The following is a 240249-nucleotide window of genomic DNA, read 5'->3' as shown; positions in this document are numbered from 1 at the left end:
GTTTTCCAGTCTGGCTGGTGCAGGAACAGGCTGTATTCCTGGGCCTGTGTAGGTGCCACACACTCTTACCTCTGATCATTTCAGGTAGCTCTTTCCCTGGCCTCCGGTAGTTGTACTTGTAAGCATGGGTTGACCAGGGCTCAGCTGATCCTAGAGGGGACTCTTTGCAGACCTCTGGACTCTCCATGTGCAGCTGTCTCCTCTCTAGAATTCTAACCTCCTTGGTTTCCCTGGACCCTCAGTTCTGTTGTCTCAACTCAGGGGGTCTGCCAGGCTCCACCTGGGGTCCCCCTGCCCTGTACCATTGCCTGGAAACTCTCTCAAGACAGTAAGCTGGGGGACTTCCCTGGCAGTCCAGTGCTTAAGACTCCATGCTTCCAATGCAGGGGGCGCGGGTTCGATTCCTGGCTGGGGAACTAGGATCCCACATAATGCATGGCACAGCCAAAAAAAAAAAAAGACAATAAGCTGGACAATCACAGGGCTAACCCCACTTGTTTCCTGTGTCTCAGGGATCACCGTCCTCCATTGACTGATGTTCACTGTCTTGAAGAAACACATCATTTCATGTTTATTTTCTCCAATCTTTTATTGTTTCAGGTGAGAAAGTAAATCTGGTCCATATTACTGCATCTTGGCCAGCAGAAGTCAGCATGATGCAGTTGAGATTCAGATGATTATTGTATGTTTCCGTAATTCATTCCTTTTCGCTTTGCTGAGTGTATTTCATTGTATGGATGGATCCATTTGTTTATCCGTTCACCAGTTGAGGTAACTTTGGGATGTTTCCAGTTTGGCTGGATTATAAACAAAAGTTTTTAAATTAAGTTTTTAAATATAGAAGTTTTAAATGTAAGTTTTTAAATGTAAAATTCTTTTAATTAAGAAAAAGATTACAGCTTCATATAAAAATCCAGACATTTACTTTCTCTTGAAAAGTGGAAAGATCTGGCCACACTGGGCTCATGTTCGTGCTTGGCAATGGGCTGGACCAGAGGAACACATGTCCGCTTCACAGGAGGCTCGCCAGCTGCCACAGTCCCCTGCAGGTTCAGTTGTACTGCCCTAGCCTACTTCATGTAGGCTGGAGACAGCTGAGCTTGAGACTCCTGATACAATGTGTCATGAAGTTTGCAAACCAGATAAATCACTCACTTGGTGAAAAAACAGAAAATAGTTTATTTAATTGGGGTTAGTAGAATCAAAAAGGAAATCCAGGGCTTCCCTGGTGGCGCAGTGGTTGAGAGTCCGCCTGCCGATGCAGGGGACACGGGTTCGTGCCCCGGTCCGGGAAGATCCCACATGCCGTGGAGTGGCTGGGCCTGTGAGCCATGGCCGCTGAGCCTGCACGTCCAGAGCCTGTGCTCCGCAACAGGAGAGGCCACAACAGTGAGAGGCCCACGTACAGCAAAAAAAAAAAAAGGAAATCCAGGGCCTTGAAGGATGAATTAAATGTCACCAAGCAGAGGATTTGGGACGATGATCCTCCTTTACCTACGCTTGCAGCTGCTTGATCCTGGGCTGAAGAGGCTGGCCTTGCCCCCCAGGGAGAGCTAGGCAGATATACCTTCTCTGCAAGTTGGCCAGCAGTCAGGTTGCAAATCTTAGGGACTGTTTTCTGTGGGGTCAGGACTTTACGTGCATTATTCACAAGCCTTTCTGTAGATGGCACAGGCTGGCCACCCCCATCAGTGTAGCTGCTTAGGTGCCAGAAGTATCAGATCTTACCTGGCTGCCACCCTGTCCCGGTTTCTGCCCAAAGAGCTTTCAGACTCACTCATCAGCTTCCTGGTGCTGGATGTGCCTCTTCTTAGGGATTTTGACCATGATACGTGAGAATGGTGAGAATGTGCGTTGCAAGCTTCCTCCCCCACCCCCTCCCTACACCACCAGGGGGAAATCTCTCCTATTTGCTTATTTTAAGGCACTCTACTTAGGGACCTACCAGCTGTAGAATTTGCTCAGTCAGCTGGGGAGAGTCATAAAAGTAGCAAATGGGAATTCCCTGGTGGTCCCGTAGTTAGGACTTGGTACTTTCACTGCCCAGGGCCAGGGTTCAATCCTTGGTCTGGGAACTAAGATTCCACGAGCCTCGTGGCGTGGCCAAAAAAAAAAAAGGAACACATAGCACCTACTATGTGCTTGGCATTCTTCTATGCACTTTACGTATATGTATTAAAGCATTATATATATGTATAATGCACAACGACCTTATGAGGAAGGACCTTCATTATCCCTATTCGACAGGTAAGTACTCTAAGGCATGGTTTCTCCAGCTTTCAGTGGCTTTAAACCACCTCCTGGAGATCTTGTTAAAATGCAGATTGTGATTCAGTAGGTTCTAGGAAGGATCTAAGATCCTGTAATTCTACAAGCTCCCAGCCAATACTACTGGTTCAAGGACCACACTTGAAATAGCAAGAGTCCAAGGTACAGAGAGGTGAAAGAACTTTCCCCAGCTCATCCAGCTACTGGTAGCTGTGTTACTTATGCACTGCAGGATGCCAAGAGCCTATTCTAAAATAAGAGCAGCTGCCCAGGGAGAAGTGAAAATTCCAGGGACTTTTCCTTCGTCTGCTTCCCATAAACGCCCTTGCTCAAAATAGTCCCTCCCACAAAAAAAATAGTCCCCAAGACTGTAACAAGCAATTTGTGCAAAGATGGTTATAGCAGCATTTTTCAGATCAGCCACACACTGGAAGCATCCCAAGTGCCCCACGAGAGGAAAACAGTTAAGTAAGCTGCAGTCTGTCTTGGGAATTCCCTGGCGGTCCAGTGGTTAGGACTGAGCGCTTTCACTGCAGTGGCCCGGGTTCAATCCCTGGTTGGGGAACTAAGATCCCACACGGTACGAGGTGCAGCCAAAAAATTAAAAAACAGGAAAAAAAAAAAAAAGCTATAACCTGTCTATTTCATGTAATACTATATGGCTGTTAAAAATTATTATGGGAACTAAATGGATACCTTTAAACAGGTACATTAAAGCATGTTTAAGTAAAAAAGTAGATCTCCAAATAATGTATATATACTGATTAAAGTTATATGATCATTCGTGTACCCTGAAAGAGATTGGGTGAATTTCGTATAACAGAAATAGTCCAGCATATGCTGGGAGGGAAGAAGGAAAGAAGGGAATTGAAAGAATTTCTCTTCCAATAAATAATATTGGGGTAAGAGAAAAAAAAAAAAAAAAGAAATAGTCCACCATATAAACGGATGGAATTTTCTTTTTTCTGTTAAAATAATTTTTAAAAGAAGAAAACAAAGCAACAAAAATTTATTGGTGGCACTAAATAGAGCAGTTTTTTGTTTTTTTTGTTTTGCGGTACGCGGGCCTCTCACTGTTGTGGCCTCTCCCATTGCGGAGCACAAGCTCCGGACGTGCAGGCTCAGTGGCCATGGCTCACGGGCCCAGCCGCTCCGCGGCATGTGGCATCTTCCCGGACCGGGGCACGAACCCGTGTCCCCTGCATCGGCAGGCGGACTCTCAACCACTGCGCCACCAGGGAAGCCCCAATACAGCACTTTTGATAGAGGGAAAACATAGAGGCAAAAGGGTTTTAAAAGTAGTCTGAACACAGTAGATTAAACCCAGTGGGTTTTTTTGAATTTTATTTTATTTTTTATACAGCAGGTTCTTATTAGCTATCCATTTTATACATATTAGTGTATATATGTCAATCCCAATCTCCCAATTCATCACACCACCATCCCTCCTATAATGTTTTTCCTGAAATGTTGTTCAGGTGTTTGATAGAAATTTTAAACCCCTATCTTTCTGTTCACAGGTTTATAATGTAAACAGTATTATCTATAAAAATTTATTTGTTTAATATTTACTCTCCAGGTATCAAAATGTCCTTTATGTCCTTATTCAGTTATTTGCATTACTGGGCCTACCTGGGACTGTAAAGTCCTGGCTGGCTGGGGCTGTGTGATTTACTAGTCAGACGGACCTGAGTTCAAATCCCAGCCCTGCCACTTGCCAGATGCGTGACCCTGAGTACATAATTCGCCTTCTCTGTAAGTTGAGGGTTGCTCTGTAGGATTGTTGTGAGGACTAAATGAGATGATGAAGGTAAAGTGCCTGATAATGTAAGCACCAGAAAGCACTAAATTTACATATTTGGGTTTTAAAAAAACAAACATTTTATTTTGGGATACTTTTTTTTTGGCTGTGCCGCACGGCATGTGGGATTTTAGTTCCCTGATGAGGGATCAAACCCGCGCCCCCTGCAGTGGAAGCAGAGTCTTTTCTTTTTTCCTTTTTAAATATTTACTTATTTGGCTCTGCTGGGTCTTAGTTTCAGCATGTGGGATCTAGTTTCCTGACCAGGGATCGGACCCGGGCCCCCTGCATTGGGAGCGCAGAGTCTTAACCACCAGACCAGCAGGGAAGTCCTGGGGTACTTTTAGATTTACAAACATAACGGCAAAGATAGTGCAGAGAGTTCCCATTTACTCTCCTTCACTCATTTTCCCCTAATGTTGACAATTTACATAACCATGACATCTTTATCAAAACTAAGAAATTAACAAAGGCATATTACTATGAACTAAACTCCAGAATTTATTCAAGTTTTACCAGTCTTTCTACTGATGTCCTTTTTCTGTTCCACGATTCAATCTGACACCACATTTAAATATCATGTCTCCATATTCTCCTCGTCTGTGACAGTATCTCAGTCTTCCTTGTTTTTTTCATGACCTTGACAGTTTTGAACAGTAAAATGTATATATATTTAATAATAGCTTTATTGAGCTATCAAGATGATTTTTATGTCTCAACTGACTGAGCCACGAATGCTCAGGTATCTGGTTAAACATTATTCTGGATGTGTCTGCAAGGGTTTTTCCAGAAGAGATTGTTTGGATCAGTAAACTGAGTAAAGCAGCTTCTCTTCCCCAATATAAGAAGGCCTCGTCCAATCAGCTGAGGGTCTGAATAGAACAAAAAGGTAGAGGAAGAGAGAATTCTCTCTCTCTGTCTGACCTGTTAAACTGGGACATCAGTCTCCTGCCCTGGGACTGGGATTTACACCATTAGTTCTCTTGGTTCTAAAGCCTTCAGGCTCAGACTGGAGTTACACATTTTGTTTATCCATTCATCTGTAAATGGAAAATTTTTTTTCCACTTTTTGATTATTATGAATAATGCTACTACAAACATTTGTGCACAAGTTTTTGTGTGGACACATGTTTTCTTTTCACTTTGTATTACACTTAGGAGTGGAATTGCCTAGTCAGATGGTAACTTTAACATTTTGAGGAAGCAATAAACTGTTTTCCAAAGTGGCTGCATTTTACATCCTCACCAGCAAAGTACTAGGGTTCCAATTTCTCCACATCCTGGTCAACACTTGTTATTTTCTCTGTTTTACATTTTAGCCAACCTTGTGATTTTGTGTGCAGTGTATCTCACTGTGGGTTTTTTTTTTTTAATAAATGTATGTATTTATTTATTTTTGGCTGCACTGGGTCTTCATTGCTGCGCGCGGGCTTTCTTTAGTTGCGACGAGCGGGGACTCCTCCTCGTTGCGGTGCGCGGGCTTCTCACTGCGGTGGCTTCTTCTGTTGCAGAGCACAGGCTTTAGGCATGCGGACTTCAGTAGTTGTGGTGCACTGGCTTAGTCGCTCCGCAGCATGTGGGATCTTCCTGGACCAGGGATGGAACCCGTGTCCCCTGCATTGGCAGGTGGATTCTTAACCACTGCGCCACCAGGGAAGTCCCTATTTTTCCCATTCTGTGTTGATTTATATACATATACTTTTTAACTTATCCAAAAAATCTCAAACTTAAAGAAAAGTTGCAAGTACAGTACAAATAACTTATTTTTCAAACCCATTCAGCATAGATTGCTCATCCAGTTCACCCCATCACTCCTGAATACTTTAGTGGGCATTTCCCACAATCAAGAACATTCTCCTAATCAACCAAAGTACAAGCATCAAAATCAAGAAATTAACACTGATACATTACTCCTTCTAATCCTCAGACCCCGTTCAAGTTTCCCAATTGTGCCAAAAGCATCCTTCATAGTAAATGGATCCAATCCGGGCTCACCTGCCGTGTGTAGTTGTCATGTCTCTTTAGCCTCCTTTCATATGGAACAGTTCCTCAATCTTACTTCATCTTCCTGCTCTTGAAATTTCTGAACAGGACAGGACAGTTACTTTGTAGAACTTTCCTCACTTAGGGTTTGCCTAATAGGTCCTCTGATTAGACTGAGGTTAGGTATCTTTGCTGGGACAACCGCAGAAATGATGCTATTTTCTCCTCACTGCAGCTCAACAGGTGGCACAGAATTCCAATGTGTCCCACTACTGACGACGTTCACTTTACTTGATTAAGGTAGTGTTTTCCCGGTTTCTCCCCTGTCAAGTTACTCTTATTCCCTTTACAAGTATTTTATGGGAGATACTCTAACTACGTAAATATCCTGTTCTTCATCAAACTTTCCAATTATTTATATCAGCATGAACTCATGATTTTTATCTTAGTCAACGAGTTATAATCCATTACTATAACTATTTTGATGCTCAAGTTGTCACAGACTTGGCCACTGAGATTCACTTTTGACTGACTTCTGTCTTTTTGATAGATCCCCAACATTCTTCAAGCATTTCCTTACTTTTTTTTTCTAATTTATTTATTTTCTATTTATTTTATTTTTGGCTTTGTTGGGTCTTCATTGCCACGCAGGCTGCAGTGAGCAGGGGGCTACTCTTTATTGTGGTGTGCGGGCTTCTCATTGAGGTGGCTTCTCTTGTTGCGGAGCACAGGCTCTAGGTGCGTGGGCTTCAGTAGTTGCAGCACGCAGGCTCAGTAGTTGTGGCTCGCGGGCTTAGTTGTTCCGCGGCTTGTGGAATCTTTCCAGACAAGGGCTCGAACCCGTGTCCCCTGCATTGGCAGGAGGATTCTTAACCACTGCACCACCAGGGAAGCCCGCATTTCCTTACTTTTTGACACAAAAAGATGTTCCAAGCACATCTTATACTTTCCCGGCTCCAACTCTGAAATCAGCCATTTCTCCAAGCATTCCTGGTTCTTTCCAGTGGAGAATGGCATTTAGAAACGAAGTTGGATTTTTTAATTAATATATTTATTTACTTGGCTGTTCCAGGTCTTAGCTGTGGCATGCGGGATCTAGGTCCCTGACGAGGGATCAAACCTAGGCCCCCTGCAATGGGAGCACAGAGTCTTAACCACTGGACCACCAGGGGAAGTCCCACCAAGTTTGTTTTGTTTTGTTTTTTGTTTTTGGCTGTGCCATGCAGGATCTTAGTTCCCTGACCAGGGATTGAACTCAGGCCCTTGGCAGTGAAAGCGTGGAGTCCTAACCACTAGACCACCAGGAAATTCCCTAGAAACCAAGTTCTGGGTACTAGATGTGTGTGTTCATCACTATGGGATGTCACTATTCTCTTCTCTCTGAGGACAGATCTAGGGTCTATATTTATATATTATGCATGTATATATGTACACATTTACACCTTTATTTATAACTCTATTTATAAATATTGAAAACCATGACTTCACACCAATATCCAATTCCAGTCCACAGAGTTCATTCTAGTTTGTCCCTTTCCAGATTCACTATTCCCCTCTCCAGCAGTGGGAAACCTGGCTCCTGTCATCCTTAATATATTTACTTATCTGATCATTCCTCCTCATATGTAACCAATCTCCCATGGCCACCACCATCCTATCCCCAGTCCTCAGGCCAACCTTGCCCCAAATAAATCTTTGATTTTTAAAAATATTTATTTGGCTGCACCGGGTCTTAATTGAGGCGTGCGGGATCTAGTTCCCTTAGCAGGCATTGAACCCCGGCCGCCTGCATTGGAAGCGTGACGTCTTAACCACTAGACCACCAGGGAAGTCCCCCAAATAAGTGTATCTTAATGAGAAGGATGATGAGTACGTTGATCTCTTTCTTTGGCTTAGTGTCCAGATTAAAACGTCTTTTTTTCTTATGTGAAAACTTACCCAACCTCCAGTGGCCATTATCAAAGAGATGTGAGTGGAAGGAAGTGCTTGATAAAGATTTAGAAACTGAACACTTCCTAATTCGTCTCAAAAGCCATCTAAGAGGACTTCCCTGGTGGCGCAGTGGTTGAGAGTCTGCCTGCAGATGCAGGGGACACGGGTTCATGCCCCGGTCCGCGAAGATCCAACATGTCGCAGAGCGGCTGGGCCTGTGAGCCATGGCCGCTGAGCCTGCGCGTCCGGAGCCCTGTGCTCCGCAACGGGAGAGGCCACAACGGTGAGAGGCCCGCGTACCGCAAAAAAAAAAACAAAAACAAAAGCCATCTAAGAATGTTTGAGGAATGTATTTATTATTAGACATCTTTGCTGTCCTCATTTGTTGCAGACACAAAAAGCGCTATATCCTGGGTCTCAGCCAACCCTGTTATTTTGGAGGCTCTCTGTCAAGCAACAAGGAGAAAACATCCAGTGTTTTCGATGCATTTGAAGAATTAGGTCTGACAGTTCCCTAATGAAGCCATATTTACCAGGTTCTCTTGTATAATGGTGGATATTGGAGGAAGATTGTAGGAAGCGGGAAATTCACCAAAACGTTTTCCAATCACCAGGGGAAGTGTTGGCTGCTTTTTGGTTTTGGTTTGGTTTGCTTTTGAGCCTGCAAGACTAAATCTTATTTAATTGCGCCACCTGCTGGCAACTTCACAGAATTTCTTTTTCTTCCAACAAAAGGCAAAACTCAACAAAGATTTATTCACAGTCTTTTTTTCTTTCACCTGAAAAACTACTACTCACAGAGCTGGGGTGGTGGAAATATGTCAACGTTCTTCATCTTTAGTAAAAAAAAATTTGCTTTCCACATTTTCAACAATGAGACTATATTACCTTTTTATGGTGACATATAATGTATACAGAAAAATGCATAAATTGTACACGTACAGTTTAAATAGTAATCATAAAGAGAATCTGTGTGACTAAGACCCAGGTCAAGAATAAGACATTGCCAACAACAACAACAAAAAGAAGACATTGCCATCACCTTAGATAACCCCAGACCCCTCTTCCCTGATCCTAACCTTCTCCCTCCCTTCCCCTAAGGTAACCACTATCCTGATTTGGGGAATAATCATTTGAGCATGAATTACTTTTAAGCAGAAAACAACTAAAGTATTAAGTTTAAAAAATAATATAGGGCCTTCTCTGGTGGTGCAGTGGTTAAGAATCCGCCTGCCAATGCAGGGGACACGGGTTCAAGCCCTGGGCCGGGAAGACCCCAACATGCCGTGGAGCAACTAAGCCCGTGCACCACAACTACTGAGCCTGAGCTCTAGAGCCCGCAAGCCACAACTACTGAGCCCGCATGCCACAACTACTGAAGCCTGTGCGCCTAGAGCCCGTGCTCTGCAACGAGAAGCCACCGCAGTGGGAAACCCGTGCACCGCAACGAGTAGCCCCCGCTTGCTGCAACTAGAGAGAGCCCGCGCACAAAAATGAAGATCCAATGCAGTCAAAATTAATAAATAAAATAAAAAATTATTAAGAATTTCAAAACAGTGACAGCAGAATATTAAGCCAAGCACAAGGCACTTCTGAGCATGAGGCCCTGTGTGACTCCCCTGTGAGGAGGGTTGTACTAACTGGTGTATTTTGAGTCCATTTAAGGGTTTCCTTGTTTGCATTTTCATTATTTTTCTGTTCTTTATGAGGTACCTATGAAACAGTTCATTCCTTTCAGGGGAGGTCCATTCTTGGCTTGGGACTCTTCTAAGATGCTATGTCTCAAGGAGAAAACAGTTTAAAGAGAAGGTGGCTACCCAAACGAGAAAAGCCCAGTAATTGTCTGAGCAACTTCCTAAGGATACCCAAGAATCACCTTTCCTTTCCTTTTCATGGTTTGCATCCTTAATTAGAATTCATAACTTGGCAGTTGGGGAGGTTTTACTGCCTGCCAGGTTGAGACTTTCTTAGACAGTTTTCCCAACTTCTCCCTGTTCAACCAATCACTGTGGTCAAAAAGTCACCTTCTGCCTCATTCCCTGCCAGCACAGCAAGTTCAAGAAAACACAGTGGTTCCTGGCCACTGGATTTGGAGCCAACCTTCCTCAGCCTGGCATCTGGACCTCCTCACTCCCAGTCTACCCCCACTCTGTTCATAGGGCGTTCAACACGATCTCCCATGCTGTGTGAGGCCATCCTTCCACTTTGGTCAAGACAGTGTCCGGAGTCACTACACTATCATGCTTACCTCCAGGACCTTGCCCAGGGTATTCGTATCCCTGAACCCTGCCGTCCTTCCTTTCTGAGTGTGAACTCGTCAAGGGCAGGGGCTGAATTATATTCATCTTTGAATCTCCAAAGATAACACGTTTTCCACAAAGAATCAAGTTGATGAACTGACACAGGGGACTTCCAAAACATTTCTAACTTTTATGTCACAAAATCACACTTACCTCTATGCAGACTTGTTTCTTTTCTGGCTCTTATTCAACATCTCTTCCTAATGATTTCCTGACTGGGATTCCTGACGAGGACCTACTTTTATGTGGGCGAGAAAGTGTGCCCTATTTTTTTTAAAAAAATAATACTTCTTTTCAACCTGGCACATAGTCACCCAAATGTGTCTTTATTGAGTCCTGAAGTCTTTCAGAATATAAGAATTCATGGGGGGGACTTCCCTGGCGGTCCAGTGGTTAGGACTGACTCTGCGCTTCCACCGCAGGAGCCCAGGTTCCATCCCTAGTGGGGGAACTAAGATCCCACAAGCGCCGCGGTGCGGCGGAGAGAGGAAAAAAAAAAAGTCATGGGGAAAAAGAAAACAGGGAAAATTCTTTCTCCCTAAAACCTTTACTTAACACACATGTAAAAATGAATAGTCTTGTAAAACGTTTCTAAAATCGAAAATTAAGTTCCAGTGATCACATTCTGGCCTTACGTTTCTAGTTTCCGTAATTGTGCAGCAGGGCATTTGGGCGGTCCCGAAATTCAGCTTTCCATTCAGCCACTCTTGCCGCGCTTTCTCCCTCCGCCCTTTCGATCCCGCCCACTTCCGGCAGAGGCGTCCACAGCGCAGGCGCAACTCCTGGAGCCATTCACCGACCTCCTGGTCTAGTGCCGAAGTACACGCATGTGCAAGAGAGGGGCGGGGCTGGTTAATTGGGAGGGAGAAGGCAGGTCCACGGAACTCACGCGACTGTCTCCGCCCACCTAAATTAGCAGGAACAGCCGAGAGCCGCCTCAGGGTTAAGGCAGCGCACGCGCACTGAGTGAGGAACGTGGCGAGGAACGAGGGCAAGCCTTTACGCACGCTCATTTAAATAAGGCAAGCAGCTTCTCGCGTCAGTTCTTAACCCGCCTCCTTTCTGTTTTACCCGCCTCTGACTTTTAAAGGGCCAGAGATCTTTTTCACCCGAATTGCTTTTTAAAAAAAATTTTTTTGAGAGCCTTCTGTGTGCCGGGCCCAGCTTACATTGTCTTCTGTGTGCATTTTCCAATTTTTCCTTTGTAATACGTGTGATAATTACTTTAATATGTATATTTTTGCGTAAATTTCTTTCCCCGCCCTAATTGTACCATTCCCTTGGAGGCAATTCTCTGAAATGGGAGGCAATGTGGTGTTCTGAGCAGGTCTTCCTAGGTCAAAAAGTCTATGATTGAATCCTGGCTCAGCCACTTATTTTGCTCTTTTACTCTGGGTATCTTCCTTAACTTTTGTGAACCTAAGAGTTTGCAGATTTTTAAAATGAAGGTAAGGCTGCCTACCTACCTCATAGAATTGTTGTGAAAACACACGTACATTTTTAAAAAAACTCTGTAAAGTACCAAGTACTGTGCCTCATACCAGCTATCTATTAAATATATAGTAGTCGTTAAGTGGAATTAGAAAATAGCTTTATAGTTTCTGTAACATGGTTCCAGATGGTTCTTCAGGAGGATTTAACTAATTGCCAGGATGGCTAGTGGTAGGTAATGGTGCATTTTTCCCCACAGTGTTGGCAATATCACAGTCCATGATTTTTACACATTTTTCTAGTCTAGACAGTATGTAATGCATGGCAGGGTTATTTTAACTTTCATTTCTTTAATTGCTGGTGAGGTTGTGCATATTTCCTTGGGATGATTTATTAGCTGTATTTCTTTGCCTAAGAACTATTTTCAAACACCATAATTTCCACTGGCTTATCCCGGTAGACATTATGTTAGGTTCTGACAGAGCATTTCCTTGACCAACTTTAAAAAAAAAAAAAGGATGGGGAGCTGTGGGCAGTGAAAGGAAACCTTGCAAGGAAGGGATAAAACAAGAGATCAGAGCTCATCCCTGAAAGCAGCACTGTCCAATAGAACTTTCTATGGTAAAGGAAATGTTCTGTATCTGCGCTGTCCCCTAGGAGAGCCAGTTGCCACAAGTGCCTACTGGATACTTGGAACGTGGCTACTACAACTGAGGAATTGACTTTTTACTTTTTAAAAATCCTTTGATGGCATAACCCTAGAGATTAAGAAAGGAGAGAAAGGAGAGGAAAAGAGGGGTCCCATAGAGTCACTCAGAAGTGACCTCATCCTGTTTGGGGAAGGAAAAGCACCTCTTACTGAGGAGGCTGTAAAACATTTAGGATCTAGTCTCTTATGGTCTTACATCTTGACCTTAGGATTGATTTCTAGCACTACTGTGCTGTAGGTAAGTGGCTCAGTTGAGCACAGCTGTATTTGAACAACTTTGATCCCCTAGTGTGGTAAATGGACCCAGAGGTGACCATTTGTAAAAAATTTGAAAAAATATTTCCATTGTTCCACTTTCAAAAATATTGCTTTTGTTAAACCCAATGTTTAGTTTTTCTTGTAATACATTTTGTTAACCTGTGTAAAAGGATTAAATTTCATTATGTTTTTAAAATGCTATTTTTATGTGAATTTAAGTGCAGCCACATATTGTTTTTTAAAACCATATGGTTTACCACTAATTTCCCAAAGTTGCAATAAACTCTAAAAAGAAAAAAAAAGGTGGCCTCATATATACGATGGGACTCAAATTTAGACTTTTGGCATCATTCCCAAGAGAGAGTCCCAGAGAGTCAGTCGTGACAAGAATGGTGTGCTCAGTTTGCAAAAATCTATCAAGCTATGCACCGAGGATATTTCCACTTTTATGTATGTATTTTATACTTCAGTAAAAATTTAAATAACATTTTCTGCACCTTGTGTTACCCTCTTTAGGCATTTCTCTGATTTTTAATTTAGCAGAAGTCTCAAAAAAAAAAAAAAGTGGCCTGTGACTCTCTCTGGACATCTGAGAGCCCCTAGAGGGCGCTCGTTCTGCACAGGAGACTTTTAAAAACTGCTTTATTGAGAGAATTCACCATACAATTCACCCTTTTAAAATGTACAGCTCGATGGTTCTTAGTATATTCACAGAGTTATGCACCCTTCATCACAGTCAATTTTAGAATATTTTCATCACTGCAAAAAACAAACAAACCTGCCCTTTAACTATCACCTTCCCATCTCCCCATCTCCCCCTTCCCAAAGTAACCACTAATCTACTTTCTGTCTATAGATTTGCCTATCTTGGACATTTCATATGAATGGAAACAAACAACGTATGACCTTTTGTGTCTGATGGCTGGCTTCTCTCACTTAGCGTAATGTTTTCGAGGTTCATCCATGTTGTAGCCTGTGTCAGTATTTCATTCCTTTTTATGGCTGAATAATATTCCACTGTATGGATAGATGACATTTTTTATCCATTCCATTCTCTTTTTTTTTTTTTTTTGGCCATGCCATTCGGCTTGTGGGATCTTAGTTCCCTAACCAGGGATTGAACCCAGGCCCCCTACAGTGGAAACATGGAGTCTTAACAACTGGGCCTCCAGGGAAGTCCCAATTCTAGCCATTCACATCTGGCAAGTAATTATCAGAAGGGTGTACGGGACAGAAGACCTCAAGCTTGACGTTCCTGGCACTTCGGTATTAAGGAGTGGCCAGTCCATAGCACCTGCTCAGGAGCTCGTGAGTTATGCTACCAAATTCTGATTCCATAAGGAGAATAATCTCATAGATTTGTAACCTGCCCATCCATATTGCCTGCCGAGGCAGATAAACGTTAACCTGCCCCAGATTCTTCTCTAGGGGACAGTCCTTGCTTCCCCTGAGCCAGGGTTTGATTAGTGGTTGTAAAAGGGCTTCTTGGAGGGGTGGGACTGAGGCTTGAGGCTGTGTCTTAGCCTGGCCTTGGGAGAGAGAAAACTAGACCATTGAGGTGCCACTCAGCAGGTGGCAGGGCAGCTCTGGACAAAGCCACAGCACAGGGATAGTTTGCACCAGGATAGAACCTGCTGGAACAGCTGGCCAGGTACGTGAGTAGGAGAGGAGAATGCCTTGAGGAGAACCACAGCATCTGCGGCATGACTGGCCCTGGGCAGACTCCGGACCCTAGGTGAGCCAGTCATGAATTTGGGATTGGAATTTGGAAAGAGCCAATTAGTTTCTGTGAGTGTTTGGAACCGAACCGAGGTGGAACTGTGAGCATGAGAAAGCTGATTGGCAGAATGAGAAAGATGAAGGAGACATGGAGAGAGAGAGAGAGAATGGCTTTGCTGTTAGCAGCTTTCCAACACTCTTGTATCCTTAATAAATTTCCTTAATTAGATAGTGTGAGATGGTTCTCTACCTGCAACCAAAGGAACCTTGGATAAGGCATTAAGATACACTGTATAGAGGGGTGGGATAGGGAGGGTGGGAGGGAGGGAGACGCAAGAGGGAAGAGATATGGGAACATATGTATATGTATAACTGATTCACCTTGTTATAAAGCAGAAACTAACACGCCATTGTAAAGCAATTATACCCCAATAAAGATGTTAAAAAAAAAAAGATACACTGTATAAGGTCTATGTCAATTACCTTCTAATGAGACAGAGAGACACCCAACAAATTAACTACAAATGATGTGATACATGTGGAAATTAGAGCAAAATTCCCATTCCAGTGGGAGTGAAGAGCAAAGCAGTGAAGGGGAGCCCACTGGTAATCAAAGAAAAGCCATCAGAACAAGACTTTTTTCTATGAGATGGGTAAAGAGCTTTAAAAATAATACTGAATGTGGGCAAAGGGTAAAGATGGGGGAAAAAACAGACACTCTTCTATTCTGTGTATGGAACTGATACAATCTTTCAGGAGGGCAATTTGGTGACATATATCAAGAGTTCAAAAATGCTCACACCCTTTGACCCACAATTCTGTCTCTAAGAATATTTCCTAAGGAAATAAGCTGCGATGCATAACCACATTTAAACGGAAGGACATTCATCAGATCGACATTTATAATGGGGAACATAGGCAATAAATCTGATGCCCATCACCAAGAGACTGGTGAAGAAACTATTCAGGTATTAAAATGATGTTCTTGAATGAATTTCATCATGGAAAAGCTGTGCCATTCTCTGGGTCCGTTGTGTTTCTTCTATGGTCACAAGTTGGCTCCAGTTTTGTAAAAAAAAAAATTATATATAATATTTATATGATTTGTTAAGGAACTGCTTCCAGTAGAAACTGGCTAATAGACGGGGGTGGGGGCGGGGGGGGTAGTAAGTTAAAAAGCCAAGTGAGTGCAGCCTGATCCTGAGGGGAACTCTAGAGCAAAAATTATACCTCAACAAATATTCTGGGAATTCCCTGGCGGTCCAGTGGTTAGGGCTCCACGCCTCCACTGCAGGGGGCATGGGTTCAATGATCCTTGGTCGGGTAAGATCCCTGCAAATGGCCTGGCACAACCAAAAAAAAAAATTTTTTTTTTTGGCTTCAAAGAGACAGACAATAAATAAGGGGTGTGTGTGTGTGTGTGTGTGTGTGTGTGTGTGTGTGTGTAGTGCTACAGAGAACGTGAAACAGGAATGAGGTTGGGAAAGAGGAAAACATTTCAGAAAGTATATATGGAGATTCCAATTTTATTTTATTTATTTATTTATATTTTTTATAAATTTATTTATTTTTGGCTGCGTTGGATGTCCGTTGCTGCGCGCGGGCTTTTCACTAGTTGCGGTGAGCGGTGGCCACTCTTCGTTGCGGTGCGCAGCCTTCTCATTGCAGTGGCCTCTCATGTTGTGGAGCACGGGCCCTAGGCACGTGGGCCTCAGTAGTTGTGGCATGCAGGCTTCAGTAGTTGTGGCTCGCGGGCTCTAGAGCACAGACTCAGTAGTTGTGGCGCACGGGCTTCGTTGCTCTGCGGCATGTGGGATCTTCCCGGACCAGGGCTCGAACCTGTGTCTCCTGCATTGGCAGGCGGATTCTCAACCACTGCGCCACCAGCGAAGCCCGAAGATTCCAATTTTAAATAGGGTGGTCCAGACACTTGTACTGAGGTGATCTGAATAAAGCCCTGGAGGGCAGGGCGTGATCCAGGCCGCTATTTGGAGGAAGAAATGGCCTGGCAGAGGGCACAGAAGAGGCAAAGGCCCTGAGGCAGGAACACGCCTAGCATTTTCCAGGAACCACAAGGAAGCAAGTGTGAGGCTAGAGCAGAGTGGGACTGGGCGCACAGAGTAGGGGACAAACTCAGAGAGGAAAGGGGAGGGAGGTGGGCAAATGACGCAGCGCTTTGAAGACACTGTAGGCACTGTGGCTTTTACTCTGAGTGGTCAGGGGAGCCACTGTAGGGAAGTGAGCTGAGGAATGACTTGGGCCAACTTGTGTCTATGTAAATCGTATGCATCTTCCGGTGTGTAGGGGCAATATAGCTTCCCTCAGATTCTCAGAGGAGTCTAATAAACCATCACAAAACAAAGAACACGTGCAATGTTGGCTTTCCCTTTAATTTTGTCCCTTTGTCTTTGCAACAAGGCAGAAAAGCCTTTGACACTTTCCTGCCAGCATCGGGCGTGGTATTTGCTCTGGGGAAACCGCGACGGGAGGGAAGCGGGGGTGGGGAAGTCAGTAACCTCCCGGGGCACACCGTGGCCCAAGCTCCGCGGATATCAGGTCTCCCGGGCTCGCCCACCAGTCTTTGGCCACCGGGCCGGTGCACCAGCCAGTACTCGACCTCCGCAGGCCCGAAGACGTCCTTCCTCGTCGCGGGAGGATCTACAGCCTTCCCCACACGCGGCCCCGAACTCACAGTCTCCGCAGGAAGGGGCGGGCCCTGCCGGCCGGCTTTGCTGGGGCCCCGCGTTGCCATAGGGACCCTGGCAGGGCTTGGGACGCCGGAACGCGCGCTTCGGACGATTGAGGCTGGAGGCTGCGGGCGGCGACTCCACCGCTCTCGGCCCAGGACTCCAGATGCAGGATCCGCCCCGCAGGAGAGAGCAGGTGAGCCGGCGTAGGTGTGACGAGGCGCGGGCTAGCGACTGACCCCCAGCCGTCTGGGCCCTGCTCCTTCCACCTTCCATGGTGGTAATTATTGTTATTCAGTATCAAAACAACACGAGTAGAGTACGCGCACCGAGTGGCAAAGCCTTCTTCCCCACCCCCCCCCCCGCCTTTTTTTTTTTTCTGGCCACGCAGCGTGGCTTGCGGCCACGATCTAACTCGCGCCCTGGCAGTGAAAACGCCTAGTCCTATCCTAACCACTGGACCGCCAGGGAATTCCCCAAAGCTTTCTTCTCCTATCAGGAGCTCTATGTATTAAGACCACAACCTCCTCTAGACCACAACCCTACGTAGGGTAGCATCTACGTTCCTGAAAGTGTGGGACAGAGGATGAGTTACACTGATGAAGCATTAAGTATCACCCAATGACATCGTAAGAAAGTTATTAGATTCTGGGTTCTCTTACGGTTCTGAGTAAACCAAGGAGAAAGTGTCAGTTTGGGGCTAATATGGCATTAACACCTTTCTGAACATGTGCTAATCTCAACTGTAAGCCCCAGTGTCTAGCTAAGACTTAAGTAATGTTTGCAAAATCTTCCTTGGATAAATGTATTGATGTTTTAAGTGAATTAACTTCAATATAAAGATTAATCATAGTACACATGGTACATGCAAATGGGAGAAAAAAGAAAAACATTAAATTTAGGACCTGAGACTGTTTCCCTCTACCCAGTTTTCACCCTGGCTGTCTTCCTTGCCTGGAGTGACTTTCCCAATTTCTAGGCATGATTGTCAAAATACATATTAGCCAGTACAGTTGGCCAGCTTAGTCAGAATCACTGAGGCCCCTGCTGTGGCCCTACAGGGAACTCCTTGATAAGCAGGGCCCAATGCAAAATGAAAATGTGAGGCAGTAGTAGCTCATACAGTATTCAGAATTTCAAAACAGCAACAGAGCCGAGACCAAGTACACACTCCTCTAAGGACCAGGCCCTGTGCAACTGTTCAGGTTGCACACCTGTGATGCTGGTCCTGGGTGGGTGGATGCTTGGGACACCAAGACCTCCTGAAACCTGCTCAGCCCTGAGGTCATTCTCATTGGTCAATACCTCTGCCTGGGAATTCCCTGGCAGTCCAGTGGTTAGGACTTCGTGCTTCCACTGCAGGGGGCCTGGGTTCTTTCCCTAGTGGGGGAACTAAGATTCCGAAGGGTGCGGCAAACAAAAACAAAAAAGACTTCTGCCTGCTGATGGTTAAATAGTTCACTCTAGTCCCCCACCCCCATCCCCTCATTCCTCCATCCCTCCACGCCTCCACCCCCATCCTTGGCTGCTAGCACTGCTTGAGTGTGTGTGTGTGTATTTCCCATCTATGGAGCAGGATAGATGGTACCTGCTGAGGGGAAACAGAGATCCCCAGATTTGGAGACCATCTTTGTCACCTTGCACAAGTCCCCTGGAGACAAACAAATAGACATGAATGTCTGCACTGGGGACATGAAGCGCATAGATGGGGGGCTCCCAGTCTGGGGAGAGACACAAAGTCTCTCTGCAACCCCACCAGGCAGGGTGGGGAGGAGAGCCCTGGTCTGATGAAAAAAACCTAACCAGGCAGACAGGAAGAGTACCTGGGCAGAGGGCAGAGGGCAGAGGGCAGAGGCAGAGGGTGATCAACCATCCTGGTGCGCCTGGGACTGTTCCAGCTTTAGCACTGAAAGTCCAATGTCCTAGGAAGCCCCTCAGTCCCGGGCAAACCAGTACAGGGGGTCTCCCAAGAGGCAGTCTCTTTAGTTGAGGGGCTCTCCTGACAGCTCACAACCCCCTGCCATCCTGTCCACCAGGCATTCTAGGCTTTTCTACCATCCTGTCTACCAGGCATAGGGGGCGGGACCCAGGGGGCTAAAGTGTTGGGTGTTGAGCCAGTGGTGGTAGCGGGGGTGCCCCTGTGGGCTGTGCCATCACGGCTGTCTGCCAGCCCAGACAGAGTGGCCTGGCTAGGCCCCAACTCCCCAGAGTGGGTTGTAGTGTTCACAACTGAGGGCTCCAGGCCCGCATCCACTCTGGTTGGTCATACTGGTTATTAAATATGTGACTTTCAACCTCTCCCCTGGGGCAGCTTCTTCCTAATGTCATCACAAACCCCTCTGCCCTGTTGGTTTCCCTGGGTTCCCATCCCAAGCAATTGTGCCATCAGATCCCCCGCCCCAAGGGGCCCCTGGAGAGGCAAGGGAAGAGAGAGCCTCCCAGGGGGGTCAGTCCAGCACAAAAGAAAACCCCGCAAGGGCTGCTCATCTGCCCTGGGGACTCAGAACACACGTGACTCGTCCCACTTGACCTCAGACAGGTGTCTCCCTGGGAAGCCCCAGGATCCTGGCATTACTTATGGCAAACTGAGCCCCTGATGTCACTAACCCTTTGCCAGCACCCCCTGGCCCACAGAAGCAGCCACCATGCCTATCTCCAAGTGCCCGCCAAAGTCGGAGCCCCTGTGGAAAGCATGGGACCGGAAGGCCCAGAAGAACGGACTGAGGCACCAGGTGTTTGCTGTCAATGGCGATCACTATGTGGGCAAGTGGAAGGACAACCTGAAACACGGTAAGTGGGGGACCTTCGGGGGCTCAGGCGGTGAGTATGGGGTCTGGGCCATGGTGGGAAACCGGGGCCAAGGAAGCAGCTTGCATAGCTCACTGGGGATATAACATGTATCTCTGAGGAGTGAATGCTGACTTGGACCAACCAGGGGCCTCCTCCTGCTGGGGTTCTGGAACCCAACTCGGCCCTGGCTTCAGCTGAGCAAAGGGACCAGTAGGGGACAGAGCAGTCTTTAGGCACCAGCCACAGCCTCAGCCGGGACTCTCAGGATACCAGTTCATTCTCTACCTCTGACGCCTGGGCTAAGCATGGGGCTGGCTAGCAGGAGGAAAAGGTGGCCCCCAGAAAGCAGCTTGCAACTGGGATTCTGGTCTTCAAATTCAGCCCTTCAAACCAGTAGGGGGCGAGGGAGGACACCCGCTATCCCCCACCCCCTACCCCCCCACCCCCTATACTTCCACCCCCCACCCCAAGTGGCTGGGGCTCTGACTTTAACTGGGCTGGGCTCAGTTTAACTAGCAGGAAGTACGGGGCTCTTTGTGATACAAACTAAGCCCTGAAGAAAAAAAATAAGTTTTTATTCAAAAAAGGTGTTACGGCTTCTCAGTCCAGTCTTGCAATTCCAAATTCTCTGCTCTTAACCATTCTTCTCTCCTGCCTTCCTGCGTTAAGTGCTTGAGTCCATAAAGCTGGGTCAGAATCTCAGCTCCAGTAACTATGACCTTGAGAGATCTACTACACTACTCCAAGCCCCAGTCTCCCCATCTGTAAAATGGGAATAATACCTATCTGTTAAGAGATGACATCTATCAAGTATTTAGCCAAGAGTCTGTGCAGAAGGGAACTTCTGGAGTGTTCTCGGAGGGCTGACCATGGCAGGGATCACTACTTAGAGCTTCCTTGTCCAAGAAGGCCCCCAAAGTTGACCTCACCCAGTGTGTAACACAACACCCACCCTCAGCACTGACTTAAAGGCCAGGGTTTAAGCAGCTGCTTGGAGCTCTATGTGCGGTTAAAGATGTCTGCCTGCATGTTTCAATCCTTGTGGGCAGCCTGTGGTGTGGACAGAGCCCTGGACTTGGAGTCAGGACCCTGAAGTTCTGAGCCTGGCTCTATTACTGAGTAGCTGTGTGACTTTGGGTAAGTCATTTCCCATTCTCTGGACTTGGCTGCCCTACCTGTGATATGACCTTGTGGGCTGGTGTGGCCCTCTGAGTCATTCTGTGTGAGTCCTGCCTCCCCTCAGACCCTGGAGGCATAGAGCTGATGGGGCTGGGGCTGCAGAAAGCAGATCTGTCAGAGAACCCAGGTCCAATGCCCCCTCTCTTGACTCACCTTTTGACCACGCTGAAGTGGGTTGCTGTAGTATAAGCAGGCTGGAAGCAGTCAAGAGAGCCGTCATTCAGGGCAAGGATAGGGTGGCCCCAGTGGTTACCCAGACCACTCACTCCACTAATACTCATTGTGCTCCTAGTCTGTGCCAGGCCCTATACCGGGCATCTGGAAGAATCCCAACACTCAGGGTCCTTCCAGTCTCACTGACAACCTGCACAGTAGGTAATGTCCCATTTTACAGATGAGGAAACTGGGGCTCAGAGAGAGGAAGTGACTTACTCAAGGCCACACAGCTAAAAGTGGTATCATCAGGATGTAAAGGGGACCAGAGAGAAGCCACGAAAGGAGCCATGAGAACATGTTTGAGCCGAGCCCAGAGGATGAAAATGATTAGCCAGGCAGGGGGGAGCATGTCTTCTAGATAGTGGGATCAGAGATGGGGGGGTGTTTTTCACTATTACCTCTTGTTCAAGGAATGGACTGGAAGCCAGTGGGCTGGAACACAGAGAAGGAGGGGAGAAAGGGGCAGGTTAAGAGGGCCAATCGTATAGGGCCTCTTAGGCCTTGGTAAGTTCAGCCTTCATCTGGGAGACAAACAGTCTCATTGGACCAACTTGGTCACATGCCCTTCACTGAACCCATCACAGAGGCCTGGGTGGATAGAATACACTGATTGGCTAGGCTTGCCAGGAGGAGAAGTCAGCCCCATGCAAACCTGAAGGACTGAGAGGGAGGGCTGTGTCCCCAAAGGAAATAAACTAGAAGAAGGACAGATGTAAACAACCTTCATCCCTTGCAATGTGACTGGACCCCACCTCAAGGGCAAAAATCATTGATATCATCTTTTCTATTTGCAGGCATTGTCCTAAGTGTTCTACATATATTAGTGAATTTAGTGAACAGAACAACCCCATGAGATACTCTTATCCCCATTTTGCAGACGAGGAACCTGAGGCCCAGAGAGTTAAGTTACTTGCACTAGATCAAAAAGCTCACGGGGACAATGTTGGATTTTTTCCTGAGCTACCAAGGACCAAGACATGAGTTGGCGTGCATAGGTACTCCGCAAATATTGTATTCATCTCTTTGTTCAATAAATATTGGTCACCTACAACATGCCAGACACTGTTCTTCCGTGCTGGATATAGAGCAGTGAACAGAACAGACCAGTCTGTGCTCTTGTGGAGCGTACATTCTCCTGGAAGAGACAGACAATAGACAATAAATGATAAATAAGTGAATTATCTATTATGTTAAGAGCTGACAAGTGATATAGAAAGAAACAGAACAGGGTAAGGGATTAAAAGAACCTTATATGGAATAATTTTAAACGGGATGGTCAGGGCAGGCCTCATTGAGAAAATGAGATTTCAGCAAAGACTTGCAGGAGGTAGGGAGTGAGCAAATACAGAGGGAAGAGTTTTCCAGGCCAAAGGAGAAGCAGGTACAAAAGCCCTGAGGCGAAAGCATAACAGGTGGGTTCCAAGAACAGCATGGAAACCACAGTGGTTGGAGGGCAGAATGGAAAACGGGAGTGGAGGACACAGAGGGGTTGGAGTAGTAGGAGATGGGTCTCCATGTGTGTTCAGGAGAACTGAAGAAATATGCAGAACATTTTCTAAAAATCCTGACCATCTGGTGTATCCATTCAGTATTATTAAAAGATGAAGCTTGGGACTTCCCTGGTGGCACAATGGTTAAGAATCCACCTGCCAGTGTAGGGGACACAGGTTCAAGCCCTGGTCCAGGAAGATCCCACATGCCACGGAGCAACTAAGCCCATGCGCCACAACTACTGAGCCCGTGTGCTACAAGTACTGAAGCCTGCGTGCCTAGAGCCCGTGCTCTGCAACAAGAGAAGCCACTGCAATGAGAAGCCTGCACACCACAACAAAGAGTAGCCCCTGTTCACCACAACTAGAGAAAGCCCGCGCGCAGCAACAAAGACCCAATGCAACCAAAAATAAATAAATTAAAATTAAAATTAAAAAAAAGACGAAGCTGAAACACTGAAGAGGCAGATTTCTAGTTGGGGTCTGCTATGTCAGTTTGGCTTCAGGGCAAAGGGCTGTAGAAATAGAACTTTTGGGGGGTTTTCCTGGGTGCTGGGGGTCTGGAGACCGGGCACAGACCCTGACCCAGTTCTTGAGAATTGTCCAGTCTAGGGGCCCCTGAGGCCCAGACAGACACAGCACCTGCCTCCCGGCATCCCCAGCCCCATAAAGGCCATGTCTACCATGTTGGCTCATCTTTGTGTCCCTAGGGAAAGGAACACAGGTCTGGAGGAAGAATGGAGCCATCTATGAGGGGGACTGGAAATTTGGGAAGAGAGATGGCTATGGCACCCTCAGCCTTTCTGACCAAGAGACCGGAAAGTACAGGAGAGTCTACTCAGGCTGGTGGAAAGGCGATAAGAAATGTGTGAGTGGTTCCCATCATGCCCTGGGGTGTGGGCCAGGCTGAAAGCAGGCTGTGTGTGTGTGTGGGGAGGTGGGGAGCAGTCAGAGAGGCCTGGGAGAAAAGGGTGGGGGGATCTAGGGGAGGAGAACAGGGTTGCTGTGTGGGTGGGAGAAGGAAGGGGTGGGGGAACATCAAGGCTTCTCAGAACAAAACCCAGGAAACAGGAAGCAAGAGGAGAGGGCCCAGGGAGGAGCCCATGAAACCCTGTGGCTACAAGAAGCCAGCCAGGCTGTGAGGGGCCAAAGTCTCCTCCCAACCTCCCCACTCATTTCCTGGCTTTCTTTTCCCCTGGCATCCCTTTCTGAGAACCCCCCTTCTGTTGGGACTGGATAAGAGGTGACAGCGGGGGTTTGGAAGAGTGGGAGCAAGAAAGAAAGCAGAGGTCACACCCTTGGCCAAGAGAGGAAGGTCTTGAGGGATAGAAACCAGCCAGAGGCATGCCCCCAGCCCATCAACACCTGAATCCTCACCATAGGTCATGGAGACAGATAACAATACAGTACTCTGCTATCGAACAACAGCTACTGTAGCCCTGGAACATGATACATTGTAAACTCTCACATCAACAACAACAACAACATCATCATCATCATTATTATTCCCGTTTTACTGATGAGGAAACAAGCTCAGAAAGGCGCAGAAGGTGAAGTGCCTTGCTTGGGGTCACACCACTGGCAAGTTGTAGAGCCCAGCATTTCATGATCTCTACTCTCAAAATGTTTATTGGCCAGTGGGGATAAAGCTCCCAAAATAAATATTTTACATATAACATGGTGCTAGGATAGAGGTTTTTACAGAAAGTCCAGAGGCAGTTCATTGAGAATTCAGGGCAGGCTTCCTGTAGAAGGTGACACCATAAGATGCAAGGACTTAGGGAGTAAAAAAGGAGAAGAGGAAATACCAAAAGGAAGGATATAATAAACAGCAAGGTGTGTCTGCCCACAGGGGTGGGAGTGAGGCCTTGAAGGTTATGTAGGGCATGAGGATGTTGAAGAGTAGACTTGGGCTGCATAACCCAACCTCTTCAGGTGTGATCTGCGGGGAGTTTGTGGTGATTCTCTGCGGCTGCATGATAAGTGCTTATGTCCATTTTTCTGGGGAGAAAGTCCGTAGCTTTGATCTGATTGTCAGGCATCTGCGACTTTTAATAGGGTCAAATCAGAGTTGGGGAGACGGGGCAAATGTGATCGGATAGACAATGTAAAGATCCTCCTAGGAGCTGTATGGCAGATGCATGGGGTCAGGGAACAACGGGAGAGTGGAGGAGGTAGACCAGTGAGAAGGGATGAAATGATGGTGGGCTGCAGGAAGGCAGTAGCACAAGGATACAGGAGAATGGACGGCCTGGGAGATTTTTCAATACACGACCGTCAGCTTGGATGTAGGGCTGGGGGAGGAAGCAGGGGAGAAGCCCAGGTGTGTGGCTTGGGTGCCAGGGAGGATGGTGGGAGTTCCTAGTGGTGTGGGACGTCGTGAACAAGGACATCTTCGTGCTTTCAGGGCTATGGGATCCAGTTTTTCGGACCCAAGGAGTATTACGAGGGTGACTGGTGTGGCAACCAGCGCAGCGGTTGGGGCCGCATGTACTACAGCAACGGAGACATCTACGAGGGCCAGTGGTGCAACGACAAGCCGGAAGGGGAGGGCATGTTACGCCTGAGTGAGTGCTTAGCCCCACCCCAAATGGCCTGTTGATCACGCCCACCCGGCCATGCCCTCAAGTCACACTCCTCTGGGTCCCTCATGGCCACGCCCCATCAAGCCAAGTCCGTGCATAGACCTGTCCCGACTGGGTTAAGCTGAATGACAGGACCCAGTCCTTGCCCTCAGGAAGTTTATACTCTAAAAGGGGAGCCTAACAATAAATATAAACAATTAAGACATTGTCTTATGGTCGTAATAATCATAGCCTACCCTTATACAGCCCTGAGCTCATTTAATCCACAATGCAATCCTATAAGATAGGTGCTCTCATCATCCGCACTTTACAAATGAACAAAGGCACAGAGAGGTTAAGTCATTTGCTCAAGGTTACACAGTCTCTTCTGAGGTCAGAAGTGCTAAGGAATTCCCCTTGAAAACAGGAAGACGTGTTGGAGAATGACAAAGGAGTTGGGGTCAGGGCTGTTTAGATTGGCTTACGGTCAGAGACTGCCTCCCTGAAGAGGTGTTGTTTGAATGGAGAATGGAAGGAGGAGAAGGAAGCGGGATATGTATTGCGCTGGGGAAGAACATTCCCAGGCAGAGGAAAGAGTTCTGAGAAGCTCGCACTTGTATCAGGACTTAATCCATTCTCTACAAAGCAAACAGAGCCAGCTTTTCATAAATTGGATCTTGTCACTGCCTTGCTTTCAACCTTTCCATAGCTCCCTATTGCCCTCAGACTCAGTTCAGAGGCCCGACTGTGGTCTGTGGGGCCCAGCATGATCTGGCCCTGCTCACCACTCCAGTTTCACCTCCCCTCTTCCCCTGGACTCCCTTCTTTTTGGCCATACTAACTTTCTTTCAATTCCTCCCACTTTCTGCCTCAGGGCCCTTGCACTGCTGTTCCCTCTTCCTGGAATAGAAAGAAGATTCCCACAGGGACTTCCCTGGTGGTCCAGTAGCTAAGACTCCACGCTCCCCATGCAGGGGGCCTGGGTTTGATCCCTGGTCAGGGAACTAGATCCCATATGCTACAAGTAAGAGTTCACATGCCACGACTGAAAAAAAAAAAAAAAAATTCCCGCATGCTGCAACTAAAACATCCTGCATGCCGCAAGGAAGATCCCGCAGGCAGCAACAAAGATCCCATGTGACACAACTAAGACCTGGTGCAGCCAAATAAATATTAAAAAAAAAAAGAAGAAGATTCCCCCAGATCTTTGCATTTGTACGTTCCACCTAAAGCACATTCTTCTCAGCACTTGCTTCCTTTCCTTCTTAGAACTAGGTGTATAATCTTGGGCGAACTACTTTGCATCTCTGTGCCTCAGTTTCCTCTCCTGTAAAATGGGAATAATGGCAGTACCCACTTCATAGGGCTATGGGGAGGATTAAATGAGGGAGTCTGTGTAAAGTGCTTAGAACAGGGCCTAGCACGTAGTAGGCTGTCGATAAAGCTAGTATCATTGCCCCTCCAGACTGTGAGCCTGCAGAAGGACTGGGAATGTGTCTGTTTTGTTCCCCACTGTTTCCCCAGTGCCTGCCATGTAGTAAGTAGATACTCTTGGTGAGGACACAAACCAGAGCCCAGTCTCCTGAAAACTCAAGATTCCAACTTCCAAAGAGATTTTTTTTTTTTTTTTTTTGGCTGTGTTAGGTTTTCGTTGCTGCGAGCAGGCTTTCTCTGGTTGCGGCGAGCAGGGTCTACTTGCAGTGCATGGGCTTCTTATTGCGGTGGCTTCTCTTGTTGCAGAGCACAGGCTCTAAGCACGCAAGCTTCAGTAGTTGTGGTGCGCAGGCTCAGTAGTTGTGGCACACGGGCTCCATGGCATGTGGGATCTTCCCAGACCAGGGCTCGAACCCGTGTCCCCTGCACTGGCAGGCGGATTCTTAACCACTGTGCCACCAGGGAAGTTCCTCCAAAGAGATTTGACTAAACCAAGGCATTGGGCAGCTGGGGAGGGTTAAGGGTAGCCACTCTGTCATTCTCAATCCCCCGTGCATCCACCTCCATGCCTGATTTCAGTGAGCACCTTCCGTGGCCCGCACAATGAAGGAGCTCTAAGTGCACCGTTTCTAAGGCTTGGACTCTGGAGCCGGCCAGCCTGGGTTCACATTCTAGCTCAAGCTCTTACTAGTTGTGGGACCTTGGGCAATTAATTTCTTTACACTCTCTTTGCTTCATTTTTCTCACCTGTAAAGTAAGGAAAAAATAAAGCTTAACTAGAGTTATTGTAAAGGTTAAATGAGGTTTATATTTGTAAAACGCTTAGCATGACACGGAATAGTAAGTGCTCAGAATCAAGTACATCCTTGTATGAGCTCAGCAAACTATTGGCCAAATCCAGCCCAACACGTGTTTTATATATAAAGTTTTATTGGCACACAGATGTGCTCGTTCAGTTATGTATTGTCCACAGGCTGCTTTTTTTAAAAATTAATTTATTAACTTTATTTTTGGCTGCGTTGGGTCTTTTTAAATATAAATTTATTTTTTTTTAATTTAATTTTGGCTGCGTTGGGTCCTCGTTGCTGCACGCAGGCTTTCTCCAGCTGTGGCGAGCGGAGTTTACTCCCTGTTGCAGTGTGCGGGCTTCTCATTGCGGTGGCCCCTCTTGTTGTGGAGCACGGGCTCTAGGCACGTGGGCGCGCAGGCTCTAGAGCGCAGGCTCAGTAGTTGTGGCGCACGGGCTTAGTCGCTTCGCGGCATGTGGGATCCTCCCGGACCAGGGCTCCAATCCATGTCCCCTGCACTGGCAGGCGGATTCCCAACCACTGTGCCACGAGGGAAGTCCCCACGGGCTGCTTTTGTGCTGCAATGGCAGAGTTGACCATGCACAGCAGAGACCCTATGGCCCGTGATGCCGAAAACACTATCTGCCCCTTTGCAGAAAAAGTTTGCTGACCTCTGACCTAGAGTTCATCCAATACTCTTCTAAGTCCTGTGTATGGACTCATTTAATCTTCAGAATAATTTTATGAGTGAGGAGCTACTCTTGTCCCCGTTTTACAAATGAGGAAATGAGACAAAATGGTTCAGTGACTTGCTCAAGGTCACACGGCTGGTAAGTGTCTGAGTTGAGACATGTTGGCTTTATTATTATTATTTTTACACCACCACCACCACCACCGCGATCCAATGGGAAGTGGAATTGATTCCTGATTAAGAGCCGGGGCTCCTGATATGAACAGGATTTGGTTTGAAACCCTGCCTCTGCCACTTCCTAGTTCTGTGACCTTGTGCAAATCAGTCAAATTCCTGGAGCTTTTCAAGTTCCATGTATAAAATGGAATCCTTCATCCTTCACAGAACTGTTTTTGTGAGAAGTGAGGTCAGAAACAGCATGGAACCAGGCACAGAGTAAGTGCAGGAAGAACATTGCCTGTCAGTATTATTAGCTATATTTTTCACAGCTAGGAAACTATGGTGCTCATCTAAGTTCCGGGAGGTAGTGGAGGTGAGATGTGAACCAGGTCTGAAACCGGAAGTCGCTCACACCCCAGGGCTCTATGGCTTTCTGGTGGGCATGATGTCTGGCCCGGCAGTGGCAAGGGTCCAGCCCGGGTATATGTAGTCTGGCCTGGTTTTGTGGGCCAAGACCCCTGACTCCCTGTTCTTTCCCCCAGAGAACGGGAACCGCTACGAAGGCAACTGGCAGAGAGGCATGAAGAATGGGTGGGGGCGCTTCTTCCACTTGGACCATGGTCAGCTGTTTGAAGGCCTCTGGGTCGACAACATAGCCAAGTGTGGCACAATGATTGACTGTGGCCGTGATGAGGCCCCCAAGCCCACCCAGTTCCCCATTCCTGAGGTGGGAAGCTCTCCCGGATCCTGGGGCCACACGCAGCCCAGGGAGAGACAAAACAGCACCCACAGCCACACCCAGCCTGGCCGAGCCCAGCCCGGCCAGGAAACAGACAAGGTTTTGTTTTCAGTCAGGGCGACCCCAGGGAGGCTGGCAGTACCCCCCAAAGCAGGCAGCGCCCCGAAGGCTGGCAGCCTGGGCCTTCCATGCTCCCCAAACCAACCCCTGCTGCTTCCCTCCAGGTCAAAATTCTAGATCCTGACGGCGTGTTGGCGGAAGCTTTGGCCACATTCAAGAAGACACAGGAAGAAGGAGATTGATGCCAGGTGAGAGGCGGGCACACCTGCCACCCTCTGATGTGGTCCGGGCAGCTCCTGGGGTCTCCTCTGGCCTAGGGGCTCAGGGGCTTGACCAGAGAGGGTGGGTTTCTTGCCTTCCGCAGTCCTGCTGGTCGTTTTTGCTTCCTCCCCTTCAAAACTCTTTTCCCTGCAGAAGTCCTGCCAAATCCTCCCATTTGCACCCTGGGCTTAATCGGAATGGAGTCAGGTGGTCTGCTCGCCCTGGAGGGCCCTGGGCCTCCACTTGCCTATCTGTCTTGTGGGCCCTTGTTCAGTGCTACCCCTCCTGGTGTTGGTAATAAGTGGGGTCGAGGAGAGAGCATTGATACAGCATCTTGGAGACGCCAGCCTCGCCCACCCCACCCCGCTTGCCCCTGCAGAAAGAACACCAGCGCTTCAGGAGGAATTCAAACCAGAGTCACCCAACTGCTCGGACCGGTGCAGCTCCCACTGGTAGAGCAAGGGTGGACTTGGGCACACACTCGGCACCCTCCGAAGGCACCTTGCTCCTCCCAGCACTGGATCATTCCTTACCAGTAGGAGGCCAGTGCTCCTCTCCCCTGCTGGCCTTGGGGACGCCTTTATTCTTGGACCCCATCCCTGAGCACCCCAGAATAAAGGAGAGCCTGGCAGCGTGAGCCCGGGGCCTGTGGTGGGTGGCCGGGGTGTGAGGGAGCCTCAGGAGGGGTTTCAGGTAGAGAAGAGGGGTCCCCATGGGTTCCATGAATTTACCTTGGGGCAGAAAGGGGTAGGTGCCTCCAGGTCTCTGATCTCTGAGATATTCCGAGAAGACAGAGCCTGCATCTGGTTACATTGGTCACAAAGATTTGGCATTAAAATGTGACCTGGCTTCTCAGCCTAACACAGGGGCTCCCAACCTTGGAATCCTGTGGGAGATCTAAAAGCTAGGAATGTCTGGATCCCATGCCCAGAGATTCTCATCTGTCTGGGGTGAGGCCTGGGCCTTCAAAAAGCTCCCCAGCTGACTCTGCAGCTGGGGCAGAGAACCTCTGACTTACTGGCTTTGTGATCCTAAGTAAGTGACCTCAGTTGCCCCATCTGTAAAATGGGACTTCAGATATCTCACAGAGGTGTTTTGAGGATTTTCTAGCAGACATAAAAATAACAAATAACACGTACTAAGATTAGTTGTAAAGCAGATTTCTGGGAAGGGCTTTGTATAATTCTAGACAACATTCCTGCAAGATAAGAGGAACTCTTACATAATGGGTAGGAACAGGAGTTCTGCAGTGACTCCTTGAGTGTGAATCCCAGCACTGACTTACTAGCTGTGTGTTCTTGTGTATGTCACCCAACCTCTGTTCTTCAAGTTTCCTTTCCTCTAATATGGGACAATAACAGTACTTACCACCAGGGGTTATTGTGGTTACTGGAGAATGAAATAAGGTGTGGTTCTAACCCGAGGGAGGGTGGTTTTGTCCCCCTTCCTTCCCCGGGAACATCTGGCAAAGTCTGGAGACATTTTTGGTTGTCACAGCTGGCAGGGAAGAATTCTACTGGCACCCAGTGGGTAGAGGTTGTGATCCTGCTAAACATGTTATGATGTAAACACTCTACGGAAGAATTATTCAACCCAACTTCAACGGTGTAATACCATGAAATAACCCTGAAATACCACAATGTTCATAAAGCCCTCAGCAAGTACCCGGCATATAGTAAAGCGTTCACTGATACTGAAGTTCTCTCTGCCATCTAAATCCCAAGCAGGTGGCCCGACCCATGGCATCGTTCTCAATTGGTACCTCTGAAGCCGGGAAGCTGAGCCTGGCTGCCTCTGGACACATAACCAACCACAGAGCCACTCAGTGCTAGGCCCAGCACTGACAGCTTTACACGGGTGCTCTCCCATGACCCCTCAACAACCTATGGGGTGTCCTGCTATTATTCGTGTCATTTTAGAGGAGGAAACTGAGGTTCAGGGAGGCTCACAAGTCACCAAACTAGAAAGTGACTGTGCTTAAACTTAGGCCTGTCTGCTCTTAAGGTAAGAACAGTGGCAGTGCGTATAGAAAACTACCATTTTTTCAGAAAAGGTAGGATGTGTACTTGTTTATGTATAAAATCTCTAGATGGGAACAAAATAAACTGGCAAATAATGGTTGTCTCTGGGGAGAATTGGGAACCTGGGAACAGGGGAGGGACAGCAATTTTTCACTGCTGTGTTTGGAACCTATGAACGTATTATCTACCCAGGTCTCTGCAGAAGCGGGGAGGTGGGTATCTTAGGGGAAGGATGGAAGATGCCTAGGTTTTCTCTGGGGAGCAGTGGAGATTTTCACACAGGGGCACCTGCCCCACCCTACTCGGTCCCAGTCAGAGGGCCTTCTGGGGACAGGGGAGGGGTGGGTCCTGGTGTATGTGATGCAGGACAGAGGCAAGAAGCTGCAGTAGGATAAAGGGGGCCCCCCTCCCCCACTCAGCCCACCAAGCTGCTGTGGCCATGTCCAAGTCTGCACAGAAGGACAAAAGCTTAAGGCCACACTTTCCCACAACCAACTCTCACTTCAGCCAGAGCACTTGTGTTTTTATAAAACCACTTTCTGTATCAGGTTTATGGGACAGAATGAGCTGTCAAACACAAATGCCCTCTGGGGCCAGGTGAGTAACATATGAAGCTGGGCTGGTGTCATACAATAGGGAGTGGTGGGGACTGTGGCAAATACATCTCCTGGGTAAGAGGTAGCTGCAACTCAGCTCCTGTTCATTGTTGCTCTGCAAGAAGGCGGGCCCAGTAATGCTGCTGCTGGATCTTCCGATTTCTTAAGCAAAGCCAGAATCAGTCTACGTAAGATTTTTTGAGTGTCTAGGCTCTGAGCCAGATTTCCAGGCTCGAAAACTTATCCTCTTTGGACATCAATTTTTGTCATCTGCAAAATGGAGAAAAAATTCCTCCCAAAATGCACAACCTGATCATACAGATGAGGAAATATCAGAGAAACAAGACAGAGGCAGCATTCTACAAAACCACTGGCTCCACGCATAGCACAGGGAGATCAGCTCGGTGCTTTGTGACCGCCTGGAGGGGTGGGAGGGAGGGAGACGCAAGAAGGAAGAGATATGGGAACATATGTATATGTATAACTGATTCACTTCGTTATGAAACAGAAAGTAACACACCATTGTAAAGCAATTATACTCCAATAAAGATGTTAAAAAAAAAAAACACTGGCTCAGACTTCAAAAATGTTGATATTACAAAGGACAAAGGCTGTCCCAAATAAAAGGTGACTAAAGAGACATGACAACCCAATGCAGTGCATGATCCTGGATGGAAAAAATCACTACAAGAAAGGACATGATTGGGACAAAGGGGAAACTGAAAACGAATGTTGTTGTATTAGATAATAGTATCGCATCAATGTCAAATTTCCTGAATTTGATCATCGAATTGTGGTTATGTAGAGGAATGTCCTTGGTTTAAGCTAGAAATCTGTAACTAATGCATATGGCTCAGGGAGAAAACATACTGTCATTCTCATTACTCACACTTTCAGTATTTGCAAATTTGCCTACTTGCTGAGGTCAAACAAGGTGACCCTCTGCCGCCTTTCAGCTCATGCTGTACACAAGTATCCTTTTCACAGTCTATTTAGTGCTATGTTTTTCACATTTTGGTGCTTTTTGTTGGTGATTTCACTACTTAAAATGGTCCCCAAGGGTAACAATGAAGTGCTGTCTAGTGTTCAGAGCACAGGAAGGCTGTGTTGTGCCTTACGGAGAAAATGTGTGTTATGTAAGTTTCAGTCACAAATGAGTGATAGTGCTGTTGTGATAGCAATGGCGTGTAAGTTCAATGTTATATATAACATATATTAAGGCGTCTTTAAAAAGAAACACACAAAAAACAAGGCTGTGTATTGATTGGTTGACAAAAATGTTGTGACCAGAGGCTTGCAGGAACATAACCCCGTATTTCTCTTAGGAGAAATACTCACTAATTCAGTGTTCTGTGACTATAGAACAGAACCACTGCGAATAAGAATTGACTGTATATATATTTCAGTTACTCTTCATGGAACTTTTGGGGGTAGGTTTGAAATTTCCCAAAAGGTTGAAAAAAATTTTTTTTGTTTAGAGGCTCACCTATTGGGGCACCAGGAGAAATACCAGGCAGTCCAGACCCAACAAATACAGACACAAGAGGAGGTGTCCCTTATGAGTATATTTCTGTGTTCGCACATGCACACACACGCACACAATCGACACTGAACAGGGAGGGGAGTCAAGACGGAAAGGACAGGAGGCACCCAGGTGGCACTGGCACAGGGGAGGAGGAGGGACAAAGGGAGCGTTTGTCCCCTCTCTGGCTCCCACCAGTGGCTTCAGAACAGGAGGTGAACCTGGAGCTGGAAGAACAGGAAGTGCTTATTCTCTTAGAGGAAATTTCAAAGTGCAGTAATTTCTCTTTAAAAAAAGCCTCTTCCCTCCACTCTCTGCCCCCTGACAAAAGCCCAGCCCCCTATACAGGCTGTCCTTGAGGCTGGGCCAGGACAAGGTCGTGGGGAAGGGCGTAAGGCCAAAGCTCCGAAGTGCCCAGCCCAGGAGGGCTTAGGCATAGTGGCTGCCGGGGGTCAGGGGGTGGTCCCCTCTGTGGTCCAGCTGGTCCTGCAGGCGGGCAAACTCGGCCAGCTCATTGAGCTCCTGGAACTGTCGGTCCGTCTTATGGCTGACCAGTGAGCGGTAGAAGTGGACAGCAAAGACGATAAAGATCAGGCCGAAGGGGACCATAATGGTGGTGGAGGCGATGGCGGCGGCCTGTCCTGGGGTGATGCCGCCGGTGCTGCCACTGATGTTGGCGGCCGCGCCGCTGGCCGGGGGCTTGCTGGTGGGCCGCACCTGACCCGGCTGTTTCTTGAGAGGCAAGAACTTGACCCAGCAGAGCAGCACGACCTCAGCCAGGAAGAGCAGCGTGCCGATGACAGTGGAGAAGGCCCAGGCCAGCTCGATGTGGCGGTGCATGCGCTCGTGGGGCGACTCTTTGACCGAGTTGAGGTTGTGCACGTTGCTCACCGCCTCGATATTGGGCAGGATGCAGGTGCTGATCATGAGCGCAAACAGGTGCACGGCCACCAGCACCGTGGTGCAGGCACTGAAGGCGATGAGCAGCCCCGGCGGGTAGTCGTGGTCAGCGTCCAGCTGCACCTCCACCATCGCCACCTGGGGTGGGGGGGGAGGAAGAGGTGGGCTAAGTGACAGGATAGTCATGGCTCAGAAGCTCTCCTCCCATCAAGCTCTGGGACCCTGGGTAAGTCACTTAGCCTCTCTGAGCCTCAGTGTCCGTATCTGTATAATGGGGATAATAAGACCCACCCACTTAGGGTTGAGAAGCGGCAGGAAGTACTGGTAGAGGGTGCAGGCTTGGAGCCCGGGCTGCCTGGATTTGAATCCCAGTTCTGCCACTCACGAGCTACGTGTCCTTGGGAAAGTCACTGAACCTCTCTGTGCCTCAACTCTCTTATTTGTAAAGTAGGGATATGGTATCAGTTAATAGGATTATTTTAACAATTAAATGAGAGCTCCTGGTAGATGGCAAACACCTCCCAAATAGTAATCATCACAAATGGTTAAAATGGTAAGTTTTATGTAAATTTCACTATGACAAAAAAGTTTACATGAATGAAAAAAGGCTCCCTTCCTGTTGGTACCACACTCCCAATTCCCAAGCAGAGGTTTCTTTTTGAAAATTATTCTATTTTTTAAAATAAATTTATTTATTTAATTTATTTTTGGCTGTGTTGGGTCTTCGTTGCTGCGCACAGGCTTTCTCTAGTTGCAGAGAGCAGGGGTTACTCTTCATCGTGGTGCGTGGGCTTCTCATCGCAGTGGCTTCTCTTGTGGCCGAGCATGGGCTCTAGGCACGCGGGCTTCAGTAGTTGCAGCACGCGGGCTCAGTAGTTGTGGTGCATGGGCTTAGTTGCTCCGCAGCATGTGGGATCTTTCCGGACCAGGGCTCGAACACGTGTCCCCTGCATTGGCAGGCAGATTCTTAACCACTGCGCCACCACGGAAGTCCCAAGCAGAGGTTTCCTCATGCCCTGCTCTGGGGACAAGGAGAGGGGTGGGGTGAAGGGATGAAGGCCCTCCCAGGTCATGCCCAGGCCCTTTCTGAGAACACAGTGCACCAACCAAGAAGGAATTAAGAGAGGCTTCCCAGAAGAGTTGGGCTCTGGCTGGGTGCTGCGGTGCAGTCGGCAAGCCCCAGGGCCATCTCCTCCTCCAGCCCCAGTGCTGGGCTCAGGGCCCCAGGGCTGATGCACTAGCTGCTCCCCAGTTCCTGGAGACCTGTGGATCTGGGGTCACCAGGGGCATGCTCCAGGCCCGCCACCCACCTCCTCTCACCTGGGCCTTGCAAATCACCCCCATGTGAAGGATCCAGCTCATCAGATATGGGCCGGGAGAAGCGGGCAGTGGGCACACTGCCAGGGTCTGCCTGCCGAGGCTGGAGGGAGTGGGGAAGCAAGTGCCAATGGCAACACCAATAAGGAGAATGACCCTTCATAAAGGGTTCGCTGTGTGTGCCAGGCTCAGAAGGGGGAGGCCTGATGCTGAAATGTACCCACGAGCCCCACACCTGCCCCGACCCCTCCTTACTCCGGGGGAGGGGGTGGGCTCCTTCCTTCCCAGCTTTCTTGTTTGTAATGCCTGGCCCTGTTTGCTTTCATTTCTTGTACCTCCACAGCCTTCCTAGGCCTGGAAGGCAGTGTAGGGCAGTGGTTAGGAGCACAGGCTCTGGAACCAGGTTGCCTGCTTTGAGCCCTGACTGCTCTGCCCTTTATTAGGCTGTGAGGCTCTGGCAAGTTCCTTTAAATTTCTGGGCCTAAGTTTCCTTATCTGTAAAAAACAGAATATTGGGGGACTTCCCTGGGGGTCCAGTGGGTAAGACTCCACACTCCCAATGCAGGGGGCCCAGGTTTGATCCCTCGTGAGGGAACTAGATCCCGCATGCCGCAACTAAGACCCGGATCAGCCAAAATTAATCAATTAATTAATTAATAATTAAAAAATAGAAAATTGGGGGAATTCCCTGGCAGTCCAGTGGTTAGGACTAGGTGCTCTCACTGCCGGGGCCCAGGTTCAATCCCTAGTCGGGGAACTAAGATACCACAAGTTGCGCGGTGTGGCCAAAAAAAAAAAGACTGGTACATAACTCAGAGAGTTGTGAGGACTGAGTTAATCCCACATTAAATACTTAGTGCCTGGCACAGAGTAAACCCTCAATAACCCTCAATAAAAGAGGCTTTACTATTATTATTGCTATTCAGTTTAAAAACCTCACCCTCAATCCCAGTGTCTCTATATGAAACCCTCTGGGTTTCTATCCTCCTGTCCAGCCTGAGAAAACCAAAGCCAAATTGGCAGCCCTGGGTTTTGGCTCCAGAAACACCCCTGCTTCCCTGCGTGACCTTGGTCAAGACCTTCCCTGTTGTCTCTGAAAAAGGAGGGTATGTGGCAAAATTAAGGTCGCTGTCTAGAGCTGATGTGGGGTTGGACACTTTGAGAATTTGGTGAAAATATTGGATACTCCTTAAGACAGCCAGGTATATACAGTCATATGACTTTGCAGACAATTTCAACAGGAGTCACAGACTTCTGTCTTAGAATTCCCACAACTGATGATTGTATAAACTTTTCATCCCAGGAGTTTGTAAAATGTTTCAAGCCCACATAAATCTGGGGCAGTGCCATGAGGATTCTGACCATTTTTAGGATCACTCACTGGTGGCCTAAGGCCAACGCTGAGATTGCTTGGCACATGCGGGTGAGGGATGCAGGGCATCCGAGCAGGCCACCAGGGCACGGCAGGTTAAGGGCTGCACCCCGGGCTCCCTGGTCTCTGTCCCCAGGCCTGACCACACTGGAAAAGGGGGGCACCTCCGGCAGGGCGTACCTCCTGCCACGTCCCCCCCCCACCCCAGCACTTCCTCTTCCTGTTTTGGCCTGCTGCCCCGGAACCTGAAACCGGAGAAGGGACCAGCAGGAGAGTCTGTTGCTTGGCTGCCTCAGGTCCACTGGCTACTAATTCACTCACCTGAAATGTCCAGACCCATTAGGTGCATCAGGCCCTGAGCTGGTTGCTGGGGGTCTATACGGCGGCAGGGGGAACGACACACACATATACAGGTAAACAATCTGTTCTCTTAAGCCTGGTATCTCTACCTCTACAGAGCCATTAAGAGTGAACTGGCTCCTCCACTTACAAAGCTGGTAACCTCTCTATGCCACAGGTTCTACATCTATAAAATAGGGGCTGTTATGAGGATTCAACAGATTAATGAATACAAAGCCCTTAGCACAAGATCTGTCATATATATATATATATATATATATATGCTTAATAAAGTGTCAATGATTACTAGCAACACTATTATTACTTTTTTACAAATGAGGAAACTGAGGCTCTGTGCAAAGGGGGTAATAGCATTTTCCTCACACCTGCTACTACAGACCAAATGTCTGCAAACCCTCTAAATTCATATTTTAAATCCTAACCCCCAAGGTGATGGTGTGAGGAGGTAGGGCCTTTGGGGGTGACTATGTCTTGGGGGTGGTGCCCTAGTGCCTTTACAGGAGAGTTGCCCCCAGCAGAGACCCCCTCACCACTCCTGCCAGGTGAGGACAGTAGTCAGTGTCTATGAACCCGGAAGCCAGCCCCTCACCAGACACTGAATCTGCTGGCACCTTGATCTTGGACTTCTAGTCTCCAGAACTGTGAGAAATAAACATCTGTTGTTTATAAGCCACCCAGTTTGTGGTATTCTGTTATAGCAGCCCAGACAGACTAAGACAATCACTGAGGGGATTAAATGAGGTCTTGACAGGGGTTTAACAAAGGGCTAGCCCCCAGAAGGTACTCAATAAATCTTAGTTAAAAAGAAAAACGCAGGGCTTAAAGTGGAAGACAAACAGTCCCTGCACGTGCTCAGCTAAGGCTGCTGAGAGCTGACCCTGTGTGCCCGTGTTCTGTTCCCTGGGGAGGGTGAGGGGCTCAGACCCCCCCTACTCTGGGCCTGGCCTGCTCCAGCTCCAAACCCTGGGTACAAGGAGAATGTGTGCCCCACGGCACAGCTGGCCAGATGGCCACCTTGGCAGGACAGAGACCACCTTGCCGGACCCCCAGGCTCTAGAGCCATACACACAGCTGTTGGGACACACCTGGCCTGGGGACACCAGAATTTCCCCCAAGGTCTTGGGCTGGTGGGGAGCCTGGGAAGCTCAGCCTGTGACGCTGGGCCTTCTGAGAAGGGGACTTGCCGTGCTCCGGAAGAAACCCCATCATCCTCGCTGGACCCTACAGTTCCTGGAACTTGGAGCACGCTGGCGGGCTGTGTGTACCGTTCCCACATTGGGGACCAAGCTCAGTGTCCTGGGGCTGCGTGAACGAATGGCTGGCACAAATCATGGCTCCTGATGAAAACTGTTCACAGGAATAAAAACTACTGCTTTTTTCAGAATGTGTCCCACTTTGGAAATCTCCCCAAGGGCAGGGAGGGTAAAGCCAGGGGGGGCCTCTCGGAATCTGGCAGGCAACTCCCAGGGCCCCAGCTGAGTCCCAGAGAGATCAGATCAGATTACAAGCAGCTTCGCAAGGTAAATATAGCCAGAGTGCTGGGCCGTTAACCTAAAATAAACAGCTCCCAGCCAGCCACAGGCCTGCTTAAACCTGGCCATATGGGTCCTAAAGGGTGAGGAAGGGCGAGGGACGGCCAGCCCCACCTCACTCTGGTCCGCGGACCTCTGACACCACCACCCCGCCACGGGGACACCAAACCTCAAGCACGAGCCAAGAAGAGGCTCCTGAGAAGGGCAGGGCCTGGCTGTCCTTGCTGGGTGTCTGCCCACCACGCCCAGATGCCAACCACTCTTCTCACTCCTGTTGGGCTCCATGGAGACCCCTGCCACCTGGCGCCGAGGCCAGGCCCTTCCAAGGCAGCCTTTCCATGCCTGGCCTGACCCGGGCACCCAACAGCTGGAAGACACAACTCTCCTTTCCCAAGCCTGGGCTTCTCCTGTTCACTGGAGCCGCCATGCCACAGTCACCCTGGGTCACCGAGCGCTGCCTGAGCCTGCTGGCCCCCCCTCCGATGCAAACTATCTATTAAGAGAGGATTGAGGGCTCATCCAGTAATTTACAAACTCTTTTGACCACCATCGACCAGTATTCCAAAGGTTTCCCTAAATAGACACACACCCATTTATAACAGAAACAAGTTTCCCCAAACAATAATTATCCTTAAAGCATGCTAATCCAGCCTCCTCTTACACGTGACGCAGGCTGCTGCTTTCTATTTCATTCCACTCTTATTCCAAAAAAAGAACACACAAAAAACCTGCTGGTTGCAACTCAATGTCACAAGCCACTAACAGGTTGAACCTGCAGGTTGGGGGGAGGGGGTAAAGAACAGGCCTAGCCTTTCTCTTCATCTGGCTAATTTTGACATCCTCAGGTTTTTACCTTCCAAGTCACCCCTGTTCCATGGCCTCCCAGGTGAGGACGGGGCCATTCATTCGTTCATGGACTATTTTTTTTTTTTGTGGCTGCACTGCGCGGCTTAAGGGATCTTAGTTCCTCAACCAGGGAGTGAACCCGTGCCCTCAGGAGTGAAAGTGCAGAGTCCTAACCACTGGACCACCAGAGAATTCCCCTCACGGTCAACTTTCATTGAGAACTTACTATGTGCCTTAAGGATCTTGTGGCTCTGCTGGAGAAAAAGCAGTTAGACAGCAGAATCCCTGTCCCAGGGAGGATGACAGGTACTAAACGTTTAGGCAAGTATTTTCAGATGGTGGTAAGTGTCCCTCCACCAACTCTCCTCCACCACTGCGCTTGCCAAACACGTTCTGAAGATGTAATGACACGTCTGGTTTCCTCCACTCTACTTCCCTGTTTCTCTAGCTTCCAGCATTGGGCCTTCTCCCTCTAGGGGCCTCACTAAACGAATATTAAAGACTTGACCTTTGGGTATTTCAGCCCAGGGTTTCTAAAGTGTCCAAAGACAATCCTATGTAATCCATTGGAAACCCTAAGAACTCTCATGACATTCCTTTTTCAGCTCATCCTTTCAACTTTTCAATTTTTTTTTTGCGGTACACGGGCCTCTCACTGTTGTGGCCTCTCCCGTTGAGGAGCACAGGCTCCGGACGCGCAGGCTCAGCGGCCATGGCTCACGGGCCCAGCCACTCCGCAGCACGTGGGATCCTCCCTGACTGGGGCACGAACCCGTGTCCCCTGCATTGGCAGGCGGACCCCGAACCACTGGGCCACCAGGGAAGCCCTCAATGTTGTATTTTTATGTACTTTTTTTGTTGTTGTTTTGTCTTTATGTACTTTTTAAAAATTTCTGGCCGCACAGCTTGTGGAATCTTGGTTTCCCAACCAAGGACTGAACCTGCGCCCCTGCAGTGGAAGTGTGGAGTCTTAACCACTGGACCGCCAGGGAAGTCCCCTATGTACCTTTTAATACTTATGTTTTATTAGCACACATATCAGTCATTACCATACATATATGTATACATACACACGTAGTGTGCATACACATGTATACAAATACTGAGCTTAGTGTTGACAATATTTTGAGTGGGGTGTGCATTCAAAAAGTTTGGAGACCACTTATATCAGGGGTCGCCAAACTGGCCTTCAGTGTACTTCTTTGCAAATAAAGTCTTACTGGCACACAGCCATGCCCACTCATTTATCTAAGGTCTGTGGCTGCTTTTGAGCTAAAATAGCAGAATTGAGTACAGGTTTCCCCCTATAGTGTACCTCTGAAACCTTTTGTAAGGTGAAATGGCCTAAAGGGATGGAGCAATTACCTTAGGAGACATCTTGCTAACAGATGCACAAATAAACCGAGATTAAAGCACAGATGCTAAAAGACACAGTTCAAAGCTCTGGCGACTTGATGCCGAGATGCTGAGTGCGGTTCCAGGGAAAGGAGTTTGGTGGTGCCAGTCTCACCCCTCGGGGTGCGAGCTGCCTCTATAACGGCTCACTGCAAACCAAATGCTACATGCTATTTTTGCTTTTTACCTTTTTTTGGTAAAAGTAAAAATTCTCTTTGGGTTTCTTTCAGGTTAGTGAAAGCAGGTACTAACGTAGGTCTTTCGTATAAGCGAGGTGGCGTAAAGCGAACTTTCGAAAAGTAGGGGACACCTGTAGTTACACTGAGACTGTGTGGCCTGCAAAGCTGAAAATATTTACTTTATAGAAAAAGTTGGTCCGTTCCTGGGTTAGATTAATGCTCCCAAAAAGGGCTGTCAAACCACAGTCCCAGAAGATTCTCCTCTGAAGAGTTTGTGGTTCCATCGGTTTTCTTTTTGTTTTTTTTTTTTGGCCACACCGCACAGCTTGTGGGATCTTAGCTCCCCGACGAGGAATTGAACCCACGCCCTTGGCAGTGAAAGTATGGAGTCCTAACCACTGGACTGCCAGGGAATTCCCGTGTTTCTATCAGCTTAAGGCATCCCTTCTGGGGAGCATATTCAAGGCCTCCCAGAAGAAGTTCCACCAGAGAGAAACTTGCTCTTGTTTAAACTTTCTCAGTTTCATTTCTCCAGGGAATCGCCTTCCCAACATTGATTACCACAGTGCCACCTTGGGAAGCCCTAGAGCTCTCCTTCATCAGCCCTGGATCCAGCAGAAATCAGCAGAACTCAACAGAAACCCTGGCTGAAAATTCCAGACACGTGCCACAGGCACTTGTGAAGTTTTCCAAAAGGCTTCTCGGCTAGGCAGGGGGTGCCTTCCCCTTGGGACATTCAGCAAAGTTCCATTTGTACACGGCCCAGAGTGCAGAACTGCCCATCTGGAAGACTTCAAAGGCCCAGTTTTCAACTAACAGCAAGGGACACGGTGAGAGGGTGGTTGAGTAGAAAAGACTCCAAGTCAGAGGGACTGGGTTTTGAAATCTACTAGCTGGGTGATTAGAACCTCTGTAAGCCTCTGCGGAGGTGACAGTACATATGTTTAAGAGCTGTTCTGAGGATTAAGTAAGAATGAAAGAAAAGGATCCAGGCTCTTGCCTGGTGTTCAATAAATAGTAACATCTTCAACATTATTCAAGAATTCATCATGGAACTCCTCTGCTCCAAAACCTTCCATGGCTCCCCATTGCCGATACCAGAGTTCAAACGTCCCAAACAGCAAGTCAAGGCCCTGCACCATCTAGTCTGGCTAGATTCATCTTCCTCTACTATCCCCAACACACCCTCAACTCCAGCCACACCACACTCTCTGCCTTTTCCTGGAGACCCTATAATTCCTCACCTTAGTAACTGTGCTCCTAATACTTCCTCTGATAGAGGGTTCTTCCCTAAGCCCTAACTCTACCACCCTCAAGGCTAGGCTGGAATCACATTCTTCTAAACCAGTTAACCCTTATAAAAGAAGCCCTGGGAATTCCCTTGTGGGCCAGTGGTTAAGGTTCAGTGCTTTCACTGTCGTGGGCCCAGATGCAATTCCTGATGGGGAAACTAGGATCCCACATGCTGCAGCATGGCCAAAAAAAAAAAAAAAAAAGCAGTCCCAACATCATGGGAACAAGGGTGAGAGAGTTTCCGTCGTACCTGGGCCAGGTACTTTCTAAGTGCTTTGCAAATACAAATGAATCCTCACACCAAGCCTATGAGGTTGGTATTACTATTAACCCCGTTTTACAGAAGAGGAAGCTGACGCCCAGAGACATTAAGCAACTTCCCCAGGATCTCACAGTTATAAGTGGTAGAGCCAGGGTTTGAACCCAAGCTGTCTGGCTCCAGAGTCCCGGTTCTTACTCTGCTCTACAATACGCGAGCCTCCCAGCTCTGTCCTCCCACCACTCTCTCTGGTGCTTCCTCTCCCGTAGCAGTGGGGCCACACCATGGTCACAGGGCCCCACAGCTTACCAGCCAGGTAACCTCGCTCGGACAAGTCATTCACTGCGGAACCACACCTACCCTCACTCCCCAGGCTGTGAAAATCACAAGAGATAGTACAAGGAGCATACTTAGTACAACGTCTAGCCTATTCCAAGAGCCCAATCGACAATGGCAATGATTACCATGAGTAAAGAGCACCAGGACTTCCCTGGTGGGGCAGTGGTTAAGAATCCGCCTGCCAATGCAGGGGACAGGGGTTCGAGCCCTGGTCCGGGAAGATCCCACATGCCGCAAAACAACTAAGCCTGTGCGCCACAACTACCGAGCCTGTACTCTAGAGCCCAAGAATCACAACTACTGAGCCCACGTGCTGCAACTACTGAAGCCCGCGTGCCTAGAGCCCGTGCTCCGCAACAAGAGAAGCCACCGCAATGAGAAGCCAGCGCACCGCAATCAAGAGTAGCCCCCGCTCGCTGCAGCTAGAGAAAAGCCCGCGTGCAGCAACGAAGACCCAACGCAGCCATAAATGAAATAAATAAAATAAAATAAGAATCTGCCTTCCAAAGCAGGCGACGCGGGTTCGATCCCTGGTTGGGGAACTAAGATCCCACATGCCACGAGGCAACTAAGCCCACACACCAAAACTACTGAGCACGTGGGCCACAACTAGAGAGAAGCCCGCGTGCCGCAGTGGAGGATGCCACGAACCGCAACTAAGACCCAATGCAGCAAAAATAAAATAAATAAATAAATATTAAAAAAAAAAAAAGTAATGAGCACCATGAGTAATCTGTTCCTCATCTCCACGCCCCCTGAACTCGGAACGTGTCACAGAGGCTCAATAATGCCTTATGATTTGAGCCTTTCCTTCCAACTCATTTTCAGAGAAATTCCAAGCAGCTTCTGAACCCACTCTGGAACCTGGGAACAAAAGGGTGCTGGCAGGTAGAGAACTTGAGGAGGCAGATAATCCAAAAATAATTGATCCCAGGTCACAGAAAGCATTTTGTTTACCCTTCCCAATTATCTACTGCTTAGGCTAACGTTACAGGCGGCCCTCCCCAGCACACCACGATGGCTGCGTGTGCTCACCGCGGCCCCAAGGGGACAGGGTCAGGCCGAGGCTGGCTGCCTCTTGCTGAGAGGTAAACTGAGGCACAGATGGCCCGAGTCATGGCACCCTCGGCTCAAGGAGCACTTGCAGGCTGCTGATCATGTGCTACATCCAGGGCCCCTGGTTTTTTTTTTTTATAAATGTATTTATTTATTTATTTTTGGCTGCTTTGGGTCTTCGTTGCTGCATGTGGGCTTTCTCTAGTTGCGGTGAGTGGGGGGCTACTCTTCATTGTGTTGCATGAGCTTCTCATTGCGGTGGTTTCTCTTGTTGTGGAGCACGGGCTCTAGGCGCACGGGCCCAGCAGTTGTGGCTCGCAGGCTCTAGAGCTCAGGCTCCATAGTTGTGATGCACGGGCTTAGTTGCTCTGCGGCATGTGGGATCTTCCCAGACCAGGGCTTGAACCCGTGTCCCCTGCGTTGGCAGGCGGACTCTCAACCACTGCGTCACCAGGGAAGTCCAAGGCCCCTGGTTTTAAGAGTCTGGGTGCTGAGCCCAAGTTCTGCCATTTCTAGAAATGCCGTCAGGAACGGGAATCTTGTCTGAAGATAATTCCTCAATCCTTCGTAGGCCATCGGACCTTGTAATGACTCCGCATGCAAGTCCACGGGAGAACAGAATATGTGCCTCCTTTGCACACATGAGAAAACTGGCCCCAAAGAGTAAAGCCGCTGTCTGAGGTCCCATGGCCTCAGGGCACCTGGCCAGGCCCTTCCACCCATGAACGGGGAGTCTCTCCATCCCCTCCAGGCTCTTGGGAGACCCTCCCTCAATCTCACCTTGTGCGCAGGTGAGTCTGGCATCCTCATCAACTCTCCCACCCTTGGAAATCAAAGGTCACGTCATGTCACTTCTTCTGGTGTTCCAGGTCTCTAGGAAGGAAGCCCTCTGGGGGCAGGAAGTTGGTTGTGCTGACTCACAGGCCAAGGGAGAGTAGTCCAGGAAACCTGCTCACTCTAGTTTCCATGGCGCTTGGCTGTGTGGCACCCCTTCCTCTCCAAGTATCCTTCACAAGGCTGGGTGGCTTTGGTGGGATCGGGATGCGGGCAGACCCGCCCTGCTGAGCACCGGCTCTCCACCCTAACGCCATCTCTCCCACTCATTTCCAGACTCATGGCAAACGCAGTCACTCTCTTGTAACTGCTTCCCCAGAACAGAGGCTGGTTATGGGCTTTAGCCTTCCCGGCTGGCAGAATTTTGGGGATTTCATCAGTGGAGCCAGGAAGCCTTCTCCACCCTGACTGGGTAAAATAAAGGTCCCCAAGAAACAGCCTGGGTGAGTCAAGGCCCACCAAGTGCCTCTGGCCACCCCTGCTGCCTGACTTCCCCACACTGTTTTTAGCAAGAGGAAGAGGGAGATGACATCTGATTAGGAGGCCCGGCTTCTAAGACACGATTCAAGAAGGCAGGAATGCGTCACCCATCAGCTCCTTACTTCTCCTGGAGTGGGAAGGGACCTGGGCAGCTGTGAATTTATGACCCCAAGAAAAAGAGGAATAGGCAGGGCTTCCCTAGTGGCGCAGTGGTTGAGAGTCCGCCTGCCGATGAAGGGGACGCGGGTTCGTGCCCCGGTCCGGGAGGATCCCACATGCCGCGGAGCAGCTGGGCCCGTGAGCCATGGCCGCTGAGCCTGCGCGTCCGGAGCCTGTGCTCCACAATGGGAGAGGCCACAACAGTGAGAGGCCCGCGTACAGCAAAGAAAAAAGAAAACAGAGGAATATAAGCATCCCACCATCTGAAACCCAGAGAGCTGCTGTGAAGAGCCGACACCCACCCCCTAACTGTAACATTTTATTTTGCTTAAGAGAAGTTTTTCTGCTCTATTTCTCGTTCCCTACAAGGCCTGGTCCTAACAGGTCCCTGGCAGGACATGGCTCAAAGCTCCATACACCACAAATGGTACAAGTGTCCAAGAGAGTTCTGGATGTCAGCCGTCCTGGGTTCAAATCCCGCTCCAGCAGGTGAGCTGTGTGGCCTCGGGAAAGTCCCATGAAAAAACTACCTCAAAGGGTGGTCAAGGACTTAGTGCATAAGTTAGGGAACCTACACAGTGCCAAGCACCTAGTGGGTGCTTGGTAAGTGTCAGCTATTCCTAGGATTTGGGGCTGATAGAACAGCACCCCTTCATATAGACCTAAATTAAAAGCTAGAGTGACACTTCTTACAAACACACACATTCTCTCCCCTCTCAAAGGCTTCCTCGATTAAATTCTGAAAGACAGAGAAACTCAGTAGCAGCCTTCATTCACCAATTCAGAAACCAAGGCCCACATAGGGATAGTCTGAGGGCGCACAGGCAGCAAGTGGCAGAGCCGGGAGAGCTCTTCCCCAACCTCAATCACCTGGCCTTTCCACCAGGGTGCTCTGGGACTGCTAAGGGCTTCTAAAAAGTTCTTGTGCCCGTGCATCGCCCACTAGTTTGAGGAGCACAGGGAGAGTGCCAGACACGCTCTTTTCCCAAGAAAACACGAAGGGTGCAGCCACCCCTCCCTCGAGGCCAGGGACTTACCTCACTCACTGGTGAGGCAAGAGTGCTCTGGGCTAAAAACCTTGGGGGAGGGGGAGCAGACCCCATTCATGCAGGCTGAGGTCACTGAAAGTGATTATCAGGGCTTGTTCTGTAGCTCCCTGCCCTGGGAGACTCCAAGATCCCCAGCATGAAGGCATCCTCGGGGCCACTTCTCAGCCCAACTTGCAGCCTCACCTACCCTACTCCCCAGAGGCTGGTTCTCACTCCGACCCAGCCCGAAAGGGGAGCGGAAACTAAGTCCACCAGCTACATCAAGAAAGAGCCCATTCAACGGGAACATGTCCCATGCTGCTCCCCCACACCCAGTGACTCACTGGCAAGTTTCTGGAGAAGAAACTGAGGTGGGGAGCGGTTGTCTAACCCCCAGGCTGAGGCCTCGGAAAATGCCATAGGAGACAGGGTGTCGGGAAATCCCCTCTACCAGGTAATAAAAGAACCTGGCCTCAAGTGTGGGGGAACTAGGGAGACGCCTCAGGAGTCCTTTACCTCCCAACCTCCTGATACCTGCTTCCAAAGAGATCAGTCCACGTTATGTCTTTCCTTTCCCCCTGAACATCTGTGGGAATGTCTTCTTACAGATCTACGTCGAGGATCCTGCTGTTTCTCCCTCCTTGCTGCATCAAGCTTGCCCATCTGAAGGTATCTGAGCCCCCCAACCCTGGACATGTGTATGATACCGTCTCCCACATCGGGTGTCACGTGTCGCCCACCTCTCATGTCCAGCACCTCTAGACCCCTCCCGCGTCCACGACAGCTTTCTCCCAGCTCTTCCCTTCACCCCCAGCCCGCCTGGCCCGCCCAGCCAGCTCCCCTGTGGGCCCCGTCAGGTCTGCGGGCGACAGTGGCCAGACCTGAAAGGGGGCAGGGCACGGCGGCCCGAGCTCACCATGGCGAAGCCGGAGAGCAGAGCCGAAGTCCGGCTGGAGGCTTTGAGCTTGGCGCGGCTCAAGTAGAGCTTGCGCCAGGACAGCGCCTGCATGGAGTGCTCGTTTAGGCTCATCACCTCCGAGTAACTCTGGCCGATCCAGTCCGGGTAGGTCACGGCGGGCGGCGGGGGCGACGGCGACCCCGGGGGCTCCCCGTCCCCGCTGCGCCGGCGGCTCCGGTGGCTGCCGCTGGTAGTGTTGCCGCAGCTGAGGGGAAGCTCAGGGCTGTTGCTGCTCGGGGGCGGGGCGGGCTCCGGATGCATGGAGCACGCTGAAAAGGCGCGGGCCGGCCCAGGCGCCTGCGAAGGCAGCGGCCCCCACCACCCCCCGCACCTCCGCCTCCGCCTCCGGCTGAGGCAGCCGCCGCCTGGGCCCCTGCGCGGGTCCGGCCTGACCCGGCCGGCCGCTAAAGACGAGGAGGTCGAGGAAGCGACTACAGCACAAGCTCGCAAACCCGCCACGCCGCTTGCAAAAGTCCGGGGCTGCAGAGACGAAAGCCTGCGCGCGAGCCAGCGTCTCGGATCCCCGGGTCCCGGACCCCGGCGCGCGCCACGATTGGCCGCCGCCGCGGGCTGATTTGCATGCTCCCCGCCCACGAGGGGTGGGCGTGGCCTGCGCGAGTCAGGTGACTCGTCCCATCGGACGGTACCGCCCACAGTCCCTGGCCCCGCGCCGTCAGCGTCCGCGCCTCTTCCTGGAAGTGCCTCAGCACCCGGGCCTCACGGCTCTCCTGCTGCCGGCGCCTCCCATCTCCACAGCTGCTCCAGTGGCCCTTCTTCCAGAGCTCGGACTTCTGGGTCGCGCCACCTGAAGTCACCTCTGGGCGCCTCCTGAAGCCCGTTTCCCCCTTCGAACAAGGTGACTCAAGGTCTGCAGAAAAAAAGCAGACTGTGATCATTCATTCTCTATTTATTGAGCACCTGCTGGGTGCCAACACTGTTCTGGGCACTGAGGGTAGGGTGGTGAACAAAATGGACAAAATCCCCTGCCTTCGTGGAGCTTACATTCTAGTGGCGGAGACACGCAAACACCGAGGAGTAAATTATAATAGTTTAGAAGGTGATACATGTATAGAAAAAAATAAAGCAGGGAAAGGGGGCACTGGTAGTGCGGGGGCTGCAATTTTAATTGAAAATGCTCTGGACAAGGTGTTTTGTTGTTGTTGTTGTTTTAGGGCAGGGATTTTTTTGGTCTGTTTTGTCCAACTCATTCACTTACAGTTCACTATCTTCTGAAACAAGCCGGGGTGCAGGATCATAAACCCATTCAGTAAGTTTACTGCGCACCTATCAAACGCTAGGCTGAGGGATTCCAAGAAAATGGTAACTTGCATGGAATCTTATATTTTAGTGAAGAGAACAGGCAAACAACAAACAAAATAAGTTCACATCTTTCTGACTTGGTCACTTTTGAGCTGAGATCCGAACCTAGCAGTGCAAAGAAGCAGGGACCTGCTTTCCAGGGGTGGAAGGGAACAGCAGATGCAAAGACGCTGAAGCAACGATATCTGCCCGTTGGATCATTAGGAGGCCAGTTAAGCTGCAGAATACTGGAGGGCAGAGGGGCAGTGGGGGTAGAGTAGTGAGCTAAGAACTGTTCCCTAGGGTATCGACTCCAGGAGGGCAGGGACCTTCACTGTCGGTTTCACAACTCTACCCCCAGCATCTAGAGTTATTGCTTGGCACACTGCTCAGTAAATATCTGTTGAATGAATAGGTGCGGGAGAGAAAGGAATGAGTGAAACTCATAATTAGCCCAGAGTCAAGTCACAAGCATGCGGCATTCCAGGTCAGCTATGTGAAATTTAACTCTTGTCACCACTAGAGGGCGCCCCTCCACTCACCCACATTATGGGCTAAAACTGAAGGCCCCCTCCTCCCAAAAGTCTCCGGGATTCTCCCAGAGACCTTTGTTTTTATGAGACCGGGAAACTTGGAATTTTAAATCTCACCCCATTGGGCTTGTTTCTTTGGTGGCCTTTGTACTTGTTACCTCTTTCACTTACCATCTGTGTCTCAGCTCAAATATCACCTCCAAAGAGAGACCTTCCTTCTCTGTTTAAAGTTGCCCCCGTTTCATGTTCTGTCCCCTCGCCCTGTTTTATTTCCCTTATAGTTCTGATCACTACAGTATCTGAAATCACTTAATTTATGTACTGACCTGTTTGTCTGTACTCTCCTCCCCCCGGCTCCCTCAGGAGATGAGTGTCTGAGAGCAAAGTTCCCCTCTGTTGAAATTACTTCCTTATCACCCAGGGCCTCTCACAGGATATGGCGCACCGGAGATTCCCAATAGGAACAGGTTCAATGAAAAAGATAATGAAATGTCCTTGGTTCTAAGAGCCCCCCAACTCAGAATTGGGTACACACAACGTTTTGAGGGCCTATGGGGCCTGAGGGAGGCTAGCAGGTCTGGAAGGGAAGAGCCTGGAAGCTGGGAGGAAAGATTTGCTGATTAAGGAGGAACAAAAGAGGTGGGAGTGGCAGCTCAGCAGGGGGCTTTGGGGTGGAGATGGGGCCAGGTTTCCTTTCTCAAGATCCTACATCATGTCCCTCCCACTCTGCTAATTCTGTGCGGTTTGAGTCCTACCATGTGCCCAGAGCAAAAGAAAAGAAAAACAAAAATACTATCAAGACTTGGGTTGGTGGCTTGGGAGAGGGGTGAGCATCTGGGCAATTCCTGTTTCCTGCTCTAGGGTCCTAGAGCCCTGAAGGGCCAGTGGTTAATAACTTTCCCCCACTATTGTTAGAGCTAGTCGTGGCCGTGAGATACACCTACCCCATTCCTAGCCCCTACTTAACAGAAACTGAGGCCCCAGAGAGAAAGCACCTTCCCAAAGAACACCAAACAAACCAGTGGAGAATGAGCCTTGGAACCCCAGCTACCCATCCCGGCAGTGCCTCCAAGCACCATGTATGGGTCCCCTTAGTGGCTAGAGGGTGTGTGCTCTCAGCCTTTTGGGGTTTGTATTTGAAAAAGCCAAATCGAATTTTTCAATCAACTCTGTGTATGAGGGTATAGAGATCCAGCTGAAGGGACTGCTGCAAACTGCTTCACCACTGTGGCCAGTGGGCACAGCCTGGGGCTGACCAAAGATGGCAGGAGCTGCCTTGGGAGGTAGCAAGCTCCCTATCACATGGGGTAAAAAAAAGATTTAGCACTTAAGTAGTACTTATGAATGACAGGCACTATTCCAAGTTCTTTATTAGTAAATAATTTATATACTTATTATAAATAAATATATTAATACAATAGAACAATTGATACATTTATTAAATACATTGTTATGTTAATATATCTATATTATCTTGTATTAAATATGTTAAATTATTTTGTTGTTTATTATTATTTTATTGTATTGAATATATTATATTGAACTCGAGAATTCCTTACAACAACCTGTTGTATTAATATCACCATTTGAAAAAATTGAAGTGTATTCGATTTACAATATTGTGTTAGCTTCAGGTGTATATCACCATTTTGCAGATGAGAAAAATGCACAGAGAGCCAGTAAGTAGTAGTACAGGACATTAAACCCAGTTGGTGGGTCTCTAGAGTCTGGGGCTCAACTACCACCAAAGTCACTCCTACCCCTGCATCAGAATCTCCAGAGGTATTTTTTTAAATGCAAGTTACTAAAACCCACCAAAACAGTTTAGCTTTAGCAAGTTTTTTGGGTAAAGTTTGAGAAGCACCAAACTAGATGAGCTTTAGTTTTTAAGTACTTTTAGTCTTCTGCAGTGGTTAAGGTTGGCTGTTCCCTTGGCCACTCAGTTGCAGTGTGACCTTGGGCAAACTACTTAACCTCTCTGAGCAACCAATACCCTTAGCAAAAATAAAGACATTACAAATACCTATTCATGGACCCTGGACACCCAGAGTCTGGACACCCCGTCACCTTCCCGAGGCAGATTTTAGGAGGGGTAAATCTGATGCCCAGCTGAAGAGGAAATCCCTTGCCTGTTCCTGCCCAAAATGGTCTCAACGAATTCCCCACTTTCAGTTTGAAAAGAGAGCATTCTGTCAGAGCCCATCATGGTTGCTTGCCTCTATTTCCTTCCCCCATCTCTGCCTTACCCTCTGATTGCTCTAGGTTTGAAACCCCTAAATTAATAATAATAAAAGAGCCATCGTCTCATTTATTTATATTTATTTATTATTTTTGGCTGTGTTGGGTCTTCGTTGCTGCGCGTGGGCTTTCTTTAGTTGTGGCGAGCGGGGGCTACTCTTCGTTGCAGTGCGTGGACTTCTCACTGTGGTGGCTTCTCTTGTTGTGGAGCACGGGGGCTTCAGTAGATGTGGTGCGTGGGCTCAAGTAGTTGTGGCTCGCGGGCTCTAGAGCGCAGGCTCAGTAGTTGTGGCGCACGGGCTTAGTTGCTCTGTGGCATGTGGGATCTTCGCGGACCAGGGTTCGAACCCGTGTCCCCTGCATTGGCAGGCGGATTCTTAACTACTGTGCCACCAGGGAAGTCCAGAGCCATCATTTCTTGAGCTCGTGCCTTTATAGACCAGTGCTTGTATACCTCTGGTGATGGGAAGTGCCCTCCTTCTGTACCAGTTATTTCTAAGAGTTCAAAAGTTCTCCTTCTATGGAGCTGGTACAGGCCTCCCTGTGACTCCTTCTATGTGTCACACAGAATGTGTGAAATCCCTCTGCTGCCCAGCCCTGTTGCCACCTCCACAGGACATCTGGAAGGCAGCATTAGTAAGTGATCCAGGGGCTTTCAGAGTCAAAGAATTGGGTGATGGAAGCAGGGGACTGGTTACAAGATTCAGAATTAGGGTTTGTGTTGATTTCAAAATGATTCTCTGTGCCTGAAGCTCAGAGACCATGTCCAGGGGAACCCCTGCCCTGCCTCCCTGCTCCCCAGGCCCTGGGCTTTTAGGGCTCACTCTTCTCCCTGGTCAGAAGCCGTTGCTGGGACTGTGCGTTTGTGCTCATGCCTTTTATGGTTAGTGCTTTTTCTGTCCTGGCTAAGAAATCTTTGCCAACCCCAAGGTCAGGGAGATATTCACCTATGTTATAAAATTTTTAAATGTAGATTTTTAAAAAGCTTTAGAGGGACCTCCCTGGTGGTCCAGCAGTTAAGACTCTGCACTCCCAATGCAGGGGGCCCGGGATCAATCCCTAGTCAGGGAACTAGATCCCGCATGCCCTAGATCCCACATGCATGCATGCTGCAACTAAGACCCAGCACAGCCAAATAAATAAATAATTTTTAAAAAGTTTTAAAAAGTGTAAAGCTTTAGAGTTTTTGCTTGTATGTTTATGTTTACGATCCATCTCAAACTGATTTTTGAGTGGAGTAAAATTTCCCCATTGAAATGTATGGATCATTCTGTCAAAAATCAAGTGACAATACGTGAGGGTCTGTTTCTGGATTCTCTATTCTATTCCATTGCTCTATTTGCTAATATACCAATATATACTTTCTTGATTACTCTAGCTTTAAAATGTGTTGAAGTCAAGTAGGTTAAGTCTTTCAACTTTGTCCTCCTTTTTCAAAATTGGTTTGGCTATACTAGGTACTTTACATCTCTCTCTATATTTTGGGGTAAAATGTTGGGATACATTTTGGAATACATACATGACTTGGGAATCATTGCACCTCTTAAAGGGGTGGGGTCTTCCTGGAAATCTAGCATCCTCCATTAGAAAAACATGTCCGGGAATTCCCTGGCAGTCCAGTGGTTAGGACTCTGCGCTTTCACTGCCGTGGGCCTGGGTTCAGTCCCTGGTCAGGGAACTAAGATCCCGCAAGCTGCGCAGAGCCGCCAAGAAAAAAAAAAAATAGGACCAACTAGGTCACACTGTAGAGACTGAGCACCTGGGTCAAGAAGGACTGTTATTAGTTAAATTGTGTCCCTCCCAGTACCTCGGAGCGTGATCTTATTTGGAAACAGGGTCTTTAGAGAGGTAACCAAGTTAAAATTACTTCATTACAGTGAGCCCTAATCCAATATGACTAGTGTGCTTATAAAAAGGGGAGATTTGGACACACAGGCAGGCCCAGAGAGAAGATGATATGAAGAGACACAGGGAGAAGATGGCCATCCACAAGCCAAGGAGTGCCTGAGGCTTCCAGAAGCTGGGAGAGAGGCCTGGGTCAGAACTTTCCATGGAGCCTTCAGAGGGACCACAGCCCTGCTGATACCTTGATTTCAGACTTCTGGTCTCCCAAAGCATGAGACAATAAATTTCTGGTGTTCTTGGCCACCCAGTTTGTGGTACTTTGTTACAGCAGCCCTAGGAAGCTCATATACTTACCCTAGAGTAAGTTGAGGTGGGATCTTCAGTCAGCCAAGGGACTTGAGTTCTAATAGGTTTATCAGGGAGTTGCAAGTGTGTTCAAGATGTCAGCAGAGATTAGAAAAAGACAAGCAGATTTTTGGAGCTGGGAGCTCCTCGAATCCCAGCTTTGTCAGTTTATAACTGTACCACTTTGGGCAAGCAACCCAACCTCTGTGAGCCCCACCTGTCAAATGGGAATAGTAATTAATGGGGTTTGGCAGAAAGGGCTGCTATGAGTGTTCCACAAAAGAACAGTTGTCTGGCACTGGGAACAATGCTCAATAAATGGTGGTTACTATTTTCCTTTTTGTGGGATGTGCTGTGCTCAAGGAGAGGGAATTGTTTCATTCTGAACCTGATGAATTGACTAATCTGTGAGTATTCACGAAAGGCAGAAAATCAGTGAGAATCCAACCAGGAAAAACAGATACTAGAATAGGGGAATTTATGCAAAGAATTGCTTCCTAGGTAATGGAAGAACCATGGAAGCACGCAAACAGGGGAGGGAGGGTAAAGAACCTACAGATTAGCGACAGCAGGAAGGCCAGTACCACCCCTGGGATTGGAGGGACCAAGGGAGGAGGTGGTGTTTCTGGTACCCAGGAAGGATTGAGGTCACCAGACAGAAGGTGGACCCACAGTGGGCCTGTCTGATGGGAGGTGGAGACTAGGAAATGTAGCTGCTACTGGAAATATTACCTGAGGCAGAGAGAGGGAGAAATACCCAGGCTTCTCCCTTCCTCCCGCCCACCAGGCTCCTATCACTGACTCCCATTGGTCAATCTATACAGGAAGTCAGTTGATTTGTCAGCCTGCAGAGGTTGGCCTTCCTGTGATACAGAGCTAAACAGAGGAAGGGCAAGGAATGGATTTGAGGGCAAACAAGCCCAGGCCCAACACTGGGGAGCTAGAGTTATATTTAATCTCTCTAAGCCTCAGATCCCCCATCTAGAAAATGGGGATAATGATATCTATGAGTATCTACTCACAGAATAGCTGACTGCATAAAACAAGACAACACAGAGAAACAGTTGAACCTGGTGCCTGCCACATAGTAGGCAGTACCCTGTAAATGTGAATGAATCATCTAGTTAGCTGTTTTCTGCTCAGAGGATGAAAGGGAAGAAGAGGACAGAGGCCTGGGAATAAACTCAAGGTACTGGAGCAATGCTGGTGCTAGTGATATTTTTATCTTGCAGACGTGCCCATCTGTCCTCTTTCTGTTCTAAGCTGGTGACTGTCATTCTCCTTTTAGAAACCCTGAGTCAGGGCTCGCCACACCAAGTTCAGGGTAGTCTCTCCGCTCCTTCAAAAGGACTTCAGTCCACTAGATTTTTAGTTGGTGTCTCTGCATCCAACTGCTGCCAAATGTTTTTACCTCCCCAGCCTGGGGTTGAGCTGTTTCCAGGATCGCTCTTTGTATAATTAAAAAGAAAAATAGAACAGCAGATGTTGCCAAATACGTATTTAAAGTGACACCCTGGGTTCAGGGAGTGAAAAATAAAAACATTTAAGGTTTAGATTAAAAGTCTCCATGCCCAGCTGTCTCCTGACCTTGGAATTTCTCCTCAGCCTGGCCGCCTTTAATCTCCTGCCCTAGCTTGTAAAAGCCTTTTAGACCGAGGGCATTTATTTCCCAAAGAACTATTCTAGCCTAATCACATAAAAATGCCCAGCATCCCAGGAACGGCTTGTCAAGTGCAATGTGGTTCTGCGGTTCTCTCCAGAGGCCCTGGAGAAGGTGAGGAAATTGGGGCTCTGATCACCCTAGGAGTCATCCCTGAGTCTTTGCTTCCCTTCACTGTGCCCTTTCTCCGCCACATCTAATCCATCAGGAAACCCAGTCGACTGTAGCCCTTCACATTTTCTTAAAATCTGAGCTCTTCTTGTGAGCATCACCTCTTCCATCTTATCCAGGCCACCATCATCGCTCGCTGAGAGGTCTGCAGTAACCTGCTCCCTGACGTCTCTGCTTCTAAAGCCATTCTGTAACAGCAACCAAAAAAAATCTTTCTAAAACAAATCTGACCCTGTCCCTTCTCTGGTTGTATTATTTTCCCACTGCTGCTGTAACAAACTACACAAATTTGGTGACTTAAAAACAGTACAAGTGTATTCTCCTACACTTCTGGAAGTCAGACGTCCAAAATGAATCATAAGGAGCTAAGATTAAGGTGATGACAGGGCTGGTTCCTTCTGGAAGCTCTGAGGAGAAGTCCATTTCCTTGCCTTTTTCAGCTTCTGTACTCCTTGCCTTGTGACCCCTTCCTCCTTCTTCAAAGCGTATTAGTCCACTCTCTGCTTTTGTTGTCATATTTCCTCTCTTGAGCCCTCCTGTCTACTTCTTAAAAGGACCCTCGTGTTTACATTAGGCTCATCAGGACAATTCAGGATAATCTCTCCATCTCAAGCTCCCCCCACTTTGCTACACGCCATGCAGGATCTTAGCTGCCCAATGAGGGACTGAACCTGTGCCCTCTGCAGTGGAAGCGTGGATTCTTAACCACTGTACCACCACGGGAAGTCCCTCAAGATTCTTGATCACATCTGCAAAGCCCCTTCTGCTGTCCACGGTAATGTATTCGCAGGTTCCAGGGATTAGGACGTGGATGTCTTCATGGGTCATTATTCAGCCCACCACGCCTGCTTAAAGCCCTCCAATGGCTTTGCATCTGAGTTAGAATAAAACACAAGCTCCCTACCCTTGAGAAAAGGTACGAGAAAGCTTCATCTGACCTAGTGCCTTCCTATTGCTCCAGCACCGTGCTCTGCCCCATCCCACCCCTTTTAGCTTACTTGCTTCTCACAGTTCTTCCTACAGCCAAGTCTACTCTTGTCTCAAGGTGTCTCTGCACATGCTGTTCCCTCTGCCTGATTGCGTTTCCCCCAGATCTTCACATGGCTGGCCACTTCCTCCCTTTTAGACTTTAGCTCAAGTCTAAAGAGACTTCTCAGAGAGGTCTTTCCCAGATTAATCCATCGCACCCACCACTCCCTGCTGTCTCTCATATCACCTAAGTATACTTAATGTCAACATAAGCACTTAATGCTGTTTTGTTGTTGTTGTTGTTTTTAATTTGTTTACTTATTTATTGTCTTATTTATTTATTTATTTAATTTATTTATTGCCTTTCTCTTCCATTAGAATGTGAGCAAATGAGAGAGAAAAACCCTTCCTTGCCTTGGTCGCTGCTGTATCCCCAGTGACTGGTACACAGTATCCTTGATAAATGTGTTTTGAATGGATGGATGGATGATGATGATGGTCTGGATGTCCAATTTGGTCTCAGGGCTTCAGTGTCCAGGATTCAGGCTCAGGATGGAGGCAGATGAGAAGGGCAGGAGGGTACTTCCTGTGTGCCAGGCCCTGTGCTAGTCTTTCCTTTATGCAATTCAACATTTATTGAACACCTACTGTGTGCCAGGGCTGGTGCAAGTTACTTATTCATGCATGATTTATTCAATTCTAGGAGCATTTGAGTGCCTACTGAATGCTAGGCAATGTACATTTAATAAGCCTCTACTGTATACCACCTGCCCCAAATTAGTGCCTGGGTACACAGTAGTTAAATAAATGTCTGAATCAATGAATGCCCTCAAGGAGTCCCCAATCTGCCTGCTAAAATGGCCTGTAAATAAATAACTCTAACACACAAAGATAAGCCTATAACATGGGTGTGTTCAGAGTGCAGAGGGGGCCCTTATCACCTTGTACTGGCAGATACCTTTCCCAGTCTTATCTTCTCACCTGGGAACTAGCTTTTTGAAGGTCAGGTAGACTCACCCCTTATTCACCTGCCTGTCCATCCCCTGGGCACCCAGGAAGGATCTTGCCTGTAGCACGTGCTCAATCAATGCCTGTTGTCTGATTACTGCTGATCCCCTACTGGCAGTTGTTCCTTCATTCATACCTCCGGCAAGAGGGCAGCAGCTCAGTCCTAACCCTGGTGCTGCTGGCAGTGAGCTGGGAGCCTCTGATAGGCTACCCACCCTCCCATTTGGCCTGACTTTTCCAGCCATCAGTGAAGGATTTGGTCTCCTTCCTTGGTGTAACTCCTTGCCTGGACTTCTATATAATCTATTCTTATAAAAATTCAGGCAATGCACAGAAATTGTTAAAGATTCAAATACTCACCATAAGGGATTCCCCTGGTGACCTAGTAGTTAGGATTCCAGGCTCTCACTGCGGTGGCCTGGGTTCAACCCCTGGTCGGGGAAGATCCCGCAAGCCATGCAGTGTGGCCAAAAACCAGGAACAAAACAAATCCTCACTATAGTCACAAGACTTTGCCTGATCTGACACTTTCCTTCCCTCCTTCCATTCTTCTTTTTTTAAAAAAATAGTGGTAAAGGGCTTCCCTGGTGGCGCAGTGGTTGGGAGTCCACCTGCCGATGCAGGGGACACGGGTTCGTGCCCCGGTCCGGGAAGATCCCACATCCCGCGGGGCGGCTGGGCCCGTAAGCCATGCACTGAGCCTGCGCATCTGGAGCCTAAAAAGTGGTTAAAAAAAAAAAATTGTGGTAAAATATACATAACATAAAATTTACCATTTTAACCATTTTAAAGTGTACAGTTCTGTGTCATCAAGTACATTCCCACTGTTATGCCACCATCACCAGTGTCCTTCCCTTCTTTTTTAATAATAATTTAAAAATTCACCATTTGCTCATTGTCTTTTATTGGGGTCTTACAGTTAATGATCAGTTCGTTTGAATATTTACAAAGATAACTTTAATAATGTACCAATTGTTTTGATAAGAAATGGCTAATGTGGAGTTTGGCATGGTAAAATGAAGTTGTGAAATTACTTTTTGGAGTTACTGGCATGCAAAGTAATAAAGATTGTGCCACGGTGAGCAAGTATAAAAATGAAGAAGAATACTATGCAGTTGTAAGCTTAAAAAAATAGGAAAAAAAATAGGAAATATATGGTTTAAAATAATAATATATTATTGTTATCAATTTAAGAACCAAAACTTTACCACTTTCACAGCAGCATTATTCACAATAGCCAAAAGGTAGAAACAATCCAAATGTCCATCAGTGGATGAATGGAAAAACAATGTGCTAGATACATACCATGGAATAGTATTCAGTCTTAAAAAAGAAGGAAATTCTGACACATGCCACAATATGGATGAAACTTGAAGACATTGTGCTCAGTGAAATAAGCCAGTCACAAAAGGACATATATGGTGTGATTCCACTTATGTGAGGTACCCAGAGTAGTCAAGTTCATAGAAATGGAAAACAGAATGGTAGCTTCCAGAGGCTGGGTGGATGGGGATTTGAGGAGAGTTATTTACTCATTAGGTGTAGAGTTTCTGTTTGGGATTGTTTGGGCTGAATGTTTACTTCCTCCTGAAACACTTTTTTTTTTTTTTTTTTTTTTGCGGTACACGGGCCTCTCACCGCTGTGGCCTCTCCTGTTGTGGAGCACAGGCTCCGGACGCGCAGGCTCAGCGGCCGTGGCCCACGGGCCCAGCCGCTCCGCGGCATGTGGGATCTTCCCGGACTGGGGCACGAACCCGCGTCCCCTGCATCAGCAGGCGGACTCCCAACCACTGCGCCACCAGGTAAGCCCTGAAACACTTTCTTTTAAATGAATTTATTTATTTATGGCTGCATTGGGTTTTCGTTGCTGCATGCGGGCTTTCTCTAGTTGCGGCGAGTGGGGCTACTCCTCGTTGCAGTGTGCGGGCTTCTCGTTGTGGTGGCCTCTCTTGTTGTGGAGCACAGGCTCTAGGCACGCGGGCTCAGTAGTTGTAGCTTGTGGGCTCTAGAGCGCAGGCTCAGTAGTTGTGATGCATGGGCTTAGTTGCTCCGTGGCATGTGGGATCCTCCCGGACCAGGGCTCAAACCCATGTCTCCTGCACTGGCAGGTGGATTCCTAATCACTGTGCCACCAGGGAAGCCCCTCCCAAAACTCTTATGTTGAAGCCCTAACCCCCAGTGTGATAGAATCTTTAGAAGGTGATTAGGTTTAGATTAGGTCGTGAGAGCAGGATCCTTATGATGGGATTAGTGCCCTTATAAGAGGGAGAGAGAGAGAAAGGTCCCTTTCCACACACATACCGAGGAAAGGCTCCACGAGCACACAGGGAGAAGGCAGCTGCCTACAAACCTAGAATTGAGTCCTCACTGGGAAATGAATCTGCTGGCACCTTGACCTTGGACTTCCCAGCCTCCAGAACTGTGAGAAATAAATGTCTGTTGTTTACGCCACTCAGTCTATGGAATTTTGTTATACTGGCCCAAGCTAACTAAGACAAGGATAATGAAAAAGTTCTAGAGTTGGATGGTGGTGACAGTTGCACAACAGTGTGAATGTACTTAATGTTACTGAGCTGTACACTTAAAAATGGTTAAATGATAAATCCTATGTTATACGTATTTTGCCACAATTAAAAAACAAAGTGCTCACCTCAGTCTACTAAAGTTGGAACAATACAAAGGTTGGCATGGCCACTACACAAGGATGACATGCATATCTGTGAAGTGTTCCACTAAAAAAAAAAAAAAGAAAACAAACAATAGTAACAAGAAAAACCCTAACATTACCAGCATTTCTCATTGAAATTCTCCATCGCCCCATCCCAATCTCCTCCAACTCACTCCCCAGAAGTAACTACTATCCTCAGCTTTGGATTTATCCTTTACTGTAACATTGCTTTTCTATATACACTGTTTACTTTGGCCTGTTTTTCAACTTTATATAAACTTTACTGTGTGCCTACTTCTGCAACTTGCCTTCCAGTTCAACATGTTTTGGTCAGAGTCTTCTTGTAGACACAAGGAGCTCTAGGTCATTCTTTTTCACTGCCACACAGTATTCCACCTTACGAGGTACCTGTCACAGGCTTCTTCGGAGCCTTTCCACCTCCCCTCTCAGGTGATTTCCTTTGGCCACTTGTTTCATCTTAACCATTAATTACTATGTTGACCGATTCTGCATGGGCTCTGACCAAATGGCCTCCATCTGGGCTTCCCTGTGTGACACTGAGTGACTGCCTAGGTGCTCACATGTGGGTAATGCTGAAGAATAAGGAAGTTTATACCCCATGGGGCAAACCTTTGATCAGGAGCCAGTAGATAATTCTTCTCCCTTCTTCCTCTCCCCAGAACTGTCCTAAGTTGCCATAGTAAATATGGCCTCTTCTTGGTACTCTCATTCACTCACCCTCTTTCCCTGCCTCACTCCCCCTTTTCTGTACTCGTTTCCTTGGACTGCACTTCCCAATAAGGTAGTACTGCAAACTTTTGATTCAGACTCCGCTTTCTGAGGAACCCAAGAAAGATGTATCTGTAACGTGTCCACTCCCCTGTTGATGAATGTTTGAGTTGTTCCAAGTTTTCTAAGATTGCACACGATGCAGCTGGGGCTACCATCCTTGTTCATGCTTCCTGGTGCACTTGTGTCTGTTTCTCTAGAAGGTTCCTAGCACAGAACTGCAGGATCATAGGCTGCATGTTCCTTCAGCTTTATCAGATACTGCCCAATTAGTTCTTAAAGTTCCTACTTATTTTTCCAGTTTATTTCATCCCTAACCCCCACCAGCAGCTCACTACATTTGGGTCATATGGGCCTTTTTTCAGTTCCTTTACTGTATGTGCCCCCCCATCATGAGGCCTTTGCATCTGCTATCTTTTCTGCTGAGAACACTTCCCCCACACTCAGCCTAACTCCTCAGAGCTCAGCTCTGTGCCTCACTTCCTTGGAACAGCTCCTTGATTTCCTCCTCAATCCCAGCCTGGGTCAACCCTCTCCTCACCCCACCCATATTATATATCTCGTAGCCTCATATACTTCTCTGCTGCGATTCACTGATCCGTTGCAGTATTCTATCTGTGCAACTGTTGGTACAAAGTCTCCCCTCTGCTAAGTTTCACTAGCCTGAAAGTTGTGACCACCATGTTTGTTTCAGCTCGTTGCCGTATCTCTAGCACCCAACACCATGCCTGGCACATAGTAGGCAATTGATATTATTATTCTAATAGCTATTCTATGTTCTCACTCATCGAGCTCAGTGTGTAATTTTTCCAACATGTTTTAACATTAATTAGCATCTACTGGGGGCCAAGATCATGACAATGTAAACAAAATCCTGTTCCTTGAGGAACTCGTGGATAAAGTTTAACAAACATTAATTGAGCTCGCTGGACCCTTACCTATTTTAAGTGCTTAGAGCTAAGCACTTAAAACTGTTTAATTGGCTCAGAAGTTACCCCTAGTCTGAGTGTTACTGTAATGAGTAATGATGACCATTGTTTATTGAGCACTTATTATGTGCCAGGCACTCTGCTAAGTGCTTTGCATTTACCATCTCATTCTATCCTCACATCCTGCCAGGGAGGTAGTGTTATTACCTCCATTTTACAGATGAGGAAACTGAGCCTTAGTAAGGTGACGTTACTTGTTCTAGATCACACAGCTAGTAAATGGTGCAGACAGATTTCTCAGCCAGAATGCCTAATCTTCCTATCACAATGTTAAACTTCCCCTCTCCCAATTACGATGCTTTCAATTAGATTCCAGAGACTGAGTTCTTAATCAGAATGGTAAACTAACGATAGCTACCGTTATGGGGCACTTATTGGGTACTAATCACTTTATATCCATCCATTCATTTATTCAACAAATATTTACTGAAGACTTACAACATGCCAAGCTCTGTACAGAGGCAAACAAAACAGAATGAAATCCCTGCCTTGCAGAGTTGACATCCTAGTGGGAGGAGAAAAAAAACTAAATAAAATAAATAAAATATATGATAGATGGTGATCAGTGCTACAGAGCAAATGGAAGCAGAAAAAGGAAATGTGGAGTGTTATGGCTGGTGGTTCCATGATCTCATTTCATCCCCCCAACAATCTATTATTTTTCCCATCATAAAAATGAGATTCAGAGAGGTGAAGTCACTTTCCCCAAAGGCACACAGCTCACAGGCTAAGTCTGAACTCTGGAAAAACACAGGAACCCATCATGCACTTTTTGCTGTGCACCTACTGAGTGCCTCGCGTCGGAAACAAAAGGAGCATCAAACTTTGTTCCAGTTCCAAGAGTTGAAGATCTGGAAGGCTGGTAAGTTAACCCAGGTGAGTGGAGATCTCACAAAGCAGTATTCAGGTGTCTATGCTTTGCTGGGGGCAGACATTAAGCGCGCGATTGCTTGTGGGACATGCTAACGTTGAGACTGGAGTCGAGGCTCAGGCTGACGAATCGATTTTAGAGATTAGGAGCAGAAGATGAAGGCCGCCTAGTTCATTTTGGGGCTGTTGGTGACCCAGAGGCCCACCAGTCCTTGCCCTGCCCCCAGAGCTGGCTCTGCACCCCACCCGCTTCTGCCCTAGTTCTCCAGCCTCCAGGCCATCAAGCTGAGAGATTTAGAAAGTGGCTAGTGACAGAGTGCTACCCTACCCCACCGAAAGCCACACTCACATGCAAATAGGGCCTCCCCCACCCCATCCAGCATTACCAGCTTGAGGGGCCTCCCACACCCCGAGGGTCTGGGGTCTGGGGTGGGATGCGTGTTTGCAGGCCTCAGCTGCCAGCGTTGACAGCTGGTCCCCTGCCCCCTGGTGGCCCAGCGGCTCGGTTTCTGTCCAGCAGATCTCATGAACCCTGAACCCGGGAGGCAGTCTGGAATAGAGTGGAGAGCCTGGGCTTTGGAGCTAGAAAAGCATAGAGCATTGCCTCCCCCAGGCCACCACCTTGTCTGTTGCACTTCACGAGGGCCTCTTAGAACCCTTGCATCTTCTTCAAAGAGGTACACTTTAAGGTTTAGTTTATCAAGCTGAAAACAGACATATTTTGGAGTTTGTAGGACTCATTCATTCAACAGATGTTTGTTGAGTATATTTTATGAGCCCGTCCCTAGGGGTTGAGGATAAGGGGTGAGCGAGACCAAGTCTCAGAGACTTCTCCTTTCAGTGAGACAGACAGACAGTAGACTACTAATACATGAGCATTTTATTATAATTGTGAGAAGTGCTCTGGATGAGAAACGGTTTTGTGCTAAGGTAAACTGGGCAACTTACCTGCTCTCAATTTGCAATGGGCAAGATTTCTCTCTTCAGGCTGGGAATAAGAGCCAACGGTCCATCTCATTTCAGAACATCCTAGCCTCACCGGGATAAAAGGGCTGCTCTCAGCCATAGAGAGGTGTTGCGGGGTGAAGAAGAGGGTTTCCTAGAAAGTCCGCTCTGTGTATGAATCTAGGAGGCACTTAATAAATAATTGGTGAATTACTGACTGTCATTTCGAGGAGGGTTAAAAAGGCATCTGCAAAGGGTGTTATACAATGGATCGCTAGGAAAAGAGAAAATCTTAGTACTTTTATTCCAAGCTTTCTGAAGGGGAGGAATTTGGGGACTAGCGTAGGAAAATTAGGGGTGCTGGACTTCCATTAGACACTTTTAGAGTAGGTGCTGGCACTGTGCTACCGTGAAGATACATCAATGAATGAGAGAGACAGGGTCTTTGCCCTCCTAGGGCTCACTGTCTGGTGAGAGCATAAGCAACAATGAGATAATGTGATAAGCATTATGAGGGGCCAGCAAAGAGAAGCCATCTCGGATGACGCCAGGAGGATAAATAAGAGCTATTATATTATTCTATTCTAAATGTGAGGAGGAGGACTGGCAGGAGAGAGTGCTCTGAGTGGAGAGAGCATAGGCCAAGGTCTGGAGGAGAGAAAGCAGGTTTATTCAAAGAACTCAAAATAGTTCGGCGTGTTCAGACTTTGAAGGAGACCTGTTGGGGAGACAAAGAATATTGGAGAGAAAAGCAGGGCTGTTGCACTCATCTCAGGCAGCCTTCCTCTTGGGGGAAAACTAAATTTCTTCTTTTTTTGGCCTTGCCACGTGGCTTGTGGTATCTTAGTTCCTGGGACCAGGGATCGAACCTGTGACCCCTGCAGTGGAAGGGCAGAGTCCTAACCACTGGAACGCCAGGGAATTCCTGAAAACTAAATTTCTTTCTTTTATTTTAAAAATTAATTAATTAATTAAAATCTGGCTGTGTTGGGTCTCCGTTGCTGCGTGTGGGCTTTCTCTGTTTGCGGCGAGCGGGGGCTACTCTTCGTTGCGGTGCGCACGCAGGCTTCTCACTGCGGTGGCTTCTCTTGTTGCAGAGCCCGGGCTCTAGGCACGCGGGCTTCAGTAGTTGTGGCACACGGGCTTAGTTGCTCCACGGCATGTGGGATCTTCCTGGACCAGGGCTTGAACCGTGTCCCCTGCATTGGCAGGTGGATTCTTAACCATTGCACCACCGGGGAAGTCCACTCTTTCTTTTTTAAAAAAATATTTATTATTTATTTGGCTGCGCCAGGTCTTAGTTGCGGCAGGTGGAATCTTAGTTCCCTGACCAGGGATCAAACCCATGCCTCCTGCGTAGGCAGCGCGGAGTCTTAACTATTGGACCACCAGGGAAGTCCTGAAAACCAAATTTTGATTCCCCAACTAGTTAGGGTTATGAAGTCCAGGTGGTCGCCTTCATTTTAATGAAGACACACCATTTACTGAGCACCCTGTTGCAGAACTTTGGCTCATTCAATTGTCATATTATCTCTTATACATTTGATATCATGACCCCCATTTTACAGGTGGGATAACTGAGGCTCACTTTGGGCCCTTGGGCCAAGGTCATGTAGCTCATTACATCTGGGAATTTATTTTATTTATTTGGCTGCGCCTGGTCTTGGTTGCGGCATGCAGGATCTTTGCTGCTGTGTGTGGGGATCTTAGTTGCGACATGCAAACTCTTAGTTGCAGCATTCGGGATCTAGTTCCCTGACCAGGGACGGAACCCAGGCCCCTCTGCCCTGGGAGCATGGAGTCTTGGCCACTGGACCACCAGGGAAGCCCCACATTTGGGAATTTAGAATGTTCCTTTATGTAAATACTTCTGTTCTAGCAGTTTTTTTTTGTTTTTTTTTTTTTTTAAATTTATTTATTTATTTTTGGCAGTGTTGGGTCGTCGTTTCTGTGCGAGGGCTTTCTCTAGTTGCGGTGAGCGGGGTCCACTCTTCATCGCGGTGCGCGGTGCGCGGGCCTTTCACTGTCTCTGCCTCTCTTGTTGCAGAGCACAGGCTCCAGACGCGCAGGCTCAGTAGTTGTGGCTCACGGGCCCAGTTGCTCCGCGGCATGTGGGATCTTCCCAGACCAGGGCTCGAACCCGTGTTCCCTGCATTGGCAGGCAGGTTCTCAACCACTAGCGCCACCAGGGAAGCCCCTGTTCTAGCAGTTTTTTTTTACATGAGGTAATGCATGTAAAAGCTTTTTTGTAATAGAACCATGTAAACATGAAGCATTATTATTAGTTTTGCTGGATTTCTGGCTCCATCCAGTTCAGCCTGCAACATTCAGGGAGCCTAGGAAGGGGCAATAATGAAAACCAAAAGCCCCAATGGCCTCTCTTAATATTCCCCCATGTCTATTCTGGTTCCCTCTCTGGGGCACCTCCAGATGTTACCTTCTGCCAAATAGAGTTTGTTTCTCAGAAGTTACAAGACGTGGGAGGTTAAAAAACAAAAAACAAAACCAGCAGCATCAATAACTATAAAAACCCTTGCAGCAGCCTGAACACAAAGGGTTTGAATTTTGAACAAAGGGCAGGGTAAGACGGAAAGTTAATGCTGACACATCCTCTCTCCAGCTGTGAACTGGGGGGTCTGAGGGCTGCTGCAAAGGTCATCTGTCTCTATATCTTCGGGCAGGAAATGCAATTCAATCCTCTCAATGACTGATCGCTCTGTAAGATTAATGGAATCATCTCCAGCATTGGTCTCCGTTCTGACAGCACAAAAAGTGAATCAAACTTCTCTCTCCTCCCCTCTCCTCTTACTAAGCAACGTCCGCTGATTCTGCATTTTAAAAGTTCAAAACTTTTCTCCAGGAAATTTGTTCCCGGGTGTTTCTTTGCAGGGCGAAACTCTTTCTTCTGGCGTGAGAACCGAAGATGGCACTTGAAGGTTTGGGGAACTTTCTAGGCTTTTCATCTGTCCCTGCTTCATCTTTCAAAATGAAGTGAATGCACAGGGCATGATCGTCCCTGAAAGGGTTAACTGCCAGCCCGGCTGTCCAGCCCTCTGGGATTGCCAACCAATGATAACTTAGCATGATGAAGTAATGCTTGCATTTTGAGTTCCATTGGTTAATACACTTGTCCATCAATCCAAAGATGCAAGTTTTGAAAGTATCTTTGAACTTTTATGACTCTCTTCCTGGCGTTAACCCCTTGGTTAACTCACCTGTTATTTCCAAGATTCCTTCCAGTTCTCACGCAGGAAGGGAGATATTAGAATATGCAAAACTCTAGACATAAACCTGTCTTCCCCAAATGACCAAAGCCCGACACTAAGGCCATGTGTAATTCTGCTCTTTCTTACTCAGATACTTCAATCCACAAGGACTGAGGAGCAAAACAAAAACCAAAACAAACAAAAGTCTCTGGGAACTACAACCACTTTAACTGTAATAGTGTGTGGTCTGTTGTCCCAGAGTACTTATTGAATTGCAAAAATAACACAAAATATGGCAAAACTCTAAGGTTTGGAAAAGGTAGGTGCTGGATACACAAACCCTTGCTATATATATTTTTATTTTCTATGCATTTCTTTATGTTTGAAATATTTGATAAATTTAAAAGGCCAAAATGGTTGTTTAAAATGCAAGTAATATATAAGTATAGACTATATAACCCCCTCAAAATTTTCTCCTCTCCTCAGAAGTGATCAAACAATGGTTTGTTATTCTATTCAAGCCTTTCTCTTTCTCTCTTCCTTTCTTTTTCTCTTTTGCATATCTATACGTTACCTATATATAGTTTGTTTTAACATAAATGGGATCATTACATACATGTTATTCTGTGACTTATTTTGATTCTTAACCAATCTTGAATTTTTCTGTATCACAACATTCAGATTTACCTCATCCTTAAATATTTTAGAATGAGGCGGTTCTACAGATCACATTAAATGAAAAAGGAAGGGGAAGGACAGTGTATATTTGTGTGACACAATAATGAAAGAAGATACATGTAGATGTTCGTAAGAGCATAAACCATTTCTAGGAGGGTACCCAAGAAACTTGCTAAGTTTTCTGGGGATGGGAGTGTGGAGAGGAGAAACTGGGGGTGGGAGAGAAAGAAAGCAATTTAAAAACAATTTTTAAATAGTGGAACATTTCATAAATACAATCGAATTTATAAAATATTTATGTACCCTTAAAGAATTACACACAGCTGTCCACCATCTAGATTAAGAAACAGAAAATCACCATTACTTTTCACTGTTCATATTCCCTGCCCCAGAGTTGAGTTTTTTCCTGTATTTTGTGTTAATCACTCCTTTGCTTTTATTTATGCTTTACCACTTATGTATTTATAACTAAATAATATTTATTTGGTTTAGATTGGCCTGATTTTGAAAATCATAGGCTCAAATAGCACAAATAAAATGAAATTCAATTTTGAGTAGGTAATACATCTATATAGTATAAAATTCAAAAGGTACTGCAACATATAAAATGAAATTAAATCTATAAGGTTCAAAATCAGGCAACACTAATGCATATACATGGTAAAAGTTTCACACTGTACCAAAGAAAAAGTTTTCTTCTCTTTTCCCAGTTCTTTTCCCCATTCAAAAATTGTATTTCTTTCCAAAGAAAATTTTCTGTGCATATAAAAAAAAAGTAGATATAGATATATCCCCTTTGGTTTACATAAGTGGTCCTCACAATTTAGTACCATTCTGCACCTTGTTTTAATTTAAGGATATCATGAAATCATTTTACATCAGTATATATAGAGCTACCTTATTCTTTTTAATGATTTGATAGCATTTCATTGGGCAGATAAATGGTCCAAGATTATTTAATCAGTTCCCCAACTTTTAGATCGTTTTCAATCTTTTCCTGTTGGAAACAGGGCTACAGTGAATTGCATCTTTGGGTTTGATCCTGACAATAGGATATATATCAGGAAGTAGTTATCCATTTCTAAGGCTTCCTGCCCCAACACCAATTATCTGTCCCTGAGAAGTTTGTCAGATCTGGGTAGGTGGGACAATTTTATATCCGACTGGCATCCCCAGGTGCCTACAAGTGCCATGCTCTTGCAGGCACTCAGAATGGGTGGTTTAAGGGCTAACACTCCAAACATTCACATTGTACCAGATGGCTCCTTCTAGAAAACCTTTGCAGATATTCCTGGCCTCTTTCCCCCGAGATGAACTCTGGAGAACACTCTAAGGTTGCCCTGGACTAGTGTCCAGTAAGATAGACACTAGCTACATACAGTTATTTAAATTTAATTAAAATTAAATAAAATTCAACATTCAGTTCCTTTATCCCACTAGCCACATTTCAAGCGCTCAACAGTCACATGTGTCTAGAAGCTCCTATATTAGACAGCACAGACATAGAACATTTCCATCTGTATGTTCTATGGGGCAGCCCTGCAGGGAGTTATAGTGAGAAGCCTGTGGGCTCTGGATTCCTACAAGCCCTGGGTTCAAATCCTGTCTTTGCTATTTCACAGCCCTAAAATGTGGGCAGGTTACTTGACCTCTCTGTGAGCCTCAGCTGTAAAAGTGGGCAATTACAGACCCTCCCTCATAGAACTTTGACGAGCATTCAGAGATAGCAAATATGAGAGGCTCTGCTCAAAGACATAGTTAGCTCTCAAAAATCAGCAGCTATTATAATTATACATGAATATGACAGCTTCAGTTTCTAACAGTGTGAAAATGCTGGATTCTAAGAGTTCCATAGAGTATCAGCCCTTCCTAACTTGCTTGGGAAGCTGGCGGCCCACCCCTTGCCCAGCCTGGAGTAAGTCTACGATCGGAGCTGGCTTTTCTACCTTCTGTCTTTAGAGCACAGAGCTGCTCAATCAACCTCTGATGAATGAAGAAATGAATGAATGGGGCCAATACAGCCAGGATCTGACTGGGCCTTTTGCAAGAATGAGCAAGAGGCTCCAGGAAGTCATTATTATGCTTCAAATACAACTGGCCTGGTCTTTTTTTTCCTGCAAGAAAAGGCAAACAAACAAACAACCCTCTCCTGGGGAATCACCTTAAGCTTCCCTCTGCTCTCTCACCTACAGTCCACTCCTCGGGGACAATTAGCCAAGGAAGGAGCTCAAGGGTCTTGGCCCTTCCCCCTTCGGCCCAACATAACCTCCTCCCCCCACTTTGAGCAAATGCCTGGGATTCTTTCAACAGGAGGACAAAGCCTTTCATCTGCCAATTACTGATAAAGAGAAAATGCAAATATTGCTGGGAAGGTGATCCATCAAGGGCCCAACATTTATTGAGTGACCACTTAGTAGCGGGCGGCAGGGTAGGCATTCTGGGGGCGTCAAAGGGGAACAAACCCCCAGCTGGCCCATTCTTCTCTCTGGTCTGTGGTTTCCTGGCGGTTTGTAGAGGGAGGGGATTAAATTAGGTGACTACTCAACCCCTTCCCACTCTGACAGGCCAGGAACTCCCCATCGGGGTGATATATGGACTTAACTGTTTTTACACCAAGGTGTCTGCCATTGGGTCTTTTCCTGATACCAGCTTTTGGGGACACCATGAGACCACATGGGGAGGCAGTAGGGTCTTTGGGAGGAAAGGAGAATTAAGACCAAGTGTTTTATTTCACAGTTTTGCTTTACTGCACTTAATTCCTGACCTTCCAGCCCACTGCACCCTCCTCTGAACACGTTCATCTCATTATGTGGGAGCAGTGAAGATGGTCAATATCCAAAACAAGGATGTGATGGCAGAGCCAGGCTCCAGTCTGAGCCCCAGCAGCCCCATTTATATAAGCTGTGTGATCTTGGGGGATTGGCTTTCCCTTTCTGAGTTACAGTTTCCTCATCTGCAAAATGAGGAATAACAAAACTATTTCCCTTAAAGGGTTCTTGCAAAAGAGAGAAGCAAATACAACGGTCCCTGGTTCTTGACAGAGGCTGAAGGCAAAACCCCTCTCACGCCCATTAAGCCAAGGTGGGCGATTTCAGTTTGGAAAAAAATTTTGAAGTTCGCCAGCTAGTGGACTTGGATTAAAACAAGACTTCAACGAGTAGTCTTTGGAGGATGGGTGGAAAAAAACACAGAAAGATAGGACAGGAAACTTCAAGGTGAGTGAGGGGGAAGCTGTCTCTTACGCTGACGGCTCACATCTGATCTCTGATGGGGAAGCCACTTCCTCTCCACTTATCTGTCTGATCACTGTGTTGACACGGGGAGGATATGAGGGTAAAGCAATCAACCAGATTCAAAACTTCTCTGAGCCTCAGTTTCCCATCTGCAAAATGATTTGCTCCAACTATCCCATAGGGCTCATGAGAGAAGTAAAATTAAAAGTATGGGAAGTTTGTTTGCAAAGCCTGTTATGAGCAGGTATAAGGCTCTTTTACTGTAGCCCTGGTACCATGTCATCTCATCGTGATCTTTACCTCCAAGATCAGGCCTAGTTGGGCTGGAAGAATGTTTAGGGCCAGCTTTTCTCACAACCAAAGTCGACCTGACTGTTGTTCATGATGGACTTACAGGATAACACGTTTAGGATTCCAGTTTTGGGGGTGGTCACAGTGAATGAGGTATGTGGACAGCATACTGAGATCTAATGATACTCCATATTTGTATAGAGGGTGCCCATACCTCTGCCAAGAAGCGCTGTAGGCTTAATCAAGGGGTGCCCAAAGTTCCCCGCGCCCCATCCCAGCTCCTTGCACCTTTCCACCGACATTTCTCCTGTAAACCGCCAATAAGGGCTTACCCTTCGCATGTTTGCCAGCTGCGTTAGGAGGCGCCAGATCCGATTCTCTCGGTAGTTCACTCCTGAGCATCTATTTCCTCCGCTTGGCGAGCGCAGGGACCTTTAAAAAATGTCCAACTTCTCTTCCAGGGCTTGTCGCCTAGTAAAGGACTCCACAGACGCGGGCAGAGTGAATGAATGAAAGGCAACGTCTTCCGGTCAGCTCGGGTCTGAAAAGGCTTTGGTCTGGCTGTATTTCCTGTACCTGTGTGTATGTGGATCCTTATCTTTGAGTCCAGGAGTTTAAAAGCTATGCAGTCCGTACAGGTATGGAGCTGCGCTAATTTCTTCCTGAGTCCCCAAATGCCTCCTCCGTATGGCAGGTCCGCTTATGGGGATCTAGAGAGGATCCCCCCCCAAAAAGACGTAGTAGAAAAGAAAAAAAATTATATATACACAAAATGTTTTGAATTTGGGTCGGCCACGTAGGTAACGAGGTGGGGTGAGTGAAGGAAGAGGAAGAGGGGTAGCCCGTGGGGGCCGTGGGCAATGGGGGCAGGGATTGAGGTGGGAGGTCGTTTTTGGGGGGTGCCAGGCCCCGGGGGCTTTCACTCCAGCATGCTCGGCTTGCATTTCCGCGCCTCCCGCTGAGGCCAGCCGTGCAAATCTGCACCTCCCTCCCCACCCCCTCCCTCCTTCCCTTCCTCCCTGCCCCGCCATCTCCGGGATGCGCCCGCCGCCTGCAACTCAGCCCTTCCAAAAGTCAGCTCTGCACACAACTCCCGGGCGGCGGCGGCGCCTGCGTGCAGAGGCGCACTCGTGACCCAACAACAAAACAGCGATGCCAGGGCGCTAACGGCGCCCGGTGCCTCCCGGGCGCCCTCCCCGCCCCACACCTCCTCAGGCCACCGCCCCCGCCCACCCCCATCCCGGGCCGAGTGCCCCCCCCCAGCCGGGCCGCGGGCTCGGAGCGCGATCGGCAACAATGTTTACGTTCCGGGGATTATGACGTCGACGCCTCCCCCCACAACTGCTGAAAATGGTTTCCTAGGACTTTGCAAACGGATCTGCTTAAGTGTTGGTGCAAAACTTTGTAGATCTCGGCTCTGGCTAGCTTTATTTATTTATTTTTTGGTTTGTTTTCTTTGGTCTTCCCTCCTTCCCCCCTCCGCCAAAATGCAGGGGGCAGGAGTGTTGACAATTAATTGGTGAACTCTCCTAAAAAAATGGAGGCAGAGAAAGACTCTGGAAGAAGATTGGTGTGTAGCTTTTTTTTTTTTTTTCCAAATCTGTATCTGGTATATGATAGATCTATTTTTTTTGTTGTTGTTTCTTGCTGCCTTTTCTTTCCTTTTCTGTATTTTGCAAGAGGACCGGAAAAAAAATATAATAAATTGCATGCAAAAGGAAGCAAGCAGCTTACTCCTCCAGTCCCTTGTGAGGCTCAGAGTCTCAGACACTTAAGTGGGGAGGTGGTAGCGGGGAAAGGCGTGGAGGGGGGGCTCAGCGGGCTCGGGGTTCGCCCGGAATCTGGGGGGCTGCGGGGCTGGGCGCTCGGCGGTGGAGGGAGGAGGCAGGGGATGCGGGGAGTGGCGGGGGAATCTCCTTAGGAAGTGAGTGTGCGCGCGCGCTTGTGGGGAGATGAGACAGCTGCTGGTGCGTTTTGGGGTCTCCGATGGGAGCTTTGTGGCGGGCCGTCTGCCTCTCCCCCTCCCAAGCCCCGAACCCCCCCCTCCCATCTCTTCTTCTTGCACTGGCGGTCGGTCGGCGGGGGCGGCTGGGGTCTCAGCCCTTCCATTTCAGCTTTCCAGCTTCCCCCGTAGCTCGGGGGCGGCTCCAGTCTTAGAAATGCCGCCGGCCCCCGGTTCCGGCTTCCCGGCTCTGCCGCTGCGGCCGCCAGGGCTGCTGCTAGCGCCGAGCCGGGCGCTGCGGCGGCTCCTCCCGGGGCCTACAAATGCCCCGCCAGCCCGTGCGCCGAGCCCCCCTCGCGGGTTACATAACCAGGCTCCCGGCCGAGTGGGCAAAACCTAACACCTCTCGCGGGTGGGGGGCAAGGGAGACTCCCCCAGATATCCCTTCCATGGCCTCCAGAGATGCAGGAGGGGAGTGCCCTGTTTAGGGCGCAGCTTGACCCTGGGGGCGCTGGCCCCTCTCATTATGCCCATTTTCAGCATCTTTGGCTTTTGCGTAAAGTTGCTCCGGTCGCAGTGGTGGGGTGCAGGGGGCGCGCGGCTCCTGCACCTGTTCGAGCTGGGCCCAGGGTGAGAGGCGACCCCCACTTCCCCCAGTAATGTCCCGGGCTCTCTGGTTTGGGTCCCTGCAGCGCCCGATTGACCGCCAGAGATACGACGAGAACGAGGACTTGTCGGACGTGGAGGAGATCGTCAGCGTCCGCGGCTTCAGCCTGGAGGAGAAGCTGCGCAGCCAGCTGTACCAGGGGGACTTCGTGCACGCCATGGAGGGCAAAGGTGAGGCGCCCCCTCCTCGGGCAGTCCTCCGCGGCGCGGCCCGAGCGCACGTGGGGAGGGAGCTGCCGGTGGCTGGGTTCGTATTTCGCGCCCGCGTCCCCCATTCCAGGGGATCCGGTGACGAAACGAGGCCGAGCACTGGGGGGGTGGGGTGGGCTGGGTGGCGAGGGAGGAGGGCAGGCGGGAACCGGGGCCGGGCGTGGGCCTAGGCCCGGCCCGCGCCCACCACCAGCCCCAGGGTGGGTAGAGCCAGGGGGCCGGCGGACTGAGGGACCTGGGGACCGACGGGCAGACAGATGGAGGGCGGGTGCGCCGCGTTCTACCCCTCCCGGAGCCGGCCCAGCTCCTTGCGCTGCACGAGGTGTAGCCGATGGGCTGGAGCGGGGCTGGGGCACCCCAGGGATATTGGGGTGGGGGACCCCCAGGCCTGTAGCCTCTCAAACCCCGTGACATTTCGAGCCCTGCCAGTTAGGACCTGGCGCTGGGGATGCCCCCGGTCACTTAGTGACACCTCCTCAGGCCTGGGGTCTGCTGAGCTCCATCACCTTATGAGCCCTGCTAGATGGGAGCAGGGTGGGTGACCCGGAGTTGTTGGCTGGACCCCGCTTAAGCCTGAGGTCTCTAGCCCTGCATCCCTGATGCTTGAAGTGGGTAAGGGGGTTATCCCCCCATCAGGCTTCAGGCTGCCCCCTGGCAGTTTCAGGTGAAGAGTTGGGGCACCCCCCCCCTGGGAAACAGGGTCTCTTCCCAGGGCTGAGGCCTTGAGAGCTCTGTCCCTCTTGTGGGCCCTGCCAGTTTAGAGCAGAAGTTGGAGAAGCCTCTGGGGTTTGGGAATGTCACCCTAGCCTGAGACCTTCAGGGCCTACCTCCCTGACCCTGGTACTAGCAAAGTGTCTGGGAGTGTCTTCCAGACTTTGAGCTTATGCTCTCTCTGGCTTGGGTCTAAGGCCTGCAAGGCCCCTGGTTTGGCCTGTGGGATTGGGGTTTTGGATTTGCCCTGCCTACTTAGGCATCTCCCTATGCCCTTCTGGGGTTTGTAAGTTCATTTTTGCCCCTCAGACATTTGGGTTTCCTTTACATTACTCTGTTCCCATTTTGTTTATTATCCCCTTCCCCCTTGGAAAACCCTCCCATTCCTCAGTGAGCTGATAACTGGGAAGCGCCTCCCGCCTCCAGGTTCCGGTTGAGTGGCTAGGGCTATGGGGTTAGCTCCTAGGAGAGACCGCCTAGCTTTGCATTTTTGAAGTTTCTCTTTTGTGCCCATTGCTTCCTGGAGTGCCGGGCTTCGGTGGTAGGGGGTAGTTGTGAGAGGAGGGAAGAAGAAATTTCTTCCAGCCTGCCAGGTCTTAAGAGCATTGCACCCAGAGGCCAGACAGTTCAGGGGTCTAGTCTCAACTACATTTAAATTTCCTTAGCACAAATGGGGTTTTAATTCCTCTCCTTCCCCATTTTTCTTGAGTCGTTTGGTGGATCGGAGGAGAAAGCAGTATGCAACTCTTCCTGGTCATTGGTGAGGAATTCGCTGCCCAGGATCTCAGTGTTTTCTCAGGCTCATTTGAGGAAGTTGAAGCTGACCCTGGGGGTGGACTCTGGGTGTGTGTGTATGGGGTGGGCTGGGGGTTTCCAGCGAGGGAGAGCCCTTAAATCTGCTGTCCAGGCTCCTTTCAAGAGAGAGGGCTCTAGGGTTTTTGGTTGTTAATTCAGATCTTGTCCCAGAACTCGAGGGAGGAGCTGAGAAACAGAAGGAGCCCTTAGCCTGGATTCAAAATAGAAGCTTCTTAAACTTCTCTGCCTTTAAATCCTTAGGAATCCCCATTCACTGGGAGCTCCTGGGGATCTGAGCTGCTAAGGTCAGGACTTTCCCCAGCTCTGGTTTTGTTCTCTCTCCTCTGAGCAGAGTTGCCTTGCCCTCTCCCTACCCCCACTCCCCCAAGCTGCCCTAGTGAACTGTTCCCTGGGGCAGGGGCTTCAGTGGCCTGGGATCTCCTCTATCTCCCTTCTGACTGGCCAGGGAGGGCTCGTGCCTTTGTGAATTGCTTCAGTTACCTGAGGATTTGGGGATGTGAGGATTTATCTCCGCCTCCCTCACCTCCATATTTAGGGATATGGTTGGGTCAGATCCCCTACTTTTGGAACTCAGGAGGATGGAAGCTAAGGCTTCCTTCGTGCTCTAGGGCTTTCGATAAGGATGTTGGGGGTCTACACTAGACAAGCGTCAGTCAGACAAGAAAACTACGCGGTGAGTTTTCTTCAGGCCTCACTATGTCCCCTTCACACAGTCTTCACCTGGGGAGCATCCCTCTTGGTTATCCAGCTGAAGCAAGTGTTCGGATGGCTGCAGCAGAATTTCACTATTAAGACAGCAAAGCTGTGCCCAGTTCCCTAGTTATTTTGGCACCAGATACACAGTTTCCAGGGAAACCGGCTTTTCCCCCCTCCCCTTCACCATGCAGGATATTACAATAAGATCTTCCCTGATGCTTGGCTACAATGAGAACCCTCCTCCCAGCCTCCTCTCTGGGGCTTCAGATCCTCCCAGGTGGCATTCTTCAATTTTGCAGTTCCTTTACTTTCTGAGCTCAGCTTGGGATGTGTTTCTCCATCCGTCCCTCTCTTGCAGTGATAACTGGGCTGTGTGGGGCTCTTTCATGAGGCTCCCTCCCCAGTCCTCTCCAGCCTTGGGCTGTTCATTGACAAGTTCTGACCCGTGGGGCATGCAGGCAGTGACTGAGTAGGCAGAGGAGCTGATAGTTGGCATGGCTTCTCTTGGGCTTTGCCTAATCCATTTCCTTGTCATTTTCTAGGGAGCTCTTGCCCTTTGAGCTGGTGCCTGCATCTAGTATAACCCCTGCCCCTTCCTCCATCGTTTTTCTTCCCCTAACCAATGGATCATGGTTCATTTGCTCCTTCATGACTTAACCAACCTGTTTTAATTCCAATCTCCAAACAGATTTCAACTATGAGTACGTGCAGAGAGAAGCTCTGAGAGTTCCCCTGATATTTCGAGAAAAAGATGGCCTGGGAATTAAGTAAGTTGCTGAAACCAATTGCTTCTTCCCCTGTCTCCTTCCCTAACACAGTTTGTAGCTTGGGATGGATTTCTTCCACCCTTTTCCTTACCTCTCATCACTGAGAAGGATTTTTCTTCATTATTTGGGGATTGTATCTCCTTGTTCAAGGCCTGACAGAGGGGAAAAACTCTTTAAAGATGAGTCTGGATTTTCAGAGAATTTGGATGGAGAGGTCACAGGGTACTTAAACAGCGTGGACTTTTTTCCCCTGACCCACCCCAGTTACATGCAGTGACTTCCTGAAGAGAATTGTGTCCTCTCCCTGAATCAGGAAACTGAGGCAGGGCCTGAGCTGCAAAGGGATTGGCCAGCTTCTGGGCCCAGAGGCAGGACGCCTACATGCATATTTTCTACTCAGACTTGCACTATGTGGGAAACTGGCCCTTTTCTGTGGAGGGTGTGTTTCCTAGGATGCTAGGCCCTCGTCTCCCCTTTTGGCTTGGGCCCCAGCACCTGCCTCCCTTGGTGTCTTGTCTGGTTTACATTCTCTTCAGAGCTTCCATCCGGAGGCTGGCTGGAAGAACAGGTTTCCACCCCTTGGGCAGGGGTGGGGGAGGAAGCTGAGGGCTTCATCACAGCCTCCCTCCACAGCATCTACTGCCAGTCATTCCTACCAACAGAAATTAAACCTTTGGCATCACTATTAATTAATAGTGAACCTCATCACAGTCATCATAGCCAGTGTCACCAAATCCCTGGAATTGGTGCGATATTTTTTTTTTCCTCTAAGCTTAAAAGGGGTCCCTCCCACCCTCCATACAACTCCTTATGGAGAGTATTTCCTAGAAGAGGAGCCACAGAGAGGGCTACCCACCCTAAAAGAAAGCAAGTGTTTGAATGCCCAACTCTGGCGGCACACTTCAGTCTTCTCTGGTTATGTGGCAGGGGGACAGTGGATGTCCATCCTCTTCTCTGTAGCTGTGCTGAGTTCAGGTGTCAGGGAGAGTGAGGGTCTGGTTTGCCATTGAGGTGAGGAAGCTGCTGACCGGTTTGGGGGGGTGACCCTCCCGCTGAGTTATCCCATTTTGGACTCCCAGCATAAGAACCAGGCAACTCTCTTGGAAAAATGGCCTCCCTCTGCCCCCATTGTTGGGTCTAACCCTGTTATTTCTTCTCATCAAATGTCTGTGTTCCTCTTTTTCGAGGATGCCTGACCCTGATTTCACAGTCCGAGATGTCAAACTCCTAGTGGGTAAGTTGCTGTGTGTGTGCGTGGCCCAGAGATGCTGAATTGGGGGGGCGTGGTAGTGGCGGGGGACGAGGCTTATACCACCTGCCTCTTTGGATATTTAACTGCCTCTGAAAAGAAAGTCCCCATGCGAGGAGGCAGGAGCAGGTGTGAGCTGCAACCATCTCATTCTGGAGAACAGGTCAGATTGCAAAGCCGTAAGAAGCTGTATCAGAGGATGTTTGCCAGTGCAGTGGTATGAGGCTGGTTTGGACCCTAGCCTCCAGCTTGGGTGTCATCAAGGCAATTTTAGATCTCTCCTTTGCGTTTGTTTGTGGGTTGCTGGGTAAACACTGGGTGCTGTGTGACCCCTGAAAGACTTTCAGAACTTTCAAGGGGAGGGATCATTCTTCCTGCTTCTTCAGGGTTCCAGACAGGCCTAGGGCAGGGCTTGGCGCTGAGCACCTACAGAGCTCGGCTGGACTCACTGAGTGCCCCTGACTCCTGACCAGGTAGTGGGCTGCCTTTTAGATTTTACAGGAAGTTGGTCAATACATCCATTCTTTCCAGAAGTGTTTCTCAAGTAGCTCCTACGTGGTAGGCTAATTCACAGCTGTGAGCAGGACAGACAAGATCCCTGCCCTCTTGGTTGGAGTGACAGGCAACAAAGAAATAAATAGTTTAAAAAAAATTTACGTCTTTTCAGAGGGTGATAAGGGATATGAAGAAGTAAAGCAGGGTAATGGGATGGAGCTTGCTGGAGCTGTGTTTTGTTTTAGGTGGGGGGTGGTCAGGGAGGGCCTCTGGGTGGAGGTGATGAGGATGTTTGGACAGAGACCTGACTGATGAGAAGCCAGCTGTGGGAAAGAACATTCCAGATGGAGGAATGAACAAGGGCAAAGGGTGAGGGAGGAATGGAAGGAGTGAGGGGGGGAAGTAGTAGGAGAGGTGGGAGAAGTTGCAGGACCAGGCCCACATAGGACCTTCTAGGCCCTGGTGGGGAATTTGGGTTTAACTGCTGGGGTGATGGGAGGCCACTGGGGAGTTTTAGTGTTTTTTTTTTCTTGGTGGTACGCGGGCCCCTCACTGTTGTGGCCTCTCCCGTTGCGGAGCACAGGCTCCGGACGCGCAGGCTCACCGGCCACGGCTCATGGGCCCAGCCGCTCTGCAGCATGTGGGATCTTCCTGGACCGGGGCACGAACCCGTGTCCCCTGCGTGGGCAGGCGGACTCTCAACCACTGCGCCACCAGGGAAGCCCAACTGGGGAGTTTTAAAGTGTGGTGAGGCGGGTAGCTTTGTGATCTGATTATTTTCTTGGGGGGGAGGAATTAAAAATATTTTAAAAATTGAGATAGAATTCACATACCATAAAATTCACCATCTCACCATTTTAAAGTGTGCAATTCAGTGGTTCTTTTTTCTTTTTGGCCACGTTGCACGGCTTGCAGGACCTTAGTTCCCTGACCAGGGACTGAACCTGGGCCACAGCAGTGAAAGTGCTGAGTCCTAACCACTGGACCGCCAGGGAGTCCCCAGTGGTTCCTAATATAGTCACAGTGTTGTGCAACCATTACCACTAACTAATTCCAGGACATTTTCATCACCCCCAAAGTGAGCCCTGTACCTCCCAATTCCCCTCTCCTTCCATCCCCTGACAGCCAGTCTGCTTTTTGCCTCTGTGGGTTTGTCTCTTCTGGGTATTCCATATACGTGGAATCATAATATGTGGCCCTTTGTGTGTGGCTTCTTTCACTTGGCCTCATGTTTTCGAGGTTCATCTGTGTTGTAACAAGTCTCAGTACTTTATTACTTTTTAAGGCTGAACAGTATCCCATTATATGGATAGACCACGTTTTGTTTACCCATTCGTCTGTTGATGAACATTTTAGTTGTTTCTACTTCTTGGGTATTATGAATAATGCTGCTATGACTATTCATGTACAAGTTTTAGTGTGAACATACATATTCACTTCTTTGGGGTATATACGTAGGAAGGGAATTGTTGGGTCATAGGGTAACTACATTTAATCTCCTCTGACAGTTACCAAAGTAGCTGCGCCATTTTAAATTCCCATTAGCAACATATGAGGGTTCTAATTTCTCTACATCTTTACCCGCACTTGTTATTGTCTGTCGTGTGTGTGTGTGTGTGTGTGTGTGTGTGTGTGTGTGTTTGTCTTTTTTTTTTTTTTTTTTTTGAGGTACGCGGGCCTCTCACTGTTGTGGCCTCTCCCGTTGTGGAGCACAGGCTCCGGACGCGCAGGCTCAGCGGCCATGGTTCACGGGCCCAGCCGCTCCGCGGCATGTGGGATCTTCCCGGACCGGGGCCTGAACCCGTGTCCCCTGCATCGGCAGGCAGACTCCCAACCACTGCGCCACCAGGGAAGCCCTGTCTGTCTTTTTATTTTATTTTTCTGTCTGTCTTTTTGATACTAGCCATCCTGGTGGGTGTGAAGTAATGTGATCTGATTTAAGCTCTATAAAAGCTGACTCTTGTGGTTGTATGGAGAATGAAGGCAGCTGACCAGTGGGTGTGCAGAGATCCAGCCTGAATTATTATTATTATTTATAAAATTAATTAATTAATTTTTGGCTGTGTTGGGTCTTTGGTGCTGCCCGCGGCTTTCTCTTGTTTCCGCGAGTGGGGGCTACTCTTCGTTGTGGTGCATGGGCTTCTCATTGCAGTGGCTTCTCTTGTTGCGGAGCACGGGTTCTAGGCATGCGGGCTTCAGTAGTTGTGGCGCACGGGCTCAGTAGTTGTGGCTCGCGGGCTCTAGCGCACAGGCTCAGTAGTTGTGGTGCATGGACTCAGTTGCTCCGCGGCATGTGGGATCTTCCCGGACCAGGGCTCAAACCCATGTCCCCTGCATTGGCAGGCGGATTCTTAACCACTGCACCACCAGGGAAGTCCCCAGCCTGAATATTGACCCAGAGATGTGTTAACTCAGAAGGGAGAACCAGGGACTTCCTTGGCGGTCCAGTGATTAAGACTCAGCACTTCCACTGCAGCGGGCGCAGGTTCCATCCCCGGTTTGGGGAACTAAGATCCCACATGACATGTGGTGGAAAAAAAGAAAACGAAGAAGGAGGACCAGTTGGCTATAAGGAGGTGCTGCTGTTGACAGAAGGATCTCAGTTAACTGGTGAGGGCTTGCTCAGGAGATAGATTTTTTTTTTAAAGCTGGATTCTAGAAATGCTGAAGGAAGTGGACATCAGAACAGAAGGAGGCAGCCTTCCAGCTGTGAGCAGAAGATGGAGCGGTGGACCCCGTAAATCAAATCTTGGCACAGGTGACTCTCTCTGGTGCCTCAACCCACCCCCAGCCTTTGTTGTTGGGACTCAGCTCTGCTACTTGGCTGAGTGATTTGGGGCAAGCTACTCCTCAGCTGCAAAATGGAGCTAAGAGCAGAACCTGCCTCAAAGAAGGATCCTGTAAGAGAATGAATGAATGCTTAGCATTATGGCGGATGATGAAATGGTCCCCATTATTATTCTAATGGCAGGATGTGGATCCGATGAAGTTCTCTTTATGGACAAGGATTAAAGCCAGATTCTCAAATCTGGGGATCAGGGAACATCACAGTCTCAGTAATGTTGCCCTCGCGCTTTTGAAGAATTTTCAAGCCCTTTGTAGTTTTGTTATTCTCTGGTTGTATCCAGGCTGCCTCTTTCCTTGAGCCTCATTCTTCTCATTGTGAGAGCGAGAGGATTCAATTAGATGGTCCTGACGTCCTTGCCGGCTCTCAAAAAAGTCTAGGATGGCAAAGAAAGCAGGAATAGTGAGACTTCCCTGGTGGTCCAGTGGTTAAGACTCCTTGCTCCCAGTGCAGGGGGCACGGGTTCAACCCCTGGTCGGGGAACTAACTAAGATCCCGCATGTCGCACAATGCAGCCAAAAAAACCCCCAAAAAAGTGGGAATGGTAATACCTGCAGCCTATGTCTCTTGGCATTTCTGTAATGATCGAACGGATTGGTGAATATGAAAGTGCTTTGTAAAGGTATAACACCGTGAGGGATGCCTGTAATGGCAGTTAGCAGCGGGTAGGATTATTCCCACTGAGAGTGCACACAGGCTTCTGGAGAGTGGTGAAGGGGAAGATTTGTCATAGTGACATAAGTGACAAATGTAACTCAATCTGCCCTAAGCAAAACAGAATTCAGCGGTTTACGTAATAGGTTCAGGATGTGACCTTAGGCATTTCTAGATCCAGGTGCGCCAAGAAGATCTCAAGATCTTGGCCCCTAGTTTTCATTTTTGCTTCCCTTTTTTTTGCTTCCTCTTTCTGCTTCATTCTCCAGCAAGTTTCTCCCCACATGGCAGCTAAAATGGGGAGCAAAACCCCACACCCAGCCTAGCTGAACCATATGGACCGAGAGTGGGGAAGGAGTGACTCCCCAGGGTTGCTGGGTGACATAACCATGTCCCTAACACAAATGGGATTTCTTTTTTGTTTTTGGCCATGCCGCATGTCTTGCGGAATCTTAGTTCCCCGACCAGGGATTGAACCCACGCCCTCGGCAGTGAGAGCGTGGAGTCCTAACCACTAGACCACCAGGGAATTCCCACAAATGAAAGTTCTGCTGTGGATGGCAGAGTATGGGGGAGGCTGGACCATCCCTCGAAGTTAGTGGGGGATCTCAGCCTGTCTTCCAGCCTCTTGTCCCCTCCCCAGGCCCTGTATCTCGGGAGGCGACTGTCTGAGAAGCGGGTGGTGCACAGCCAGCTATTAGGGCACAACCTGGGGCTGCAGACTCTTCTCTAATCTCCTAAAATTGGGCTTTTTTCTCTCAGCCCTGTTTATCTGCCCACTGGAAGACTGGCACCTAGCCTCTGTTTTTAGCTCCTCACCTCTAAAGAACCAAAACAAAAAGTGGCACTTTCCATTTCTTTGGCACTGTGCGCTTAAAATGAAAGCTTTTTTCTTGAAGTCTAATATGCATATAGAAAAGTGCACATATAGTAATCCTGTTGTGAAACTTTGTATAATTTTAACAAATTGAACACACCAGGTTAATTGGAAGCCCAGGGTCAAACCCCCCTTGAATTCCCATCCAGTCACTCCCTCCACTGTTGTCCTGGCTTCTTCTAATAGTGTGGATGAATTTTGCCTGTTTTCATACTTTGTGTTAGTGGAATCATACAGGGTGTCTGTCCTCTTTTGGTTTTGGCGTTTCACCACTGAACCTTGTGTTTACGAGATTCATCCATATTGTTGTGTGCAGTTGTAGATGATTTATTTTCATTGCTATATAGTTTTCCATTATATGATTATTTCACAATTGATTTATTCATTCTATTAGTGGGCACTTGGGTAACTGCCAGTTTAAGGTTGTATGCATAGTGCTGCTATGAACATTCTAGGCATGATTGGTGAACAAATGGATGCATTTCTGTTGGGCATATACTTAAGAGCAGAATTGCTCGGGTCAGAATTTACGTATATGTTCAGTTTTAGTAGATCCTGTCAAGTGATTGTCCAGTGGATTGTTCTGGCTCTGATTGCACCATATCCTTACCCAGAGTTGGTGTGTTCGTCATGTTCATTGCAGTCATGCCTCCACGCTGATGGGAGTATAGTTCTATCTCACTGTGTTTCACTTGTCATTTTTCTAATGATTGACGAAATTGACCTCCATTTCATATGTTTATTTGCTATTTGGATATCTTCTTTTTTTTTTTTTTACGCGGGCCTCTCACTGTCGTGGCCTCTCCCGTTGCGGAGCACAGGCTCCAGATGCACAGGCTCAGCAGCCACAGCTCACGGGCCCAGCCACTCCGCGGCATGTGGGATCTTCCCGGACCAGGACATGAACCCGTGTCCCCTGCATCGGCAGGCGGACTCTCAACCACTGCGCCACCAGGGAAGCCCCTGGATATCTTCTTTTATGAAATGTTTGATCAAGTCTTTTCTTCATTATTTTAAAGGTTGTTTCTTATTTAAAAAAATTTTTTTTATTGAAGTATAGTTGATTTACGTTGTGTTAGTTTCATGTGTACAGCAAAGTGATTCAGTTATACCTATGTGTGTGTGTGTGTGTGTCTGTGTCTGTGTATATCAGATTCTTTTCCATTATAGGCTATTATAAGATATTGAGTATAGTTCCCTGTGCTATACAGTGGGTTCTTGTTGTTTATTTTATATATAGTACTGTGTATCTATTAATCCCAAATTCCTAATTTATCCCTTCCCCCACATTACCCTTTGATAAGCATAAGATTGTCTTCTATGTCTGTGAGTCTGTTTCTGTTTTGTAAATAAGTTCATTTGTATCATTTTTTTAAGATTCCATGTATAATTGATATAATATAATATTTGTCTTTGACTTACTTCACTTACTATAATAATTTCTAGGTCCATCCATGTTGCTGCAAATGGCATTATTTCATTCTTTTTAATGGCTGAGTAATATTCCGTTGTGTGTGCGTATATATAATATATATAACACACACACACACACACACACACACACACACACACCCCACATTTTTATCCATTCATTAGCTGATGGACACTGAGGTTATTTCCATGTCTTGGCTATTGTAAATAGTGCTCCTGTGAACATTGGGGTACATGTATCTTTTCTAAATAGAGCTTTCTGTCTTTTCGGGATATATGCCTAGGAGTGGGATTGCTGGATCATATGGTAACTCTATTTTTAGTGTTTGGTTTTTTTTAAATTAATTTGTTTTTTGGCAGTGTTAGGTCTTCGTTGATGCGCGTGGGCTTTCTCTAGTTGCAGCAAGCAGGGCTACTCTTCGTTGCGGTGCACGGGCTTCTCATTCCAGTGACTTCTCTTGTTGCAGAGCACGAGCTCTAGAGCACGTGGGCTTCAGTAGTTGCGGCACGTGGACTCAGTAGTTGTGGCTCGTGGGCTCTAGAGCACAGGCTCAGTAGTTGTGGCGCACAGGCTTGTTGCTCCACGGCATGTGGGATCTTCCTGGACCAGGGCTCAAACCCGTGTCCCCTGCATTGGCAGGCGGATTCTTAACCACTGTGCCACCGGGGAAGTCCCTTTTTTTTTAAAGATTTTTTTCTTTTTTAAAATAAATAAATAAATAAATAAATAGGCTGCATTGGGTCTTTGTTGCGTGCGGGCTTTCTCAATAGTTGCAGGGAGTGGGGGCTACTCTTCATTGTGGTGCGTGGGCTTCTCATTGAGGTGGCTTCTTTTGTTGCGGAGCACGGGCTATAGGTATGCAGGCTTCAGTAGCTGTGGCATATGGGCTCAGTAGTTGTGGCTTCCGGGCTCTAGAGCACAGGCTCAGTAGTTGTGGCACATGGGCTTGGTTGCTCCGCAGCATGTGCGGTCTTCCCGGACCAGGGATTGAAACTGTGTCCCCCGCATTGGCAGGTGGATTCTTAACCACTGAGCCACCAGGGAAGTCCCTATTTTTAGTATTTTAAGGAACCTCCATATTGTTCTCCACAGTGACTACACCAATTTACATTCCTACCAATGGTGTAGGAGGGTTCCCTTTTCTCCACACCCTCTCCAGCATTTATTATTTATAGACTTTTCGATTCTGGCCATTCTTTTTTTGCAGTATGTGGGCCTCTCACTGTTGTGGCCTCTCCCGTTGCGGAGCACAGGCTCCGGACGCGCAGGCTCAGCAGCCATGGCTCACGGGCCCAGCCGGTCCGCGGCATGTGGGATCTTCCCAGACCGGGCCACGAACCCGTGTCCCCTGCATCGGCAGGCAGACTCTCAACCACTGCGCCACCAGGGAAACCCTTCTGCCCATTTTTTGATTGTTTTTTTTTTGGTTTGTTTGTTTGTTTTGATATTGAGTTGTATGAATTGTTTGTATATTTTGGAAATTAAGCTCTTGCTGGTCTCATCGTTTGTGAATATTTTCTCCCAGTCTGCAGGTTGTCTTTTTGTTTTGTTTATGGTAAAGATTGTCTCTTATTGTTTGTAAGGTGTATCAGTTTGCTAGGGCCAAACATAACAAAGTACCACAGAATGGATGACTTAAACAACAGAAAATTTTTTTCTCATAATTCTGGAGCTGGAAGTCCAAGATCAAGGTGTCAGCAGGGTTAAATTTCTTTGAAGGTCTCTCTCCTTGGCTTATAGATGGCTGTCTTCTTGTGTCTTCCCATGGTGTTCCCTCTGTTTGTATCTGTGTTTAATCTCCTCTTCTTTTTTTTTTCGGTATGTGGGCCTCTCACTGTTGTGGCCTCTCCCGTTGCGGAGCACAGGCTCCGGACGCGCAGGCTCAGTGGCCATGGCTCACAGGCCCAGCTGCTCTGCGGCATGTGGGATCTTCCCAGACCGGGGCACGAACCCGTGTCGCCTGCATAGGCAGGCGGACTCTCAACCACTGTGCCACCAGGGAAGCCCTAATCTCCTCTTCTTATGAGAACACCAGTCTTACTGGATTAGGGGCCACCCTAAAGACCTAATTTTAATTACCTCTTTAAAGACTTTATCTCCAAATACGGTTACTTACTGAGTTACTGGGGGTTATAACTTCAACATATAAATTTTGGGGGACACAGTTCAGCCCATAACATAAAGATTCTTTCTGTATTCTGGATGTTAGTACATATTCCAAAATCATCTCCTACTTTTCACACTCTTAAAGATGTCTTTGAACTAACAGACCGTCTTCATTTTAACATAGACCATTTAGCTCTTTCTGGTCCATTAGTTTGTTTTGTGTCTCATAAAATTAAGAAAATTTTGCATACTCTGAGATCACAAAGATATTCATATGTTTTTCTTGAAAAGCTTTGGTGTTTGAACTCTCACATGTACATATGTAGTTCATCTGGAATTGATTTTTGTGTTTGGTATGAGATAGGGGTCAAGATCCTTTTTTTTTCCTATATGGATATCCAGTTGATTTGTACCATTATTGGAAAAACACCCTCTCCCCATGGCACTGAATCAGGTGACTTTGTTGTGAATCAGATGACTGCATCTGTGTGGGTCTGTTTGATGCTGTAATCTGTGCCCCCCACCCCCAGGATCGCTAGGAGAGTTCATGTAAAAAGACTGGGATATTTTCACATCTATGGGTTGGGAGTTGGGGGGATAGGGAGATTGGGGAAGAGATAATTCTTGCTGTCTCTGAAGGTGCTTTAAACCCTCTGAGAAAATGTATCCATAAAGTACAGTGTCCCCCACTCATTGTCTGTACTTATGTCACTGAGGGTTGGGAGGGCCCATGGCTATGGGGAGACTTGCATATTATCTCTTTACTGTATTTCTGTCTAATGAGGGTACCCAAGCCAACTGATGCTTTCTTTGGCCCCTTTTCTTAAAAAATCTTCATGACAAATCACCTCATTCAGTATTCATTTATTCATCCCATTAGAATAATAATCACCTATCTTTTACTGTATGTTTACCATATGACCTCATTTTGTCCTCACCAATAATCATAAAGTAAGTGTTATGTTCTGTTTTCCAGATGGGGGATCTGAAGCTCAGAGGGAGCTGCTCACACAGCTAGTGGGCGGTGGAGACAGGATCCAAACCCAGCCCCGGGTGCTTCCAAAGCTCATGCTTTTGCTTTATGACTTCCTACTCTAATCCTAACCCTCCTCCATTCTTTTTTTTTTATAAATTATATATTTATTTTTGGCACTGGGTCTTTGTTGCTGTGCGGGGGCTTTCTCTAGTTGTGGCAAGCGGGGGCTACTCTTTGTTGTGGTGCGTGGGCTTCTCATTGCGGTGTCTTCTCTTGTTGTGGAGCACGGGCTCTAGGCATGCGGGCTTCAGTAGTTGTGACACACGGGCTTAGTTGCTCCATGGCATGTGGGATCTTCCCGGACCAAGGCTTGAACGTGTGTCCCCTGCACTGGCAGGCGGATTCTTAACCACTGCGCCACCAGTCCATTCATTCTTCACTCACAAATTTACCAGGCGTCTGTGTTGTGTCTGGCCCTGCGGGAGGTGCTGAGACTCGTCAGACATGGGCTCTGCCCTTGACTGGCGGTGTTTAGGGAGAAGAAGACTAAATTCTCACTCCTTAGAAATCAAAGGTAGCTGATATGTCCCCAGACCTTATTTTTATCTTATTTTCTGGACCTTTTTTTAAAAAAATTTTTATTGGAGTATAGTTGATTTACAAGGTTGTATTAATTTCAGGTGTACAGCAAAGTGAATCAGTTATATGTATACATATATCCACTCTGTTTTAGATTCTTTTTCTCATATAGGCCATTACAGAGTACTGAGTAGAGTTCCCTGTGCTATACAGTAGGTCCTTATTAGTTATCTATTTTATATATAATAGTGTGTATATGCCAATCCCAGTCTCCCAATTTATCCTTGCCCCCTCCAGACCTTATTATTTTTACTAATATTTATTTTTAGTATTTATTTATTTAGGTTGCTCTGGGTCTTAGTTGCAGCAGGCAGGCTCGTTAGTTGTGGCATTCAAACTCTTAGTTGTGGCATGAATGTGGGATCTAGTTCCCTGACCAGGGATCAAACCAGGGTCCCCTGCATGGGGAGCTCAGCGTCTTAACCACTGTGCCACCAGGGAAGTTCCTAATCTTTTTCTAAAAATTGAAGTATAGTTGACTTAACAATATTGTATTAGTTTCATGTATATAGCAAAGTGATTCATATATATATATATATATATATATATATATACATTTTCCATTATAGGTTATTACAAGATATTGGATATATACACTACCAAATGTAAAATGGATGGCTAGTGGGAAGCTGCTGCATAGCACAGGGAGATCAGCTCCATGCTTTGTGACAACCTAGAGGGGTGGGATAGGGAGGATGTGAGCGAGGCTCAAGAGGGAGGGAATATGGGGATATATGTATACTTATAGCTGATTCACTTTGTTGTACAGCAGAAACTAATACAGCATTGTAAAGCAATTACACTCCAATGAAGATTTAAAAAAAAATAATAAAAAAAAAAAACAAGAAAAGCAAGATATTGGATATAGTTCCCTTTGTTATACAGTAAATCCTTTTTGCTTACTATTTTATGTATAGTAGTTTATATCTGTTAATCCCATACTCCTAATTTATCCCTCCCTCCTGCCTAGACCTTTTAAAGTTGGTTTAAAATCATAGACTTCAAAAAATTTTAGGGAATTCCCTGGAAGTCCAGTGGTTAGGACTCTGCGCTTTCACTGCCGAGGGTGCAGGTTCGATCCCTGGTTGGGGAACTAAGATCCCGCAAGCCGTGTGGTGCTGCCAAAGAAAAAAAAAAAAAAAAAAAAATTTAAACTCTGGAAGAGTTTTTAGAACTCTCCTAGTCTTGCTTTCCCATTTCACAGGTGAGAAAAACAGGCCTGGAGAGAAGTTACTTGTAAGTTGCCCAGACAGTAGATGGCACATCAGATTCAAACATAGGTTTGAATGTCAGCAGTTGGGAAGTGAAGCTTGTAACAGAATCCAAGAGGAAATGTAGACTTGGGTGGGGTTAAAGATGAGTTCAGTTCTAGACACTTTGAATTTGAGCTCAGCAGTGATGTTAAGGTTGGACAGATATGTGGGGGAGGCATCCATCTGACAGGACAGATAGAAATGCTAGGAGGGGAAGGTACATGAGGTCAGGAGAGCTGAGAATCCCAAGGGAGGAGGGTTTCAGAGGGGTTCAGTTATGTTCTCAGGTATGTATTCTCTCTAAGAGAAACACCCGCCTCATTGATTTGTTCTGTTTCCCTTTTCCTAGAAATCTAGTGCTCTATAATCAAAATCTTGATTTTGATTGTGCTAGGGGCCTAGGGAAACTATATTTGCTTCTGTCCATTATTTGCCTAATAGGAATCACTCCCCTGTGGGGTAGCTCCTCAGTGTAAATAATAGTGTCAACTACTGTTTACTAAGATCTTGTTATAAGCTGAGAATCTTTCCTATATTTTTTTGTCCAATCACATAAAACCCTATTTATCACTAGCCCCATTTAAAAAAAAATAAATTAATTTATTTATTTACTTTCGGCCACGTTGAGTCTTCGTTGCTGCTCACGGGCTTTTCTCTAGTTGCGGCGAGCAGGGGCTATTCTTCGTTGTAGCTGAGGGCTTCTCGTCGTGGTGGCTTCTCTTGCTGCGGAGTGCGGGCTCTAGGCACACGGGCTTCAGTAGTTGTGGCGCATGGGCTTAGTTGCTCCGCAGCATGTGGGATCTTCCCGGACCAGGGATCAAACCCGTGCCCCCTGCATTAGGCAGGTGGATTCTTAACCACTGTGCCACCAGGGAAGTCCTTGTCTTGGGGATAATTTTAAAAGTTGAGGGGGTCAGAAGATATTAGTGCTTAGGGAAAGCCTGTGGACCTTTGCAAGCATCCCCTTGTTTCACAAAGAGGAAACTGAGGCCTAGATCTGGGAAGCGATTTGTCTCAAGTTGTGCAGTGACTCAGCCCTGTGTCCTCCCTTTCCTGTACCCTTGCACCTTCAATTTGGGACAGCGTTTTCACTAGGATCGCCACTTTTAAGTTTACAAAGTGCTTCCAATAATTGTGTGAAGCCACTAGGGCGGGTCCTATTATCCCCACTTTGCAGGTGAGGAAACTGAGGCCCAGAGCGGTTCAGGGATGTACCTAAGGCCTCACTGCTGGGAAGTAGTGGAGCAGTATTTGAACCGTGGCCAGTGCTCTTGATAATAAACTCTGGCTCTATGTGGTGGATGAGGAGATATTCCCAAGGAGCAGAAAAAAACCAGTCCAGAAGCTTGAAGATGATAGAGAACGTTCCAGAACTATGACGTGGGACACTTGTGTGCAGTCTCTGAAGAGCGGGCTCAGTGGGGGTTTGGGGTCAGTGCCCGTGCATGCTTTATGTTGGCCTTCAAGGTGACTTTCCACAGCCTCCTTCCGGCTCTGAGCCCGTGGCTCTTGGAACTGACTGATGGAGCCTTCAAAGCAAGGGCCATGGGGCACAGATTAATTTCTGCAGCTGGAATTTGTTGGATGTGTGTAGCTTGTGAGCTCAGAGAACCAAGGAGGAGGGGAGGGGCTGCTGCTGAGCAGGTGGCCTACTTAGGAACTCCAGGCACCGCTCTGACGTGGAAAATTTCTCCTGTAACCCCTTGACTTCAGGAGCCTGAGTTTCAGCGCTGCAGGGACAAGGCACCTTGTCCCTGTCACCTGCCGTAGGGGTGGCTGCTCCCCAGGACTTGGAGTACCACATTCCATTCTTAGCACCCATCTGTGCCTTCTGTCCCTTTGGGCCACTTGCCTCCTGCTCGGAGACCCAGCACTTATGCCCAGCTCCCCTTTGCCACCAGTGGCAGACCGGACTGGAACCTGAGAAGATGGAGGCCTGGTGCTTAATCTCCCAGCTCAGACTGGAAGGGACTGGCAGGCCTCAGGTGTCTCCAGTGACCCCTTGGGCGAGCCTCTCCATCTCTTCCCTCTTCCTTCCTTCTCCTCTGCCCAGTTCATATTTAAGGGATATGATCTGAGTGTTTAAGAACTGGGCTACACAACATTGTAAAGCAACTATACTCCAATAAAAAGTACCTAGAAGAAAAACTAGGCTAAAAATCAGTGTGTTGGCCCTGGAAGAGGACCTAAAAATGACCTAACCCAGTGGTTTTCAAAGGGAAATCTCAGGAATCCAGTTCTGAATTCTGAATGCCTACCCCCTTCCCGCTTCAGCCTGAGCTGCTTGTTTTTATTTATGTATTTGGCTCTCATCAAAGCTTCTGTTTGAAGGAAGAGATCTGCGGCAACAACAAAAAAATTATAAAGGTCAACTTCTTCCTGCCTTTTCATGTGAGGCAGCTGAGGCCTAGAGCAGGGGCAGTCAGGGTTGCTGGGACTAGGGCTCAGTCCAGGGCTCTTGGCACTGTCCCAGGGGCCCTGAGGCTCCCACTGCTCATACTGGGGTCTCCTGTGAGCCATCACTGATGGAGAAACAAGCCAGGCACCTGTGCCTCCAGCCTGGCTCTTCAAGTGAGCATAAGGAGCCTGGTTGGGGCTGTGGCTTCAGAGCTGAAATTGGTCTCTCTGAGAAGTCCACATATGGGGGAGAAAGAGCTCCCTTTCACTTTGTGTCTGATTGGGACCCTCTTCACTTTGTTTTTTTTTTCTTGCGGTACGTGGGCCTCTCACTGCCGTGGCCTCTCCCGCCGCGGAACACAGGCTCCGGACACGCAGGCCCAGCGGCCATGGCTCACGGGACTAGCCGCTCCGCGGCATGTGGGATCTTCCCGGCCTGGGGTACGAACCCGTGTCCCCTGCATCGGCAGGCGGACTCTCAACCACTGCGCCACCAGGGAAGTCCCCCTCTTCTCTTTGTATTCAGAGCCACATGGATCTTTCCATACCTGCTTAGTAGCTGGTGGGTAAATGTGTTGCAGACCCTACCATGTGCCAGACATGGTGTTAGGCTGTCTTACATTGAAAGGCCTGTTTTACAAATAAAGACCGTCCAAGTCTAGAAAGGGTAAGTGAGTCCCTGAAGCCATAGAGCTAGTAACAGCTGGAATTTATAAAAATACTTCTGATTGGAGAGAATTTTGAAAAGTAACAAGAGTAGACAGACGGGGTGGAGTGGTGGTGGTGGGATGAATTGGGAGATTGGGATTGACAAGTATACACTCATATGTATAAAGTAGATAACTAAGAGAAAAAAATTCTATTAGATCACAAAATCTAAAAAAAAAAGAATAGACAAAGTATAATGAACTTCTGTGTACCCATCATTCAGCCCCAATACCCATGAATCTGTGGTCTTGCCCCTTCCGTCCCCCCATCCACTTCCTCTTTTTGTGCAATATTTGAAGCATATTGAGACATCATGCCATTTCATCCCAAAAGTTTTCAGTATATAGTTCTAAATGTATATAGTATAGTTGATTTACAAGAGCAGGGGTTTTTAAAAACGTAATCACAATAGCGTTATCATACCTAGCCTTTTTTTTTTTTTTCCCCTCAAAAAGCTACATTGTTCCCATTTGGTCCAAGGCTTGGGAGAGGACTCCAAGGTGGTTAAAAAGCTGCCTAGTGGCTGCATTGAGAGGCTTCAGGCAGAAGCCCTGACACCAGAGGGGCTCTTCAAAGGCTGCTTCAAAGCCTCCTAGTCCTGCTTGAGGGTGAACGTTTCAAAGAGATCCTGGCCCAGCCCAGCCTGGGGACCAGCCAGCCTGCGGAGGTCAGTCAGGTGGTCACCCATCTTCTTGATGAGTTTCACCTCCTCACTTAAGGAGTGGCTCCAGGGAGTCACAGAGGTGGGGAGCTGCATGGCCAGAACCCAGGGCATACAAATCCAGAAGGGCCTGGTTCAGGTTCTCCATGAGAATGGTGGCTTCTGTAGCGTCCTGGGTTTTACCCCACTCATCTTGGGATGGCTTCTGCATGCTGGTTTTGCGTTTTCAAGAGATGCTTGGTGCCCTCATGCTTTTCCTCTGCCAATTCGTGGAAAAAGTGGCCCACGCCCTCCAGAGTCACCCCCTGGCACATCGTCACCGTTGAAATAGAAGCCCAGAGAGAGGTAGGTGTAGGAGGCCCTCAGATGCATGTTTACCAGGCGGCTGATGGCAGCCTCCACTGCGGTGGAATATTTCTGACGCATCTGGTAGCTCACAGTTGATCGGTAATAAGGAGCTAAGCGCAAAAAATGATGTTGGCTGGTCCTGGAGGCCCCTGATGCCTGAGTGGTTCGTTCTGAAGGTTACCACTGGAAAAATGGCTGGAGGGTGGTTGGAGGCTGGGGGAAGGGGCGTCCCTGGGTCTTTTCCTTCCAAACATTGTTGAAGCAAGAGAAGGATGCTCAGGACCATGGAGTGCACTCTCACACCTAGTCTTTTAAAAACTAGGAACCTTAAAAACTAAGGAATTTAAAAAATTCCTTAAAATGAGTAAATATCCATATCCATTGTTCAAATTTCCAGTTGTTTCATATATAGCATAAATGTTACTTTCTTTTTAAAAAATATTTATTTATTTATTTAGGCTGCACCAGGTTTTTAGTTGTGGCATGCGGACTTCTTAGTTGCATGCATGCGGTCTAGTTCTCCAACGAGGGATCCAGCCTGGGACCCCTGCATTGGGAGTGCGGAGGCTTACTCACTGGACCACCAGGGAAGTCCCTACTTTGTTTTTAAAGTGGTCTTTATTTATTTATGGCTGCATTGGGTCTTCATTGCTGCGTGTGGGCTTTTTCTAGTTGCGGTGTGTGGGGGCTACTCTTGGTTGCGGTGTGCAGGCTTCTCACTGCGGTGGCTTCTCTTGTTGCGGAGCACGGGCTCTAGGCGCGCAGGCTTCAGTAGTTGTGGCTCGTGGGCTCTAGAGCGCAGGCTCAGTAGTTGTGGCGCACAGGCTTAGTTGCTCTGCGGCATCTTCCTGGACCAGGGATCCAACCCATGTCCCCTGCATTGGCAGGCGGGTTCTTAACCACTCTGCCTCCAGGGATATCCCCCTACTTTTTTTTTTTTTTTAACAGTTGTATGAGTCAGAATGTAAATAAGGGTCTTTCATTGTGATTGATTGAGGTGCTTTTTCAGTCTCTTATTAATAATCTCTGGGCTCTCCCTCTATCTCCCATTGGATTGTTTGACCTGTAGAATTTTTCATTGCCTGGATTTTGCCTTGGAGTAGCTTAACATGCTCTTCCATTCTCTGTCGTTTCTGTAAATTGGTAGTTGGATATAGATGCTTGATCAGATTCAAAGTCTGTCTCTCTCACTCATTCATTCATTAGTTCATTCATTTTATTCTGACTGCCTCATAGATCCATCAGGAGGCACATGTTAGGTTCTCTCTCTCTCTCTCTGTCTCTGTTGTTAGCAGTCATTGATGTCTATCTCCCTTATTTTATCAGGGGCTGCAAAGTGGTGATGGTCTAATTAATTCTGTCATTCCTCCCCCCGCCCACCCCCATTTTTTTGGGGGGGACCGTGCCACGCTGCATGCAGGAATCTTAGTTCCCCAGTCAGGGATCTGATTGAACTTGTGCTTCCTGCAGTGGAAGCACAGAGTAATCTTTTTTTAAAAAATATTTATTTATTTGGCTACTCCGGGTCTTAATTGCGGCACGCGGGATATTTAATTGCGGCATGCAGGCTCTTAGTTGCCGCATGCAGGATCTAGTTCCCTGACTAGGGATCGAACCTGGGGCCCCTGTATTGGGAACGTGGAATCTTAACCACTGGACTGCCAGGGAAGTCCCTCCTTTGCCATTTATTGGCTGGAATATATTTATGGAGAGAAACTTTTCCTCAACTGCTGTTCGCTTCAGAGCTGGCCTTTATCTCAGATTCGTCAGACTCCTAAGCCAATGGTCACTTCAATCCATATTGTTCTGCTTCCCTAGGAAGTGTGCTAATGTTCCTGCATTTCTCATCCTCACCTGTGGGCTGGAACCCAGTGGGGTTGAATCGGGTTACTGGTGCACTTGCGTTTCCCTGGAGGTGTATGGAGCCCAGGCACCCAGAAGAACCGACTTCCCTTCCTCCTCCCTCTATTCCCACTCCAACTCCTCCCACCAGCTGAGGCTTCCAGGACACCTGGGGAGCCGGATGGAACTCCCTGCACACCGAGGAAGCTATTCTTAGAAGCGCTCCAGATACAGCCCCTCGGCCTCTCCCATCCCCAGGCCTCTCCCCTCCTGTCCCGCTCAGCCCCAGCTGCTCCTCACGGCTCTAACCACTCCAAGTCCTGACTTCCCTTTTTGGCTGAGGATGGGGCAGGCCGAGGTGGGTCAACTGGGGACCTGCACCTGGCTAGGAGCAGAGTGGGGCGAGGGTGCACAGGGAGCCCTGGGGATTGTGTTGGGGAGAGGGGGTCTGGAAACCTTGTTAGTGCTCAAAAAAATAAAAAACAGGCCTTTTCTACCCACATCCTTCTGTTCAGGAGAAGAATTGCGTTAAAAAAAATTTATTGAGGTGAAATTTACATAACATAAAATTAATCATTTTCCTGTTTTCTTTTTTTTAAAAAAATATTTATTTATTTTGGCTGCGCCAGGTCTTAGTTGCAGCATGTGGGATCTTCGTTGCGGCATGCGGGATCTTTAGATGTGGTCATGTGGGATCTTTCAGTTGCGGCATGCAGACTCTTGGTTGCAGCACGTGGGATCTTTTAGTTGCAGCATGCAGACTCTTAGTTGCGGCATGCAGGATCTAGTTCCCTGATCAAACCCGGGCCCCCTGCGTTGGGAGCACAGTCTGACCCACTGGACCAACAAGGAAGTCCCAAAATTAATCATTTTAAAATGTACAGTTCAGTGGCATTTAATACATTCACAGTGTTATGCAACCATACCGTCTGCTGGTTCTAAAACATTTTCAACACCCCAAAAGGAGATTCACAGCCCTTAGCAGTCACTCCCATTCCCTCACTCCCAGCCCCTGGCAACCACTCACTTACTTTCTGTCTCTGTGGATTTGCCTATTCTGGACATTTCATATGAATGACATCATGCAGCATGTGACCATTTGTGTCTGGCTTCTTTCCCTTAGCATCATGTTTTTGAGGTTTATCCATGTGGTAACATGTATCGCTACGACAGATCTTCCTCGACTTATGCTGGGATCACATCCCAATAAACCCATTGTAAATTGAAAATGCACGTAATACACCTAAGCTACCAAACTTCATAGCCTCACCTCGCCTACCCTAAATGTGCACTTACATTAGCCTACAGTTGGACAAAATGATCTAACACAAAGCCTATTTTATAGTAAAGTGTTGAAAAGCTCATGCAATGTATTGAATACTGTACTGAAAATGAAGAAACAAAATGGCTGTAAGTGTTTCGGTTGTTTGTGATTGTGGTTGACTGGGAGCTGTGGCTCCCTGCAGCTGCCCAGCATCACAAGAGAAGATCATATCACTAGCCCGGGACAAGATCGAAATTCAGTATTCCAAGTACAGTTCATTGCATGTGTATCGTTTTTGCACCATCTTAAAGTCAGAAAACCTAGGTTGAACCATGGTAAGTCGGGGGCCGTCTCCTTTTCATGGCTGAATAATTTATATTTTTTATTAGGTATGTTTTAAGTGGATAGGAGACTTTTGAAAGAAAAAACTATTTTTTAGAAAAACCAAACCAACTTTGTTGGTCATTTAGTGCCTAGTGTTTTTGTTTAATGACAGCTTTACTGAGTTATAATCCACATACCATACAGTTCACCCATTTAAAGTGTACAATTCAATGGTTTTTCATTTGTTCACAGAGTTTGTGCAGTCATTGCCACAGTCAATTTTAGAACATTTTCGTCGCCCCTCATAACCCCCCCCATCCCCCCCATTAGCCATCCTGATTATGTTTTAGGATGGTAAGTGGTCAGTCCTTTTGGACTGGCTGGCAGAGATTTAACTGGCTGTGATTTCCCACCACGTCACTTTCTCCACCTGTAATTATAAATGAAATTGGCCAGTTAGGTGACACTTCCTACTTGCAGGCACTTCTCAAGAATGTTGCATGTACATTATCTCATTTAAGTCACAGGACAACCCCATAGGTTGGCTGCCATTTTTGTCCCATGTTACAGATGGGGAAACTGAGAGACGCTAAGAGGTCCCAGGTCCAGCTGGGGTTCAAACCCCCAAAGTCTTAGCCTAACCACTGTATTGTACTGATGGAGCAGCTGAGCTCCAGGCCTTTAATGCCGACTTGCACCGGCCTCTAGGGCTGTGATTCCCATCACCTACCTGCTCAGCAAATCCCCTTCCTCAGGGGGTTTTGCAGATGGGACCCTGAGCAAGGTGAGGGAGGAGAGGCAGAAGGAGGAGAGGCAGGGGAGGTGGAAGGCTGGAGGCCAGCCAGAAACAGCCTTGGGGGCCTGTTCTCTTCCCCTCCCCCACTCTAACATAGCAGGTTCTCTGACAGGTGGGCTTTCCAGAACAGCTGAGCAGAGCCCACCTGTTCCAGGTGCCCTGGTAAGGAAGGAGCCAGCACTGCCCAGAGCATGACCAGAATTTCCAGCAAAGTTCAGGGATGCCCCCTGGTGGATTTGCACTCCTGACTCAAAAACAAAGCGGTTCTCCAAGGCTTCCCTGGATCTGTGGGGCGACGAGCCAGCCACTGAAGGCGGGGATCATTTTTCAACCTTAGCATGTGATCAAGATTCAGTATTGCATAGGGCAGAGGTGGGGGTCGGGGGTTAAGAATTAAGAACCTGGGTTCTAGCATAAGATGGAATTGGCTTCAAATCCCAGCTCTGCAACTCAGTAACTGAGCATTTTGGGGCAAGTTGGTTGTGGTGGAGGGAAGCAGATGGACTGGGGAGGGATTCGTTTTAAGATTGGAGAGTGACTTGGTGAGGAAAACTGATAGGACCAGGTAATTGAGCAGACAGGGCATAGGGTGAGGTGTATGGGGCATGCTAGGACAGGGGCAGGTTTTGTTTTACGGGGCCTCCCAAGTAGGATCTGCACCCCCAGCTGGCTGGAGCCACCAGCCTGTGGATTCTGCCCCCAGGTAGCCGGCGGCTGGTGGATGTGATGGACGTGAACACCCAGAAAGGCACGGAGATGAGCATGTCCCAGTTTGTGCGGTACTATGAGACGCCTGAGGCCCAGCGGGACAAGCTATACAACGTCATCAGCCTTGAGTTCAGCCACACCAAGCTGGAGCACTTGGTCAAGCGTCCCACCGTGGTAGGCGCCCCCACCCCCCCACCCCCAGCTGGGGTTCCCTCCCTGGCCAGCACTTGGTCAAGCGTCCCACCGTGGTAGACGCCCCCCACCCCACCCGGCTGCGGTCCCCTCCCAGGCCACCTTCCGCTGGCCCAGGGGGAGGGCGGGAGGCGTTTGGAAGCGGGAGGAGGGTTGAGGTGTGGTGATGGGGTCCAGCTTAAGGGCACTCCGAGCCAGGAAGCGCTGACGGTGGCCTGGCTGGATTTCAGGTAGACCTGGTGGACTGGGTGGATAACATGTGGCCCCAGCACTTGAAGGAGAAGCAGACGGAAGCCACGAATGCCATTGCAGAGATGAAGTACCCGAAAGTGAAGAAGTAAGACTGCCTGGCTGGCGGCGGGACCTGGGAGGGGGTGGCTTTCAGCCTTGTGGGGGGCGGGGGCTGGAAGTGAGCCTGGGCTGAGGCCATGGCCCTGCGGGGTCTTTGCTGGGACGTGAGGGCTGGGGGTCCTTGGTGTGGGCAGGTTGGCATCTTGCTTCCCTGGAATGCAGGGGCTCTGCATTCTGCTCCGGGTCTGGATTCTCCATCCAGAGAGTTCTTTGGCCTCCCTGCCAGCTCTCCCTGGGGGGATGTGATCTGAAGAGGAGGAAGAGTAATGGGAATCATCTCTGTGTGCATCTGTGTGTGCGTGTGTGTGTGTGTGTGTGTGCACGTGCGTGTGTGTGTGTGTACTTGTCAAACATTCGTCTTCTCCCTCCAAGTGACAGCATGTCCTGGGAGTGGATTTTTAGGGGTCCGCCACAGACCCTTTACTTTTGACAAGGGTTGGGTAGGGATCTGGTATTTTTTGCTTCCCGCTGTTGAGACCTGGGACCTCTGATTGAAAAGAACCTTTCCTGAAAAAAGCCAGGGGCCACTTCCTCACCAGACATTCCTTAGAGAGACGGTGCCCTCTAAGCAGGAGGTTGGTGGTGGGCTGGGAAGGTGGCCACATCTAATTGCAGGGACATCACTACATGTGGTGTGACCAGCAAGTCCTGAGACTGATTATTTAACATGGGCAGAGGTAGCTACGAGCACCTTCCATGTTCTAGGACTTGCGTGGCGGACCCTTGGGATGAGAAAGTCACCTTGGGGCCCATACCATCTCAGGCCCTCTGTGTTTCCATCTTCAAAATGAGAAGGAGATGCTGGTGGCCCAGGCAGAACTATTGCTTTGGGCTTCCTAGAAGAGTTGGCTCTGGTGACTCCAAATCCATTAGCATCTCTCTGCTCAGCCCCACTGCCAGGAGTGACCCCAGGAGCTTAAAGGCTGTGAACTTTTCATTCACTCAGCCCTTCATTCAGTGCATATTGAATGCAAATTCTGTGCCAGGCTTTGTAAGGGAGGCCAGCACGCTGGCCCTGGGCTTCTCAAGGTTTTGCTTTCAAACTCTCTCTCTCTTTAATTACCTCTCAGACATTTTTTTCTACCCTCAAAGCTGAAGCTCCTTACACCCCTTGGATCTGGGCTGCCTCAAAGGGAAAGATTGGGCTCAAGGAGGGGTTGGTAGGAGGGTTTTCAATTCTGTTTTGTTCCGATCCGATCACATCAAAATTTATGGAGCCCTTGGAACAGGGAAGTAAAAGATGAACAGGACTAAAAGCCCCTACCTTCTGGAGAACGTGCCATTAACGTGAGGGTAAGGTGCAGCTCTCATCCTAGGCAGAGGGAAACAGGTTCCCAGAAGGCAAATGGGGAGAGAAGGAATCCTTTCGGGCTGCTGGCATCAGGAAATCATCTTGGAGGGGATATTGACCTGGGCTTTAAAGGACAGAGGAGATGGGACGGGAGTGGGGGAGGGATGGCAGTAGGCAAGTGCCAAGGTCCTTGATGGAATCATGGAGGCAGAGCTTGAGGAAAGAGTGTGAGATTCAGATTAGTGAGAGACAGATCCTGACCCTCGTTGATTGAGTGATTGATTGATTCAGCCTATAAACTGAACATCTGATTTGTGTTGGGCACCGGGAATAGAGCAGGGAGAAAACCAGATGAGCTCCCTGCCTGCATGGAGCTTACAGTCTATTCAGGAGACAGATGTTAATCCAACAGTCAGAGAAACAAATGGAAATTTGCAGCTGTGATGAGGCCACAAGGCAGAGACCCTCGGTGCTATGGGAGCATGTACCGGGGGATTCACTGGGTTAGGGAGTGCAGGGCAGGCCACCCTGAGCTGCAGTCTAAAGGGGAGAAGAGTTACTTAAGTGAAGAGACCTGGGAAGAGCTTTTCTGGCTGTGTGCAGAGAGCCTGGGATGGTGGGGAGGGCTGGGGACAGGACGGGCCTGAAGGACTTGCCAAAGAAAGGCCAGTGGGGCTGGAGCAGATCAAGGGAAGGTCAATGGTGCAGGATGCGGGGTGGGTCAGGCTGACAGGGCCTGACAGTGTCATAGTGAGGGGTCTGAATTTCTCCTAAGAGCAGTCGGAAGCCTCTGAGATTTTAAGCAGAGAGGGTATGTGTTCAGATTTGTATTCTGCAAATTCTGCAGCTGCCGTGTGGATTGAAGGAGGTGGGGGCAGACTGGTATGAGGAACCACTGCATCATCTAGATGAGGGTTAGAGGAGAGCACAGGACAAACAGGGCATGTATTTAGGAAGGTAAAATAGACAGCCTTGGGTGACAGATTTCAATTAATATCTACTTTGCCTCTGAGATATTCAGTATTCTACACTTTATTGAAAGATTCCTTTAAATAGTAAGCTCTGTTAATACGTTGAGAATTCTATCTAATTACCAGAAAAAGGCTCACACACAATTTCCCAGAACCACATGTCTTGGACATATTGGTTGGACTATGTGGCAAATAGATTTACAAACCCTGTCAGTGGCCGTGGGAACTTGTTATAGGATTTGAACGTTGTTAGGAAGGAAATTGTCACCTTGGAAGTAGTCCACTTGTTCGGCTGAAAAGAATGCTGATTTCAGTTAATAAGCAAGGTAAAAATCCCATGATGATGAAGTCCTCTGGGATCATAGAATGGTTCTTTGGAATTTAATTAAAACGACACTTTCTAGAAATCACAGAGCCTCCATGCTGGAGGTGCCTGGAGAGTGGAGACAGCTGAAGGGCCACCTGAACTGAGGGTTTGCAGGGGGGCCGAGAGGAGGGTTACAAACCCATGACTGACTTCTCCCTGGTTCCAGGATTTATGTCGTTCGATCATGGTGAGGGGGTTAGGAATTTTAATGGGTTTTGGTTCAGTTATTTAAGACAAGGGGTGGAGACAGTTGTCGAAGGGGTAGTTGCAAATTTGTGGGAGACAAAGATTTCTAAAGAGTATACTAGTGTGGGAATTCCCGGGCTGTCCATTGGTTAGGGCTTGGTGCTTTCACTGCTGTGGCCCAGGTTCGATCCCTGGTTGGGGAACTGAGATCCCACAAGCCGCATGGCGTGGCCAAAAAAAAGAAAGAAAAAGAAAAAGAGTATACTAGTGTATTAGTTACCTCTTGCCGCATTTACTTTGTATTTTGTGCAAGACACTCTTCTAAGTAGTTGGTAGAATACAGTGAATAAACAAAGTCCCTCTTCTCATGGAGCTTGTATTCTGGCTGGGAGAAGAGACAGGCCAGCAAACAAGTGAATAATATAATTTAGGAGGTGATAAGTGTCATGAAGAAGCAGGATAAAGGGAAAAGATGATGACAGGGTAGGCTGAATATCAGCTGTGCCAATGCATTTCTGCCACGGCCTCCCCCCCGCACCGCCCCTAATTTCTGCCCCACAGAAATGTTTTGGCTGTACAGAATTATTTGTCTTGGAAAAGTCCATAATCGTACAAACAGTGACAATGACTTGGAAGTACCCCTGTATTAGTTGTTTATCGCTGCATGACAGATTACCCTAAAACTTCACAACTTAAAAAAATTTATGTCTTAGCAGCATCAGCTCACAGCTTCTGTAGGGCAGGAATCTGGGTGTGGCTTAGCTGGGTGATTCTGGCTCAGAGTCCTGAATGAGCTTGTGTCAAAACTTAGACCTGGGGAGTTCCCTGGCTGTCCAGTGGTTAAGACTGTGCTTTCACTGCCGAGGGCCCAGGTTCAATCCCTGGTCGGGAAACTAAGATCTCACAAGCTGTGCAGCATGACAAAACAAAACCAAACCCAAAACTTAGGCCTGGGCCTCAGTTCTTCACTATGTAGGCCTCTTCATAGGGCTGCTTGAGTGTCCTCATGACATGGCAGCTTCCTGCCCTCCGCCAGAAATGGTTTGAGAGAGAGCAAGGAGGAAGCCACAGTGCCTTTTATAACCTAATTTTGGAAGTCACATACTGTTTACTTCTGCCATATTATAGTAGTTAAAAGCAAGTCATGAAGTCTAGCCTGCACTCAAGGGAGGGAAATTTGGCCCTGTCTCTGGAAGGGGTGGGGAGCTCTCAAAGACTTTGTGGACAGGTTTTAAATCCTCTGCAATCTCCTGGGTCTATGACATGGGCACACCTTTTTCACTTAGGACCGTTGGGTATTTTAACACATTCCAGAAAGAAATTAGTGAGTCTTTTCTGTTCTCACCTGCTCCTGTAGCCCACTGGGCTTGCAGAAATGAGGTTTGCTGGTGTATTATACAGTGGACTGACAGAGCTCAAAAGCCCAGCCAAAAGGGGATCCCATGTAAAGCCTACATTTGGCCCCCCAAAATTGAAAATTGACTGCATTTTCTTCCCATGTGCTTTCTGGGGTGTGTGAGCCTGAAACAGGATGAAGACAGGCACTGGGATGACCAAGTTTCGGGGCTGCCTCTGTCACTCCCTGAGCTATGGCAAAGCTTTTGTCTCCTCTTAGAGACTCAGTTTTTCCCTCTACAAAGCGGTGATCCTGTCATCCCTGCCCTGCCTCCCTCCATGATGTGGGGAAGGTGGAGCCTGCAGTGGATGTGAAATGTGGTTGGGATAAGATGTTTGTCTACGTGGCCTCCTGTAGACACACAGGGTCTGCAGCTGCCATTGGAATCCTGGCATCCTCGTGCTTTTTAATCTACCTTCCCTCGCATTTGCATAGGGCATCTCTACAGCCGATATTTACCGGCTCACTCTCATCAACCACATTTGCTGGCATCATAAATGATCGTCCCCCGTGTAATGTATCACATAGAGAAACTGACCTAGAGAGGCTGCTGATGTCACATGTGGGCCACGCCCCAGACCCTGGTCTCTGGATTCCTGGCTTTTCCCTTCTACCTCGAAAAGAAGAACAAAGAGAGCCAGCCTTTCCTGTGGTGCCATGTATGGCCCCAGGTGCTGTGTTAGACACTCAGCACCCAGATCTCAATGATACTGGAAGCAGGTTACTATCCCCATTTAACAGACAAGGAAGCTGGAAATCATAGTGGTTCAATGCAGTAATGGATAGAGCAGCTGAGTGTAAGACAGTAGGGGCTGGTGTGGCTCTGGATAACTGGAGAGGCAGCCTTTAAAAAACATTTTTTTTTTAAACGAGTGCTGGCCAGACCAAGCATATCTAGGGCCTGGTTTGGTCTGTAAGGGCCACCATTTAGAGGTTCCTGACTAGTTTTAACAAATGAGATGCTGAGATCCAGAGGGGGGAGGGATTTGGTCCAGTGTCACGTAGCTGGTTAGAATAATTATAGGGCTGTTGCTTGGTACTGCACTTACACAGATGAATCTGGTGTGGTCCCTGCTCACAAGGATCTGGGCGTCTGTGACTTAAAAAGTCATATGGGGGAGTTCCCTGGTGGTCTAGTGGTTAGGATTCGGTACTTTCACTGCGGAGGCCCAGGGAACCAATCCCTGGTTGGGGAACCATCCTGCCTGCTGCGTGGTGCAGCCAAAATACAAAATAAAAAAAAAAAGAGAAAAATAATATGTCTCCCACGTGGACAGCCTGATCCCGTTGTCAGGGCCTTCTCCTCTCTGAGTTCATTTAATTCAATGACTGGTGCTCAAATCCAAGGTCGGGGATTGTCTTTGTCATTACTATCTTTTCTTTTAAATAGGCAGAGCATACATAAGGTAAAAAATTTAACCAGTTCCAGGGAGTTTACAGTTTAACCTCACAGCAGGCCATCAGGGAGGTACTAATGGGTGAGCCATCCAGTAAATGACACAAGGAAGCAACACCCTGGGCCAGGGCGTTGACCACCTTTAAATGGCTTAATGTTCAGTTCCCTAAAATGGGGATTATTAGGTTGTTTTAAGGATAAAACGGTATCATGCATGTAAGCAGCTATTATTATGAGCACTTGATAATTGGAACCTATTAATAATGCTGGTTAGCCCAGGGAATGGGATTTGGCCAAAGAATGGAGAAGTTTGATTTCTGCCCCTGCAGACACCATACCACCATCTCCTGGCCCCCCTTGTGGTTTATGGGGGAAGGGTGGGATGGGAAGAGGGCTGTGGTCCTGATGAGCGTGCCCTGGAGGGGGGACTTCTGATTTGAGCTGGACTGACTTCTTCAGTTAGTGGTTGAGGTTTGGCTGTAACCTGCACGCTCGGCTTCTTGAGATCTTGGGATTTACCAGGGACACCTGGGGAGAAGCGCTGAGAGACTCTGAGACAGGCTGCTTGGGTAAGCACCCCACTACGAGGGTAGTAATCAGGGTGAGTCACCACCTCTGAGCCTGTCTTGCTTTCTCATCTGTAAAATGGGTACAGTCCTGCAAATGACCTTACAGGGGCTGTTGTGAAGATTGGATTAAGTAATCAAAGTGTTTATCTCAATGAATTCCCACAATAGTTCTATGATGTGGGGTTACACAGCTCCTAAGGGGGCAGGTAGGGGCAGGCGCAGGAAAGAGCATCTTAGGTTGCAGATGAACGTCAGGTCACCTCCCTGCCCCCAGGGCGAGGAAGCTGCTGAGAGAGGGGAAGTGGTTGTCCAAGGTCACAGCTAGTCTGTTTTAGGGCCAGAGCCGCCTCCCTGATCTCTGGGCTGCCATACCCGGGATCAGACAAGCCCTCCACCCCCTGGCACTGGTCCTTTCTATAGCTTTGCCCCGAGGGGTGCGTTTCAGGAAGGTGGTTTTGCTGGGTCGTCGCCTTCAGCAGCAGGACGGCGGCCACCCTCCCTGAAAACGGGCGTGCGGGAGTCCCCGAGCGCCTGCCAGTAGAACGGAGGTGGGGAGAGCTACCCTCGTGCCCCCACCCAGCCCGGGCGAGGGGGCGGCCGTGGGCGGCGGCGTCCCCTGGCGCTGGTCGGGCGCGCTTCCCTGTCGCCGCCGCGGCCTCCCTCTGCCTCCCTGGCAGCCGCCGTGCCGCGCGGGTGTTCAGTTTCTGCGTGGGGATGAGCGCAGGTTGCGCCCGGCTCCCCGAGAAAAGAACGAAGCGAGCGAGGTCTCCGCGGTCCTCGACAGGGGCCTGGCAGCACCGTGGAGGGGGCTCGGCTCTGGTCGCCGGGGCCGGACGAGTGTCGAGCCTCAGCCGCCAAAGGGGACGCCCGGGAGCCGCGCTGCAGTCGAGGGTAACCGCGGGCGGGGCCGGGCGGGCGTTCCTGCGCTGCGCCCCGCGGGCCCGGGGCTGCCCGGGAGCCCCTCACTCCTTCGGGGCGCACCGGGGCGGGGTGTGGGTCGCCTCCCTCCCGCGGGCTGCACGGCCGGCATCACGGAGCCGCTCTTTGTGTCTCCCGGGGCTGCGTGTAAGTGTGTAGCGTGTGTGCACGCGCGCTCGGCGCCTCCAGCCCCGTCACCCGGTGCCAGCTTTCCAGGTCCCCCTCCGCGAGACCTTTGCCCGAGGGGACGCCGCCTGGGCTGCCGGGGGAGTTTCGCTAAGTTGGAGGGAAAAGGGAGGGGTGGGGCTGCCCCGCCTCCCCAGACCCGAGGCAGCGCCCCAAAGTTGGTGCTGCAGGTGCAGCGCCCCCTCCTACCACGCTCCTCCCCAGCCAGCCCCGGCCTTGGGAGGTGGGAAGCCCCCAAAAGCTTAGGTCACGGGTGCGGGGTTCTCAGGCGCCAACTTGGAGGGTGTCCTACACAGATGCCGCCTGCGCCGTGAGTGGGGGTGTCGAGGGGCGCGGCTTTCCGGGCAGGGGGCGGCCGAGGCGGAAACCAGGCCGGCTGGCCGGCCGCGGCGAGAGCTTAGCGGCCGTGGCACCGAGCCGGGGTGCCCATGTGACTGCGGTGTGCTTTGGAAGAGGAAGCTGTTAGAGGTCAGTGCAAAGGCGTCACGCCAGAGCGAGCGAGAAGCAGGAGTGAGGGGGGAAACGCGGAATGAGTGCGGGGCAGGCGAGGAGGCAGGCGGGGTGACGGCTGCAGGGGCCCGGGACAAAAGCCGCCCCGTCCCAGCTCCCCTGGCCACCCTAAAGCGTGCACTTGCCCGGCAGGAGGGGCGGTCCAGGCCTGGCAGCCAGGAAATGAGGGACATGGGAGGAGGGGCCTTTCATGGAGAGGCGGGGCTGGAAGTGGCGCCCCCAAGCTCCGAGGGGCCTCGGAGGGTGCTGGAGGGTGACTGGGAGGGGAGAGCAGACGCAGGCTCAACTTGGAGAACTTTCCCTTGTACGCAGCAGCCGCAGCTCGCAGGGATTGCGTTTCCGCGTGTGCTGGGGAGGCTGGAACTGCGGCAGGAGATTGGCAGGTTGAAGGTGGACGACCTGTTTGGCCGGGGAGACTTGGGTCCTGGAGCCCAAGAGCCCAAGAGCCAAGCTCCTCTCCTTTCTGCTTTGGGCCCCTGGGTGGGTATCCAGCTGCAGACCGAAGGAAGCACCTCGCCTTTCTCCACCCCACAAACACTTAAATTGTTTTCCCCAGACTGTGTTCTGCTCAGGCCTGGAGGAGGTGGAAACCAAGGTTAGATTAAAGAAAGAGAAGAAGAAAACCGAGAGGAAGAGTGGTTTTAGGAAAATGAGGACTAATATTTTGAAGTGGTGCTTGGAGAGAAGAGGCCGGCGTGGTCCATGGGGGGTGGGGTGGACTGGGGCTTTTTAGCAGGCCCCCTACCCCTCCAGTTCCTTGGAGAGAAGAGAATCACCCAGGCCTTCAGAGTGGGGACCTGGCTTGGGTGGGCCGGGAGGAGGCAGCAGGGTGTGGAGGCGGAGCCGGAGCCGGAGCCGGAGCTGGGACTTTAACAACCCCAGCGCCAGCAGCACAGCCCGCGCCTGTCTTCGTGACAGGGCTGCGTCCTGTGCTGTCAACTACACCCCTCCGATGGGGTTGCTAGGCAGCGGGGCTCTGATGTGCAGGAAGGCCTTCTGATTTGTCAGCCTCCTGCAGACACATGGTTAAGGCTCCTTCCAGCCTATCCGGAGGAGGGACGCGGGGCACGCCGCGTGCATACTGCCGAGCCCCGGGTCCACCTGAATGTGAGGTGCAAAAGGCAACCAGAGGGAGGGGGCGCCTGGAACCCTTCAGCCTCCTAACCAGCTCAGCCCACGTCCCCCCTGGCCCCCACCATTATCTCCTCTCAGGCTGCTGGCTCCTCCCTGCCCGACCCCGCCCCATTCCTCTCCTCTTCCCAAACCATGGAAAAGCAAAGTGCAGCGGGGAAAAGCGGTCAGTGGGGTAAGCGTGTGTATGCGGGCCTCCGGAGGTGCGAAGGTGTGGGAGCATGAGCCGTGGGGGACTGCCCCAGCCGTGCTCTTGTGGCTTTTGGGGGAAGGGGTGGGTGAGAGGGAGGGGGCCCTGGCACTGCCGTCTGCCAGGCCGGGACCTGGAAGCCTGTCTGTCCCCTCTCCTCCTAAGCTCTGCGCACCCCTAGGAGGGCAGCAAGTAGAGGGAGGAGGGAGGAGGGAGGGGACGGGTGAGTTCCTGTAAGGAAGGGTGGGTTGTCTGGCAGTTGCTAGAGCTTAGAAGGGGGCCTGCTGGCAGGTTTCTTCTCCCAAATGCCCTCCCTCTGTCCAAGCCGCTCAGGGCCGGGCTCTCCCTCTCTGACTCCTTCCCTCCCTCTCTGCCACTCCACCCCCCCCACCCCAAGGGTCTTGATTGCTTTACTTTTTTTTTTTAGCAGCTTTATTGAGGTACAGTTCACGTACCATTCATCCACTTAAAGTGTACAGTTCAATGTTTTTAGTATGTTTACAGAGTTGTGCGACCACCATCAATTTTGGTACATTTTTATCACCCCACAATGAAGACCTGTACCCATTAGCAGTCACTCCTCATTTCCTCCCAACACCCCCAGCCTCTGGCCACCACTAACCTGCTCTCTGACTCTGTAGGTCTGCCTACTCTGGACATTTCATACGTGGAATTATACACTGTGGTCTTTTATGGCTGGTACCCTTGTACTTCCAGCTGCATTGCTTACTTTGCAGTCATTTGCAGTTTGCCTTGCCATTTAACTTTCCCTGGGTCGCGCTCCCTTAAGAGTGTTTCATCCTCAATGGCAGGGGTCTTATGCTTTTCTCTAAGTGCCATGCCTAGCTCTGGGCTGGACCACTGGTTGGCTCTCAGTACATGATTGTTGAATGAGTGAGGAGATGAATGGGGACTAGTAATTGGCAAGCTATGCAGGTGGTTTACAACTGAATTCCAGAGGGCCCAGTTGCTGCAGAGGGGCCTGGCAGCTTGGGAGAACTGCAGGTATAGGAGCTGGAAGGAGCAGAAATGAAGCCTCTTGCTTGGGTAGGAGGCAGGGGTGGGGCAAGAGTAAAAACCGTCTTCGAGGAAGGAACCAAGTGGCCTGTGGGTTGCCAGCTCTCTCGCGGGAACCTGAAAACAAAAATGCCTCTCCCAGCCTTGGGGGCAGGTAGCCAGTGCTTGAGATTCGCCACCTGATCACAGGGGCTTCCCCCATGGGGAACTCCGATTAGATTTGGGTCTTAAAAAAAAAGAAAATTCCCCAGTGTCAGCGTTTATAAAAGGGCAGCAGGTCAGGCATCTCTGAAGCTGTTTGCTCGCCTCCTGTGATTCAGGCATTGAATTGTTTTTCTGCTTCCCCGCCTCTGTGCTGCAGGTACTGTCTGATGAGCGTGAAAGGTTGTTTCACTGACTTCCACATCGACTTTGGAGGCACTTCCGTTTGGTACCATGTTTTCCGGGGTGGGAAGGTGAGTTGAGTCTCTTCAGATCTCTGTACACGCCTGGCTGTTTGTGCATGGAGGGGCTCGCTCACCTTTCTGCTTCTGCCCCCGCCTCCAGCCAGACCCCACCCTGTGAGGACTTTCTCACCCTCTGTCTTCTTCTGGAGGGAAAGATCAAGGTCAACTCCTCACCCTCTTTTATTCTTCTGGAGGGAAAGGTCAAGGTCAACTCTTTTGCATCACATCTGGTCACCCTTTCACACCTGCTTGCCCAGTCCAGTGTCCTACGCATCTTGGGCCAGATTAGAACTCCAGATGTGGCTCCCAAGAACCTCCAGCATTTCATTTCCCCCAGCTGTAATTTCAGCTCCAGCACTGGGACCTTTTAACTTAAAAGTCTAGTTGCCTGCAAGAGCAGTTTACGTGAGGGACAGACATCACCCAGAGAAAGGACGTGAGGCATGTGTTCAGGGTGCTCCTGCTGTGTCTGCTCCTGTGTGCATGTCCACGTGGGGACATAGGGGTCCCTGCATGGAGGTGGGTGCTCCTTGAGAATACGTGTGTGCTGCCCTGCTCCTCTGGGTCTGCGTGTGCATTTGTCTTAACCGAATGTGTTGGAAGAAATTCCGGGTAGGAAATCATCCCTCTTGGTTCCAGATGTTTTTCCTCCTTCTCCAGAGCCAGCACAAGCTGGTTTTATTTACTGGGCCATTTTATCCTACAACTTAGGAAATTCCCCTTCTTTTGCTTCCCCCACCTCCCTGACAAGCCCACGGCTCAGAAGAAAGAATGTTCCACTCAGTCCAGGAAGTCTTCCCACCCTGGTGTTTCAGCTGGAACCGAGATTCTCTAAAGGCGGGCAAGGGGTGTCCCAGAAGGGCGGTACAGCCTTCCCTGCCACCCCAGAGACCCTTTGGGCCTGGGCCTGGAAGGGTCTCCGGGGATGTGTCCTCCCCCATCCTCCCTGCTCCCAGGCAGGTGGGGCTGTCTTCTGGGTTGTGGCAGAGCCTGGAAGAAATCAGAGACTTTGGCCTGGATCTTTAACTGATTGCTTCCTTTTCCTTCTAAGATCTTTTGGCTGATTCCTCCAACCTTGCACAATTTGGCACTGTACGAGGAGTGGGTGCTGTCAGGCAAACAGAGCGACATCTTCCTGGGAGACCGTGTGGAGCGATGCCAAAGAATTGAGCTGAAACAGGGCTACACATTTTTCATCCCTTCCGGTAGGTTCCCACGAGGCTGCCACTGGGCTCTTAGCAGCCTCCTGTTGGCGGGGTGGCCTCAGCCAGGTGTTTAGGCCAAGTGATGGGGTTTCTCTGGGCCTCCTTGCCCTTGGCAGTCCCTGAGAGAAGGAGAGAAGCAGGCCTCAGGCTGCAGGGAAAAATAGCCTCTCACATCTTACCTGTTTTTTCCTGCCTGTGGGCTAGAATTCTCTCTTGGGGAGAAAGCCTCCTGAGAGCCCTCCCTCAGGGGAAGTTTGAATGCCTTCCTCCAAGATGTCCTGCTGAGATTTCTGAGGGTGAGGATGAGGGTGGTCCTGTGGGGAGAGGAGGGGCAACTTTATCCTGATGGCTGGGGAGGGGAGAAGGGGGAGTTGGCCCAGGGGAAGGGGTAGAGGGGAATGCACCCAGAGTGGCAGCTTCCTTCCTGCAGAACAAGATGAAATGTATATTGGGATCAAGGTCAGTTTCTGTACTTGGACTCGCCCCTTTAAAAAAAAAAAAATTAACTACAACTATAGCAGAGGGCAATAATTAAGAGCATGGGCCTTGGGGCCAGAAAGCCCCGCCCTAATTCAAATTCCTGCTCTGCTGCTTACAAGCCTGACTTCCTGGAAATGACTTAATCTCAGTGCCTCAATGTTCTCATCTGTAAAATGGAAGACTTCCCAGGGTGGTAGTGAGGACTGAGTGAACCGAGACCTATTTGCCTACAGCTCCTGGGAGATGGGCTGAGGGCTTTTGGTCAGTTACAGGCTGAGTCACTAGTGGATGTGGCAGATGACCTGGGAATCTTAGGCTGCATTTTAGTGCAAGTGTTTTACCCAGCATGAGGGAGGTGACAGTCCCACTGTATAGAGTGAGAGGGTCAGGCCACATGTAGGAGACTGTGTTCCTCGTGGGTTGTAATGACTTACCCTCATGGGTAAGTCAACCTCGAGAGAGAGAAGAGTCTGGATACCACATCAGGTGAGGTGAATTTGAAGGAGGTATTGGGTTGTTTTACCCAGGAAGTGAAGGTGTATGGTAATGGCCATTGGCCAGTTGAAGGATCATATCTTGGAAGACAGGGTATAGCCAAGTGGTATCGGAATGAGTTGCTCTGCTAGGCACTGAGTTCCCCGTCACTGGAGGTACACAAGTAGAGCCTGCAGGGAAATTGCCACTGAGTGGAAGCTTGGATCTTAGGGTCCAAGGCCTCCTTTGAGGCCACTAAGATCCATTGGATGGAGAAACTGGTCACACTTAAGTTGGACTGGAGTTGGCCTTGGGTCTGGACATCAAGTTAGTGTCAACTGAAGGGGGAGCGGTTGTGGTAGCAGTTCCCACCATGGGGATGGGACCTGCACACGCGGGCTCTTCTAGAAAGTTGGGCAGAGATTTCACTATTAGGGAAGTTTGGGATTTGGAGGTGGCGGGGTTTAGTGGGGGTGACTTTGTTGTCAGGGCCCCAGGTGCATCCTTGGAGCTGCTTGACTCCGGGAGGGGAGGGACCGCTGCTTGGGACAGGAGGGAATTGTAGTTGGTGGACAGCATTTAGGGAGCACAGCCTGGAAGGAGGTGGTATCCTGCAGCGTGCTCAAGGCCACTGCAGGTGTGGGAAGATTAGCCCTGGTAGATTCAAAGGGAGGCTGGCGTGCGCTTGGCCTTGCTGCCGTCTTTGTGACTTTGGGCTGATCTCTTCCCCTCTCTGGGCCTCAACTGTCCCATCTCTACAGTGGGGGCAGGGTGAGGCTGAACTCTGGGATCCTCAGGCTCCCTCCCAACTCTGTCCCCTGAGTGCAGGCCTCCTTAGCCTCCCTGGGAGGACAGGCGTTTTTCTCGCAGGGCCTTTTTCAGAACCGAGAGGTGGCCCATTGCTTTCACCCGATCTGGGATGGGAAGGGTGTTAATTTTGGTGCCTTAAGCAAGCTGGAAAAGGTCTCAAGAAGCAGCATCTAAGCCCCAGCAGGGGTGTGACTGTGTGTTGAAGGCAGGAAGAGGGGACGTGGATTTGAACTGCAACTGGTAGGAGTCTATTTAGAATTCAGAAAAGACTTTTGGCCCTAACAGTCTTGAGTGAGACACCAGGATTTTTTTCCTGGATTTTGGGAAGCAAAAAAGGGACAGTTGGAATTTGTCACCTTCTCAAGGGCAGGGTGTACATGTGGTTCCCAGACATTGATTTCATGAAGTTAAAAAAAAAAAAGGTGGGAACTGATATCAACGTTATTATCTTGTAGTTTTGCTAAATATGGGCACTAATTTAAAAAAACAACCTGTCAGCTACTTTTGCTGATGTTTCATGAAAGGAGGACTATTCTGACACTAAAAAAGATGGGAGTACATAATTCCAGAATAAAGGACAGTCACTACTTGAAATTTGATGGGTTTGAGTTTATGAGAATCTATGCCATCTTCATTTTTCTTATTTTGTTGTCAACCAGTGAAAAATAAAGGACCAGAGTTTTGGAGTCACTGAACTAGCTGAGCATCTTGGGTCCTCACACCCTCTGAACCAGACACACATCTGAGATTTGTGGTAGCTGGGATGTGGCTTTGGGGAGAGAGCCTTGGGGAATCCCGCCACTGCACATGAGCTTTTGGGTGTGGAAAGTGGAGAATCTAATTCTGGCATTTCCCACCTCTGATCTGGGTTTTCACCTCCACAGTGTGACCTTAGATGTGCCCTATCTCACACTGGCCTCAAGCTTCCCCATCAGCTCTGTGAAAGCTCGTGGATGCCATTGGGTTAGGAAGATTTGAAGTGTCACAGTATCTTTGTGAGACTTGGTTTATCTTTTTCTTCTTTTGTCTGAGGGTGAAGGGGTTGGGTGCTAGCTATGCTTCAGAGGTGGTGGTTCTTCAGGCCTTGGGCAAGTCTGAGAAACAGTAACTCCTAGCTATTTAACAGTATAAATAGGACCTGACCTCTTGGACCTGAGATGATCTATCTGTGAAATGGGTACAGAGCAGAGACGGGCTGGCAGTGAAGCAGGCTGAGGTGGAGGTGCTCTGGGAAACTGGGGAATTGCTGCTCGGCTCCAGCCAGTTAGGGCTGGAGGGCCTGGTGGGCCCAGCTTCTCATTTTTCTGGAGAGGAAAGCACTTCAGATAGCCTTGTGAAATTTCCCCATTTTTAAAAAAAATTTATTTATTGTTTTGTTTTTGGCCACATTGGGTCTTTGTTGCTGTGCGCAGGCTTTCTCTAGTTGCGGCGAGCAGGGGCTACAGTTTGTTGCGGTGCGCGGGCTTCTCATTGCGGTGGCTTCTCTTGTTGCAGAGCATGGGCTCTAGGCACATGGGGTTTAGTAGTTGCAACACATGGGCTCAGTAGTTGTGGCTCGCTGGCTCAGTAGTTGTGGTGCACAGGCTTAGTTGCCCCGCGGCACGTGGGATCTTCCTGGACCAGGGCTCGAACCCGTGTCCCCTGCATTGGCAGGCAGATTCTTAACCACTGTGCCACCAGGGAAGCCCGAAATTTCCCCATTTTGATAACACAGGTGGATCAAACTGTACATGTCCCTGGGTCTGATGCAGCCGGTGGCCTGGCAGTTTGGGCCCCTGGTACCAGCTATGAGGTCCCAGAGAGGAGAGGCCATCCTGGCTTCATCCTGGCAGCCACAGTGCCCAGCCCCAGGCCTGGGCCAGCACAGGGAGTTCGTGGATGCTCCTGAGGGCCGTGGGCCTCTGTGAGGCACCCCTGAGTTCTGGGACCTTTGGGTTTATCCCTGCAGCAGCCACACAAATGTGGGTCAGGGGCCTTTTCATTCTGAACCCTGAGCGTTTGGGCTGTGGGTCAGACACCATGTGCCCCCGCGGCCTTCTCGGCCCTTCATGTCCCAGAGAATACCCGTCAGTTGGTTTTGTGGGTCGCCTGATTTCCTTTCGTGGCTGGATCTGTCCCTTGTCGCGTGGCCTGATAGCCTCTGTTGTCGCCTTCATGTTGTTGGAGACTCTGGCCTGGAAGCAGGAGGCAGATGCCAGCGTCCTCGGTGTAGTCACCAGTCTGGGAAAACTTGCTCTCTCGTGCTTCCTGGGATGCAATGAATGAGTATCGGGAGGGTGGATTCAGATGGGGCTTCTGAATGCTTTATTTCCACTCCCTGGTTCTTCCGGAGGCAATTGTTTATTTAAAAAACTTTTTTTAAAAAAAATCTTTTTACTTTTTTTTAATTTAAAAAATTTTTTGGCCGCACTGCACTGCATGTGGGATCTTAGTTCCCCGACCAGGAATGGAACCAGCGCCCCCTGCGGTGGAAGCGCCGAGTCTTAACCACTGCACCACTAGGGAAGTCCTAGAAGCAAGTGTTTAAGTAACGGAGCAGATGTGAGGAGGGCTGGGGGCAGGGGCTGGGCAGTGACTCTAATCCAGGCCAGGCTGCCTGACCTACCTGCGAGGCACCGGCCTGGGGAGGAGAGGAGAGTGGAGAGAAGCTTCTAGAACCCCTGGAATGTCAGTACAGATTCCCTGCCCCTCTCCTTGCAACAGCACCTCTCACATCAGGGGAATAGATGTAAGTCAAGTGAGTCTGCGTTTCCAGAAGGGAGAGTCCGGGGCTGATGAATGCAGATTCACGAGGGTGCCGTTCTTTCCAAAGCCCTCGTGATGGACGGGACTACCACGAATATCAGCGGCAGTTGCTTACACGGTTTGAGTTCTTACAAGGGAAGCAGTGGTCTTCTTCATTTCACACGGGCACTTGGAAGCCAGGAGAGGGGACAGGCAGGTGCCCCAGGCCACGTGGTGAGTCAGCACTGGGGACAGTCTCCAACCCGGGCCCCCGGACGTGGGCTTTCATAGGCATTAGGTGGGCATGCGAGGAGCAGAGGAAAGGGACCCAGGAACCTTTGTCCCATTCAGGCTTCACCCTACCATGAGCATGTGCTTGAAACCAGGCTGTCCTAGGTCCCAGTCTTAGGAAATGTTGCTTGAATAATGCTGATGGTGGTAACAACAATAGTAATAGACAGTGTGGCTCCGCTTGGTGGAAACAAAAAAAAATGTACAGTTGAGAATATCAGCTGGTACACAGCTGAGGCGGAGAGGCTGAAGCAGATGTGGAAAACGGGACTTGTTTTTTTTGTTTTTTTTTGGTCTCGCCGCGGGGCCTGCAGGATCTTGGTTCCTGGACCAGGGATAGAACTTGTGCCGCCTGCAGTGGAGGCGCGGAGTCTTAACCACTGGATCGCCAGGGAAGTCCCGGAAACCGGGAAACTGGGACTTTAGAGGCGCAGCCGCACTGCTGCACGGGGCGGGGCAGGGGGCAGGGAGGTGGTGGGGAAGGAGCCCAGGTAGCCCCGCAAGGGCACACCTGGCGGGCAGAGCGGCAGCCAGAGCTGTGGGTGGGTAGCCGCAGAAGCAGGTTACATAAAGCCTTCGCTCCTGTGCTCCTGGCTGGCGGGTTGCCCCTGCCCTCCCCTGAGCGCCACCAGCTCTGTCCCACCGATTGTCCCCAGCAGGGGAGGGCCCGCCGCCCAGAGTGTTGACACAGATGCCAGCAGTGGCCTCGCAGCCTCCGAGCTCTCTTCCCAGGTGGCAGCCCGGCTACCGGCAGCCGTGGCCACCCGTGGCTGCCCGTGACTCAGGGCTGGCGTGTTCGGCTCACCGAGGAAAGAGGCTGGAACTGCTCCCGCTCGGCGTGGGCGGGGAGGCCTCTATACTTTGCCTCCGAGCGAATGAATTAGCCTCAGGGTTATGGAGAGGGCTTGGGATCTCAGGTTGCCCCCCTGTCTGTCCCCTTTCCCCTCTGCTGACCCTCTGTCTTTCACCGTGAGTCCCTTGGCCTCTGCCTGTCCTTGTCTTCGCCTCTGTCTTTCTTGGTTCCCTTTTTGCCTCCCCTCCGTGTTCGCAGGCCTGTCTCCCGGGACTCCCAGGCCTGTGCTAATAAGCCTGTGATGTAGCGGCAGTGCAGCATGGCAGTTAAAAATGGAGCCGCTGTCACTCACCTGCTGTGACATCATTCAGCAAGTGACTTCCTTCTCGGAGCCTCGGTTTCAGCATCTGTAACTGGGAGTGGGTTATAATGCCACCCCTCCCCTCGCTCTGCACTGTCCAGTATGGTAGCCAGGAGCTGCATGGAGGACTGTTGAACACTGGACACACATTCAGTCCATCGTTGAAGGAATTAGGCGGCTTGCTTTGTCTCTAGCCTTCATGGACCAAGCAGAGGCCAACTCCCAGTCCTTATAAGTGACTTCACTTTTCTGTGGCTCAGCCTTCTCGTCCGTAATTTGGGGGTGAACGTCGCATGCACCTTGGAGGGATCTTGTGAAGATTAAATGAGAGGAGCCCTGTAAAGCCCTCAGGCCAGTGCCTGGCACAAAGGTAGTCCTCAGTTATCCTTCTCATGATAGCAGTGCCAGCCTTTGGGCCAGGAGCTCAGGGAGATGAAAAAGCCTTGCCCCAAGGTGTTAATAAGCTGCAGTCAGCAGGAGAGAGACTTGGGGCAGAGCAGAAGCAGAGCTTCTGCAGGTGTCATGTGGCAGAGGAGACTGCCTGGAAATGGGCCTTGGAGGATTTTGATGGCACGAGGTGGCTTCGGGCAGAGAAGGCATCTGGGTTCTGGCGGGATGTCATGACCCTTAGTTGTGGCCCCGAGCAATCCTTGACACCTCCTGAGATGGACGGTCGCTGGGATGATGAGGAAAAGGCTTAAGGACATATGAGTAGCCTGAATGAGGGGTTTTCAGCTCCCTGGCCTGCAGGGGAGAGGGACAGGGCCTGCCTCTCTGTTGGCTGCTGCAGCCAGGTCCACTGTAACACTTCATCACCAAGGTCTTCAGGACAAGGGGGTTGGTCTGCAGTTGCCCAGGACCGACTTGAGCTAGCCAGGGGTCACTGCCAGCAGCAGTCAGTGGGGCTGCGGGTCTGGGTCCTCTAGGCCAGCCAGGACCTCAGCCCTCTGCGTCAGGCAGCCTGAGCATCCTCCCTCTGGCCCTGGGTGCTCACCTGGGCCTCCTGCGCCCTCCTGCATGTGGGCATAATGGGGGCCCCCAAAGGGCCAGTGGCTGACCCTCTCTGTGCCCTCCCCACCCCAGGCTGGATCCATGCAGTCTACACCCCCGTAGACTCTCTGGTGTTCGGCGGAAACATTCTGCACAGCTTCAACGTGCCCATGCAGCTGCGGATCTACGAGATCGAGGACAGAACGCGGGTGAGGCGGCTTCCTTTTCTTCTCATGGCCACACTGGCCCCCGAGCTCTGCCTGGTGCTTGGGGCGCATGGGACGGTCATTCCGAAGTCCTTTCTGGTCCCTTGTCCCTCCTGCTCCCTGCCTCAAGCTGGGTCTTGGTCCTGGTTCTGCAGGGCAGGGGGTGCCCGCGAGAGCCCCACCCAGAGCCCCGGGAGTTTCTGTTCACCTCCAGGCTGGTGACAGCCGAAACCCCCTGTTGAAGAGGAAGTATCTCTTGAGAAAGCACCGTGAGATGTCAGGAACCATGCCTCTTCCTTCTTCCCACGTGTATGAAGGGATGTGAGGGAGTGGGGGGATTTCATGGTTGTTGTGGTGGTGGTTTGGAGTGGGGGGCGGGGGGCTGGACCTTGGAAGGTAGGTCAGGTCTTGACCATGTGGGGGCCCCAGATGTGATGTAGGACCCTGAGGAAGCCAGTGTCTGTGAGTCCCCCAGGGACTATCTGAGTTCTGCCTCAATGTCTGCTTGTGGCTGGCGGGGGGGCGGTCCCCTTTTCTCCTTGATGGTTTCTCAGACACTGCATCCCACCCCCAGCCCCATGCCCTAGGAGCAGGGGCCAAGGCTCAGATACCTGACAATGGGCCCTCTGCCGTGCTCTGTTCCATTCCATGAGGTTCCTCTGAAAAGCACTGGCTCTTCCTTGCTGGTTCCCACTTGACCCAGTGTCCCCAGGCATTTGAGACAGGTCTGAGAGTGGGAAACTGGTGCAAAAAGGGCCTACTTCTTCTTTTCTCTTATAGTTCTTCAAATATTGCTTCTGTCTTTCTTTTTTTTTAATTGAGATATAATCCACATACACAGAGTGCACAACTCAGTGGCATTGAGCACATTCACAGTGCTGTCCAGCCATCATTTCTAATTCTAAGACATTCTCATCACCCCAAAGAAACCCCATACTCAGTAGCAGTCACTCCCCAGTCCCCCCTCCCCAGCCTCTGGCAGTCACTGGTCTGCTTTCTATCTCTATGGATTTGCCTGTTCTGGATATTTTATGTAAATGGAATCATATAAAATGTCCTTTTGGTCTGGCTTCTTTCACTTAACATCGTGTCTTCAAGTTCATCTACGTTGTGGTATTTGTCAGTGCTTTGTTCCTTTTTATGGCTTAATCATATTCCATTGTATGGATAGACCACACCTGGTCTTCTTGGGCTTTGCCTTGGAGTTGACTTTTTTCCCAGAGAGGGTTGTCATGCCCGGACCCTAAGGAAACATCTCATAGAAGCAGATGCTCTGTGCCCAGGGTTCATGCCTTTCTTGGTCTTGTTTCCAGGCCTTGGTCTGCATGGAATCACATACATGAGTCAAAGTCTTAGCCAGTGTGTATGCATCTGACCTTTTTAATAGCCCCAGTGTTGAGGGACCTCTTCCAAGAGTTTCCTGGGGACCACTTTGAACCATATTCAGTGGGCAGGTAGGTGTGTTAACAAGGTCAAATGCACATTCTTCAGATAGGCTAGTTTGCTGCTGGGATGCCCAGATCCGCAGAGACTGGGTCTTGCTTTGAGGATTTTTGTGCCTCTCTTTTCTGTTGCCTGCCTACCATCCCTTTCCCGGTCTGGCGGGGAGGCCAATCCCTGCCCTGGTCTGGGGGATGCTGCCCTGTGGCGTTCTAGAGAAAGGCACCATTTGGGTATGAGTGGTCATATTATCATCTGGGTCAAGTGTTGTCTGGGACTCTGGCCAACTGTTGTTTGGCCGTCCCTGAAGAATGGGTCAGTTTGTGTGTGAGCAGACAAGTAGGTGTGGGATAGAAAAGGAGAAAAAAGTCAAGCCCACAACTTTCCAGGCAATTCCTGAAAGCCAGAGTCAGGCTGGGATTTCTAAAGGCTTCAGCAACTCACTTGGCAGCCGTCCCCCTCCCCCAGGGAATCTGGATCATACATCTCAGTGGATTTGGGCCCCATCATTCCTTTAGGAGCCCGGATCCCCTCCCCTGTCTGTGGGAGGTGGGAGGGAGGGTAATGGAGTAGAACCCCGAGCACCATGCTGAGCTGCCATGGAATATCGCACCCACGTGGAGATGAGTATGGCAGCTCCCCCTCCCCCAAGGCTCACTGTCCCTGTTGTCTCAGTGGGCACCCCATCTGGTTTCCTGAAGCAGGTGGACGGGCAGGGGGCAGGCGGGCAGGCAGGCAGGCTGGGCGGGAACCAGCGGCAGGCTGTTTAATCTGCTTTGATTTCTGGTCTTTGGAGAGGGCTTGGCTACAAGGCCCAATTGTTTATGTCTTAGGAGCCAAGGCAGACAAAAGATGCTATGAAGAGAGAGCACTGGAAGCCAGATAAAATGCCAGGGCTCCTTGTCAGCTCGCTACAACTTAATTCTTTATATCCCTGCGAGCTTTCTTAAGAAGGTTATGGCCATTTAAAAATAGTTTTTCAAGAGTCCTAAAACATGGCTTTGCTTGGAAACCAAATGCTGAGGGTGGGACAGAGGAAACTGTCAGTCTCTAAGCCCCATGATGTGGGTTTGTTTTAGAAAGATAATTTGCTTTTGTGGCCCAAGGTGGGGGACCTCCCCATAGAGACCAGGGGAACCCCAGTGTTCTCCTATGTGTAGGAAGCATGTCTTGCTCTCATGATTTGAATTTTTCTGGGCTGCGTGATAGGTGACTTTACCCTGCTGTCCATAAGGCAAGCACGCACAGGTGCAGGCGTTCTGGGACTGGGGGGTTTTTCATTTCCCGACCCCCTTTTGTAGATTAAATCTTTCCCCTCTCATTCTAAAGATAAGCAGAGGGGTGAAGAGCTACACCAAAGAATGGTTGTGTTGCATGTTTATTATTTGAAGATAACATCTCGACAACTCTCACTACATATTTTTAACTCCAGTTAGCTTGATAAGGGATAGGAATGGTCCAATTGATCATTAAACTGCCATCTCTCTTATATTTATCTTTTTTTTTTTCCCCTAATGGCTCTAGTGAAAGCAGCCTTCTCAGGAAAGGTAATGCCAACATGCCCTATTCCCTCTCAGCCAGTGAATCTATTTGGAAATTGCAAATAATTTACCCTTCCTCTCACCTTTCCCCTACCATTGGATTTTTTTTTCTTCCATTGACTTTTTTTTTTTTTTTTTCCAGGAGAAAAACAAATTTTAAGACACTTCCCACCCACCCTGATATTTTAGTTTTTCAAGTCCTTGAGACCTGGGAGTTGTAGACGCACCAAAACATCTTTGGTTCTGATCTCCTAAGGTCACTCAGCTCTAAGAGGAAGGGCTTAGGCCAGGTGCCACTCAAATGAACCTTGGGGAACTCAAACTGACCCCTTGAGACCCACTGATAGATTGATTACCCACCCCCAGGCTGGGAGCATGGCCTGCTTTCTGACTGCCTTGCCTTTCGGTGAACAACTCAATTTGATGAGGCTCTGAAGCTGTCAACAAATAATGTTGAGCAATCGTGTGTTTAATGTTCCCAGGCATGTGGCTGAAACCTTTTGAAGGCGAAGGGTGGAAGGCGACAACCTGTTTGTAAGTCAATTCTTTGCAAGTTTTGTTCCCTGTGGTGCTCTCTTGGAAAAAAAAAAAAAATTAAAAAAAATAAAACGAAAAAGAATTTGAATTCCTTCATCAGCATTTGTTTTCACCCAGCTGGTTTCCCTTGGGTTCAGCAACAATGAGGGGAGACTTATCTTCCTCTCCTGAACTACAGCCAAAAAAAAAAAAATTTTTTTTTTCCTAACCTAGAAAGATTCTCAGGCGCCATGGTGCCCATCAGGGCAGATTGGCTCAGATGGTTTCCCAAATTTGAAAAGTCAAAAGTAACTTGAGTGTTTTACCAATCAAGTCGGGAGATGTGAGTGAGGGTCTGAGAAGAGGCAGGCCTGCCTGTCCTCAGCCTGCTCTGTAGGTTTTGATGATTTGTTTCAAAATTGCTTGGCCCTTGTTCTGGAGTGGGGGTGGGGCTGAGAACTGCCCCCTCCCCGAACTCTCTTCACAGGAGGACAGGGTCTGCCTCAGGCCAAAGAGCCTTTTTCTCCTTTTCAAACTCTGGAGGACACTGATTCAATGACTGGAAAAAGATTAATACTCTCCCAGCGATAAAACTGGGGTTCTCGGGAAAGTAGCTGGAGCCAAGGAAACCGCTAGATGATGTTCCCAACTCCATGCATCCCCCCGAGGAGCTCAAAAGCATGTGGCGGCCAGGATCTCATTCCAAAGCACACCATCCACCAGAGGCAGGGAGGTCAAATGGACCCAGGACGCAGATGGGAGAAGCGAGGCGCCCCCAGTGTGGGAAAAAGGCCTCGCAGCTGGAAACTGAGTCAGTGGGGCCTGGGGTGGATGGGGAACTGGAGCTGAGACTCTCAGAGGGCAGGGTGGGGGTCTTTTCCAGGTGGGCACTGAGAGACACAGGAAAATAGTATTTTAGGGCAGATGGAGCACCTAGGTGAGCTTGTATTCAATTCGCCTTCCTCCCAGATGTAGAATGTCGCCTGTTGGTTGTGAGCAAAGCAAGGTGGGAGAGTGTGCTTCCTTGACATCCAACTCCCTGAGTTCCTGGAGGACAGGAGAGGTGAGGAGGGGTATCTGGCTCCTGCACAGGTCCCTCAAGGCAGACCCACCCTTGGTGAGAGGGTCCAGGAGTGAGTGTGGACCTGTGGGATCCATGTGTGGCCTCGCAGAAGAGGGCCCAGACATGGGAGACAGGGACCACCTCCCACCACCCATGCCTGCTCGGCATGTAGTTTCTGAAAGGCTGTTCCTGTGCCAGGGCCATCAGTGGTATTTCTTCCTCCCCATGTCTTGCTGCCATCTCATCGGTGTAGACCCCGTGCTGCCACCCATCAGAATCCCCCTGGGGCTGGGCCTTTTCACAGCTCTGATGCACAAAGCTCTCTGCACCTATACTTCCTCCCCTGTAAGAAACAGCCAAAAGGGGATCTCCAGCTGGACTGCTGCTCCAGACCCTGGGTTGTGTTCCCCAGTGTTAGGATGGTCCAGGGTCACACCAGGAACTTGTGTCAGAGGGAGTCATCTGTGGAGATACAGGCTGGAAGTGCCAGGTGTTGTGGGGGAGGAGCAGGAGGTGGACCCCTCTGAGGCCCCACCCCTGTGGTAGGAGAGGCCACGCCCCCTCCATCCTCATTGGTCCGCCTCCTGTGGCCTCCCTCTTTGGGTACTGGATATGCTTGACTGCCTGTCTCTGCAAATGGGTAAGGTTTGGGGTTTGATTTCTGTTTTTCAAGGTGGGAGGGAGGGGTAGTAGAGTCAATGCAAGAATTTTGGAGAACCAGCAAGGAGCCTGTGCCTGTTGTAGCTAGAATCAGGCAGGGGCTCGCATCCGCAGGTACCGCACCCTCTATCAGCAGGTCAGGGGACAACTCTTTTTCTCTGCATCTCACAGAAGCACAAAGTGGACCCCGTACAGCTTTCCCTGTGCAAAGCTCAGGGACCTTTGAAATGATGCTCTTACATAGGCCTCTGCACCCGCTCTTCCTCCTCATTTGTGCATGCTGGTATCTTGCCCCTTCCAGCACTTCCCTCCAGCCCACCCCCCATTTTTCCTTCCCATCATTTGTGCTCTTGCTAAGATTATGAAAATAACTCCCACCCCCAGGAACTTTCCCCTCCCCCAACCCCAGTGCCGTTCTCTCCCTCCTTTCCCCTCTGCCGTCCAGAAACTGACCTGTGCACCTGGATCTTTGCTTTCAGGTGCAGCCCAAATTCCGTTACCCCTTCTACTATGAGATGTGCTGGTATGTCTTGGAGAGATACGTGTACTGTGTGACCCAGCGGTCCTACCTCACTCAGGAATACCAGAGAGAATCAATGCTTATTGGTGAGTGAGCCTTGCAGTCCGACTGCCTCGACGGCTCAGCTGGGGCAGGAATAATTTTTTTCAGTGGGGCTTTGGGAGTCCTGGGTTCTGGGAATTCTTTTGAGCCTGAATGTCAGCAGATTCCTAGAGACCCTTGAGGAGGGGAGAGGAAGCCATCCTTGTCAGTTTCCCACTTGGAATACAGAGTCCAAGAGAAGGAAATTGTGACCCCAACAGAGTCATCTTGGGGGCCCCCAGGTCTTGCTAGTTGACTATGCAGATGTGGGGTGGGGCCAGTCCTGGGCATGGTTGCTGAGACAGGCTCCCTACAGAGCAAAGAATCCTGGTTCTTTTTTTGAATCCCTCCCTGGACACCAGCTGATTCTTTTTTTTCCCTGTGTTGGGGGTTAGGTTTTTGTCTATATAGAAGCAGGCCTAAGAAATGCAGCCAGTCCCTCAAAACCCAGGCCAGCTATAAGCCAGAGGGAGGGGTGACCAGGGCTGGGGATGCAAGCTTGGCAGAGCAGTGGGTGGTTTTGACAGAGGCAGGGAGAGAGCGTTTATAAGCCACAGCTGCAATGCCCTGCCACGCTGCCATTACCTAAAGGGACATCACCCCCCCAAAATGGCTCAGTCCTTGAGTCTTGACTCACAGGCACCCGCCCTAAAGTTACATCTAGCTGTGACAGCCCCGAAGAGCGATCTGTAGGAAGAACATGCTTCTTCCCTTCTGCCTCTGCGCTGTTACTGCCGAAGGGTTTTCCTGGATGCTAGAGTCACGGTGCCTCATTCACTGCATCTTTCTCATCATGGGATAGAAAAACGTGACTGGTCTGCCTCTGTTAGGGTCTGCACGATTTTTCCTGCAATCTCCAAGAGTTTTAGATTCTTTTTTTTTTTTTTTTCTCACTCTAAGCCTCTTCCTTCCTTCCCTTGACTCCCCTCCTGACGTTAGGGGTTTCAGGGCAGACATGTGATGGGGAAATGTTTCTCCTGGGGTCTTTACTGGGGAGTGCCTCCTGGAAATTCAGTTCTGTTGGCTGGGGGTGGGGTGGGGTGGGGGTGGTTCTCTTGTGAGTTTCATTCCTGTTAGATGATTCAGGGGTTGAAAAATACCAAAATCCTACAGCTGGCTCTTCTGAAGTTTCCAGCTGATAGGAGATGGGAAATGACTGTGAAGTAGTGTGACAACCTCTGTTGTTGCAGTAGCTACACGTTCCCGTGGGGACCAGAGGCTTGATTTTGTGGCGGTCCCCAGGACCAGGCAACTGAGGGTCACTTCTCTCATTTGGAAATTTAGGGCCATAGAAGAAAGTTCCCGATTTCATTCCAGGCTAGAGAGGAAATGTTGAGGCAATGCTTGGGTCATTGGTGCCCACTTTTTTCTTAAATTTTCTTGCCACTGTTTCCCCCTGCCTCTCCAGTCCATCTGCCAAAGAGAAGGGGGGACGTTCGGGAGACACCTCACTTTTTTTGAGTGCTAGTTGTGTGCCAGGAACTGTGCTCTGTGATGCCTTATTTAATCCTCACTACAAGCCTCCAGGGGAAGTATTCTTTGCCTATATTTTGAAACAGCATTCTTGGGATATAGTTTATATATCATACAATTCACCCATTTAATGTGTACCATTCAGTGGTTTTTAGTCTATTCCCAGGGTTGTGCAAACATCAGCACAGTCAGTTTTTAGAACATTTTCATCATCCCAGAAGGAACTCTGTACTCTTGAGCTACCCCCTCCTCCTCTCACCCCACGCCCATGCCCTCAGCCCTAAGCAACCACTCATCTACTTTCATTCTCTATAGATTTCCTCCTGTTCTGGACATTTCATATGAATGGAATCATAAAATATGTGCTCTTTTTGCCTTATTTTTACATACTGAAAGGTACAATGCCAGGTGTGTTCAGAGAGGTGAGGCAACCTGTCAGGGTACACACGGCTGGGAAAAAGCAGAGCTCTGACTGACCCTAGCCTTTCTAGAGCCTGAGGGAGGCAGAGGCCGTTAGAATTGTCAAAAGAGCTCGATCTGCAGGGTAAAGGGGAGGGATAGTGCGTGGGGGTCCTGGTTACTTCCAACAGGGAGTTTGGGGTGTTCATCTCAGTCTTTCTTGTGACATTCTCCCCGCCTCCCCACCCCGTAGATGCCCCAAGAAAGCCCAGCATAGACGGCTTCTCATCTGATTCCTGGCTGGAGATGGAGGAGGAGTCCTGTGAGCAGCAGCCCCAGGAGGAGGAGAAGGAGGGGGAGGGGGAGGAAGAGGAGGAGGGTGCAGATAAGACGCCCAAAGCTCCCACCGATGGCCCTGCCTCGCCCAGCAGCACCCCCTCCGAGGACCCGGAGGCCCCCGGGAAGAAGCCCAAAGCACCTGCCATGCGGTTCCTCAAAAGGACTTTGTCGAATGAGTCAGAAGACAGCGTGAAGTCCGCCACGGTGCCCGTAGACTACCCCAAGACGCCCACCGGCTCTCCCGCCACCGAGGTCTCTGCCAAATGGACCCACCTCACCGAGTTTGAACTGAAGGGCCTGAAAGCTCTGGTGGAGAAACTTGAATCCCTCCCGGAGAACAAGAAGTGTGTTCCTGAGGGCATCGAGGACCCCCAGGCACTCCTGGAGGGCGTGAAGGTGGGCAGGGGGTCACCTCGGGCTGGGCAGCTGAGGAGGGCTGGGCAGGTTCCTGAGGGCAGCTCAGCTCCGGGGGGCTTGGTGCAGACTGTCCTGGGGGTACGTCCATGTGCAGAGAGGGGCCTTTGGTCTAAGCAAGCCCATCTAGGGTGTCCCAGCAGAGGCCACTGTTGAGACTTGCAGGGGGATCTCATGGTGGAAGCTGGCTCTGCAGTGGACAATGAACTTTCTCTCAGGACTTGTTGAAAATCTGAGGCTTCAAGGGAAGTAGGCGTTACTGCCTACAGTGCACCGGTGGTGCTGTTTCTGGGCCTGGGGACAGACTCCTCCATCCTGGTCAGGAAGACTTGCTGCTCTGGGCTGGCTTCCCCTGGAGCATGCTTCTGTTTCATGTGAGCAGGTTGTACATCCCGATTGTCTTGTAGGTAGCCAGTTAAGAGCCACCTGGCCACCCAGGATTCAGAGGTCTCCAAGTAGAGCCTAATTATTGAGCAAACTCATTGAGCACCAGCTGTGTTGGCCATGGGGGAACGGGAAGCAGGCAGATAAAGAAATCAGGAGGGAATTCCTTGGTGGTCCAGTGGTTAGGAATCGGTGCTTCCACTGCTGTGGCCCGGGTTCAATTCCTGGTTGAGAAATAAGATCCTGCAAGCCGTGCAGTGTGGCCAAAAACAAACAAACAAAAAAGAAATTAGGAGACAGGGAATTGAGTGCCACAGTGTGTACCCAGGGCATGGGAGTGGTGTGAGGGGACACTTATTGGCCACACCAGGGGCCAGGGCTCTGGGACAGTTATGCAGTGAGAATTTGAGTTGGGCCTTAGAGACTGCGTAGGAGTCCTCCAGATGGGGAAGGATGTTCTAGGCAGAGTGCAAACGTGCAATGTATTTAAGAAACAGGAAATACATTGGGAGGCCTTGTCTTGTCGTAATCATAACATTTGTTGAAAGCTTACCACCTGCCAGGTACCAGTGCTAGGGAAGTGGTAGGTACCCATATCATCTGCACTTAACCAATGATGAAGTAGACTTAGGGAGGTTAAGGTGACAGAGCAGGTAGATAGTAGGGCTGGGATGAAGCCTCCAGGGTGCCTGTGTGGATATCACTACTTGGAACTAACTGCCTCCTGTCTCAGCATTGGTAAGGCTTTTTGATGTGAGGCCTCAGAGACATTTGGGCTTCCTTCTCCAATGTCTGATTCTCAGACATTGGAATCCAGCTGCCTGCTGTGGTTGGAAACTGAATTTGTCTCTTCTTTAATGGCTGCAGACTCAACCGAGGACTTAATTAGTTCATTTGTATATTTGTTTGTTTAGAAAACATTGTGTCAGGCCCTGGAATCTAGAAATATTAAGACTGTTCTGCTGCCCTTGAGGTGCTCAGTGATCAGGCACTGAACTCTTGGGGTCTAGTGGAGGGGAGAGCTGGGGCCCAATCAGGTAGCTTAACAGGTACCACCAGCAGAGGGAACTGGTGTACAGGATCTTTAATCCAGGTTATGTCTTACTTTATATATATAGCAGGTGTACCCACTATAGGTGCCACAAAATTAAAATCTTATAACTCTGGGGAATTGCCAGGTAAAAGAACTCTGTGGTCAATGTCCCGACAAAACAAATCTTTACTTTCAAATAGGTCATTTTCATTGACTGTTTTGGAGGTTGCTGACCTCTCTTGAGAGTTTTGTGAAAATACGCTTATACACACAAAATTTTGTGTGCAATATCAGGGGGTCTTGGACTCCTGAGCCTATTCCTGGACCTCAGAATAAGAACCTCTAATCTTGTGGAATGGAGTTTTTGGGTTTCCTAAAGGAAATATTGGGTTTCCTAAAGGAAACCTTAGACTTCTGTCATGTGGCTACTTTTTTCTTCTAAGATCCTATAAAGTGAAAGCAAGCTATTTTCATCAATAATAAAATCACTAATAGCATTAAGGTTCCAAAATGTTGTAAATGAGTTAAAAAAAACACATTCATCTGAAGAGGAAATGTTGTTCTGTGCTTGTGAAGAGCCTTTTTTACTTCGTTATGTTTATGTGCAGTGTTCCTGGTTGGTCAGATTTCTTTCTAGGGATAGGACTGAGACCCTTGTATCCCTCACCTGTACCCACCTGATCGACCTCTGAGACTGGATTCAGCCTAGGCCCCGTGATGGTGTGAAGGAGGCCTAGGGTAGGGGCTTAGACAAATTTCAAGGATCCCAGTCTGCATCCTCCCCAACCGCCACCATGGGGTTCAGTGGCAGCTCATGATAATATGTGGTAATGAATCTCAATTACTGTCTGTTGTTGTAGATCTTTTTCATATATAAACTCATTTAAACCTCCTAGCAATCCTCTGTGGTACTTTTGTTAGCCCCATTTTACAGATGAGAAGATTGAGGTACAGATAGGTTAAGTAACTTGCCCAAGGCCACACATACTGCTCAATGGGGGAGTCCATGCGCTCACACACTAGACTGCTTTTTTGGCCGCTATGGAGAAAGTGATTTTCTCTCTTCTCAGAGGTGACTCTGAATTTAGGGGGAAGGTAATAAGGTGAGTTTGGACTTCCTTTACAGAACAAGCAACAGATTTGTTTGGTCCTGGGACTAAAGTTGTAAATTGGCAGTCCCAGGGCCAAATCCAGCCTCTAGGCATTGCGTTTGGCCTGTATAGTATTGAACATATTTTTGTAATTACTTGCTAGCAATAAAAAATCAGGAGAATAAATTAAAGTCAAGAAAGTTATATAAAATATCCTGGCTATCCTGGCTCATGTTCCTGACTGGCTACAAGCAGCAGGAAGTGAGTAGCAGGTGATCTCATACACCTCAGTCCCCACCACTCCCTACTGTCTCCCTAATGTCTACTTACCATTTGGCTCACACATCTCTTTTTAGTATAATCTAACCATTTAGCTTACTTATTGAACTTACCTGTCTCCAGAGATATTTATGGTCTTGAGCCTTGTCTGAGGAGGGCCTTTTTCAGGCTAAAGAGCTTATAAGCTGAGTGGACAGGTCTCCTTAGAGCCCCATGAAAATTGGAGCCTCTGCTAGCACCTCGGAGTGCTGTGTGGCCTGTATGGGGGAAGTGGACAACTCGTCTTTTCCAGAGTAGGTAGATAGAGCTACTTCCTTGCTCTCTGGCCAGGCCATTAGCCCCAGTCCCTCCCAGTCCCTGGAGACCCAGAGGAGATTTTGAACCCAAGACTGGCCTCTAGAGTGAGTGTTGTCACAGAAGGTGAGCAGCTTCTTCCTGGCTGCACGCTTAGGTCCCTTTGTTCACTCTTCTCAGATGTTGGGGTTTCTTTTACACTGGCTGAGAACTAAAAGTCAGCTGAGGAATGTGGGTCCAAGACAGAATTCTTAGCCGATGCCCACTGCCTCCACTACCATTGAGTGATTTGTGTTTCTCACCAGTGGTGGTTCACCCTTGACGGTTTATCACTTATGATCTTTGGCTTGTGTTGCAAAAAGATGATGTCTTCTTTCCTTCTCTCTCTTTCTCTGGGACCTCAGAGATTGCTGCTAATGGTGGCTTATGGTAACCAGAGCCCCTGGGATTAGAGACAGTCCCCAAAGTAAGTCAGTCTCCAGATGGCTAGGTTTTAGCTTTTATCAAAAACCTATTTTTTCCTTTCTTTTGTAATGTATGGTTTTGGTTTTCTTAAAAAATTATTTATTTATTTATTTTTGGTTGCGTTGTGTCTTCATTGCTACGTGGGCTGTCTCTAGTTTTAGTGAGCGGAGGCTACTCTTCGTTGTGGTGCGCGGGCGTCTCATTGTGGAGGCTTCTCTTTGTTGCAGAGCATGGGCTCTAGGCATGCGGGCTCAGTAGTTGTGGCTCGCAGGCTCTAGAATGCAGGCTCAGTAGTCGTGGCGCACGGGCTTAGTTGCTCTGCGGCATGTGGGGTCTTCCTGGACCAGGGCTTGAACCTGTGTCCCCTGCATTGTCAGGCGGATTCTTTTGTTTTGTTTTGCGGTACGCGGGCCTCTCACTGCTGTGGCCTCTCCCGTTGCGGAGCACAGGCTCCGGATGCAGAGGCTCAGCGGCCATGGCTCACGGGCCCAGCCGCTCCGTGGCATGTGCCCAGGGGACCGGGGCATGAACCCGTGTCTCCTGCCTCGGCAAGCGGACTCTCAACCACTGCGCCACCAGGGAAGCCCCTGTCAGGTGGATTCTTAACCACTGTACCACCAGAGAAGTCCCTATGTTTTTTAATTGCGGTAAATTATATACAACATTTATCGTATTCATTAGTTAATTAATTATAATTACCAGATCACCAGTTTAGAATCTTGAAGGAAGAAACATTTACCATTTTAACCATTTTAAAGTGTACAATTTAGTGGTATTAAGTACATTCACAGTACTGTGCAGCCACCACCTCTGTCTAGTTCAGAACTTTTTCATCACCTGAGGCAGAACCTTGTACCCATCAGCAGTCTCCATTTCCCCCTCCCCCACAGTCTGCTTTCTGTCTTTATGGATTTACTGATTCTGGATATTTCATCTATTTAAGAGTTTTAAGTGTAGGGAGTTACCTGGTGGTCCAGTGGTTAGGATTCAGGGCTTTCACTGCTGTGGCCTGCGTTCAGTCCCTGTTGGGGAACTGAGATCCTGCAAGCTGCGTGATGTGGCCAAAAGAAAAAAAAAGAGTTTTAAGTGTAATGTTGTTAAATGATCAGTGTAAAAAAATAAATAAACATTATAGGCTAGAGGATAAAAAATGTCCCCTTCCTCAATTCTCACATCCTGGAAAATAACCTTTGTTAATCACTTACTGAATGTACTTCTGGAGCTTTCCCCTCACTCCCATGTACACAAACATATATAAATTTGTTTTTAATTAGTTCATACTTGCTTTTGCCCCTTAAAGCTTGCTTTTTTGTGTCTGTTTCTATAGGTCTAGTTTACTCTTTTTTGTGGGCAGGACTTTTGAAAGTTGAGTTTTTCCTTGCAGCCATGCTAATGAGAATACCTCAGTGACCCTATGGTTTAAGCAAGACCAAGTGAGCTCAGTCGGACCTTGAAAACTTGACTGGGAGTGGGGAGGGGGTCTTGATTTAGATTCAAGTCAAAATGACCATCTACTTTTTTGCTTTTTGACAGGAAAGGAGATGCCAGCATCCTGTAAAAATCTAAGAAAGCCATTTCCTTCCCCACCTTTGTGAAACTCTTTGGGATTTGGCATTAAGGTGCCTTAAGTGACTCCCTTCTTTTAAGACAATTATTCTGTGAAGAGTGCAGGATACTGGCTTGTGTGTAATGGCAAAAACAAGAAATCAGGACACGAGAGATGCTTGAATTCAATTTCAGTTTCTGTTCTTAGCTATTTGCTGTGTGGCCTTGGGCAAGTCATACCACCTTTCTGTTTACCTGTATGTAAATCTAAGATATTAGACTAAATGTGCTTTGTCCTTTCAGGGATCAGATTCTGTTGGTTCCTTGGCCATTCTTAAGTGTATAACTGATTGAAATCTGAGTATTCTCACTGTAAAATGGGGATAATAACAGGGACCTAGGTCACTGAATTATTTTGTGGGACAATGAGGTAATGAACACTTAGCTCTCCTAGTAAGTCCTTGGAGAAAAATTAGGTATGCTTAGGTAATGGGCAAAGGAGAGTCAGACTGGCTTTGACCAGCTCCCCACCCTTCCCATGCTCTTTCACCACCTTTCAGCTTCCCCCATCCCTGTTTTAGGTTAGCGATTACCATCTGTATTAGTTTCCTAAAGCTGCTGTAACAAAGTACCACAAATTGGCTTAAAACAACAGAAGTTTATTGTCTCACAGTTCTGGAAGCCAGAAGTCTGAAATCAAGGCCATGCTCACTCTGAAGGCTCTGGGGGAGGATCTTTCCTTGTCTCTTCCAGTTTTTCTTGGTTGCTGGCAATCCTTGGAGCTCCTTGGCTTGTAGCTACAACCCTCCAGTCTCTGCCACAGTCTTTACATTGGCAGTCTGTGTTGTCTGTGTGTTTCTGTGTGTCTTCTCTTCTCATAAGGATGATGTCTGGATTAGGGCCCACTCTAATCCAGTATGACCCATTTCCCAATAAGGTCACATTATGAGGTTTTAGATGCACTTGAATTTTGAGGGGCTCACTATTCAGTTCATTTTTTCCCCCTTTTATCTCTTGGATTGGTAATCATTAATCGGTGGACAAAGTAATTCCTAGTGAGATGGGAGTTACCCTGCATGCTGTCCCTCCTAGAGGAGTCTGTACTTTCAGCTAGAACTCCAGAGAGCTGAGGCTCCTGATGGGAGGGTAGGAGGGCATGAGGCCATTTCTCTAATCATTTGTACATGACTTGAAAATAACCAGATGCATTACAAGGTTGTGAAGGCTTGGGCCTAAGTGCGCAGTGACCACCGAGATAGGAAGTGGGAGGGTCTTTGTCAGATATACATTTGCAAGGTGATTCTGCAGCTGTCCTTGTTAATTAAGATAATGCCAGGCTCTCTTTCCTATCATTCCATGCTCTTCTGGCTGCCAGAGTGTCAGCCAGGGGTGGAAATGCCAGCTTACTGTAGACAGCCACCTTTCTTATTGCATGGAATTATGGGGCCTCACAGAATTATGGGACTGATGGAATTGTGAGGCCACATTGAATTGTGGGCCTGCGTGGAATTATGGGGCTGCATGGAATTATGGGACTGCATAGAATTATGGGGCCACATAGGATTGTGGGTCTACATGGAATTATGGAGCTGCATGGAATTATGGGACTGCATAGAATTATGAGCCACATAGAATTGTGGGGCAGAATGGAATTAAGGGGTTGGAAGAGACACTGAGGGACCACTGCTTTCAGATGTTACTTAAAAAAAAAACAAAACCCACTAAAAAAGAGATCAATTGTATTGTTCTTTCATTAAAACCCAAATAGGAAAGAAAATAATGCTAAATTAAGAGTACATCGCCCAAACAAGTGTTATCTTTTAAGACTAAAGGTTGTGGAGCCAGGCTGACTCCCCTGTACCATCCATTAACCAGCTGACTGCTCTGGGGGAATGCAGTAAAATGGGGATAGTAAGAATCATGCCTCATCGAATTAGGGAGGTGACATGGGTAAAGAAAGAAAGCCTTAGCACAGGGCCTTTAAGTGCTCAGTGAGCTAGAGCTGATATTATTTCAGACACCATGGAGTGAGAACAGGCCCATTTAGGGTCAAGTGTGAGAGTCTGTGAAACCCATGACTGTGAAAGGAAGGTGTGTACAGCTTTTCTCCCTTGGGATCATCAGGTCTGGACCCCAGAACACACCTGCTTATCTAAGTTGCCCTTTCTGGGTCTTGCTCTTTTGCAAAACAGTGAGGCGTAGAGCCCAGACCTCCAGCACTGTCAGCTTTTTAAAAATCTTCACACCCCTCCTGCTTCAGAGGAGCCAAAAGGCGGGAAGCCAGTGGGAGGGCTGCAGCCTGGCTTTCTCACACCCTGAGCATGACCCAGAGCATAGAAAACAGGGAGCAACCAGATTCAGCCTGGCCCATTCAGGCCTCCAGCAGTCACTAAGGCTCTTCTACTGGGGGCTGCATGTAATATTGAGCCCTGTGTTTGGTATTTTTGCTGGGCTGTGAGTGGATAGAGGGTTGATACAGGGGTGAATCCTGTCACCTAAGGAGCCAAACAAGGTACGTGTTATTCTGAGTCTGCTGCTGGTACCACCTCAGGAGAACGAAGGAGAGCAGTGAGGGGCCAGAGATCTGAGTTCCAGACACCTGTGCAAACTCTAGACTTGAAAAGTGGGTGGGTTGATCCATGCCACTTGGGGTTCCTTTTAGCCTAAAACTGACTTCTGGGTCCCTGAATCACATTTTTATCCCCACTAGTTATGCAGCTAAATCAGCTTTTAAACTGCCCTTCAAAATTAAATAAACTTAAAATTTTTTCCCTATGCTTAGAACTTGTTAAATGGATGAATTCTGCAAACAGAGGATGGGGACTGTGTATCCCAACAGGAAATACGGCATAAGCCAAAAGGGATCGGCTAACATTTGTTGAGCATTTTCCACATGCCAAACACCTTCCATGTATTATGTTGCTGGCAAGGTGGGGACTGTTATTATTCCATTTCTTAGATGGGAAACTGAGACTCAGAGAGATGTGGTGACTCGCCCAAATCATGTAGCTAATAAGCTTTTTTTTAAAAAAATTTTTAAAATTTATTTTATTATTTCTTTTGGCTGCACCAGGTCTTAGTTGTGGCATGCGGGATCTTTAGTTGCAGCATGCGAACTCTTAGTTGCAGCATGCAGGCGAGATCTAGTTCCCTGACCAGGGATCGAACCCAGGCCCCCTGCATTGGGAGTGTGGAGTCTTACCCACTGGCCCACCTGGGGAATCCCGCTAATAAGCTTTTAATCATGATGCACTATGGCTAGTGTGGTCTGTTAGTTTCCCGTGACTGCCATAACAAACGACCACAAACTTGGTGGACTGAAACAACAGAAATTTATTCTCTAACAGTTCCAGAGGCCAGAAGTCAGAAGTCAAGGTGTTGGCAGGGCTGTCCTCCCTTGGAAGGCTCTGGGGAGGATCCTCCCTTGCTCTTCCAGCTGCTGGGGCTTCCTGGTGTTCCTTAGCTTGTGGCTGTGTCACTCCAGTCTCTGCCTCTGTCTTCCCATGGCCTTCTTCCTTATGTCTGTTTGAATCTCCCTCTCTGTTCTCTTATAAAGACACCAGTCGTTGGATTTAGGGTCCATCCTAAATCCAGGATTATTTCATCTCGAGATTCTTAACTGATTATATCTGCAAAGCCTTTTTTCCCCCCCCACCCCGAATAAGGTAACATTCACAGGTACCAGGGATTAGGACTTGAACATAGCTTTTTTTTTTTTTTTTCTTGGCCACACCATGAGGCTTGTGGGTTCTTAGTTCCCCGACCAGGGATTGAACCTGCAGTGAAAGCACAGAGTCCTAACCACTGGACTGCCAGGGAATTCCCTGAACATAGCTTTTTGCAAGACACAGTTCAGCCCAATACAGATGGGTTTTTACAGGCAGGCACAAGATGGTTGGGCTGGAGTGGAGGCAGGGATCTTGGGAGACCTAAGGTGCATTGATGCCTGGTTTCAGGGGTCCTTACCTATGGCCAGGAGGGACCCCTGAGACTGCTGGGTTCCCTACAACAGCAGCGCGAGCTGCTCCATGCCGTGTTACTCTCCCTCTACTGGCCTGTGGTTGGTGATTCTTTCCTGAAACCTGCTTCTGCTTTATTGTCACAGTGTTGGTATTTTTAGTCACAGTTATAGATGGAGTTTCTAATTATTAATGCCCCATTCTGGGGAGCAGTGGGGCCTGAATCCAGTGTTAACTGATAAAGCTCTTTGAGAGAAGTTGGCATAAGGAGGAGCAGAGGCCCAGCACATCCATTGTCTGTGGTTATGTTGTTAAGTCAAAAGCAGGGCAGTTTGCATCAGAAAGGGCCTGGTGGCCCCAGTCTTTCTCTTATAGAAAGCCTGCCCTATTCATTCCTACTCAGAAGGGTTGTATGGTATAACCCAGAGTGCTGGGCTGTTACAGGCGCCCAGGCTTCCTAGTCTCTGCTTCCAAGAGCCCCAGGGAGTGTATAAATGCTAGCAGAGCCCAGGGAAGACAGTGACAAGATTCCCTCCCTTTAGCACAATTTATTTCTCAGAGAGAAAATCTCCAATTAAAATAATCTCCTCTTCCTGCAGCCTGTCACATACAGACGAAAAATACTTCCCTGTGGGCCAGAGACCAGAGTGCCCCCTGGTGGCCACTGACAGCCACACATGGAGAGGAACTCTGCTTCCTTCAGGAAGTGTGTGTATGAGCTCTGAGACTCAAGGGTACTTGGCGAGGTCTCTTTATTAATTTTAATTATTATTTATCATTATGTATTAATTATTAATAATACTTATGCCTTCAGTAATAGATTTTTTAAGGGTTTTTAAAAAAATTAATTTATTTTGGCTGTGTTGGGTCTTCGTTGCCGCACACAGGCTTTTTATTGCGGTGGCTTCTCTTGTTGCGGAGCACAGGCTCTAGGCACGCGGGCTTCAGTAGTTGTGGTGCACGGGCTTAGTTGCTCCGCGGCACGTGGGATCTTCCCAGATCAGGGCTTGAAACCCGTGTCCCCTGCATTGGCAGGCGGATTCTTAACCACTGCACCACCAGGGAAGTCCCCAGTAATAGCTTTTTTAACCAGCCAGTCCTCTATAAAGAGGCCTTACTTCAATGCTTGTGAGTTACTGACACCAGCTCTGATACTGAAATGACAGGAAATCTTGAGACAATTCAGAAGGAAACTCAAAGCAAACCAAGGCAAGTGGGCATTATTTTCAGTCACATGCAGAGCAGTGTTTGTAAACTGGTCACCCATGGCCCAGGCCAGCCCACAGATATATGTGGCTCACAGTGTTTTTTTTTTGAAATTTTCAGTCAGTTGCCAACATTTGAAATTGGAGAGATTTTGTTTTATTTTATTTTTAAGATTTTTTTTTTGATGTGGACCATTTTTAAAGTCTTTATTGAATTTGTTACAATATTGCTTCTGTTTTTTTTTTTTTTTTATGTTTTGGTGTTTTGCCTGCGTGGCATGTGGGATCTTAGCTCCCCGACCAGGGATCGAACTGGCACTTCCTGCATTGGAAGGTGAAGTCTTAACCACTGGACCACCAGGGAAGTCCTGAAATTGGAGAGATTTTAAATAAAACTCTGGATCTTTGATTTCTTCTGAAAAACCAGAGATCTGGTAGGGTTCATTTCCACAGGAGGTTAATAAGTTGAAATTGAGAAGCATTTGCCGTCTTTAAACTGGGCATGTGGTCTCTAGTTTGCCCTATGCTGAACTACTGTCTATCGTTCCATTTATATTTTTAACTTTCCCTGCTTGGTTCCTGGAGGCATTTGAGTTTGTTACCCCCCAGCATAGAGTTTGAGATTGGGATAAGGGGGCAGAAAATCCTGTGGAAGTCCTCTGCCCCCCAACCATAGGGTAAGATATATGTATATAGCTTTGGCTAGACATGGAGCATCTTCCTGAAAAGCTTTTTTCTTAATGATTGGTGTGTATCGGGGGCAGGAAACATTATTTTTAGAAGAAAACAAACCCTGATGTATTGTGGAGGAGGGTGTGAAATTCATATGGGTTATTAAGAACCATGAAATGTCAACAAAATTTCATTCCTGTGCAGGCCCACTTTGGTCACACGAGCCTCTTCTGTGATGGGGGGGGGATGTTTCAGAAAGGCTTTATAAAGGTGTTAGTGGCTGAATGGTATTAGTTAGTCCCTCTGTCTGTTTTGCAAGGAATAGGTGGGGATGATTCACTTCTGTATTTGTGAGTCGAATGGTAAATATGAGCCCAGATTGTCTCTTGGCTGTCTTTTTTTTAAAAAAATTATTTATTTATTATTTTTGGCTGCATCGGGTCTTAGTTTCGGCAAGTGGGCTCTTTGTTGTGGCGCGGGCTCTTCGTTGCAGCACGCGGGCTTCTCTCTAGTTGTGACGCGCGGGTTCCAGAGCACATGGGCTCTGTAGTTGGGCACGCAGGCTCTCTAGTTGAGGCACGCGGGCTTAGTCGCCCCGCGGCATGTGAGATCTTAGTTCCCTGACCAGGGATCGAACCTGCGTCCCCTGCACTGGAAGCCAGATTCTTTTTTTTTTTTAAATAAATTTATTTTATTTATTTATTTTTGGTTGTGTTGGGGCTTTGCTGGGCGTGGGGGCTTTCTCTAGTTGCAGTGAACGGGGGCTACTCTTTGTTGCGGTGCGCGGTCTTCTCATTGTGGTGGCTTCTCTTGTTGCAGAGCACGGGCTCTAGGCACTCGGGCTTCAGTACTTGTGGCACACGGGCTCAGTAGTTGTGGCTCACGGGCTCTAGAGCGCAGGCTCAGTAGTTCTGGTGCGTGGGCTTAGTTGCTCCGTGGCATGTGGGATCTTCCTGGACCAGGGCTCGGACGGTGTCCCCTGCACTGGCAGGCGGATTCTTAACCACTGCGCCACCAGGGGAGCCCAAGGAAGGCGAATTCTTTACCACTGGACCACCTGGGAAGTCTCCTAGGTGTCTTTTTAATAATGGGGTAGGGATCAGTTGGAGACATTGCTAACATGGTTTCCTGAGGCTTTATCACCCAGTGTTACTGGTTAGGTTTGTTGTCAGATGGACCAGGTCAATGCCAGTTTTCACCCACCTCTCAGCTGTGTGACCTTGAACTATATCACTGAACCTCTCTGAATTTTAGTTTCTGCTTTTGTGAAATGGGGAGAATCAGCCCTACCCCACAGATAGGATTATTTTAATGTCTAGAGCAAGCACTCAACAAATGTTCCTAAGAATGGTAATAAAATCACATCCAGCTTCATAGCCTACATTCAAGGTGTAGATGTCACTGTTCTACTCCGAGGACACACAATAGGAAGCTGTGGCTTACCCAAGGTGACGCAGGTTGTAAGTTGTAGAACCTGAACCCAGATCTTCTGAGTCTAGAACTAGTGTTGTCCCAGGCAAAACAGCAGAAGTTTAACTAGTGAGATAGTATGTCCCCAATCTGTACTTTCTGGAACCTCTGAATCCATTCCTTAGGGAGGGACTGCCTTGCCCCACTCCTTTCTCCCCTTTTTAAAAATTGTGGTAAGATACACATAACATGAAATTTATCATTTTAACCACCTTTAAGTGTTCAGTTCAGTGGCATTAAGTACATTTACATTGTTGTACAACCATCACCATCCATCTCCAGAACTTTTTCATCTTCCCAAATGAAAACTCTGTATCCAGAAAAAAATAAAATAAAAAAATAAAACAAACAAGAAAAGCCCCTCTATATCCATTAAATAATAACTCCCCATTTCTCACCTCCTCCAGCCCAGCAGGCACCCTTCTACTTTCCGCTTGTATGAATATACTGCTTTAGGGACCTCATATAAGTGGAATCACGTGGTACTTGTCCTTTTGTGTCAGGCTTATTTCACTGAGCGTAATGTCCTCTAGGTTTATCCACGTTATAGCATGTGACAGAATTTCCTTCCTTTTTCAGGCTAAATAATATTCCATGGTATGTATATTATACATATTATTTATCCATTCATCCATTGGTGGACACTTGAGTTGTTTCTACTGTTTGGCTGGTTTTTGTTTTTCTTTTAATTTTTTTTGATGTGGACCATTTTTAACGTCTCTATTGAATTTGTTACATTATTGCTTCTGTTTTATGTTTTGGTCTTTTGGCCATGAGGCATGCGGGATCTTAGCTCCTTGACCAGGAATCGAACCCACACCCCCTGCACTGGAAGGTGGAGTCTTAACTGCTGAACCGCCAGGGAAGTGCCCTCTTTTGCTGCTGTGAACAGTGTTGATATGAACACGGCTCCCTTCCCTTTTTCAGAGATGGGCCGAATGATGCAGTCGTTAAAGAGTCTTCACCCCTTACTGGCTGAGTAGTCTTGGACAATTCCCTTCATCCCTTAAGCCCTGCTTTTCTCACCTGCACTGTGGAAATGATGATAGTTCATCCCACAGGGTGGTCAGGAGGATTGGGTGAGAGCGTAGATATGAAATATTTAGTACGGTACCGGCCACAAAGCAAGCATTCAGTACTTCTTACTCTCATACGTTCAGCAGAACATGTGGTGCCTGCTCTCCTCCTGACGTTGACAGTTACCCCTCACCTGGCTAGTCTCACCTACCCCGAGTGGTGACCAGGTGGGTAGAGGGCTGTGGGAATGACCCACTCAAGTGCAAGTTGTGAGAGGTACAATGTCCGCAGTGCATGTGAAAACAATAATGAAAGAACAAAGCTGATAAAAAGTTGGTTTGATTTTGTCATCATCAGGAACTGGCAATTCTAAACAATGTCAGTGATGAAATACTCCTTCCTCCAGGCACGATCCAGGGAGCGATCGCTGCCAATGCTCCCAGCCTTTGGTTGCCTCATACACTCCATGTGAATTCCACACCTGAGTTGCATTGTGTCTGTATACTTGTTTCCTTTCTGTTGTATTTCTTTTTTTTTTTTTTTGCGGTACGCGGACCTCTCACTGTTGTGGCCTCTCTCGTTGTGGAGCATAGGCTCTGGACGCGCAGGCTCAGCGGCCATGGCTCACGGGCCCAGCCGCTCCGCGGCACGTGGGATCTTCCCAGACCGGGGCACGAACCCGCGTCCCCTGCATCAGCAGGCGGCTCTCAACCACTGCGCCACCAGGGAAGCCTTGTATTTCTTTTAAAATATGCTGCATAGGTGTTAGAAAAATTGGCAACGTAACAATCCTGTTTTCCTTTATTGTAGCTGTTTCTACTGTCTGATAGGCATTTTAAAAATGATTTTTTATTAATAGACTTTATGTTTTAAAACAGTTTTAAATTTTCAGAAAAATTCTGCAGATAGTACAGAGTTTCCACATAACCCCCACACTCAGTTTCCCTTGTTATTAACATCCTATGATAATAGCCTGCATTTATTACTTTTTATATATATATATATATATATATATATTTATTTATTTATTTATTTTTCGCTGCATTGGGTCTTCGTTGCTCTGCACGGGCTTTATCTAGTTGTGGTGAGCGGGAGCTACTCTTCGTTGTGGTGCGCAGGCTTCTCATTGCGGTGGCTTCTCTTACTGCGGAGCATGGGCTCCAGTACGCAAGCTTCAGTAGTTGTGGCATGAGAGCTCAGTAGTTGTGGCTCGCGGGCTCTAGAGTGCAGGCTCAGTAGTTGTGGCACACGGGCTTTGTGGCTCTGTGGCATGTGGGATCTTCCCAGACCAGGGCTCGAACCCGTGTCTCCTGCATTGGCAGGCGGATTCTTAACCACTGCACCATCAGGGAAGGCCCTGCATTTGTTACTTCTAATGAACCAATACTGATACATTATTGTTAACTAAAGGCTATCGTTTATTCACATTTCCTCAATTTTTGCCTAATGTCCTTTCTTCCTCCTTTTGTCTGCGATAGTTTCTCAGAGTTTGCTTGTTTTTGTCTCCCTTGACAGATTTAAGGTGTACGGGTTAGGCATTTTGTAGAGTCCCTCTTCGGGGATTTGTGGCTTTATTTATTTATTTATTTAAGTTATTTACTGGAGACTTACTGTAGGTTAGTCATTGTGGGAAGCTGGGGATATAGCAGTGAACCAAGACATTTTATAGATAGCATTTATAAATCATTGACGTTGACTCTGGGACTTGGAGAAGGTTGTACGTGCTGAGAATTGAACCCAGGCACCCCCAGAGGCCAAACTCTTGACCACGGTGTTGTTGGCCCTCTTCTGTGGGGAGAGGAAGGAGTTGTTCAGGTGGGTTTGAGGTAATAGGCACGTTTTAAAAATTTTTATTTTTTTATTTAAAAAAATTATTTATTTTACTTTTTATTTTTACTTATTTATTTATTTTTTTGCCGCCGCACAGCTTGTGGGATCTTAGTTCCCTGACCAGGGATCAAGCCCGTGCCACCTGCAGTGGAAGTGTGGAGTCTTAACCACTGGACCGCCAGGGAAGTCCCAACATTTTGAAAAATCGGGCAACCAAATGATGAACATAAAAGTAGGAAAAAAAAAAAAGTAGGAAAATAAGTAGATAAGTTAGAAGTGAGTTGGATTCTTTCTGGTGAAGATTTGGGAAAGTGAGTTGAAATCATCTTCACTTACATTTATCTTCTGAGCTCTTCTGCTCTTCCTGTTAAGTGCCGCTGTGCAGCTAACCCTTCTTAAATGTCTCTGCAGGAATGTTTTGTACAATCCAAAAATTAATGGTTGAGGTAGGCCAGTGACACATCTGTGTCCATCCCTAAACACCTTTTTATGGCATGCTGTGGATGCAGCCAAAAAACCCACGTGTGACATGGTCATGGGGCAGGTAGTCTGGTGCCAGAGAGCAGGGTTCGGGGGCTCTGTCCTCCTGGTCTGGGGTGGCATCAGAGTCCTTTGAGCATTTCTGAACCTTGGTTGCCTCACCAATAAGTTAGGGATGATTCAGTGGAGTGACATCTTACACCTTGATGAGATTCTAAAGTTAGCAGCACACCAGGCCCAGATCTGGTAGAGTCAGGATTACCCTGAAAAACCTCACCGCCCACAAAGGAGTGAACACAAAGTGCCTGTGTGAGAGACCCTCACACAGTCTGGCAGTATGTCCATCACAGCCCATTTTTCTGCCAGCACATGGCTAGCAGACTCCAAGCTTGGTCAGACCAGACTGAGTATCTACTCATGTTTAGGGCCCTTGATGCAAAAAACAATGACATGTCTTTACACACCAGGATGAGAATACACATGGCTTGCCGACTGATGGAAAACCAGAGGCAGGGCTCATGGGTGAGACCTCGTGGTTGCTTTTGTTTCTCTGAGTACGTAGCTGAATTGTGTACATTAGAGGATCAGTTGGGTCACTGCCCAGCCCCCTCCCAGAGGACTTGGTAAGGATTAAATGAGGTTGGGTCCATGAGAGTCCCTGGAGCTCTGGACAAACGTTTGGTGTCAAAAGTATGATCAGTGAGTGATACATTCATGCAAGTCGTAGGGAGGTATGTGATTTGCTTTTAAAAATTTTTTTGGAGGAGGGGATGTTCTGTGTTTTGTGGATGCTGGGGAAGCCTGGCTGCTTGGTTTCTATTGAGTGTGTGGGTATTGGTGGAGTTGGGGGGACAGGCAGTGACTCTGCAGAGTTCTGCTGGGTAAGGTGCAGCCTCCAGCCCCCTTCAGAGACATCCCCTCTACCCTAGGCTAATATGGCTGCTTTGTTTCACCACAGAATGTCCTGAAGGAGCACGCGGATGACGACCCCAGTCTGGCCATCACTGGGGTTCCCGTAGTCACTTGGCCAAAGAAGACTCCAAAGGTGAGACACAGATCGCCCACAGCTGGGAGACCATAAATCCACTGCTTTTTCACATCTCCTGTAAGATGAATGTTGGCAGCCTTTCAGGGGGAATTCCTGGGAGAGGGCACCCCATTTAAGATGAATGGTGTTGATGAGTTGTTCATTGCAACTTTTTTTTTTTTTAAAACAGATCATTTTCCCTAGCTGTGGAAACTGCAGGCACTGCCCCCTGGTGGTCACTCAGAAAACTGGGGAAGTGATGCCTCACCTTTCTTCCTTTCCTCCCCTCCTTTCTTCTATATTTCCTTCCTTCCCTTGACCTCTAGCTGCTTTTTGGGCTGTTTTCTCCTCTTCTTCTTTTTTTTTGTTTTGTTTTCTCCTCTTCTGAAAGTAGTTTTTTTCTCTTTCTAAATGGGTTGATGCTGGGGAATTCCCTGACGGTCCAGTGGTTAGGACTCCACGCTTCCACTGCAGGGGGCACGGGTTCGATCCCTGGTGGGGGAACTAAGATCCCACATGCCTTGCAGTGTGGCCAAAAAAAGAAAACAGGGTTGGTGCTCACCATGAAAAATTTGATCAAACAGGAAAGGACAAAGATGCTGGGAAGAATAGTAGTGACATCACTGAGAACTTACCAGGGGCAGGTTGCCTTGCCTAGTCCTCTGCATCCCCTGTCTTATTTAGACTCCAGCAATCCTGTGGGATAGACACTTGTGATTTGTTTTACAGATGAGGAAACTGAGGCTTAAAAAGATGAAGTTACTTGTTAGGTTACTTGGCAGAGCCAAGGATGCAAAGATCAGTCTAATGGCAGAGACCAAACTTTCAACCAGTGCCCTACCTCGGCTGCACCACTTTCTTGACCAAGTTATATAAGCTCCCGGAACCTTACTTTCCTCATTTGTAAGAAGGGGTTATACCAGTACGTACTTCAAATGGTCATTGTGAGGACTAAACAAGACAATGCCTGCAGAGTCTGTAGGACAAGGGCTGATTCATGGTAAGTGCTCTAAATGTCAGTTGTAACCTAAGCAGCCTTCCTGTTGATGGGTATTTTGCTAATTTCTGATTTTTTTTACTGTTATAAAAAACACTGAGAGGAACTTTCTAGATCTCTACTGTCCAAAAGGGTAGCCACTAGTCATATGTTGCTATTGAGCGCTTGAAATAAGGCAAGCCCAAATTGAGAGGTGCTGTCAGTATAATATACACAATAGATTTCAAAGACTTAGCACAAAAAAGAACAGTGCACAATACCAATTTAATTTATTTTTTATATTGATTGCCTGTTGAAATTAGGGTTGCCAGATTTGAAAAGGAAGCCCACTTAAATTTGAATTTCAGGGCTTCCCTGGTCTTGCAGTGGTTAAGAATCCGCCTGCCAATGCAGGGGACACGGTTTGAGCCCTGGTCCTGGAAGATCCCACATGCCGCGGAGCAACTAAGCCCATGTGCCACAACTACGGAGCCTGTGCTCTGGAGCCCACGAGCCACAACTACTGAACCCGCGTGCCACAACTACTGAAGCCCGTTCGCCTAGAGCCTGTGCTCCGCAACAAGAGAAGCCACGACAGTGAGAAGTCTGCGCACTGCAACGAAGAGTAGCCCCTGCTCGCTGCAACTAGAGAAAGCCCCCGCGCGGCAACAAAGACCCAACACAGGCATAAAACAAATAAATAATAAATAAATTTATTAATTAATTTGAATTTCAGATAAACAGCAGATACCTTTTTTTACTATAAGTATATCCCATATAGTGCACGTGATATACTTATGCTAAAAAGAGTTTTTGTTATTTATCTGAAATGTAATGGGGCGTGCTGTATTTTTATTTGCTAAATCTGGCAACCCTAGTTGAAATGATAAAATTTTGGATATATTTAACAAAATGGATTATTAATATTCACTTCACCTGTTTCTTTTTACCTAGTAAAATGTGGCTTCAAAAAAATTTTAAAGTACATATGTGGCTCACATTATATTTCTATAGGACAGTGGTGTTCTGGGTTATTCACTTTTGTTTGATTATCTTCTTAGGGTATATTCTTTTTCTTGGCCACGCTGTGCGGCTTGTGGGATCTTAGTTCTCTGACAAGGGATTGAACCTGGGGCCCCGGCAGTGACAGCACCGAGTCCTAACCACTGGACTGCCAGGGAACTCCCATTAGGGTATATTCCTAAATGTGGGATTGTTAATGGGGAAAGTACTTGTGGGTATTGAATTCTAATTCTCTTTGAAGCTTAGTGGGAACTGAGGTGGCCATAGGAATGAAAAGGAGTTGCCTGCACATCTGCCTTTAGCTCCCCAATCTGTGGATGTTGAGTGGGGTTCTAGAGTTGACTTTCCCCTACATGGGCCATAAATATAAATGTCATTTATTAGACCACAGACTGTGCTTGCAGACACAGCCACTTGAAATAGCCCAGCCAGGTCCCATGGCTGCTTTGAACCTGCAGAGGAAATGGTGGCTTTGCCTTGCTACCTACCGCCTGCTTCCCTCCTAGCTGAGGAATTGCTCCACAGGACGGATTAGGGTTTATAGAGGGCATGGGCTTGGCTTTTTTTTTTTTTTTTTTTTTTTAATTTTAGTTATTTTTTTATACAGCAGGTTCTTCTTAGTTATCCATTTTATACATATTAGTATATACATGTCAATCCCAGTGTCCCAGTTCATCCCCCTACCCTTCCCCCTGCCACTTTCCCCACTTGGTGTCCATACGTTTGTTCTCTACATCTGAGAGCATGGGCTTTGAAAGAAACACACTTGCCACTACTCACTGTAGTCTCAGAATTAATGGAGGGGTCCAAACCAGCCTCTGGGGGAAATCACTTCGGGACCATAAATATGCCCTGTCTGGAGTCACTTAGCCCACTCCTCAGGAGCTTCTAGGCATTTTTTTTAAAAAAAGAAAGCTCTGCCCCTTCTCTTCCCAAGGCCTGGAAACAGGAAGCTGGCTTCTGGTGGGAGTAGCCCTTATTTAAGATTCCCTTGGAGGACTGGTTTATAAGCACTGGTCTGTATGTAAGTTGGGCGTGGATGGTGTCAACACTGGTGGGAGAAATTGGAGCCCTTAGGCTGGTTGGGAAAGAGTGGGGGAGGGAGAAGTAAGAGCCTTTGACGTTTAACAGTGCTTGTGGGGTGCCAGGCTTTTTTTTAAACACCTTATAATGAAACAAATAGAACTCACATACCTTACAGTTCTCCCACTTAAAGTGTACAATGAAATGTTTTTAGTATGTTGAAAATATTTAGAGTTGTGCAACCAACACCACAGTCTAATTTTGGAACGTTTTCATACCCCCTTAAAAGAAGCCCCATTAGCGGTCAGTTCCCACTCCCCCAAGCCGCGCCTCCCCCAGCTGCTGGAAACTTTGTCTCCATGGATTTGCCTATTCTGGACATTTCATATAAATAGAATTGTACAGTATGTGGCCTTTTGTGACTGACTTCTTTCACTTAGAAGAACGTTTTCAAGGTTCATCCAAGTTATATATCTTTCAGTATTTCATGCCTTTATAGGGTTGAATAATATTCCACTGTATGGATGCACCACAGTCTGTTTCATCATTCATCTGTCGGGCATTTGGGCTGTTTCTACCTTTTGGCTATTGTGATTGATGATGCTGTGAACATTCATGTACAGGTTTTTATGTGAACATATGTTTTCATTTCTCTGGGGTAGAAACCTAGGCATAGAATTGACTAGTCAGATGGTAACTCTACATTGAAGTTTTTGAGGAACTGCCTGTTTCTCAAAGTGACTGCAGCATTTTCTATTTCTCCCAGCAATTATAAGAGTTCCAGACTTCTCCACATCTTTGCCAACACCTATTATCTGTCTTTTTTTTTTTCAAAAGCACATTCTCTGCATTCAAATACCTTATTCTTTTTTTTTAAATTACTAATTAATTTATTTTTGCTGTGTTGGGTCTTCGTTTCTGTGCGAGGGCTTTCTCCAGTTTTGGCAAGTGGGGGCTACTCTTCACTATTGCGGCCTCTCTCTCTGGGGAGCACAGGCTCCAGACGTGCAGGCTCAGTACTTGTGGCTCACGGGCCCAGCCGCTCCGGGGCATGCGGAATCCTCCTAGACCAGGGCTCGAACCTGTGTCTCCTGCATTAGCAGGCAGATTCTCAACCACTGCGCCACCAGGGAAGCCCTATCTGTCTTTTTGATTAGAGCCATGCAAGCACAATTGTTTTCTTTTTAATTTAGTTAGCTTTCTATAAATTATTTGAAGTTTATTGTATGAGTTTGCAAGGGCCGCTGTGACAAAGTACCTCAGACTGAGTGGCTTAAATGACAGAATATTAATTTTCTCATTGGTCTGGAGGCCAAAAGTCTGAGATCACAGTGTTAGTTGGCAGGATGTATTTCTTTCTTCCTTCCCTCCTTCCTTCCTTCCTTCCTTCCTTCCTTCCTTCCTTCCTCCCTCCCTCCCTCCCTCCCTCCCTCCCTTCCTTCCCTTCCTTCCCTTCCTTCCCTTCCTTCCCTTTCTTTCTTTCCAAAAGTCTGAGATCACGGTGTTAGTTGGCAGGATGTATTTCTTTCTTTCTTTCTTTCCAAAAGTCTGAGATCACGGTGTTAGTTGGCAGGATGTATTTCTTTCTTTCTTTCTTTCTTTCTTTCTTTCTTTCTTTCTTTCTTTCTTTCTTTCCTTCCTTCCTTCCGTCCTTCCTTCCTTCCTTCCTTCTTTCTTTGTTTCTTTCTTTCATAGAGCTGAAGAGTCTTTTTTTTAAAAAAATTATTTATTTATTTATTTATGGCTGTGTTGGGTCTTCGTTGCTGTGCACGGGCTTTCTCTAGTTGTGGCGAGTGGAGGCTACTCTTCGTTGCGGTGTGCAGGCTTCTCATTGTGGTGGCTTCTCTTGTCGAGGAGCACGGGCTCTAGGCACATGGGCTTCAGTAGTTGTGGCACGTGGGCTCAGTAGTTGTGGCACGTGGGCTCAGTAGTTGTGGCACGTGGGCTCTAGAGCTCAGGCTCTGTAGTTGTGGTACATGGGCTTAGTTGCTCTGCGGCATGTGGGGTCTTCCCGGACCAGAGCTCGAACCCATGTCCCCTGAATTGGCAGGCAGATTCTTAACCACTGTGCCACCAGGGAAGCCCGGCACGATGTGTTTCTTCTGAGGACTCTTTCCTTGGCTTGTAGATGGCTGTTGTCTCTGTGTCTTCACATGGTCTTCCCTTTGTGTGTGTCCTAATCTCCTCTTCTTATAAGGACACCAGTCATACTGAATTTGGGCTCACCCTAACGACCCCATTTTAACTTAGTTACCTCATTAAAGACCTATCTCCAAATACAGTTACATTCTGAGGTGCTGGGGGTTCAGACTTCAACATACGGATTTTGGGAGGACACAATTTAAGCCCATAACATGTATTATAAATTATACAAAAAGGAATAAATAACATAATAATGAATACCGTGACTCTCCCCTGCCCCGACTCAGCTCTAGAAATAAATTATTGCCAGTATAACCAAAACCCCCCTGGGTATTCCTTCTAAATGTATGCAACAGTTTTTAGATTTTATTTAATTCTTACATCGAGGCTGGGAGGGGGTTAGGATTGTCTTCATGATGCAGCTGAAACTGGGGACTCGGAGAGGTAGGCTGGTAAGCCTGGGGCCACACAGCTTGTGAATCTAAGGTGTTCATCCCCAGATTTGTCCCTGTGCCTGAGGAACTCAATGAAACGTGGTGGAGGGCAGGGGGAGGGGAGGCTGGCTGCTATATTTATGCATTTCCTGGCTGGTGGGGTTAAAAAGTTAACAGGAAGGGAAGAAGTAAGTAAACGACTGACTGCCTGGGCCGCCCGGGGTCTCTTGATTCCCAGGTTTGCAGTCGGCTTCCTCCCAATTTGATGCAGGTTGGGTTGAAAGATCAAGGGTGCTCATTGAGGCTGTCAGGATGCAAAGTCGGGATCGGTACTGGGTCTGGCTCAGGTTACTTAAGTAATTAATGCTAAATGATGATTAGCAAGAAATGCTTTGATCTCTCACCTTGCCTCCCGGAGAAGAAAGTCCCTTTCTGGAACTGATCAGGTGCCGTGAGGTCATTTCTGATGTGGTGTCTTTCAAATCAAAGATGCTACTGAATCACCCTCTGTCACAGTTCCCCTGCTTGGCCGTTTTCCCCAGTAGTGATGGATTTGTTTTGATCCATCTGTACTCTGGCCACTTCCTTTTATGACCAAGTGGTAGGATTTGGGGGCCTGTCTGTGACCTTAGAACCAAGCTGAGGGAACTGAACTTCTTTGAGGCCCGACTTCTGACCTCAGCCTTATTAGCAAGTTGACCTTCTGCCCACCAGCCAGACGCTTGTACTCAGCCAGCTTGTGGGTTGGTTCCCAGAGAAGGAAACCGAGGAAGGAGGTGAGATGAAGCTTTCCTGGAAAGCGAGCATGTTGATGCATTTGCTTCTTTTTTTTTTTTTTTTTTTTTGATGCATTTGCTTCTTAATCTCTAGTGGCCAAACCAGGCTGCCTCTTGAATTTCAATTATTGGCAGTTTTTCCTGAGTGGAAGAGCAGAGAGCCTGGAGAGTATACCAGTAAGAACCCTGACGGGGACGTGGGGACAGCCCTCTTCAGCAGTTAGTGGATCAGCTCCCTCACGGGGACGTCACAGGAACCACAGGAGGAAGTCACACACACACACCTGATGTCTGTGTCACCCTCAGTTCTGCTTTGTTTCTCTTCCCCTTCCTCCACACTTGGTCATTCAGATCTGCGAGGCCTGAGAAGTCTGGGGTCCCCCGGGAGTGACACGCAGCCTTTCCCTGAAGGACAGTCACATAAGTCTGTAAAAGAGGCCCCCATGTACTTCCTGTTCCCACTCTGCCCTGCTCCCAGCTCCTGTCTCCCCCGAGTAATTAAGCTGATGATGTACAGTTGAGGAGGGAGGATGACTGCCATTTATAGTTGCCTCCTCAAGGCCAGTTAATTTTCTAGAAAGGCAGTGTGGCCTAATGAGGACCAGTCCTCAGGATGGTGGCATCTGCTTTACCTGGGGAACGTTTCTGGTTTTGTTTTTTTTTTTGCGGTACGCGGACCTCTCACTGTTGTGGCATCTCCCGTTGCGGAGCACAGGCTCCGGACGCACAGGCTCAGTGGCCATGGCTCACGAGCCCAGCTGCTCCACGGCATGTGGGATCTTCCTGGACCGGGGCACGAACCTGTGTCCCCTGCATCGGCAGGCGGACTCTCAACCACTGCGCCACCAGGGAAGCCCCTGGTTTTTTTTTTTAATACAGTTTCCTGGGCCCTACTGAGACACTCTGATTCAGTAGGGGTGGGTGGGACCTGGGAATCTGCACTTTCTAAATGCTTCACAGGTAATTCTCATGCACAACTAGGGTGAACTCTGGGGTCAGATGCACCTGGAGATTGACTCTTGGCTCGGCCACTTACTAGTTATGTGGTCATGGGCAAGTCTGAGGCTTAGTTTATTCATCTGTAAAAAGGGCCGATAGTGCCTTTCTTTCAAGTTTGCTGTGAGAGGCTCTGTAAAATACCTCTATAGTAGCCTATCAGTCAGTGATAGCAATTATACTTTTTCATAATTATGGTTTATAAGTAAACACTAATCCTGAATCTGCTCACCCAGAAGGCAGAAATAGAAGACACTGAAGGAGGAGATGGATCAGAAGGGGGTGATTGGTTTAGAGTCATTTCCTATCCCTAAATTATTATTGGCTGGGACCAACACTGAATCTCAAGTAAGGGCCTGAATGGCTTAATTTCGCGGAAGTAGTCACAGCTGGCGTTTCCTGCGATGGGGCTGGTTTAAGAAAGTGTTTCTCCTTTAGGTCCTCCACACTCTATCCGAGGGAGAAGTCCTAGGCCTGTGAGCGGGAGGGTAACTGTTGTCTTAGAATGTGCTGAAAGAGGCCTCATGAGAGGCTGGTGGGAGAACGGGAACAGGAGATGCTCAACAGGTTGGGGGAGGCCAACAGCAGGGACCACAGGGCCAGGATAGCAGAGAGTGGACAGCAGGGAGGGTGTAGTGAGGGGAGCAGACAACAGTCTGGGACCCTGTCTGGAATCCCCAGGGCTTCCTCAAGTGACAGCTAAGTCATTTGTGGAGTTTGGAAGCTGGCAGGTTCCCAGGAGTGTAGGCAGCAGAAACCCCTGATCAAAGAATACCCACAAAAGATGGTCTGCTCAATTCTGGGTAATGTTCTCTCCAACATCAGCAACAGAAAAATCCCATTGAAAGAAGATTGTTGGCGGTCAGGGGATGCCACGGTTTCTTACAAGCTGAGACCCAGGTCTGACCAGTTATTTGAGCTCGGATTCCAAAATCCTTAGTGTCTGAACCATATGACAAGGATCCCATCAGGGCTCCCCCTTTTTTAGTGGTGTGAACTGAAGCCAGAAAGTGGAAGTTTGTAGAGTCACCACACATGAGATCCAGGCAGGAGAGAATAGTAACCTTCCCTGATGGCTTTTTTTAAAATAAATCCATTTATTTATTTTTGGCTGCATTGGGCCTTTGTTGCTGTGCGCAGGATTTCTCTAGTTGTGGTGAGCTGGGGCTACTCTTCGTTGTGGTGCGAGGGCTTCTCATTGCGGTGGCTTCTCTTGTTGCGGAACATGGACTCTAAGTGCGTGGCCTTCAGTAGTTGTGGCACGTGGACTCAGCAGTTGTGGCACATGGGCTTAGTTGCTCCGTGGCATGTGGGATCTTCCTGGACCAGGGCTCGAACCCGTGTCCCCTGTGTTGGCAGGCAGATTCTTAACCACTGCACCACCAGGGAAGTCCCCTGATGGCTTTTTGTAGATAGAGTCTTAACCGTCTTCTCCCTGTGTCTTTGCATTGTCTTCCTTCTGTATGTGCCTGTGTCCAAATTTCCTCTTTTTATAAGGACAACAGTCATATTGGATTAGGGCCCTAATGACGTCATTTTGACTTGATCATCTCTGTAAAGACCCTGTGTGTAGGGGCTTCCCTAGTGGTGCAGTGGTTAGAAATCCGCCTGCCAATGCAGGAGACACGGGTTCGAGCCCTTGTCCAGGAAGATCCCACATGCTGTGGAGCAACTAAGCCCGTGCGCCACAACTACTGAGCCTGAGCGCCACAACTACTGAACCCTAGGTGCCTGGAGCCCATGCTCCGCAACCAGAGAAGCCATTGCAATGTGAAGCCCATGCAATGCACCGAAGAGTAGCTCCCGCTCGCCGCAACTAGAGAAAGCCTGCGCACAGCAACGAAGACCCAATGCAACCAAAAAAAAAAAAAAAAGACCCTGTGTCTAAATATGGTCACGTTCCGAGGTCTTGGGGGGGGTAGGGCTTCATCATGTGAATTTTAGGGCAGACACAATTCAGCTTGTAAACTTGTCACACCTTCAGTGACTCTCCATCTTCTTTATTTTAAAAAAAAATATTTATTTTTATTTTTGGCTGGGTTGGTCTTCATTGCTGTGCGCGGGCTTTCTCTAGTTGCGGCTAGCGGGGGCTACTCTTCATTGTGGTGCGTGGGCATCTCTTTGCGGTGGCTTCTCTTGTTGCGGAGCACGGGCTCTAGATGCGCGGGCTTCAGTAGTTGCAGCACACGGGCTCAGTAGTTGTGGTGCACGGGCTTAGTTGCTCTGCGACATGTGGGATCTTCCTGGACCAGGGCACAAACACTTGTACCCTGCATTGTCAGGCGGATTCTTAACTGCTGCGCCACCAGGGAAGTCCCTCCATCTTCTTTAAAGTCATCTCCCAAATACTTACCCTGGCCTTGGGGTCCCATGACCCCAGTTGTCGCTCTGCCTTAGAATCTCGTGCTGGCTTCTCTTCTCTACATTGCAGGGAAACTGAATTACTCCATATTTTTCATCTTCTTGACAGTCTTGGCCTTAGCTTATACTGTTCTCCTTCTGGGAATGCCCATCTTATTTTGCCACATACGAATTCTCTCTGTCTTGAGGCCCAGCCTAGTTCCTTCTCTGCCAGGAAGCCTCCTGAGCTGGATGTCTTCTAGCTGTGCCTCCAGATCCTCTCCAGCCTCCTCAAGCCTTCTGTGTGGGCTGCATCAAAGAGGTTCCTTGCATCTCTGGCTTTTGGTTGGGCTCAGCCTAGGGAGGGAGGTACCGGCAGGAGATGGGAAGACAGGAGGAGAGAGAGGCTGGGGCATTTATTCCCCCAGCTTTCTCCCTATGGGGTCCTTCCATTGGGGACCACGGCTCCTATTTCTTCTCCTTCTCCAGCTTTTCTCTCTGAATTTCTGGTAACAAAGGGAGGTAATGGCTCATCACTGTCCTTAGGCTTGGGAGGCATCATCATGCCTTGCTGGCTTCCGTTAACCCCACTTGTACTCTGCAAATTGAGCCTCTGTTAAACTCCCCTCCATGACCTGGTGTGAGGGTGCCAGGATGCCATCCATTTCCTGTCAAGATCCTGACTGGTAGATAGACTTCCCCCATTTCTCCCTCTGCTGGACATCCACATTCTACTCTGCATTTTGTTGCATATCTGTCTTAAGCTTCCGTTATCTTCTTGAGACGGGAGCTCATCTTATTAATTTTTTCTTTATCCATTTTTGTATCCTGTCATGCAAGATTGCTCCCAGAAAATGTTTATTGAATGAATGAACTTGATAGCAAAGTTTCCCCAGAGCTTGTAAAAGATGAAGTTGTATTCATCAGTTCATTCTGTTTGTCCTCTTTCACCTGCTCTGCAAATGCCTCTGAGTCATCTCGTTGGTGAGAATAAGTTTCTCTCCTTACTTTAATTTGTGTGTCCCAGTCACAACCAACTGTTAAAGAACGGTAAATAGAAGAGAACTAAGAAGGGCTCTTGGTATTCCCTGGACCCTTTTGTCCCTCACATTTAGGCATCTCCCTTTATCCTCCTGGACTTAAAAAGATCTTATCTCTCACCTGGAATTTTTCAGCCATCATCTGTATCATTTTAGAACCACTTTATTGGAACTTTAAGACAGCGTTCAGCTGAAATAACCTGTAATTAAAGTCTGCAGCCCAGGATTTCTTTCTTAGTCTGATAACCTGCTCGGCTGTCTGTGTTAATAATGCCAAAGACAAATTTTTGGAAAGCAGTTGAGATATTGAGGGCTCCTGCCTTTGGTGCAGTAATTAGAAAGCCAAGCAGGCACTGTAAGTGATTGCTTGCCATTATCATGGTTATATTTCTGGAACAATGGTCTATCCTTCAAACTTTTCTTTTTGTCAAATGCCATTGTATATTTCCTATTTTAAAGGAGAATACTTGATCATTGACGTTGGGAATAAGTTGTCATGTTCTCCCCACCACACTCATTACCCTGCCTCTCTAATTTGGCTTTGTTAGGACAGTGGATATGTGTGCAACCAAATGATGTTGTGAGATAATCTGCTGCTTCCCAAATTTGGGTGATCTAGAGAAAAAAGGGGCACAATTATGTGAACACAGGTGAAACATTTGCATTATTTAAGTTGATTCTTGTTACAAAGGTGGGAAGGGGAAGTATATTTATTGGGACAAGGGGAACTTTATACGCAAAGAAAGTAGGTGGGAAGTGAAAGCTATAGTAAAACCTGCTCTAAACCACTGAACTTCTCCACCAATGAATGTAAAGGACTAAACAGCAAAGCACCTTGCAGGAGTGAAGAGATAGCCTCACTTATAAGATTGATTTTGTTGTTGTTATTTAGATTCATTTCTCTCCTAGTTAGTGTTATGGTACAAGATGGCAGGAGGGGCTGGGTTGGGGACTGCCCTGAGGAAGCTTGTTGATTTGAATGTTCCCAATTGATTGATTCTTCTGTGGGAGGGTGTTGTTTCTTTGATTTCTTTTCATTTCTTGATTTATTATTTGTTTTGTTTATTTATTTAAATGGCAGTATAGTTGATTTACAGTGTTGTGTTAGTTTCTGTTGTACAGCAAAGGGATTCAGTTTTATATATATAAATATTATATAATTTTCAGATTCTTTCCCATTATAGGTTATTATAAGATATTGAATATAGTTCTCTGTGCTATACAGTAGGACCTTGTTTTTTATTTATATATAGTAGTTTGTATCTGCTTATCCCAAACTCCTAATTTATCTCTCCACCCTCCTTTCCCCTTTGGTAACCATAAGTTTGTTTTCTTTTTTTTTTTTTTTTTTTCATAAGTTTGTTTTCTATGTCTGTGAGTCTTTTTCTGTTTTGTAAATAAGTTCACTTGTATCATTTTTTAGATTCCACATATAAGTGATATCATGTGATATTTGTCTTTCTGTTTGACTTACTTCACTTAGTATGGTAATCTTTAGGTCCATCTTTTTTTTTTTTCCCCCGGTACGCGGGCCTCTCACTGTTGTGGCCTCTCCCGCTGCGGAGCCTGTGCTCCGGACACACAGGCTCAGTGGCCATGGCTCACAGGTCCAGCCGCTCCGCGGCATGTGGGATCTTCCCGGACCGGGACACGAACCCGTGTCCCCTGCATCGGCAGGCGGACTCTCAACCACTGTGCCACCAGGGAAGCCTAGGTCCATCTTTTAATTTTATCTTTTATCACATCTTTTTAAATTGTGGGGAAAGATATATAACATAAAATTGACTATTTTAACCATTCAGTACATTCACATTGTTGTACAACCATCACCACCATCAGTCTCTAGAACTTTTTCATCATATGAAACCGGAACTCTTAATCCCTTAAACACTAACTCCCCATTCCCCCTTTTTCCAGCCCCTGGTAACTTCTATTCTACTGTTTGTCTCTGTGAATTTGACTCTTCTAGGTACCTCATGTAAGTGGGATCATACAGTATTTGTCTTTTTGTGACTGGCTTATTTCACTTAATATAATGTCCTCAAGGTTCATCCATATTGTAGCTTGTGCCAGAATCTCCTTCCTTTTTACTTTTTTTTTTTTAAGAAGATGTGGGGGGTAGGAGTTTATTAATTAATTTATTTATTTTTGCTGTGTTGGGTCTTCGTTTCTGTGTGAGGGCTTTCTCTAGTTGTGGCAAGCGGGGGCCACTCTTCATCGCGGTGCATGGGCCTCTCACTATCGTGGCCTCTCTTGTTGCGGAGCACAGGCTCCAGACGCGCAGGCTCAGTAGCTGTGGCTCACGGGCCCAGTTGCTCCGCAGCATGTGGGATCCTCCCAGACCAGGGCTCGAACCCGTGTCCCCTGCATTAGGAGGCAGATTCTCCACCACTGCGTCACCAGGAAGCCCTCTCCTTCCTTTTTAAAGCTGAATGGTATTCCATTGTATGTATACACCACATTTTATTTAACCATTCATCTGTCATTGGACAATTCGGTTGCTTCCACCTTTGGCTATTATAAATAATGCTGCTGTGAACATGGGTGTATAAAACTCTTTTCAAGTCCTCATTTTCAATTCTTTTGCGTACATACCCAGAAATGAAATTGCTGGAATCATAGAATAATTATATGTTTAATTATTTGAGGAACTGCCATACTGTTTTCCACAGCGGCTGTATCAATTTATATTCCCATCAATAATACACAAGGGTTCCAATTTCTCCACATGCTTGCTATTGTTATTTTCTGTTTTTTTTGTTTGTTTTCTGATAATAGCCATCCTAATGGGTATGTTATTTCTTTTTAACTAACTTAATTTTTTATGCTGAAGTATTCTTTAGAGAATTACAGACATCATGACAATTCCACCCCTAAATACTTAGGTTTGCATCTCAGAAAAAGAAGAATATTTTTCTCCATACCTGAAATTATTACACCTAGCAAAACTGACAATTCCTCCTAATGCTGGGTCATATAAATTATCTTTTACAGCTACTTTTTCCCAACCAGGATCCAATCCAGGTTCTTCATTCTCTCTTTTAATCTTGACCTTTTCAGGGTATTGATTGGTAGGGAAGATGGAACCATGTCCTGAAGAATATCTCACTTTATGCATTTGTCTGATTGCTTTCTTGTGGTGTCATTTAGCTTTTTCGCTGTCTCTTGTAATTTCTGTAAATTGGAAACTAGGTCTAAAGGCTTGGTTAGATTGAAGTTAAATATCGTGGATTAAGGTGATGGTGGTCTGATTATTCCCCCATTATTCAGTTATGTTCATCCCTGTTTTCCTCCAGAGCATAATCTGGAAGGGAATATGTGGTGCCCGTGCTTCCCTCTACCATTCAGTTTCAATACCAGTTATCATTCTTTCCTGTATGAATAATTTTATCAGGAGATGATAATGAAGCTTTGGGACTTCCCTGGCGGTCCATTGGTTAAGACTCCCCACTTCTATTGCAGGGTGCGCGGGTTCAATCCCTGGTGGGGGAACTAAGATCCCACAGACAAAAAAAAAAGAAGAAGAAGAAAATGAAGCTTTGAAGTTTTTTCTGTAGAGCTTTCCCTCATCAATTGGAGCTACCCTTAAATACAGTTCCTCCTGATAAGGCAGCACACAGGCTTAATTCTTTCCCTTTAAATACCAATTTTCAAACTAAGGAGTTGGTGTAATGGCTGCTTAAAATGGTGACAGATGAGTTTTGTCAGACTTTTTCTATTTTGAGTGTCATGGTAAACTCGTGAATTTTCATAGATCCAGGGGGCTTTTAGAGGCAAATTGGCCTGCTGGAGATGAGCCATTTTTAAAGGAAAGCAAGAATGTAAATGAAGAGAGTTCCTTGGGAACAGCCAAAGTGTGTATGAGTGTGTGTGTGTCTGTTCCCCCCATCCCTACTCCTGACCGTACCAACCTGTGTGTATTTGCATTAGTCAGGTGTCCCTAAGTGAAAGGCTTTCAAGTGCAGTCAGAACCCATCAGATCCCCACAGTGACTGTTAGCAGCTCATTTAAGAGGTGATTCAACTATCACTTTGGTTTGGTTAATTTCAACCTGCTCCAGGACTTAGGGGCTACATTTCCTAACCAGGTTACCTTTTAGGAATAGGAACTAAGATCACTCTTAAAGGATGACTGATGAAAAGAAAAAAAAAAAAGTATATATACACACACACATACACACTTTTTAAAAATTGAAGTAAAATTCACCTAGCCTAAAAGTAACCATTTTAAAGTACGGATTCGGTGATATTTAGTATATTCAGAATGTTGTGCAAGCATCACCTCTTTCTAAATTCCAAGATGTTTTTATCACTCCCAAAAGAAACCCCATTCACATTAGGGGTCACTCCCCATTCCCCCTTCCCCCACCCAGCCCCTGGCAACCACTAATCAGCTTTCTGTCCCTATGGATTTGTCTATTCTGGATATTTTACATAAAGGTAATTATACAGTATATGGCCTTTTGTGTCTGGCTTGTTCCACTTAGCATCATGTTTTCAAGAGTCATCACATTGTAGCTTGTGTCAGCACTTCATTCCTTTTTATGGCTGAATAATATTCCATTTTATGGGTAGAAACCATATTTTGTTTACCTATTCATCAATGCACAGAATTTGATTTGTTTCCACCATTTGATCATTGTGAACAGAGCTGCTAACTTTAATCCTCTTAAGCCTCTTTACTGTATGCTTTATCATCCCATTTTGAGTAAACTTTGGATTTGGTCTTTTGGGTGCTCTGGTAAGGAAGGAAACCAAGGGGGAGATTTGGTCTTGTTAAGAGAAATATTTTTAAATTACAAAAGTCCCGGTTGTAGGCCCGAATTATACTGGCATTTTATGTATTTTTAGCCCCTATTTTCTGGGGGTGGGGGGTGGGATTGTAAAGTGCATCCATTAATCTTGTCTGAATTGTCTGAGGGCTCAGCCTTAGCCTGGAGTTTTGTAGGGAAATGAATGGAGAAGGGAAGTAACCTTCTAAGGTCAGTGATTGAGTTGGAAATGGGGTGGATGGTGGGAAGCATTTCTCAGATCTATGCCAGTCACCTGTTAAATTAGCTAATTAAAAAAAATCCTGCGCACAGTCACAAATCTTCCAGGGAACGTAAATATTCTTTGGTTGATCTTGGTAATTTAAGGAGACAGTATTAGGAGAGGAACCCTATTTAATGGAAAGCTTGGTCTCTTTAAAGGACCCATGTGACAGATATCTGTGGGTTTTAAATGCTTGTGGAATGATTCTTCAGGGGGAAAATAAAAAGCAATTAAATAACATTAGTAATTTCCTTAAGAGAAATCACTGTAGCCCTTGGTCTGTCATACGGTCACTCTTTGAACCATAGTTTTAGCCAGGCAACCCTGGAATTAGTTCTAAATTGCTGTGTGACACGACGCAAAAATTTCTCTTATTTATGTTTTATTAGAAAAATAACTCTGCAAAAGACCTTGTCCTTGTGCTGTTAATGGGTAAAAACCTATTGAAGAACAGAGACAAATAGTAAAATAGCTGAAGCATGCCTTCTCTATTGCTTGTTAAACATACATTATTACGTGTATTAGGAAGCAACCCTTTGTATCATTTCTGTTCCTTCTTTAGGGACACGTTTACAAATGGTGTCCCTTGGTTCAGGAGCGTGCCAGCCAGTTACTGGTCTGGACACAGAGAATTCATTCTCTTTCCCTGACCCGATCCTCTGGAAAATAATGTTCCCAAGCTTTAGCCATGTCCTTTGTGACATGGGCACAAGGAAAAGGGCCACGTGCCAGGGAATCCCTCCCCTATGGATCCCAGATTTCCAGGGGGCACTTATCCAGTCTGTCCCTTTGCCTTCCTGTTCCTGGATGTGGGGATGGAGAGGACTGGAGGGGATGGCTGCCCTCTTCCTTTTACCTTAGGTCACTACCTGTCCCTGCCCTGGGACAGCCTGCAGTGCCCTTCGGTGGCTAAGTCTGGGCAAAATCTCTGGGCAGACTGGGATCACTCCCGGTGTCATGATCTGATAGGCAGACCAGAACATTAAATGACGCTCAGAGAGAAAGCAGGGAAATGGGTGATGGCTGTGACCGAGGCTGACTTGGCTTCCATCTGTTTTTGTTTTATTTCCTCGCCACTTGATGAGACTTCTGGATCCTCCTGGTTCAGGACAAGCACCAGTGCCCTGGTGGCATCAGCTTTGGGGAACTCTTTCTAAGAATGTAAGCCTTGGCTAAGTGGAGCTGGGAGACCATTCAGTTCTTAGGGTCACTTGAAAAGGAGGTCAAAAGGGAGAAAGGACGAGCCTAAGGCACAATATAAATGCTAAATTTTAAGGTAGCAGTTCTACTGTGCAAATGTGGCGTAATGTACTTTATATACAGTCCGGCACACTATTAACACAAAACAAATGTTGGATAGTTGTGTGTACCAGTTAGCTAAAGGAAGCTTGATCGAGGAAGTAGAGATGTTAAGAGGTCCTTTGCAAGTGTCAGAAAAGGAATTTTTAAAAAAGATGTTAGAACGGTGACTGCTGGCAGGAGCCTTGTTAGAGTCTGGAGAGGACCCACCTCCTTCCCCATCAGCCCCCACAGATCCATCAGACAGCAGACTGGTTACCAAAACCATACCTACCCGTCCTGAAATATCTGAACTAAGAACACAGAATTTGCAAAATTTAGTAAGGGACAGTTAATTTTCTGCGTAAGTCTGAGTATTTCACTTGGATGATGACACTGGTTTCACTTGGCATCCTCCTCTAGTCTCTGGCACGAGGCATTGGTGCGATGTGATTAACAGCCCAGGCTGCAGACTCCAGCTGCTTATGGGTTCAGATCCAGGCCCTTTCACTTCCTAGCAGCGATGTGCCTCAGTTTCCTCATATGTAAAATGGGTGAACAATGGAACACTCCTCTCGGGGTTGTGTAAAAGAATAAATGAGATGTATCTACACCACACTTCACATAGGGTCTAGCCCTTCAATCATGCCTAGTAAACATTAGCTGCTGTTATTGTCCGGACCCCTGGAGGGGGTCTCTGGATGGTGTTATGTAAGGAACCCTGGGCTTCAGAGCTACCTCCTAATTTTCTTTGAGCCTCAGTTTCCTTACCTGTAAAGTGAGAGGGTCTGGTGAGGCCCCTTCTAGCTCAGAAATGATGTGACGGAAGGAAGTTTTGTGTTAGCTGCAGCTTCTGTTTATCAACACTTTCCCTTTCTCTTCTTTGAACTATGATAAATGAGAACTTTTTACTTCCTTAAATACAGAAGTGAGCCTTTGAGAATTCTCAGAAGAAATCAGCCCAAAGACAAGTCTAAATATTCTTGCACTCCTGATACGGAATGAGAAAGACCTTTGAGAAAAAGTCCTGTTTCCATACCTCTCTTGAGGTATTATGATATTTGTGTATCTCTGTACCCTTGCAGTTTTGACCAATTACAGTGAAGCGAAAGCATGATTAGCATTTTTTTCAGCCTCTCTTTCTTTAAGGGACTTCCTTCTGGGTGGAGTGGCCCCTAAGAGGTCATGGGATACATCACATACAGACTTCAGTCCAGACAAGGTAGTTTTATAAAGGCTGAGACTTTGGGGGGTGGACTGAGATGGAGGGGGGTGTATTCTTTCCAAAACCACAAGTTTTTGTTAACCTTGAGTGAATTGTGAAAAATGTAAGAAGGGAGGAAGGAAACTCAGAACAGGTAAAGAGCAGGTCTGCTGGGATTTTTTCCCCATAGTGTCAGTGGGTGTATACATTTCAGAGGGACTTTAAATCCACTCAGTAAAACTGACATCCCTATTTATTCACTCCTGTAGACTCCCTGCTAGAAGCCTTCTGAGTTTTATGTCCACTACACATTCTGCCTTCCTTGAAAGCCCAGGCCATGACCTGCCTGTGGATCCCTTCTGTTCTCAGAGTGTATTTCATGGCCAGTGGCCTGGGCATGACTAACAGTTGGACGACACTGCACAATTGGTCACCAGATTTCACAGCTAATGAGCTTTTTCTTGGGAAAGCCTCTGATCCTTTGGTTGAGCAAACCTTCCCATTTTACAGATGAAGAAACTGGTGCATGTATAGTGTCACCTTGGACATTCCTAGTTAGATGATGAGTATGCCAGCTACCTAGCTAAGTCGCTCTGCTCCTTAGCTTGAGTTTACCTGTGGTTTTGATGCTTATAACAGCATTGATCACTCTAGCTAATGGTCACTGAGCTCCTCCTTCAGAGTAAGGGCTGCTGGCATAAGTGCCCCCTAGACTTTTTTTTTTTTTTCCAGTTAAGAGTTTTCTGCAAGGGTGGGCTGCTTTAGGAGTAAGCATTAGGAATGTTTCCAGTTTAAGAATTTAGAAACCCACACCTTCTGGGCCAGCTTCAGGCACTTGCCAGTCTTCTGGGAGACTGGGTTCTGGCCTGCCCTCACCCCTTCCGAGATCGACCCCTGGGCACCTCAGGAAGCGGGGGTTCCTGTCCAAGAGAGTGGGGCACCCACCTCAGGGAAGAGTGAATTCATGGTGTTCTGTCTGGCAGCCTCCAAGGCAGGCAGCTCGATTGGAACTCCTGTCTGTACCACCCCACGTTTTACGCTGATTCCCTCGCGACCTGAAAAGGCAAACCTGAGGGTAGAAGAGGGCAACGTTAGGGGACCAGCCCAACACAACTGCCGGCATCCTGGGGAACTGGCTCCCCAGACTGTACCCGGGCCAGCGGGCCTGCAGGGGCTACGGACTCCCGGGTTCGCAGGCATACCAGGTCCTGGTCCCAGAGCTTGTGCAAACCCGAGAGCCCGTGTGCCCGCTGCTGGGGGGCACAGGGACCCGTGCCTGGTGTCTCGTGCAGGGCCACTCCCCGTGACCGTGCATCCCGGGGCTCCTGCGAGACGCCCCGCAGGACCACACAAAAGACCCCACCCCAGGTCGGGCGTGCATTTCCTGTTAGAGCAGCGGCGGCGTGCAGGCACCCATGTGCACCCCGCGGCGCGCGAGCCGGGCGGGGCGCGGGGCACGCCCCCACGCAGCCCCAGTCCCGGAGCTCCGGCCGCGAGGGGCCGCCCTCGGCGGGCCCGCCCCCGTGTCACCGCAGGCCGGGCTCCCTTTGTGTGCGGCCCGAGCGCCGCGGCCGCGCCATTGGCCCGCCGGTCCGGGGGGCCAGCCCCTTCCTGGATCGCCTCATGCATATGCATGAGCCCCCCGGCCCTCCCCACGCCGGCCCCTCTCCGCCCCCTCCCGCGCGGGCGTGTGAGGCGCGCGGCGCGGCTCCCTCCTCGCGGCAGCGGGAGCCCGAGCCCGAGCCCGAGCCCGAGCCCGAGCCAGGGCGAGCCGAGCCTGCTCCGGGCGGGCGGAGGCGGCGGCGGCGGCGGCGGCGGCGCCGCTCCAGCCATGTCAGCGCGCGCGAGCCTGGGCCCACCATGAGCCATGGCCATGTCCGTAAGCGCCGAGGACGACGACTATGAATCGGAGCCGGACCAGGTCGGTGGCCCGGGGTGGGGCTGAGGGAGGGACCCGCCGCCCGCCTGCCCGACCTCCCGGACCGAGTGACTGACGCGCCCCGGTCGGCCGCGACGCCTCCGCCGCCGCCACGATGAGGAGAAAGTTTTGCAGCCGCCGCCGGCGGGGTTGCCAGGGCCGGGCCCGAGCGGGGCTTGGAGGAGCGCGGCAGGCCGGCGGTCGCCCGACCGCCGCGGGCCCCGCAGCCGGCCGGGGCAGGGGGCGTGTGCGAGCGTCTGTGCGCGAGGGTGGCCGGCCGTGCCGCGGGGACAATGTGGGCCTCGCCGTCGGGCGGGCCCTGCGGGGCGCGGGCCACGGCCCGCGGGCAAGTTGCGGGCGCCGGCGCGGGCGGCCGAGCGCGCCTCGCCCTCCCCTCGCGCCCTCGCCTGCGGCCCACGCGCGTGCCGGCCGCCTTGGGCGCACCCGGACCTGCGGGCGCCGGCGCCTCCTTCCTTTCTGTTTCCGAAGTTGCACCGGGACCCTCGGCCTCTGGGCTGGAGGACGCCCGCGGCCCGGAGGGTGGGCGGCCCGGGGCCGGTGGGCCCGACGGCCCGAGCTTTTGTCTGGGCGCCGCGCGCCCGCCGCCCACCGTGGGCAGACGGAGACAGGAAGGGGTGCGAGGCTCGGGCCGGCGCGGGGAATCCGGAACCCAGCGAGTCCGCTCCACGGCGGCAGCGGCTAGAGGAAGCCGTGACCCCAGATGGCAGTATTTGGCCTCGGTTGGATCTAGAAGGGAAAGCAACCTCTCTTGGGACCAGGGGGGAGAAATCTGTATAAAACAAAGCCCTGGGTGTGTTTACAGCGTGAATTTACTCCGGGAAGATTCGTGTTTAGGAAGCAGGGGAAGAAAGTTGATTTACGAAGTAGAATCTGCACGATATTTGAAACAGGGTACGGGCTGGGTAGACTTGTCTGAGGAATAAAGCATTAGACGGGTTGAGTTATCGTGTGGACATGACTAGTTGAATAAGATGCTTACTTATAAGCTCGGGTGCATTTCCTCAGTGGAATGAAGATGTTTTGGAATGTTGAGGCCGAGATGTAGAACGTTTTTTCCTTCCGTCAGGCGTCGTTGAGGAAGTACTATATATGCTGCATTTAAATCGTAACCCACATATTATTAAGTGGTTTTATATGACAGAGGCAAAGTTAAAGTGTATTTTCTCAGTTTTGTTGGACGTTTTTCAGGCTGATGTATATTACGAGGTGATCCTGAATCTCACTTGTCTTATGAATCGGGGGAACCCAGAGACAGCCCAAACGGTTTTGGCTTGGAACTTTAATCAAGTCAGTAGGACAGCATGCGAACGGTTCTCAGTTTTTGCTGCTTAGTTCATACCTCAACTCTTGGTCTGAAAATTTTCAGTTCAGTTTGGATCTGCCTAATCCCTGCCAACAGTGTACGCTTTCTGCATCTGGTCATTCGTAAGACCCTTGTATTCAGTGTTAACTGCACTTTGGTGTTTCATGGGTGAGGTTCCTGTTACCTGTTTTGTTTTGTTTTGTTTTGCGGTACGCGGGCCTCTCACTGTTGTGGCCCCTCCCGTTGCGGAGCACAGGCTCCAGACGCGCAGGCCCAGCAGCAGCCATGGCTCACGGGCCCAGCCGCTCCGCGGCACGTGGGATCCTCCCGGTCCGGGGCACGAACCCGTGTCCCCTGCATCGGCAGGCGGACTCTCAACCCCTGCGCCACCAGGGAAGCCCTTGTTTTGGTTTTTTAATTCGACCACACCCTATGGCCTATGATAGATATCATCTTTGACACTACATCAGATAGGACTCCTTGTGTCTCCTTTTCACTTACTGCCACTCCTGAGAGAGACTTCCATCACGTGAGGACCCATACTTCCTGTAGCTGGATTTGTTCCCTCCTCCTCGCATCAGTCAGCTCGATCGATCGCGGCACTTCTGGAGTTGTTAGCAACTTAAGTTCTTCTGGTTGCCTTGTTCACTTTATTTATTTATTTTATTTATATTTTTGGCTGCGTTGGGTCTTCATTGCTGTGCACTGATTTTCTCTAGTTGCGGTGAGCGGGGGCTCCTCTTCGTTGAGGTGTGTGGGCTTCTCATTGTGGTGGCGTCTCTTGTTGCAGAGCTCGGGCTCTAGGCGCACGGGCTTTCAGTAGTTGTGGCTCACGGGCTCTACAGTGCAGGCTCCGTAGTTGTGGCTCACGGGCTTAGTTGCTCCGCGGCATGTGGGATCTTCCCGGACCAGGGCTCGAATTCGTGTACCCTGCATTGGCAGCCGGATTCTTAACCACTGCGCCACCAGGGAAGCCCGCCTGTTCACTTTAAGATGATGCTACCTCTCAGGTACATTGAGGGAGATGATCTCTAAGCCAGGCCACTGGGCAGCAGGTTTTCCCCATAGTCCCAATAGAGAAGTTGGCTGTCAGCCATGGACCCTGCATTTGCCGACCCTCCAGGCGGCGGCTCACTGCTGCTTGTCTCCCCTAACCTTTCCTCAACTTTTATTAGCCCCACAATTTCTTGGGCCTGAGAAGAGTGGCTTCCTCTAAGGACCTCTAAGGCATCTGTGCCTTTGAAATTGGAGCCAGGGCCTCTGGAGTCTGTAGCTCGCAGGCTGTAGACCCCATTCTTCTCTAAAGAAGTCTCCTTCGGGCTTCCCAGGTGGCGCAGTGGTTAGGAATGCGCCTGCCAATGCAGGGGACACAGATTCGAGCCCTGGTCCGGGAAGATTCCACATGCTGCAGAGCAACTAAGCCCCTGTGCCATAACTACTGAGCCTGCGTTCTAGAGCCCATGAGCCACAACTACTGAGTCCACATGCCACAACCACTGAGCCTGCACGCCTAGAGCCCGTGTTCCGCAACAAGAGAAGCCACCACAATTAAGAAACCCGCACACCGCAATGAAGAGTAGCCCCCGCTCGGTGCAACTAGCGAAAGCCCACGCACAACAACGAAGACCCAACACAGCCAAAAATATAAATAAATAAATAAATAAATAAAAATTAAAAAAAAAAAGTCGTCTCCTTCAAGGAGGGGTGGAAGTCTTGGAGTGTAGGCTTGCAGGTATGCTCGGCCACCTACTGTGTGAAAGGTCCCAGCGGAGACCCTGTTGGGACATTTCTGTTGCCCAGTCTGTCCCTGCAGCTGAGCCTAGCCCCTCATCCTTCATCAGAATTTTGCCTGCTCTGTCTTAAAAGTCTGTGTCCTTCCCTCGTCCCCACTCGAGGCTGGTGTTCAGTCCTGGGTGGTATCAGGCTCCCTTATGCCTGTCCTGCTGGGCTGGCCTGTCTGCCCCATGCCTTCCCACAGCAGCTTGGGTTTCCGCTGCTCCAGATGTTGGGCCCGGGGCAGGAGAGAGCCTTGGCTGGGCCTTCTTCCATGGACTTCCTTTGCTTCTCCAGTGCAGAACATGCTGGAAAATTCTTCAGCTCTGCTTTTTAGTTTGAGGAGATGCCACTCAAAGAAGGACTCTTAGTAAGGAGAATTCCATCTTGTGTTTTTTTAACCCCTGAAATGAAAATAGAATTATTCCTTTTTTAAAAAAAATTTTTTACTAAAAATGATTACTGCCTGTTTGTTAAAAAAAATAATTAGAGGGAATTCCCTGGCAGTCCAGTGGTTATGACTCCACACTTCCATTGCAGGGGACATGGGTTCTATCCCTGATCATGGAACTAAGATTCTGCATGCCGTGTGGTGTGGCCAAAATCAAAAAGAAAATTAGGAAATTATGCTGAAGAAGATCTCAGAAATTTATATGGCTATAACCACTGTGTTACTCATTATAATTGCTTAAAGAGTGAAGTTTTCATATGGGTCCCTGAAGCTTCCCAAAATTACATACGAAAGTTTTGTGACTTTGTGTGTAGGGGCATTTTTCTAGGGAAAAGGTCCTTAGCTTTCCTCAGATTCTCCAGAGGTCTGCCTATCCCCTGGGTTTCTGGTAGCTCCTGTGTTTTCATTCTCTTGCTCCTTACTCTCAGGATGTAAACAAACCGTAAGCCCTCCCTAGAGTCTGCAGGTGTGTGTTAAGGGCCCTGCAGCACAGCTAAAATCCAGCTTTTCCTGGGATATCCATTATACTTGAAGATTTGGGAACAGACATGATGTTGAAACAAATTTGTTGTACAGTTGAAGGCAACGTTAGCACGACAAGGAATTCCACGCTGTTTGGGGCTCTGGCTACCCTTCATGGGGCTAAGCGTCGGTGTGCTCCTGTTAGCAGCAGTTTGGTGAGGAACAAAGAACTGTCTGAATTGTAAAAACAGACAGCCACGTTTACTGTTCTTCTCACTGACTCCTCTTGACAGTTGAAACTCTAGCCCGCTGCCTTCTTGAAACTCTTCCCTGGCTCCAGTGATGCCACAGGCTCCTGCTGCTTTTCCTGCCTTTCTGGCCATTCCTTAGCAGGTTGCTCTTTTTCACCCGGCCCTTGGATGTTTTCAGTCTTGAAGGTACTGCCCAGGACCCTCTTTTCACTCTGCCCGTTCTCCCTGAACAACCTCGTGGACTTAAGTATTAAGTAGTTCAGCACTATGCGAGGCTGATCCCCAGCTGTGTATCTCAGCGCCGGTCCCTCCTGGCTGCTGCTGGCCACCTTCCTTGGACGTCCCGTGGGTCCCTCAGATTCCACGTGTGCATGGTGGTTTCTAGTTCTCTCTCCTGAGCCCCTTGTTCTTCTGTCGCTCAAGCTCGAAACCTCAGAGTCTTCCAGGACTCTTCCTGCTTGCGTGCTCCCTGTGCAGTCAGCCTCCTGGGTCTTCTACACCGGCTCTGCTTCTAAAACGTCCCTGAATCATCCCCTCCTCCTCATTCCTTCTATGGCTTCTACTCAAGCCTTCATAACTCTCATCCCGGACTACTGTAGCATCCTCAGCTCATCTCCCTGTCTTTCATCTTGCCCACCACCAAAAAAATTCACTCCCCCCAGTGTTGCCAAAATACGATCATGTTGCTCCTGCATGTAAGTCCTTTAACTGCTCTTACAGGGGCCACTACTTCTGTAATGTGGCGTACGGGGCCTGCAGGTTTAGGCTCCTGCCACTTCAGGGCAGTTTTCCAGCAGTCATATCAAGCTATTCCTTGAATGTGTTATCTGGTTTCACATCTCTATCTTACTCTTCCTTCTGCTTAGAATATTCACTCCCTAACCCCACCCCTACTCCTGGCCTGCAGTGTCCTATCCTCCCTCTAAGACTCGTTTTAGTCACCACCCCCTGTGTCTGACACTTTTCCCAGCCTCCCTTCCCAGTGAAATGAGGCATTCCTTCTGGGTCAGCATTGCCAGAGCCCAGGCTTTAGAGCCATCACCTGGGTATTTCGGCTTCTCATTTATTGGGGAGACTACTTAACTGCACTGTGCCTCAGTTTCCTTATTTCCTTATTTCCTTATTTCTAGATGATAATAGTTCCTACCTCATAGGTTATCGATATAAATATTGAAAAGAGTGTTGCTTCAGCACATGTTAGCTTTTGATATTATCATCACTGTGTTGCAGTGTGTTTATGTGGTAACATGTCTTTCTTCCCCCAGACTGTAGTGCCTTTGAGAGTATGGAACAAATACATCTTACTCATCTTTGTAGTCCCAGCACCTAGCATTGAGTCTGTACATAATTCACAGCCAGAAAACAGTTGGGTGGGTAGGTGGGTGAAAGTGTGAGTGAGGGGGTGAATGAATGAGTCTGTAGCATAGATCACATGCTCTATTGGCTAGTGATGTCGAACATTTTTTCATGTGCTTATTGCCCATTTGTATATCTTTTTTTCGGGGGGGGAGAATTATCTGCTTAAATCCTTTGCTCATTTTATTTTATTTATTTATTTTGGGCTGCATTGGGTCTTTCTTGCTGCGCGCAGGGTTTCTCTAGTTGCAGCGAGTGAGGGCTACTCTTCGTTGTGGTGTGCGGGCTTCTCTTGTTGCAGAGCACGGGATCTAGGTGCACGGGCTTCAGTCGTTGTAGCACATGGGCTCAGTAGTTGTGGCGCACGAGCTTAGTTGCTCCGCGGCATGTGGGATCTTCCCGGACCAGGGCTCGAACTCATGTCCCCTGCATTGACAGGTGGATTCTTAACCACTGCGCCACCAGGGAAGTCCTTTGCTCATTTTAAAATTGGGATATTTGTCTTTCTATTGTTGAGTTGTTTTATACCTTAAGGATACAACACTTACCAGGTGTATAATTTGCATATAATTTCTCCCATTCTTCTTACTTGATAGTGCTCTTTTAAGCACAAAAGTTAAAAAAATTTTTTTATACTTATAATTGTGTCTTTTTTAAAAACATTTTTATTGGGGTATAATTGCTTTACAATGTTGTGTTAGTTTCTGCTTTATAAAAGTTTAAAATTTTGAAGTCCAGTTTATCTTCTTTTGTCACTTGTGCTTTTGGTGTCATATCCAAAAAATCATTGCCTCATCCAAGGTCATGAAGAGTTACCCTTATGCTTTCTTCTTAGAGTTTATGTTTTAGCCCTTACATTTAGGTCTTCTGTCCATTTTGGGGTTAATTTTTTATATTGTGTGATGTAAGGGTCCAACTTCATCCTTTTGTATGTGGATATCCATTTATCCCCACACCATTTGTTGAACAGTCTGTTCTTTCCCCACTGAATTGTCTTGACAACCCTGTCGAAAATCAGTTGGTCATAAATATTGTGAGGCTTTATTTCTGAACTCTCAATTCTAGTTCATTGATCTGTATATCCATCCTTATGCCACTACCACACTGTTTTGTTTACTGTAGTTTCATAGTAAGTTTTGAAATCAGGAAGTGTAAGTCCTCCAACTTTGTTCTTCATTTGCAAGATTGTTTTGGCTATTTCAGGTCCCTTGCGTTTCCACATGAATTTCATCTTAATTTTTAAATTTTATTTTATTTTTGGCCATGCCACACGGCTTGCGGGATCTTAGTTCCCTGACCAGGGATTGAACCCAGGCCCCCTGCAATAGAAGCATGGAGTCCTAACCACTGGACCACTAGGGAATTCCCTCCACATGAATTTTAGGATCAGCCTTTCAATTTCTGCAGATGAGCCAGCTGTGACTTTCTTTGGGGTTGCATTGAATTTGCGGACCACTTTGTTTCCACTTTAGTTGGAAACTTCTCTGTTGTTTCCTTTAACAATATTATCTTTCAGTCCATGAACATGGGATATCTTTTCACTAATTCAGGTTAATCCAAGTAATGTTAATTCCAGTATTTTAGAAATGAGGGATTGAAGGTTCTGCCCATGAATATTCTGGAGAATAGGATCTGATAAGAGGCACTTAGTTAATATTTGTGGAATGAAATGAACTACCTCAATAGTATTCCTTTTTGTTTTTTTTAGTTTTTATTTTTGGCTGCGTTGGGTCTTGGTTTCCGCTCACGGGCTTTTCTCTATCTCTAGTTGCAGCAAGCAGGGGCTACTCTTTGTTGCGGTGCACGGGCTTCTCATTGGGTGGCTTCTCTTGTTGTGGAGCATGGGCTCTAGGCGCACAGGCTTCAGTAGTTGTGGCACTCGGGCTCAGTAGTTGTGGCTCGCAGGCTCTAGAGCGCAGGCTTAGTAGTAGGTGGTGCACAGGCTTAGTTGCTCCGCGTCATGTGGGATCTTCCCGGATCAGGGCTCGAACCTGTGTCCCCTGCATTGGCAGGCGGATTCTCAGCTACTGCGCCACCAGGGAAGCCCAATAGTATTCCTTTTAAAATTTTATTTTAAAAAATATTTATCAATAGTACTCCTTTTAAGGATGATACTTGAGAGATGTTGATGGAGAAGAAGTGTTGGAATACTAAGATTTGTGTGTATGGGTGTGTGGACTCAATTTTCCTAACCAGATGGAGCTGAGGATATGAGTTCTGGGCTGATAAAATCAACAAACGGCTTTGGGGTTTGGGAGGCTGGTTTGTATGTGAAGTCAGTGGATGCCATCATTCCCTTTTGCTGAGAAGAACATTTCAGGCTGAAATTAACAAAGGGGCATTCTGGGTTACTTGAATGAATAGATGCACAGGTAGGATAGAGCAGAATTGAGTATTGGTTTGTGAACCTTTAGATGTAACCGAAAAGAGGTTAGGACAGAAGCCAAAACGAGGCTTGTTTCACCTTCCCTAATAGAGACCCTTCGATGTCTTTCTTACCTGTTGATTTTCTCAGTGGTCTTTAGAAGTATCCTGCATTACAAGTGTTGCTCAGTTGACTCCTGACCAGCAAGCTGGCCCGCGAAGCTGCAGGCAGCATCAGCTTTTCTAGCTTGTTTGGCAGCCTGGCAGAGAGGGCCTGAAACAAGGTCTTTGGAAACAGCCACCCTTATACCTCTTCCTTCAAGGCGTTGTCATTTTCCAGGATGTCTCAGCTGCCATCGAGATCCGGGCGGATTTGGTTTTTTTCATCGTTTGGAAAAGTGCCTCTTCAGATGAGAATGAACTTTGGAAAGCACAGGAAGGTGGGCTTGCTTCACAGTCAAGTACAAGCTTTGTGACTGTGGCCGGATCGACCCAACTCTCTTACTTTTGAGTGGCCAGAGAGGCCAGAGGTGCTCAGCTGCTATGTATACCTGACGCTCCTGAGTGGGAGGCAAGAGCCATGTTTGGACTCCTGAAATTTTTTCTTTTTCTCGGTCCTTCACCAGAGAAACTAGTCCTTAGACTCTCCTGCTCCAGGGTCAGAGTGTGAGCCCTTCACCTCTGGTTTTGTCCTTGGAGCCTGAACCATGGGCTGCCTTCTCTGTACCTGACTCAAGGCTTTGAATCGCCCACCCCTTGGCCCATGTTTCGGGGATTTGAGGAGTGGGTTGCTAACAGGATGTGTGCTCTTTACCAGAGAGTCTTCCAGGCTGTGAAGAGAGGGAGAAACCTTCCTGGTCTCCATTTCTCTGGAAATTGATGTGCTTCTCTGCACCTCCTATTGGCACCTGTCCTACTAAGGGCATCAAGGCACTAGCTATGGGCCCCTTCCAGGGCGTGTGGTCAGTTCCCATGGACTCTGGGGTCTCTTGTCCTACTTGGCCTGTGCGTCGCTGTGGTTTATAGTGTTTAGATGTGGTTTTAGTGTTTAGACGCACATCCTCTGCTGGCTCCGTGACCTGGAGCCGGTCTCTTAACCTCTAGCTCCAGTTTCCTCATCTGAAAAATGGCATCTCTCGTAGGGTTATTATTGGGAAATTAGGTAATATCATACGTAAAACGAAGAGCAGGATGACAGGCACTTGCAAGTACCCACCTGCACTGCTGTCACCGTCCCTGTCATCCCTGCTTCCACTCAGCACTCCTTGCTGCTTAGTTTTCAGGTCCACAGTCCCTTACGTGCTGTTCTCAAATCTAAAGTCTCTGAAAACTGATTTTTTTTTTTCTCTCATTACTCATCTGGCAGCAAGACCTGACCTGAATTGACAGGTGGTGCCACGGCTGCAGAACTGCCCATGTCCATGACTAGGGGCCCCAGACCTCCCTGGGCTGTGGTGCGTGGGGAGGCCCTCCACTGCTTGCAGGAGGAGTAACTTGCATTGGGGCAGCCCCTCACCCCACCGGGTGGGGTGGCTTGTGGGAGCAGCAGGGTCAGGGCACAGGGAGGTGAGGACACGTGAGCCAGTGGAGCTGGGTCTCCTTTCCTCTTTGGAGTTCAGAGCGATAAAGATCCAGAGCCGCAGCACTTCCTGACGTGGGTGCCTCACCACCAGAGGCTTTGCAGTTTCCTTGAATGCTGCAGGCTTTTGGGAAAAAAATCTGAGGGAAGGGATCCACTTAAGGTGTCAGTACCAAAAGGTGTGTGTGGGACCTTCGGGTCTGCACAGGGACCACGGCTCTGCAGGATAAAATGATGGGGGTCAAGGCTTGATTCTCGGAGAACCATGGGCTGTTTCCCTTGCTGATGTGGTTGTAAGTTTCTAAGCAGCCCCAGTAGTTTGGGGGTGGGGAGCTGTATGCATTTTGGGAGAGGGGGTCCCTGGAAGGAAGATCCTCTGCACTGTGGTACATCATAACCACACTTCTGGGCCCAGGAGCTAGTGAGCGATGGGATTTTGTTTAGGGATCCACATATGACAAGCAATTAAAATGAAAAGCCTGAGATGGACTGAAGCTTGTTTAATTGGCTGAGATGGGCTTTAAGGATTCGATGCCAATTAGATCAGATAGTTTTGGGGTGAGGGTGTGTCTCTCTGACGGAGGGATGAACCATTTTTCAGCAAACTCAGAAAGGTGCTTCAGGTGAGACACTTTCCCGACCCTCCTGGTCCTTCCTACTTCTGATCCTGGGTGGACAGTGTCCCAGCGGCTGGTCTCTGATCCTGGTTTGCAAGAGGCTCTGGGGCTGGTGGCCAGGTTGTAGGGACCTCAGAGCAGGACATGTGGCTGGCTTGTGCCCTGTTCAGCATTTAGTACCACTTTCTGTTCATCTGCCTGTCTGTGTTTCCCTGAGTCACAGGGAGAAGTTCTCAGAAATCAGTTCCTTAGGGTTTACTGTCTCATTCTCTTGGGGTCTGGTTTATTGAGCACATGCTAGGTGCCAGCCATCTTGTCGAGGGACAGTGGTGACAAGACACCCTCCATAACTGCCTTTCTGAGTCCCTGTCTCAAACGGAAGACCCATGAGAGAACAGACAGTTATGCTGTGACAGGGGCCCAGTGCAGGGCGGTCAGGAAGGGCTGCCCGGAGAAGGCAGTGTTTGAACTGGGTCCTGCAGCCTGAGCAGGCATTAGTCGAGTGGGGCTCGGGGTGGGGGGGGTGTCCCTCGCAGAGAGAATAGAGGCGGATTGTGTGGCCTCCCTGCGGAAGCACAGGTAGCCCGAGGAGCCTGGCCTGATGTGGGGCGGGGGGGGGGGGGGCGCAGAAGGCTCTAGAGCCAGGCGTACTGCTCTCCAAAGCAGGGTGTCCCTGTCAGCTTCCCGGGGCTGCCATAGTGGAGCACCACAAACGGGGTGGCTTAATGTACGGATGCCAAGGGAGGAAGGGGTGTTGGTGGGATGACTTGGGAGATTGGGATTGACATATATACACTATTGATACTATGTATAAAATAGGCAATCAATGAGAACCTACCGTATAGCACAGGGAACTCTACTCAGGGTGACCTAAATGGGAAGGAAATCTAAAAAAGAGGGAATATATTTGTACATAAAGCTGATTTACTTTGCTGTACAGCAGAAACTAACACAACATTGTAAGGCAACTATACTCCAATAAAAATTAAAAAAAAAAACCCAGAAAAACTGGGTGGCTTAAACAAACGTATTCTCTCACAGTTCTGGAGCCTAGAAGTCAGAAGTCAAGGTGTTGCAGGGCGGTGCTTTCTGTGACGGCTCTAGGCAAGGACCCTTCCTTGCCTCTTCCAGCTTCTGGCTTTTGCTGGCTTCCTTGACGTTTCTTGGCTTGTAGATGGCGGCATCCCTCCAGGCACATGGCCGTCTTCTCTTTGTGTCTTCACATAAGGCTTCTCTGTGCTTGTGTCCAAATTTACCCCTTTCACAAGGACACCAGTCCTATTGGATTAGGGCCACCCTCGTGACCATATTTTAAAAGTTTCGTCTGTAAAGACCCAACTTCCAAGTAAGGTCACGTTCTGAGGTTGTGGGGTTAGGACTTCAACATATCTTTTGGGTGAACACACTTCAACCCATAACCCCCCGGACTCGGGGCCTGGCCGGCCCTGCGGGCCCCCATCTCACCAGTCCTGTGTGTGCTCCCACAGAACCGGGCCGTAGGTCGGCCCAAGGGGAAGCTGGGCCCCGCCTCTGCGGTGAAGTTGGCCGCCAACCGGACCACGGCGGGAGCTCGCCGGCGCCGGACGAGATGCCGCAAGTGCGAGGCCTGCCTGCGGACGGAGTGTGGAGAGTGCCATTTCTGCAAGGACATGAAGAAGTTCGGGGGCCCCGGGCGGATGAAGCAGAGCTGCATCATGCGGCAGTGCATCGCGGTGAGTGCCCCCAGGGGCGCCCCTCCCAGTGGCTGCAGTGCTTCCCCCCCCACCCCGGGAGTGTAGGTGGCAGCCCTTCCTTGCTGCAGGCCGTGGGGCTCCTGAATGCAGGCCCCACCTGTGCCTCAGGCCAGTCTGTTCCTCTGCTCGTTGGTCTGTCCAGTCCTTCCGCTTGAAGAGAACATGGCCGCAGCAGAAACCCCGGAGGGGTGCTTCCTCCTGGGAAGAAAGGGGAGACTAATGCTGTTTTCAGATTCCACACTGCAGGACTCTGGGGTCCTGCCGTGTGCTCAGGCTCCCTTTCCTTCATAGTCTGCTGGTCTTATAACTCCTTCCTTCCCTAGATGACTGAGTACTTTGAAGTCTCTGCCATTAAAGATGTCAGGGCAGCCTGTCCTGTCTGTGACCCTGTTGCCAACATTTATGGTCCAGTTCATGATGGTTCTGGGCCCTCCCTTCCTTCCTGTCCTGCCTTCGAAGTCAGAGGTCTGGGTGGAAGGTCAGTGCCCCTCCTGAGGGGGCCGTCCCAGAGAAGGAGGACTGATTTATGGTGTCCAGGAGGAGCTGGGCCGCTGGAAAGCCTGGCCTGCCCCTCCTGGCCATCTCGCCTGGACTCTGGCCTTGCCCCAGGATAGGGCAGTGGTCTCAGGCTCTGCAAGGTCCTGGCTCTGCTCGTGTATCCCCCCTGCACACTCTCAGGCATTCTGCCTTCCTTGGGGCACTGCTCCGGGCCCCGGGGTCCTCCCTGAGGGAGCAGTGATCTCTGTGCTCCCACAGGAAAGCAGGCTCAGCAGGAGGGACAGGATCCTTGGCCCTGGGCAAGACCCTCACAGGCCCAGCCTGGCATCAGGCGAGGCTTCCTCCCTGGCTGCTGATGCCCCTCCAAGCTTGGGGCACGTTCCCCTTCTCCCTCCAACACATACTGCTTGTGTTTTTGTGTTTTCTTTATGTCTGTCTCTCTTTTTAAAATTGTGGTCCAAAACTTATACACTTTACCATCTTGACCATTTTTAAGTGACAGTCCAGTGATATTACCTATATGCTCGTTGTTGTGCAAACTGATCTCTAGAACTTTTTCATCTTGCCAAATGGAAACTCTATATCCATTGAACAGCAACTCCTCCCCCAGCCCTGGGCAACCACCTTTCTACTTTCTAATTGTGACTACTTTGGACACCTCATGTAAGTGGATTCAGGCAGGATGTCTCCCTCTGTGAGCTTATTTCACTTAGCTTAAATGTTTTCAGGGTTCATCCACATTGTAGCACGTGTCAGGATTTCCTTCTTCTTAAAGGCTGAATAATGTTCCCTTGTATGGATGTGCTGCATTTTCTTTATCTGTTTATCTGCTCATGGACATTTAAGTTGCTTCCACCTCTTGGCTATTGTGAATAATGCTGCAATGAACACGGGTGTGCCAGTATCTCTTTGAGATCCTGCTTTGCATTGTTTTGGATATATTGCTATATCCAAAAGCATATTGCTATATATATATATATATATATATATATATATATATATATATATGTATATATCTCAATCAGAAGTAGGATTGTTGGATCATATGGTTGTTTTGTTTTTAATTGAGTAATCTCCATACTGTTTCCCACAGTGGTTGCTCTATTTCATATTCCCACCAATAGTGCACAAGGGTTTCAGCTTTTCCACATCCTTGCCAACACTTGTTATTTTTTTCTTCTTTTCTTTTTTTTGTTTTTTAAAGATGACATTGGGGGTAGGAGTTTTAATTAATTAATTAATTTTTGCTGTGTTGGGTCTTCGTTTTTGTGCGAGGGCTTTCTCTAGTTGTGGCAAGCGGGGGCCACTCTTCATCACGGTGCGCGGGCCTCTCTTGTTGCAGAGCACAGGCTCCAGACGTGCAGGCTCAGTAGTTGTGGCTCATGGGCCTAGTTGCTCCGTGGCATGTGGGATCCTCCCAGACCAGGGCTCGAACCCGTGTCCCCTGAATTAGCAGACAGATTCTCAACCACTGCGCCACCAGGGATGCCCCTATTTTTTTCTTTTTTGATAGTGGCCATCCTAATGAGTGTGAGGTGATACCTCACTGTGGTTTTGATTTACATTTCTCTGATGATTAGTGATGTTGAGCATCTTTTCATGTGATTGTTAGTCATTTGTAGGCCTTCTTTGTACAAAGGTCTGTTGAAGTCCTTTGCCTATTTTAAAAGTGGATTGTTTGTATTTTGTTGTTGAGTTATAGAATTCTTCATATATTCTGGATATTAACCCCTTATCAGATAACATGGTTTGTAAATATTTTCTTTCATTATACGTTGCCTTTTCACTCTCTTGATTGTTTCCTTTGCTGTGTAGACATTTGCAGTTTCGTTGCTTGTGTTTTTGTCACCTGTACCAGGTCATTTGAATGGATTTCAGGGAGTTTGAGCGCCTCCTTGAAATTAAATACAGATTTTTATATGTGTGCCTGTGTGTATGTGCATTTTTCTGGAGTGAGGGTCCATGACTTATTGCATTCTGTCATGGTTTAAGAGAAGTTGTCCATAGGGACTCTGGGTTTTGAGAACAGTGTCACCTAAAACTTGGCATGTTAGCAGTGCCCCAGGACCCTCTCTTCCTCTTAATTTTTTTTTTTTAATTAATATTTTTGGCTGTGTTGGGTCTTCATTGCTGTGCGTGGGCTTTCTCTAGTTGTGGCAAGCAGGGTCTACTCTGTTATGGTGGGTGGGCTTCTCATTGCGGTGGCTTCTCTTGTTGCGGAGCACGGGCTCTAGAGCACAGGCTCAGTAGTTGTGGCAACTGAGCTTAGTTGCTCCACCGCATGTGGGATCTTTCTGGACCAGGACTTGAACCCATGTCCCCTGCATTGGCAGGCGGATTCTTAACCAGTGTGCCATCAGGGAAGTCCCCGTCTCTTCCTCTTTAGCCATACTTTCTCTTTCACCCTCACCTTCCCTCCAGTGACCCAGGTCCAGTTACAGGAAGCTGTCTCTGCTGTCACCTGTTCTTTGCAGTCCTGGTGTCTGGCCCAGTGCCTGACACAGGGATTGTCGGTTGAAGGAAACCTCACTTTTGTGTGTGTCTTCCTCTCCAACCTGGGACTGATGGCAAATGCAACCTTAGCCCAACCCTCACTTGAGGTCCTTGCTCTTCTTCCAGGCTTCGCACTTTGTTGGGGCACTTCCTGCCATGTTTTACCCACCTCTGACCCAGGCAGGCCCACCTCTACTACTCTTCCAGGCCCTTTTTCCTGATGAGTGAGTCTCTCTCTTCCCATGGCGGAGGCTTCCTCCACAGACTTTATCCCTTCCCACTGCCCAGCACCCTCTCCCTGTAGCCCTGGCTGGGGTTTCCCCTCCTGCAGTAACTTTGCAGAGACTGGTTCTGTCTCTCCTCGCCTACTTCAGAGTCTGAACGAATGATGACTCTTTTGCCTTCAGTGTTCTATCCATTTTACAGACTTTTCCAGTTATTGGTGGAGTGTATATCCCAGCTTATTTGAAGCTATTCTAAGTCAGTTTAATAAAAATTGGTTGTGTGTTTCCTCTGGATCCCAAGTACTGGGAGGTGGACGTTTATAAGGAGGAGAGAGTGAGAGCTTGTCCGCAGGGGTTTATAGTCTAATACATCAGCTCTCAAACTTTGTGGTCTTGGGACCCCTTTGCTCTCTTAAAAGTTATGAAAACCCCAAAGAGCTTTCATTTATGTGGGTTATTTATTTATTAATATTACTGTAATAAAAAATTTTAAATATTTTGAATTCATTTAAAAATTATAAGAAACCCACTGCATGTTAACATAAATAACATTTTTAGGAGAAATAACATCTTCCGAAACAAAAATGATTAGTAGGAAAAATAGCATCTTTATATGTTTTTGTAAATCTTTTTTATGCCAGGTTCAGTAGAAAAGACCTAGATTTTCATATATGCTTCTATATTCATTCTGTGATGTTGTTTTGGAGGCACTATATGAGGAAAACCTGGCCTCATAAATATGTGGTTGAAAAAGGGAGGAGTCTTTTTTGATGTTTGTTTGTTTTATTGTTTTTTGCGGTACGTGGGCCTCTCACTGCTGTGGCCTCTCCCGTTGCGGGGCACAGGCTCCAGACACGCAGGCTCAGCGGCCATGGCTCATGGGCCCAGCCACTCCGCGGCATGTGGGACCCTCCCGGGCCGGGGCATGAACCCGTGTCCCCTGCATCGGCAGGCGGACTCTCAACCACTGCACCACCAGGGAAGCCCGTGGGAGGAGTCTTTTAATAGCCTTTTCAGATAATCGTGGATATACTTCTTATCCACCACTAGAGCTCAACAGGTGGCAAGTGCTTAAAGGTTAGTTGCAATGTGGAATCTGAATCTGTATCAGTGAACTTTGCCTACTGTTACATTAAAATTCATTTGTCGTTCTTGCCCCTCATTTGCTTATGCCTAATGTTATAACATCAGATATTGGTCATTTGGAAAACACTGGCTCACTGAGTTTTACAGATTTTCCAAATAGGGGTACATAGTGTTATACAGTGTTTAAAAAAAAAACACACACATTTGTTAACACCAGCACCAGTGTCCTCAGAAAAGTCTTTAAGTATCGGGAAACTGTCTAGCTCACGGTGGCTGATGTAAGTTTTCCAAAATTCTGATTTTTGTTTGAAAATTCAAATTTCATCATCTGCAACAAATGTTTTAAGTGATATTTCTGAAAGTGACAGACTTACTTATTTCATCTTTGAGAAGATGTGCCAATACCCTTTTTTTTTTTTTTTTTTTAAATAATCAGTCATTCTTTCAAGTAAAATGGTGTTCTATGGAGAAAGTGATCAGTTCAGTTCACGGCTTGATCACAGAGCTTTTCCTTTAGATAACCGTCATCCTTTGGTATTCAGCTGAAGTAGTTGATGCATACTTCCTATTTTGTCACGCAGAATATTAAAAGAATGTGTACTCGGAGGTCAGAGTTTTAATAAAATTAATAATTCTTACTGCTTTATCAAAGATATCCTTAAATGAAACTGGTGAGCTTTTTAAGGAGCTTGTGGCCGGGAACGGCCCAGCGACTGCCTGGGCACATTGGAGCCTCTGCCCTGACAGGTGCCAGCAAGCATCAACACAGTGAAAAAGGCAGATGATGTCTTAGTGGTATTCTGAAGATAGTTTGACCTCCCTGTAAAGTCTTGAGGACCCGGAGTTCTTAGACTGTGCTTTGATAGCCGCTGGAGAGATGCGGCCTCAGCCCCTACAGATCTGGGCTCGGTTCATGCCCCACCTCCTCCTGCAGGTCTTTTCTCATATGTGAGGCTGTCCCTGACCTCTGCGTTTCAGATTAGCCCTCCTTTCTCCCACCTCACTGCTGACCTGGCCCTCCTTGCTTTATTTTTCTCCATTTCCCTTGTCACCATCTAACAGACTCTTCTTCATTTTGCTCACCTCCCTCCACTAAAATGTAAGCTCAGGATGGCAGAGACTTTTATCTGTCTGGTTCAGTGCTATAGCCAGCACTTGGAGTGGTACCTGGCACGTGGAGGTAGTAGCCAGATAAGAGTTTGAATGAATGAATGAATGATGGGCAGTGCCTGGGCTGGTTCTCCCCCAGCTCCTGGAAGGCCCGAGGCGAGTACCTCATTGCCTTTGATGTGTTTCCCATGGGGTCCTGGCTGTGCTGACCCCTGTGTGTTCTCCCCGCTCTTCAGCCAGTGCTGCCCCACACCGCCGTGTGTCTAGTGTGTGGCGAGGCAGGAAAAGAGGACACAGTGGAAGAGGAAGAAGGCAAGTTTAACCTCATGCTCATGGAATGCTCCATCTGCAACGAAATCATCCACCCTGGATGCCTTAAGGTGAGCAGCCTCGGGGGCATCTGGCTGTGCCGCTTGGCGCCTCACCCTGGGCCTCTGGTGGTGCTGATGCGGCGGGGGTTTGGGGGGTGGAGGGGAGTGAGACTAGGTTCCCTCCCTGGAGGACTCTGAGTCTGGGGGATTCTCTGTGTCCGATGATAGGCTGAGGGCTAGAAGGTTCTGGAGTCGCTCAGACCTCGCACCCATGTCTTTGAGGGAGTGAAGACACACACATTCCACCTCCCGGGACCTCAGAACCACAGAGAGTTCCCAGAGTCTTGCACCTGGGCCAGAGGGAGAGAGTGGGTAGTTGGGCTGCTCTGAGGGCTTCTGGGAAAAAAGGCCTGGGCCAGGCGAGGGCAGGTCCTGTAACAACAGGTGGTTGCATTCCTGTCCCATGTGCCAGGAACCTGTTCCCTTGGTGTGCCCAGGGCAAGACTGCCTCCTGGGGACCATCGTGCTGTGCCTGCCTGTCTTGGGCAGCAGGTTCCACCTTTGAAAGGAAGAGATGCTCTGGGCTGACACATACCTCATACCTCTGCCTCGAGAGAATGTCAGCCTACTTGGCACCTCCCATCAGCCCAGCTCTATCTGTGTTCAGAGAGATGAGAGTGGGCCTGCCCCAAAGGGTGCTTCAGCTCTGAGGTGTCCGTCCCCTTTCCCTCGGTGCTAGTAGTGGGGTTTGTCGTGACACTCCCCTCTCCCCAGCACACACACCTCCCCCTCTGAAAAGGGGTGCTATGCTTTTCCCCTGGCGCCTGGTCACTTCTCTCTCTCCCGGATCAGAAGCTCCAGGGAAAGCACATCTCACTTGCTGATAACCACGCACCCAGTTCGGTGCTGTGGGTCCTTGCTGGGTGCCAGGCCCTGAGCTAATTGCTTTCACTAGGTTAACTCATTGAATTCTCACATAACTCCAGTGAGATAGGCACACTCCATTTTATGGCTGAGGGCACTGGCCCACAGAGATGGAGTGATTTGCCCAGGGTCACTGAGCTAGGAAGAGGCACTATCAGGATTTGAACCCTGACCTGAATGCAGAGCCACCCGTCTTAACCACTCTTGTTTTCTCTTGGCCAGAGGTGGTATGGAAATGGCTTTTGGGAGGGGGAGTTGATGCTTTTGGAGGAGCTGGCCCTGTCCACCCCCTCCCTGCTTGCTGACTGGTGTGTGTCCCTCCCAGATTAAGGAGTCAGAGGGCGTGGTCAACGATGAGCTTCCAAACTGCTGGGAGTGTCCAAAGTGTAACCACGCCGGCAAGACCGGGAAAGTGAGTGCCGGGCTCCAAGTCCCAGGGGTCAGCCCGGGAGGGGGTAGACCTTGGCCTTGCCAGACCCAGCCTGTCTCCCTGCCCACGGTGATGTCGGCTTGAGGGGTACCGCGGACTCGGGGGCAAGGGCACGTCCAAAGATATACAGTCCGTGTGTTCCTTCTCTGTTTTTGGCCTACAAGCAAAAGCGTGGCCCTGGCTTTAAGTATGCCTCAAACCTGCCCGGCTCCCTGCTCAAGGAGCAAAAGATGAACCGGGACAGCAAGGAGGGGCAGGAGCCTGCCAAGCGGAGGAGTGAGTGTGAAGAGGCGCCCCGGCGCAGGCCAGACGAGCACCCCAAGAAGGTGCCCCCTGACGGCATTCTGCGCCGAAAGTCAGACGATGTGCACCTGAGGAGGAAGCGGAAATACGAGAAGCCCCAGGAGCTGAGTGGACGCAAGCGAGTACGACCTGGAGGGACGGGCAGCGAGGGGTGGCCTGGCTGGTCCCGGGTGCAGGGGCCCGCGGGCGGGGGCGGGGATGGGCAGCGGGGAGAGCCGAAGTCACGGAAGTCCTGAGAGCCCGGCCCGAGAGAAAGGAGGGGAAAACCAGCGAGTCACTCCTCTTCCCACCCCTTTAGGCCTCGACGCTTCAAACGTCCCCCGGTTCCTCCTCTCACCTCTCGCCGAGGCCCCCTCTAGGCAGCAGCCTCAGCCCCTGGTGGAGATCCAGTCTCACTTACTTCCAGCAGCAGGTGCTCCCACGTCGCCCCGCCCTCCCCCGGCCCCGGGGACTCGCGAGTCCCGGGCCGCCCCCGCCCCGCCCCGCCCCACTGGTCCTCGAACCCATTGCCGCAGACCTCCAAGGCACCTGTTCACCGTAGCTTCCCAGGCCTCAGCCCCGAGGCTCTGGCTCGTGGTTCCGGCGTGGGGCCTGGGAAGCTGAAGCTGCCGCGGGGAAGCCCTGTGGATCTGGGGAACCTCGGAGGATCCTGGCGGCCCCTCTTCGCCCACCGGCCCTTCCAGCATCAGCCACGAGGTGGCGCCTGGTTGTCTTCTCCTCGTTCTAGCCATTAAGGCTCGGCCGGGAATCCTGCAGACCCTGCCTCTGGGACAGGCTCCCTGAGCCAAGTCCGACCTGAATGGGCGACTGCATATCTCTGGGTCTGTCCAGGGGTGGGAGGTCAGTTGGGTGGGGACAGCTCTATCACTCTCTGCCAGTTCCAGCTTCTTCCTTAAAACCAGCAGGCAGGGCCCACCCGTCTGTCAGAGCAGAGAAGATGGGATTTGTTGGGAAGGTGACCCTCCAGCCTCTGTTGGTGGGGCTGGGTGTAGAGGGGACCAAGTCCCACGAACGCTGGGAGCAAGCTCTGCATCCTTTCTTTTCTGTGACAGCTAAAACCCGGCAAAGAAGATAAGCTTTTCAGGAAAAAGGTACCATCTTCCGCCCTCGCCCCAGGCCTGCTCCTGGGGCAATGGGTCCTGGGGTGGAGGGTGGGAGGCCTGGGTGGGCGCAGCCCCGGGTCTAGGGGCTCACCCCCCCACGCTCCCCCTCCTCCCTCAGCGGCGGTCCTGGAAGAACGCTGAGGACCGAATGGCTCTGGCCAACAAGCCTCTCAGGCGCTTCAAGCAGGAGCCGGAGGACGACCTGCCCGAGGCGCCCCCCAAGACGAGGGAGAGCGACCACTCCCGCTCCAGCTCCCCCACCGCCGGCCCCAGCACGGAGGGGGTGGAGGGCCCCGAGGAGAAGAGGAAGGTGAAGATGCGCCGGAAGCGGCGACTCCCCAACAAGGAGCTGAGCAAGGAGCTGAGCAAGGAGCTCAACCAGGAGATCCAGAAGACGGAGAGCAGCCTGGCCCACGAGAACCACCAGCCCATCAAGTCGGAGCCTGAGAGCGAGAATGAGGAGCCCAAGCGGCCCCTGGGCCTCTGTGAGCGCCCTCACCGCTTCAGCAAGGGGCCCAACGGCACCCCCCGGGAGCTGCGGCACCAGCTGGGGCCCGGCCTGCGCAGCCCGCCCCGAGTCATCTCCCGGCCCCCTCCCTCCGTGTCCCCGCCCAAGTGCATCCAGATGGAGCGACATGTGATCCGGCCGCCCCCCATCAGCCCCCCGCCCGACTCGCTGCCCCTGGATGATGGGGCGGCCCACGTTATGCACAGGGAGGTGTGGATGGCCGTCTTCAGCTACCTCAGCCACCAAGACCTGTGTGTCTGCATGCGGGTCTGCAGGACCTGGAACCGCTGGTGAGGGGCACCGGCTGAGTTTGGATGGGGGCACCAGGGGGTCAGGGTAAGGCTTAAGCTAGGCCAGGGATGGCGCGTGCGTCCCCAATGGAGTCATTCGTGATGCTCCTTCTTTCTAAGCCCCGTCCAGCTTAAGTATCCTCCTCAAAGAGGTCTAGCAGCTACAGTCAGTGTGGTCTTGTCAAAAGAGGTGAACTCTATTTGCTTTCCTGATTTAGCTTCTTGGAAGATGAACTGAGGACCAGGGAGAGTCCTTGTCCTTAAAGAGCTAGCCCAGGTCGCGAGTGCCGCGCCAGTTCCTGATCTTAATCCCTGCTTTGATAGTTCCCAGCTGGAACGGTCTCTGACCTTGGCCGAGTTACTTACCTTCATCTGTGAACAGGCATGATGCAGGGTTGTTTTGAGATATGGCCTGTGGAGGGTGTAATTAAACCCCCAGTAAATACTTTACAGCTTCTGGTACTTTCCATGGGGGTGGGGGGGAAGGGCTGTGACAATCAGAGCAGAGGCTCTCAGGTGCCAACAAGACGGAAACTAAACAGAAGGGTCCAGGGGACGAAGTTAAGGAGCCTCCCCCTGGGCGTTGTAGGTGGGGGACTGACCACAGCTATGCATGGGGCTCCCCAAGAGAGCTCCCAACTCTGACGTTGCCCCCTCTGCTGGGCCTGGCCCCCAGGTGCTGTGATAAGCGGTTATGGACCCGCATCGACCTGAACCACTGCAAGTCCATCACACCCCTGATGCTGAGCGGCATCATCCGGCGACAGCCTGTCTCCCTGGACCTCAGCTGGACCAATATCTCCAAGAAACAGCTGAGCTGGCTCATCAACCGCTTGCCTGGTGAGCACTGGGCCAGGGACCCTCAATGTGCAGTAGCAGGGGCTGGGGTTTATCACCTGACCTGCCACCCCCTCTCTGTCACCCGCCAGGGCTCCGAGACTTGGTGCTGTCAGGCTGCTCGTGGATCGCAGTCTCAGCCCTCTGTAGCTCCAGTTGTCCGCTGCTCCGGACCCTGGATGTCCAGTGGGTAGAAGGACTAAAGGATGCCCAGATGCGGGATCTCCTGTCCCCGCCTACAGATAACAGGCCAGGTGAGTGTCCGGGACAGGGGTGTACCCAAGGCGGGGTCACAAGAAGGCAGTATGACCAAGCTGTGCCGTTGGATCTGGTTTTCACCACAGACCCCATCTGGTACTCATGTCTTCAAGCCTTCTCTGGCTTCAGCCCTTCTCGACGCAGAGCTGAGTCCCAGCTGCTGTTCTCAGTCAGATTTGGGTACAAGAGGGGACCCGTGAGAGGGCGGAGGCTCCCAGGATGCCACTTTGGGAACTCTGTGCATCTCACTGCTTCTATGTTAATTTGTCCTTCGTTGGCTTTGAGCCTCAAGCATCGGGGTCAGTGTGGCCAGACAGGGCCTCACGGGATGAAGCCCTCCTAGGTCGGGTTGCAGGACTCACTGCTCCCCACCAGTACCTTAAATGAGGAATCTGTGGTGACCCAGAGATGCTGTGCTGTCTGTACTCCGATTGGCTGAGCACTGTTGGGTGGAATGCAGGCTCTGTGTTTCTAGGTCTTCTGACTTTTAAAGAATCTACAAGGGTAAAACTTGATGTGGAATATTCCGATTTTTAAATGTTTGAACCAGTTTTGATCTTTTGGGGGAGACACTCAACCGCTAAATGAGACCCAGGTGTTCCACCTGGCTGGTAGGCCTTGTAAAGTGTCATGTCAGGGTGACATGTTGCCTCTCCGTCCTGCCCCCTCAGGTCAGATGGACAATCGGAGTAAGCTCCGGAACATTGTGGAGCTGCGTCTGGCCGGCCTGGACATCACAGACGCCTCCCTGCGGCTTATCATTCGCCACATGCCCCTGCTCTCCAAGCTCCACCTTAGTTACTGTAACCATGTGACTGACCAGTCCATCAACCTGCTCACCGCTGTGGGCACCACCACCCGAGACTCCTTAACCGAAATCAACCTGTCAGGTCAGTCCGGGGCACCCATCGGGGTCTGCCCAGGACCCCGGGGGACAGGCTGGGCATTCTTCATTCGAAAGGAAATACTTGTGGGCCTGTTGCTATAGGGTCACAGTGTTAGACGCTACGACACACCAGTGAACAAGACAGACCCACGGCCTAGTCTAGAGGGGAAACACACATTAAACAAGTAAGTGTTGTTAGATTTTAAATAATTGCTCCAAAAAATAGTGCTAGTAGCAGTGAGAGCACATGAGCACATAGCAGTGGATCTTGACCCAAAATATGGGCTAGAAAAGCTTCCCTTGGGTGCCGTGGACGACCTGGCGCCTGGCAGCAGGGGGTGTGGGAGAGTAGCCGGCAGTGAGGCCAGGCTGGGCCAATGGAGTAATAAGCAGCTTGATTTCTGCCATGGTGGTTGTTGCTTATGTGTCCCCCTCCTGACCCTGCTATCAACGGGCCTGTGGTTGACAAGAAGAAAACCCCACAGTGGAGTCCTCACTCCCCCACTTACTGATGGGGCTGGAGTTGGTTCCTAAGGACTTGGGACACAACCAACGGGGAGGTGGACAGAGGCAACGCTGCCCGTTCTCAGCCCAGTTAACCCAGTTCTCGTCTCATCGCTCAGGATGGTCAGATTGGGCGTGTAAGATTTGGACCAGACCAAAAAAAAAAAGGAGAAAAGAAACTTTTTTCTTCCAGAAATTACCAAGTAATAAATGATACCCTCACCTCATTTAAATTACATTTTGACACAACCCCATCTGATGTCTGGCTTGGTCAGGATTCACATACTGTTTAGCTGTTTCCCTCTCTCCATCCCACATTCATGCCTGAGAAACGCCTTCCTGTTACCAGTACCACATCCGCGTGGGAGCTGATGCTGTACCTTAGTGCTTAGGGAGCCCACCCTCCTCCTTGGGGAGTATTTGTGGCGAGGTGGTGGGGGAGGGGGGTGTTGCATTCCATGGAGGCAGAGAACAGAGAGCCACACTGAGGTGAGCTTTCACCAAGACCCCAGCTCCAGGCTCAGCTCGTGGTCTTGAATTGATGCTGGGGCCGCCCCGTGGAGGAGGGCCTGGGGAGCATCTTGTTCTAAAGCGCTCGGTAGTAATGAACTCTTTTCACTTATTCTAATTTAATTACTATGCATGTGTAGCAGAGATCCCAGTATAAATCCCCCTCCCCTGCAGCACAGTCCATGATGTGTTTGTATAAATCATCTTTTTGTATTTTGTTTTCCACCGCAATCCTTTGAGGTCATCTTTTTGTCTCAGGATCTACATACAGATCTCTGTGTTTGCGTTAAGAGCTGTGATGTATATGAAGGCCAATCTCTCTCATACCGTCTCTTCTAGATTCAGTTCTTTTTAAAATGTTTTCCCCTCCTGTCAGTATAACTAGTTCATGATAAAATAAGTCTCTTCCACAAAATGGATGGCACTTGACATGTTTCCAGATCCTTCATTGTGGTTGGAGGATCAGGTCCAGTGGCAGAGTGAAGCCGTGGTTGCTTGAGGTGGCCCTTTGGCTTCCCCTTCCCTGCCCCTGATTCTCACCTTGAGGCAACCACCTTCAACTCTTGAGCTCTTTGTTTCTGTTTACCTCCATTTTTTCCAAACAGCAAGCCTACATTGCTATTTCTTGTTGTTTTTTGTTTGTTTTTGTTTTTCCTTTTCAGATGCTCTGTGTTTGTTAACTTGTTATGCGGAGAACAAGGATTACTATTCTTACATTCTCTTACCCTGCTCCCTTTTCTCCCTTCATCTTCCCAATTTGTGGTTAAGTCACTATTACTTACCTTATTATGGCCATGTAAGTATTGTCCACTGTTGAGCCAGTGTGTATTATGGGTATGTTTCCTTTCTTGCACATGTTTTTGGTTTGTTTTCCCTAGAGTTAATAATTGCCTCATTTTTGTTTGGTTAGTTTCTATAACAGACTTGAGTACTGTTCTTTCCCCACGTGAACTTGTCAGGCCCTCAACCAGTCTGTGTAGAAACCACCCTCCTGGACTTCTTTTCCTCCTGCCCCCACTTGAACTTGGCTGTCTCTGCCTGCTGCACAGCTCCTGTCCTGGGACTTCCTTGGTTTCTGTCTTGTGCAGGGACCCTTCTTTCCTTGGTCCCGTATCTTCTTTCTTGGTTTATATGTTCGTTTGGTAGAGGACATCTTCCAGACCTTATATGTCTGAAAATGGCTGTATTATATCTTCATGTTTAATTGATAGCTTAGCTGGTTATATAGTCCTAGTTTGGGAACCATATTGTTTCAGAAAGTGGGAGGCACTGCTCCTTTGGCTTTCTGCCTTCCAGAGTTGATGTCCAAAACGATTTGATTCTCCATCCTTCAGTGAATATTTTCTCTCATTGGAAGTTTGTAGAACATGATCTTTTTATTTATTTATTTAAAAAAATATTTTTTAAAAAAATTTAATTAATTTGGCTGTGCCGGGTCTTAGTTGCAGGATGCAGGATCTTTGTTGCAGCATGTGGGCTCTAGTTCCCTGACCAGGGATCGAACCTGGGCCCCCTGCGTTGGGAGCGCGAGTCTTAGCCACTGGAGCACCAGGGAAGTCCCGTGTAGGACATGATGTTTATCTCAAAGTTTTTTGCAGTTTTGGTTGGTGAGCCTTGGTTTGAGTCCATTTTCAGGGATTGTATTGAGCATTCATGAGCGCTTTCAGTCTCTCAATTTGGTTCTGGAAAATTTCCTTGAATTATTTAATTTCCTTCCCTTCTGTTTTCTTTCTTTAGTAGTTCTCTGATACCTTTAGTTTTTTTTTCCTTTTTCCCATCTCTGTATCTGGTTTTCCTCCACTTATCACAGAATTCACATACAGCTGACCCTTGAACTAGTTAGGGGCTAGGGGTGCAGCCCTCCTTGCAGTAGAAAATCCAAAAATAACTTACAGTTGGCCCTTGGTATCCACACTTCCTCCAAAAACTCAGATTCAACCACTAATTTGTAGCCTGTAATATTTACTATTGAAAAAAATCAGCATATAAGTGGACCCACACAGTTCAAACCCGTGTTGTTCAAGGGTCAACTGTAGTGAGTTTTTCATTTCTGCTTTTTTTTAGGTTCAAACATAGGAAGCTGCTTTTTATGTAGGTCAGAAAACAGTCAAATATTGGCAGTTTTCATATGGTTTAGCCTATATTTTTAATTTTACAGCTATAGTTTGTTCTCTGAACTTTCGGAGAGTGGCACGTTCTTGTTTCTTGGATCCAGATATTGTCCATCCTGAGGATACTGATGGTTTTTTCTTTTCCACATAGACCATACATTCCTTCAGATGCAGTCAGTGGGCCTGCCTAAGGGGCCCTTCTCAGATTTAGTGTCAACATGAGGTTGTCGGCTCAGGTGATCGGAGGCTCTGGGGACACGGTGGGAGCTGGTCTGCTGTGGGTATCATTGGGTGGTCAGCATGGGTTGTTTTCTTTGGGGAAACCCAGACGTGACAGTCTTTCTGTCAGTGTTTCCTCTTAAGCTGGTCAAGGTTGCCAAAGGACACTCTCTTCCTTGACCTCCCAACCGAAGGGCTCAGGCCGGGCTGCCAGGGTTCTAGGGCTTGGCAGGGAAGGAGTCTGGAGGTCTCTACAGTCAGCAGGTAAATTTCCCTGTAACCCCCATTTTTCAGGGGGTGCCCCTACCTTCCACAGTGCCTGGTGGTGCCTGGTCTAGAGACTTTCTCTTGCCCATCAGAGACAAACCTCCCCTCTTTTGCTGGGGAAGGGAGTTTCAGCCTCTTACTGCTCCTTAAGTAGATTTTCAACCAGTCCATCTGTCTCTAACCCCATCTTTAGCCCCACTTTTGTTGTACTTGTTGCTTCCAGTACCTGTACCTTTGAGGTCTTCTGTAGAAGAAATCTGCTTCTCTGCTTTTCCTTCAGCCAGTTTGGGGTTAAGCTTTCTCAAGTCTAGTGAATTGTTACCTTTTCTCCAGCTTTCTAAATTAACAAAATTTTTTTTATTGTGATAAGATAACACATAACATAAAATTTACCATTTTAACAATTCTTAAGTGTCCAGTTCACTAGCATTAAGTACAGACACGTAGTTGTGCAGCCGCCGCCACCTGTCTTCAGAACCTCTTCTTCACCCTGTCAGAAACTCTGTACCCACTAAATACTAACTCCTCACTCCCTTTCCTCTCCTGCCCTCAGCAACCACCATTCTACTGTCTGTCCCTGAATTTGACTCTTCTAGGTACCTCACATAAGTGGAACCATACAGTAGTTTCCTTCGGGACTGGCTTATTATATATATACCACATTTTATTTATCCATTCATCTGCTAACAGACGCTTGGGTTGCTTCTGTCTTCTGGCTATTGTCAGTAATGCTGCTGTGAACATGGGTGTATAAATTCATTGTTCTTTGGGTATATAACCAGAAATGGATTGGCTGGATCACATTGTAATTCTGTGTTTACTTTTTTTTGAGAAACTACTATATTGTTTCGCAGAGCAGCTGCACTGTTTTACATTCCTGCTAACAGTGCAAAGGGTTCCAACTTCTCCATATCCTTACTAACATTTTCTGGGGTTTGGGGCTTTGTTTTTTTAAGCGAAAACCATGCTAATGCATATGAAGATCTCAGTGGGGTCTTGACTTGCATTTCCTTAATGATTTGTGATACTAAGCATCTTTTTGTTTGCTTATTTACCATTTGTGTATCTTCTTTGAACAAATGCCTATTCCCGTCTTTTGCCCATTTTTTAATCAGGTTGTTTGTGTTGTTGTTGAATTGTAGGATTTCTTTATATATTCTGGATATTCATTCCTTAACAGATACATGACTTGCAGATATTTTCTCCCATTCTCTGTGTTGTTTTTTCACTCTCTTGATAGTGTCCTTTGTACAAAAGTTTTTAATTTTGATGAAGTTCAGTCTTTTCCCTTTTGTGGCCTGTGCTTTTGGTGTCGTGTTTAAGAAACCATTGACAAATCCAAGGTCATGAAGATTTCCCATGTTTTCTTCTAAGAGTTTCATAGTTTTAGCTCTTATGTTAAGTCTTTGAATAATCTTAATTTTTGTATATGGTGTGATGGGGGAGGGTGGTCTAGCTTCATCCTGTTGCATGTGGATATCCAGTTTTCCCAGCACCATTTGTTGAAAAGTCTGTCTTTTCGCCCACTGCATTGTTTTGGCCTCTCATCAAAAATCATTTGACCATTTAAGGGTTTATTTTTGGGGCTCTCAATTCTGTTCCATTGGTGTATATGTTTGTCCTTATGCCAGTAACATGCTGTGGCTTTGTAGTATTGAAATCAGGAAGTACGAGTCCTCTGACTTTCTCTTTTTCAAGGTTGCTTTGGCAGTTCAGGGTCCCTTAAATTTCTACATGATTCTTAAGATGCATTTTTCTTTTTCTACAAAAAAACCGCTTTTGGTATTTTATAGCAATTTCATTGAGTCTGTAGACTGCTTTGGGGTAATACTGGCATTTTAATAATATTAAGTTTTCTAATCTGTGAACATTGGCTGTCTTTCCATTTAAATCTTTTAATTTCTTTCAGCGTTGTTTTTTAGTTTTCAGTGTACAAGTCTCACTTTCTTCGTTAAATTTATTACTAAATGTTTTCTTTTTGATGCTATTGTAAATGAAATTTTCGTGATTTTCTTTCAGATTGTTCATTGTTAGTGTATAGAAATGCTAATTTTTGTGTATTTTATATCCTGCAGTTTTGCTGAATTAGGGGTGTGGGGGGGGAGTGGGGTGGGGTGTATGTGTGGGTGGGTGTGTGTGTGTGGGTGGGTGTGGACTCCTTAGAGTTATCACATTAAGGTCATGTCATCTGCAAGCAGATATTTTTACTTCTTTTCCGTATCATTTTAAAAATTTTAATGCTTTGATCTGTCTAGAATTTATTTTGTTGTGAGGTATAGGCCACATTGTTTGAGGTTTGTAATTCTTAACCCAGATTGTCCTTTCATCGGACATCTATTTTTCACTCTTAAACAGACTTTGTTTAACCCATCATGGGCCTATCCATAATATTCCCCACACAACCAATTTTAGTGATGATGAGGAAAGGTCTCCAGCTTAATATACCACTGAGATGAAGGAATCATTGGGCTCAGGGTGGGGACTCAGCCTCAGTTGGATGCGAGCTGGCGTTGCAGCCGGTTGACTGAGGATTCAGTTCTAAAAGAAAACAGTGCTACAGAAGCAAAGTCCAAATTGAGAGAATTACTCGGTTGGAGAGCACATCTACTGGTGAGGGCGCGGTGGAGGGTTCTGAATTCTGGTTTTGCTCCCTGGACAGAATCTTTCCGGCCCCTTCTAGCACATTGGTCTCCTGCATAGGTTTGAGGCAAACGTCCCACGGAGGGCGGGCAAGCACACGGGGCCTCTGTCTAAAGGGCTGGTGCCCAGGGGAGTGGGAGGAGCCCAGGATGACCTTACAGGTGTCCTCACTCCCCCAGCACTTCTCCCCTGGGAATAGGCAGACCGCGCACAAGAACCTGCAGAGAGGTGTTTCTCAGCAGTAGAGTAGAAGTGAAAAGCAAGCTATTTTCATGTATTGTGTGATCCTATCTTTATAAAACAACATAGACAGGATGTACTGATGTGAGAATATATACATAAAAGGGGCAGCCATGGGGTAAGAGTCTAAGCAGTTTCACTTGGAATGTGTGGATGCTTTTCAAGCATATATGAAACTTCTGTAAGTGGTAGATGAAACCATTCTGCATTTGAAGAGAGCTTTCCAGCAAGGGCAGTTGCTGCTCTGGTGCTGAGTGCCTGGGGTTGGGGAGGGCCCTCAACTGCACGCTTCCTCCACCTCACCGTGTGTCCTCTTCCCTGCAGACTGCAATAAGGTCACTGACCAGTGCCTGTCCTTCTTCAAACGGTGTGGGAATATCTGTCATATTGACCTGAGGTACTGCAAGCAAGTTACCAAGGAAGGCTGTGAGCAGTTCATAGCCGAAATGTCTGTTAGTGTCCAGTTCGGGCAAGTGGAAGAAAAACTCCTGCAAAAACTGAGTTAGTCCATGGACAAGTATGTAAATATGGGGTGGGTGAGGGGAGGGGACGCGCGGCAGGGGAGGGAAAAAGACTTTACAAAAACTAGGGCTTTTATTTTCAATTTGGAACTTGGAACAACAGACCACAGAACGATTCCATTTTGCAAGTCTCGCTGAGGGAGAAGCCAGTCCGCCACCGTTTTGGGGTTGAGTGAGTCAGGCGCTTTCCTTTGGTCTTTCTGAATCAAAACTGCACTGCTTTCTGGACCATTTCTAAGGCAGCCTTTACCAAGAAGACATTCCTGTCGGAGAGGAGGATGGACTTGGGAGAAATTCTCTTACTGGAAGCATGAGCTTAGGAATTTTTTTTTTTGGTGGTGGTGTTTTTTGTCTTGGACACCTTATTCCTGGCAACTTTGGGGTTTTTGGTGTCAACATAAAATGGACCACACACCATAGCTGCCGTCTTGACATGTTTGTTTGGTTTTGTTACATCTTACATTATGCAGAACTATTTTTGTACAAATTGTTCAAAAGTTATTTATGCAAGGTTTGAATGCATACCAGTGTTTTTATTGTTTTGAGATTGCCAACTTTCCTGGTTTCCTTCAGGTAGGAGAGAACTTAACCTGTACGTCATACGACTCCATCTACACACGTGCCCAGATCTGGCAAAACAGGCTAAGACCTTCCAGTTAAAAGCATGTCTAACTGGAAGTTGAGAGCCTGCTTTGTATGTCAAGAAGTTACATAAGCATGTTGTGGATATGTGTAAATTATAGTCAAAGTGAGACACTTTGCTAAATTTCCTCTGTATAGAATTCACCTTTTTCTCAAAATTTTAAAATTCAGACTTCAGCCTTTGAACTCAGGAGGGGTTTGCTCCCGCATATGAGCTCTTGTACTCTACATAGATCTAATTTATACAGTGAGTCAAGAAGTTGAATAAATGCTCCAACATAGCCTTTCTTTTCCTTTTTTCTCTCCTTTGAAGTGTGAGTTGAGTTCTCGTTTAAGGTTTATAACATGGCTGTTCCTAGTTGTAAAGTTATGCATTCATAAGTGCCATTGTTGTAAGGTGGTGTTTTCCTAGACCTTCCCTGACGCGGTTTTACCTTTGTTGAATTTGTATAAACAATTGTACAAAAAAAAAAAACACTCTTGGACTTGGAGGGTTTCTGTTTCTGTTCTAGGGGTGGACTAGAAATTTGACTAGGAAGTCCAGAGGCAGTAGTCTCAACGCCAGTGTATATACTGTTTTGAAGCCAAACAAGGTATAATTTCTTACTCATCTGAGAAATGCGGCAGCCCCTTGGTACGTGTTTTTTCCGTCTTCAGAAAGAGATCTTGCTGTTTGTAGCTAATAAAGGTAACGGGAAAGAACTGTGCTACACCAGTGTCCATGTGTAAGAGTTAGGTACGAACTGCCTTAAGGGGCAGGGTGGCTTACCTGTTTGGGTGCTGCTGACCACACCCGTATAAAATAACTTCCACAGCCACTTAGCATTTCCACTGCCAAAGGGGGACAGGGGTTCATTTCCTCAGCTTCCACTGGACACAACTCAAGGAGGCCACATCCTGCACTGGTAACCTGGGGCTGGGGTGGTGGAGGCACCTGGTTAGGCGATAACTTCCCCAGGTGGCAGACATAGAAACCAGTGAGAAGTAGACTTGAGATCACAGGATTTTTATACTGGAACAACTGCTCTAGTCATCTGAAAATGAAGATAACCCAGCTTCCTTCCTCAGTCATCAACAGCAACATCAGACTTGGGACTCATGGGACTAGCCTTTCCTGCTGTGGTAGTTTCTTACTGCCCCTGCCCCCCATCCTTTTTTTTTTTTTGCCACGGCGAAATGGTTTTACATCTCATCTAGTTTGTGCCGCCGCCTATTAATTTAAATCCAGAGATACTTTCTGACTCAAATTGGAGACATCTGAAGCTGTTGCACCTCAGAATTTAACTCAGGAGATGCAGAGTTAAAACTAAACTTTAACAGAGGTTAAGATTAGTTTAACACTGTGGTTTATTTATAAAAACGTGGCTTACCTTTGCAAGCCTGATCGTTCATCGTGGAGCACCCACACAAGAGGTCAAGTTGCAGTCTTCTTGGCGGCCTGAGTGCTGTGAGCCTCCGAGTAAGAGTCACCCTCATGTCCAATAAAGGCATCTTCTCCCTTGGGAACCGTTGAAGGAGGATGGTGGTTTTCAAGTGGAATCTCGGCATTAGAGGGCCCTCCTTCCCCTGTAATGTTTCCAGGAGCACACAGGTCAGCCAAGAGAGGAGGTGAACGAAGGGCTGCCAGGGCCGAGCAGCCGGAGTTTCCATAAGGACACACCACAGAGTAAGGACAGCATCTCTCTAGGCTTGAGATGGCCAAGGCAGTGCACTGGTCACAGATGACCTTCCCCCAAGTGTACTGAACAATCCAGTTAAGATTATACCCCAGTACAGTCTCGAACAGACTCATTCCTTCAAAAATGAGCTTTAGATGAGGCCAGGCCAAGCTAGGTGCCTGCAAACAGCTGCTCTGAGCCCATACACTATCTGATGAAGTAATGGAAGGACCATAAACCAGAGGGACCACTTCTTGTAAGAGGATCATAACTTCTTAACCCAGGAAAGAGGAGAGGCCATAACCCTCCTTCCTCTAGGCATCCTGGCCTTTACAAAGGCAGGCACCACGGCCCATCCAAAACATGGAATGACATCCTTCCATCCTGTCAGGACAAGGACAAAGAGACGTCATTGCATTCCATTGTGAACTTCCAGAATTTTATCCATATGATAGATGACCTATTCAAAAAATTAAAGATGCATGGCATGCAGCTAGAAAATGCAGATTCCAGGGAGGAATGTTTGCCCTCTGCCAGATAAGTTAGTCCCTTGCAATTCAGTTATTCCAAGTGTCGAGCCTATTAGGCTAAAAATTTGTTGGCTTCTCACTGAGCCAAGGTTATTTCAAAATGCTACTTAAGAAGATCCACCGTTGAGAGTTTTTGTTCATTGCTAAAACAAGCACTTGAAACTATTAAGTCCAAAAAGAAACAGTAAACAAGCTGTTCTGAGACTATGAGCAAATAAATCTCAATTTTCTAATTTAAGATACCCCAACACCTGCTGCTCAGCTTCTATTTCAGTGTGTTTACCATCACCCACTGGCCTGGATTTGAAGACTTCTCTCCACCAAATTAGGGATTTGTGGGGAAAGTTGAACTTCTGGAGTTCACCGTCTCAGGAGAAGTACATACTAAGTGCTCCTATGGCTTTAGCAGGGGCTGAGCTTTTACTGTCCATCTGAATTGTAGCTAATACCCACCCTGGGCTCTTCAGGCAAGCACAGGAGAAGGGTATTCAGAATATCCACAAGGCTTTGATTTACATGCTCTGACACTCAAAACCAGAAAACGTAGAAAGGCAACTTTTTTTTCACAGCTAGCCAAACTTTCTGCCTTAAGCACAGAGGGGCAAGACTGTTTACCTCCTTTGCTTAAGTTTAAGGTCTTGTTGATTGACTTCTGGATCCTGAGCACCTGAAGGCATGTGTTAAACACTGCAGAGTCAAAAGATAAAAAACCCATAGGACTCAGCCAAGAAGTTACGTAGTTTCCTAAAAACATACCTGCCCACAAGCCATGGGAATGAGTCCACAGTTGGTCTCAACTAAACCAAAAAACCACCCTGATTAGAGCTGGACCTAAAAGAAAAGAGATTTCAGATCATTAATGTCCCAAGAACCTTTTAGCATAAGCTAATGTCTCAGGTTTCTCAGCTGTGGTATTAGAACAGGTAAGAAAAAAACACTGTCATCAGAGCTAGGTTCAAATTCTGATGTGGTGACTTTTTTTTTTTTGGCTGCCCCACATGGCTTATGGGATCTTAGTTCCCTGACCAGGGATTGAACCAGTGCCCTCAGCAGTGAGAGCGCAGAGTCCTAACCACTGGACCGCCAGGGAATTCCCTATGGTGACTTTTTAACTGTGAGATTTTCGACAAGTTCTTTAACTTCTCAGAGATCAAGTTCCCCATCTGTGATGTGAGGCAATATCTATTTCAGAATGCTGGAGGTAACCATAAAGCACCTGGCACAATACCTGGTCACAGTATGTGGCAAATATGTAGTTAAATTTACTGGTAAATTAGCAGCCAAGGTAGACAGGTACAGCATCTTTGAAGGTGCTCCTTTCTCTCATGACGAATGTACTAGACCAGGCCTGGACACCCATTCATGCTGCACCGAAGTGAATTAGGAACTGGCCAGGACAAATGTAAACAAAAGCATTTTTTAAAACCTAATTTTATTCCTAAAGTTCAAACTAGCTAGTGGGTAGCACTGAAAATACACTTTCAATGTATAAAACAGTGTAAACTGATTACACGTTAATAAAGAATTTAACACACACACTTCTCTAATGAAGGAAGCTAGATGCAGCCCTCGCTATAAAAAGCTGTACCTGAACAAAAATGGACATGTTTAGTCTCAGGTCCTGGCAGTTGACTATAGAATGTCAGTTGTTCCCAATTACGTTTAAATGCAGAAATAGCAACAATGTGGAAAATTACATTCATCAAATAGTAGCATTTTAAATATACATGACTAATAAAATGAACATTCAGAGGTGCCCCTGTTCAGCATGTACCATGTCGGCCATTTGCAGACAGTGACCTCATCCAAAGAGAGCAGAAGTTTCAAACATCTGAGTAGTTTAAGTTAAAAATAGGATGAAGGAGAAATAAGAGAACAAGATAAATGTCCTCCAAAGAGAACAGTAGCTGATGCCATAAGCAGTCTGACTCCGGCGATTAGTAATCAGAGATGTGTGAAGAAGCCCAGCAGAAACTGGGAAGCTGAGCCAGTCCTCCAGCTGACAGGCACACAGCATGGACCAGCGTTGCTGCAACTTAGGATGAATCTTTCCTGTCCCTGGTTAGTCGTGAAAATAATTTTTAAAAATAGCTTCAGATTTTGAACAGGAAGTTTCCAGTCCCTTCTGTGCACTGAAACGTCTGGGATCGAGCCTGGGGGGGTCCTCGGCTTCAGGACTTGAACACGTGCACGGCGCGCACCACGTACTGCCGGCAGATGGGACACTCGCTCATGCGCTTGCCGCACTTGGTGCAGGTGACCATGTGCCCGCACTCGAGCAGGACGCAGTCGATGATGGCGTCCATGCAGATCCGGCACAGGCTGTCGTCCTCCTCGTCCTGCAGCTGCAGCCGCTCGCCATCTGAAAGGCAACAGAGAGCTGGGGCTGCGGGCACGGCCTCTGAGTGACCCAGAGTGACCCCACTGTAAGAGAAATAGTCCCTGCTTCTTGGCACATCGGTTCCTTCCACTAGAAATGGCAGTAATTACACCTCATAGGGTTTTGTGAAGAATAAGTGAGAAATACTTACTTAGCTTAGGACCAGGGATGAAGTGCCTAACACATGTTAGCTATTTATTCTTTTCTTCCCACCCCCACCCCTATTTAATTCTATTTTACATCTGTATATAATACAAGGTTTTGTGATAGCTTGCTTCTATAAATAAAAATGAAGAAGCCATAGGCTGTCCTACACACGGGCCTCAGAGTCAGAACACGATTCGAATTTCCAGCCCAACTGTGTGGCCTTGGGAAAGTCACAGGCTCCAGAGCCTCTTCCTAGTAGGAGGAGGAGCTTTATTTCTACACGGACGGGAAAGCTATAGAGTCATACATCAAGTGGCCTGTAGTCGAGGGACGGCACCCCCTGAGCCTTGGAAGCATCTCAAAATTCATCTGTGTTTCTGGCTACGATGGTACTGCTGGGAGTCTGTTTAACTCAAAAGGCATGGGACATTCTGGTTCTGAATAAGAAAGGTTCAGAATGAGTTTACAAAGTTCATTGCAGCCTGAGATTTGGCCATAGAGCTATGGACAGTGAGGCTTCCCTTTGTATAGGTCACAGAAGGGGTTAATGGGAATCATGAAGAAGGTTAGAAAGAACCAAACAGGAATTCAAGCTTGAAAAGCGAATAGTCCCTGAATTTAAGGAAATAAACACTGTTGTGTCAAGAGAATCTTGTCATCTGGGGTCCTAGTTCATGGTCCATACCATTACTGGAAAGTGGGGAGAAAGGATCCATGAATAAGATAACAGATGAGCCTCTGTAGGCTCCAATGATTAAGATGCCTGTATCTGCTAACTGTTGCATCATCTTTGAAGTAGGTGTGGGACTTCCCTGGTGGCACAGTGGTTAAGAATCCGCCTGCCAATGCAGGGGACACGGGTTTGAGCCCTGGTCCAGGAAGATCCCACATGCCTCGGAGCAACTAAGCCCATGTGCCACAACTACTGAGCCTGTGCTCTAGAGCCCACGAGCCACAACTACTGAAGCCCACGTACCTACAGCCCATGCTCCACAACAAGAGAAGCCACCACGGTGAGAAGCCCGCACACCGCAACGAAGAGTAGCCCCCGCTCTCCACAACTAGAGAAAGCCCGTGCACAGCAACAAAGACCCAACGCGGCCAAAAATAAATAAATATATTGAAAAAAAAAAGAAAATAGGTGTGCCAAAATACTATCTGCATATTCTGGGCATAAACCTGTTTATCAACAAATGCTGTATTATAACCAGGTTTTAAAGAAAAAAACTCAAGATGACACACGTTAATGATGGGAGGACTGTTTTCTAGATAAGAACATAGTATTTGTCAGTCTGAACACACCACTGAATTCTTTTTTCTTGCCTATAAATGCTCTGTGGCTTGGCCCTGTTACCAGCTGAAGATTTCTGCTCCATGCTCCATCAATAAATAGTTCAGAAGTTCTTAACCTTAGCTTTTCGTGACTTACAAAGAAACCTACTGATACTTGATGTTAAGAACTACTTAACATCCTGGCTCTAGGGAATTTTTTCCCCCCACTGTTTGATTATCTCAATTGTAGCTTTTAAATCCTAAGTACTGGCCTGCCAGACAGGTTAGTGAGAAAACAAGCCTTTCTTAGATACAAGGAATTTCATTAGAGTTCTAACAAATTATGACCAGAAAAACCAGACTGAACAAAAGATTATCTAACTCATTGGCAATGGTGATCTCAAAGCCAACATCACATAATGAACTTACTGCTTAACAGATCTAGAAACAGGTTTATATAACTAATTCACACTCAATAAAAGGATACATAGGTTTCTCAAAAATAAAGTGGACTTAACTGACAGAAACAGGCCAGTTTTTAAAGGCCTAAAGAAAGCTACTACAGGGAAACAAAGGAAAAATAAACCTACATGACTTTTGATTTTCTTCATTCTCTTTGTATAACCGGTTTACTTTCTCTACTAGCTCCCATTTTTCACAACAGCCAGAATAGTTGACAAAATTCCGAGCCAGGATTTCCTTGAGCTGGCGCACGCTCATCCCTTCCACGTCTTCAAGGCTTGACAGGTCAGACAGAGAAGCTCTCACTCTCTTCTTAGCGAGGCCAGATGTCTGAAATCACAGAGTGTGTCCATTACCTCTGTTCCTGCAAATCCAGCAAGGAAAACAGCATGCTGCCTTCACCCTACAGTCATCACTGGCCCTGGAGATTCTCCCCAGACTTCTCACCAGTTCTTGAAGTGTTTTAATGTATTGTGCTGCATTCAAACCAAAAGAAACATCCTGTGCTAATCTAGCGACAGTCCACGTGGGCATTTTCCCTGCCTACCAAGGTGACATGTCAGGGAAACCAAATTTTGTAGGCAGTCTCACCCGCTCCTCCAAGTTTTCTTCATCCTCGTCATCCTCGTCATCGTCGTCATCGTCGTCATCTTCTTCATCATCTTCTGTGTTTGCTGAGGCTATTTCACTTCGCACCTACACACGATACATATTAGGTCAGGAATCATTTTCCTAATGGTACCAACCCATATTTATCGCTGGAGAAAACCCTTCCAATAGATCCTCCCCAAGAATGACTCTAATACCTGGCATACTCCACACCTTCCGAGGATCCTGAGTGCTGCTGTCCCTCCCAAAGAGTTGGGCGCCACATGATTCGATAAACAATTTACCTTCCATAGTTATCTCAAAAGTCAAATTCCTATGTGTGTGTGAATTTTTAAAATCTAACCATAGTGTTAACTCCCCAGAAGTTAAGAAGGTCCCATCACAGAATGTCAAAGCCAAAAGCGTATGGAATTGCACTGTGTCCTTAGCAAAGGACCTGGGGCTGACTGGTTTAACTGGAGCCTCTAAGATACAGGTAGAAACTAAAGCTCTAAGATCAGCCCTAGGGTCAAGGGTATTTGATTTCAAAGATCTCAATCCTACTACCTCATGCTTAGACATTCTAATTCCAAACAATGCTTTCTAGACAAATTCACTGATGGTTGATGCTATTTCTAGTTTTCAGAAATTCCTTAACAATCAGACACTCTTTTCTTTAAGGAGAACAGAACGCCTAGGACAATGCCCAATTTCAAGTATTCTACCCCACCAGTTCACAAACACTATATTGTATCATCCAAAGACCCACATCTCCCAAGTGGTGTCATATACCCAAAAGTGACACAAAAGTCAGATGTGTCTTACCTTTGCATCATAATTATGCCAGCTGCCATTTGGGAAAATAATAAAACTCCTAGCTTGGGCTTATCTAATTGATGACTCTTTAGAAAGCAACTAGACCACATTTCCCTCTGCTTCTAACCTCTTTCCTCAGAGGAGAAAATTAAATGTGGAAATGAATGTTCAAAACAATTCTTTCAGCATTTTAGAATCATTCATATATACAAATTGAGTATTAATTACAAGACTTCGCATGTTATTCAGTTAGTATGCCCAAGGACCTCACTGGGACAACATTCTGCACTGGCGTTTCTTTGAAATGAGTAAATAACCATATCCTGTCACTAATTCAGATGGCTGTTTCCCAATATCTAAATTAGAACAATTTTACGGTAGCAAGGCAACTGGGCATTAGGTTAACTTATAGTTTCCATGGTCACTGACACACAAATAGTCCTGCAAATGTTTATATGCTACATGTGACAGTCATTATTTCGACAGCTAGTATTTAACTATATAAGATAGGGAAACTGAGGTAACTAAGGTCAAGAGACTGATGAGCTCTTTTTGGGCCCTTCAGGTAACATCTGAGCTTGGAGCCTCACATCAGGAGAGCCTGCAAGTGCAGAGTTCAGCAGCACGTGGAACCCCGGCTCAGCAAGGAGTCTTCAGCCCTAAAGCCCCCTCCATATTGGCCAAAAGCAGACGACATGCCAGGCCCTCAGGGTAATTACACCCTCGTACCTGTGCCAGTACTCCAGATCCTAAGGTCCGGTCTCCACCCATAAGCTCTCCCTGAAAGGAAGACATGGTAGCAGATGGGGCTGTATAGTTTGAAAAAAATGAATGTGTAAAAAAGCTAGAAGTCTGGGACCTTGAGGAATTCAGACTGCTTGTGTCCAGGTTGTCCTCAGAGCCCAGCCCACGGTGACACAGTACCAGATCTACCAAGTCTTCTTTCTCTCGACAGGTATCGATCGGTATGTTTCTAAGAATGAGATACTGCCGTAGATCCTTCACTTTCAGTCTCATTAACTGAGGGCGCTGAAAGGCTGTCTCTTGTAATAAGTGACAAGTGGAACATCTACGGAGATTTTCTTGTAAGATCGAACAAACGGAGCAAAAGTCTTTCTTGCAGTCACAACATACATGCTGAAGAAACAGATAGGAAAGAAGCATTTAATGAGAGCCAGATACAAGCCATTGTGAAAGGACTAGTTTTCCTTTTGCCTTCTATTAAAATTAAATTTTAGTTCTTATGAAGTCCCCCATGGCACCAGACCCATGGGCGTTTTCGTGTTCTAAAAGTGGTGAAAATCAAAACAGTCACTGCTGAGGCAGTTTAGATTCACAGAAGTTCAAATACAGACCTTTAAGAAAAACATACTCTTGTGTTAATGAATTAAAACCTTTCCACCCCTTCGGGCAAACGTAATTAGCAAAACAGAGCTGACTTGAACCACATGGAGCAGAAAGCATGACCACAAACTCTCTTCCTGCTCTTTGCCTATGTGAAAATTTCCCCATTTAAAGAGAAGGGGGACTGCAGGCTTCCCTGGTGGCGCAGTGGTTTAGAATCGGCCTGCCAGTGCAGGGGACATGGGTTCGAGCCCTGGTCCGGGAAGATCCCACATGACATGAAGCAACTAAGCCCGTGTGCCACAACTACTGAGCCTGCGCTCTAGAGCCCACGAGCCACAGCTACTGAACCCATGCGCCACAACTACTGAAGCCTGCACACCTAGAACCTGTGCTCTGCAAGCGCACCGCAACAGAGCGGCCCCCACTTGCCACAAGTAGAGAAAGCCCACGCGCAGCAATGAAGACCCAATGCCACCAAAAATTTAAAAAAAAAAAAGGGAGAGAAGGGGGAAAAGCCTAACACAGAGAGGGAAAGAGAAAGGCAACTGATCTCTCAAGGTCAATCCAAGCAAACAGAGGACCCCACTTAAACAGTAATCTGTACCCTAGAGCCTTAATCACAATCAAAGCCATTCCACAAGCAAAACTTAAAAGAAGACATGAAGATGTGGTCATTTCTGCTTGGGGCATTGTTCCCACAAGCTAACACCTTGTTAAGTATTTCAAAGGACTGGACTGACAAGCCTGGGAGATGGCCCAGCAATATGATGGTTCTCAGAAAGAATAACTTTCTGTCCTAAAGAAAACAACGGTTTTAGCTGTTATTTTGCATGTTGAATCTTTAAACAGTAGCTAATGTTAATATACTCATTTCTTCACTTGAGTTAATGTGGGTGGGGATACATTTTTTGAAACTTGAGATCAAAGTTATAGTAAATCTTCTCTGAACAAAATTGCAGACTAATTAAATCTCTTGCTTCAGAACATAAGAATCAAAGTGTATGAACAGGTCAGAGTCCAGGAGAAAGAATGGCTGAGCAACATGAGAAGTAACAATGTCTAGTCAGAAAACCTGAGCAGTGATACAGTCTCTGCAACTCAGTACTTTTCTAAATGGGAAATGGTTATTAGGACTTCTTGATATTTGTATAAGAAGAAATGAATATTCATTAGTATTCAAAATAACATACAATCAAGAATTCTGATACATGTGTTTTTTTGTGTGTAACATTTCATCCAACTCACCTTCTTTCTAAAGACTGAAAATGAAAGTCCACAGGCTTTGCAAACTATATTAGGCCCTTCTGTAGGTGCTGGTGGGTAAGTGGTAAAATCAGAGCTCGGTGTAAATCTGAATGGACCAGTGCCTCCTGCAAATCCTGACTGTTGGCCCCTGACAGCTCCAGTCCCCATGACTTCATTCAGCAGCCCACAGCACGAAGCCCACATAGATGTGGCACCCGCCTGGAAAGGAACGAAAATAGGCACCAGTTTAAAGCTGATTGGAACCTGGGCTCTCTGGGATTCTCGGGGAATGCCATTCTGGAGAGGCACGTTTGCCCTAAATAATTTCGAAATTATTCTTTTAAGCATCAAAATTTTAAGCTATTGGGAAGTGGATAATATTCTGGTATTTACAAAGAATATTTGGCTTTGGGGATACTCATGATATATTGTTAACAAAGGAGAAGATACAATATGAACCCAATTTTGTAAAACAACAAAAAACATATGCTTAGAGATACACGTGCATGCACACAGAAGAAAAATGACTAGATGGAAGTAAGTGCTGTGCAATATTTGGGATATGCTTACACCAAAAAAAGCTGTTCACTGTTTATCTGAAATTCAAATTTAACTGAGTGTCTTGTATTCTATCTGGCAACCTTAGACTGGTGACTACAGCACCGTTCTATAGGCTGAGGCAGATTTTCCCAGCTATCATTTAGCAGAAAGAATATAAATTCTAATTACTTAATTTCATTAAACTTCTGTCCTCTCATTTGTATCTGGGCATAATAAACTATGGCATGTGAAAACTTTTGATTTTTTAAAAATGACTAGGAAAACATCAAAATGCCAACTGAAGTGCTCTCTAGGTTTTCATGTATATCTCGTATAATTTGTTTTCCCCTGCTTTCCAAACCTTTACAAGGAATATATTAATTTAACATTAAGGAAAATATTTTAAAAAAGCAAACTGAGAATACTGAACACAATTTCTGATGACTTGATAATCATAATGACGTTTTGAGGTGTAAGGGCTATTTGCCACTCCACTAAGTGGCTTGAAACTAATATGCTGCCTTTTATGTTTTTTCCTCTCATCTCTTCCCTTTCTGTGAATCACCACTGCTATCACTATATCAACCTCTAGCAACCTGTCTCTCCTTTTTTACTGCATTCAGAAACCTGATAACCAAGCTTGTTAGAAGTGTATATAAAAATACATTTTCAGTGAGGGCTCAAGGCATTTTCCCATGCTTAAAATATAAAGCTACACTGTTTGGAACCAATGAGCTTTTGCCCCTTGTCCTACTACTTATGCATATTCTAGACTCTAGGTAATGTGATAAGTAATGGAAGTCCAGGTAGGTGAGGTCTTATTAGTTAAAAGGGCATAACAAAGGCACTGTTCCATTTATTTTATTATCTAATTCTGTCAAACATTTACTGCTTGTCCAATGAGCTCTTAAAAAAATTTTTTTTTAAACAACCTTAAAAGGCTATTTGGAGGGACTTCCCTGGCGGTCCAGTGGTTGAGACTTCGCCTTCCAGTGTGGGGGGTGCAGGTTAGATTCATGGCTGGGGAACTGGGATCCCACATGCTTTGTGGCCAAGGGACCAAGGCATGAAGCAGGGGCAATGTAGTAGCAAATTCAGTAAAGACTTTGGAGATGGTCCACATCAAAAAATAGTAATAATGGGACTTCCCTGGCGTCGCAGTGCCTAAGAATCCGCCTGCCAATGCAGGGGACATGGGTTCGAGCCGTGGTTCAGGAAGATCCCACATTCCGCGGAGCAACTAAGCCTGTGTGCCACAACTACTGAGCCTGCGCTCTAGAGCTGGCGCACCACAACTACTGAAGCCCGCGCGCCTAGAGCCCATGCTCCACAACAAGAGAAGCCATGGCAATGAGAAGCCCACGCACCGCAACAGAGTAGCCCCCGCTCGCCGCAACTAGAGAGAGCCCGCACACAGAAATGAAGACCCAACGCAGCCATAAATAAATAAATAGAAAAAGAAAAAAAAGAATCTGCCTGCCAATGCAGGGGACACGGGTTCGAGCCCTGGTCCGGGAAGATCTCACATGCTGCGGAGCAACTAAGCCCGTGCGCCACAACTACTGAGCCTGCACTCTAGAGCCCGCGAGCCACAACTACTGAAGCCTGTGCACCTACAGCCCGTGCTCTGCAACAAGAGAAGCCACCACAATGAGAAGGCTGTGCACCTCAATGAAGAGTAGCCCCTGCTCACCACAACTAGAGAAAGCCCACGCACAGCAACGGAGACGCAACGCACCCGGAAAAAAAAGAAAGAAAGAAAGACAGTGGTTGGACTCACCAGGAGAGCCTTAAAAAATACTGGTGCCTGAGTCCCAGCCCCAAGATTCTGATTTAACAGGTCTGGGGTACAACCTGGGCCTCAGAATTTTTTTAAATTCCCTATGTGATGTGAATGTACAGTCAAGGTTAAAAGGTTAACACCTGCTCGGTCTAGGGGATTTCTCCTTTCTGCCTACATCATTTCAGCTGGAGAGTCACTCAGATTCCCAAATGGAAGGGGCTGTGGTTACTTCTGAAGCCTGTGCCTCTAGAGTTCTAGGACCAACATCTCTGCCACGTGCTCCTCACTACCTGTGTAGGTACCGCCCCTTCACACCCCCATCCCCAAGTAGTGGGATTTGCCTCTAGTGTTTCCTTTTCCCCTCTGGTTTCCCCTAATCCTTTCAGAAAGGATTAGCTCAGAAGGCCTCAGCTGAGTTTTTAACAATTTAATCTGATTCTTAAATCAGTTCCTTTCCTTTTTAACAAAAAACTTTTTTTTTTTTAATATTTTTGGCTGCACCACACGTGCATGTTTTAGTTCCCTGACCAGGGATCGAACCTTCCTGCAGTGGAAGCTCAGAATCTTAACCACTAGACCGCCAGGGAAGTCCCCAATCAGTTCCTTTCCTTTACCACATATCAGCCTGGAAGTTAAGCTGAAATTTGGTGCCCTCCTTCATTTTACTTGCTCTTTGCTTTTTGGCCGATTTCTTACTTCCTAACTTATCCCTCTACATATTTTCTTGGGTGAGCTCTCCAATACTGGGAGAAAGACAGTGATTCCTGTTCCTGGGTCTGTCAAAAAGCCATTTGGCAAACTATTTTTGTCCTTCTTCACCTCCAAGTTGAAGAATCCACCCAGAAGATGAATCTTCCAAACTTAGGGTCCATCTCCCTGCCTCCCGTTAGTATGTTTCATCTTCTTGTACTTTCCCTTAAAGTCCTAATTGCCTGAATTTCTGATGCGTGTCCCCTCAGGGCACAGGGATCCCTATCTAAGGACTATTACCTTGCCCTAATAATGCTTGAAGTGTCCTATCCTGACCTTTCTCCTCTCAAATCTGTCCAAATTTCTGTTAATACTTGATATAACAGTCCCATTTTTCAAGTGACAGAATCTACAAAAGCAATTAGGGAACAATTTAAGAGAGCGTTTTCCCAACAGTTTATTGAACGTGTGCTCTTGGGAAAGGGGCGGGGAGGCGAACATGAATTTATTCTCTGAGCTCTTGACTCTCTCTTTGTTATATTTCCTTAGAGCCCAGTTACCGTACCTGGTAGGGTCATAACCAAAAAGCTTCCCCTTTTTGAACCCTCCCCTTAAAAGCTTTAGAGACCCAAGTTCATGTTCTCTCTACTTCCGTCGTCCCTATCCTCTAAGATCTTCCGCCAGTTTAATCAGCCTGCATTCCGTTATTTTTCTTTTATTCACACTCTGCTCACCTTCTGATAGTAAGATTGAAGCATATTTTCCGAACTACTACCTTTCCACGAATAAAGCCAAAGTCTGGATCTCTGCTATGATCTGGGCTTATGTGACTAACAATTCTAAACCCTACTTGGGACCGTGGTTGACAGCAGGACTCTACAGACTAAACCACATGAATCCAAGAGGTGAGAAGGATGGTTACATTTCCCCTCTTGACCATGAATATGGACCATCAAAAACAACATAGAGAATAACCGAATAAGGCAACCATCTACTTACGTCTGATACAAAACTCCTAGTTCAGAGAATTTAGCTGTGTTTCTAGTTGACTTTCTAGCCATCAATGACTACTGAAAATAAATGACTTTTTCTTGGTAAACCTAATCCCTTTCCTAAACATCCTGTTAGACTAAAATTGCTCCTGAGTAGATTAGCCATGGAACCATGGCCTGCCTGGCATCAATTAAGAACCAGATCTCATATTAAAAACTTATATGGCCCACAGTAAGAAATTAAATTGTAAAGCCTCCTGTTTGGACTGCCCCAGACACCTAGATCTCTTCATGTTATTCTAGTGTCCAATGCCAGTTCTCATGTTTTTTTCAAAGACAGTGCACCAAGGTTTTAGGGAGCCAATAACACTACATTTTTTTCTCACTCCCATTTTAAAACTGAGTAAAGAAATAAGACAAACAGAAATTTAAATATTTGCTTTTTTACTGGTAACACCAATTGGAGAACATGACTTTAGCTCTGCAGCCAACTGGTCTGGATAACATGCCACCCAGCCACCAGCACAGCTGACCAACAGCAGCTTACCATCTAGTTGACCAGAGTCCCTTCCCTACCCACAGGAAGATAAATCTGAGAAGGTCTCAGAAAAGTACTGAGGCAAGTATGTTCAGCTCCTTTGCTAAAATCACCAACATAAAAGTTCCTCTTGTTCCTTCCTAAAGAATGAATTAGAAATTCCCTCCCCTCTGTAGGAGTACAGAGGAGGGGAGGGGACTGTGATCCACAACTGTAAACACTTTGCAGGAGAGTTGGACTGACAGTTTCCAGTGCTGTGACACTTGTTTCCACAATAGCAGACCACCAATTTTTTAAGCACTCTGTTGGGTTCCTCAGTCAGATTCACACAATACAGGCCCATTCTGAGTCATCATTTCAGTCAACAAAAGCAAGAGGGAATGTGCTCTTTCTTTGCAAGAGCAGTAGCCCAGCCTTCTTTTTGGCAGAGTGCCAGTTTTCAAATGGCTCAAGGTTCAGCTGTCTTTGATTGTGCGTGTGCGTGTCTGTGTGAGATCTAATGTGCTTTCTAGAATATCTGGGGGTTGGGGCTGGGAGACGTCCAAAATGCTCAACTTACAGAATTAACAAAAAGTTTACTACAAACTTTGAATCCTATTCTAAACTATATCAGGATGTGATCCCTTTTAATTATTCCACCAAATGTAATAGTAGCCAGGCAAACTAGAATGAAGACCAAGAAAAGCTGTAGTGATTTCCATGAAGATTAAATGACAGCCAGAGAGGGAGGGAGGGAGGGAGGGGGAGGAGGGAGGGAGGGAGGGAGGGGGAGGAGGGAGGGAGGGAGGGAGAGAGAGAGAAAGAGAGAGGGGAGAGAGAGAGAGAGGAGAGAGAGAGAGAGAGAGAAGGGGGAGTGGGGAAGTTGATGGGTTTGAAAACAGCAAAAAACTAAATGATCATAGTCTAAATCATTTGCTTTTGATTAAACTAGGTAAACAGCAGTAATCATAATGCCACCTCCTAAGAGTTGCTTGCCTCAACTCTAAATTAAATATGGTAATATTTTACACAGTTATTTTAAGGATAAACCTAGAAGTTTCAATTTCAAGAACATTAATTTTCTTGGATGCTGTAAGAAGCTACAAGGACCAGGCAGGGATTCAGTTCTTCCACCAGTGGAAGCTTCTTCAGAGAACTCAATCACCACAAGCTTTGTCTTTAAACTCTGAAAAACCTTCAGTTTGCTAAAACTCAATGTCCTTATGTTAAACAATATGAAAAGATGTTTCAAATCTCAGTACCAGTGATATAAGAGAGTAAGTTTTACAGTTTAAATTTCAATTAGGTTAAACTTCCCTACAGAAATTAAAGCAAACCAGAAGAAGCCATTAAGATAATAAGCAAAAATCTTTACCCTATTTAGAGCCACTGGAGGAACAGTTCCTTAAAAAGGGAAAGAATTTCTTACTGAAACTGTTGCTTCAACTGAGATACAATACACCAGGAACTCTGCGATCTTAATGATTAAATATCAGGCTGTATACCACAAAGGAGGAAATTCTACATCCTAAGTTCTTTCTCTCATACCATTTGGACATTAAGCAGGATGCAAAAACAAATGCTGATCTTTACAATGTAATATTTTTAGGTAAGACATTTGGCCAAATTGATTGATTTTTACAAATAACGTGTTCTGGAGATCATAAATGTTATCTTCTTCATGTTTGGGTTTTGTTTTCTTTTCTTAAAACAGTATACTTGGGACTTCCCTGGTGTCGCAGTGGTTAAGAATCCGCCTGCCAATGCAACGGACACGGGTTCGATCCACGGTCTGGGAAGATCCCACATACCGCGGAACAACTAAGCCTGCGAGTCACAACTACTGAGCCCATGTGCCACAACTACTGAAGCCCACGCGCCGCAGCAAAGAAGAGCCCCTGCTCACCGCAACTAGAGAAAGCCTGAGCACAGCAACAAAGACCCAACGCAGCCAAAAATAAGTAAATAAAATTAAAAAACAAAACAGTATACTTGACCCTTAGCACCACTCCCCCACCTTTCAGAGAAAAGAGAAAAAAAAAAAAAGGAAAAGGAAATTACGTTAAACAGATTACTTTCGTCTTGATGTCTTGTTTTGAGCTTGGAAGAACGAACATGATGAGTACAATTAAGGGTGAGATCAATATAAATATGGGAAAACAGGAAGGAGATTAAATCAAATTAACATAAGACACTAATTTGGATTTTTTTTAATCCCTTATAGGAAGTTAATTAGATGCTACTCTAAGGTAAAATGGTTACTTGAATCTTTGAGACAAACCTATTTCAAAACAACAGTTTCTAAACAATAACAAAAAAAGACAAAAAAATTAAAGGAAGAAAGTAAATACCCATTCTACACATATACTAAAATCAGCTCCTGGTCCTGGGTTTGTGTGAAGATGTACTTATCTGATTGCTTGGCTTTTAAATTAATTTTAATTCCACTGAAATTTTAATTTAATACTTGCTTAGATGAACATTCACATGTTAGAATTCCACGACATCCATCAGGAATTAATGCCCCTGCCCAGAATCTATAGATACCGCAAAATTAGACAATTTCAATATGAAACAAAGTTAATAAATAGCCCCAATCCTAAATTTTGTGAATCCAGTTTTCACGAAAACTTAAATGAAAAGCAGTATCTTCATAACTGTCATCTTGTTCAGACTGATGTCTATTTAGGTCTGCATTTTGTTTCATAAAATATACCTTTTTATATTTTCAAATCCCATCCAACTTTGTTTCTAAAATTTCAACTCAGAAAGCAGTATCCTCCACCTAAATTCAAAAACACTTCAGAAAAAATTTCAACACTGTACTTGCCCTTAATTCTCTCCTTCTACACCTTGTTTCTTGATAGGTCACAAATTTAATATTTACTAATAAAGGTACTGACATTCTTTGAGGCATTATGTATAAAGATCCCTTATTTGTTTTTGGATCTTAACACACAGCGGGATGATTGATGGTTTTCAGGAAAGAAAGCTAGTTTTAGATATTTTAATAGGTATTCTAAGTTGAAATATTTTATAGCTGAACTGGGAAGTTAAAAAATAAGCTCTTTGAATATCCTCATACTTTAACACCCAGTTCGGAAGTTACCTATTCCAAAAATCTTCCTTGCTTCCTAGAGCCAGAAAAAATCCTTTCTTGCTCCTGAGGGTTTTGCATTTTTTTGATACCTTACATCAAATTCTGCCTCATGATGTGGTTTCTTGAGAATGTCTCTTCTCTTTTGGTTGGCAAACTCCTAAAGGGTGGGATTGTATTTTGAATTACTTCTACCCATGATATATCCCTCTTAGCTAACACATAGGAAATGCTCAACGAAATATCTTCCTGGGGCTTTGTGAAGGTAGAGGTTTAGCTAGCAGTTCACTCTGTTATTTTTTCTTACCCACGCCAATCACACCTCTTCACTGAGATTAATGAAATCAACGATGTCTGAAAGAGTATCACCTTATGACTCATCCCACTTGGTTTGAATCAATACGTGAATTGATTGTTGTACCCAGAGCTCTTTAGAACTCTCAGCGATCAAGTTGAGAGAATCAGCTCCCCAAAGTAGGCCAGAACCTCCCCCCTCCCCCTTCTTGCTTAAACTTCTCACTCAGTGATGCTCCCACGCTCTCACACCCACCGTGAAGACTCAAGCTGTCAAATTACTTGCTGCGTACCTAGCGGCGATGGAGACACAACGGGTTTGCTAAGAGCTCTAGGTCACGGCCCCTGTGTTAAGCCTGCAAACAGATCCTTCAGGGTGGGATCCCCGCCCCGAGACATTTCTAACCAGTTAGCCGGGCCCCAGCCTCACGACGCCCCGCACAACCCCTTTTCCCTTCGTCCTGCAGTTTCCGTCCTGCGACAGTCCCGTAGTGCTCCCAACATTTGGGTTAGTTCAAGGACTCGGGGCGGGAGAGGGCACGCTGTGGGCAAAGGCACGGAGGGTGAGGCGAGCACCAGGGGGTCTGCCTCCGGCCCCCGAGGACGCGGACAGGGCCCAGCGCGGAGAGGGGCCCACCAGGCGTGAGTGCAGGGCGGGCCCGGGCTCTCCCCCGGCCTCGGGCTCGCTGACGGAGGCGCTGTGGGAGTTGGAAACGTCCGGGAGCCCACGACATCCGTCCTGCTGGTCAGGGCCCCAGAAGCCGGCGGGGTACCCCCCTCCGCGGAGCTCTCCGAGGTGCCGGGAGGGTAACCGCTGAGGCGTAAGGAAGGCACTTCGGGCGCACTGGCCGGATAGGAGAGGAGAGGAGGGACTGCCCGGCTCCACCGGCCCCTCACCTTCATGGCCGCGACCGCCGCTTCTGGGTCGGCTCTGCCGAGGAATTCAGCACCATAGCAGCACCTACCACAACCACCTTCCTTCCTTCTGGGCGGCGATACTGAGGCTCCCGAGGCGACCCAGCGTCCAGACGTAAGGGGCGTGGTCACGCCCGCCGCGCGCCCCCGGGAAGAGCGCCGAGCGGCGGCCGACTCGGCCAATCCGGAGCTGACACTCGGGGGGCCGGTCACCAAAGCCAATGAAGTGGCGGGAATGGGGCGGGGCCTCCGTTGCAGCCTGGAAGGCCGAGAAAGAATCCATTCCGCCCCAAGCAGAGATGGGCGGGTCTGGGCGTGGCGGGAGTCTCCGGGCGGTTTTCTCTGTGGTTTTCTCCGCTGGATCGCTGAACTGGGAGTCAGCGTACCCTGCAGGAAACTGCAGCAGAGATCTGGGTTTAGGGCTGGGTGGTCAAGTTCCCCTGGAGATGAGGGCGGGAAGGGGCGTGGTAAATTTGAAAACGCCGGTTGGTTGGAACTTTTTTGTTATAGCGGTCAAAGCAGGGCCTCGGATTTTCTCCCCAGACGTTCACGCCTCTCACAGTCGGTAATGACCTCAGGTCTCCTCTCTGGAGGGTCCAGTAAGCAGTGGCAGCTGCGCACGCAAGGACGCGGCTTTAAAAAACGTTTTATTGAAAACACTTGAAGAACCAACGGTTCTCAAATCCCAGCTGCTCTTTTAGAGCGACATAACAAAATAACCAAATCCTAGCACGGTGAGAGAATTAGGGTGAGCCCTTGGAGTTGACTTTATTTGGACAGAGAAAATTAGTTTGTAAATTAAAGTATCGATTTCTTCAGGCTGACCTGATGACACTCCGTTGGTTTTCCGATACTTCTTCCTCTCCTCTCTTAACTCAACCAGTACTTAAATAAATCTTTAAGTAGAGAAAGAGATATGAAGATGTCAATTCACGTCTCATGAGGACCTGACAGTTCTATTCCTTTTGAATAGATTTGCTTATATGTACTATGTCAGTTTAAAACACAAAGCCACCCCACTTCCTTAGACTGCAATAATACTTGGGGTTTTTTTGTTTATTTTTTCTGCTGCGTTGGCTCTTTGTTGCTGTGCACGGGCTTTCTCTAGTTGCGGTGAGCGGGGGCTACTCTTCCTCGCGGTGCGTGGGCTTCCCATTGCGGTGGCTTCTCTTGTTTCGGAGCACGGGCTCTAGGTGCACGGCCTTCAGTAGTTGGAGCACGCGGGCTTGGTAGTTGCAGTGTGCTGGCTTAGTTGCTCCAGAGCATGTGGGATCTTCCTGGACCAGGGCTCGAACCTGTGTCCCCTGTACTGGCAGGCAGATTCTTACCCACCGCACCACCAGGGAAGCCCAGTACTTGTTCTTTAGCTTACTTATTTTTCTTGCTTCAAGCATTGCTCAGATAATATAATTTAACATCTATAGTCCTGGATTTTCTTCTTTGGAAAAATGCAAAGAAAGCCTTTCATTCATCATGTGGGAGCAGCAGCTGAGCCTCAATGGAAGAAAAAGTACTAATTCTTCTAATGATCCAGGCACAAAGAAACTCAATAATAAATACTTGGTGGTGGTACAAAGTCATATTTCTCCCTCATTAGAAAGGAAGCTGGCAGGTCTACCTGAAGAGTTAACGATTAAGGACATGAAAAGATGCTCAACATCATTAGTCATCAGGGAAATGCAAATTAAAACCATGAGATACGACTTCACACCCACTAGGATGGCTAAAATAAAAAAAATAATAAATGCTGTTAAGGATGTGGAGAAATTGGAACCTTAATTACATTGCTGGTGGAACGCTAAGACGGTGGATCTGCTTTGGAAAGCGGTCTGGCAGTTCCTCAAAATATTAAACATAGAATTACCATATGACCCTACAATTCTACTCCTAGGTGTAAAAACCTAAGAGAAATGAAGATGTATGTCCATCAAAAGGCCTTATACATAAACGTTCATAGTGGCATAATCACAGTAGTCAAAAAGTGGAAACAACCCAAGTGTCCATTATTTGATGAATAGATAAAATATGGTCTATCCATACAATGGAAAATTATTTAGCCAAAATAGTAATGAAGTACTGATATCTGTTATAATGTGAATGAACCTTGAAAGCATGATGCTAAGTGAAAGAAGCCAGTTACAAAGACCACATATTGTATGATTCCGTGCATATGAAATGCCCAGAAGAGGCAAATCCAGAGAGACAGAAAGTAGAGTAGTAGTTGCTTAGGGTTGAGGGGGTTAGGGGGAAATGCTAATGGGCCCAGGGGTTTCTTTTGGGGGGCAATGAAAATGTTCTAAAACTTATTGTGGTGATGGTTGCCCAACTCTGTAAGTACACTAAAAACTATTGAATTGTACAATTTAAATGAGTGAACTGTATGTGAATTATATCTCAATAAAGCTGTAATCATAATAAAGATATTGAAAATCAGCACCAAAAAAAAAAGTTAATGCAGCTGGAGAGTGACCAGAGAAAAGCAATAAAAACAAACAACAAAAAAAAACCAGGAGTAGGGAGAGATTGTATTGAAGACCATTTTAAAACTGCAATTCTTGAGGAAGACTTGTCTTATTCTGTGCCTAACTTAAAGCAAAGCTCCCAATAAATGTTTGAGTGAATTCTTTCTTCTGGAAGACTGAGAAGGAATATAATATTGAAAAAAGTAAGGGAGAAAAAAATTTGCAAATAAGGAAGTAAATAGGGTACACATGAGTTCACAATTGCTAAATACTTGAAATTGGAATGTCCTGAAGCTTGAGAGGCATTTTTCTGCTTAAACACCATAGTTTTTCAGTAAAAGAGACACACTATGTGATCAAAATTTTTTCTTTGTTTCAAACTTTATATAATGACACCTCTCTTTCAGCTGTGTACTAACTGTACCAATTGGGGTCCAAGAAAATGTAGTCTGTTGCTAACATAATCATCAACAGCCTAATACTTTGTATTTCAGAGTAAAAGTATTCCCAAGACATGTGGGATAATTTATTGCATCTAAACTACTTGCTTAATATGTAATGGGGCTGATCTCTGAGTCTGTCTTTTTTTAATCCCTCAAAAAAATTCTTTTATTGAATTCACAATGCACTCTTTTATTTATTTATTTTTTTAAGGTCACTGCAGTAGTGGTTGGAATAAGAGGCTGAAAGGATTTTTTTTTTTTGGCTGCATTGGGTCTTTGTTGCTGCGTGCAGGCTTTCCCTAGCTGAAGCAAGCGGGGGCTACTCTTTGTTGTGGTGCACGTGCTGCTCATTGTGGTGGCTTCTCGTTGCGGAGCACGGGCTCTAGGAGCACAGGCTTCAGTGGTTGTGGTGCGCGGGCTCTAGAGTGCAGGCTCAGTAGTTGTGGTGCACAGGCTTAGTTGCTCCACGGCATGTGGGATCTTCCCGGACCAGGGCTCGAACCCGTGTCCTCTGCATTGGCAGGCAGATTCTTAACCACTGGGCCACCATGGAAGTCCCATAATGCACTCTTAAGTCAAATAATTTCAAAAACCCTTTCTCAAATTCAAGAAGCAGCAAAAGGTTTATTAAAAAATTTAAAAGTTACTGAATAAATGATTTCTTTCAACATTACATGTACTCTTTAGACAATAGGGTAGAAGAATAGCAATTTTTATTCTAGCAAAGGATTGTCTCAAAGGTAGTAAATCATGAAGGACCATATGAGCCTTTTGCAGAGTTGGTTAGCAACTTGCTGTACTAAGCCACTTCTTATTTTGGAAAATTTCAAACATATATGAAGTAAACAGAATAGTGTAATGAACTCCCATATATCCATCACACAGTTTTTAACAATTTTCTGCATTCTGCCCTTCTTGTCTCACTTCCAGCACTTGCATCTCTCCATCACCTCCCCACCCCCACCCCTCATCTGAGTTAGCTGCATTATTAAATTAGTGCCTGACTCTGGTTGCCTAGATATGAGCCAAACAAAAGTAACTGAGCCTTGTATCTGGTTTGCTATGTTGTTTATTCTTGGTCACCTTCACAAATACAGTATAACCATTTCACCCAGTCAAGATAATCCACCTTCTTTGTGGCCACTGCTTAAATTTCACGACTTAAAAAACCAAAGGGACTCTCCATCCTCTTTTTTTTTTTGCGCAGTACGCGGGCCTCTCACTGTTGCGGCCTCAGAGGACAGGCTCCGGACGCGCAGGCTCAGCGGCCATGGCTCACCGGCCCAGCCGATCCGCGGCATGTGGGATCCTCCCAGACCGGGGCACGAACCCGTGTCCCCTGCATCGGCAGGCGAACTCTCAACCACTGCGCTACCAGGGAAGCCCTCTCCGTCCTCTTTTAATCTGAGTTTGCAAATGCCAAAGTTGTAGATAGGTCATAAAATCTGCTTACTTTTAGAATGAAAAAGCATCTCTTCACTGGAATGCTTAATCCAGGTCTTACCTGAATCCTGATTGCCTGATCGACTTCTGCTACAGTAACAATGATTTCAACAATGCTGCACCTTAGCAAACCACCTCTGCAGCTGGATAACAGATGGTTCCACAAAATCATTTTGTTCCGGACTCAGAATCTTTTTGGAATTCTCTTGGTGAATTACTTTGCTGACTTCAACATGTAACCCTCTTCTGCCTTAAATTTCTCCATCTGTAAAAAAGGAGATAATGATTACTAACTGGGCAGTTTTTGTCTTCCACTCTGCTGAATGGTTGAAGAATCCTGACATAGAAAGTGAGACAGGAACAGAACTTTAAACTGGTTTCCAGAGAGTAAAATAACGCAGGGCCATTTCATATTTCTTTTAACTAAGCTGGAGCACGTTACAGGCTCCCCACCCCCGCCCAGCCTGGCCTCCCATGATCCTCCTTAGTAGGCAGAAAGGAGACAGGATTTTCTTTTCATGGTTTGGGAAACTGAGTCGCAGAAGTGAACCCTCTTGCCTGAGGCTCATGAGGCAGTGATGAAAGTTAGAATAGTTGCCAAGTCTCCTATCCCCAGCCCAGAACTATGCTCACCTGTATTGCTATTCTTCTAGTAAAGAGACAGACCTGGCAAAGCAAGTTAATTCTTTATTAATTCTTGTACATTAGATTTGCGTTCACATAGAACCTCTTTATAAACATCATACAGTATTGGGGAAACAATTCACCTACCACTGAAATGTGGAGTCGATACAATTCCCCACTGCTATTGATATCTCATATCATTTGATATATATTAAGCACCCACTATGTGCCAAGCATTGAAAAGAGGGACTCAACCCCTCTCCTCATAGAGTTTAACTGGCCATGATGAGAGAAAAATATCTGAAGTAGCATCTATGTTTCCCGGGGTTGCCATGTCAAACCCCACAAGCTTGGTAGCTTAAAACAACAGAAATGTATTCTCTCACAGTTTGGAGGCCTGAAATCCTAAATTAAGGTGATGGCAGGGCCGTGCTTTCTCCAAAGGTTCTAGGGGTGGACCCTTCCTTGCCTCTTCCAGCTTCTGGTGGCCCCAGGCATTCCTTGGTGGTGGATGCATCCCCAGTCTCTGCCTCTGTCTTCACATGGCCTTCTCTGTATTTTCTCTTCTTTTTCTTTACTGTTTTCTCAGTTTGAGATGTAGTTGACATATAACATTGTATTAGTTTCAGGTGTACAACATCTTCTCTTCTTATAAGGACACTGGTCATTGGGGTGGGTGAAATGGGTGAAAGGAGTCAAAAGGTACCAACTTCCAGTTATAAAATAAATAAGTCAGGACTTCCCTGGTGGCACAGTGGCTAAGAATCTGCCTGCCAGTGCAGGGGACACAGGTTAGAGCCCTGGTCTGGGAAGATCCCACATACCGTGGAGCAACTAAGCCTGTGCGCCACAACTACTGAGCCTGCGCTCTAGAGCCTGTGCGCCACAACTACTGAAGCCCACACAATAAGAGAAGCCCCGCAATGAGAAGCTCGTGCACCGTAACGAAGAGTAGCCCCCGCTCACTGCAACTAGAGAAAGCCCATGCACAGCAGCAAAGACCCAGCACAGCCAAAAGTAAATAGATAAATGAATAAATTTATTTTTAAAAATACCGAATCATTGTTATACACCTTAAGCTAATGTTATATTAATTATAACTCAATTTTTTCTCAGAAAAGGACACTGGAGGGACTTCTTGGTGGTGCAGTGGTTAAGAATCCGCCTCCCAATGCAGGGGACACGGGTTCGATCCCTGATCCAGGAAGATCCCACATGCCGCAGAGCAAATAAGCCCGTGAGCCACAACTACTGAGCCTGTGCTGTAGAGCCCACGAGCCACAACTACTGAGCCATGTGCCAGAACTGCTGAAGCCCGGGTGCCTAGAGCCTGTGCTCCGCAACAAGAGAAGCCACCGCAATGAGAAGCCCACGCACCACAACAAAGAGTAGCCCCCGCTCGCGGCAACTAGAGAAAGCCCGTGCGCAGCAACGAAGACCCAACACAGCCAAAATAAATAAATAAATAAATAAATAAGGACACTGGTCATTGGATTTAGGGTCAACTGTATAATCCAGGATGATCTCATCTTGAGATCCTTAACTTGATTACAAAGATCCTTTTCCAAATAAGGTCACATGCACAGGTTCTGGGTGGACATACCTTTTGGAGGGCCACCATTCAACCCACTATAAAAGACAAGCCTGCTAAAGAAAGAAAAATATATATCAGTATTCTACTGAATATTCATTCTCCAGTTTTAAGACAAAATTCTACACAACTGAAGTAATTTTATTCATCATGTCAGTGTTAAAATACTCTAGTGTATTTGTATTTTTATTGAGATATATTTGACATACAATGATGTATAAGTTTATGGTATACAACATATTGGTTAGATACATTTATATTGCAATATGGTTGCCATTGTAGCCTTTGCTAACACTTCTGTCAAATAATTCTCTTTTCACTAGTGTTGGGAACAATTAAAAGACTAAAGTCTCTTAGCAAGTTTAATGTCTATAATACAATCGTTGTCTACAGTCACTGAATTGTGTATTAGGTCTCCAGGATTTACTAATCTACTCTTTGCAAGTATGTACCCTTAAACATCTCTCCCATTTCCCCACCCCCAATTCCCGGTAACCACCATTTTACTCTCTGCTTTCATGGTTCTGTTTTTTTTTTTTCATTTTTTGGCCACGCCATGTAGCATGTGGGATCTTAGTTCCCCAACCAGGGACCAAACCTGTGCCCCCTGCATTGGAAGTGCTGAATCTTAACCACTGGAGTACCAGGGAAGTCCCCATGATTTTTGTTTTTTTAGATTCCACATATAAGCGATATCATACAGTATTTGTCTTTCTCTGTCTGATTTATCTCACTTAGCATAGTATCCTCAAGGTCCAGCCATGTTGTTGCAAATATCTTTCCTAGTAAAAAAAACCCAGAAGTCTCTCCATCTCTGTACTTTGAAATGAGCCTCCTCAAACATCCTGTAATTCTCCTTACCATCATGGTGCCCTAGAGAACAAGGTTTCTTTGACTAGTAAAGCAATTTCCTCCCCCACCAGGTGTGACTGATAGAGTACAGAAGTTACTCTTCAAAACAGAAAATATCTCTCTGTTTTTGTACTTTGGAAATCAGAACCAATGCTTTCAGCTGAGACTCAGTGGACAAAGGGCCCAAGAACACTTGCAGAAGGGGAACAGAGAGAGGTAAACAGATTGGATTTGGATAGAAACAATGCTTGGTGGTGATTCAGCTAAATATGGTCATGTCATCAGGTGATGACAGTTACTTTTAAGGCCTTCAGCAATGAAGGTATGTGAAATGGTAGCACTGAGCATGAAAACAAGTACAATCACTCACCAAGTGAAGATGAGCCATATCCAGATCAGAGTGTAAGGGCACGACTTTCCCACACACTGTGAAACTTGTCTCATTCCGTGTGCTCTTTCTGGTTGTCTACTTCTTGGCCTTTCTAAGTTTTAAGAGAACTCTTTTGGTTTGCTTACTTGTAGCAAGCTCTGTACTAAGTGCCCGAAATAGGAACACCCACCAAGAGAAAATAACATGCTAAGCAGAGTTTAAAAAAATTATTTTTAAGTTAGCCATTTTCCCATTTCTTTTTCTTTCTTTCTTTTTTTTTTTGGCCGTGCCTGGGGGCTTGCAGGATCTTAATTCCCCAACCACGGATCAAACCTGCGCCCCCTGCAGTAGAAGCTTGGAGTCCTAACCACTGGACTGCCAGAGAATTCCTTCCCATTTCTAATTTTATGCTTTCCAGTTTTGAGATATTGGCATGTAATATTGTATTAGTTTAAGGTGTACAACGTAATGATTTGATACGTATATATATTGTGAAATGATTATCACAATAAGTTATCACTCACATAGTTCCATTTATTTCTTGTGATGAGAACTTTTAAGATCTACTCTCTTAGCAACTTTCAAAGATACAATACAGTATCGTTAACTATAGTCACCACGCTGTACATTACATCCCTAGAACTTATCTTTTTTTTTTTTCGGTACGCGGGCCTCTCACTGTTGTGGCCTCTCCCGTTGTGGAGCAAAGGCTCCGGACGCGCAGGCTCAGCGGCCATGGCTCACGGGCCCAGCTGCTTCGCGGCACGTGGGATCTTCCCGGACCGGTGCCCGAACCCGTGTCCCCTGCATCGGCAGGCGGACTCTCAACCACTGCGCCACCAGGGAAGCCCTATTTTTTTTTTAATATTTATTTATTTATTTTACTTTTGGCTGCATTGGGTCTTAGCTGCGGCAAGCAGAATTTTTCGTTGTAGCATGCAAGCTTCTCTCTAGTTGTGGTGCTCGGGCTCAGTAGTTGCCCCGAGGCATGTGGCAATCTTAGTTCCCCAATCGAACCTGCGTCCCCTGCATTGGAAGATTAATTCTTAACCACTGGACTGCCATGGAAGTCCCCACCAGAACTTATAACTAGAAGTGTGTACCTTTTGACTACTATCAAATGACAAAACTAAAACAATTTAGTAACAAGTTCAATGTCCCTAATTCAAGAGAAAACAATCTATGGATTGGGGGAGTACAGGACCTCACAAGCAGTGGAGCACCCTTCCCAAAGGATTTTGAGTGAGAGTGAATTTTATAGAGCTGTTACATGCAGCAACATGGAAACAGGGCGTGACTGGCTAGGAGGTGGGAATTTCCTTGTAAGGCTAGCAGGTCCTATTTTCTAGGGTGAGGTAAAGTAGCTAAAGCTGAGTTAGAGGATTGTGATTGGTGTATTGTAGGCTTTTTGGACAGGTATTTCCCATAAATGCAGGCTGACTTAGGTTTAGATTTGTGACTTGGGCTGGGCCCCTGGGGTGGCCTCCATTTTGTGGGTCTCAATATATGAATTAACTTTATCGCCACCCTTAGCCATCCCATTTATTTAACAGTTATCTCATGGAATGGTATAGCTTGAACAGGGTCTTACTATGGCCTAGAGATTCAGGACTTAATGAGAACTTCAAGGTTTGCTACAGAATTTTTGAGCCACAAGGACCCTTCAAGGTGACCTTATACCCCCTTCTCTTTTTATAGTTGAAGAAGCTGTGTCTCAGAGAGTCAAATGTGCTCATCTACCTGCAGGCAAAGCTGGGACCAGAAGCCAAGTCTCTAGTTTCCAAGTTCATGCTTTTTACTGGCAACTTAGGAAAAACCTGATCAATCTATGCTCTAAGTTTGCAGACAATCCAGGCCTCAGAATCTGGAGCTGTCTGATGACTTTGCTTGAGGTGGATTTTGGGAATTGTGCCTGAACAAATCTTATACTCCAATCTACAATAAAGCCTACATCAGACAAAGAACTAAACATATATATTTTTTAAATTAAGAGAAAGCATTATTTTATTTACCCCAGATGTAACATGAAATAGGTTTAGGATTATAAGCAATGTGGAAGCTATCAGAGGCAAGATCTATGGATATTTATATATCTATGGATCTATGGATATATAAACACTTAAGACTTTTAAACCAAAATATGTTAGTAAAATAATCAAAAAGTGAAGTGGGAGCATAGAGAAATATATAAGATGAGCACTAAAACAGCTATCAAAATATTATAAACAGAGCTTCCGGTTTCCAGTTCTGCATGTAAGGAGTGTTGCCACTCTGTCCTACCTAACAAGTAAAAAGCAGAACAGACTGACAGATCAACAACTCTTTCTGAATCCACAAGAGAGGAGAGGGCACAAAGCAAACCACTGCCCCCAAGTTTGACAGACAAGGGAATACAAGGAGGCTTCCCAGAGCAGAGACTCAGGAGATGAGGGGGCCAGTGGGCAACAGTACCTGAGCAGGGAAACCTGAACTATAATTGATTCTGAGCATTTAAGACTCCAGGGAAACCCAGTCATGGGGGTGGGGGGGCCCATAATATCGTGAGATTCACCTCCAGGAGTTAGACAAGGTTCCCACAGTAAATATCAAAGAAAAATCTCCTCAGACTTCTGGCAAGGAGAAGGAACCACTTTGAAATAGCCAGAGCACTCTTTTTAACAAGGCCTGTCCTCAGGACAAACTACTTAACCAGAGCCTAACCCACTGGTGTATCATCAGAGCCTAACTGACTCGGGGCAGGGAAACACACAAGTCCAACCCACTCTAGCCGTCCTGTGGGAGGTGGGAGAAAAAATCTGAGAAACACTTGTGAAGTTCACAGCTCAGAGGCATAGGCTCCTTAAAAGCCTGAGACCCGATCACAGGGCTATAGACGGCTTCCCCTCTCCCCACACCTCACCACCACTTCACTAAAGGCCTATTTACAGTAGTTCCTTTTACCAGGTACAGCCTGACTGGCTATCAAGAAAAAATTACAAGGCATACCAAAAGGCAAAAAACACAGTTTGAAGACACAAAACAAGCATCAGAACCAGGCATGACAGGGATGTTGAATTATCAGGCTGGGAGTTTAAAACAACTATGATTAACATGGTAAGGGCTCTAATGGATAAAGTAGACAGCGTGCAGAAACAGATGGGCAATGTAAGCAGAGAGACAGAAATCCTAAGAAAAGCTCCCAAAATGCTAGAGATAAAGGACACTGTAGCAGGGACTTCCCTGGCGGTCCAGTGGTTGAGACTTTGCCTTCTACAGAGGGTGCGGGTTCAATCCCTGGTCAGGGAGCTAGGAGGCCATATGTTTCGCGGCCAAAAGGCCAAGGCATGGAGCAGAAGCAATATTGTGGCAAATTCAATAACAACTTTAAAGGTGGTCCACGTGAAAAAAAATCTTGGGACTTCCCTGGTGACGCAGTGGTTAAGAATCCGCCTGCCAATGCAGGGGACACGGGTTCGAGCCCTGGTATGGGAAGATCCCATATGCCGCGGAGCAACTAAGCCCGTGCACCACAACTACTGAGACTGTGCTCTCGAGCCTGTGAGCCACAACTACTGAAGCCCGTGCACCTAGAGCCCGTGCTCTGCAACAGGAGAAGCCACTGCAATGAGAAGCCCGCACACCACAACGAAGAGTAGCCCTCGCTCGCTGCAACTAGAGAAAGCCTGCACGCAGCAACGAAGACCCAACACAACCAAAAATAAATAAATTTTGAAAAAAAAAAAAAGTAAATGGATGGAGAAAATATACCATGCTAACACTAATCGGAAGAAAGCAGGAGAAGCTCTATTAATTTCAGACAGAGCAGACTTCGAAGTAAGGAAAGTTATCTGGGCTAAAGAAGGGCATTACATAATGATAAAAGGGCCAATTCTCCTAGAAGACATAACAATTATTAACATGCATGCGCCTAACAAAACATTGACAAACTACATGAAGCAAAAACTGATAGAACTGCAAGGAGAAAGAGACTAACCCACTCTCATGGTTGGAGCTTTCAACATCCCTCTTTAAGGAATGGACATATCCAGCAGGCAGAAATTCAGTAGGGAAATAGTTGAGCTCAATGACACCATAAATCAACTGGATATGATTGACATCTATATACTACTTCAGCCAACAACAGCAGAATACACATTTTTCTCAAGTTCACATAGAATATTCACCGAGACAGACCACATTCTGGGCCATAAAACACACCTTAACAAATGTGAACAGTAGAAATCTTACAATGTCCATTCTCAGAAAACAGTGGAATTAAACTAGAAATCAGTAAGAGAAAGATAATTGGAAAATCCCCAAATATAAATATATAAGGTGAATACTCATATATCACTCAATAATTGATTAAAAGAGATGAACTGATAGGTAATACAGAAGGAAATACAGACTGCAAAAATGAGAGAAAATACAGGTCATGGTTAAGAGTCCAGCATCTGAAACCCGAAAGCTCAGATCTGAATTATAGATTTCCCACTTCTGAGGTGTGTGACCTTTGGTAAGTCACTCAAACTCTGTTTTCTCATCTGAAAAATAGCCATAATAATGGTACTCATCTCATAAGGTTGTGAAGGTTAATTACATGTGTGTTTGTTTTTAAAAATGCTTTAAACAGTACCTAGCACAATATACATTGGTAGCTACATGGAAATACGGTTCTGAGTTAATGCTATGGGTAGCATTGTAATAAATAGAGAATAATGTGAACATCTTAACAAGGGTTTTTCAACTTCAGCACCAGTGACATTTTGGACTTGAAAACTCTTTGTTGGGGGTAATTTCCTGCTCATTGTAGTATATTTAGCAGCATCCCTGGCCTTTAACGACTAATGCCAGTGGCAACACCTCCCCCAGGCTGTGACAATCAAAAATTATTGAGAAGTACCGATGTAAAAGTCACAGATGTGAACCTCCACTCTCTTCCCTTGGATATTTTGTCCCCCCATCCTGTGGTTTCCCTTCCATCTCTCTGAGCTGTTTATTCTCAGTCTCCTTTGCCCACCCTCAAACTCCGGTGTTCCTAAAAGTCTTGTGAGTCTCTTCGCTTCTCACTCTACAGATTCTCCCCGAATGGCCCCAGCCAGCCCTGTGACTCCAGCCACCATGGTCATTCTGAGGAACTCCACATATAGATCTGCAAACCATTCTCCTGAGACCATGCACATCTGCACCATGTCCCTCAAATCTGCCTACTCACTGCCCACTTCCCTCCCACCTCTGCTCCTTTTCCTGGGTCCCTGTCTTGGCATATGGCACCACATCAGAGACCTGGGAGTCATCCTTGACTTTGACTTCTCCATAAATCCTGTATCCAGCCAATTCTGTGCCCTACTTTCCACTCAACTCCATCCACTTCTCTCACCCCTCAGCCATGACCCATGCTCAGGCCACTGCTCTTACTTTATCACAGCTGCCTCCCTGCTGTTAGTCTTGCCTACTTCCAATCCATTCTCTGCCCCGAAGAGAAACTGTCTTTCTCTACTGTAAGTTGGACCTTGTCTCTTCCTGTTGAAAATCCTTTGGGGCTTCCCCACGGCTTCATGATAACATCCAAACTTGTTAAAATAGCTTTACAGGGCCTTTCCTGTTCTGTGCTCTGCTCATCTCTCCAGCCTCACCTCCCACCAACCTCACCTGACAACCTCCACTCTAACCATAAGGAACTGCTTGCCCAGTTCAGTATGGGTCACATTCTCTCCTGCCTCTGGGGCTTGGCACATGCAATTTCTCTATTCGAAGGAACTCCTCACTTGGCTATCTTTAATCAACCTTTAGATACCAGCTCTGCATAGTTTCTCAGGAAAGCTTTCTCTGAACCCCTAACACCGGGCCAGGTACCCTAATGTACGTGCACATAACACTCTACATTCACTCTGTCAAATCATTTGTCACATTGTATTGTAACTGCTTTTTTGGGGGGCGGCTGCTTCTGCTTCAAAATTGAGGTACAATTAAGATATAGTAAAATGCATGGCTCTTAAGTGTTTCATCCAGCGTGTCGGTGACTGCATACACCCATGTAATCACCAACCACAATATATAGAACATTTCCATCACCCCAGAAAGTTCCCCTGTGCTCCTCTCTAGTCAACACCCTCTCCCACCAGCAAGGCAACCCACTGTGTAACTTTCTTGTCGGGATAGACTGTAAGCTCCATGAGGGCCATGACTGTGTCTACCTTCTTTAAACATTTCAAAATCTAGCACATAATAAGCCCTCATTAAATAAGGGTCCACAAATGGAACATTGATAGAATGGATAGAAAACAGAAGTCATTGTTGATTGATTTGGATATTCTGAGGGTTAACATTGCTAACTTTAATAACAACAGTACCTGCGACAATGTTTACAAATTTTTTGGAATAATATTTCCTTTCTGTTCCATAGCTAACTTCAGCTGTTCTCTTGATCTCACCATCTACTTTTCACTCCTGCTAACCCCCCAACGCTTAGTGAGAACATTAATTCCGATTTAGAGGGACTCAAAATCAAGGGTCTCTGACTGCTTTCTTAGATTTTTTTTTTTTTTTAGATTTTTTTTTAACTTTTTTTTTTTTAGATGTTGGGGGTAGGAGTTTATTAATTTATTTTTATTTATTTTTGCTGTGTTGGGTCTTCGTTTCTATGCAAGGGCTTTCCCCAGCTGCGGGGAGCAGGGGCCACTCTTCATCGTGTTGCGAAGTCCTCTCACTATCGCGGCCTCTCTTGTTGTGGAGCACAGGCTCCAGACGCGCAGGCTCAGTAGTTGTGGCTCACGGGCCTAATTGCTCCGCGGCATGTGGGATCCTCCCAGACCAGGGCTCGAACCCGTGTCCCCTGCATTAGCAGGCAGACTCTCAATCACTGCACCACCAGGGAAGCCCTCTTAGATTTTTTAAAAAAACTTTTTTATTGGGACTTCCCTGGCAGTCCAGGGGTTACAACTTCGCCTTCCAGTGCAGGGGGTGTGGGTTCCATTCCTCGTTGCGGAGCTAAGATCCCATATGCCTCGTGGCGAAAAAACCAAAATATAGAACAGAAGCAATATCGTAACAAATTCAATAAAGACTTTAAAAATGGTCCACATCAAAAAAAATCTAAAAAAGAAAAACTTTTTTATTATTAAATGCTTTTGTAGATGTTTGTTAAACCTCATACAGTACTTATTAGCATATAGGATGAGGTAAAATAAAGGGAAACTAAATGTTATTGTACCGAGTCAGTAACAAATGGAGAAAATAGAAGTGCCTTGTCTTCCTGGGCCTTTGTGCAGGTTTTACACCTGTGCTGGTAAGGAGAGCCTTCTCTTGTTTAAGTTAAAATTCAAGGGTTAAGCATTCCATCCCCAATAACAGTTGCTAAAGTCAAAATAAAGCTTTGTAATTCTCCATTTATTTTAGAGAACTTTGAATTCCACAAGATTTGAATTTCACACTAAAGTGAATCAAATTTTAAAACATACTTCAGTCAACTTGCCAAATATGTATAATAGTATCACATCAAACAACTACAAAAATGTGAAAACGTAACATTTCAGACTGGAGTGTTTTCTAACACCGTCAAGCAACACTCCACTTTTCAGTAGACCCTGACTGGAGGTCCCACAGATTTAACATAATTCTGACACTGTCTATCTGGAAATAACATCAGATGCCACAGGTTAAGGGCTCAGTCCCACAAGACTGCCTCCACTTCAGATGCCCATTGCAAGTCTAGGTGGTCACTTGTACTTCTGTACTGGTTATATATTGGGGTTCCCATGATCCTCTCCTCTGGACAGATAATTTGCTAGAATGGCTCACAAACCTAAAGGAAACATTTATTTACATTTACCAGTTTATTATAAAGGATATTGTAAAGGAATGCAGATGTACAGCTAGATGTAGAGATACAGAGAGCAAGGTCTAGAAGGGTCCTGAGCACAGGAGCTTCTGTCCCCATGGAAGCAGGGGTACCTTCCCAACCTTCCCAAAGGTTGGTAGATGGGGCTGAAAATCCCTACCCGCTAATCAGTTGATCTCTCTGGTGACCAGCCCCATCTAGGGACCCCCACCCCAAGTCCTCTCATTAGCATAAACTCAGGTGTGCTCAAAAGGGGCTCCTATGAATACAAAAGACACCCCTATCAATCATGAAATCCCAAGGGTTTTAAGGGCTCTGTGCCAGGAACCTGGGGATAAAGACCAAATATATTTATTACACCACACAGACATTCACCCACAGATATCACCGATAGGCCTCAGTCACCACATTCAGCAGAAGCTTCCAGGCTGACAATGTAAATCAAGTCGACTTTCCCCACAGTCTTAAGAAGTGCCAGCAGGATCAAGAAAGCAATAAATGGGACTAAACCTCCTTCCAAAGGCCTTAAGAAACACAGTTATTAAATCTCTAATTGCGTGTGGTGCTCTGCTGTGCTAAATGATTCACAGAGAGAATTAGCAAAGCCTTGCCTCTTCTCCCTAACAATTTACAATCCAAGGCAGACAGGCCGATGCTCATCCACAGTACAGACTGGACAGACACAATGGAATACAAACATCCTCAACTCATAAATGAACAAGATCAACATTCAGAGATGGAGATACTCAGATGCTGAGATAAGGAGAGTCGTCTTGAAAAATTCCAAGTTCAGCCTTAGTACTTTTTTCTCTTCACCACTACCTTCATTGATAATCATATAAGAATATATAAGTGCCTCATAACTGTTCCCTGAAATGTCAGTTTTGGTCCACCCTTACACTTCCTAGGGTCATGATGCTTGTAGTAATTTTGTATAGATCATGATTTCGAATGATATTCCTTAACACACATCTGTATTTTTTTTTAAAGCTCTTTTTTAAAAAAATATTTATTTATTTATTTATCTGGTTGCACCGAGTCTTAGTTGTGGCATGCGAACTCTTAGTTGTGGCATGAATGTGCGATCTAGTTCCCCAACCAGGGATCGAACGCAGGCCCCCTGCACTGGGAGTGCAGAGTCTTATCCACTGTGCCACCAGGGAAGTCCCCACATCTGTCTCATTTTATTTTATTTTATTTTTTAATTTTTTTATTTATTTAATTTTTTGGGGCTGCGTTTGGTCTTCGTTGCTGCATGCGGGCTTTCTCTAGTTGCAGCGAGCAGGGGCTACTCTTTGTTGCAGTGCACGGGCTTCTCATTGCAGTGGTTTCTCTTGTTGTGGAGCGCAGGCTCTAGGCGTGTGGGCTTCAGTAGTTGTGGCACACGGGCTCAGTAGTTGTGGCTCATGGCCTCTAGAGCGCAGGCTTAGTAGTTGTGACTCGTGGGCTTAGTTGCTCTGTAGCATGTGGGATCTTTCCCGGACCAGGACTCCAACCCATGTCCCCTGCATTGGCAGGCAGATTCTTAACCACTGCCCCCCACATCTGTCTTTAAACAGCCTTTTCTTTTGAGCACTATTGGAAAGATTTCCCAAACAGCTCTTTTGACCTTGAATTGAAGATTTTTTTGTTTCAACTAACTCAATTCTACTTGATTCTTATCTCTTCTACTTCCAGGTAACTCTTCATTTAGAATGGCCTCTTTTATTTAAATAGTTATTTCATCATGTGACACTTGAAAAAAAATACTTTCTTGTGAAGCAGGATGAATCCTAGGTTAAGTTACAAACAAGGCAAAAGGGTAGATTTTTTTTTTTTTTTTTTTCAGGGTTTGAATTTTTTTTTTTTTTTTAACATCTTTATTGGGGTATAATTGCTTTACAATAGTGTGTTAGTTTCTGATTTATAACAAAGTGAATCAGCTATACATATACATGTGCTCCCATGTGTCTTCCCTCTTGCGTCTCCCAACCACCCACTCTCCCCCTCCCACCCCTCCAGGCTGTCCCAAAGCCCCGAACTAATATCCCTGTGCCTTGCGGCTGCTTCCCCCTAGCTATCTACCTTACTACGTTTGTTAGTGTGTATATGTCCATGACTCTTTCTCGCCCTGTCAAAACTCACCCTTCCCCCTCCCCATATCCTCAAGTCCGTTCTCCAGTAGGTCTGCGCCTCTATTCCTGTCTTATCCCTAGGTTCTTCATGACATTTTTTCCCCTTAAATTCCATATATATGTGTTAGCATACGGTATTTGTCTTTGTCTTTCTGACTTACTTCACTCTGTATGACAGACTCTAGGTCTATCCATCTCATTACAAATAACTCAATTTCATTTCTTTTTAAGGCTGAGTAATATTCCATTGTGTATATGTGCCACATCTTCTTTATCCATTCGTCCGATGATGGGCGCTTAGGTTCTTTCCATCTCCGGGCTATTGTAAATAGAGCTGCAATGAACATTTTGGTACATGACTCTTTTTGAATTTTGGTTTTCTCAGGGTATATGCCCAGTAGTGGGATTGCTGGGTCATATGGTAATTCTATTTGTAGTTTTTTAAGGAACCTCCATACTGTTCTCCATAGTGGCTGAACCAAAGGGTAGATTTAAGAAAGGAATATTATATTATTTGAGATACAGCATCTTGTCTAACGAGCCACAATTGAAGACATATGTGCATGACTAAGGTACTAAAGAGTCGCATTTGATATCAAATTACTTATAATCTACTGTATTTTTAATTATGATTAAGACCTTGGCTTTGACTTTTTGATCTTTTTAAGATCTTGTTTGACTTTTATATTCTTTCCTCCTGAATCAGGATTGTTTAGTTTCAGGTAACTGACCCCAATATGCCACCCAAAAAATGCTGTAAGATAGTAACTCGACTAAACAGGCTAATCTAGCGAGAGGCTGAGCTTAATCTAGTGCTCTCACACTGGCACCAGAGCATGATTTATTTCTCATCATTTCTCACCTCCACATTCTTCATGTGGGCTTCATTTTCAAGCTGGTTTTCCCACTTACGTCTCTAGATGGCATCCTCCAGCCCCCAGACCTCACCCTTTTCTCTTTTCTGCTTGGTGGGAAACAATTTAAACAAATATCTGGGAACTGAATCTGATTGGTCTAACTTGGGTCATGTGCCCATCACTACACCAATCACTATGGCTGAGGAGTAGGAGACATCCATTGGCTGCGAGTGGGACCAATCCCACCCAACCCCATGGCAGGGAATTTCCCACCATATCTAAGGATCGTTACATAGAAGAATCCTTCTCTGAAAGCTTCTCAAGTTTTCTTTTTAACTATATATGTGGTAGTGATGCCCAAAGAACAGCTCTTGGAATTTTATCTTGACACTTTTATCTGTGGGTGTGAACTTAAAGTCCCAAAGTAGAAAGCTGGAAACTCCAAAACTTAGATTAAGAAAAAAAAAAAAAAAAGTTTTAATTCACTCTGAAAATTATCTTTGAAATGGCTTCGAATGCCTGGCTGAGTAATGTGTAGTTTCTAAGTTAGGCAAAGGGTTGCTATAAAAAATGCTAGCAGGGGCTTCCCTGGTGGCGCAGTGGTTGAGAGTCCGCCTGCCGATGCAGGGGACACGGGTTTGTGCCCCGGTCCAGGAGGATCCCACAAGCCGCGGAGCGGCTGGGCCTGTGAGCCATGGCCTCTGAGCCTGCGCGTCTGGAGCCTGTGCTCTGCAACGGGAGAGGCCACGACAGTGAGAGGCCCGCGTAACGCAAAAAAAAAAAAGAAAAAAATGCTAGCAGGTGAATGACATAATCCAAGTTTGATTGTTTGATTGATTTTAAATGAGTGACCTCTGTGGTAATCCCTGGTTTTTTAAAATTCTTGCCCAACCTCTAAAGCACTGCTCTCCAAATTTTATTTCATATCTAAGAATAGAAATAGCCTGGAGAGCTGGCCTAATAGAAAGCTTTTTATTTATTTATTTTTAGTTGTCTGATACCACTGTTCATCTCTACTCTTATCAAAAGAGAAGGCAGCAAAGATTAGGATACCTTTCCGAAAATATCAAAATCTTTATCCGCTATCAAATCACTCTGGCAGGGAAGTAAGAATTATCTTAAGCAGACTTATCTTGCTTGGAGAGAGTCAATGTTTTTTCTTTTAATGTTTTCTTTCCTTCTTTTTTTCCCCTGCATAAAAAAAAAAAAACCACATTAATTGTGGAAAATATGGAAAAGCATATTTAATGAAATTAAAATCACTCATAATTCTACTACCCAAAGATAACTAAGAGTAGCATTTTGATGTATAGCCTTTGACAACTACAATAGCAATAATTAACATTTACTGAATCCTTTAAATATGCTAGACACTATGCTGAGCATTGGAATATGAATGTTCTCATTAAATTTCATGTTTATAACCATTCCATGAGGTGCATGCTTAATTAGTATCCTCATTTTATAGAGGAGGGAAACTGACTTTTTTCTATGCATGTATATCCATTTTTAGAAATTTGGTATTGTATACACGTATTATTTTCTATTTAAAAATATATCATGGACATTATTCCAAGTCATTAAATATTTTCTACAAAATAATTTGGTTGCATGTGTATTCTTCCTATGTGTGAACCATAACTTATGTCTAATTTCTATTGATGAACTTTAGATAGCTCTCAATTTTTCATTATAATAACACTACAATGAACAGTACATTAATAAATCATCATGAGTATTCATGGTTATTCTCTAAGGTTAAATACCCAGAAAGAGAAAAATAGAATAAAGAATATAAACAATTTTTAAGGCATTGATATGCATTCCTAAATATGTCCACTGACATACTGTATTAATTTGCATTCTTACCAGTCTTGTAAAGAAAGGCCCTGTGGACACCTTATCTTTGATAAAGGAGGCAGGAATGTACAGTGGAGAAAGGACAGCCTCTTCAATAAATGGTGCTGGGAAAACTGGACAGGTACATGTAAAAGTATGAGATTAGATCACTCCCTAACACCATACACAAAAATAAGCTCAAAATGGATTAAAGACCTAAATGTAAGGCCAGAAACTATCAAACTCTTAGAGGAAAACATAGGAAGAACACTCTATGACATAAATCACAGCAAGATCCTTTCTGACCCACCTACTAGAGTAATGGAAATAAAAACAAAAATAAACAAATGGGACCTAATGAAACTTCAAAGCTTTTGCACAGCAAAGGAAACCATAATCAAGACCAAAAGACAACCCTCAGAATGGGAGAAAACATTTGCAAATGAAGCAACTGACAAAGGATTAATCTCCAAAATTTACAAGCAGCTCATGCAGCTCAATAACAAAAAAACAAACAACCCCATCCAAAAATGGGCAGAAGACCTAAACAGACATTTCTCCAAAGAAGATATACAGAATGCCAACAAACACATGAAAGAATGCTCAACATCATTAATCATTAGAGAAATGCAAATCAAAACTACAATGAGATATCATCTCACACCAGTCAGAATGGCCATCATCAAAAAATCTAGAAACAATAAATGCTGGAGAGGATGTGGAGAAAAGGGGACACTCTTGCACTGCTGGTGGGAATGTGAATTGGTTCAGCCACTATGGAGAACAGTATGGAGGTTCCTTAAAAAACTACAAATAGAATTACCATATGACCCAGCAATCCCACTACTGGGCATATACCCTGAGAAAACCAAAATTCAAAAAGAGTCATGTACCAAAATGTTCATTGCAGCTCTATTTACAATAGCCCGGAGATGGAAAGAACCTAAGCGCCCATCATCGGACGAATGGATAAAGAAGATGTGGCACATATACACAATGGAATATTACTCAGCCTTAAAAAGAAATGAAATTGAGATATTTGTAATGAGATGGATAGACCTAGAGTCTGTCATACAGAGTGAAGTAAGTCAGAAAGACAAAGACAAATACCGTATGCTAACACATATATATGGAATTTAAGGGGAAAAAATGTCATGAAGAACCTAGGGATAAGACAGGAATAGAGGCGGAGACCTACTGGAGAACGGACTTGAGGATATGGGGAGGGGGAAGGGTGAGTTTTGACAGGGCGAGAGAGAGTCATGGACATATACACACTAACAAACGTAGTAAGGTAGATAGCTAGGGGGAAGCAGCTGCAAGGCACAGGGATATTAGCTCGGGGCTTTGGGACAGCCTGGAGGGGTGGGAGGGGGAGAGTGGGAGGGAGGGAGACGCAAGAGGGAAGACACATGGGAGCACATGTATATGTATAGCTGATTCACTTTGTTATAAATCAGAAACTAACACACCATTGTAAAGCAATTATACCCCAATAAAGATGTTAAAAAAAAAATAATAAAAAAAAAAAAAATAAAAGGCAAAAAAAAAAAAAAAAGAAAAAAAAAAGAAAGGCCCTGATTCCCTGCACCTTAATTAGCACTTATTTATTAATTTATTTAAATCTTGGCTAATATTGTACCTAAATTATGGCATCTTTCTTGTTTCGACTGCATTTCTGTTACTTTTGGTAGAGTTTAGCATTTTTTCATCAAACCAAATATTGCAGTGTCTATATGCTTCAGGGACAGATGAATCTTGTAACAGATAAATAGGCCTTCAGCCTTAACTGGCTTGGAACTGACTCTTGAATATGAAAAGGTAGATCCTATAACTGTCAAATCTTAGATAGCCATATTTTCAAATACCTTCTAAAACATATTGTATATACATCTCTTAAGATTTTTTTTAAACTGCTTTTATTTATTTATGGCTGCGCCATGTGGCTTGCAGGATCCTAGTTCCCTGACCAGGGATCAAACCCGGCCCAGCAGTGAAAGTGCCGATCCCCACCACTGGACCACCAGGGAAGTCCCCAGGCAAGTTTTCTATTACAGTATGTCTAGGTTTCTGGGGGAGATCGTCATACAACCTGACCCATCTGGTGTCTCCAGGCTTGTTTATACAGCTGTCCTCGTGGCTTCTCCTGCAGACACTGAGACCAAATGACACTTCAGGTAAAACCAAAGAAATTCACCACCTTATCCTTCAAACTGGCACCGTTCCTAACTTGCATATCACGGCTGATGAAAGGGCTCTTTAACACCAAGGCTTAAGTCTGGGGAGTAATTTAACATTCTTTTTGATCATCACTAACTCCTCTGTAATACAGGCATACCTTGGAGATATTCCAGATTCCATTCCAGACCATCACAGTAAAACTGAGTCACGTGAGTTTTTAAAAAAATATTTATTTGGCTGCGCCGGGTCTTTAGTTTCGGCATGCAGGATCTTCGTTGCAGCATGAGGGATCTTTAGTTGTGGAGCGAGGGATCTTTAGTTGCAGCATGCGGATCTAGTTCCCTGAGCAGGGATTTAACCCGGTCCCCCTGCACTGGGAGCTCAGAATCTTAACTGCTGGACCACCAGGGAAGTCCCAGTCATGTGAATTTTTTTGGTTTCCCAGTGCACGTAAAACGTATGTTAGGGAATTCCCTGGCGGTCTAGTGGTTAGGATTCGGCGATTTCACTGCTGTGGCCTGGGTTCAATCCCTGGTCAGGAAACAGATCCTGCAAGCTGCTCAGCTCAGCCAAAAACAAAACAAAACAACCTTATATTGACACTATACTGTAGTCTATCAGGTGTGCGTTAGCCTTATGTCTAAAAAATGCACATATCTTAATTTTAAAATACCTTACTGCTAAAAAATGCTAACCATCATCTTATGCTTCAGTGAGTTGTAATTTTTTGCTAGTGGCTGCTGACTGATCAGGGTGGTTAGGGGGCTGTGGTAATCTCTTAAAATAAGACAACAGTGATGTTTGCCCCGTTGGTTGACTTTTCCTTTCACGGACGACTTCTCTGTAGCATGCAGTGCTGTTTGATAGCATTTTACCCACAGTAGAACTTCTTTCAAAATTGGAGTCAATCCTCTCAAACCCTGCCACTGCTTTATTAACTAAGTTTATATAATATTCTAAATCCTTTGTCATCATTTCAACAATCTTCACATCATCTTCATCAGGAGTAGACTGCATCTCAAGAAACTATGAGGGACTTCCCTAATGGTCCAGTGGTAAAGAATCCGCCTTGCAATGCAGGGGATGTGGGTTGGATACTTGGTCAGGGAACTAAGGTCCCACATACTGTGGGGCAACTAAGCCTGCGTGCCACAACTACTGAGCAAGCGTGCCTCAACTAGAGCCCGCGTGCCAAAAACCACAGAGCCCACGCACCCTGGAACACACATGCCACAACTAGAGAAGAGAAAACCTGCATGCCACAACTAGTGAGAAGCTGGTGTGCCACAATGAAAGATCCCGTGTGCCTCAACGAAGATCCCGTGTGCCGCAACTAAGACTTAACACAGCCAAAAATAAATTAAATAAATAAATAGTATGGAGACACAAAAGACCCCGAATAGCCAAAGCAGTCTTGAGGGAAAAAAGCGGAACTGGAGGAATCAGACTCCCTGAATTCAGACTATACTACAAAGCTACAGTAATCAAGACAATATGGTACTGGCACAAAAACAGAAATATAGACCAATGGAACAGGATAGAAAGCCCAGAGATAAACCCACGCACCTATGGTCAACTAATCTATGACAAAGGAGGCAAGAATATACAATGGAGAAAAGACAGTCTCTTCAATAAATGGTGCTGGGAAAACTGGACAGCTACAGGTAAAAGAATGAAATTAGAACACTCCCTAACACCATACACAAAAATAAACTCAAGATGGATTCGAGACCTAAATGTAAGACCGGACACTATAAAACTCTTAGAGGAAAACATAGGAAGAACACTCTTTGATATAAATCACAGCAAGATCTTTTTTGATCCACCTTCTAGAGTAATGGAAATAAAAACAAAAATAAACAAATGGGACCTAATGAAACTTAAAAGCTTTTGCAAAGCAAAGGAAACTACAAACAAGACGAAAAGACAACCCTCAGAATGAGAGAAAGTATTTGCAAATGAATTAATGGACAAAGGATTAATCTCCAAAATATATAAACAGGTCACGCAGCTCAATATTAAAAAAACAAACAACCCAATCAAAAAATGGGCAGAAGACCTAAATAGACATTTCTCCAAAGACATACAGATGGCCAAGAAGCACATGAAAAGCTGCTCAACATCACTAAATATTAGAGAAATGCAAATCAAAACTACAATGAGGTATCACCTCACACCAGTTAGAATGGGCATCATCAGAAAATCTACAAACAGCAAATGCTGGAGAGGGTGTGGAGAAAAAGGAACCCTCTTGCACTGCTGGTGGGAATGTAAATTGATAACAGCCACTATGGAGAACAATATGGAGGTTACTTAAAAAACTAAAAATAGAATTACCATATGACCCAGCAATCCCACTACTGGGCATATACCCAGAGAAAACCATAATTCAAAAAGACACATGCACCCCAATGTTCACTGCAGCACTATTTACAATAGCCAGGTCATGGAAGCAACCTAAATGCCCATGGACAGACGAGTGGATAAAGAAGATGTGGTACATATATACAATGGAATATTACTCAGCCATAAAAAGGAATGAAATTGGGTCATTTGTAGAGACGTGGATGGATCTAGAGACTGTCATACAGAGTGAAGTCAGAAAGAGAAAAACAAATATCGTATATTAATGTATATATGTGAAACCTAGAAAAATGGTACAGATGAACTGGTTTGCAGGGCAGAAATAGAGACACAGACGTAGAGAACAAACGTATGGACACCAAGGGGGGAAAGCTGCGGGGGGACGGTGGTGGTGTGATGAATTGGGAGATTGGGATTGATATATATACTAATATGTATAAAATGGATGACTAATAAGAACCTGCTGTATAAAAAAATAAATAAAATTCTAAAAAAAATAATAAATAAATCTTAAAAAATAAATAAACCAAACGATCTCAGGTCCAGGTGACGTGGCCTCACCTAAAAAAAAAAAGAAACTATGAGAAGAAACTCCTCAGCCGTTCAAGTTTTATCATGAGACTGCAGTAACTCAATCGCATCTTTAGTCTCCACCTCTATTTCTAGTTTTCTTGCTATTTCTACCACATCTGCAGTGACATCCTTTACTAAAGTCTTGAACCTCTCAAAGTCACCTGTGAGGGCTGGAATAAACTTCTTCTGTACTCCTATTCATGTTTATATTTTGACCTCTTACCATGAATCAGGAATATTCTTATTGGCATCTAGACTGTTGAATCTTTTCCACCAGTCTTTCATTAGCATTCTCCCCTAAGGCACTGGAAAATTTATCCACCATCAAAAGACTTCTCCATTTCTTTTGATGAGCTCAGCTTTGGGGAAGAATAAGTCTTGACAATCCAAACCATGTACCAGAGGCTAGTAAAAGTTAATGTAGCTTTCAAATCAGCAAAGGAGATCGCCTTCCTATGTGAGATGTGGCTGAGTATATTCAAGTAATAAAATGTTTCAGTGAATGAAGTGAATTCTTATTGGATGGTTTTAAAGAGACTGTTTCTTGGCCTAGAGTATCCACCTCTGCTCTGTGATTTGGATCTGTCTGTAGTACTTTCCTCAGTATTGCAAACTTGAAAATTAAAATATATCAAGCCAACAAAATTATACACATACTTTAATTAATTTCATGGTAAAATTTGCTTGGTTTAACTTTCAACAAAGATCCAATCATTAATATATTTAACAAATATTTATCGTATGGCTATTATATGCCAGATGCT

The 240249-nt window shown here is 47.3% G+C and overlaps 4 protein-coding genes and 1 pseudogene across 4 annotated transcripts; 3 read left to right on the top strand and 2 right to left on the bottom strand.

Moving 5' to 3' along the window:
* The first annotated feature begins 19535 nt into the window (after positions 1-19535).
* Positions 19536-30096, top strand: MORN3 (MORN repeat containing 3). The gene is made up of 6 exons (XM_065889599.1): positions 19536-19878; positions 23474-23631; positions 25171-25330; positions 28942-29126; positions 29363-29446; positions 29839-30096. Exons 1-5 carry the CDS (start codon positions 19734-19736, stop codon positions 29438-29440), a joined length of 726 nt encoding a protein of 241 aa, XP_065745671.1. The 5' UTR covers positions 19536-19733; the 3' UTR covers positions 29441-29446; positions 29839-30096.
* A 3530-nt stretch (positions 30097-33626) lies between these two features.
* Positions 33627-48399, bottom strand: LOC136132694 (calcium release-activated calcium channel protein 1). The gene is made up of 2 exons (XM_065889597.1): positions 47864-48399; positions 33627-34636 (listed from the first exon to the last, which is right to left on the bottom strand). Exons 1-2 carry the CDS (start codon positions 48164-48166, stop codon positions 34028-34030), a joined length of 912 nt encoding a protein of 303 aa, XP_065745669.1. The 5' UTR covers positions 48167-48399; the 3' UTR covers positions 33627-34027.
* Positions 48400-60611: 12212 nt separating this feature from the next.
* On the top strand, positions 60612-60712 carry LOC136133367 (U6 spliceosomal RNA; annotated as a pseudogene).
* A 12467-nt stretch (positions 60713-73179) lies between these two features.
* On the top strand, positions 73180-194023 carry KDM2B (lysine demethylase 2B). Its single transcript, XM_065889260.1, has 22 exons — positions 73180-73212; positions 74277-74421; positions 77372-77450; positions 78638-78684; positions 99020-99198; positions 99447-99553; positions 110057-110150; positions 111193-111346; positions 118363-118478; positions 124175-124301; positions 126422-126903; positions 143604-143690; positions 175520-175744; positions 181413-181556; positions 182737-182823; positions 183006-183266; positions 184197-184235; positions 184366-185045; positions 185722-185885; positions 185975-186136; positions 186812-187030; positions 193842-194023. Exons 1-22 carry the CDS (start codon positions 73180-73182, stop codon positions 194021-194023), a joined length of 3813 nt encoding a protein of 1270 aa, XP_065745332.1.
* Positions 194024-198287: 4264 nt separating this feature from the next.
* RNF34 (ring finger protein 34) lies at positions 198288-214017 on the bottom strand. Its single transcript, XM_065889956.1, has 6 exons — positions 213936-214017; positions 205126-205344; positions 203263-203670; positions 201721-201825; positions 201258-201459; positions 198288-199230 (listed from the first exon to the last, which is right to left on the bottom strand). Exons 1-6 carry the CDS (start codon positions 213939-213941, stop codon positions 199040-199042), a joined length of 1131 nt encoding a protein of 376 aa, XP_065746028.1. The 5' UTR covers positions 213942-214017; the 3' UTR covers positions 198288-199039.
* Between the last annotated feature and the right edge of the window lie 26232 nt (positions 214018-240249).

This window comes from Phocoena phocoena, chromosome 13 (genome assembly GCF_963924675.1).
Source record: "Phocoena phocoena chromosome 13, mPhoPho1.1, whole genome shotgun sequence".
Classification (NCBI taxonomy): Eukaryota; Metazoa; Chordata; class Mammalia; order Artiodactyla; family Phocoenidae; genus Phocoena; species Phocoena phocoena.
This window is presented reverse-complemented; position numbering and strand designations above follow the sequence as displayed.

Coding starts and splice junctions, on each gene's coding strand:
- KDM2B (XM_065889260.1), top strand. CDS start 73,180: ATGGAGGCAGAGAAAGACTCTGGAAGAAGATTG. Junction 124,302..126,421: donor GAGAGAATCAATGCTTATTG/GTGAGTGAGCCT, acceptor CCCACCCCGTAG/ATGCCCCAAGAAAGCCCAGC. Junction 185,886..185,974: donor GCTCATCAACCGCTTGCCTG/GTGAGCACTGGG, acceptor GTCACCCGCCAG/GGCTCCGAGACTTGGTGCTG.
- MORN3 (XM_065889599.1), top strand. CDS start 19,734: ATGCCTATCTCCAAGTGCCCGCCAAAGTCGGAGCCCCTGTGGAAAGCA. Junction 19,879..23,473: donor GAAGGACAACCTGAAACACG/GTAAGTGGGGGA, acceptor TTGTGTCCCTAG/GGAAAGGAACACAGGTCTGG. Junction 23,632..25,170: donor GGAAAGGCGATAAGAAATGT/GTGAGTGGTTCC, acceptor TCGTGCTTTCAG/GGCTATGGGATCCAGTTTTT.
- RNF34 (XM_065889956.1), bottom strand. Junction 203,671..205,125: donor TTTCAGTCTTTAGAAAGAAG/GTGAGTTGGATG, acceptor CTGTTTCTTCAG/CATGTATGTTGTGACTGCAA. Junction 199,231..201,257: donor TGAAGAAAATCAAAAGTCAT/GTAGGTTTATTT, acceptor GTTGCCTTTCAG/ATGGCGAGCGGCTGCAGCTG.
- LOC136132694 (XM_065889597.1), bottom strand. CDS start 48,166: ATGCATCCGGAGCCCGCCCCGCCCCCGAGCAGCAACAGCCCTGAGCTT. Junction 34,637..47,863: donor TGCTCTCCGGCTTCGCCATG/GTGAGCTCGGGC, acceptor CCCCCACCCCAG/GTGGCGATGGTGGAGGTGCA.